Source organism: Hemicordylus capensis, chromosome 2, assembly GCF_027244095.1.
Source record: "Hemicordylus capensis ecotype Gifberg chromosome 2, rHemCap1.1.pri, whole genome shotgun sequence".
Taxonomy (NCBI): domain Eukaryota; kingdom Metazoa; phylum Chordata; class Lepidosauria; order Squamata; family Cordylidae; genus Hemicordylus; species Hemicordylus capensis.
Window position 1 is genome coordinate 403825531 of NC_069658.1, and position 246614 is coordinate 404072144.

The 246614-nt window shown below is 45.4% G+C and overlaps 6 protein-coding genes and 3 long non-coding RNA genes across 23 annotated transcripts; 3 read left to right on the forward strand and 6 right to left on the reverse strand.

The window, feature by feature from the left end:
- Nucleotides 1-14606: 14606 nt before the first annotated feature.
- Nucleotides 14607-45193, reverse strand: LOC128341714 (uncharacterized). Of its 2 annotated transcripts, none has more exons than XR_008314520.1 (4): nucleotides 44979-45193; nucleotides 19695-19739; nucleotides 17009-17173; nucleotides 14607-14803 (listed from the first exon to the last, which is right to left on the reverse strand). It is a non-coding gene; the product is annotated as an uncharacterized LOC128341714 (long non-coding RNA). The 2 variants fall into 2 exon arrangements; XR_008314521.1 differs by lacking the exon at nucleotides 44979-45193 and adding an exon at nucleotides 23804-23907.
- On the forward strand, nucleotides 31506-53709 carry FSCN2 (fascin actin-bundling protein 2, retinal). 3 transcript variants are annotated; one of them, XM_053288142.1, is made up of 6 exons: nucleotides 31506-32456; nucleotides 47889-48045; nucleotides 50347-50468; nucleotides 51614-51781; nucleotides 52958-53095; nucleotides 53557-53709. In XM_053288142.1, exons 1-6 carry the CDS (start codon nucleotides 31637-31639, stop codon nucleotides 53700-53702), a joined length of 1551 nt encoding a protein of 516 aa, XP_053144117.1. In that variant the 5' UTR covers nucleotides 31506-31636; the 3' UTR covers nucleotides 53703-53709. The 3 variants fall into 3 exon arrangements, with proteins under 3 accessions (XP_053144117.1, XP_053144119.1, XP_053144118.1); XM_053288144.1 differs by having other exon boundaries at nucleotides 53413-53698; XM_053288143.1 differs by having other exon boundaries at nucleotides 52958-53698.
- A 13168-nt stretch (nucleotides 53710-66877) lies between these two features.
- FAAP100 (FA core complex associated protein 100) lies at nucleotides 66878-92358 on the reverse strand. 4 transcript variants are annotated; one of them, XM_053297593.1, is made up of 10 exons: nucleotides 92202-92358; nucleotides 91611-91790; nucleotides 88278-88396; nucleotides 83721-84649; nucleotides 78514-78667; nucleotides 75857-76665; nucleotides 73701-73837; nucleotides 70060-70176; nucleotides 68809-68895; nucleotides 66878-67808 (listed from the first exon to the last, which is right to left on the reverse strand). In XM_053297593.1, exons 2-10 carry the CDS (start codon nucleotides 91773-91775, stop codon nucleotides 67683-67685), a joined length of 2643 nt encoding a protein of 880 aa, XP_053153568.1. In that variant the 5' UTR covers nucleotides 91776-91790; nucleotides 92202-92358; the 3' UTR covers nucleotides 66878-67682. The 4 variants fall into 4 exon arrangements, with proteins under 4 accessions (XP_053153568.1, XP_053153567.1, XP_053153566.1 ...); XM_053297592.1 differs by having other exon boundaries at nucleotides 92195-92345; XM_053297591.1 differs by having other exon boundaries at nucleotides 91611-92350.
- A 46-nt stretch (nucleotides 92359-92404) lies between these two features.
- LOC128345534 (uncharacterized) lies at nucleotides 92405-95254 on the forward strand. The gene is made up of 2 exons (XR_008316515.1): nucleotides 92405-92582; nucleotides 94552-95254. It is a non-coding gene; the product is annotated as an uncharacterized LOC128345534 (long non-coding RNA).
- Nucleotides 95255-100498: 5244 nt separating this feature from the next.
- LOC128341784 (uncharacterized) lies at nucleotides 100499-106006 on the reverse strand. Of its 4 annotated transcripts, XM_053288326.1 has the most exons (5): nucleotides 105712-106006; nucleotides 104874-105006; nucleotides 104381-104485; nucleotides 103288-103417; nucleotides 100499-102380 (listed from the first exon to the last, which is right to left on the reverse strand). In XM_053288326.1, the coding sequence occupies exons 2-5, from the start codon at nucleotides 104992-104994 to the stop codon at nucleotides 102107-102109; spliced, it is 630 nt and encodes a 209-aa protein (XP_053144301.1). In that variant the 5' UTR covers nucleotides 104995-105006; nucleotides 105712-106006; the 3' UTR covers nucleotides 100499-102106. The 4 variants fall into 4 exon arrangements, with proteins under 4 accessions (XP_053144301.1, XP_053144303.1, XP_053144304.1 ...); XM_053288328.1 differs by lacking the exon at nucleotides 104874-105006 and having other exon boundaries at nucleotides 105712-105966; XM_053288329.1 differs by lacking the exons at nucleotides 104874-105006; nucleotides 105712-106006 and adding an exon at nucleotides 105035-105652.
- A 4273-nt stretch (nucleotides 106007-110279) lies between these two features.
- Nucleotides 110280-174514, reverse strand: NPLOC4 (NPL4 homolog, ubiquitin recognition factor). 3 transcript variants are annotated; one of them, XM_053289723.1, is made up of 17 exons: nucleotides 174360-174514; nucleotides 168612-168692; nucleotides 167033-167142; nucleotides 162867-163046; nucleotides 160268-160316; nucleotides 159407-159501; nucleotides 158398-158521; nucleotides 157518-157697; nucleotides 154259-154345; nucleotides 149928-149999; nucleotides 147689-147815; nucleotides 139530-139690; nucleotides 119363-119434; nucleotides 117288-117383; nucleotides 115690-115806; nucleotides 112746-112848; nucleotides 110280-112250 (listed from the first exon to the last, which is right to left on the reverse strand). In XM_053289723.1, exons 1-17 carry the CDS (start codon nucleotides 174372-174374, stop codon nucleotides 112093-112095), a joined length of 1827 nt encoding a protein of 608 aa, XP_053145698.1. In that variant the 5' UTR covers nucleotides 174375-174514; the 3' UTR covers nucleotides 110280-112092. The 3 variants fall into 3 exon arrangements, with proteins under 3 accessions (XP_053145698.1, XP_053145700.1, XP_053145699.1); XM_053289725.1 differs by lacking the exon at nucleotides 174360-174514 and adding an exon at nucleotides 172343-172380; XM_053289724.1 differs by lacking the exons at nucleotides 167033-167142; nucleotides 168612-168692; nucleotides 174360-174514 and adding an exon at nucleotides 163924-164069.
- A 1293-nt stretch (nucleotides 174515-175807) lies between these two features.
- On the forward strand, nucleotides 175808-228921 carry LOC128342437 (coiled-coil domain-containing protein 137-like). 4 transcript variants are annotated; one of them, XM_053289720.1, is made up of 11 exons: nucleotides 177605-177621; nucleotides 178197-178254; nucleotides 179497-180098; nucleotides 182269-182546; nucleotides 183737-183841; nucleotides 190030-190129; nucleotides 216774-216907; nucleotides 223432-223627; nucleotides 225738-225820; nucleotides 227579-227652; nucleotides 227943-228921. In XM_053289720.1, coding segments are annotated over exons 1-11 (1851 nt in total). In that variant the 5' UTR covers nucleotides 177605-177619; the 3' UTR covers nucleotides 228162-228921. The 4 variants fall into 4 exon arrangements, with proteins under 4 accessions (XP_053145694.1, XP_053145696.1, XP_053145697.1 ...); XM_053289719.1 differs by having other exon boundaries at nucleotides 175808-178254; XM_053289722.1 differs by having other exon boundaries at nucleotides 175829-178254; nucleotides 179993-180098.
- On the reverse strand, nucleotides 186202-199425 carry PDE6G (phosphodiesterase 6G). Its single transcript, XM_053289726.1, has 5 exons — nucleotides 199141-199425; nucleotides 198155-198357; nucleotides 196079-196280; nucleotides 187864-187904; nucleotides 186202-186444 (listed from the first exon to the last, which is right to left on the reverse strand). The coding sequence occupies exons 3-5, from the start codon at nucleotides 196222-196224 to the stop codon at nucleotides 186368-186370; spliced, it is 264 nt and encodes an 87-aa protein (XP_053145701.1). The 5' UTR covers nucleotides 196225-196280; nucleotides 198155-198357; nucleotides 199141-199425; the 3' UTR covers nucleotides 186202-186367.
- LOC128342441 (uncharacterized) lies at nucleotides 211863-214262 on the reverse strand. The gene is made up of 3 exons (XR_008314984.1): nucleotides 214183-214262; nucleotides 213838-213902; nucleotides 211863-211942 (listed from the first exon to the last, which is right to left on the reverse strand). It is a non-coding gene; the product is annotated as an uncharacterized LOC128342441 (long non-coding RNA).
- Nucleotides 228922-246614: the final 17693 nt, after the last annotated feature.

Sequence of the window (246614 nt, forward strand, 5' to 3'; positions counted from 1 at the left end):
TCAACGTTTCTTCCAGGGCTGAGCTCTGGCATTGCAAACAGGTTCGGGGTGCAAGAAGTCCCGGCTTCAAGGAAGCCTTGCCGCACCGCCTAGATCCGCCTAGAGAGGAGAGCTGATCTTGTGGTAGCAAGCATGATCTGTCCCCTTAGCTAAACAGGGTCTGCCCTGGTTGCATTTGAATGGGAGACTTGATGTGTGAGCACTGCAAGATATTTCCCTCAGGGGATGAAGCTGCTCTGGGAAGAGCAGAAGGGTTCAAGTTCCCTCCCTGGCTTCTCCAAGATAGGGCTGAGAGAGATTCCTGCCTGCAACCTTGGAGAAGCCGCTGCCAGCCTGTGAAGACAATACTGAGCGAGATAGACCAATGGTCTGACTCAGTATATGGCAGTTTCCTATGTCCCTAACCTTCTGCCGCTCGCTTGCGCTTCCTGCCATGAAAGCGAAAGAAATGCCAGCCAGTCCCAGTCCCTGGCTGCTGCTCCATCTGCCCTTCCCCTGGCCTCTCTTGCAAAAGCCGCTCTCTCTGGATTCCCATTGCCTCCTTCACCCGGGCAGGAGCTGCCTGCCCTTACTCCTCCTCCTCCATGCGGGAGCCTGTGTGTCATTCAGGCACAGCGTGACGCGCAGGGGAGGGAGCCGCGAACCGAAACCCCGTGGGTGGGTGTCGAAGCAAGGTGGTGCCCAGGTGACACGGCGGACCGGGAAGGGAAACAAAGGCCCTCCGCATGCCTATATTTGGAGATTTCTGGCCGCTGGCTCGGAGATCCGCCCGTGTGTGCTCTCGGAGGGTTCCCGCACCTAAGCTGCACCAGGCACGGCAGCGTGAGACGGTCTTTGCTGCCGGCGGACTTCCACTCCCTCTCCCTGTCGCTGCGGCTGATCCTCCAAGAGAGAGAAGGGCACGGGAGGATAGATTGGCGGAGGAGGGGCGCAATGCATTCTACGGCAAAAGTCCCGCGGGAGCTGCGGGAGATCTCCGGGCCCTGGCACAACGTGATCAACCCCCTCCTCCCACGCCCCTGCCTCAGTCATTCTTGTAGCCCTAATCATCCCAGCAATGTGTCGTGTACGCACAGATGCCAGAATAAATATTAGACCCTGTGCAGCAGCGGGAAGAATAACTTAACCATGCATCGTATTGTATAATCAAGAGGTTTCTAAAGCTGCAGTCCTCTGTGCTTGCAGGGAATGAACCGTTAATGAACGCAAAGGCCTCACTTGTGAGTAAACATGCATAGGATTGTGTTGCGTCCGTAATAACATCATAATTAATCAATATGAAAATCCATTTTAAACGTTACAAGAGTTTTATTCCTGGGTAGGAATTAGCTAGTAATCTGTGTTGATCATCACATGCAGGAATGTTGTATGGCTGAAGGCATTACATGTCATGTTCAGCACTCATACAAGAAATGTACAGTGCACACAGGTAGAGATCTGGACACAAGTACAGTTATTTATTTAAAAGTTATACATTTATATACGGCCCCATCCAAACGGCCCTGGGTGGTGGTGCACAGCAGAAAAAATAAAACCCTCAAATCAGTCCCTTAAAACCAATCATTACAAAACCATTTAAAAATGTCTTATTCACATGTTATGCTGAGCACAGGTGCAGCAGTACACTTCCTGTCCCTACCATGCATTTGAGGGACCTGTACCCAGGTTCACCTTTTAAATGAACACAGGTAAGTCATCAGCACAAAAGTATGTAGGAGTGTACAGGCAAGTACACTTCTACAACATAATATCTGAATAGGGTTCTTGAGGGATTTGAATCCTTACGAGGGGATGAAGCCGCTCTGGGAAGAGCAGAAGGTTCCAAGTTCCCTCCCTGGCTTCTCCAAGATAGGGCTGAGAGAGATTCCTGCCTGCAACCTTGGAGAAGCCGCTTCCAGTCTGTGAAGACAATACTGAGCTAGATAGACCAATGGTCTGACTCAGTATATGGCAGTTTCCTATGTTCCTATGAGATGTTTCTCTTATCTTTGGGCCAGAGATCTTGAACTATCAGTTCAGTTGCCTGTTTGTTGGGATCAGGCTGGACAACAGAACAGTCCACATTTTTCAAATTGTTTTCCAGGGAAGGGAGTACCAGCCAGGCACAAGAATTAGGCATGTGTGAGGAAATACAGTATTTACTACATCCAATGTGCAGTGGTGTGGACCTTCCTCCTACTCTGCCCCACTTGGCTGCACCTCCATTGGCTTTGGTGGTGTGATCCTCCAATGCATCTACTAGTTTGCCCACCTCACTGAAATAAACCAAAGGGAGGACACATACTTTAGGCACAGTGCAGAATCAAATATACAGATGACTGAAGAAAATGGTGGTTAAATCTTGGCGAGAATGAGGTGAGGGCTTCAGTGGTAATACAGATTAGGTGCAGGGGCATTTTCAAACAAAAAGCCCTTATTTTTCTTTGTGCAAAAGTCACATTAGCCCTGATCTGCCACTCATAGTGCCATAGCCTGCCAGCATATGATAGGTGGTGGTCTTGCAGCAATAGTGTATAGACATTGGGGTGTGTGTGTGTGTGTGTGTGTGTGAGAGAGAGAGAGAGAGAGAGAGAGAGAGAGAGAGATGCAGTGCAGCACTGGTGGAGTTGAGTGCACAGCCTGCACTAAAACTAAATAAATGGGGGAGGGGAAAACATGGGAAATCTAAATGGTAGGGTCACTGCTGTGGGGCAGAGAGAAGGAGAGAGGTACTCTGACTTGTGTTCTCCACTTTGCTTTTTACTAGGGCTATATAAGTATTCACCTGATTGAGGGGCACACACAGCAGGAGAGCACACAATCCCTGATAAACATTTTGAAAAACAGTACAGTAGTGCAAAAGAAATGAAACTGGGACTGGGACACTTTTCACAACCACAATCCAATCCAAAGAATAGGCACACGTATACGAGATATGCTCGCAGGGGTGAGAGAGAAACACATATTACCAGCAACCCAATCTTGCAGCTGAATTGGTTAAAATGCAACCTCCCCATACCTGATGCACCAGACAGGAGAATGTGATCTGAGTCCTGTGTGTTATTTAGCCAAGTGCGATCCCCATGCATTAAAAAGAAGATGTGGGGGACAGTCTGCAGAGACCCTTGGACAAGGGGGCCACCTAGATGCTGGAGCAAGAAAGAGATCTGTGCTATAACTGGTGAAGGAAATATTTGAGGCGTAGTGTCACCTTTAAAGGCTTGCACTGACCAGTTCCAGGGCTCTGCTACTGCAGAAGATTGCAATACGCAAACAAAAGTTAGTCTGTAGCGAAGATTAATCAAGCTCTGTTAGCTGTCTGTCTGCAGTGTGCCCAATGAACAACACACTATGATTAAATCATGAACAAACTTGGTCTCACAACCTCCACCATCCAATCACTTTCTTATCCTGCTTTTGCTGATTTTACACTTCAGCTAATTGGCTCTTGGATACCTCCATATAGGGTCAATTTGGGACCAGTTTCATTACACATAATACACACAGGATAAAGGTGAAGGTTGGAATGGGGGGCATTTATGTGCTTGGTTTTCGTATCTCTCCAAGGTTAAAGTGTTGGGTAATCTTCCATACACTAAAGACAGAGGCACACTGGCAGGGAGGCAAGGCAGACAGAGGGACAAAAAAAATTTCCGTGGGTGTATTTCTCCTCACATATGCCTACATAAGGATGTGCACTCTGCAATCAGCTTCCTGACAGATTCAGGCCAATGTCTTTTCTGTCCTGGCAAGCCCCACCGCAGGGCAAGCTAACCCATGCCCACCAAAGGTATCTCCATTGCTGGAATTTCTGTAATGCTACATGCAGTGCAATCCACCTCACTGAGCTCAGTGGGACTTAAGTCCTTATTAAGTGTGCTTAGGACTGCAGGCTTAAGTGGATCCAGCCCGCCAGACATCTGTTATGAACTTATCCTCTTCATAGAAGACTTAGCCAGTTCTTCATAATACTCTGTTAACAATTTAAGAAATGTTTCTAACTAGAGGATTCAGTTGTTTAAAGCATTTTAAAAGTGATTACCAGTAAACATATGCCTTTTACTTGATTAATTAAGCAAGTACATTTAAATAAATGTATGCTTATTTCAAAAACCTCAATATAGGAACCCTTTAAAGATATTGAAGGAAATGCAGAATAACTTTACAATCTAATAAATGAAAGCTACAGCTCTTTTTTTTTTAAATAAGAAAAGGCCTTCTTTAAATTTTTTTTCAGTCCCAGTAAAAAAAGCTGAACCAAAATAGCCTCAAAACTAAGCAAATATGCTCTTCTGGCAGCCCCGGTGATGTAAAGGTACCCTTACCAATGTAAAGGTCAAGTGTACCGTCAAATTGGGGTCAACTCTTGGCAACCACAGAGCCCTGTGGTTGTCTTTGGTAGAATACAGAAGGGGTTTACCACTGCCATTTCCCACGCAGTATAAGATGATGCCTTTCAGCATCTTCCTATATCATTGCTACCCAATGTGTTTCCCATACTCCGGGAAACATACCAGTGGGGATTTGAACCGGCAACTTCTGGCTTGCTAGTCAAGTAATTTCCCTGCTACGCCATTAGGTACTCTCCTGACTAATCAACAAAAGCCTCAGTTGATTAACCTACACATTAACACTTGCGGCCCTAATTCTCATTCTTTTCAGATATATATTTGGCTTTTGACATTGGTTTTCAGTTCCGTTGCCATTGGTTTTCAGGATTTTCAGTTCTGAAGTTTTAGTTTCAAGGTGCTAGAACAACACAAATGGGGAAATCAGACTGAATAATAAATCAAGGACTCAGCTGCGGAGATATATTTGTTTCCCCTTAATGCCTAGCGACAGCCTCCCCAAGAAGTGCCTCAGCACCATTTTTCTGTGCAAAGAAGGGACTAAATTGCAGGAATAAGATGGGTTCCCAACATGCCCACTGAGTTGTGGCTTTTTCACACTCCTCTTCCCCATGCTGATTCTTGCATCCAACTCTGAATGCAGGAATCACTACCCCCATTAGTCAGGCGGTCACTTGGTTGCATAACAATTCTCATTCTTGCACGTGGAAGCACAAAGCCCAGAGACTCTAGCTCTCGCTTTGCCAGCTGTGCCAGTTCTACAGACACAGCCATTCTTCTCAACATTTCTGTCCGTGAGTATCTTCAAGACCCAACCCCCTTTGATGCATAGACTAGCTAACACATACAGTAACTGTTTCTGTCTCGATGCCTCGTAGCCCAAACTAGGAAGTCTGAGGAATGTATTATAGGGAGGGGCCTGTAGAGATGAAATCATGCAATCACACTGAGGAAATGTCATCTTATGTCAGAGAAGCCTGCTTGGGTCTGGGGAAAAATGTGAGCGCAGCCAATATGAATAGCCAAGCTTCCACTAATTCAAAAATAGCAAAAATACCTCAGCCAGTAATAATGAAGAGGAAATCTGGAGTCTGGACCACTTTATATGCCTCTCTGACCCAAATAGCTGCAGATGGTTTGGTGGTATGTCATCATCTGTATTGCCAAGCAGGGTGGGTGGGCATGCATTTATTTTGCAAGTCTGACATAAAGCAAAGTTAAGAGATTCATCCATGCCTGCACCAGCCCTAGCTCAAACAGATAATCCAACCGCAGAGCAAACCCATTACTTTGCAATTTTTCACTGTTTGTTTTTGTTCTTAAAAGGCAATACACTAAACTATAATTATTAGTTGACACTGAAGGCATGAGCATTACAGGACCAATTACACTCCTCATAATGCTCAGATAGTGGTCACAGTAAGACCTGACCTCTGCCTGGCTGTGCTCCTGCACTTGAAAAGAACAGGTTAAAAAAAGAGAAGAAAAGAGAAGATGAAGGGAAGGAAACTGGCCTATGCCGGAAAGAATGTTTGCAGGCCAAGTAGTTACTGGAGAATGGTAGTGACCACTGTGTATGTGAGTGTATGTATCTTGCACATAGTTGCTCCTCCGCAAGGTGGTAAATGAAAACGAACCTCAGTTAAAATGATTACAAACCCTGTTGTAAGATGCTGTGTGTGTGTGTGTGTGTGTGTGTGTGTGTGTGTGTGTGTGTGTGTGTGTGTGTGTAAGAGAGAGAGAGAGCGCACACAAACCATGCAGTACACTTGTCACTGGTTTCTTGCTGCATTCAAAGAGCAGTACTGAAGGCCTCTACCATTCAAAACCTTGGAAAAACTGACATCATCATCATCAATAATAATGGTGTGTGGAGGCACGAAGGAGAGCTCCTCAAAGGCCCATTGAGGCCACAGACTTGCATTCTCCACAAGAGCAGCACCCAGTTCTCCTCTGCTGCTGGAATTCTCTCTCTCTCCCACAGCACATTTCATATGTGCAGTTTAAAAGCAGCAGGAAATGACTTCTCTCTCTGACAGGAGCAGCTTGTGTGGTGGGGGACTGGGAGAAGTGATGGTTGAAAATAAATAGCTCCAGCTGTAAGAAAATCGAACCCAAACCAATCCCTATTCTAAGTGCAACCTCTTGGGAAAGACTAGAAGCAATTCCCTTCCTACATTTTGCTTCAGTGATCACCTCCTCAGACAGACTGCATTTCCTGCCTTCTGCATTGTCCGTCCACCCCCCCCCCCCATCTATTTCTTGTGTGGCTTCTTGCCACCAAGAGATATATCTTCATTTCCCAATTTGCTTCCTCAGAAAAGGGAAGGCTCCTATGGAATACAGTTGTCTGGCTTCCCCAGAATAATTGTGTGGGCGAATGATATCAGTGCCAGAGGAAGTGGCTGAAGTTTTGTTTTTCTGGGAGATCCACCAGCAAGATAGCAAATTGGCATGGGGAAGCCTGTGTGGGTATGGCTCAGTCCAACTTGCCTTGCATTGCAAGGATGGGAAAGCACTTTGCATGTCCTGTATTATCTTGTTGCAATACATACAATAACCCTGTAAGGCAAGTAATTATTATAATGCCCATATTGCTTGCCTAAGGCCATCTAGTGAGTTCATGGCTGAGGAAGTCTTGCTAGGCACTATGCTATGCCACCTCTGTGCAGGGTGAAGCAAAGATTATACAGATGCTCAGCTTTCGGCAATGCAGGTGCAAGGAATCATCTGGCAGAGATCAAACTGACAACTTCAATTTTCTTTTCCCTGGTGAGGTAAACAGTCAACTAGAGGAAGAACCAAAGGGATTCCTGTATGTCCCTCTCAGTCAACACAGAGCAATTTGCTTGTGTTCATAATAATACACATTTTGCTGACTGCAAATTATTCAGCAAGATCAATGCAGTAAAGTAAAGGTGATTGGGCTCAGGATGCTTGCAGTCCAGAGTGGTCCTACCGCACTAGTTTTTGGAACTACTCCAGAATAATTTGGTAATCAGATCTGTGGAAGAAAAAGGAGTAGTAATAGCCAGAGCTCAAGTTAGAAAAACACCACCTAGAAACAAAGCACACTCTTTTAACAACAGGAGTTAAAAAGCAGCCAAGCACACAGGTGGGGGCAGTGGTGTAATGCCAGGAATGCAGTCCCCGTAAGTTATTTTCTCTCTCTCTCTCTCCATGGTCTCAGCAGGGATGCAAAGCCCTTTGGTTCCTAAATGGAAATAATACTTTGCTCTTGCTATTCTAAGAGTTAGTTACATAATTGAATTTCAGAATACAATTGATTTTATTATCATTGTTCCTGAAGGAGTATCCTCCATCTTTTGTGGCTGACAAGCTAGACTGCTCTAAGTTATGGGTGAATAATCACATGAGGTTCATGCTTTGTAGGATTAGGAAACTATCCTTGACTTCTTGTGACAGAACCCCCCCCCACACACACATTACTGCATCTCTTTATGTGGGGTATGTGGTTATGGGGCTTGGCTAGACATGGCTATGGGGGCTGTCATGGAGTGCATCTGCACTTCTAAATGTGCGGCTACAGACTGGGTGTGACCTTTGAACATTTAAAAGTTGTGAATATGTTCAAATGTCATTGGTGCAGGGTTTTGAATTTTTAGCCTACTTTCCAGTAGGCTTATAAGATCACTCGGCATTCTGTGTGCAAGCGTGTGTCCAATCAACTTCACAGTGCCTGGACCAATTTGAAGTGAGTGACAGATAGGGACACCTCAATGGTGTCCTTTGTAATGATGTCATCCACCCCGATCCCAAGTGGCAGTAAACATTTGAGGTGCAAGAGGGCTAACTCGTGGACCGCCTAACCAATTGAACCAAATTTGGTACAGTTGTAGTGAGTGACACACAGGGATATCTCAATGGCATGGTTTGCGATGATGTCATCCACCCCAATTCAAGTTGGCGGACATGTGAACATTTGAGGTGCAATTGGGCTGACTTGTGAACCGCCTAACTGATTTGCACTAAATTTGCTACAGGTGTGGGGAGGGGACACATAGGGATGGCCCAAGTGGTAGTTTGTAATGATGTCATCCACCCTAATTCAAGATGGCGGACACATGAACATTTGAGGTGCAAGTGGGAACCAATTGGACCAAATCTGGTACACGTAGGGACACCTCAAATGCATAGTTTGTGATGATGTCATCCATCCCAATTCTAAAGATGGTGGACACGTAAACATCTGAGGTGCAAGTGGGCTAACATGAACTGCCTAATCGATCTGAACCAAATTTAGTCCAGTTGTAGGGATACTGAAAGGAAAATAGGCAGACTAGTTCTTACTAGAACTTGTTTTTTAAATCCCTGCAGCAATGTGCTGTGACACAGCTGCACCTGCCGAGATGAACTCCTCTGCACAACTGTGAAATGTACTATGGCTGACATGTCATTTTGGTCTAATTTGGAGAACACTGGATTTAGCCATTGAAGAGAGGGATCCTAAACTGGAGGAAAATAATCTCCAGCCACCCAATGATGGGACTTTGTCTGTGTGGGAATCAATTAACCTATTCCCCAGCCACTAGGCAAAGTACCCTTCCACTGACTTTATGCCTAGTGCAAATTGATCTCCAGCTTTGCTAGCATAAGTGCTACCATATTTTTTCATCTGCTCTTGGCCTCACTTGTATGTTCTGATCAGCTTAGAGGCATATACAAATAACTGCAAGGTTTTTATGAGAGCAAACAGCCTTCTTGGTTCCTATAGCTTTTGGTGGAAACTGGGCTCTTTTTTGAGATAAAAATACAGCCTAATCCAGAGATTCTCAGCCTTAGGTCTTCAGCTGTTGTTGGACTACAGCTCATATCATCCAAAGTCACATAGCTATTGTGGCTGGGAATGATGGGAGTTGTAGTCCAACATCTAGGGACCCAAGGTTGAAAACCCCTGGCCTAACCTAGTTAAGTCTGCATAGCACCTTCTTATTATTTATTTATTATTTTATTTATTCAATTTTTATACCACCCCTCCAAAATTGGCTCAGGGTGGTTTACAAACAAAACAAAAACAATTAAAATCAATCAACAATCAAAAGTTATAAAATACCATAAAACAGTTAAACAACAAACCAGTCTAAAAACCCTGCAAAACAGGTACATTTAAAAACCTTTACAACAATTTAAAAACTCTGGAAGGCCAGGCCTTACAGATAGGTCTTAAGGACTCTCCTAAAAGCCAATAAAGAGTTCAAATTACGGATTTCTGCAGGGAGTGTATTCCACAGTTCAGGAGTGGCTACAGAGAATGCCTGCCTCTGAGTCGCCACCAGACGTACCGGTGGTAACTGGAGATGGACCTCCTCAGATGACCTTAATGTGCGGTGGGGATCATATAGAAGAAGGTGCTCTCTAAGGTAACCTGGGCCTAAGCCATTCAGTGCTTCAAAGGTAATAACCAGCACTTTTTATTTTGCCCGGAAACATATCGGCAGCCAGTGCAACTGTTTCAAAACAGGCATAATATGGTCTCTCCGAGTTGCCCCAGAGACCAGTCTGGCAGCCGCATTTTGAACTAACTGAAATTTCCAAACTACATACAAAGGCAGCCCCACGTAGAGTGCATTGCAGTAGTCAAGCCTGGAGGTTACCAGCTGGCGCACCACCGTTTTGAGGTCGTTCTCTTCAAGGAATGGATGCAGCTATCGAATCAGCCGAAGCTGACAGAAAGCACTCCTGGCCATGGCCTCCACCTGAGATACCAGGGTGAGGCCTGGGTCCAGGAGTACTCCCAAGCTGCGTAACTGCTCCTTCCAGGGGAGTGTAACCCCATTCAGCACAGGGAGATCTAACCCACATCATTCCATATTAAGACTGTCATCACACTCTGAAGACTGGGCTTTTTCATTTTGCCCTGTAACAACCCTTTCTCTCCCAACCCCTTTTAATGTTTAATATGCAGCCTGATCAAGAGTTCTGATTAACTTTAAAACTTACTTACCTTTTGGAGACCTTTTCGTTTGTCCTAGTAAAGACATTACCCTACTGTGACTCTTGGATGTTTTCTAATGGACAAGCATTGCAAGCTGCAATGTTTTCCTCTATTATCTATGGTCAGTTTAGATGGGGGTTAAGTTCCACTATACCACACAGGACAGCCCTGCCACTCTTAACAAGGAGTTTGACAGACCTATCGTTGTTGCTCCAGAGATTAAAAAAACATGCAACTGCCCATCAGCTTGTCTTCATAGGAGTACCATGAATGTTCTTACAGGACAATAGTATATTCAGGTCTAAACCAAAGTTAGCTAAGTTCTGCATGAGCCAGGATTACCTTTCGAGGTGCATCCACACCTATGTTCTCAAATAGCAGTAAAATACATCACTTCTGTACTGCCTGCACTGCCAACTCAGTGGGGAGTAGTCAAGTACTGTACTGCTGGGGGGAAAACCCTGCTGCTGTTTTTTAAAAAGTGTGTTTAGAACAACTGCATGTCCTAAAAAGAAGGAACACTCTGGGTGCTGCAGTGACTGATAGAGTGCATACAGACATGCATAACTTGACTGACAAGCCTGCTGTGGAACTGCACTCACCACGTTTTGCTCAAATATACCATCTTTTCTGTCTCATGGAACTCAGGAAAAACAGGTTCTATGTGTTTACAGCAGGAGACAGATGTGCCCAGCTCTGTCTGGCTGGAACTAGTGATACTACAAAATCAGCTACTCCTCCCCAGAGTAATTTTTCAACTATTCTAAAACAGATCATGTCCCCTCTCTCTCTCTCAGTCACTATGCACCCTTATATGGAGTGTTCTGGTTCTGAAACCACCATCCCCTGTGCCCTCTCAGGTAGGGTGCAGGGGTTATGACGATAGTTTCTGGCTGGTGCTAATGCTTCTGGCATACCACCACCACTCTCAGGTGTGGCTGGACTGAAAATCAGTATGTCAGGGAGCAGAGTTCTAGCCTAGCCCCCACTCTGTCATGCTCATTTTCTATGTGTGGGGATTTCTTTTTATGAGTGAGCCCTGACCTGAAAGTTTATGTGGAACAAGCCAGAAACAGGTTTAGACTCTCATCTGCTGTTTCTATGAACTGGATCCCAAATTATAAGATAAAGGTACTTTTGTACACGGGGATGGATTTTCATGCACAACTATAGAAACACAGGAAGCTGCCTTATACCTTGACTTATCTATTGTCTACACTGACAGGAAGCGGCTCTCCAGGGTTCCAGAGAGGGGTCTTTCCCAGACCTGCCTGGATTGGCACTGGCCTGTTGATGTTTGCCACTTGTCTCTCCAGCAAGCGAGACAGCAGGAGAGAGAGCTGGTGCTCCTGCTAATTGATCAAGGAGGCACCTTTTAAAGTGGTGATTCTCTTCTTTTTAGCAGAGGGAGAGCAACTGTCCCTATCCAACCCCAGCACAGCATCCTTCCAGTTGTTGCTGTTGGGGTCTACCTTATGTTTCTCTTAGACTGTAAGTCCTTTTGAGACAGCAAGCCATATCTATTTTATTATTTCAATGTAAACTGCTTTGAGAGCTTTTGTTGACAAGTGGTACATCAAATATTTGTAGTGGTAGCAGTGCAGCAGTGACAAAGAGAGGCCAACCAGTGCTGCTGGAGACACACTCCATGCTACTTCACACTGGTGTTCAAACAGCAAGTGGCCGTGGCATGCTCCATAAGCAGAGACCAGCAGCAAGGAGGAAGAGGGGTGGAGTCTGGGCCATGAGGTGGCAAGAGATGCAACAGCCTCAAGAAAAAGCTGAGAGGAAGGTAGAGGCAGCAGGCAAGTTGGTGATGCCTGCAGCAGGGGGTGGGGCAGGGTGTCCACCCCAGCTGCCATGTCACCTGAAACCTCACAGAGCCTCATGCTAGAGCCGCTCTATCATGAGCCTGGGACATGCTGGATGTCAAGCATGAGCTCTTTGACTGAACTCTGCCCCTCCACCGAGTAACTAGAGAATCAGCTCCTAAAGGCCGATGCGGTGCAATGAACTGAGTCTTGGATTTGGGAATGGACGATCCCAATTTAAATCCCCAATCAGCTGTGAAGCTCACTGGATTACCTTAAGCAATACATGGCCATCTCCTTTACAGGACTGCAAATAAGATGAATGAAATAAGGATTGTAAAACAACTCTCAAACTAATTTTTGTTTTAAAAGATAGCCATCGAGAACAATAAAACTTGTCCAGTAGTTTATGCCTGCCCTAGTTGTTTACCATATGCTAACACAGGCTTGAGATTTCTTTAATGAAAATCTGATCTTTGTGGAAACACCTGGGAGTCTGTGCTGTAGGCTTACATGAACATTGTATTAGCACCCTTAATGCTACAGTATATTGGTTTTAACAATTAGAAAATTTCACCGCTGCCATTTATTGTGCTACAAAACCCTGTGCTGATGGAACTCTGACTTGCTGGATATTGTAGCAGCCACCTGTGAGGATGGTGCTGGTTTTGTCCTTGTGGTTCGTTTGATTGATTTGGGGGTTTTGCTCATCTTTGTGCAGTTGAGCTGTTCTGATACCACATCATGATGCAACAGCACAATAATTGTCAAAGATTTTTAAAAGGAAGTCAACCAAGGGAGGACAAGCAAACCCTTCCCACTCCTCCCAAGGGAGAGGCAAAAGTCAATGAAAAGCCAAACTGACACACACCTCCTTGCTTGTGTCTTTAATGACATTCAGAGACTGAGTCTGGAAGCAGAAACATGGCATCCCCTCTGAAACAAGCCACCTAAAAAACTGCTTCACCCCATGCCAAGGCCAGCCCTGAATGAGCTTGTTCCAAGAGGCTGCAATCAGACCTGCCTCAAGACTCAGATTTGGCTTGACTACACTCTCTCCCATCTGACTTCCCAACAGTAGATCCAAGCTCAGGAAGAGCAAAGGGCTATGGGAGTTAACAGCAGAAATCTTATAGCTCCAGTCTTATGGAAAAGCACCATGCACACAGTTAAATACCACTGGTACCGTACCATTAAGGAAAGGTTGTGCTGTCGAGTTGGTGTCGACTCCTGGCGACCACAGAGCCATGTGGTTTTCTTGGTAGAATTCAAGATGGGTTTACCATTGCCTCCCCCCGCACGGTATGAGATTATGCCTTTCAGCACCTTCCTATATCGCTGTTGCCCAATATAGGGGTTTTCCATAGTCTGGGAAACACACCAGCGGGGATTCGAACCAACAGCCTCCTGCTCTCCAGGCTGGTTACTTCCCCACTACGCCATTAGGTGGCTGGTACCATACCATACCACCTCTCATATCATTTCCTGTAGGGTTCACAAACAGTGTCTGCAGATATTGAAGTTTTTTAGGGCTGGATCAGGGGAAGGATAGTAAGTGGGGGCAGGGCAAATCTAGTTGGGACCATGATTTGGGGTAGGGTTAAAGCCTGCCACTGCAGCCCTGATCTGAATCGAGCTGCCCGCCCCCGCCCACTGCCACGTGCTATCTATCGAGCTGCTCCCCAATGTGCTATCTAAGTAAGCACACTAGGATCAATGATGTGCTTTAAGTCCCATCTGGTTTGGCCCTATCAGTAGTGATGCATTACTGGAGTGGATTTGGTGGAGTTCTAACCCTCCCATACATTTACATCAATGAAACAGATCCATGGAGAAACACATATGTATGTGGGGTCTCTGTTGTCATATCCCAACATATAGAGGCTGAAATAAAAACGGATAAATATTCTGAAAAATGACACCACTCTGTTAGGTGCAGACTTCTTAGCTGAACTCACAAGGCGTGTTTTAACAGCAGCCCAATCTACAGACATTAGAAGGTAATGATTTGATCTCTAAGCCATGAACAACTTCACTTGCTGAATTCTGCAGATCCAGCTGCTGTTAAGGGCAAAAGAGGAGGCAGAGCAAAGGTTTTGTTTTCTGGTCAATCAGCAGTTCTACCCTTTGTAATGCAGTTATTTTTAATATTAAATTTCTGGAAAGATAAATTAATTTGTTTTGGAATGTTTAGTTCCGGGCAAACTAAATAAAGAATGTTCCCTGCTATGCTCCTGAGGCAAATTCCAGAAGACTAGCCATGTCAGGGGCAAACTATCCACTACCTATTATGCACAAATTCATGTTAGACTGCCTCCCCACTCCCAAGCTATAGGAGGGGGCTACTACCAAGAGTGGACAAGTGGAAGGAGAAGGATACCCCTTCCCCTGCCTGCCATTTCCCACTCCAAAGCACCCCCTTCAAAACAACCTCCATCACCAAGGGGATTCAAACATGTGCTATAAGATGACAAAAGCCCCCGTAGCGCTCTGAGTTTCACTGATTTACTGTGGCAATCTCAATTTTGGACTATGGGTTTTATATTTTTCCATACATTCTCCAAATAAATTCAGAAAGCCTGAATGACTCTGGTAGAAATCATTTGATCAAGTGAAAGGACGCACATGTTGATTTCATATCCAGGTTGGCTGGATTCCCTCCCAGCTTGCCATCAGACTGCCGCCTTTTGATGGTCTCTGTCCCTTTCCTGGAATATAGATGGAATATAGAACACATTTTAACAGCATGCTATATCTTCCCAACTCTCTCTCTCTCTCTCTCTCTCTCTCTCTCTCTCTCTCTCTCTCTCTCTCTCTCTCTCTCTCTCTCTCAGAAACACACACACACACTGAGCTTTGCATCTGCAAGTCATAGACGGAAAGTTGATTCTATCCTGGTGAGCAAGACTTCCAGGAACACAGTAAACAACACTGCTTCTGAGAACACAGATGCAGTTACTCAAATGATAAAAGCCCTTTTTATTCGAAAATTTCTAACAACAAATTGATAGCTCTGACTGGAGTTGTAGCAAAGCTATGTCCTGCTATCCATACGCCTCTGCGAGCCTGGTCTGTCAATGTCTCTACATCCTAGTCCATTTATTGCCCTATGCAAAGATTAAAATGATAACCCTTGACCCATCATGCGGACCATTCAATGATAACCCTTGACCCATCATGCAGACCATTCAAGCCGCCACAGACAATCACTATAGAATGATTCAACACTGACAGCATAATAGAAAATGTATTGTGTTACAACACTTGGCTGTGCATCCTGCAAAGTTCTTTCTGAAAATGGTTCCTCCAGTTCTAAACCTCTTTTCTCAAATGTAAGCATCCTCCCCCACCAATTTCAATGGGCCTTGCTCTCAGGTAAAGATGCATACGATTGTAGCCTTTTAAAAAGTCTGCTTGTTGCTTACAGTCACTCCTGAAAAGGCCTTTCCCCCAGTTGCCACTGTCTGATGGCACTCAGAGCAAAGACTCCAATGCACATCTTTACTTATGGGCAGACTGATGCGGAAAAAGGAGGTCTAATGATTTTATTTGTAATCATCTGGGAAAACTCATAAATCTGGTTCTGGAATAAGGACACCCACAGAATCCCTGAACAAGCCAAAATCCAACTCCGGTCTGCCATCTCACTTCCAGCCACACACTTTCTACAAAATCATATTAAATCTCTCACATCTGGCTATCGATTCAGTTCCCTCTAATAGCAGAATTGCCAGTACTCAGGAGGTAAACCTGTTTCGAAGTGGGAACCAATCAACTGTGTTTCACCAAGAGGGAAAACTATGGCCATAAAACTCATAAATCTGGTTCTGGAATAAGGAAAACACCAAGTGGGAAAACTATGGCCAGCACCAAGAACCAGGAAGGTCAGGCCCTCATCAAGACCCAGACAAGTTAAGGAGCTGAGCGTGCCTCAGAATCGGGTGTGTCATCACTGGAGATGGGGGTGGGTCCAGAGCCAGCACAACCATGCGGTGAGATTCAGAATTAAGATGGCGACCAGATGAAGTGACATGTGGTACACAAGCACTTCACACCCTGTTGCCTGTGAGTATGCACAGAATACTTTCGAGGTACCACAAGAGGTAGGAGGGAAGGAGGTCAACTGATGTCTCTTGTCCATCCCCCCTCCAACCCTGGCCTTTCAGAGAAGATATCCAAGTTACATCCCTTGTAAACAGGTAGTCACTACTTGCACAGTACTGAGCCACTCACTTCTGCAGTTGTCAGGAGTAGCCCTTCAGTGAGGCAGGTGAGATGATTGCCTCATATGTGGGTGCAGGGAGGGCCATAGGAGGCTGCAAGGGTGACACCCCACTGTCCACTGACAGCACCCTTTCTCGCCCTGCTGGAGCACACCATTCAATTTACCCTCCTCACCCCACTGAGGCACCCCTCTCCCAAACCCCCACAACTTAAGCTTGGAACCACCCATGCTGCCACTACCTGGCTTGGTGGTATCGTCCGAGAGTTCTCATCACCACTGCCTCGGTGGCATGGCTCAAGAATGCCAAGCACCTGCCTTCACCTCAGGCCACAAGATGTCTTGGACTGTCCCTGGGCCCCAATATCTTTTCTCTGAAACTCCACAGCAAAACATTCGTAAACGGGGACTTCCTTTGGCATTTTCCTCTTATTCATACTCAAAGGTTTGCATCACACTTCCTCCTCAGCAATGTACACTGTCTCTCTAAACAAGCTTAAGGGACTCCTGAGTGACAGTATAGGAACATCACAAGATGGAAGAGGCCCATGGTGTGTGGGCTTTGGGCTTGGTTCATCTCTCCACTCAGCCATGGACTCACTGACCAGGGAGGGGCAAAGTGCATTCCCTCAGCATCAACTACTATACTATATACTACTATTCCTATATAATGGGAATAATCATGACTTACCCCACAGAGCAGCAGCTTTCTGCTTGCCTGGAGATCAGGTGCTGCAGTGTCTTATCCATTCCACCAGGTGGGTCCATGGACTGACACATCTCAAAAACCAGCCTATGGTAGAATCTGTCCTCGCTGTAGTGCATGTCACACAGCCTGATATGACCTTCCTTAGGCCTAAGAAGGGAGAAATGCAGATTCTCATTCTGCTGCTGCAAATGGAGCTTCTGTGAGGGCAGAAGGGAACAAAACTGGACTGGAAGACCGAGCAATGTGCCTTGTGACTGATAACCTGATGCCATGTGCAGAGTGTGTTCCTGATCTTAGATGGTTGTGAATGGACTGGGGAAGGAACAATGATGAAAGGTAAAGGGAAGCCAACATAACATATAGGGTAATCTCTCCCAAGAATTGCTTGTTTGCTTCACATATTTCATCTTTATAATAAATAGATATGCTACAGAAGTACAACCACTGCTGGGTGAGGACTTAGCAGGCAGCCAGTAACACACATGACAGCTTAGGAGGATAAGAACTGGTCTCACATGAAGGCAAGTTCTGATTCAGCTTCCTTTGCGTCAGTGCTCAAATATGAGATAAGAGAAGATATTGGGATATGAAGTCTACATTTCACATGAAGTCTCACCACCCGGTTTCCCCAATTTAACCCTATCATCCCCCATAACCATCTAGCTATTAAGTGGGCAGAAGAGCTGCCAATCCCTGAGACGGGGTATATTGGATAAATATGTGAGCTGAGACGTCCCCAGTTCAAATCTCACCACAGCCACAAACTCCTTAGGCCAGCCATGATTCTTTCAGCCTTGCCCCTCCCCACTCCATTATCCTGCAATAAGAGGATAAGAATACCAATTTACTTTACAGTGATGTTGTAAATATTATGAGGTAATGGGGCTATTCTGAAGATCAGCAGCCGAGCCCGGTGGTTCTGGAGCGGCTAACCTGCTCTGGAACCCCTGGTAAAAAGCAGGTTTGCGGAGCGAGCGCTCAGCAAACCTGCTTTTTACAATCGTGAGTAGCCGTGGCGCGCCTTCGCACCACGCCTACTCATGAGTAGAACCCCAGCCGGGAGGCGAAAAACTGCCTCCCGGCTCAGGGGTCTCCCCAGTATGCCCTGTGCACTCACGCAGGGCATACTGGGGCTTGCGGGGGCCACACGGCCCCCGAGCTCCCCAGCCCCCGCCGGCTCTGTCTCGGAGCCAGCAATCGTGTGGGCGGCCAATTCGGCCGCCCAGGGCTCCCTCTCCGCTCGTGAGCTGGGAGAGCGGGCTTAACCCTAAGCCCGCTCTCCCCGCTCACCCGAAGAAACCGGGTCTCACAGATCGTGAGACCCAGCTCCTTGTATTTTTAGTGAGTGCCTTGAACATCTGAAATGTGCTGCATACAAACTAACCATTCTTGCTTTAAAGGGGTGTAAAGGATAGCCCAGTCCATTAATGGACTTGAACTCAGAAAGTGCTTGTCATAATTTCTTCCAATAATATCAGAATTTTGGAGAGGTGTTTAAATTAAGCCATGTTTCTGGGAGAAGAGCCTGATGACTAGGAAGGAAGAGCCAATGCTAATATTTATGCACACAGAGATTGGGGTAGGAATCAGCAACATGAATTGTGGATATCTGCATTATTCAAAATGCTCTGGGGACACCAAAGACTGCACTGACTTTATGGACAAGCACTCTCATTGCCTCATATACATTTTCATTGTAAACTACCCAGAGACGCAAGTTTTGGGCGGTATAGAAATATTTTAAATAAATAAAATAAAATAAAAATAAATCGGCATAGCCTTTGGTAGTGGGTTGCTTTGTAAAGCTATGATATTTTAAAAACAAAACTGATACTTTGATGGCCAAGATTGCAGATAGGGTGACAATACACTATCCTCCATGCCACTGAGATTTTTACAGTATCTTTTTGTGGCCATGAACTATGTCATCTTCAGGGGTTCAGAGAGAGAGAGGGAGAATGGCATGCTCAAGGTAACATAACAGCTCATGGGCAGAGACCTTTATTTTCCCAGGCTAAGGCTGCCATCTGGAAAAGAGGACAGATCTGCTGTGCATCCTTTACAGGCACAGAAGAGGGAATTTCAGCAGGTCGTTTTTCACATGGGTCACACATCTCCTCCGGAATGGAGCGGGTGTGTTCACATATCAGCCAGATTTACCTTGAAGTTCCTGCAAGTTATTGGGGAGCAGTTCACACACCATTTGGGTTTTTCACTGCGCGTTAGAGTGTAGCCTGATTTATATCTGGAGTAAACAAATCCACTATTTGCTTTGGTTTTTTGGGACAACTTCAAGTTCGCACTAAAGCCTTCCAGTAAACTCATAGTAAAGCCTGATGTGTGTAAAAGTCCCTGGTGCAGCTTTTCTTTCCCCTGCATGACAAGCTGCACCTGCTAAAGTTCCACTTCTGTGCATCTTCTAAAGGTACAGACCTGCCCTCTTTTCCATATGGTGACCCATCCCAGGAACTTTTAACTCCCCAAACCATACTGCCACTGAAAAATGGTGATCCAAATGCGACACCAAACTTAGTCCCACTTTGCTCTATTCCTGGAAAAACTACCCATGTGTTGTGTATCCATTTCAGTGCTCACTTAGCCACATTAAGTGTTACAAGAGGCTGTTACACTAAACCATAGCTGTGCTGCCCAGGTAACCTATACCTACCTTCAGAGAGGAGATCAGCCAGTCTCAGGCGACTGTAAGTGGAGCCTGTGGAGAAAGAGAATGCTCTCATGCATGAAAAAATTATTAGGCAACCAATCCTCTGGATCTATGTTCAGCAACAATGCCTGCCTCTTGGTACCAATGAAACCTGAACTGCCCCTTCAGGGAGAAATCAGAGCCCAGGTCTTTCTGAATGCTTGTCCCAGGAGAAGGGCCTGCACAGGAAGCATCAACCACAAGCCCCACCTCATCATTGTTTATTGGCCTCGGGGGAGCAAAAGAGAAGCAGATGCTTGAAATTCAGGGTCTGCCCTGCTGTGTTTTGTATCAGCAAATGGGCTCTGAAACTGCTGCCAAACCAAAAGTATGCACAAGCAATTTCACCTGGGCCAGCCCCGGCTTCTTGGTATTGACAGGTTTTGCACAGAGCACAAAAAAACAGCTGGAAAACATTTTACAAGTGTAACATGTTGTAGGGCACATGGCACTTATTTAAGAGGCACTCATTTCAGAACCTTCCAGATGAACAGAACTGCAGAGCATACACACACACAGCCCGTTCCCTACAATATTTCTCATATGACAACAGAGACCCTTTGGTGTCTTTGTAACCCACATTCCGCACGCCCCTTATTTTTGCCAAGGATCACAGCCTAAGCCCCTGCCCTCCCATATGAATGCATACTGCTGAAGGCTCTTTTCCACCTGCTGCTCCTTTGTCCCAATGCATTCAGCAACATTTACTCTCTGGTTAGTCAGATAGTAAAGTGGAAGCATGTAGAAGGGAAGTACTGCATTGGCATTTTGTGTCCATGTTTGTGCATTTACAAGTCTGTGCACAAGAGTCAAGTAGCACCCAATCCTCACTTCGGTGGAGTGGGGGACAAATTTAGAGAGACAAATTTAGCAACTGATACAGTTTTTAAAAGGCATCCCTAACATTTCTCCAAAAAACAGAGACAAAACTAGACAATGATTGATTAGGGACAGAAAACTGAAAAGAGGGACTGTCTCAGTTAAACAGGGGCAATTGGAACTTATCACACACAATGACTAGACTCTTCCTATATATGCTGACTTACATGCTCACTAACCATGTGCCCACACATCAGGAAGAAGCATCCCCCCTATGCAGAGTTTTCACAGCAGTTATGCATGGGAGTGGGTATATTTCACCAATCTCTCATATTTCCACGGAAGTGCCCTGCACCACCTGAAAATATGTCCCTGGAGGCCACTCTCATATCATTGTGACAACTGCTATTATTTCCCTCCAGAATGCCCTGGACTGACATAGCCTCCAGGAATTTATGAGGCAAAAAGAAGGCCACAACCACAAACAGTCACTGAAAGGAGCTCTGCTACTCCTTTTCAACTTTAAAGGATGTTTAAAAGGCAACAGAGGCCCGCTGCTCAGTTGTGCTACTACAAGAAGGGTTGCCAACCTTCCAGAACTGCTAGCCTGAAGTCTCCAGGAATTAGCATCAATCTCCAAGTGACTAGTGAAGGACTGAAAGCAATCATTGAGATTTTAAATGCTTGATTGTGCAAAATGTATTGGGAAGAAACAGTCTGAAAATAGCTTCTATTCCACATGAGTTAACAACCATAGCCACAGTATAAACTGTTCCCCATCCTGAAAACAAATGGGGGGCCCAAAATTGCTGCCAATTGCCATTAACCAAATGGTGGGCACAACCAAGCGCCACCAGAACATGTGAAATAGCAAACAACAAACATGAATGTAATAACAAAACATAACAAAACAACAAGAATTATTGCACACTCCTACTGGCCTTTCAAAGAAGTCTACAGAAGATTTGCCGCTAGCTTGCCCACCTACACATACTCATGTTAGTCATTTGTGACAACAGACTGGAATTAAGAGCCAATTCTCTTCCCTTTTTACATAAGCTTCCTCACCTAGAGACTGTTAATTATTACTATCCACAGACAATGAAGTGATTGGCTATTTACAAGCCTCAAACAAAAAGGGCTGCAGCATTATCATCATGAGCAGAGTTGTAGATGGCCTTTGTCTATCAAACACAGCTGTTGCAAGATCAGGAGTGGGATTCTGGGAGGAGGAGGAGTGACCTTTGGTTTGATATGATTGGGGGGCAGCAGCTAAGGAGCCCATTCCAGTGGCAAAAGTCAAGGGTGAATCAAGGCAGCAGAATTCATTAGGAACACAGTATCAGAGGTCCAAGATCCACAAATGTGAACAGTCAATCTAGAGATACAACTTGCAGTCACAGAGGGCAGGGGAACTGAAGTGGGATCAGGAGCAGTGATGTAGAGTTCCACCCAGAAAATGTTGAATTGAAACATTTTCTGGAAACAAATCTGGAAATTTTTCTGATGCACGTTTCCATATTTGCATAAAATTCAAACAAAAAATGTTTCCTCACAACGTTTCATGGTACAGATTTTTGCTAAAATCATATTAGTTTTACTTGCTGTCTAAATACCTCAGTACTTTTTAAGTAGTTAAGTAGCTGAACTGAAATATTTGATTGAAGGAAAGAATAATAAACACACTTAATGTGGCTTAAATGTTATATTCCAAACAAATTCAAAGTTCACTTGGTTATTTATATTAGAACACTTAAAAAAATCTTAACATGGCAACTCAACAGTATAACAGATTTAAATAATTATGTATAAAGAAAAACATTAAAGCCGGGGGTGTGTGTGGAATCATATCCTACTTTTTAGGACACTGAAAGATATGTTACTTACTGAGGCGAGTATCACAATCAGTGAGACTTGTCTGAATGGGGTTAGCTCAGCCTGCTCTCCCCACAGATAAGCATGCCGACCACCCATACAACTGCTGGCTCCATCACGGAGCCAGTGGGGGCTGCGGGGATCAGGGGCCGCGTGGCCCCCAGAAGTCCCAGGATGCCCCACGCAAGTGTATGGGTCATCCTGGAGAGACCCCCAGGGTGGAGAGGCTTGTTTCAGCCTCCTGGCGAGGGTCTCCTCATGTGTTGCCACGGCACAGAGCTGCGCTGCGGCAATGCACAAGCAAATAGATGGGGTTAGCGGAGCGCTCGCTCTGCTAACCTTGTCTTAAGGGGAGGGCTACCTAAGCGGGTTACCTGCTTTGAGGAAATCGGGCTCGCCTGCGAGCCCGGTGGTTCTCACGCTCGCCCAAAAGCGGGCTAGGCTCCCTTAGCCTAAAAGAGCATCCTTTCACTAAGAGCATCCTTCCTATTTTACTGTTTGCAGAAGTGCTTACACTACCTAGTTCTAGTTCAGATTGAAGCACAGATGATTTAGAAGTATTGCTTCAGCCACATTCTCAAAGGATGGTTCTACTAGTGTAAAAACTGCTTTAATTTTTGGGTTTCCTTTCACTGCAGTAAGGTTTAGGAATGGATTTTTAAAAAAACCACATTGAAATTATATTTAAAAAGGACACTCCCCCCATAAATAAATAAATAAATAAATAAATAAATAAATAAATAAATAAATAGTTTTTAAAGATGTTTTTAAATTGGTGTTTATATTTGTATTTCTGTTTTAATTGTTTTTAATGATTTCTGTTTTTTAATTGTAAACCGCCTTGAGCCAGCTTGGAAGGGCGGTATAAAAAAATTGAATAAATAAATAAATAAGTGGGAAATTTCCTGAAATTGTTTCCAGTTTCACCCCACATCATTGAGCAGGAGAATATTCAGTCAGTGCTTGTGTAGTGACAGGGAGGCTTTGAGGGAGGACTATGCCTCACTTAGAGTAACCGCTGGGAGGGTGGGCCTTTCCCGAAAAGGAAAAAACGCCCTTCACCCAGGAAATTCAAAGCAGAAGGACCAATCCAGAGGACTGGGTGGGAACTGCACACTCAGCCACCTAGTGGAGAGGAGAAAGCTTTAGGCTGTTGTTGGTTAGTCTGTCCCAGGAGGGCCCTGAGGAAGCAGGCGGCTGAGAGAGCTGCTGGGGATGTGGGAAGGCCATAGCCTGTAAGTAACGTTAGGATCAAGTCAGTTTCACACATCAGGGAAGTTATTTTTCTTTACTAATTGCTTGGAATCTGCATTGCCCGGTTAATGAAAACTCTGTCTTACAATTTGTTTTATGAAAAAACAATTGTTCTTATTGCTCACCTTTTTCTTTTAATCTGGTAAGAAACCCATGTTGTTCAAGTGTGCTACTCTTCATTTTGGGTCTGCCTTAGTCACATGCCTCTGGAGGCCTAGGCCTGCATGGCCCTTCTTGGGAGGGTTTTGCCACTCCCCTCCACCCCAGAAACTTTCTATGGAGAGGGAACAAAGGAAGCTGCCATATACCGAGTCAGACCATTGGTCCACCTAGCTCAGTATTGTCTACACAGACTGGCAGCGACTTCTCCAAGACTGCAGGCAGGAGTCTCTCTCAGCCCTATCTTGGAGATGCCACGGAGGGAACTTGGAACCTTCTGCATGCAAGCAGGCAGGTGCTTGGCTTGCATGCAGGGAAAGGTCCTATGCTGAATACAATGGACAACATCCAGACTAGTTAGTCCTGACTAAGCACCATTGAAATCAATGAGACAAATTAGTCATGACTAACTTAAGTCCCATTAGTTTATTTTTAAAATCTTTTTTATTCAATAAAAATTACACAGATAATTAGATCATATACAATTTCCCAATATGCCCCCCCCCAAAAAAAATCCTAAGAAAGAAAATACAGCAGATATTACTAATTCATGTTACACATTGACTTTACATATGCATTTAGAAAGCAACTTAATACCTAGATTCACAACACTATGCACATTGCCTATAAGTAATCCCAATAGAGATTGGATTTAATTTTATTTCAAATTGTGCCTAAAAGCTCAAGTGGTTGCACATCATCTTGATTTTTGTCATTCCAATACAAAATAAAAAAACTAATAATTTCAATGGTGCTTCATAATGACTGACTTAGTCTGGATGCTGCCCACTGTTAAGAGCACAGAAGACACAAACACACCCACACACACCTTCCTGCATTATAGCATGTTCAGATCCCATTGGCTTCAACCCATTTGCCAAAGTAAGGAAAAATCTGTTAGCATATTGATGGTTGGGGTGGAGGGAGAATCCTTCCTAATTTTCACTGCTTTCCTAACCACCATTTAAAAAAAAACAAAACAGGCATGGAATATGTGGCAGTTTTTACACATTTTCACTTTGCTTGATGGGAGAGCGAGATCCTATTAAGGAACGGAAACAGGCTGTGCTAGCGGAAATATCTGCAGTTTCCTTCAGGCAGCAACTAAGGAACTCTCACTCGGAAACAAAAGACTTCCAAGCTACAGCTGTGCCATTGATTCTGTGAATATTCAGTTCACACGTGCATGGGGAGCTTCCTGTATGAAACAGGAAGGAGTCGGGTTAATACCTGCTCTCATCATAGATACCCTGAGGAAACATTTTGATGTGCACTGCAGGAGAAAAGTTGGCTTCTCTGGCAATTGCTACATGGAACGAACAAGTCATGGATGTTAAAAGCTTGGATGGCAGGAGAGCTGTAGGCCAAGCTTGATGAAGGACATTAGCAAATTGGCTTGAAATTGCCCCATTGTGGAAAGAGAACATTTCTCTGCCTCCAGCACTGGCATAGGGCTGAACCAAATGGGAGTCCCCTTTTTGACAAACAGTTTGCTCTCCTGGGTAAGGAGCCCCCCTTTCAGCATTATTTTGTGGTGGTTTGACCAGTGGCAAAAATGTTTGCTTCACCTGCAGTGAAATGTGCAGCTGGATCCCCTCGCTGCTTTGAATCAGGCTCTGCAGGTTCCATTGTGAATATGGGGCATCTGATTCACCTTCTTATCAACAGAGGGGATGGGAGGATAGGGCTTTGCATATTCTTGGGTCAAGTTAGTCTGTAATGTGTTTAGGTCTGTCTGGAGATGGGGAGACAGGGGGCATGTCCATTGACTGTGGGGCAACTATTCCAGTGGTGGTGGGGAATAGAAGAAGTAACTTTGGCAGGTCAGCAGGCCGTTACAGGGGAAGGGAAGTCAGAAACTTAATTGCTCTTTCCCCTTCTGGCTGCCTTGCCAGCTCTTTTACCTTGGAAAGCAGTGCCAGCCTCCCACAGAGCCTCACCTTGCTCCTTTGTAATGCCAGGTCAGTCCAGAATAAACCTGAAAATCATCTACGATCTGATGCTGGCTGAAGGGGCTGACCTGGTATGTATCACAGAGACTTGGTTGAGGGATGCTGGTGGCCCAGTCTGGTCCCAGGCTCTCCCTCCAGGGTTCTCTGTCAAAGACCAGGTGAGGAGAGATGTGGGCAGGAAGATGGAGTGGCTGTGGTCTATAGTAACATTTCCCTTGCCAGGATCCCTGTTGAAGTGTCTGACCATATTGAATGTGTGTGCTTAAGTTTGGGGACCAGGAATAGACTGGGACTTCTGTTGGTGTACCAATTGCCCCGCTGCCCAATAAGTCCCTAACTCTGCTGACGGACTTGGTCTCGGGCTTGGTGTTGGAGTCTCCCAGGCTTGTGGTGGTGGGGGATTTCAATGTTCACTTTGGGACCAATTTGTCTGGAGTGGCTCAGGACTTAGTAGTAGCCATGATAACTATGGGCCTATCCCAAGTGGTCTCAGGACCAATGCATATTGCTGGCCACACACTTGATCTGGTCTTTCACTCTGAACAGGGTGGTGTTCCGTGGGTGGGGACTCCTATGATTTCCCTATTGTCATGGACTTAACCATCTGGTTAAGTTTGGACTCATGACCATGCCCCACCCCTGCAGGGCCAAGGGGCCCATTAGGATGGTCTGCCCAAGAAGGTTATTAGATCCAATAGGATTCCAAGAAGCCCTGGAGGGATTTAGTGTTGGCTCTGCCGGTGACCCTATCAACACTCTGGTGGAGAATTGGAACGATCAACTCACCAGTTGAGTTCAGGGCAGTGGACATGATCGCTCCTAAGCATCCTCTCTGACCCGCTTCAAAACTGGCCCCAGAAACAGAAGAACTACTGGGGCTGAAGTAGCGAGGTAGACAACTAGAGTGCAAGTGGAGAAAGACTCGATTCGAATCCGACAGATTATTACATAGAGCACATTTGAAGATCTATGCTCAGGCGATACATGCAGCAAAGAAGCAATTCTTTTCTACCAGTATTGAGTCCTCAAGTTCACATCCAGCAGAGTTGTTCAGGGTTAAGGGGCTAGTGTGTGCCCCTTCCCCCTTGAACCAGTTCTTGGAACCAACAATTACTCATGGTGACATATTTAATGAGTTTTTTGTGGACAAAATCTCTCTTATTCGGGCCACCTTAGATTCAAATTCCACAATTGTTACAGTATCTGATGCCAAGGTGTCCAGCAGCTCCTCTTATGTGATGACTCTAAATCAGTTTCAGTTTGTGACTCCTGAGGATGTGGACAAGTTGCTTGGAATGGTGCAGCCTACCACTTGTCCTCTTGATCCTTTTACGACATGGCTTATACTATCAGGCAGGGAGGTTGTTGTAGAGGGCCTGGTTGCAATTATAAATGCATCTTTGAGGAAGGGTAGGATGCCTCCTTATCTTAAGGAGGCAATCATCAGACCGCTTTTGAAGAAGTCTACCTTGGATCCCTCAGAGTTAAGCAACTACAGGCCTGTCTCCAACCTTTCATGGCTGGGCAAGGTGATTGAGAAGGTTGTTGCCTTGGCTGGGCAAGGTGGTGGCGGCCTTGGAGGTGGCTAATTATCTTGACCCATTTCAAACTGGCTTTTGGGCAGGCTATGGGGTGGAGACTGCCTTGACTGGCTTGATGGATGATCTCCAATTGGGAATTGACAGAGGGAGTGTAATTATGTTGGTCCTCTTGGATCTCTTGGTGACCTTTGATACTATTGACCATAGTATCCTTCTGGAACATCTGAGGGGGTTGGGGGTGGGAGGCACTGCTTTGCAGTGGTTCCGCTCCTACCTCACAGGCAGATTCCAGATGGTTTCTCTTGGAGACTGTTCTTCAAAATTTGAACTTTTGTATGGTGTCCCTCAGGGTTTCATATTGTCTCAAATGTTGTTTAACATCTACATGAAACTGCTGGGAGAGATCATCAGGAGATTTGGTGTGGGTGGTTATCAGCATGCTGATGACACCCTGTAGTGATCAGACTCCCCTCCCCCTAAAGACTGCAGCTCTTGGAAGATAGAATTGCAGGGGCTAGATTCTCAACCAGAGTTTGGTGAGTTCAAGGGAAAAGGAAGCCAAGGCTAGTGGCTTTGGATGTTTAGGACACGAGAAAGTGGTTTAATAAGAGTTTGTGTTAGAATTCCCATTTCTTTGGTGTGTGTGCTTTTGCATATTCTTGATACTGTTCTATTATTGTTTACCTGTAACATAATTAAAATAGAAAAAACTAGCCTACACCCATCCTACCTAGGGCATTGCAAAAGACTATAAACATTTAAGCATGCATTAAGACAACTTATTTTTGTAACTTAATAAGGATTCTTAACTTTATCTAAAAGCTGAGAAAGCTTCAGACAGAAGCAGTCTGTAGTAATGGAATAAAACTGGGTTTTTAAAAATTCTTTTCTTTTTACAAGCCTCTCCAAGTTGGTTTTTAACTCAGAAAAAGCAGGGGCTGAAGGGGGTTTCTATGGTGCAAACATGTCCACAAATGTCCAGCAGCTATCAGTTTTCTCAACATGTGTAGGTTTGTACGTGGAAGATTTTTGGACTTGTCCAAGCACCAGATTAAGAGTGTTTTCCCTGGGATTCCACCCTGAGCCCAAGGAGGTTCAAGCTCTGTTGGTAAAGGGGGTGGCGCCAGCAGCATTTTGAACCTACTGATAATACAGAATAGTTTTGGGAGAAGCCTAGCCAGGCAGCTCAACAGGGATGATTCAGCATTTCTTTCCCTTACATGAGCTTACTCTGAGACAAAGGCTTTAATCCACTACACACCCAAATCTATTTCTCCATCATCAGGAGAAGGCATGACCTCCTTAAATGCCTGCCTGGAGGTAATAATGGGCTGGATGAGGGATAACAAACTGAGGCTGAATCCAGATAAGTTGGAGATACTTATTGTGCGGAGTCGGAACTCAGGAGATGATTTTGATTTGCCGGTTCTGGATGGGGTCATGCTCCCCAGGAAGGAACAAGTATGCAGTCTGGGGGTGCTTCTGGATCTGAACCTCTCCCTGGTGTCTCAGGTTGAGGCAGTGGCCAGTGGTGCTTTTTACCAGCTTTGGCTGATAGGCCAGCTGCATCCATTTTGATGAATGACCTCAAAATGGTGGTAATATGCTGGTAACTTCTAGGCTGGATTACTGCAATGTGCTCTTTTGGGGGCTGCCGTTGTACATAGTCCAGAAACTGCAGTTGGTCCAGAATACAGCAGCCAAGTTGGTCTCTGGGTCATCTAGGAGAGACCATATTACTCTTGTGTTGAAAGAGTTACACTGACTGCCAATAGGTTTCTGAGCAAAATACAAGGTGCTGGTCATTACCTATAAAGCCAAACAGCTTAGGCCCTGGGTATTTAAGAGAATGTATTCTTCACCATGAGCCCCATCACCTGTTAAGATAATCTGGAGAGGTTTGTCTATGGTTGCTGCCAACTCATTTGGCGGCTACTTGGGAACGGGCCTTCTCCATTGCTGCCCCTGGACTCTGGAATGCGCTCCCTGTTGAAATAGCCTTCCCATCTCTGGCATCTTTTTAAAAGGCACTGAAGACATATTTCACCCAGGCTTTTAATTAGATTTCTAGTTTTAATATTTTAATGTTCAGTTTTAAATGATTATAATGTTAATGATTTTAATGTTTAAATGATTTTAATTGTTTAAATTACTTTAATTGTAAACCCAGAAACACAAGTTTTGGGTGCTATAAAATATGTTAAATAAAATAAATATTATTATAGGTTACTTCTCTTAGGCTGCATTACAGATGCAAAGAGGATTGAGTACAATTTTTTCTGTTGTGGTCTCCGCTTCTCACTGCCTTTCCTCCTAAAATAATCCACGTAAAGCCATTGAATGAAAAGCTGATTTCCTCTTCCATGGCATACTTCAGGTGAGCCATCCACATTTTTCCTTTACACACACACACACACACACACACACACACACACACACACACTGAACACTGCTCCAAGAAGCTGGGGGAGGTGGCCAATCTACAGTTGCATGGTTTCTCTGGCTGCAAACTAGAACAGATTTCCTTTCAACTAGCGCCTCATTCTGTTATTACATTGTACATGTGCAGGTGTCTGCACACATGTACATTTGTGTGTGAATGATATGCACGCATTTATTTAAAAAGTGAATCTGGCTACAGGCTCCCACAGTGCAAGATTCAGATAAGAAGTATACTACTGTATATGTGTTGAGCATAATTTGTAAATAAGAGAAGGGAGAATGGCTCCAAGTTATGTAGTCCTTGGGGTTCTGCCTTGTCCAATGCCCGCCAAAGAGGCTTGCCCAAGGAGAGCTTCCCTTGGGCAAATTTCATCTACCTTTACACAGGGGTGGATTTCCCTTGCACTTCTAACTGTAAATTATTCCCATGCACTCCATGTCTGTTCTACACTTCTTAGTCATGGAATGATGGTGGTTTATCATGGGTTAGGTTATTCTGGATCTCTCTCCTGCATATCTCATAACCACTGCTAGCATATTTCATCATTTGCTAGTGTGTTTTCCTCCACCCTAGTTTTGTTAGCTGCAGCCTCATCAACCAAATCCTCATATATGTCAGCCTCTCTCCAGCTAAATAATGCCTGGATGGAGATGGATCTTAAATATCTGTTGTGAAGAGATGGCAGGGGAGGAACAGGAAGTTGGAGCAAAAGCTTTCTTGAGCCTATGGTGAGAGTCAAACTATTTAGTGGGGCTTCTACTGCAATGTCTGCTTTAGCAGATTCCAAGTTACTGTGTTTAAATGACTCACAGTAATTTCCACAGATGCACTTATCCAAGCAGTATTGCAGCCCTGGCTCCATTGGCCTGCCGGCCGGCCTGCTTTGTTCCAATTCTTGGCTAGGCCATTTCATTGGCTGCAAGGGACCATGCAATTATCCTTCTGTAGCGCTGTGGATTTGGGGCTACAGGACAGATGGAGGCAAAGGGGCCAAAGGAGGATCAAAGGTTTACGCTAATAGAAATGCCCAGCTAATTGTTAAGGAGATTAGAGGCTGGACTGAGGAGGCATGTAGCTCGGAGGTGACCTACCACACGGAATCAGAGAGCCCTGTAACTTTACCTAAGTGCAAAGTGGAATAAATCCACCGCTAGGGGAAACAGCAGTGGACGGTGGTAGATCGGGTTGCTAGGCAGGTTTTCTGCCTTGATAGTGGGATACAAAGGAGCTGGGGTTCTATCCAGCATTAGGCGAAGGAGTTCCATCTTGAGACTGCAAAGGCAAAAGAGAGACAGATCCAGTCTGGAGCATAACATGGAGAGCAGGCTAACACTGAAGAATAGACCTCATCAAAAGACCATTGTGTAGCCTGTCAACCCCCCTCTCTTTGTGGCTTATGTAGGAGTCCCACTATTGGTTACAGGAGGCTGGCAGCTCATTGAGAGCTTTGTAATCCTAGCTGTGCTAATTAAGCAAGACTGCGGCGCCTAAGCATGTCCATTTTCTGAGCATTTTGTCCCTGCCATGCTGGAGAAGAAGAGGAGGAGAAGGAGGAAGAGAGAGGTCACTGTGAGCCTTCCTGGAGGCAGCAGTGCTGCCAGCAGGGGGGAAGAGACAGCCAAACAAGATTGGCTTTATGGACTGCAGATTAAATGAAGGAAGAGCTGGCGTGGAGAGACCGGGAACTGGGGCAGCTCCACGTCACTGGCTTTGACTGAGGTGTAAGGTTCATTTGTGCTAATCCAGATCTCTTGATTGTGCGGGTGTGCATATGTACGCACACGTTGCGGAACCTTAGGAAGGGCTGGGAAAAACCTCGACTTCTGCCCCAATCCTTAGGAATATTTGCTCCCCAGACGGAAGATGCCAACGAATGGGATCCACCAGGTCTTGAAGATCCAGTTTGGCTTAATAAACTGTGATAACCGATACCTGACAGCAGAGAGCTTTGGCTACAAGGTCAACGCCTCTGCGCCTAGCCTGAAAAGGAAGCAAATATGGACCCTGGAGCAGGATGGAGACAGCTCTGTGGTCTTCTTGAAGAGCCACCTAGGTAGGTACTTATCTGCTGACAAGGATGGTAAGATCTCGTGTGAAGCTGAGAAGCCAGGAGGTGATGAGCGTTTTATTATCGTGACTCAGTCGGACGGGCGCTGGGCACTCCAGTCAGAACCACACAAGCGTTTCTTTGGTGGTTCTGAAGACAGGCTGTCTTGCTTTGCCCAGACCATCACTGAAGCAGAGCTCTGGACAGTACACCTGGCCATCCATCCCCAAGCGAACCTCTTGAGCATTAGCAGGAGAAGATATGCACACCTCAGTGCCCAAGAGGACGAGATTTCCACTGACAGCAACATCCCCTGGGGTGTGGACTCACTCATCACGCTCACCTTCCAGAACAAGAAGTATTGCCTGAGAACCTGTGACAACCGCTACCTGCGCAATGATGGTACCCTGGTCAAGGACCCAGACCCCCGTGCTGGCTACACACTAGAGTTCAAGGCAGGGAAGCTGGCCTTCAAGGATTGTGATGGGAAATACCTGGCACCCATGGGACCTACTGGCACGCTAAAATCTGGCAGGAGCTCCAAGCCAGGCAAAGACGAACTCTTTGATCTGGAAGAGAGTCACCCACAAGTCATTTTCATGGCTTCCAATGGCAGATACGTCTCAATCCGGCAAGGTAAATCCATTACCTTTCTGCTCTGTGGGTCTATGCATAATCAAGAAATCCTCTTCTCCTCTCTTATCTCAGTAACTAGAACACAGTGTCTCATTTTCCAGCCTTGTAGTAACATGGAAAGATGTTTGTGTCTAACCATGGGTGACTGAATGCATATTGCTAAAGGGATGGAGGAATGATTGTTGTCAGTTTCTTGGTGCTTCTTTGCAGGATGTCTGCCTCCCTTTATTTTGACTGCCAAGACCCCCTCTGCAGCTGTCTTCCTGATTTTCATGTATATCTACAGAAGTGGTCAGGGAGGTACAGCTACAATGTATTGCTTAGGGTATACAATATAGTTTCTCCTTGATTCCTTTCAGCTAATATCTGAGCAGATCACTGTTTCTTGGATAGGACAGGACTGTTGCCCCCATTCTACAGGTGTGGATCTGGGAGCCAGAGAGAGTAGACAAGAGACAGGAGCAGGATCTGAGAACCAGTGACAGGTTTGGTGGTGGGCAAGGCTAGGCTTGTTGGCTTTGTATGAAATAGAGCAAGAGGTCCACAGTCTGCCTTGATGCCCTCTGTGTGTCCTCCTGGCAGTGCCTCCAGTTCACACGACAGCCAGTGCTGAGTTTTTACTGTCACACACAGTAGCAGCAGACATCCCTGCTAATTAAGAAGCACAGCCCCATATATAAGAATGGAACCCACTCTCCCGTGATTTTCACTAATGCTTTCACATTGGCTCCCATGGATATGCCAATAGAGTTGGCCTTTAAGAAAGGAAAGACATTCATTTTGACTCACTGGGCTTTGTTTCTGTATACACACAACAAGAGAATGACCCACAAGAAAGAAATCTGGATACAATCCACTGTGGGGTGTCTTCTGCGTAAGCCATGCTGAAACAGATGAGATTTTCACAAGTGCTCTTCAGCAACTCCCATTAATTTCAATTGCATATGCACAGATGATGATGTGCTCATTATATTTAACATCCTTCTGTGCCATTAGGTGATGGCACTTGGATTATATCATCCAACACACTGCCATCTTCAGCGTGTATAAATAAAAATGGCCTGTTCAGTTTGATAAACCTTCTCCTATCAGCCCGGACACAGCACAATCTCTTCTGCTCTTCCTCCAAAGGTGTCCATCAGTATCACCTGTAGCCTGTCTGGCATCCCCCACAAAAAATGACAAAAAAAAAAAACCCAAAACAAAACTCCAACAAAAACCAAAATTAGTTATCCTTTTATTCTACTGAAAAGCAATGACTTGTGCCAGTCTTATTCTCTATACCTAACCAATTTTGCTCCTTTTCCTGTACCCAATTATACTGGTATCCTTGGTGGTTCTATTTTTCTTTGCAATCTTTTACGGATAAGCCATTTACCAGGGGCTTATGTGATAAACTTCAGCATGTGTGGGCAACATTTTGGGAAGCGTTAGTTCTGTGTCCATCACAAAGCAATATGACAGCTACTTGTTGAAACGTAATCTGCCCAGCCTCACTGCAGGTGTTCTTCACATTCATTGCTGGAGCTGCTGCTAGCTCTAACAGCCCATTCCTGTTACCACCTTCCAGTCATTTCTAGGTCACAGTAGCATAAAGGGCTTGCCTCCCAACTCCAACAGATATAGGTCAGGGCAGATGAGTAAAAAAGGCAAATCACTCCCATTGTACAGCTCTCCCATATGGCTTCAGAACTGGCCCTTATACAACTTTTCAACTGGAGGACATTTCCATCAAACCAAACGAGTGGCAACAATCTCCAACAAAAAAGAAGTGGAAAATCTCCATAGGTTCTGTAGAAGTCTGGTTTTATTTTTAGGAAAAGATCTGATCCATTTGGAGCTTTACAGCTCTTTGTCAAGGGTATTTTCCATTTGCAACTCTTTCCAGAGAGAGAGAGAGAGAGAGAGAGAGAGGGAGAGGGAGAGAGAGAGAGAGAGAGAGAGAGAGAGGGGAGGTGCTTGGTTTTCACTCATATAAATGAAAACTAGTCACAGTCTCTTGTTTTTCTGACCTGTGCAGTAGGGGGGCACTTTTTGTTCTCCAATTTGTTCTCCATCCCTACATAAGAACAGCCCTGCTGGATTAGGCCAAAGGCCTATCTAGTCCAGCATCCTGTTACACACAGTGGCCCACCAGATGCCTCTGAGAAGCCCAAAGGTAAGAGGTGAGGGCATGCCTTCTCTCTTGCTGTTGCTCTCCTGAAACTGGTATTCAGAGGCATCATCTTGCCTCTGAGGCTGGAGGTGGCCTGAGGCTGAGGCTGGAGATAGCATAATTCCTTGATAGCATATATGCAATAACAAAAGAATCCTACCTGCACACCATTTGTTTCCCAGCCATATGGGCTGGCTATTAAAGGTACACATGCAAGACTTCACTCTATCATTTCAGGTAGGGTTGCCACCTCTTTCAGTAGTCCTGCTCTTGTGCTTTAACTGTAATCTGACACAGGTATTTAGTGGGTGAACCTTTCCCCATCATTTTATTTCCATGTCAGGAAAAGCCCATGTGTCAAGCTAATGTTGAAGGCATAGGATCAGGACTTTTTAAAAAAATAAAGCTGGCAACTATAACCTAAGGCAAATTAATTTGGGGTAGCTGCTGCCCTCTGCTTTTGTATTATGAACCTGAGGTTGTCATCCTTGTGTTCTACTGACTATTATCCTGTACCTTTAAAACAACCTGACAGGAAAAAATGTAGCAACAGGTGAAGCATTTCCTGGCCTGAAGATAAACTGAAGGTGAAAACATCACTTGCTTCATTTCTGCTGTTGGATCTCTGTTAAAGACACAGGAGCGGGGGGAAGGCAACCCTATCTGAACCCCAACGGTGTTTAGAATTACAGCCACACATAAATATGCATTCAAAGAGTGGAAAAAGTCGACCTTTGGCCATTATTTAACTCTTTGACTAGCTGTCCAGAAATGTGGCTGAAATGTGTTAGTGGGTAACTAATCCACATTAAGGGATCTTAAATTCCTTCCCTTAGTTTCTTATCTGCCCTTCATTACTGTAATATAGTACACTGTACCTCTTCTCTCAGAGTGATTACTATAATTATTTTCTTAGGCTTCTCAAAGAGGAAGGTCAGAAAAATGACCAATTGCTAGTGTTTGCATTGTTGATTCATTTAAATACATGTAAATTTATATTGCCCACTGCCTAATATTGTGAATGAAATGAAAAGACAAAAGGGAAGAATCCAGACCAAATTAATAATGTCTAACTGCTATTGGCATAGGTGAGGCATGACTAAGTCCTATTAGTCATGACTAACTTAGTCTAGATCTTGTGAAAAGTCTACTTGACAATAAATAAATAAAATTAAAAGTATAAAAATCCCCAGCAAGAGAAAAAGTATTGGGATACTTATTTAAACCTGCTCGGGCAGCAGCCTCTGCTCCTTTCTCAGGCAAAAGCGGACAGAATGTGGCCATGATTGTTCTGAATGGTACTGTTTTCAGAGTCCAAGCTCTATAAGAGAGCCCATCATCCCATTCTTTATTAATGCTCTGCCTGCCGTAAAAAGAATTGAAGAATTCTGTGCTAAAGGCCCCAGTATTGCCCTGTGGGGCTGCCACCTTTTGAATTGGTCTCTTTGTGATCTGCAGCAATGATCAGGTGACCGTCTCGTTCTGTGACATGAAAAGTGTCACCTGCTAACATCTCTGTGCAAGGGAAAGGAGCTGGCTGCCAAGCCATTTTTTTCTGGCCAGCGGCATTCAACAGACTGCATTCTGCTTGTGGCCCACCATTTCACTACTAGAGGTTTCACCCAGCCCTAATCTGATCTTCAAAACTATGGCAGATGCCCATACATTTTACTTTTTGATTTATGGAACCATGAGGGCCATGAGGAATTGAATTCAAACACACACACACAAATTAATTAGGAATGCTTAGGATTTTGAAAAAGGCACTGTGCCTAGTCTGTCGCACTAGACTCTGGCTAGCTTGTAGCTCAATGGTGGCTGTTTGCTTGGCTTTGGAGACTGAGCAGGAGCAGGTAGATGGGTAGTCCCTGCCGCCCTCCTGCATGCCCATTTGCTGTCCTCACTGCTCTGCTGCCTTTGCCTGCTGCTGCCAGCAGCCTCTGGGCAGCCGGCCTGCCGTGGTGTGTTATGATATCGCCATGCAATGTGGCAATGTGATTGTAACGCATTGAGGCAGGCCGGCTGTCCAAAAGCAGCTGGCAGCGGCAGGAGTAATGGGTGGAGGTGGGTAGAAGCGCACGTGGGTAGCCGTGCAGGCAACAGCAATGGGGAGCACTCTCCCGGTTGCCCATTTGCTAAGATGATGGGAGGTGCTCCTGCTTGCCCACAGGCGCAGCGGGGTGGGGATGTGACAGTGCACCCCACACGTTGCCACCTCCGGTGGCCACCTAGCAGGAGGGCCAGGCCGGCTTTGGGCTCAGTGGGTGGCACGTGACTCAGGCCATCAGTGCCCCTCCCTGCTTGGTGCCCTAGGTGACTGCCTAGTTTCTAACTCCTAATTGTAAACCGCCCAGAGACGCAAGTTTTGGGCGGTATAGAAATTAATTAATGGATGGATGGACAGGCTGGCCCTGCTTGCTGCTTGCTTTTAAAAAACAAACAAACCAACAAACAAAAAAACCACTGCCGCTTAGAGAAGCGGATGAGCAGACAAAGGTACCAGCTTCTTAAACCATGAAGCAATCTTCAGACCTGCACAAATACCCCAGTTTATAGATATAGATATATATTTTAAAGAGCCTTAGCTTCAGCAACAGACAACGAACTATTCAGAAATATGCATGCATTGAAAGAAGTTACCGTATGCAAATGAGGTGATACAATCCAGTTGCCTCACTCGGAGTGGCAGACCTCATAGCTGTCTTGGGGGAGGCAGTCTCCCTCCGCTTCTTCATGGAAGGCTATGATGGGCAAACAGCTGTGCAGAACCACCCCCCGCCCCCACACACTCCCCACCTGGTGATTCATTAAGAGAACATGGACCAGATGGGAGCTAAGCAAGAAACAGGTGGCCACCGGAAGAAGGGCTTATGGCATCACGCTTGCCTGCTTCATCACTATAGCCATCTAGCCCCCGTGGCAGATTTTGGAGAGAGGAAGGCTTCATCAAATCACAATTCAGGAAACATTCTGTATGTTTTCCCCAACCTATATCTGCCATTCACCATCCAAAAAATACCTTTGCATCATCAAATTCTAGCATGCCACAAGCAGAGAAGAACAGCCGAGAACAGACCAAGCCCTCTCCCATGGCAGAGATGCCTGCATAATGTAAGGAAGCTGATGTAACACAGTGGATAAGACAGGGGTTCTCAAACTTGGGTCCCCAGGTGTGTTGTACTACAGCTCTCATCATCCCCACCCACAATGGCCTTCCATGGTGGCTGGGGATGACGGGAAATGTAGTGTATCACATCTGGGGACCCAGGTTCGAGAACCAGCCCCCTGGGTTAAGACCATGATCTATGAGCCAGGAAATTCCCAGTTAAAATCTTGGTTTATCCATAAATTCATTGGGCATAGGCAAGTCATTCTTCTTTCAGCCTCAGCCCTACCTCCATCACATTGTGACCTGAGGATAATAATAGTAGCCTACCTTACAGGTTTTCATAAGAATTACTCTGCACAGTGCCTCAGGAAAAATGCAGTATTGTTTGTATAGTTTCATAAAACCTGCACATGAAAGAGGGAAGGCAAGAAAGCCACAGACTCACTGCCAATCTGTCCTGGGGGAGAATTTATTGCCAGCTCTAAATCTGGACATTCTTTGATCCTGATCATGAAGGAAATCCTCTTCCTTCACCAAGCAGTTCCAAGATCATTTTTTTCTTGACTCTCTGATACACGTCCTTACCATTCAACATCCAGGTGCTGATCAATCTCTGGTGCACCAAAACAAGAGGGCAATTCCCAAGTAGGAGTCAGAACTGCTTTCTCTGTGACTCAAGGTGCCAGATGAAACCGTAAACCCCAAATAATTCAATGGGGCTGGCTCAGTCTGCAGGGTGGGGAGCAACTACTTCCTTACCCCTGCTCCAGATGTCCATGACATAGCCTCTTTCACTTTAACCTAAATTGTTCTCCTCTTTGGGCATACGTGTGTGCTTGTGTTGCATGTGCAAGCTGAAGCCATATACATAACGACTGCTTCATTGTATGCTCCTCTTCTAACGGTGAATATTTGTATACTAGTATGTCATGGGCCTTCTCAGACAATGTGCCCTGTTATTCAATTGTTGCATGGGACTAAGACATCTTCCCTCAAGGTAGCACTTTGGCTATGGGCTTACTGCATTGCCCCAGCACCCAAATCTCAGTCCTTTGTCTCATATCTGGGAAAATGTGATTCTTCCCTTAGCTAGCTTTGCTAGCATTGCTAATCTTGGATGCAGTATGGAATATGGATTTGTGAATATTGTGGGCCACATTCACGGCCATAAGGCACTGCAATGATCTTTCAATGGCTTTAAAGAAGGGTTAGGCAAATTCTTGGAGGATAGAACTAGCAAAAGGCTATTATCAACAGCTACCATCTATCAAAGGTACCACCATGTTCAGAGGCAGTATACTTGAATAAAACTGAATTGTTGTGGTGGTGGTGTGGAGGGGGGATGGATGCAGGAAAAAGCAAAAGGGGAAAGGTGAGCTTCCCTAAAGTATCTTGCTGGTCACTGTTTCATGTTCGAATTATGAGCAGAAAAGGAGGAGCTTTAATGAAATCCACAAGCACCACCTCTCTGACTCTTGATTATCTATCTATCTATCTATCTATCATATTTATATACCGCCTGATATGTGTATACAAGGTCTAGGTCTAGGTGGTGTACACAATTTAAAACAGAGTAAAAACAAAACAATTCACAGAATAAAAAAGTTAAAACAATTTCATGGTATAAAAATAATTGGACAGTTTAAAAGCCTGAGAAAACACCTAGAGGGTCCTGAGGGTCTTCCTAAAAGCAGTCAGAGATGGAGATGCTCTGATTTTGACAGGAAATGCATTCCAAAGCCCCAGGGCAGCCACACAGAGAGAAGCTACAGAGAAGGTCCTGAGTCACCACCAAAGGAGCCAGTGGCTACCATAACCTAACCTCCGCAGATGATCTTAATAGGTGGCAGAGTTCATGACAAAGAAGGAGCTCTCTTAAGTACCCTGGACACAAGCCATTGAGGGTTTTATAGGTAATAACCAGCACTTTCACTTGGAAACATATTGGCAGCCAGTGCAGTTCTTTTAAAATTGGTATTATATGGTCCCTTTGGGTTGTCCCAGAGACCAATCTTCCTGCCACATTATGAACCAATTGTAGTTTCCGGACTACATACAAAGGCAGCCTCACATAGAGTGCATTACAGTAGTGGAGTCTGGAGGTTACCAGCATATGCACCCACTGTTTTAAGGTGATTTACCTCCAGAAATGGACGTAGCTGGTGATGTATCAGGCAAAGCTGATATAAAATGCTCCTGGCCACTGCCTCAACCTGAGAAACCAGAGAAAGTTTTGCATCAAGGAGCACTCCCAAGCTACATACCTGATCTTTCCAGTATTAGCCAAATCATGCTCCCTGTAGCCTTCTAAAAATAGTTGCTAAGGAGGCCATTACATAAGATAAGAAGGCTGGGTTTTCTCTCATCCCCCAGTAATTGAAGCACTGCACTGCTGGAAACAGAATTCTGGACTAGATGGGCCTTTGATCTGATCAAGTTGAGCTCTTCTTATATTCTAGTAGGCACCTATTGGACAGTGTCTGTGCCATCCCTAGTGACAAGTGACACAATTCATTCACAACCATTTGGTAAATTGTATGATGTGAATGACTGTACAATCTCTTCGTATGCTACTTTAGCACTAAGAACTCATCCCACGTGTGTTTTTAAAAAATTCACCATGCATCACTATGGGTGGTCTTCCCATTTTAGGAACCTTTACTAGAAAATCTTTAATTTTTAAAGCCAGAGCCTGAGGTGTTGCTATGTACTTAAAAGTTTCGGTGCCCAAACTCACAGCCCCCATTTTGATAATTAAGCTCAATCATGCTCCTCCTCCCAACAAGAATAATTATACATGTTTTTTGAAGTCCCTATTTTAATGTGGCCAGTGGCAGAACCAGGGAATAGAGGCCCAGATTCTGCCCCCTCCCCAGCGGACCTGCTGTGTGCACTCTGTGCACACCAGTGACGCCCCTTGTGTGTGATATCACGCACACGTGGGTGTGGCCCAATCACCAGAGGTCCCATGCAAGCCCTCTGGAGTGCATTCCCAGCCAGCATTTGCTGGCTGGGTGCATTTATTTCCCTTTATCTCCCTTCAGCAAGGGAGAGAAAGGAAAATAAGTGCACCCAGACAGACAGTGCTTGAACTCTGGAGGGCTTGCACAGCCCTTCCATGTCTTGCAGTCAGGCTCTTTGAACCCGTCTACTCAGTGGTGGCTCTGCCCCTGAAAATGGCACCTTTGAACTCTCTCTCTCTCTCTCTCTCTCTCTCTCTCTCCTATGCTCTATGCAGGGGCCTCCACTGCTGCACTTCCTTTCTGGAAGAGATAATGGAAATGGAGGAGGAAGGTGACTGATGAGATCCAGGGCTCTGAGCAATTGGTTGGGGGCCTGTGCCCCATTGGCCATCCCCTAATGATGCCCCTGTTTTAAACCCTTTTTTTAAATGAGCAAAGTCAGCAAAGGAGCTCTCTTCTAAAATATAAAACAGGTGTGAGCAGCAGCATACCTATCACTTTGTAATGGCTAACTTTCATCTATAATATGGAGATAAAAATATTCTTTTCTAATCACAAAAGTGTCCACAGCAGTCCCTCGTGTGCCCCCACTTCAGAAGTTACATGAGCAGACCACTCAGAAGAGCAGCTAGTTATGGAAGTTAACCAGCTGCATACTATCCGCATAGGTTCTTAAACTTGGACAGTTTGAAGCTACCCTAACAGGGGATTGGCCTGTCAGCTCGTAAGTAATTCCTTCTGCATCCCTTTTCACCCCAGCCTTGTTTTCCAGTTGCAACAATCTAAATTAGTCCCCACCAACCATTCCATCTCTTTCAATAACCCACTTTTAAGTCCAGTCATAACCTCTATATAATTATGGTAACATGATCAGGCAATTGAATGTTTATCTCTACCTTCAGGAGGAAAGAGCAATGCTGTTAATAGTCTCAGAAGCCAGTGTCCAGTGCTAGAGTGATTATATTGTCACACTGGTACCATCTCAATCCACCTGGCCCAATGTGTATTAATAATAGCCACTGTCTTTTCCCACATTTTTGCCAGGTCTGGGACATATCCACTGGCATTGCAGGATGCCAGAGATATCCGTGTACATGGCAAGGTCTTTGCTTCGTTGTTGGCAATAAGCGATAGCCAGTACAGAGGCTCACAGTGCTCCTTTGCCTATTCCAAGCACTTAGGAGCTGGTGACGTTGGCTGGCAAGTTATTCATAGGGGGTTTGTGTGTCAGCCAGATGGAAACAACAGCAATCAGATTAATGAGGCCAATTAAAGCCGTTGTTCAGGGATTTGCTGGTAACACAGCACTGAAGGAAAGGGATGTCCATGGCTAAAAGAGTGGGTTTGGCAGCTGGGGATTGTGATGTGGGTATAATTTTAGGCGAGTGATCAATTATTAGGGTGATCAACTGTATCAAATGCAGAATAAAGATCTAATGGAATAAGAATACCATTAGTAATATTACTGTACCTGATTTAAAAAGTAATAAAACTGAAATTTTTACAAAGTGCAGTTTTGGTAGTATTAAAAGAATAGAAACCAGATTCCCTCAAAAAGAACAGCAACTGAATATGCTGAGAATAAACAAAAGTATTCTAAAAATCTGGAAGAAAAAGAAAGGAGTGAAAGAAGCTAGAATGGAATAGAGAATCCAGTGAAATATCTTCAAAATAGGTGAAACAATAGTTTGCTTACAGTCAGAAGGAACAGTCCCAGAAAAAAAGAGAAAGATTAAAACATATTAGAAATGTTTTAAAAAGAAAAGAGTAAAAGAAAAGAAAAGGTGGGAAGGAAAGTGGCAGGAGGAAAGACAGAGGGGGAAAAGAAACAGGGTTAGAAGAACAGATTGTAGCAACCTTAACAAAACTCTCAGAAACATATTGGGAGAAAGTGATAAAGGAACTGAAGGGGACAAAGCAGAGAATTACATGTTGAAACTAAATGATGAAGACAAGAAGATGAATGAAGAAGATGAGCAAAATAAGATTTCCTAACAGAAAAATGTGCAGATGAAAATGACAAGATACAGGATATGGCCAGTAGCATGAGTTACTGAGTTAGACTAGAGTAACAGCAAAGAAATCAAGGAGAGAATAAAAATGCTGAGTAGAGAAATCCAAACAAGGATCAATATTAAAGACACAAGAGAAGGAACAGGTGGTGAAAGAGGGGAAAAATTCAATATCCAAGATAAAAGATGAACAGTAACTAGGGTGATATGATAAACAACAGAAACACAAAAATTAAATGGAGAATAAAGGCAGATCACATGGTCTTCAAAAATAGAAAATACACAAGAAAGAGAAAAAGTAAAGTATTGTCAGGAATCCAGAGCTGCCTGTATGCTACTAAACCAACATGCAAAAGGAAAAGGTAGGGGGAGGTATATGAAAAGGGCATGTTGTTACCGCAGTTCTAGGGGTTACAAAGATTAGATTAACAATGTGTAGGCAGTGCCTGATGAAATTGCAGAAGCCAGCAGTGGCACTTCAGTGTCCTGCCGACTGCCTTGTGCTTCACCATGACTACCCAGAAGAAGCTATACAAAAGAATAAACATTGAATAAGAAATGAAGCAAAATAAGAGAAAGCATGCACACTTACTTGATTTGCATAATTTATACAAGTTGCAGAATCCACCTTACTAGTACAGAGTTTGGATTACCTTGACCCTGAACTTTGAGTTTGTATACATGTTTTTATCCAGCCCCAGCACAGCTTCCCTCCAGTGGCTGTTGCTGGTGTCTGCCTTATGTTTCTTATTTAGATTGTGAGCCCTTTAGGGACAGCCATTTTTTATTTTCTTCCTACGTAAACCGATTTGGGAACTTTTTGTTGAAAAGAGGTATATAAATATTCATTATCGTATTTGTATTTTTGCATGGAGTACACAAACTAACCTAGGAAACTTTTTGTTCACTAGAAATGCCAGAAAGCACCCAACTAATAGATTTCTCTCCCTCAGTATTATGTTGTTAAGGTAGCCTTGGGTTTTGTTACTTAAACTTTGGAAATGCTGTCTTAGGAAGTCTGATTCTTGGGAAGTCAGTTCCTAACGCAACCTATGCCTCCTTTATCACTCTTATTTACGATACCTGCATCTCAAATACCTTTTCTATAAGGAGCATGAGTTGACAAGAAGGGGCTGCGGAAGAGTCAGACAGAATGAACAGGGCTGGAACTGATTCACCACAGCCTGTGTCCTCCCTCTCATAAGAGAACATTCCCAAGGTGAAAAAGAAAAGACAAACCTAGTTTGCTTGTTTATTTATTTATTACATTTATATCCCGCTCTTCCTCCAAGCAGCCCAGAGTGGTGTACTACATACTTGGGTTTCTCCTCACAACAACCCTGTGAAGTAGGTTAGGCTGAGCCTGAGAGAGAAGGGACTGGCCCAGAGTCACCCAGCAAGTCTCATGGCTGAATGGGGATTTGAACTCGGGTTGCATGAGCTCCCTTGACAGCGGATCAGAGAACCACATGACCTACTTGTGAGTTCTGTGCTGGGATGGTGGCTAAGGCCTACACAAATGGCAACACAATGGAAATGTATGTGACACTGTAGGTGCCCAGCTTCTCATTAAACTGAATTGTCTTGCTTGTGCATGCACTGCAGCATGCTAGGGATTCATAACACAGGTGGGCACTGGGCTGGCATGCTAATATTGGACACACAGCCGATGAGGAGCTGGTTTAAATGAAATACTGAGAACTAGCTGAACCCACACAGAGCATCTGTGCGGCAGTCTCCTCTCCCCGCCCCCGCCTTCTGCCCCAGTCTCCTCTCCCCGCCACCCCCTTCTGCCAGGCACCCCATTCCCAACCACTGCAAAGCAGGCGAACTTCGCGGCGGAGACACTTGCCTTTTTGCAGTCCCACAGTCTTCATTTTGCAGTCCCTCATGTCATCGCTACCAGCCCCAGCCATCCCCTCCCAGCTGCCCCCAACCGCCAAATTTCCTCCTGCTCCTTGAGGACGCTCCTTGAGACCGGGGGTCCGTTGTCTCTGCGCCCTCAGGCAAGCTCCTTGGGTCTGTTTACCTCACAGAGGTCCAGTTTCTTCCTTTCCCCTTTCCCCAGTAGTTTTCCTCCTTCCTCCTTTTCCCCAACTCTGCCGATGCCTTGCTAACCTCTCTCTCCCATCTGCCTCCCTCACTGCCGTTCGCCATCCAGACGCATCCCCACGCAGTTCCCCACGCAGTCGGCCATAAGAGAATTAAATATAGAGATGTGCAATGTTGACCAAGTAAGTTCTTTTTGCCCAGCTGGAGTCACATTTAAACTAGGCCTCAAACCTGATAGGAGGACAAGGTCTGGAGAGGCTGGTAGCAGCGTGTCATCCTCAGCAACAGGAGCCAGATTACTCCATTTGTGAGAAACTGCAGAATCCCTGATCCCAGGCACCGAAACTGCCTCCTGCAGACACTACAGCAGTGTGAGGACTGAGCAGCTATCTATGCCTCATGAGCCTAGTCAACAAGTAATCAAAGGAATGGGCCGCATGCATGAATGCATGCACACAGCCGCCCACATAGCCAAGGGCAGAATAAGGTAGGTGGGAGGAGGGGTGTCTGAAAGGGCACATGATGCTGGGAAGCTGTAGTGTTCAGTTTTTATTTGGGGGACCAAATGACCTTTCTTTTTGCATTAGGAGGAACAGAGACTATTTTGAGGACCAAACAACTTTTTGTGTGTGTGTTGTTGTGCTTAAAGCTCTGGGGAGCAGCTGGAACATTCTGTTGGCTCAGCACACTTTGCTCTCATGAGCAGCTTCTCTTCCTCTGCCTCTTTCCCCTTCCGACTGACCAGCCATCCAATGGGAGGGAGGGTCAGAGTGGAGGTTCGGCCTCAGTGGCAGGTTGCAGAGCTACGTGATGCAGGAGCACGGAGAGGTGGGTCCGGAGGTGCAGCTTGCTTCCTTCATGGCCGTGAAAAGTTAACAGTTAGCTAACTGTACTCCGTTAGGAGTTACCCCTGCTAACTGAGTTTAAAGACACTTTTTAAAGTGGCGAATCTCTTCCGCTGATCTTGAGGAGAGCAACTGGCCCTATCCAGCCTCAATACAGCATTTCTCCAGTGGCTGATTCTGGTGTTGCCTTACATTTCTTTTTAGATTGTGAGCCCTTTAGGGACGGGGGGGGGGCATCTTATTATTTATTTTTCTTTGAAAATCTCTGTGAAACCTTCTGTGGAAAAGCAGTCTATAAGTGTTTATGGTAGTTGAGAACAGCAAGCGAGTGGAAGACTGTGAACGCACTGGTGTGCTAGCATGCAAAGAGGCTGGCTCGGCAGCTAGCTGGCTACCCTAAGAGTGAAGTAGCTGGCCTGGCTAGAGAGAGCAGACTGGGTGCCCTGTGGGCGGGGGGGGGGGAGGAGGACAGAGGACTGTGTGTGTGGCAAACCTAACCAGGAGATGAATTTACGGTTAAGAAGGAGTCTTGAGAACTCTGCACCTGGTCAGCAGACTGAGCAGGCATTCAGCTCACTTGGTCATCAGCTTCACGTGGTGAGCTGTATTTATTCTCAAATTATCCAATTTGTATCAGAATATGCATATATAATACCAATAAACACATGCAAATTTTATGCAAACTTGAGACTTTTGGGAGACGTTTGGTGGAAAGCGTCCTTTATTTCCACTTGTTTGGTGATGGAGATGACATTTTTCACCATCTGGACCTGGCAACCCTACTGTGAAGCAGCCTTGAGGGACCCTGATTTTAATCACAGCAACAATGTGGGAGGTGGAGGGCTTTATACCTGTATTTTTATTGTCTCCATGTCCCTCAAGTACTGCTCCCAGAAGGACTTCAGAGGACAATTTAAATGAAGAAAACAGTACAAGGGAAAGGGTTCTCTCTCACACACACACTCACAAACACACTCACACCCCACTGGTCTAATCAAAATCTGAGCCCTGTACAACTGTTTTAGAATGAAACAAAGAATGCCAGGAGATCCTATCACAGATCCCACATGTTGTGTGTGTGTGTGTGTGTGTGTGTGTGTGAGAGAGAGAGAGAGAGAATCAGACTTTAATCCACAGACTCAAATCACTCTTTGGGGGGCCTGAGTGCCCAGTGGCAGAAGTGGGATCCATGAAGTCTAAGTGATGAGTTAAGCAAGTTTTGTGGGCCACCCATAGCTGAGGTCTGCATGAAAAGAGGCAGTCTATAGAGAGGTTACATTCAGGCAAGGGAAGACAGGGCCCAGAGCTGAAGAAGGCAGAGTCAAGCGGGGAACAGTGAAGTATTCTTGGCTGGTTGGCTGACCATGGCTGCCAATAGAATGTTCAGGAGTGGGGACTGATATGACCCAGACACAATTGGATTCCAGCCAATCAGAAGACTGGGCTGGGAGCCAATCTGGATATCCTGCAAAACAGAAAGGAGAGCTGTGGTCAGTGATTTCTAAGCCTTTCACCAGAGCTAGTTCCACGCGAGCTGCTTAGACCAGAATAACTATCTTTCGTTCACATGCTTCTTACAGGAAGGTCAAACACCTTTGCTAGTCCACTACACACACCAGGTTTTTCTGTGTGTCACCCCCCTCCCACTTCTATCTCCCCTCTGACATAATTTGTGGCAATTTCTCTGTGCCACCATCCTGTTCAGTGTGGACCGGCAAAGTGCCATTGAGACACTTGGTGGGAGGAGTGCTGATGGCATGGTTGCTGATGGCATGGTTGTTTATGCCCTAATGGTTCCGATCATAACAACATTTACTTGGACTGATTCATACAACACCACAAAAGTATGTCTGATGGGGGTTGCTCCCTCCCGGCTTCTTTCTTCCTTGGAATTTTTGGGATGTTGCTAAGGAGCTGTATTTGATGGACAGGAGTTTTCCAAGGAAATCAGGCAAGCCAGAGTGGGGTGAGAGAGAAAAGAGAATACAGAAATAGAGATGCTTTGGTTGTTTATAATCTCAGGATTTACAGTCATTATTAATATGCTATAAGGTTTATTGGTTAACAAGGTATCATCTATTTATTGTTTCATTTTTCAATAATTATTTACAAATTATTTGATTGTAACAATTGCCAGATTGTCAAATTCTTTAACTGTAACAATTGTCTCAGCCTCTTCCATGCATCTGTAGTTGAACTGCTTTTTTCAGATCTTGACATCTTCTTTCAGCTTTAACAATGGTGAAGCAAGGATGCAGTCAGTCTAAATGATAAGACAGGATGTCCTTCCTCTTAGGTGTCAATGTCTCAGCCAATCAGGATGAAGAGACGCACCACGAGACTTTCCAGATGCAGATTGACAAAGAAACCAAGAAGTGCATCTTCCATTCCAACACAAGCAACTACTGGACCTTGGTGTCACATGGGGGAATTCAAGCCACGGCCACTGAAGTGTGAGTTCGGTCTTGTTCTCATTTCATGGACACAGGGCTTTAAAATGTTGAGGAACTTGGAAATCAGGTCACAGCTTTTGCCAAACAAAATGATGGAAGGAGAGCCTGGGCATGTAGGAGCAACAGCCATAAGAACAACAGCACAGGGCCCCCCAGCATTAAGGCAAGCACAGCACTGCCAGATGCACATGAATGTTAGGGTATGAATGAGACTCGGGGACATCTGTACATGGTCCAAGGTCACTTATGCCTGGTAGCAGGACTCATACCAACTGGTTTGGGAAGGAATCATGGTAGCAGTTCCTATTGTGGCTAGCTAATCATGTGTGAAAGGGATGGAGCCGCTCTGGGAAGAGCAGAAGGTTCCAACCAAGTTCCCTCCCTGGCATCTCCAAGATAGGGCTGAGACTCCTGCCTGCAACCCTGGAGAAGCCTCTGTCAGTCTGTGAAGACAATACTGAGCCAGATGGACCAACGGTCTGACTCAGCATATGGCAGCTTCCTCTGTTCCTAAAGCATGTGCTAGATAGCTAGGAAGAAGAAGACAGGTTTTTCAGCAATAGTACAGTTGAGGCCCCAGCCAGGGGCAGTTTGCTGTGTCTCCCTTCTCCCTGCAGCAGCATCTTGAGTAAAAGCAACAGTATGCTGGAGAAGGGGTTTCTTTGTCTTTCAGTTTTCTAGTCTAGAGTTTTCTCTTCACTCATACAAGAGTTCCGAGAGAAACCCAGAAATTTTGGAGCTCTCTAGTACAACTATTCCAGATTGAAACTGTAATCAGGCACCATTGTTTGGGCATATTTAGAGGCGATGAAACAGCTGGAATCATGTCTGCTACTGTGGTACCCACATAACTAGAGAAGGTTTAGGAAAGGTCTCCAACCATTGTTTCATGGCCTTGAAGTCACACATGCAGGGCCAGAAGAGATGTGATGTGAGAGATCTGTGACTGGATTTCTTATTTTAACTTTACCTCAGTCTTTGTAGAAATATTCATCTGCTTATATGTTAACAATTTCCATACAGTTGGGAGAATATTTAAATCATTCAGCTATATGTGTGGGCTGACTGGGTGGGTCTCTGCCACAGAATCAGCATTCTTGTTGCTAATATACTGCATAAGTGGCCCCTCCTATGTGGTTGGGTCATTTAAACATGTTCTCAGCAGTGTGGGAGCAGCCCATATATAAGCAGCTCCAATGTGTAAAGGGGCACCCTTGGGACAAGCTAAGTGACACTGTGGGAGACCCGAGATTGGATCCCCATGGATTTTTTAAAAAGTTAATCGCAGCTGCAGGGGAGGGGCAAACTGGATCAGGGTTATGACACTAGGTAGAGGGGATTCACCCTTTTCTCCCAATACTGTTTCCCCGTAGTGCCCCCCCCCACCTGAAGCTGCTGTTTGCCTTACAGGGGTATGAGTATCTGAACGTTTTCCCCTTCAAGGCTGCTTGGAGGGGGCAATTTAATTAGAGAAAGCAACATGGGGGAAAGGGCCTTCCCCAGTGCCACGGTCCTGATCCAATTTGAGGAACCCTGCCTGCCGCTGCTTTATATATATTTTTTAAAAACCAAAATCAAACCACGAGAGATCCCATTACAGATCCCCTGCCGTCTCATCAAGTGGTGCCCTCAGTTTGCCTTGAATATGTAGTAAAGCTTAACTTTTTGGTGGGAAGGAAGTCTCAGAGCACTTAAGGACGCTAATCCAGAAAAACATGAACCAAAGGCTGGAGGTTAAATCTGGACAACTGCAGATTAGAACAAAGCAACAGGAATGTATTTAACAGGAAGGGTGGTTAACCCTTGGATACAGAGATTACTGAAAAGTTTTTTTTATCCCAATACTGTGCAGCAGGCTTAATCCACTGCTAAAAAGGAAAGGGTCTAGTTGTGCTTGTTACGAGGTGAGATTTCGTAGTATCCCTTGCTCTTAATATAGATCAATCTGGTGTAGAAGTGAAGATGGGGAAGAGCTTGAGGAGCAACTCCTCACTTAAAATTGGGCGGGGGCAGAAGAAAGAAAACTTTGTGGGGGAAGAAAAATATGTTCAGTAAAATGGCAGGGGAATTCCTCAAAAGCTTCATAGGGGATCTGTACCCCTAATCTGGTGTAACCAACATCTAGATGAACAAGTTGTGACAAAAGTGATTATGCGGCATAGACACTGTCACACTCAACATAGTAAATATCTAATAGGCAAGAAAAAGCAAAATCGGGGGGGGGAGGGGATTGAACATGTTTTCCCTTTTAGGTTTTCCTGTTTAATTAGTGTGCTCCCCTGCTCTGCCTTGGTTCCCTAGATCTGCCAGCACCATGTTTGAGATTGAGTGGCGTGGTCGCCGTGTAGCCCTCAAGGCTGGCAATGGCAAATACATCTGCACCAAGAAGAATGGACAACTGGCAGCTGTCAGTGACACAGCGGGTGAGCTTCACCATTGGATCCTGGGGGGGGGAGTGTTCCTGACACCTCAATTCCAGTGGCTGAGGTCTGGAATGTGGCCTGTTTGTTGTTAAAAAGTCTAATAAGAGAAGGGATGCTAATCCTCCCTTGTTGCTATTGAAAATGGTGGTTGGAAGGATTAGGAAAACCACCACGGCCATGCTTGCTTGATATCAAGAGAGGACTGGGACAATGGTGTGCTTTATGGAATTTGGAAAAAGGTTGGGCCTAGTGATATCTGGCAAGCCTTAGCTCCATGGGTGGGGTACCGGAAGCCAAAAACAGGAAAAGCTGTATCAGGGAGGGGTCGTTTCAGAGGAGCCATTATGTGTGTATGTAGGAGCATACATACATGTAAGGGGCAGGGGAGGATGCTGTAAGGAGAGAGGAAATGTAGATTAGAAAGGGGCAGCCATCGTTGCTGTGCAAGAAATGTTGACCACAGGCTGGCCATCAAATACTGACACCACTTATCAGGGAAGGGAGCAAAGACAAGCAAACAAAGATAGTCCTATGGGGCACATGATTAGGACCCTCCAATACAGTCTGGAAGCCAGGAGCATAGATAATTACATGCAGCTCCCAGAACAAGAGACTGTTCTGGAGCAGGAATCCTAAAGCTCAGTACAGCAGCCCAGACAGGATGGCTTCTGTGTGTACCTGGAATGAGTCTCAGAAAGGCCTTGCAGATCAGATTCTGGCCTTACTTGTAGATACCAGCTCAGTGTTAAAGTAGTGAGATCTAATGGGTAGGAACTAAAGTGACACCCACTCAGTGTCAAAATAAGGAGTAATGCCTGACATCAGATGTCCAAGACCTGCCAGTACTTGCAGCCCTTAGGATCATGAGCAGCAGGGAGGTTGCAGAGAGGAGTAATTCCCAGAGCCCTGATTGGGAGAAGGAACTGAAAATAGATGAATGCTACTTACAGAGCTCCCACTGAAAAGCCAATGTATCAGTTGCAAACCTGCAAGTGTAGGTGGCTGGAAGTGCAATCCTGGGCCCATTCTGACTATGGGCTGTCACCAACGTGCTCATAAATTCACATTTCGGCTTCCTAGCTCTTCACAGTTCCAGCAGATACATTAGCCTCGGACCTCTCTGACTCCCAGTTATCTAACCACAGGGGAGGATGAGGAATTTGTTCTCAAGCTGATCAACCGACCTATCCTGGTTCTCCGTGGGGCTCATGGCTTTGTGTGCTACCATCGCAACTCCAACATGTTGGATGCCAACCGTTCTATCTACGATGTTTTCCAGATCATCTTCAATGATGGCGCTTACCAGATCAAAGGTAGTTAACTGAGAACGGGGAGGGTGATAGGGGGAGTTTGCTAACATGTTTCATGCAACGAAGCAGTTTTGGACCATATGGCAGAGGGATGTTACATGCATCTTCACTTTCCAGCTTTGCATGCCGTCCCTCTGACCTCCTTGGAGTCCAGATGTACCACCCTCATGTAGTTTAGCACAGTCATACACATTCCAAACAAGCAAAAAAATCACTCCACCACCCCACGGCAAGTTCCTCCTAGCAACTTTCATACAATCCACTTCTTTTTCACTCTCAGTTCATTGTAGCTTATTATTCCCCATTGCCTGATTCAGTTTCTTCCACATTTTCCACCAAATGCCCAAAGTTTTATCTGGAAAACTCAGGATCAGGCTACAAAATTCCAGAAGCGAACTCAACTGGGAGAAAAATACTTGGCAGGCTATGGGAGGCATGAGGTCCACTCCCCTCACCCAAGCCAATGTCAAACACCATCACCACCACCATCGTGCTTTATAGATGATTAGGCAGACCTGGGTATGAACATGTAGCTCAGACACCATCCCACCTATGCTTTGCAGGTAGCTTTCTGTGGTTCACCAGTTTTGTCCTGAGGCCTGGATTGTGTTAGTTGGTGAATGGGCCAGATGTCTGAAGAAAGGACTGGACAAGGAGTGATTCTATAACTCTCTCTCTCTAGTCGTAAGAACAGTCCTGCTGGATCAGGCCCAAGGCCTATCCAGTCCAGCATCCTGATTCCCACAGTGGCCCACTAGGAGCCTCCAAGAAGCCCACCGGCAAGAGGTGAGGGCATGCCCTCTCTTTTGCTTTTGCTCCCTGCAACTGGTATTTAGAGGCATCTTGCCTCTGAGGCTGGAGGTGGCCTATAGCCTCCAGACTAGACGATGAATTTGATAAGAACAGCCCTGCGGGATCAGGCCCCAGGTCTCTGGATCAAGTCTCTTCCTTACAAGTGAGGAACTCTCCCTCCAAACTTGACTCCAGCCCTACCAAAAACCTCCATCCCATACTGCAGTCTTCCATAAGCTCTGTGACTGTTATCTTTTGTGTGTCCTTCAGTGCATGGGGGGCTATTAGAGAAACTTCCTAGATAAATGAGGGAAGGGGAGGTGGGCCTTGGGGGAAATGGATCTGCTCTGTCAATCCCAGTGAGACTTGCCTCTTTGGTGCTCCTAGGCCTCAGTGGCAAGTGCTGGTATGTGGCCAGCAATGGCACCGTGTGCAGCGATGGCGAGATGTCCGAGGACTTCTTCTTTGAGTTCCGGGAGTGCAGCCGCGTGGCCATCAAAGGGAAGAATGGCAAATACCTTCGAGGTGACCAAGCTGGGACCCTGCGTGCGGATGCCGACACCTTGCAGCAGGCCACACTCTGGGAGTACTGACCCCCGGCCATCTGCCGCATAGCACTTTAGATGCTCTAGGGCCCACAGGGGCCAAGCCAGCTCAGGGTGGACACAGAGGTTGGGCACCCGGGGCAGCAGAGCGCTCCCAGCTGGACTCCCGGGGGCACTCTAATCCTCCCAGGCCCTCCACGGAACCGGACCTTGGTGGGACGGAGGCGCGCGGGGGGGGGGGGGGGCGGCACACACACCTCTCGCCCTATTCCCTGTCATCTCGTCTTCTCTGTCTAGCTGTAGAAGCAGCACCCTAATAAAAGCCTCAGAAAGGAGATGCGAAGATGTATCAGTCAGGATTAAAGTGATGGAGGTTCCCTTTCAGCAGCAGCAGCGGCACACAATATGCCTGTGACGGTCTCCTCTCTCCCTCTTCCCCAGGAAATGTCATGTGTTACAACAAGGCACCCCGCTCCTCCCTGGCTACTGCCAACGCTCCAGATAATGTGCTGTGGCCCGATGTGTCATCTACTCTACACCTCAGGCAGAGAAGATGGAGGGAGCAGGACCCAAAGAATCACAGTTAAAGCCCCAGGAGAGCTTGTAGACATACAGAGACATGCTGTACAGCTTGTCCTCTGTAAACACTGCGGCTTAGCCTAGAGGACTCCTGGCCTGAATAAAGGTGCAAAACAAGACAAAGGTTAGGCATGCTTATAGGGCCTAATTCTCACTGCACCATGCTCCAGTTAAAATAATAAGAGCTCTTTGGAGACCCAGATTTCCCCCTTAAACCAGGAAAGCAGCAGAGCCAGAACATTCGCCCAACACTTCTCTCTCCTCTCCTAGCATCTCTTGCAGCTCCCCTGTCACCCTAGACCAGCTTCTCCTGTTTCCTAATCATTGCCCTCTGTACCAAGAGCTCTCATTCCCCAACATTCTGGCGCAGAAATTCGAGGCTGAAGCTTGTTTGTGGGGCCCAGCCGCTGCGGCTGCTCCCCCTTACCCCTGTTGTGGTAGAATGGAGGCCACATGTGGAAACAGAAGCCGGATGCCGCCGTTTAGGAGCCAATCGAGTCAAGCGGGACTTGGCAGGAAGGGAACATGTTCCATGGGGTGGTCCAGCCACAGACAATGAACTGTTTGGTTGAAACAGCAGAGAAGTGGGGGGCGGGCGGGGGGGGTTGAGCTGTGGACTGGGCTTGAAGGAGGTAAATAGAGCTGTGGAGGAAAGGGAATGAAAGGTGGATTAGCAGAGGGCTTCATAGTTCATATGACGCTTGAGGGGGGTGGGGTTGGGTAACCCATGGCTGGGACTAGAGAGGAGAGGACTCGGGGCTCCCAAGACTTTGCAAGCCTCCAGATCATTGTCATAAAATCTAGCCCTGTCGCCCCCCGCCCCGCCCCACAAGCCTTCCTTCTACTACTGGAGTGTGCCTCTTCCCTCTGCACATTTTGTCCACAAATAACCTAAAAAGGAAGGAAATCAACTCAATGGAGTTTCCTACTCCGACAGCTGTGCATAGAAGGCAAGGAGTGCCTTTCTACAGTCACCGTTTCCCATTCTTGCCAGCTGTTACGTCTGCTCTCTAAGTACTAAAGAGAGAGAATGCTAAAGGGCAATGAAGTTGAACAAGTAAAGGCCTGTGAAATTTTGCTGGAAAGCCTTTCCCCCACCCAGACATCACACACCACCACCACCACCACCAGAGCATTCAGCCCATTTCAAAATATTCTGGAAATAAAATCCTTTTGGATGTTATCCTTATTATAATGGTGTAAGGCCCAATCCAGCTCCAAACTATGGATGTGGACAAACCAGTTTGGAGGCCCTTTTATGGACCTCCGAACCAGTTTGAAAGTCTGGTGGTTTGGCCAGTTTGAAGGTGGGGGGCGGGATAGCTTTAAGGATTGGGGAGGGTGCTCTTAAACCACCACCCCCCACAGTAACAGCAGGAGAGAGGGCATGCCCTCAACTCCTGCCTGTAGGCTTCCAGTGGCATCTGGTGGGCCACTGTGTGAAACAGGATGCTGGACTAGATGGGCCTTGGGCCTGATCCAGCAGGGCTGTTCTGATGTTCTTATGCCTGTGGGCCAGTCCAAGCCTGTCTTACACACTTACACACACTCTACTGGCACTGTGTCTAAAAACAGTCCCACGAGGTGCCAGCGTACCTCTTTGCCGCCCCAGTGCATGTCTGTGCCACCCCCCACATTTCTCCCACCGGCGCTGTGTCTAAAAATGGTCCTGCAGGGCGGCAGCATACCTCCTTGCCTCCCTGGTGTACGTCGGAATGGAAGTACCTGTAAGTGCCTGGGAACAAACGTACATTGAATGCGCACTGCAACATGCACCAGGCACTTTGGGGTACTTCCATTCAGACATGCACTGGGGTGGCAAAGAGGTACGCTGCCACCTCGTGAGACTGTTTTTAGACACAGTGTATGTGTGTGTATGTAAGACAGGCTCAGACTGGCCCACAGGGCATAAGAACAGCCCTGCTGGATCAGGCCCAAGGCCCATCTAGTCCAGCATCCTGTTTCACACAGTGGCCCACCAGATGCCGCTGGAAGCCTACAGGCAGGAGTTGAGGGCATGCCTGCTCTCCTGCTGTTACTCCCCTGCAACTGGTACTCAGAGGCATCCTGCCTTTGAGGTTGGAGGTGGCCTATAGCCCAGCTAGTAGCCCTTGATAGACCTCTCCTCCATGAAGTTATCCAAAGCCCTCTTAAAGCCATCCAGGTTGTTGGCGGTCACCACATCTTGTGGCAGAGAATTCCACAAGTTGATTATGCGTTATATGAAAAAGTACTTCCGTTCGTTGGTCCTAGATCTCCTGGCAATCAATTTAATGGGATGACCCCTGGTTCTAGTGTTAGGTGAGAGGGAGAAGAATTTCTCTCTATCCACTTTCTCCACTCCATGCATGATTTTATAGACCTCTATCATATCTCCCCGCAGTTGTCTTTTTTCTAAACTAAATAGCCCCAGGTGTTGTAGCCTAGCCTCATAAGAAAGCTGCTCTAGGCCCTTGATCATCTTGGTTGCCCTCTTCTGCACCTTTTCCAGTTCTACAATGTCCTTTTTTAGATGTGGTGACCAGAACTGTACACAGTACTCCAGGTGTGGCCGCACCATAGTTTTGTATAAGGGCATTATAATATTAGCAGTTTTATTTTCAATCCCCTTCCTAATGATCCCTAGCATGGAATTGGCCTTTTTTACAGCTGCCGCACACTGAGTTGACACTTTCAACAAGCTGTCCACCACGACCCCAAGATCCCTTTCCTGGTCAGTCACCGACAGCTCAGATCCCATCAGCGTATACTTGAAGTTGGGTTTTTTTGTCCCAATGTGCATCACTTTACACTTGTCAACATTGAACTGCATTTGCCATTTTGTTGCTCACTCCCCCAGTTTGGAGAGATCCTTTTGGAGCTCCTCACAATCCGTTTTGGATTTCACTACCCGAAAGAGTTCGGTATCATCTGCAAACTTGGCCACCTCACTGCTTACCCCTGCTTCTAGATCATTTATGAATAAATTTAAAAAGCGTCAGTCCCAGTACAGATCTCTGGGGGACCCCACTTCTTACTTCTCTCCATTGTGAAAACTCTCCATTTTTATCCCTATCCTCTGTTTCCTGTCCTTCAACCAGTTAGCACTCCACACATGTACTTGTCCCCTTATCCCATGACTGCTAAGTTTCCTCAGGAGTCTTTGATGAGGAACTTTGTCAAAAGCTTTTTGGAAGTCCAAGTATACTATGTCAGCTGGATCACCTTGATCCACACACTTGTTGACACTCTCAAAGAACTCTAAAAGGTTTGCAAGGCAAGATTTACCTTTGCAAAAACCATGCTGGTTCTCTCTCAGCAGGACCTGTTCTTCTGTGTGCCTTACAATTTTATCCTTGAGGATGCTTTCCATCAATTTGCCTGGAATGGAAGTTAAGGTAACTGGCCTGTAATTTCCTGGATCCCCCCTGGATCCCTTTTTGAAAATCGGTGTTACATCTGCTACTTTCCAGTCCTCCAGTACAGAGCCTGATTGCAGGGATAAGTTATATATTTTAGCAAGGAGGTCGGCAATTTGACATTTGAGTTCTTTGAGGACTCTTGGATGGATGCCATCTGGCCCTAGTGATTTGCTAGTTTTCCATTTTACCAGACAGTTTAGAACATCGTCACTGCTATCTGACTCAGTTCTTTAGCCTCCAGGTATATGCTCAGTATCCTCTGTCGTGAAGATGGACACAAAGAACTCATTTGGCTTCTCTGCAACCTCCATATCCTCCTTAATAATCCCTTTCACTCCCTAATTGTCTAATGGTCCAACTGCCTCCCTGGCAGGTTTCCTGCTTCTGATGTATTTAAAGGAATTTTTGTTATCCCCCTTGATACTTTTAGCTAAATGTTCCTCAAACTCTCTTTTCACCTCCCTTATTGTCACCTTGCATTTCTTTTGCCAGAGTTTGTGTTTCTTTCTGTTCTCTTCATTTGGACAGGCCTTCTAATTTCGGAAAGAAGTCTTCTTCCCTTTTATGGCTTCCTTGACATTACCTGTTAGCCATGTTGGCATCCTCCTGGACTTAGTGATACCTTTCCTCCTTTTGGGTATACAATCTAACTGGGCATCTAGTATTGTGGTTTTGAGTAAACTCCATGCATTCTGGAGCAAAGTGACTCTCCTGATTTTCCCTTTCAGCTTTCTTTTCACCATACTCCTCATTTTGGAGAAGTTTCCTCTTTGAAATTCAAAAATGCCTGTGTTAGACTTCCTTGCTGATTCTCTCCCCACATGTATGCTGAATTTGATGGCACTATGGTCACTGTTCCCTAAAGGGTCAATGACACTGACATCACGCACCAGGTCCTGGGTGCCACTCAGGATTAAGTCCAAGGTCGCCTTCTCTGTGGTTGGTTCCAAGACCAACTGTTCTAGGGCTCAGTCATTCATATTCCCAGTATGCCCCACTGCACTCAGCAGCAGTGAATACTCCCACCCTTAAGTACCCATTCTGCTCAAAACCTGGCACCCTCCCCACATACATTGCGCCACCCTCTCCATGCCCCCAGTCCTTAAAGCTATCCTTCCCCCCACCCCCACTTCAAACCAGCAGTTGCTGGTTCCATGCACACCACTGCTCCAAATACACAATATACCAGATCATTCTAGTGCATTTTAAAGCAGGAAGTTTTCCACTAGGGGAAGAGCCTTTCAGCTACTTTAGACAGACAGACTTCCATGCTGGAGAGGGGGGATATGTAGCCTCTGGAGACAATGGACAGAATGAGACAATGAGGGGGAATGGGTAGCCTTGCAAGTATTTGGTATTTTTTCAGAGCTTCAGCAACACCTCTGCACTTGAATGGTAGCAGAATGGTTCTAACTTCTTCAGCCTCTCCAAAAAAATTTTAAAAAATGAGATGGGGAGAAAACCTCTTGGAGGGATTCTGCAAAAATATCCATGTGCCTACATCACAGCTGTACTGTACACAAGCAGTATAGTTGCTTACAGTGCCCATAAAACAGTATGACTGAATAAATCAGACACAGGAGAAGGCACAGGGGACCTCTATCATCATTATATGTGATCTTGGATACATTTGTGGATGTGTGAGTCATCTGTCAACACAGTGTAAGAGGGCAGGGCTCTCCTAAGTCGCTATAGCAGCAACTTCCTACTAGGCGTGGGCAGAGTTTTGCCCTGCTGATGTGAACTGGTGACATCATCAATCAGTGTCATCACTTGAGGGTGACCTAACAAGGCTCAGAGCACAGGAGGCCCTGACAGAACCTACAGTAGATTCATTTGAATAAGCCCCTGCAAAATGCATTCCTGGGGCAGAACTCCCAAATTTACTACAAATTCCACCTGAGATGGAATCAGGTGGGACCAGTTTTTAAAAAGAGAAGAAGATGGCACAAATAGGGGCAGGGGGGAATTGTGTCACTTGTCACCAATAAGACCCAAGGTACTATCACATAAGTGCCTGCGGAATCTGCACAACCACATTCCACAGTTTGACAGTAGGAAATATGCCATTTCCCCACAACGGATGTGCTAGTTGATGAAGAGACCAACAACTGTGTACATTGCACACTTTAAAAAATCTTCCTGTCATACTTGTGAAGATCAAAAATGAGACATGATGAATATTGCGATATTAATCTCTTATGTTGCTTTAATTGGGTGCACTCTAAAATGTGACACAATCCTCCAAAGTGAAAGCCAACCTACAACTATGAGGCTTCTGGCAAGCCTGGCAAGCACCAGAGGGAATTCTGTCCCCATCCCTCCCTTCATAGTTTCCTGAAGCGGTTACAACTCGGCCACATAAACCTTCTCTTTATGACAGCTGAGCTTACATTACTGATCACATTTCGGTTCCCCAAAGACCAAGCCCCCTTATTCTGCTAGGCCCTCTAGGGTAGTGTTTCCCCTAAATGGGGCACATGAAATTACTCAAGGGTGCAGCTGCCTGGCTTTCCTACAAAACCCTGAATTCTTGATGAGTAAGACTATAAGTCTCCACATGATGACTCCAACCTCCGAAATATGAAGTGCCATTCTTCACACTGTTCAGATGATGCAATTCATGGTGAACTTCCACACTGGTAACCATAAGAAACATGCAGTCCTGATACAGAAATACTCCATATTCTACAATGGAACTACACGGGGAAGAGCTGAGCATTATTATTTAAAGGGATGGTGTGGAGAAAATACCTTATAAAGATAGTACCTTTGCTGCATGGAGATTGCTGAAAACTCTGTTTGCCCTTAAGGCACTTTCACAGATGAATAGGAAATAGGCATTTGAGCTCCTCTTGTGTTATTTATGTTAATATGTTTCCATTATCATTGTGGAGAGAAAATAGAGGAGAGGCATTTGTAATGTGAATGAGCATCCTGGCATATGGCAGCATTATATTCACATTTGAAGCAAGTGCTGCTTTTTGTACTAGAGTACTGTACCCTCATTGTTTGAGGACAAGAGCAGAGTTTCTTTTCATCCACTCTTTCCACAATGTTCATAACTTTAGAGTTCAGTAAGCCTGTCAGGTTCTCCTTTAAAGATGTTCCCACATGGGATCCTGATGACGCTGGTCCTGTCTGCGGTTTCCATGCAAAATGTGAAAGGGAGATGCACTTTTCTAAAATATGCCGTGTCTGCTGCAGTCCCCTGACAAACATCACATCTACCCTTCCTACTGTACCACAGCAAACACAGGTGGACCCACCTGGGCTGCCAGGTAAAGGCTTCCAAACAAGCAGCCATTTGTCTTTATCAGCTTGAAGGCAACTGGAGCTTATAGAAGCAACAGGCGAATGTATGAATAAGCAAGTGTTGGGGTTCCAGGTAGTAGGGCAAGAAGGGGTTCATGGGGGATCCTTCTTAGCTGCCTATACAGAGTATCCATGCACAGCCATTGCCTAGGAGCAAGTCTAAAACCCTAGATAAAAAGCTGGACTTGCTGCTCCATCTGTTATAAGGGGGTGGAGCAGCACCCATCTGTTCCATCTCAGAAAGGCAGCCAATTACAGTTTGCGCAGTTCCAGTAAGGCCTCTTGACCCTCACCACCCCGCTCCAGGCTGTTTTAATTCTGAGTTAGTTGCACACTTGACACAGCTCTTCACCTCACCCATAATCTCCCAGGTCTTGGGACATGCCCGGAAGTGTGCCGATCAAGCCAAAGTCTGCATCAGCCTTAGGGTGCGATGTGCAGGGCCGGAATGCAGTCCAGAGAGCCTGTTCCTCTTTGCCCTCGCACTGTGTTATCCAGAAAAATGGACATTTGCATAACATCACAATTAGCACACACCATTTCCACACAATTGCAGGAACTGGGGTGGGGGTGGGCAGAGAGGAAGAAACTACAGTGGGTGTAGATCCACCCCTAAGCATTGAGGAGTGCCCCCCCTCATCTGACTGAATGGCCCGTCAAACCTAATAACCCATCTTTCTCCCCAACCACCAAACCTAGCAGCCCATTTATCGTCCTTGCCAACCCATGGCTCCCTCTCCAAAAGTGTCCCCCCCCAAAAAAAAATAACGTGAGGAGTTGGTCCTCAAGCTTTCCCTCTGTCTACACCCTTGGAAACTACTACGCTGCTGGAAGTCAACCAGCATGCCTTATTACACCCAGAGGTGTTCTTAACCCTGGACTTCCAGACTGAAGTCTAAGGCCTCCACAGCTCCTGGCACCCCAAATCCTCCGTAGTCTATCCCTGTGGTGTGGTCGCCCAGCCCAGCATGATGATGCTTAATTTGCAGGGTGGTGGGGTCTCCAAAGGCCTTTAGGTCCAGGCTCCAAAATTACCTAGGTGGACCTCTGATTACATCCTAGACACAGCTACAGGGCAGGTTCCTCAACTAGAGCCCAACCAGCCCTCTTTCATTCTATGGCACAAGGATTTCTGTCTCTAAATCCTTGTGCCACAGAAAGGAGGCTGGTTAGGCTCTCCCTCTCAGTAGCCCAGCTGGCCACAGACCATATAAAGGCAACTTGAGGGAGTTCTCTTTGAAAAGGGAAATGAGACAAGCTTGGACAAGGCCATATAAGGAGAAAAGAGTGACAGCATCAACCAGGCGTGAGGTGAGTCACCAAGAACAGCTAATCTCATCAAACAACCACCTTGTGCCCTGCCCAGAAGAATCATAGAAGTACAACACTACATTGATATGTGTAAATCTAAGGCAGACTCTTGTCAAAGATAGAAGAGGCACAAGCGTTGCAATGCTATGTGGACAGAAGTCTCATTGAACACAGTAGCACTTACTTCAGAGTAAACATGGCTAAGATCGGGCCTCGCGCTGCACAGAGATAACCTGCACAGAGAGAACTATGCATTTATAGGGTCGGGGTGGAGCCATAGACCAATGTCGCTCGTCTTTCCTTCTCAGAAGAACCGAGATAGGGCGACAGCGGTGGTGGTGCAGAAAGGACCGGGGTCTGTTCGCAACCTTGTAGCCGCTTCTGAGAAATGAGCTTTCTCTCCCAGCATTGCTTCTGTGTTCAGTACTATGTATAGCACCACGAGTTACTCTCGACCAGCCTGACCGCAGAGCTTCCCCCTATAAATGCTTCGTTAGTTTGCAGAAGCGCGCATCTAAAGCAGACTCGAGACAAAGCTGTGCTACCGCTACAGCCAGTCAGCGGTCAACCGAGCTTGCCCGGGCCGCAGAAAGAAGCGGTAGCTCCTTCTAGTGGCCGCAGCGGTACATTGCAAGGAACTCCGATGGCGGGTTTTCAGCACGTAAAGCACCGCCCTTGGCAACACACACACGCCCCTTAGTCGGCAAAAGCGGGCTTCTCATGCTGCTCGCTGCTCAAGTAAATCAGAGCGTAGAGGCCACACTCACTGTTCTCGCCCGATGGCGTTCCCACGGAATTAGACTGTGGGGTTTTATTTATCTATCTATCATGTTTTTATACTGCCTGCCTGCTATGTACATCTCTAGGCGGCACACAAATTTTAATATTAAATATCGCAGATTAAAATACATAAAGCACAATAAAAACCAATATAAAACAAATTATTAAATTATAATTAAAAGCTTGCGAGAACAGGAAGGTCTTCCTGAAAACAAAAAGAGAAGGAGATGCTCTTATTTCAGCAGGGAGCATATTCCAAAGCCCTGGGCCAGCCACAGAGATTTATTTATTTATTTATACATTTTATATCCCACTCTTCCTCCAAGGAGCCCAGAGCGGTGTACAGCGTACTTAGGTTTCTCCTCACAACAACCCTGTGAAGTAGGTTAGGCTGAGAGAGAAGTGACAGGCCCAGAGTCACCCAGCACGTCTCATGGCTGAATGGGGATTTGAACTCAGGTCTCCCCAGTCCTAGTCCAGCACTCTAACCACTACACCACACTGGCGCACCAGATGGTGGCAACCATAACTGGACCTCTCCAGAAGATCGTAACAGGCAGCAGGTTTTATGACAAAGGAGGGGCTCTCTTAAACAGCCTGCACCCAAGCCGACACAGGGTTTTCCCCTTTGTCTCTCCTACTGGGCAAGTTCTGTTTTTAGTACTGTCTGGCCTCAGCATCTTAACGCTGTTCATCCTGGATGGAGCAAGGGGCAACATCAGAGCTAGTTCATAAATCTTGGCCCTGTCCCTGCCAGGCTAAATGTATACTGTACTGTCTAATACAGATGCTGCACTCACATTAAGAGGCCAGTTGACATCTCACAGGTGAGTCAATGGAGGGGGGGGGGAATCCAGGTCTATATCTTCAGCTGTGGACAGGGGAGGATTATTTATCTGGTGCAGTTCCTCTTCCAGGGGTAGCCCTTTTGCTGAGGCAGTCGCCCCAGGCAGCAGATTACTGGAGCACCAGTGAGGTGGTTCTTCTGCTTTTAAAGGGGGGGGGAGGGGGAAAGGTGAGGCGGATGCACTCAAGCGGGGGCCATCTAGTATCCTCCTGCAGGTGCACAGAAGCTTTGAGCTGCCACTGCTCCCGTATATATCACAGCAGCATTAGCCCTGCTCTAACAGAGGTAGCTTGATATGTTGGAAGAGAGACCATCCGTTTCCGTATGCATAGTGGCTCCCGCTAGGCCACTGAATTGAAAGGGGATATGAAATTGACTGTATCGAATTGCAAACGGCCTCCCAGCAACTTGAGTCTCAGCAGTAAAAGAAACTGCACTCTTCAGTAAGAACGACATGAGCACTGTCAAAGTAGCAGCGGTTCGTTTAGGTTTGCACAAGCTGCAACTTGAAGTGCTGGGAAAAGCTATAAAAACAAGATACCCACTTGACATGAAAACTGAACTCCTCTACCACACCCCCTCCAAATTTCTGAGACGTGATCAGCCTCACAGCTCAATCCTAAGCAGCTCTAATGCACAGCTCAATCCTAAGCAGGCTTCTTTAGGAGCAAGTCTCATTGAGCTTCTTGGAACCTACCCAAGAGTAAACGTGCTTTGGACTGGGCCACAAATGAAGGGTGGAGGGGAGGGAGGCCAGGGCTGCGTGATTGATGGCTGTTCTACTGCTTTCATGTGTACGATGCTTTCCACGACCCACATTCATTTTTTTCATCCCACTGCACTCTCGAATCAAATAGGTTTTGCAGGTTGTTTAGGCACTACAAAAGCCTGTGAAACTTGTTTTATCTGAACCTGTGGGCAACAGCGGCTCCATGTTACAGTTTTAAAGTAGCTAACGCCTAGCGTAGCCTAGAAGTAACTTTGCCAGCAAGCCTTTTAGCCATCCTTCGGGGAGCTGCAGGGAGGCAGCAGCAACTGAACTTGTGAAGAAGTTCAACGTGGCACTCGACGGACCGTTTGCAGGATGCTGGATGGAACAAGAGCTTCATTCCTGGTACTGCACGCAAGGATGAGAGGGAGCACTGTTAAAAGGGCTGTGCTGCCACCTGCAGCACGAGGCAGGAAAACCAAACTGCTGCGGGATGGCTGAAGCACTCGGTTGGCATGCGGAGACTCCACTCGCCACCGCCTTTCAGATGATCACATCCAGGGATGACAGAGGAAAACGATACCTACTCGTGACATCAGACCAACGGGCAGCCAGCTGGCCCATGACTAGCATGGAGCTCGGACAGCAGCTTAACTTCACAGCTGCCTGCCGGGCAACCATGCTGAGCAAGAGAAACATTTCACTGGCACGATGCCCCCTGCTGAGCACAAGTGTGTAAGCAGCTATAGCAACATGCGCCACCCCATGTGCCAATCCTGTGTTGGCTGCAGAGTGCCACACGCCGTGGTTCCAAAGAACTGCTTCCCTGCCATCCTTGCAACAGTCACGGCAAGAAAACAAGCCACCGCCCAACTTCTTTTGCTGGATACATGCTTCCTGATGCTGAAGGAACAGGTGCGTGTGAGTTTGGGGTGTGCGTGGACCTACCGTGAAGGAACAGGGGGGCCAGGGATCCAGCTGGCAGGGGCCAAACCGTGGGCGAGAGGTGTGGCATCCATCAGCTCATTGTCAGCTGATGGAGAAGTCAGATTAAAGCGGAAAGAGGCAGGGAGGCATCTCGAGCGGGATGTCCACGATGATTCCAATTCTCGGGCAGGGACCCAGTGCTTCCGGGCTCCACTTCCAGTTCTTTCATCACAGCAAACCGGCAGTGCACAGAGGCTGAACGCATGAGTGAGCAACTCCTTCCAATTTGGACAGCGATTAGGACTCAAGGGGGATTCCTATGGCTCCTTGCTTCATTAAACCTCCTACTCTACTTATTTCCCGCTCAGGAGAAGAGCTCCTCTCCACAGAGGGCCCGGCCGGCTTCTCTGAGCAGAGTGCCTCTGAAAGCGCCCCTTGCTCCTGGTGGAGCCAGCTTCCGCCAATCGCAGAGCAAGCGGGGCTCAGCTCTCCGTGTGCACGCGGCTCTGACTGGCGGTTGGCGGGAATCCAATTAGGTTAGCCCTGCAGGGTGACTGAGGAGACCCAAAGACCCAGATCTGTCAGTTCCTCCATTCAAGACTCGCTGAGCAGGAGGGGAGGCAGGCAGCCGGCTCGCTCGAGTGGGTAATCGCAACCGACAGAACCACCGGCAGCCGCCTCAGCCGTAACCTTTCCCAACGCCGAGGGGAGGGACGCCCTGACCACCCTCCCACTGTGCTCCCTGCTCTCCCCCCGTTGGGACACCCAGGCTCTCTCCACTTGACCCTGCCCGTAGCACTGCAGACCTTGCCTGCAGAGTGCTGACCGGCTGCATTAATTCCCAAGGAGCTGAAGTGGGAGAGAGCGCGACGGTGTGGCTCTTCTGCAGGCGCAGCTTCCCTCTGTGCTCATATTTGTCGAGAGAGGGAAGAGGGAAGAGGGAGAGCTGGCGGCGTAGTAGCCCCCTGCCCCGCGTTCCGGGTTCACAAGCATTAAACAGGCTTGCTCAGCCCTCTCTCTTTGGAGGCCAATTCCCCATATCTAATAGTAAGCCCGATACAGTTACAGATGCCAATGTGGCTGAAACATCTCCCATATATATAAAAAAAGAAGTGTGTGGGGGACCCTGAGAGGATGCTATCAAAGGAGGATGGAGTGGGGGGGGGGACGGACACGACATCCTAGCCCCTGGCTGAGCAGGTTGAAGAAACAGGTCAGCACAAAGACATCTACCACCCATGGGATCCTTCCACTGGATTCAAAACACAATTGGCTCTGTTGGTAAAAGAAAAAGCAGCACCACCTTTTATTTTCGCAATCATTTCTGCCTCCACCACACATGCCCATTTTCAGACTGAGCCAGTAGCCTCAAGCCCAGGGGGCGGGGGGAGGAAGAGGGGGAGAGAAGGAAGCAGCCCCATCTGCCTGGAAAGAGTTTCTCCCGAGGCTCAAGGTGAAGACTCTGCTGGAGGTCAGAGGGCAAACACGGCATCAATTATTCCCGAAGAGGCAATGGGGGAGAGCATACGCATCTTCCACCCCCAAGTGCTGGAGCATTTCCTAATGGCCTTTAGTGCCGGCCAGTGAGCGCACCGAATGGCTTTTCCATTATTCATGGGGAGGAGGCAGCTTTTAAAGCCGAGGCTGCATTAGCTCAGCAGGGAGGCTGCAGCCAAGGCCCCCAAGCTGCCAAGTACCTGCCAGCAGATGGAAAGGGAGGGGAGATGCAATCAGACGGCATGGCAAAGGGAGGCTCTCCTGGCAGATGACAGATCTACAAAACAGAGCCGGAATTTGCGCATTGGACACATGGCCTGGTGAGAAGGAAGAAGAGTCGAAACCCACACACAGAAACCCAACACACACACAAATCCCTCACAAGTCTCCTCCATGGAAATTGACAAGCAAGTTGTTTATAGAAAGGACAAATACTGGAAAAAGGAGCAAAACGCCCCATTAGAAAAAGAAAGGGCACCATACTAAGAGCACCCCAGAGTTACTTTATGCACATGACATCCTGTTTTTCCACAGTGTTCCCGAAATATATGACACAGCGAGAGGCGTAGCCCTTTTCTGGGAGCAAACAAGAACAGATCAATCACCAGCACAACCGACCCCCTCCCCTCCCCTCCCCGCAAGCTGACTGGAACTCACCAGACCCCTGCCTGCCACAGCAAAGCGACTGTCACCGAAAGCAGAAGAAGCTAAACTAGCAATGCCGAGCGTGATCCACAACACGCCACCCACACCCACCCACGACAGCACCTTGCCAGCCGTCCGCGTTACACGTACACACACGCACGACACACAAGCAGTCCGCTCGGATGCTCTGCCTGTGCACGGAACTGCCAAGATGCACTGATCAAGATTCCTGCCAGGAATGGGCAGGAATTCAGAACCTGGAGGAGGGGGAAACAATCACATTAAAAGAGGGGGGGGAGGGGGAGGGGATAGGGAATGAATGGATAAATAAATAAATAAAATAAAGGCTGAGCCCCTGAGCTGTCAGCCTCCAGAGTGGAACCCAACTGCCAATCAGCCCCAGGGCTTGCCCAACTAGAATCCACTTCTCCCCCGCCACATCTCCGCTTCAGCCCTCAGTCAGTTTACAAGACGTACAGCCAGCTGCCCCCTTCATCCCACTGGTACTGGGCAGAGATGACCATGGTGCCATCCAAGGTGCACCAAGGTTTGATGCTCACAGGACCACAAGGCTTGGGTTGCGCAGCTGCCGATAGATGTGCAGGAGCTTCTCCACGGTCACATCCGAATCATTCCCCAGGCACAGACGGTCACGTAGGGACTGTGCCTCCTTTAGCAGCATCTACAAGGAGAGAAGGCACTGTGTTAAGAGGTGGCAAGGGAAATGTGGTGTGATTGGGCAGGCAGCTGGCTGATGGGTACAGGACCACCTTCAAAATACATTAGATTGTTCCTCCCCACTGGTCCCCATACCGCCACCCTTCGGTCACACACCCAGGGGTGCTGTTAGGCATGGACGTGGGGGCCCAGGTCAGTGTGTCCACTCTCCTAGAGAGCCCTATGACTTTACTCATGGGAAAAGAGGGTCATTTTGGATGTCCAAAATGGCTTGGCCTAGAGTTCTGAAATTTGGCTCAGATGTAGGGCAGGTTATCAGGACTCTGTATTGATTTTGAAGCAGATCAGTTGATTTTTAATGGTTTTTTGATTTTTTAAAAACAATGCAAAGTAGTCCTACACATGGCTTGTTTCATGGCAGAAAATTACAAAAACTTCTGGAACTTTCTTTGGCACTGATCTTGAATGAGGGTGGAGGAGAGTGAACATAAAGGGAGGAGACAAAACCTAGGCCAACCTTAGAGCTGAAAAGGTTGGCTTTTCCAGGTCCTGAAATCATATGGAACACATTATGCATAGCTGCTTTAAGCCCAAGGCTGAGGGAAGGGGAGGGAGAAAGGGTTACTAATCACATTAAGGAAAGCATACACAGAAGAAGCAGAGTCACTGCCAAAGTGGGTCAGCCCAATAGCCTCTCTTATTCCAGCAATTAAGGAACAAGCTATCAATCCATTCCTTGCCAACCCAGATTCTTGTACTTAGGATGTGCAGCACAGCCAGCTACAACAGACGATCCAGAGGCAGGGTAGGCCAAGTGACTTCCCTGTGGAACTGCAATCCCAAGGTCCAGCCCAAGCAGAGGCGGCTGGAATTACATGCACTTTGCCTTCCTCCCCCTCTTCCCTTGGCCTGCCTACAACCATCAAGGCAGGAGTATGCTGCATGTAGCTGGTCCTGCAGCAGCACTCTGACCACACTCGTTCCAGAGCCAGAATGTGGCTTACCTCATGGTTGGCTTGGATCTGGTGAAGGTATTGCACACGGACATCTGGAGGAGAGTCATCTGGGACTGCTTGCTCCAAGACCAGAGCCTGCATGTGCACACGCACGCACGCACACACAGGAGGGGAGGGGGAACAGTTAAAACAAAAGGCAGAATTAACTAAACGAAGGCCAGGAGTTTGCTTTCTCAGTGAAAACCACCTCCTGCATGTGGAATCAGTGGTGAAGCAAACATTTTCAAAGACAGATGCCAAGTTGAAATGGGATAGGGCATGCCTGAGTCCCCCTGCTAGTGGAGAGTGCCATCTTCTTATGATCAGGGGTCCCCTGGTCACAGTCAGCCCACTAGTGAGGCAGCTGCCTCGAGTAATGGACTGCCCATTGGCCCACATCTTTGGCCGCCTCAGCGAGTGTGCCATCTTCCTCAAACCTTTCTTGGTGCTGGTGGCATGCACCAGCCACTACCACCTCCTCCCATGCATCCTACCCTGCCTTTTCAAAAGGCAGAGGGCGTCATGGAATGACAGGAAGTGTCTTTGAATCACTTCCTGCCTCTTTGTTCCTAACCAACAGTAGTGGTTGATACATGCTGCCAGCAGCAGGTAAGGGGAGGTGGGGGTTGAAAATCAACATGCTCGGCACACAGTGGGGGTGAGGAGAGTGAGGTGCAAAGTGTGCCATAGGGATGAAGCTGGGGTGCTGAGGCCAGTAGGATTTGGTCAACAGGGAAACCCATCAGCTTTGGGAAAGGAGACCAAATATTTCTTTACTTTTGGAGGGAGAGGAAGTAGAGGCTGACATCTGCAAAGGTTTGAGAGCAGGGAGCCAACCTGTTGCAAGAGCAAGTATCCATAAAAGTCTACTGAGATTTTGCTTTGGGCAGTCTACTTCTGTTTCTTCTGCAGCTCACACCTGTGATGGCCAAAGCCTCCCAGACCAGGTTTGCTTTCTAATATCAGAAAAGTGTATTTCCATTCCTACCTCCAGAGGGACAAAAGGAAAGAGTGCCCATAGTCTGCCACAGGAGTACCTTACATGGCCAAGGGGCCAGGCTCTTCCTCCCTACTGATCAACCTATGTTTACTCTTAAAATGTGGATGATGTCATAGGGAGGAAAAATGCAGCCTCATCTTTACTAGACTCCACCCAAAACATGCAAAATGTTCCAAAATCCTTCCATGCAACGGCCAGGTTTCAGCAAGGTGTGCACGTATGCAGCATTCTCCTTTCCACCTCCCTGGAGTCTCATATACCTGAATACGTCTAACCACGGCATGGTGCAGCTGGCACATGTTTGCCAGTGGTGAGCCCTGGATCATGATCTCCACAGCCTGGATAGGGCCTGCCGGATTCAAGTCACTGACAGCCACCTGTCGGGAGAACAAGGACATCATTGCCGCAAATTCTGCTGAACGGTGCAGATTAAAGGGCATGGAAACAGATTACCTCAGTTATCTTTGTTTTTAAAGAGCCTGCAATTAAATGTACTTCTTCAATTTACAGATGGGGAAAGTGAAGGTGGAGTTGGGAGGTTACCCAAGGCCATCCAGGAGATCCATGGCTGATCTGGGGTTTGATCTACCAGGTCTTAAATTCTGTTTCATGGCTCTGCAGATTGTGAGAATTAATCATTTGTCATCCATACTAGGAACATTTCGCACTGGGCTTCACAAATTACAGAACACACAGGAATAGTGGTTCAGTGGGACAGATGGGCTAATGCATCCACGTCTCTGCTTCTTAACACTGGGCTGAGGGACACCCCACCCCAATAAAGGATCTGCTATGACGCTTAATCCAGACAAGACAAAAGGTTTTTGTGTGAGTAGAGAGTTTTGCTGATAGGGGCAGGCTACATTCCCCTTGAAGAACCAAGCATGCGGTTTTGAGGAGCTCTCCCAGATCTGACATTATCCTTGGATGTGCAGTCGGCATCAGGAGTGCCCTTTAGCAGCTCTACCTGGAGAAAGTGGGCTGACCTCAGTTACGTGTGCACTGCATGAGTCCAGACTAGACTAGGGGAATGCTCTCCACCTGGGGCTGCCTTTAAAGACCATCTGGGAACTACAGTTGGTTCAAATGTTGCCACCAAGTTGCTGGTTGGAGCAAGACACTCAGCATATATTCCACCAACTTCACATCAGTGACACTGGCTATTATCCCTTTCCAGGCTCCTTTTAACATGCTAGTGTCAACCTGGTCCCAGACTGTTTAGGGCTTTAAATATTATCCCAGGGACTGTCTGTGCCCATAGGAACCTACCTGAGGCCAAAGGTGAGTTTCACATGCTCTGCATACCAGTTTGGTGGCCCACCATTAACTCCAGTCTGACTGGCAGATCACAGGGGCGGAGCCTTTTCATTGGTGATATCACAGTGTGGAACCCCCTCCCCAGAGAAATCTGCCAAGCCCTCTCTCTTCCCACTTTTCAGAGGACTCTGAAAACCTGTTTTATTCCTCAAGACATTTTATGATCAAATTATACTCATGCAGGTTCTCTAATTTAATTCAGGTTTCATGTGGATCTGTTCTTAATTAAATCTTTTGTTTTGCTCTTTTATTATTGATTGCATTGTACTTTTATTCTGTAGCCACCTTGCGGGGGGTGGGGGTGGGACTAAGGTGCAGTACTAAATACATAAATACATAAGCAAGCTTGCACTCTAGTCACTCAGCTTCCTGCACACAGGGACCTGGGTGCTACCTTTACAAAAATGCACAGAAAGGGGTTCATCTAGCACAACTCCAGGAACCAATGCAGCATCCTCCATGCACCAACCAATATTCAGCCCACATGTTAACACTCTGAGAGGTTAATCCACACAATCTAGATTCTGATGTTCTGGGAGCAGGGAACAGGAGGGAACAAGATGCCCTGTGCAAGAACTATGGGCACAACACACAGCATGGCTTTGTAAAATGCAGTAAAGTAAAGCAAGTCAAGCCATGTTACAGGCAAAGGCAAAACCTCCCAGAAACCCCACAGGGGAAAACTCCTTCCTAACTAAGAAGCAATCAGACCCTGAACAGACAGCAGAACCCTTTCTGAACCAGAACACCACCCTATTCAACAACATCTCTCAACCCCCTCCCTCCATTCCAGCAACTCTTCAGACTCCCAAGAGGTGCTAGTTAAAATAATCAAGTATTTCTCACCAGTCTATCCAGAGATCCTCTCTTCCAACCCGTCTTGCATTGAGCAGGATTATGCCAAGACCCACCAAATGCATTTTACTTCGGCTTGAACGGGTATCCCAGAGGCGGGCAGCTGAAACGCTGGGACCAGAGGCCTTGCACTGGGCTGTAATGAGATGGCTTGTTGTCCCTCCCCAGTGAACTGCACTCCGATTAGCTTCAACCAGGAGGTTTAGCTGGAGCAGAATTAGCGTGGCCGCTAATCACACTGGTGTTATTAATGCTCTCATGCGCAAAGCCAGAGGAGCCTGGTCGCTGCCAGTGCTCAGCCAACCCTCCCGCTCTCTCAGGGGCTAACCGGCCATGGCAGGGAAGACAGCCAGCAATTAACATCAGCCGTGTGCTGCTGCTCCTCAAGGATTAAAGGGTGGGGGCAGCCGGAGCTTAAGAACTCAATTCTGACCATCCTCCCCTTTGCATGGAAGAACAGGCAGGAACGTGACAAGGCTGACGAGCACAGAAACCAGTGATTGGATGCTTCCCTTCAAGCCTGGTTCCCTAGCCAAGCGGCAACATTGGGCTTAACCCCATCATTGTGTGTGAGGGGAACAGGCAGTGGCTGGGGCTGGAGGGAGAAGCAGTTCGGGGACTGCAGGAGGGGCTTGTGGCATGTACCCCAGGGCAAACCACTCCTCTCCCCGCCCCCATCTCTCTCTCTTCCAAGGTAATAAAAGCTGCTTTGGTTAAACTTCAAGGCTGGTTTGCGAGTGCAGTATCCCAGAAGGAACTGTGGCAAGGAATGCAGGCTGAGGCCAGAAGCTGGCCTCTGGCAATCTCCCTGCCCTTGTGCAACAGGTTGCACTTATACACATTTCCATCCAAGGGACTGGAAAAAGCTGGAGGAGAGCCTGAATCTGGAGGAGAGCTCTTTGCTAAGTAGGGTCTGCCTTGGTTTGCATTTGAATGGGAGACTACATGCAAGCACTGCAAGCTATTCCCCTTTGAGGATGAGGCCATAGCTCAGTGGGAAAGCATTTGCATGCAGAAGGCCCCAAGGTCACTTGCTGGCATCTCCAGGTGAGGTTTGAAACCTTAGATTGCTGCTGTCAATCAGTACAGACCAGGGATTCTCAACGTTGGGTCCCCAGATGTTATTGGACTTCAACTCCCATAATCCCCTACCAAAGGTCACTGGGGCTAGGGATTATGGGAATTGAAGTTCAATAACATCTGGGGACCCAACGTTGAGAATCCCTGGTATAGACAATAATCCAGGTTTCAGAGCACCCCTCTACTGAAGATGGATCCTAGGGAAGCAGAATGATTTTGTGCTGCCTGAGGGGCTGTGATGCACTGGGACTTATTGGGCTGGTTCTCGCCAGCTCCCAGACAGGCTCCAAGCCCTCTACACACTCAAGAGAAACAGCAAAAATGGAGGCAGGAGGAAGAGGGGGAAGAGATTGTCTCCTAATCCTGATCTGGGTAAGACAGTGGCAGTCAACCCACATTGTGTACCCAGCACTGTATTGAGAGTGGAGGAAAAGCACATCTCACACCGTCCTCCCCAATTCAGGGCTCGCAGATGCTCATTTCCTCCTCCTCTCACCTTAATGTTTGTCAACACACAACCTCCTATCCTGATTCTGGTCATGAGAACGAGCCCATTTTCACAGCATCAAAGGGGAGCTCAGGTACAGGCCCAAAGAGCCTGAAATGATTCAAGCATTCCATCCCCTTGCCCGGTTCCCTCATGCCTTGCCTCTCGGATGTCCAGCTGCACCTCGCCTCCGTCTGGGGCCAGCCCCCGCACTGCTGCCATGTCCTGGCTCTGGAGGGCCTCCGCCTCGGCATTCTCCGCCAGCAGCCACTGCAGCACAGCACAGCACAGCGACACGCCTGAGTGAGAAGAACAGACACCATGAGGAGGATCTGGGTGGGGCAGCTGGCATCGACTGTCTCTACCACTGACTGCCAACTTCAGTAGGGGGCACTAAACTGTGCCTTAAGGTGTGGGGTGCTGCTACACAAAATGGCCACAACGGAGGCCCAAGGGCAGAGCAGGCCTCCACGTGAATAGCAGGGGGGGTCATGGGGAGGCCTCTGGAACTTTGCTGGTCTTCCTGGTTTTGCCACAGCACCACATTGCAGGGGCAAAAGGTTTGTCATTATGTGTAGAGGGATGATCCTGAAGCAGGTTATACCCAACATGTTATATCTAAGATCCGGCTGGAGCAGAAGCAGCCCAATGAACGCTTTTTAAAAGGACACACATCAGTCCTTAGCTGGCTGATAGACCCTGTCCAGGACAGGAGCAGCAAGACATAGCGGACAGCTGAAGATGCACCCATTCAAAAGCCCACTTAGCTGGACTGGCAGTTCTAACAGATTGCAGACTCCCTCGGTCAGGAATAAAATCTCTCACGTCTCTCTGCTGCAGCCACAGTTCTTGGCAGAATATTCTGAATCTTACAAATACACAGGCACAGCCAACACCTCAAATTCTAAATATTCCAACAAGGACAAGTTATGCACATTTATACCCAGCATAATTATGTGTAAATGCATCATTTGAGGCTCCTCGGGGAAGAACTTGGCTCGTCTTGGCAAATAGTACATTCTTGCCCTGGCTGAGAGTATCGCTCTAGATTTGCAGATGGGAAACGACAGTGAGGCCATCCTGTCCACAGGCAGCTTGTGCTAATGGCACACCACTTGTTTGCCTTCAACATCCTGTTAATTTTTAAGGGGGAGTTTGCCCAGGCTCTGTTTGACTGCAGGTTCCCCTCTTCTTGTCATAGGATCTAGGAATAATTTCTAGGGTGTTGGCAAGCAGCAGCAGTAGGGAAAACCGAAAGATCCAGCTGGCATTGGCCACCAGGTCCCATTGTCTGACATTCCATGGTTCCTGAAAATATTCTTAAAGAATTCTGTTAATAGCATTTTTTAAAAGAAATCCAGAGTTTCACAGAAAACTGCATAATTCCTTGGGTTCTCTCTCTCCTACTTTGACAGGAAAAGGATGCTTAGAACAGCTGCCTGGGTCTTGCAGGACCAACATCTTAGAAGCAGAAGAACCCTCCAATTCCAGTGTTAGTTCTGGGCTTAGCAAAGGAAATGGACTTCTGGTCAAGGGACTCTTCCCCAAGGAGCATACATCCCTGGGGATATCTTGGCATGAGCATGACCTCATGCGAGTGATTTCGTTGAGATTCAAAGTAACAACCCATTCACACCAAGGGGAAACACACTCAGCAGTTAGCAGCCGGGGAATCCATTTCACAAAAGCATTCACCCGGGGTCAAGCAGGGCCTTGCAGCAACATCTCTGGGAATAAAGGTGTGAGCACAAATCCGCCATTTTCTCGACAAGGCCCGTGAGAAAGTGATCAGGAATTTAGCAAAAACATTTCTGAAGCAGCTGGCATTTGGGATGTGCCCTGGAGAGACCGGCTTGAGCAGCTGGCATTGTCATCTGCACTAAGAGAGATTGCAGGGCAAAGAGAAGGGTCTAAAGAGCATGCAAGACAGTTCTAATGCGGAAGTGAAACCGGTCTAGCCCAGCAAGCTGCCTGGATGGGTGGACTCCCCAGGGAACCATACATAAGCCGCTCTGAGCTCTTTAGAGGAAGTGTGGAGTATAATTGTGATAAAATAAAATAGAATGCAGCTGGCCATCCTGTTTGGGTTGAGGCTCCTCAGGGATGAGATAAACTAGCCCACTGCCAAACAACCCCTGCCAACACCTCCCACCACAGCCTGCTTTGCAAACAAAGAAAACTACCTATGCCAATGTGAGCAAACAGCATCTGGGAGCCGCCAATTCAGATGGGGCTTGCAGACGCTACGCTCAGACTGGCAGGGGGCAAGTTGAGGAGAAAGAGTAAGCAGGTTACAGGTGCTCCTGGGAACCACGCACCTGCAGAAAAGTCCTTCAGGGTCGTTCTCAGCAGCTCAGAGGACACCCGGATGGAAGCCACCGACGGAGCCAAGTAACCCTCTCCCAGAGCACCCAGTGCTCCCGGAATGAGCTCAGCAGCCCCTTCTTGGTTCTCGAGGCCAGCCTGCATCTGGGACAATTTTAGGAAGGTATCAAGTGGGTCCATGGGGAGTGAGGCGATGGCAGCTGCAGGTGGTGTGGCTTCAGACATCCCACTGCCACCATCCAAGCGAAGGCACTGCAGGATGTCAATGGTGACCTCCCTCAAGGGCAGGCAGATGCCTTCTCTATCCGGGGAGAGGCCAGGGGAGTCATCAGCAAACAGGTCATCAAGGAGCTCTGTGGACTCCGAGACAGTGCCCAGGATCTCCTGCAGGCTGTAGTAGAGAGAACAGGAGACGGTGAAAGGCAGCTCCAGCTTGGAGTCTTCGGCAGGGCCCAGGGGAAGCGTCACCTCCGTTTTGTTGCCAGGAAGGAGCTGATCTATAGGGAAAGTATAGGTGGTGGCAGAATCAGTGGAGCCTTCCTCAAAGTCACAGGAGCTGGCGAAGAGCTGAACGCAGAAAGTCCAGCCTCGCTCCAGGCTGCACTCACTCGAGTTCTCCAACACGCAGGAGACCGTCAAGGTGTTCTGGACCAGCATGTGGCTCCAGTGGGCAGCGATGGTGCAACTGATGGGCTTTTGACCATTCTGGCTAGACAGCAAAGCTGCACTCACATTCATCACCTGGTTCAGGCATGTCAAAGCCTGGTTCTTCTGGTCCACAGCCTTTTTTAGAGAGGACACCCTACAGGAAACAGGGAAGAAAACAACATGGTGGTGATCAGAGGCAGAAGATCCTGATTAGTTAGGGGGCCAAAGGTTGGGATGGATATATATGTAAAGAGAAGAGTATCACAGATGACCAGAGGAACTTCTCCATCAAAGGTATCAGGGCACTGGAATTCTTGATTCAGGAAACTAGAGAAGACTCAATTGGGGAGGGGCCATAGCTCAGTAGAAAGAGCACCTGCGGTGTACATGGAAGACCCCAGACTGAGTCTCCAGCTAGGGCTGGGAAAGGCCCCTGCCTGGAACCCCATCCATGCAGGCAGTACTGAGCTAGATGGACTAATGTCAGCAAAACACAGCTTCCGATGTTCACAATGGGCAAGTTCACTCCCAGGAATGATGCTTTGCTCCCATGACTCAGCTGATCTAAATCCACACCCCCTAGTCTAGCCAGAGCTGGCCAACAAGTTCCCTTAAGAGCAGCTCCACAATGATTTGTGCCGCCACCAGCCATTCTTAGCAAGGGAGAGTTAAAGGATCCACACAAAACATTGCAGACTAATCCAGAGATTGGAGGCCTTTTCTCACAATTGCCAAAGGAGCTAAGATGCTTAATGAACTTCCATCCGTCACTCAGGATCATAAGGAGCAGCTTTCTATTATCACATATCTTCATCCAGTTTCCAAAAGCCCACTTGCCACATCAGCTGCTGAGGCAGGATCATCTGGTTAGCTTTAGGAGAAAAGCGAGCTGATAGGAATGAAGTCAGGTCACAAAGGACCTTAGGACAAAGCCCTGCACTGGGCCCCCATCCCCTAATGACACCAGAGCAGTGCTTTGGAGCACTCTGCAGTGGCTGCACCGGCCGCAACCATTTAAAAACAAACAAACTTTTTTTTAAAAAAGCCACCAAGAATTGTATGTGTAATGCTCCAAGAGGGGAGAAGATGTTCCCGGCCTTTCTTGAACCCAGAATTATAGGATGGAGACAGACAAAGTCAGCCCCAGAGTAGGCCAGGGGAGAAGGTTACTTCATCACCTTAGCCCTTGCTACATCCAGCTAGTTCCCTTTCCAGGGAAATATCAACTCCCAAGCTCAAAAACAGCCTTCATTATCAGCTGCCTGGCTTTAAATGCCCCAGTACAGAACTGACAGGGCTTAAAGCCTACTCCAAGCCCCTCCCCCCTGGTCTCACTCCCTGCCACACCCAACATGGCTGCCCCACTGGAGTTGTTCCCTGCAACCCCACCGGGACCCAACCAGTCTGGAACCATTTCACCCCCGCTCCCTTTGGGGGAAGACAGGAGCCCCAAAGGAGGGATGCTATGCTCTCTGCTGGACTCCACAGGGCCACACAGGCAACCAGGTAAGGCGGCATCCCAACAGTATGCACCTAAAGTCCATGTATCTTTCATTGTATTTGTCAAGCAACTTTTGTCATATGTATGGAATGCACATAATATTTCAATTTAAAAAAAAAAAATTAAAACCCAATGGTACGGACACACCCCTGCTGCAGCACAATCATGCAGCAATGGAACAAGCATATCACACTGTTAGAAAAAGGTGACATAACCAGTGCCTAGAAGCACTTCAGAGTGCACTCTAGATTGCTGCTGCCACCTAAACTCTCAACAGAGTCAAGGACTGGGTAGGGGCTCAGGGCCGGGCTGTGGGCTTCCTAACAGTCCTGGGCCTGACTTGGCCAAACCCTGACACTGCCCCCGAGTGAGCATCATATCTGTGTGTGTGTGTGTGTGTGTGTGTGTGTGTGTGTGTGTGTGTGTGTGAGAGAGAGAGAGCGAGCGAGCGAGAGAGCGCGCGCACAAGCGTGCATGAAATAGAAGAGAGAGAAGACTTACCTTTCAGAGACATGGCCTATCCCAGACAGTAGCTCTTTGATCCTCTGTCCAGCTTTGTCAGGGTTCATCTTTACAGGTTGTGTATCATCTGGGCTGCACAAGCCACAGGTCATGAGCCGGCCTTTAGCAGACAAAGCCAGAAGCTCAGACTCACCTGAGGAGAGCAACACAAAAAACACATGAGCAAGAGAGGCTAGGGAAACAGTCCACAGGAGCACTTGGGGTCTTTCCCCCCTCCCACACAAGATATAAGATGCATTTACTTGAACAGACAGAGGAGGGTACTTCTGAAATGAACAATTTTATTTCTACAGCATTGACACACACTACATTTCCACACAAGCAAGATCATGTAGTAAAGTCATGTGAGGCTCTCTCAGACTTCTCCCCTACTTTATTTTCTAGAGAAGAAGCAGTCTTTCTATGCGGTAGACACAGGCACCCTCAGAAGGGTAGAAATGGTCTGAATGGGCTAATCTCAGGACCTAGACGTTCCGGTATGCACTCCTCTTCAGCAGGGCATTAAGAGTGCAGGAAGAATTCACTTTGCTGAACTGCGCACATGGCCAGAGATGGCTAACAAGTGGGAAGGAGAGACCAGGCAGTAGAAACCTGAACTAGTTGGTTCAGAACACTTTATCCTAGCAAAGTTCAGCAGACAGGTGGGTAGTGCTTCCCCACTCAGGGTGGGAGGCATCCTTCATTTCAGGCTACAAAATGTCCCCTCTAAGTCAGTTACTCATTAACTCAATTACCGGCAAGTCAAGAGGTGTTTATTTTCCCTTTTACTTGTTTGAGCCAGCTGGCCAGTGATACCCACATCTTCTGGCACAATGCATCTTGCTGGCTCTCATACCTGGCTTCTCTTGCATGCAACCATCTGGATGACAGGGGCTACTCTGCTGGGAATGCCTTCTGCTCGAACCATTAGACTAACTGGCTCTGAGCACCATCTAGTCTTCCAGTGCTGGGGCTTGAGGGGAGGTTGGCTGTAAAAGAAACCTTCCAAAGCTAGACAGAAGAGGCCCACACAACTAAAGCCTAGCAGGAAAAAAATTAGTAGCCCGACGGGCATTTGGAAGAGGTCTTGCACCAGATCCCGTGGCTGCAGAGACCAAAACCTGATTGTGGCTTGCATGCAAGAGTGGTTGCAGAGGAACCATGCAGGCTAGTCAGTGCTGGAGATTGGAGAGCTGTGGGGATGCGGCGGGGGTGGGTGGGGTGGCAGTTTCAGAAGCTGCATGCAAAAGGATGGCACCTGGGGACAGGGCTCATGGGGGAGAAAAAAGCACAGCAGTCCTGGGGACCTCGCAGAGCAGGAAGCAAAAGAAGAGAGGCTTCCCTGCTGCTGCACCAGTCAGCTCCCTGCAAAGCAAGCTCCCCGCTACTGCTGCTGGCAGGCACACACTTCTTCCTCTTCAGAGACATATGCATGGAGAAGTGGCTTCCTATGGCTTCTTCCTCAGCGAGGTTCTCAGTGGGGAGCAATGCTGAAGTGAAGCGACAAGCAGCCAAGGCGGGTGACCTGCGAGGGCAGAGAGGAGCAGCTTCCACAAAGCACTCGGCAGCACTCACTCGGGAGAAGACGTGCAAAGGCGCACATACTGTGCTCCCTGCGCAACCCCGCCTAGGCTGGGCATTTCTGCCAGCCAGCGAGCTTCATTCCACTGGCTTCCAGCTTTCTTGCTCCCTGCTAAATTGCTCAGTTTTGCTCCTTTCAGGTATCCTGGTCTGCAAGCCCCTGTAATGAGGAGAGGCGAAGAGAGAGCACACCGGCCTGCAGGGCCTCTCAGTTGGACTCCCTTCAGTGGCCAGCACCACTCCGCATGGAATGGAGGGAGAAGAGACCCTTCCACTGGCCTGTTTTGACAGCAGTTCTCCGTGGCCCAATGGATTCTCTTTCTCTTTTACTCTCCTCCCTAAGGAGTCACATCTCGGCCTTTAGACTGTAAGCCTCTGGTAGGGCCGATATTTTTAGTATATGATGAACAGCACCTTGCAATTCTAGACACTCTGGAACAGAATAATAATATTTGGAACTTGACTCCAGAAAGGAAAGAACTCGCCTAGAGGCAAGAGAGTATGTGTGCATGCCACACAGTCTAGGATTAGATGCAGAATCTGGGATTCATGGGACGAAGAAGTCAAATTCCTAGTTCTCATGGATGCACAAAGATGTTTGAAAGGGAGAAAGGAGAGTCTGCTAAAAAGCAATTAATAAAGAACCTAGTCAAAGATATCATCATGAATATTAATCATAACTATATTCTATGAACATATTAACAGCAGTATATGGGGATGAGAGATAACAGACCGGATTCTGCAGAGATGGTATAGATGCAGCGCATGCGCACACACACACACGCCCTTGCTCTCCAGCTGCACCCCTCACCAAAATGTGCAAAGATAAGGAAGGTCAATGAATGGAGGATTTGGGGGAATGGAGTAGATCTGAGTGAGGAGGAGTCTGGATATAAATGCACAAGATGGGGGAGCAGAAAATGAAACCAAAAGTGAACAAAATATATTCATGCAGTCCCGAGGAAACGTTTTCCGAGTGTATCCTCCATTGTAGAAGGGAAACACCTATCATGGCAACAGGCTGAAAGAGAGACCCCATTTGGGAATCCTCTATAATAATATGGTAGAGCGTGATCCCATGCCTGTCTTCAGCCTGTGTCTTTCTCGGCCGTTCTGAGCATGCGCGGAGCGCATGCTCAGAACGACCGTGAAAGATACGGCCGTCCAGACACGGGCGGCCATGTTGTTCAGCGGCAGGGGGACCGGGAAAAGCAGCAGCAGCAGCGGGGGAACTGGGAGGGCTGTGCCAGCAGCGGAGGAACCGGGAGAGCAGCAGGGGCCAAAAAAAAAAAAAAAAAGCCGGGAGTGTTAACTGAAGCTGCGGGGAGATTAGAGGCGGCAGAAGTGACCGGCCTGAGCGCAAGGGGCGGCGACAGCGCACCTGGCTCGGCCGCAGGGAGGCAATGTCGACAAGCCCGACCGCCAGGAGAGGAGCAATGGCGGCAGCGGATCCGGCTCCGCCACGGCAGGAGTGAAAACGAGGCGGCAGTGGCTGTGGCGGGGCGACTGACCCCGATGGTGGCGGCAGTGGCTGCAAGGAGACTGGGCCCGCTGGCGGCAGCTGCCATGGCAGGAGACTGGGCCCGCTGGCGGCATTGGCCGCGGCGGAAGGACTGGGCTTGCTGGCGGTGGCGGCCGCCGCGGGAAGCCCGGAGGCGCGGCCGCGGAACCGGACTGGCCATGGGAAGGGTAAGGGAGGCCTGAGGTGGCGGGGGGGGCCTGAGGTGGGAGGCCTGAGGTGGCGGGGGGCCCGGGTGGGAGGAGGCGGCGGTTGAGGGCGCAGACTAGCGCCCGTTAAATTAACAGGCTGAAAAATACTTGTATTTTAATAACAGTTCCTGTAGCTGTGGGTAAGAAAGACATGTGTGCAAAATGCAAACAGTGCAACAACGAAATGCAAGGCCTGGTTGCCCAAATGAAACAGCTGCATGAGAAGTGTGTACCTACCTTCTAAAAATGAAACCTATATCTATCTCTAAAGATGTATTAAGGTTATATTAGACAACAAGGATGTACTTTTATAGAAAAGTAAATAGAATCTTCCTGTCTAGTAAATTGAATTGTGATTTAAATCATTAAAATTGAGTCCTTCAAGCAATTTAAATCAAATCAACCCTACCCACTACCTTTACTCTGCTCCCTCCCAATGCAGGCATTCCCCATTCCCTGTTCACTGCTTCCGTAGCCAGTGGTCAGATATTCTCAGTTTTGCAGAAACTCAAATAATGAAGCCAGAGTTAAACTCTTGTTCTGAGTTTGGTTTGGGAACCCGGAACAGGGGAAAGAGTGAGCCTAAACACATGCTCATCAGTAAAACAAGGCAACAGCTCTGTTCTTCTGATGGGAAATGTGGGCACAGAGAACCACACGCCTCTTCATCCCATCCTGCCTGGCTGTCTGAGCAGCCCACTCTTTGGCTCTAAAGGCAGAGATAAATGGGAGGCACTGAACCTCAGTGGGGAGGAAGGCCGTTTCCTGCACACAGGATATTAATGCCTCTTGCATGGTGAGCAAGCACAATGCAGCTGTTCTGCACAAGAAAAGGAGATACTCTGAATTGCCAGACCGGCTCTCTGCATCAGAGAGTCATTTGGCCAAAAAGAGGCAGGACTCCTGAATTGCCTTTCAATCCTCGCTCTCGCCCCGCTCACCCACCCACCCCAATGTCTGAGCTTGATCTGAGCTGGCCCCCAATCTCCTCTCTGTGCAGAATGCTGACTCAGCCTGGAGTCATGGCACCCTAGAACCAGGGCACAATGAGTGCCAAAAGCAACTGCCTCTCCCTAGAAAAGAAAGCAGGCTTGGAAGGAGAGCCATCAGAAAGACAGGCAGTACACTTACAGAGTGCAGCACATGGTCACTCCCCTTCGTTCCACCCCAAACAAGCCATCCCATCTCACTCCTGACTTGGAGGGCTTGACCTGAACAACTCACAGTAACTTAGAGGTAATGCATATTTGGGTCTTAACATGGGAAAGAGAAGTCGCGAAGGGAACCTTCAGGCAGACCCTGAAAATATTGCTCTGAGCTCACTCACAAGAGTCGTAAGTCGGCAGTGATCCTTCCTCTGGCCAAAACCTGCAGTCCAGGGATGAACTGGCACCATCCTGGCTGCAGCCCCACCCGCTCCACGCTATGAGACAGGAGGGCCTCCTACCACGTGCAGAACTAGGAGCTCTGATCAGCAACTCACTTTACTGAATGGCTCCTTTGAGAATGGAGTGGGAAGAGTGGAAGCCCCAATCTCCACACATACCCACTCCAAAAAGCCTGCTGAGTGCTTCGTCCCCTTTTCCTAGAATTGGCATCTGAGGGGCCAAAGAGCATTGGGCCAGATATGGCAGGGGCCTCTGGTTGCCGACTTCTAGCCTTGGGCAAACTGATGATTTTAACATTGCTTGGCCTGCTTCTGGAAGAGGCCTGCTTCCGATCTCTGTTGCTCTGGAGAACAATGTCATAGACCATAACGGGTTTGACACAAAAAAGTGATGGGATCAGAGACAGCTAAGGGGCACCCACAGCCAGTCTCCCCACTCATTCATCTGTTTACCAGCAGCCACAATCCCATGACAAAATTATCCCTACCACTTCAGCCCACACAGTCATGTTCCGACATATTCTAGTACCTTCTGACTCCCGAGAAGATAAGGAAAGAGCCACCACACTGCAGATACTCAAGCTGGCAGGAGACAAAGCAGATGGAAGGGTCCCCACCATGTCCTCCACCTTTTCAGCTTCTGGAGTGTTACTGTCCAAGTCAACAGCATAGATGTCTGAATGGGTGCTGTAGTACATGCGGCTGCCCCCACTGCATGCGGCACACAGAACAGGCCCTTGCAAGTAATACTCTCGGAGCTCTGGAACCTTGACTTCTTCTCCCTGAGCTGCCTTGATGGCCACCATTTTGCCATAGTGGCCCAAAGCCACCACACAGTCACAGCCCAAGTCTCCATAGGCTGGTGGCTCCTCTGCGTCTGGGGACCTCCGCTCTGTCCTCAAAGCTCCGATGAAGACAACTGGCTCCTCCAAGTGGTGAAGGATCTTGACAGGCGAATCTTCACGGCTGTGGTTATCGGGTGAGCTGAGGGCCTTCAGGGGTACGGAACACAGCTGCCCGTCTGGGAAGCCACAGAGGATCATGGGAGAATCCAGCATGGCAGCATCTACGCCAAATAGGAGGCTAAAGAGTGGCTCCTCTAACATGAATCCCCCTGAGTGGCGAAGGCCTTCCCTCTGGTCACTGGCCCCAGGAGAAGAAGCGCAACAGAGGACCGGGAGGAAGTGGGCTAGGGATACGTCCCCATCATTGCTTGTGCAGGTGGTGATGTCCACATGGCTGATTGGTTGGCATGGCAAGTTCTTCTGGTCCTCGGGGCCTGGGAGCTCATGGAGGTTCATGCACCACTTCCCCTGAACTTGGGAGAGGGTGACGAGGACATCGTTGAGCAGCGTGAAAGTGCAAAGCGTGGCATCGGGGAAGGTGCAGGCATCAGAGCCCATGGGGAAGACGCTGGAGAAGCAGTCATTTTCCTCACCATCTGTCTGCTTCACTAACCTTCAAAGCAAACAAGGAAAGGCTTTCAGTGGAGCTAAAGAGGAAAGCTCAGAAATAAAGCTGAAAATCAGACTCTTTAACATCTGTTGCTCGGAGCCGCAAGCTGGACAGAGCTGAGGAAAGCTACTATTGTCCTCGGGAGGGAGGCTCCAACAACTTAACCCTTTTGCAGCTCTACAGACTCATGAGCCTCTTTTTAAGGGGTTTGGTAACTGGATAAGCATGGCAGAGAAGCAAAAGCATCTGAGGACCAAACCAGACATGATGCAAGATCTTCAAACAGGATTTCCCGCATCTTTTTACAGTGTTAATAGCAGTTGTGAGTGGGTGCTGATTCATACTGGGATTGTGGTTCTGCAGGAGGGAGAGTTCACCCTTCTCCCCTGTACCAAAGTCACCAATGAATCTACCCCCATCCAGTATTCCCTCTAATAGGGATTCCCAGATGTTGACTACGACCCCCAGAATCCTCAGCTGCAATGGTTTTTGCTTTGGATTATGGGGGTTGTAGTCATCATCTAGGAATCTCTGTTAGAGGGAACACTGTCCCTATCCCAATACCGGATGGGGGAGGATTTAGTGTTGTTTGCTCTGCATTTTGCCATGCAGAGCAAACAGCTTTTTTTTTTTTTTAAAGGAGGGTGGATTTTGGTATGGTGGGGAAATGAACCATGGTCCCAGTTCAAACTGGCCTGCTGCTATTTTTAAAAGCACAAGATCCTAATCATGGATCTTTCACACCACATCTAGTTTGGCCCTAAGAGTATTATTAGCAGCCTTCAAAAGCATGAGGGATTAGCACTACATGATCAGCCTTGCAAATAAGTCCTCAAAAGTTAACAGCCTCTTTTTAAAAAATCTATACCAGTCTACCTATAATAGTACTTTGTAGCACACTGACAGGCTGAAAAGGAGGAGAAAGAATATTGCCCAGTCAACTAAGGCTCCTTACCTGATCTCCTACAGGTGAGTTTTACTCACCTGCAGGTGAGTAACTAAAAGCCTGCACAAGTTGATCACTCTTGGGTGGCAGGATAGTCTCTCTGCAACTTACCAAACATGGCTCTATACTTTGCCTGCATGACTGGTGATGCACATGCCAACCCACCAGTAGGTCAACAACCTCCTGACTTTGCAGCCTGCTGAGAATGGTAAAAACTGCAGCGGGGGGGGGGAGGGGTGTCATCAAGCTCTTGGCAGGTCACAGTCCATGACTGGTGCTTCTGACTGGGAGGAACACCTTGTGCAACCAGCAGTAGACCCAAAGCAGCCTATTACTGAGCAGATACACTTTCACAGCAGACAGACCAGAATGGTCAAGGTTTACCCCCTTCTCCTTCTATCAGGACTAACACCTTCTCCTTCCTGCCCCACCCAAGCTGAATGAGCTGGCTGGCTATTGTATGTGCCAACTCACCCCTTGAAGACCTCCAGAAAGCCACTCCCTCAGCCTCCTTGAGCAACACTGTGCATGCAAGCAGAACAATGGAAACCACAATTCCCCTGAAATATAGCAGAATAAAATACTGGCTAGGCAATGGACCGGGTCTCACGATCAGTGAGACCCAGTTCAGCAGGGTGTGTGGGGAGAGTGGGCTAAGCCCGCTCTCCCTGCACACGAGCGGGGAGGGAGCCCTGGGTGGCCGAATCAGCCAACCACATGATTGCCAGCTCTGTGATGGTGCCGGCGGGGGCTGGGGAGCTCAGGGGCGGTGCAGCCCCCGGAAGCCCCAGTATGCCCTGTGCAAGCGCGCAGGGCATAATGGGGAGACGCCTGGAGCCGGGAAGTAGCTTTTCGCCTTCCTTCCAGGGGTCTACTTGTGAGTAACTGCGGCGCGGAGCCGCGCTGCAGCTACTCACGGTCAGATAGCCCGGGTTTTCAGAGCGCTCGCTCCGCAAACCTGGGCTAAGGGAAGGGGTACTTGAGCGGGTTACCTGCTCTAGAACCACCGGGCTCACAACCGAGCCTGGTGGTTCTCACGATCAGCAAAAATCAGACTAGCAGAGGCTAGCCCGATTTTTGCTGATCGTGAGAATAGCCCCAAGGTCTAATAGCTCCTTGGCATATACACCACAGACATTGTGTCTGCACGCTGCACACAGCCCCACTGCCGGGTCAGTTAGCCACCAGGCATTTCTATCTCCTGTTAACAGCAGATGAGGCTTGGTATGGTCACTGTATTCTTCCACATCCTCCGACTGAGTTGTCCACTGCTTCACTGGAATCAATGGAACCTGATCATGTTCCATGAAAAAGCAAATTCAAGGGATCACAAGACAAGGTGCTTCTGAAATGCAGAAGAGAGGATATTCAGAGATCAACCCTTGAAAGCTAAAGCCTACTCCAGAGAGGGCAAGCAAGAGCCCATGGAAGCTTTGTTAGGTTAAAGGAGATGGCAGCCAGCAGATGCATCACATACTGGGGCCCATGTGCCACACTTGTCTCACCTCTTTGAAGAGATACATGCCAGCACACAAAGGCAGTCATCCTTTCCTGGCTGCTATGAAGTAGCTACGTTGCTCCTCACACTCAACTGGATACACACATTTGAACATTTCCCCACCAACAGGAATACATCCACAGCACCTTTGCCATGTGAAAGAATGGAAACCATGTCTTGAAGAGCTCTGGAGAATGTTAAAGGTGTGCAAGTCAGGGAACACCCAGGGAACACCCAGCTCTCCATAATGAGGTGCTCTAGAGCAGGGATTCTCAACGTTGGGTCCCCAGATCTCATTGGACTTCAACTCCCATAATCCCCAGCCCCAGTGGCCTTTGGTTGGGGATTATGGGAGCTGAAGTCCAATAACATATAGGGACCCAACGTTGAGAATCCCTGCTCTAGAGCAGGATACCAAGTTAGCTGGGGGCCTTCTCTCTCTCTCTCTCTCTCTCTCTCATATATCTTTAAGATAATGAACCTTCAAGTGAGCTTTAATACTCTTTTTATTTCAAGTTTATATTTAGATTTTTACTTTTCCCTCAAAACGACTTAGAATTAAACATAAAATAGCAAAAACAATACACAAAACATTTATCAAATGCAGTTTTAAAACTCATAACACTAAAGGCAGAAGCAGTATAATTAAACTCAGCCAATCCCTGAGCCATAAAAGGGCTTGGCAATGGAAAAATTCATTTGCTGCTTACAAGCAAAAACTAAGCAGGCCTGTTACATCTCTTTAAGGAGGGCATGCCAAAGTCCTAGCATCGCTACTGAAAAACCTTTCTGCCAAGGGTGACTAACCTGAGGCGCCAGCTGTCACTAGACTATAACTCCCATCACCCCAGCCACAATTGTGGCTGGGAGTGATGGGAGTTGTTCTCTAGCTGTTATTGGATTACTTCACATTGGCCACCACTGTTCAATGCCTAGTAGAAAACAACCTGTTGACAGTGGTAGAACCTGAATAATAATTAACTCCATAGATTTCAGATCCCAGGGAGTGTGACACATATGGGCGGGGTGGGGGGTGGGGAGAGATGTTCTCTAATTAAAGGCATTCCAACCTAAAGCTACTCATCCAATCTCATGGCAGGCAGTAGATGTTCCCAAGTGGTGCACAGAACATTCAGCCAGCAGATACAGAGTATGAACTGTCTACCAGGTGATGTCCTATCTCTCACCTGCTTTGGTAGTCCAAGGACACACAGTAAATACCAACTCCAGCACACAGGATATACAGCTGCTGGTGCAAAGGCAGGAGCTCCACATGCCAAACTTGATCTGGAAACCTGTAGACAGCCTAGGAAAGAAATGGGCAAAGGGGCATGGATTAGAAGGTCTTCAGTACCCTCTTAGGTAGCTCCAGACAGGAATGCATTGGAAACCAGTGTGGTGTAATGGTTAGAGTGCTGGAATAGGACTGGGGAGACCTGAGTTCAAATCCCCATTCAGCCATGAGACTTGCTGGATGACTCTGGGCCAGTCACTTCTCTCTCAGCCTAACCTACTTCATAAGGTTGCTGTGAGGAGAAACTGAACCATGTACATTGCTCTGGGCTCCTTGGAGGGAGAGTGAAATATAAATATTAAAAAGAAAAGTCACCTCTGTAGCCTGCATCTCATTGTCTGAACAGCCATATTTCAAACCCCATAGAAGACCAGGTAAGGTAAAGCTAAAGTGTGCCATCAAGTCAGTTTCGACTCCTGGCACCCACAGAGCCTTGTGGTTTTCTTTGGTAGAATATAGGAGGGGTTTACCATTGCCTCCTCCAGCACAGTATGAGATGATGCCTTTCAGCATCTTCCTATACTGCTGCTGCCCAATATAGTACCAGCGGGGATTTGAACCGGCATCCTTCCGCTTGTTAGTCAAGCATTTCCCTGGTGCGCCACTTAAGGTGACTAGAAGACCAGGTAGGTATATGAAGACACACCCAGAGCTGATTACCAACAATCTGGAATGAACAAGGCAGGCTCGATCCTGTCCTTAACTCACAGGAGCAAAAAGGGCAGAGAGCCTTGTTTCCACACATGTTTTTTTACAGGCTTTACTCCTGTGCCATTAACAACTTCCTGACATGGAGAAATTTTGCAATGAAGCTTTCCCCATCACTTTATCTGCATACCTGCTTTGCTCCATGTCATGTTAAAGGTAAAGGTGCAGAGTTAGGAAGAAGTTGGCAACCTTAAAAGCACAAACACCCAATTTATTTCAAAATAGAAATAAAGGGTATAATATCCTGGGAATTTCTCTCTCTGACATGCTATAGCCAAAGGTGGAAGTTGTAAGAGGCAAGTTCCAAATGAGTATTTGCTACCTCCTGCCTTCTTGCCTGCCCATGTTGTGTCTAGCCAGACACAGCACCCTCCGGGTATCAGTTAGTACACCCAGTGGCATGCAGTCAAACGCCATGATCTCTGCACACATTATCCAATTTAAAATGAGCTTCACTCTCATCAATCAACATCCTCTTATTCCCGCCCCCCCAGCTTTCTGCTTTTATAAGAACAATTCAGCAAAAGAGCCATTCTCTCTGAAAAGCACACATTGCAATGACTGGAGATTGCATTATCTAAGAATCTACATGCAATTCCTCATTTTTAACCACCAACAGTTGCCATCACTGCTGCACTGTGCTGATGAATAAGTGACATATTTTACCCAAGATGGGGCTTGATTTCAGAAGTGAGGGAACAGGCCCACATAGCTGTCTGCAGCAAAAGCTGCCACAGCAATTCAGAAGGCTGGAAACTGAGCACCCCATAAGCACGAAGAAGCCTGTAAGCCCTAGATTTGGAGCATAATACTGTATGTGATCTGAGGAATGAGTAAAATAAAAAGCGTTAACCCATTTGTGACCTACTTCTCAGCATGAGAGAAAAGTGTAGGAGGCTGAGCCAGATATTACCATAATAGGCTCCTTAGAAACAATCAGGGGAATAAATTAAAGGGATGCATTTAACATCATGCTATGGTTTGTCATGGACCTAGCAAACAGCACCGGGAAAATGACAGAACCCATATGAAAACAGCCCACATTTAGCTGAAATCAGGAAAGGGATTTCAATCGCTCATCAGCAGAAATAAAGAACAAAGCCCCAAAACCTTTGTTTCACAAGTCCAACACTGTTAACAAGACTATAGCAGAGTGTAGGTTTGTAACAAGCAACAGAAGTGAGATGTCGGGTGGGTGGGGGTGGAATTTCTCCAGAGACAAGATGTCAAGAAGTGGATGCCACAAGTAAACTGATTACAAAGCACAGACAGCCAACCAGTTGTAAAAGGCTGCTATATTCAATAATGAATTTAAAAGTCACCAGGGCACCCAATTAAGGACTTCGATGATTATGCTCAAACCCCCGCTTGATGATTTTACATCACAAAAATATCCAAAAGTCACAGGTTTTTCGTTGGGCCAAGGCTTCCAACATGCAATGCACAATCTTCTCTACAGAACCAAATGCAAAATTATTCCTGTAAGATCATCACACACAAATGAAGGATGTGGGGGAAACCTAGGATAGTCCCATGTTAAACTACAGTACATGCTATGGAGCTAGTAGGTGACAAGGCATCGAACTAGGATGTGCAACCACAAATAGAATCCACTGCATTCGACTTCTTGCTCTGGAAATCTATGCAAGTCCTGATGGAGGACCTCTACATGGGCTGCAGAATACACAGTTAGTCTAAGAAGATATGCTGGTTCACTTCTATGTGCAGGGTTTGTACTGCATATCAGTATCATTTCCCTGTACTGTACATTGTATAAAGCCTCTGCAAGTGAAGGCTTTGTCTTATAGCCATATCTTCACTAACTCTCCTTAATGCCGTACATACACTGGGCATCTTCTCTTCTCTTCCATTTAGCACACTTGGGGGAAGGGGGGGGGATCAATGTCCTGTTTTTAAAAAACAAAAGAAGTCATACATTTACATTGATCCCCCCACCATTTTTAAGTATTTGGGGCTGTTATTCACAAAAGGGTGTGTTGGTGCAGAAACACAATGCATCCTTTCCGCATACAGAAAACACCTAGCATCTCTTACAGCCTTTGTACTGATAAAGCATAGACAGAACACCTATCTCAAAGACTGCTGGGAAACTGAGCTACCCAGTGAGTAAAGGCACATGCTTAATGTAGATTAGTTGCCCCCTAACACTCTTGAAATATTGTATTACATTCACAACTAGGGGGCTCATATGATGGATTTCAAAACAGATTAGCAATTATGCGTATGGAAGCCAAGGTGGGTGAAAGCGGTTCCAGATTAATTAATGCAGCATACAAATGTGTGATCTGGAGTACATGCTGTTAAAACCTCAAAGAGTTTGCCTCCGACTAATAAGGGTTTCAGACAGCCTTCCTCCCTAGAAACCGACATTAAGCTCCCAGGAGTGGCTCACAGCATCTGACCTGCTTCCCAGGGCACCCATGTCTCTCCTGATTCTAATTACACAAATTGCACCCAAATCTGGGCTTGCCGGCTGGGCCAGCCACGTACCACTTACCTTCATCAACCGCCCTTCTTGATCGTAGACGTAGACATATTCAGTGCCATTGGAGAGGTAGATCTGGTTCTCGTGGCACAGCACCCTGGGCTTCCCAGCTGCCAGCCCCCCCACCGGGCAGCAGAATCCTGCCAAGTAATCCACCCTGTGCCCCACCTGTGCCATCACCCCCGTGCCAGCCTGGAAAGGGGACCAAAGAGACACGGACATACGGTCAGGTGGAACGGGGATGACGGGAGACACCCGATACACCTACACGTGCAAAGCGGGGAAGCAAGGATGCCGGGACCCCCATGCGCCTCTACCCCACTCCTCTACCACAGATCACACAAAGGGGCCACCCTGCTTAGCCCCCCGCCTGTGCGATACAAGCCCAGTCCGAGCTGGACACCCCCTTCTCAGGAGGGACCGCGCCGAGTGAGGAGGGGAACAAAGTGGGGTGGCAAAAAGACACACGAGACAGCAAAGCCCCATAAGCCCCCACCCTCGAGAAAAGAAAAGCCGCTCCCAAGTGGATAGCAAGGGGAAAGTCCATAAGCCCTAACGGGGACTTAAGCAACCAATTCGGCCCCCATTGAGCTCACCCCTCACCAGGAGGGGCGGGGCTACCACCAGGAGGGGCGGGGCTACCGCTTCCCCACCGTCTCGGCCAGCGCCGCTAATGCCGCGAGCGACCGGGGACTGGCGGCGCCTACGCTTTACGGCTCGCTCTTTCTGAGACCTGGCTCGACGACCGTCTGTTAAGATGGGGGGAGCAGACTAGGCAGGTGCTTTACGACAGGTCGTAAAGCAGGGAGGGGCAGTCAAGATTTGTAGCGCTGCCGCTTGAGGTTACTAAGGCGATGGGGAAAGAAAGAGAGGCGGCGGCGGCGGCGGCCCTGGCGCTGTGCTTGGGAGTGGCTTACTGGGGATGGATCCTGTTGACATTATCTCCGGGGAAACGCCCTGGAGAGCGGGCGGCTTCTTGGTAGAGTAAGCGGCGGTGGGCTAGATGGGTTCGTGACACAGTATAAGACAACTGCATCGTATGAACGGGTGGGACTGGGAGCCTGCGTGCGAAAAGCAGCCTCTGCAGTTTCAGCCGCTCGGAAGAGGGAAATAATGGAGCAGTGAGGAAGAGGTTGGCTTAAGTGCTCTGGGGAAGATGGGTGGGGTGAGTACATGGAGGGAGCTCCTCTTATGATGGAGTGCAAAAAAGAAAAAGAAAAAAGTAGTTGCCTGAACAACATTGCAAGCTCATGGGAGGATGCTATGGGGAGATGGCGCATCCATGCTCAGAGGCACTGTGGCTCTGAGTACAGAAAAGGACAGCGAGGGTCTGCTAGCTTCCTGCCTTGCGTGTCAGCTTCCCCAAGGCAGCTGAGCTGGCTGGCTTCTCTTGGAAACAGAAGGCTGGACTACATAGACTCTGAGTCTGTCACACTCTGCAAGGCAATTCTTACGGGTTTTTTATTTTTTAAAACAGCTGCTTAAGCATTAGGGTGAGCCCCCAGATTTCAGTGCGACGAAAAAACAGGTTTCAAATGTTTTTAAGCGTAGCTTTAGTGCGGGGTGGGGCAATGGGGTGTACAGACAGGTGGCTTCTGGAAAGACTAGATTTCTTTTTTTTTAAAGCAGAGTTGTGCGGTGGAGCCAGTAGATGGCACCACTGCCTGCAGTAGGACCCGCTATTCCTGAGAGATTCCGAGTGCTCACAAAAACGTGGAAATTCTAAATCAGACAGACTGAGGTTTAAGCAGGAATAAACAAGAGATGGGGCCTTTGGTGGGGGACGTAGAGGCAGTTGTCCCTGGCTCCACACATGGAGGGCCCTCTCCAAAGTATGATTGTGTTTTTAAAATTATCAGATTGAGCCTTTCCATCCAAGGCAATGAAATAATGTTACAATATAACCCCAGATGATGTCAAACCTCTGTTCTAGTATAGTAAGCAGTTAGAAACATAGGAAACTGCCTTTTAGCAAATCAGACCCTTGATCCATCTAGCTTGGACACTATGACTGGCTTTCCAGGTTGCAGGTGGAGGTCTTTTCGACCCCATCTGGACATGCTACTAGGGATCTTGGCCACCATCCCCCTGGCCTGAGCAAGATCCATCCTTAACCCTTCCCCTTGAGCAAGATGTCCCCTGCCCTAGAGAAGATGAAACTAGACCAGGGAGAGATGCAGGGAGGCATCTTCAGAGTCTGTGTAATTCCTCTTGATCTAAAGACAAGGCTGGCAGCCCAAAGCAAAAAGTCATCTTTAGCTCAGCTCCAGCAAGAAATGGGTTGCCTCTAGGTGGGCCAGGGCAGGAGCAGAGAAGAGGCCCAGGAGGACTGGAGAGACAGAGTGGCAGGGGCCAAGAACAACTTGGAGATCCCTGAGTGGCTAGAGGTCAGCCTAGTCTAAATGAACCTCCATGTTCATAGGCAGTCTACCTCTCATTACTAACTGCTGGAGGACAAAGAACAGGGGAGAGTTGTTGTCCTGCATATGGGCTTCCCAAGGGAGCAGCCGGCTGTCCTCTGCTGGAAACAAAGTGCTGGTCTGGATGGATCTCATTTGTCAGGAAAAGCAGCTGCAAGTTGGATTGGGATGACAAGGCAGTGGGAATGCAGAGACCCCCACCAGTACCATGTGGCTGACTGGATGTCTTTTGCCAGGAATCATTTCACTCACCCAGTCGTTGACACTGCTCCCTCAGGAGCCCCCCCCCCCCCCCGAGCTGCAGGGGAACACACATCCCTTGGGGTTACAGTCCATCGCTGAGGCTTCCAGGAATTCCACCCCAGTCGCATCTCTGATAACTTTAATGACAACTTCTCATGAAGACACAGTTTTGACATAAGTCCACCAAACATGGTTGGAGAAAAAACCCAGCCTTAACAGAGTACTTGTCTGGCTCATATAGGTACCGTTTCTGTGTATTGCACTATTAACACACATCTCTGGTATTTCAGAAATATTGTAACAGGCCCTGGGCTATCAGAAATTAAGGAGATCCAACAAGCAGAGTACGTTTAACAGAATGTATGGGCAGAAGAAAGAAGCAGATGTGAAGTAATATCAGTGGTCATCACAAAAGAACAACATAAACAGACAGTGACAGTAACCCACATGGCAATTTCCCCCACCTCTGGAGATGCCCTTTCCACTGTCCCACCAAACTCCCTTGCAGCTTCAGTCAGACCTGACACTTAAGTGCTCGTCCCTTCTGCTCTGGTACATTACAGGACCATCTAGAATAGATCAGCCTCTCTCTTTCAAGTCTTGGCTTCTCAGCTTCTGTAGCCTTCTTCCACATAGGTGCTGCTGCTTGCTGCTTCAGACTGCTCTCCCTCACCAACAGCTCCAGCAACTGTTCAATTGCTTCACCTGGTTACCTTGGTAACCTGGCAGGTAACCTCCTGCCTTCTCCTAGGCATTGCATCTTAGGTTACAATATTATCCTTTGCTGCTACATCTATCCAGTGTGTGATCCCCTCAGAAGGGATTCCATTCCACTAATAACCATCAGCAATATTAACATATTTGCCCACATACTTTTAACACAGCCTGTGTAGAGTTCAGCTTCAATGAGCCTTTATAGAACACTTTATAGAATGTGGTTTGTTCTTTTTCAATGGATGCATTTTTAATAAAAGTATCCCATGTTGAGACACAGCTTTCTTTGCCACCTCCCCAGACTTTCCCCCGTTGTGCTATATAATGCTAAGGAACTCAGATTCTCACATTTTAGGATGGAGATTTCCTTTTGGCCAGCAAGGCCTATATTACCATGGGGAGAACAAACCCCCAGTTCCCATCCCTTCCCTTTTCTGTTTCCTTCCTTCTGTTGCTAATTAGATTGTATGTTCCCCAGGGCAGGGACCCAACTACTACCCTTATACAAGTACCCTGTATGCAGTTGGCACTAGGTACTTTTAAAAAAATTAAAAGTTGGAAAATGCATTATGACTGAAAACAGCAATATTCCTATATACAAATCCCTTTAAACCATACTTTCCCCATTATTTAAAAAATATGGCACTTTTAAAATATTAAATTTCAAGGAAGAAAACAATTCAGACGACAGAGGCTGGAAAAGTCATTACTGATAAAATTCAGAAGAAATCCTCTTCAATCAGGGTTGCACAATTTGTTGCTAGAATTAAATTAGTTATTGTAGGTCAATGCAAGAAGATTGTAATGATGAAGTCACTGAAAATTTACAGTTTGTTGTAATTTGTTTTCAAGCAGATAAAGCCAGCAGGTGGGGCTGGGGTGGAATATGTTCCTGGTAACTCCAGTTAGGTGTGTCTGTGGTGACAACTGATGAATGCGTGACAATTGACACCCCATTGGGCAAAGTGGCCCTCCACTCCATTGGGCAAAGTGGCCCTTTTCAAAGTGGTGATTCTCTTATATTCGGGGAGAGCATTCAGCTCCAGAAACAGCATCCCTCTAGTGGTTGTCGCTGGGGCCTGCCTTTATGTTTCTTTTTAGACGGAGAGCCCCTTTGGGGACCAAGAGCCATCTTCTTTCCTATGTAAACCACTTTGAGAACTTTTGAAAAGCATTACACAAATAGCAATAGCACACAGAAGAGGTTGCCAGGAGGCAGGCTTCTCCAATTGCTGCATAACTATTTCTTCTCTCCACTTCTCTTCCTCATCTTCCCTCATCAGCCTACAGCCCCATTTCCCTTCCTCTTGGTCTGTTTCTAACCCCGCCCCCCACCCGCCTTTCCTTTCTTGTTGCCCCACACACCCTCCAAAAGCCTTCTTCAGGGACTCCCAAATCCAGTTTCTAATGCAGAATATGAAAGGGCCATTCAGCAACCAGAGGAGACTGCAGGGAGTCTTCTCTGGTCACGGTGTGCTTGTTCCTCCTTCTCCCCTTCCTTGACCAGTTCTAGACTGTTCCCTTCTTTTCTCCCTCCCATCCCCTTACCCAGTGGGAAAGGTGGCAGTAGTGGGAGCCACTATTCATGCCCATCCAGTGGTTGCTATGGTTTCCCAACTCTCCCTGCTTTCTTTTTTTCTTTTTTTTTTGAGAGAGAGAGAGAGAAAAAAGAGGCTGGAAGAGAATAAGAGGAACAGTGGAGTCTGCACTTCCAGTTGTTCTGTTCTCTATTCCTTGCCTTTTGAAAAGGCAGAGACAATGAGGAAAATTGGAATAAGAGCCAGATGGACCTGAGCAGTGGTAGGAAGCCTAATGAGATGGTGGTGGTGGCCAAGCATCTAGACAACAGTCTCAGAGGCCCTTTGCCAACTGGCTGCTGTGCCACTCCTCAGCAAACAGGTTCTCTGAAACGGTGGCAGCAAAAACGTGAGGCGATGGAGGACATCTTGCTACCCTGCTGCCATCCCAATAAGCTGCTGCTTGAGGTGACTGCCTCACCTCTCCGCATAGGAGGACTGCTCCTATGCATTCATTTCCCATAGGCCATTCCTAAAGCACAGTGTTAGCTCCCATGAGCAGACTATTCTGGGCTCTCAAGTCAGCAATCGGCCTGGGCCAAGAACAGTGCTCCCTGTAATAGGGATTCCAAGATGTTGTTGACTACAACTCCCAGCATCCCCAGCTGCAATGGCCTTTGGCTGCGGGTTATGGGTTGTGATCAGCAACATCTGGGAATCCCTGTTATAGGGAATTCTGCCCAAGAACAGTGATGGTCAGCCAGCTACACAACACTGCTCTCTGATAAACATAACTGAATGTACAAAGTCCAATGCATTCCAGATGAATGATAGAAATTCAAAGCAGATCAATGGAAGACCAAGTGGAGTAATGGTTGGACTTTCAAGTCTCTGAACTTAGTGACTGAGGGTGATTCGCTCAGGGAAACGGCCAACAATGCAAGTAGCAGTCTTGTAGATGAAGGTAGGAGCAGAGGAGAAGGGGCCTGGCTAAGGAGTGTGGGGAGAGTGAAGCACCTTTTACTTATCTAGCTACTGATCAGTTTTTTAAAGTAAGTACCCAACTTGTCTTGCAGCAGTGATCATGGTTCCTGGAGATACTGGTGAAGTAATTAGCACTGCTCTAAAAATACAACAATATTTCGAGAGACAAGAAGCAGCCAGGATATCAATATACCCCTCTAGGAAGTCTTTCCCTACCTCTGGAAAAGAATAGTCTGGTTTGGAACAGAGGCTGGATGGCCATCCATCAGGGATATTGTTAGCAGATTCTTGCCCTAAGCATGGGATTGAAGCAGAAGACGTCTAAGGCCTCTTCTAACTCTAAAATTCTATGGTTCTAAGAGAATAGAAGGAATTGCTGTGTCAGCAGCCTGCACTCTGGACCGTGAGGGAATGAGCCACCAGCAGTATTGTGTTGCCACCTTCTAAATTGACATTGAACAACTGTTAATCTGCAGCTCTGAGCACCCATCACACTTATCTCCATGCCCTGAAAAGCTCCATCTGCTGGTTTCTGCATCTAAGCAGTATTTTGGGTTATGGCAGTGGCACAGGATGCAGTGGCTAACAGAGTATGCAACATTGCGCAGGGGGGGACATAATGTTTGTGCAACTACACAAGAGTGCTGTTTTAAGTGCAAAGAATGTGCAAATGGAGTTGTGACATTTGCACAATTTTGCTCTTGTGCTACTGCACAGATGTTTCATTCCATCACATGCATAATGTTGCGCAGTATGTCAGCCAGAGTAAAGTGGGTGGGGGACAAATGGAACATTCTGCCTCTGAGCCTCTCAAGAGTCTTAGAAAGACCCTGGAAGGGAGAATTGGCTGAAGGTGGATTTCTCCACTCAGCAGGACAACACTCACTCATGGGGGTCCCCATGTCCTATTTCCTCCACCCATTACCTATCATCCTGAGTATTTCCCAAATCTAAAATACAAGGATAAATAATTTGACACTCTCCTATTCTACACACAACTATAAAAATATGCATAAGCAATTCTCGAGTTTGCATATTTTATAGGTATTTAGTAAAGAATTATAAAAAATTGAGGGAGTCTGGTATTATAGAACAGTTACCTAAAGTAAAAGTAGGAATCCGAATTAAATCCCACCAATACTTACTTCTAAGTAAATATACATACATTTTGAGTGAAAATGTATAAAGCAACAGGGCAAGTCACTCCCAAATTCTGCCAAATCGGCTTGAAAAGATTATGAGCTGTGGTTGTAACACTGCAGACAAAGAGGGACATCCAGGCAAATGATCACTACATGACCAACATGCTTATCTGTGCCTTTGCAGAATGTCAATTTGTTCATCAGGCTAGGATGAAAGTTATCTGGGAAGTGAAGATTGAAGTCTCTGGGAGACGCCTATGGAGAAGCTTCCAACAAGAGATTTGACCCATGTCCTCACACTTGGCTCATTTGGTGACATGAACATACTTGTGTAAAGGCTGTGCTGATGCTACACATTTGTGTAAAACACTGGTGTGTTGTGGCTATTAGCTGCAGAAAAACAATGGATTTCAACAGTGGGTTTAATTTAAAAAGGTTTTGCTAGTGAAATAGAAAATAGCATTTTTTTTAAAAGGAATGTAAAAGCCAAATGTTCATGCCCTATATTTCAAAGGATCCTAGTCACAACTCCAGCTAAAGGCAACATATATGTGTATATTGCACATGGCAGCTGAACTGAGTACTCATGAAAACTATTGCTTCCAGCAAGCAAACCCCCCTCCTGATCTTGAGATATGATACACAGGGCACAATTCACCAAATCCTACTGCAAATGGGTTCAGCTGTACTATTGGAAAAAGTGACTTGCCTTGCAGAATAACTGGATTTGTCAAAAATAAATGCAAGCAGAGTTCAAAGTGAGTGAAAGTAGGTGTAGTTCAGCTTACAGGATGCACAATGTGCACATTTAAGCTCTTTTTTAAATCCAGTAGTTGGAAATCTTACCATGATATAGCAAAAAACAAAATGCGTTTGTGTGAGCCCAGCCCTGTAATTGTGTTACTATTTTGTACCACCACATACAACGTCTGAGCCCTAAGCGTACCTCTGAAGATGTTTCCAGCAGACAGTCAATGTGCATAAGCCAGTGTCTTTTCAGGAACAGCACAATGACTAAGATAACGCTCCACGTTCAAGACACCCGTTCCAGTTGGTGCTACTTTTCACCCTCCATTTCCAGTTCAGCTGTGGGATTATGCCATCCATGCCAATTCTGCTAAACTCCATATTGCCATTTATACTAGCAGCCATCAGCTCAAGCAATAGCACTGTCCCCTTGTGCCTTGAAGGGCATTGGCTGGGAGTGCTGGATCTATATACCTAGCACTTAAAAACCAAACAAACGTGTGCCTAGAAGCAACTTAAAACTGCTGATGAAAAAGTGATAGCGGTTCTCAATGTTTTGGCTTTCCTGTCACCACAGTGCTGGTGCATTGCCTGTGTTGCAAGATCCACAAGCCAAGACTTACACCCACAATGTCTAAGTGTCCATCAGCTGTATGGAATGTCTAGAAAAAGGAGTGCCTGCAAGCTCCTGGCGGAGGGGCCAGGAAGTATTATATAAAACTCACTTACTCATAATCTGGCTCGAGATTATCTGTGACATTTAGCTATGTGGCAATTTGGCCCAACACTCCCCATTTCCAATAAAGCCTTGGCTTCTAGAACAATATCCTTTCCACTTACAGCTTACTCTGCTTCTTTCACGTGACATGGGGTGGAGATGAGATTTTTTTTTTTTTTTTAATGATTATTCCAGAAAAACAGGGCAGTCTCATTAGGTGAACAGCACGAAAAGGAGCCAATTGTCCCATTCAAGTTGTGGGACTTCACCTTCAAGAAATGAGTAATGTTTCCATCCGGGGGGCCATTTAGACACACAACAGCTGAGATTCACCACCTTTGCCTACAGATTTGCTGTTGCAGGACACGGCACACATACGCTCTTCTTCACATACAAATGTCTCCAGTCGTAGCCATTGCATTTAGCATGTGTTTTTTATTGGTTTTGATACTAATAAACCTCGGCCAAAGCATCATTTTTACTGTCGAATACACACAAGCTTGAATGCCGTAGCTTGGTTTGGTGAGGAGAGACTGGGTTTGCACTGAAACACACAAGAACAAACATTCAGATCCTACTTCAGAGTTAACCGTTTTGGTCCTGCAGTATACACCTGCACAATCCCATTGCTATTTAGCCACTACCCTAGTTTGCCTCTTCAGCCTAAGAGAACTCTGGTTAATCTATACTTCATTGCCTTGTTCTCATCCAGGGCATTTGATTTCTCCTAGAGGCTGCATGTTTAAATACAACTCTGCACTGAAGTAGGATAACAAATCGATGAACTAGCATCCTACACAAGACTCTACTCGCTGAGAATCTACACATTTATTTGTACAACAGAATGTGTGGGTTATTGTGTAGTCTATACTACAAGGAATGAACAGATTAATCTGCAACTGTTGGATACTGACTGACATACAGAGCCAGGATGCACAGGTGCAGCAAGAGAGCAGCACAGCCCAAGAGAACTTGCCAATTAACTGCACTGGTACAAGTGAGGAAGTGGGCAGTGTTGGCACCCTCTCCTTCCCTAGGAAGTCCTCTGTGCCACTTAAACATATGTCCCAGGGGGTTGTGTAGCCCTGTTTCCAGGTGGAAGAGAGGGCAGATGCCGTGTGTGCTGGCACTGCGAGCACAGGAAGCTCCATGAGGCGGCAGAGAGCAGATAAGGACATGCTTTCCTTCTCTAAAGAGATCCTGCTTGCCACTCTCCCACATCCGTCTGGCCCTGGCGGCGCCCAACCTGTGCCCGAACCGTGGTCTGTGCACATCCCTAGAGAGGGGGCTTCCTGGAGCAGGGAGGGGCATCCAAAACTGCTACTTCCTCACTGCAGTAGTGCAGTTAATTTTGATGTTGAGTCGCTCTCTTGCTGACCTCTCTGTCAGCCACTTCCTTTATCGTTGCTTGACTTCAGGTGAACTAGATGCTGCAGCCACTACAATCCGTGTAAATGGGGTAGAAGTTATTTCCTCCTGGGAAGCTGAAAGATACTATGGAACTTTGCAAAGCAAAGCAAGTCCTTTTTCATAACTTACAAGATTCTGGTGTTTATGTGAGGTGGAGAGTATTGGCTGGACTGTGAGTCTGCTCTTTTGTTAGTTCAGGGCAAGTCTTTATATTCTCAATTTGGTCAAGATGTGCAGAGATATTTTAAGGAATGAGCCCTACTGAGATTCAGACTACCCTACTGTAACTCATGAGTCCTCTTAGCAATACCTTCTTTTCAATGGAACCATGCTGCTAAATTCCATAAATAATCCCTGGAATCTACTTGAATCCATCCCGATTGTACCTGTGCAACACATACAAGCTTTTAGAACATGATAAACCTGTGTCCCCAGATTCGCTAGCTTGGAGAGGACTCCTCTCTGGCTCTCTTATCTAGACCTTTCATGATGCAACCTTCTTCAGGAGCAGTCTTTTAGAGATAAAGTTGGACAGGCAGGCAGAGAGACATATTTGACTTCTAAAACATGGGAAAGTTCATAGCGCTCTGACAAGAAAACTTTGGAGTAGCTTCTATTGTGCTCCATCTGTCAGCAGCTCTGTGGGCTTCCTCCCATTTCGGCCCAGGACTCGCCGGCGCTTGGGTGGCAAGGGAACAGCTGCTTTCTCGGCCTCTGGTTGGGTCACCCTAACTGGAGTCCTGGCAGGAGGCTGGTTCTGGCCTTTGTTCATCTCATCCACAAAGGACTCCACTCCCTCAAAGCGTGTGGTCAGTTCTCCAAGCCGTTCCTTGAGTGCATTGAATTCTTTGTACAGGTCATCAAGGGCATCAGAAAGGGGCTTGATTCTAGGTGGAGAAGTGGCAAGGAAGGGCGTGAAAGTATTCTATGTTTCTTCCATACAATTAGTACCAACTACAATATACCCCTTAGTATATTAAGGGGAAGAATTCTGGAAAGATTCACAGCTCAAACCAGGCCCACATTTCCCCATCATGATGACACATTGCATGAGGAAGCATATAGGCAGAAGTCCTCTAGCGACTCAAGTTAACTTTGCACATGCTGACAGACCACCAAAAAGGCTAGTTAGCCCAAAGAGATGTTCACTTGCCAGGGGACTCTACACCAGCGTAGAGGGAGTTGAAAGAAACCTATTACTCTTCCTTGGCTGTTTTTTTTTTAAACACGACTAGATCTATACAATTTGTAACCCACAAAGCTGAATCCAGTCCACTAGCCATGTGCTGTGGCCTGCCTGGTGCTTTACGAACACCCTGTTTTTGCAACCCCAAGCAGGCAGGCAGGCAAATTCAAGCTGTTCATCAAACCTTGGAAGGTGCCCAAACATGGCTGACGCGTCAGAAGTTGGGCCAGTCCACTGTGGACTTACCACCACCACTACTCTTTCTTACTTACAGGATGTATATCCCAGCCCTCCAATATAATATTGCTTGGGAGCTTACAAAAATTGGAGGACAATCAATGACACATTAAAATAAATAAATTAATGAATAACAGAACCCCGTTAAAACCAGATTTAAAAGCTGAATGTTAAACATTTTAAAACCCACCAGATACAGCGGCATATAAGCCATTCCAAAAAGATGGGCTATCAAGGTTCTTTTTAAAAACCCTGAGTGAGGGTGCACGGCGAAGCTCTTCTGGGAGAATGTTCCAAAACCAAGGGGCCACAACAGAATTGCAGTCAGCGGAAGATGACAGTCACTAGAAGCCCATTCCCTTCTGGCTCACCTTCCATAGTCAGGCAACACAGTCTGGTGATCATAAAGGAGAAGATTCTTGATTTGGGTCATGATAGCAAATTTCCAGTTGTCCAGGACAACAGTAAGATTGGCACATCCCTTCAGGTTGACCTTTTCAGCTGGAAGAGAGCAGCAAGTGCAAGGCAATATCAGAAGCAGTCCTATCACAGAATCACACTCTTCCCTGAGCTACAGCACAGCAGCTTTGTTTCCTAACTTGGAGAGGGGCACTTATTGTTTACATTTGATTAGGAATGCAATTATTTGTCAGACTAAATAACTGCAAGCAAAAAGCACAGTTATGAAATCCAGCCTAACACATGTGACATTAAAAAGGTGTACACACTACATGTTTAATACACTGTAGTTCACCCTTTTCACTTGAGCTCAGGGTGGGCAAGACATTAACAAAAACAAAATTACTGCATTATAAGACCAAACATGAACGTTGAAGTGCCATTAATTATGGGGATGGAAGTGTTATGTAGGATAGTAAGGTTGTGTATTTCAGGGCAGAGGTGGGGAATGTACAGATCTTCCTTTATTTTAAAATAAACGTTTCATTTTGCATCCTCTCTTTCCTAAAATTAGATGTCTGGCTCTTGGAAATATATCTGGGGAGTCTTGCAGACAGGTCATTGGAATGGAGTACAGATGTATGGATAGATTTAGAGGTTTTCACAGGGAACACAAAGGCTCTGAAAGACAGAATTTGGCAAAGGAACTTTTAAGACCCACTTTCACAGCTGTAAGGATTATTTGGGATGGGACAATTTGGGTGTTTTGCATCACCAGCCCTCCTTAGTAAGTAGTAGCCACTTGCTTTATGCAAAAAAAAAAGTGTACCTTTGAATGAGCCAGATGTAGAAGAATTTGGGATGGCTGACTGGAATTCATGAAGTCTGGGAGCTCTGCCTTCTCTCTTGCATAGCCAAGATGACAAGACCCAAGTAATATGACCCAACCTAGCCAGCTGTGCTCTCTAGCAACCCCTCACCGCCCCACCGCACCCCAAGCTTCCTGAGTTGTCCAAAAACCCAGTCCACTTTCTGGAGTGGCACAAACAATGCGTGGCACATTACCTTCAGATCTGTAGTCCCATTCAGATGTTGCCTGCTGCCGCTTGGGTTTCGCAGCACAGCTGAGCGCCACAAAAAGCAGCAGGGAAAGGATCTGCCTCATGTCACCTGTGTAGAGCAATGAGAGAAAGAAGAGTCAGTCAGAAGAGCCTTCCCACCCTCAGTGCGATCTCTGTCATCTAGTTCAAAACACAAGCCCTCTGCTCTCCCCACCCCCACCCTTTGACAGCTCCACAGAGACATCCTGCAGCTGGGATGGTCACAAGCTCTCCATACCAAATGGAGCCAGAAAGGCCCCTGTCACCATAGCAACATCACATTCAAAAGTGTCCACTCATAGGTCAAATCCCTGAAGGTTTTTGTGAATCAGGCATGACAAGAAATGTCCGACAATGGCATGAACCAGCTGGATCCCAGGTTTTGGGCTGATTCCTTGCCCTTCCTCAGTCAAGACACTTCACCCGTGTCCACCCACAAGAATGGCATTGAAACAAACCTTTCAGTAAAGTGAGTTTGGAGGAAGGGGGAGCTGTGGAAGAAGAGAAAGGCTGCACTCTTGAGCCAACGGTTATGCATCTGAAGGGCAGGCAGGACATGGGATGCAACCATCTCTGCATCTACAACAGCAACTAAAGACCAAATGCAAAGCAGAGTTACCCAGATGTGCAGTCTGGCTGTTCTGGGATGGTCACACTGAAGGAGATCTTGGTTGGTTGGTTTCAAGGCTGCAGATTATTTCCAGTTTTAGATTCCAGACTTCATCCTGTGTGCCCCCAATAGAATTTGGCCGACTCCCTACACTATTCTGGGGTTACGAGCAACTCACAATCACATTCTGATACCCAAACCACTTCTGCTGATACTTTTCCAGATTGAAGAAATGCATGTCCATTTAGTTGTCAGCTCAGTTCTCGCCCAGGATTCCACACGAACAAACCACTCCACTGGTCCTGAGCCATGGAAGCAGCTCCTTCCAGGTTCTCATGGCTCAGTCCTGGGCACAGCGTTCTCATCCCTGATCCTATCCACTTGCTCTTCTGTTTGCTCTTTTTGTTCAAAATATCAAAAACCACAGCAGGGGGGAAAGGAAACAAAGCAAGAACCCAGTAGCCCCAGTGATGCACATGAGATGGGAATTGTTTCCAGAAAGGAGGCACTGATTTGACAGTAGCAAAATGGTACCCCAACAGATTTTAGAGAAAGTTCTTCCAAAGCTGTTCTAGTCATTAGTGACTAGATGACTCTAGCCATCAATGCTCCAAATTAGGTTTATAGACTGCAAGGAAAGGGCTTAAGATTTTATTTTGTTTTTAAAGAAAGACCACCTCTCCTACCTGCTGCGTTGAGATCCTGAGACAGCAAGCTGTAGCAATTGCTCTTTTCAAGTCTCAGCTTTTCTCCTTGCTCTGGCCAGGATCTGCCTCTCTTCTTTGCCTTATAACATGCCGCTCTGGAATTCTGCCAAGCCACACAGCAGTCTTTTAATTGCAAACAGATTCTTTTGGCTTAGAAGAGGCATCCCATCTGTGGCTTACTGCCCTTACGGAAAGAAAGAAAAAAGAAGGATGCCTGCAGGACAGCAGGGTACTTCCCAAAGAAAAGTACAATTCAGGACACAGGCACTTGGAAAAAGAGGGCTGCCCATTTAAGCACCCCTTAGTTTGTAAGGCTGGTCCAGAGAAAGCTTTGCAATGCAAACTGAACCATTAGGATCTGGGGTCCATGGTCAATGTTTATTCCAAGGCCTAGGAGGATAAACTGTCCTTTCCACAGAAAGTGCTCTCTTTTGGAGGCAAGGGGAGAAGATTTTGGCAGGTCAAGAGCCTCTTCTCTTTAAGTGTCTTAAATTCCCAATTTTCTTGGCTAAGAGAAAGCAGTAGAAGCAGGCAGGACAACATCCTTCCAGTGGCTGTTAGTGTCTACCTTATGTTTATCTGTAGATTGTGAGTCTTTTCGGGACAGGGAACCACCTTGTTATTTTTCTATATAAACTGCTTTGAGAACTTTTGTTTAAAGTGGTATATAAGGAGTAGTAGACCACGTTGAGATGGGGACTTCCCAGCATCATAGCAACTATGCTTCCAGAAAATGCGTTTTCAACTTGTAGGTACTGATTCAGCATGCTACACCAGGTTGTGAGGGCTCTCCTGAAGGCCAATAATGAACTCAAATTATGGATTGCTGCTGTGGAGTGCCTTCCACAGCCCAGGAGCAGCTACAGAGAAGTCCCGCCTCTGAGACGCCACCAGACGCACCAGTGGTAGCTGGATATGGACCTCTTCCGATGACCTTAACGTGTGGTGGGGATCGTGCAGAAGAAGGCACTCTCTAAAATAACTCGAACCTAAGCCATTCAGGGCTTTAAAGGTAATAACCAGCACTTTGTATTTTGCCCAGAAACATATTGGCAGCCAGTGCAGCTGTTTCCAAACAGGCATAATATGGTCTCTCCGGGTTGCACCAGAGATCAATCTGGCTGTCACATTTTGAGCTAACTGAAGTTTCTAAACTACGTACAAAGGCAGTCCCACCTAGAGCACATTTTAGTCGTCAAGCCCGGAGGCTAGCCGCTGGTGCACCACTGTTTTGGGATCGCTCTCTTCAAGGAATGGACCCAGCTGTCGAATCAGCTGAAGCTAATAGAAAGCACTCCTGGCCATAGCCTCCCCCGAGATACCAGGGTGAGGCCTGAATCCAGGCGTACTCCCAAGCTCCATACCTGCTCCTTTCGGGGGAGTGTAACTCCATCCAGCACAGGAAGACCTAACTCATCCCTCAGATTCTGAACCCCTACAAATGAGCACCTCCGTCTCGCTTGGATGCAGTTTCAATTCGTTATCCCTCATCCAGCCCATTACTGCCTGTAGGCGGGCATTTAGGGAATGAACACCATTTCCTGATCATGCAGAAGAAAAGGAGAAGTAGATTTGGGTATCATCAGCATACTGATAATACCCAGCACCAAACCTCCTGATAACCTCACCCAGCAGTTTCATGTAGATATTAAAAAGCATTGGTGACAGAATGGAGCCCTGAGGGACTCCATATAAAAGCTCCTGTTTTGAGGAGCAACTGTCACCAAGCTCCACCATCTGCAATCTACCTGAGAGATAGGAACAGAATCACTGCAAAGCAGTGCCCCCTATCCCCAACATCCCCAGGTGATCCAGAAGGATACCATAGTCAATGATATTGAACACCGCCGAGAGATCCAAAAGAACCAACAGATTCACACTCCCTCTGTAGATTCCTCAGTAGAGATCATCCATCAGGCCAACCAAAGCTGTCTCAACCCCATAGCCAGCTCTAAAGGCAGTATGAAATGGGTCTAGATCAGGCCTGTTCAACTTAGCCCCCCCCCCAGCTGTTTTTGAACCACAACTCTCATAATCCCCAGCAACAGTGGCCAAGTAGGCCAACATATGCAGGAGGGCCAAAGCTGAGCAGCCCTGGTCTAGATAATCGGTTATCTCCAAAACCGCAGAGAGGTGGTTTGCCATCATCCTCTCAATCACCTTGTCCAACCATGGGAGATTGGCCTATAACTATCCATCGCTAAGGGGTCCAGGGAAGGCTTAAGAAGAGGCCTATCCATTGCCTCTTTCAAACATGGAGGCATCCTACCCACCCTCAGCAATGCATTTATGCAGAAGGGACTAATCTTTCTCAGTGCATTATGGGATGTATCTGTTTCAGAAATTGGGAGTTTAAATTCCCCCCCTTGGAGATGACCCAGAGTGAGGCAGCAGAACACACTGGCCTGTGTCCTGCAGTTCATTTGTGTGCCACGACCCACTGGTTGGGAAACACTGACATAGAGGGAACTGGCCTGCAAGTGTCATGCAGAAACTGAACTGGTACAAGAGCTGCCTAGGAGGGTTCACATCCCTCATTAAATCATGTGCATTCTTGATTAAGCCCAAGTTCCTGACACAGCAAAATGTCCTAAAAGCACATATGTAGAAGAGCCTTTTACCAGTAAAACACCACAGAATGCAAGCCAAATATACAGATTTGGCATAATAAAACTCTTTCATTCTGCACTTCCTCTGAATAGTCACTGCCACAGCCACACCCTTCTCAAGTTCAGTCCACTTCCGTACTTAAAGAGTTTTCCAACCTTTGGGATTTTGCAGAATCCAGGACCTTATAAAGTGTCCTTTCCCCCATACTTGTGTGTAATGCCATTAGTTCCAATGTCTTTATGAGCCACCCCCAAGCTGTATTGCACTGGAGGGTCAGAATACAAATTATTTTAAATATATTCCTGGGAAGCATCTTCACTTCTGCCAGAGCTGGGTGTCTCAAGCTGCCTGCTACTGCCCCCCACCCTGCCCCCACAATTGAGTACCAACAGTGTACTGTACTCACACTTTATCTCCTTCCTAAACTGAATCACTGGGCAGCTGAGTCCAAAGTTGGAACACTGGACCACAGGGTCTAGAATCACTATGGAGTTGCAATCACAAGCCTTGAGTGCTCCTTGTGTGGAACTGTTGTTGGAGAGACTTCCACTGACTGCCCTGGATGCTTCTGGGAACCAGTTGTTGGGCTACAGTGACCCAACAAGACCTTTCCACAAGACCATACCTGTGCCTGATTACCTGAGAGCTCCAGGACTCCAGAAGCAGAACCCTTGAGAGAAACCCTGAGGCTAGGTCATTCCATGCACCACTGCCTCTTCCTTGCCCTCACCTTGGCAAAAACTTCACAAGGAACCCTAAATCTTCCTGTGGGAAGTCCTTCCCTTTTGGCATTGCACTCAAACAGCAGATATGGACAGATATGCTGCTCTTTCCCCTCCTGTCTTTATTTTCTCTCCATCCTGCCCACATTAACACCCTCCAGCTGCTTTTACAGTCTTCACTCCCTCCCGCTCCCTCATCTAATCTCAGGGCGCTAACTTCATTTGACAGTATCAAGGTTGCCAAATGCCACTGTTAGTCGTATGCTTCTGCTTTACTAAAAAAATTCTTTTGTTTCAAGAGCCTTGCCTCTGAGTCTGTTGCTTTCTCTGGGGTACCCTAAAGTTGGCATTTGCTCATGTCGACTGCAGTCTGTCAGTCACGCACACCGGTAAATTCAGATTTAAGCCAAATTCACTTTCAATGGACATCTTAGTGTATACTTTGTATGTATATATACATGTGTAGTGTATACAAGCGTGAGAAAATGAGTTGATACTATGCAAGTCTGAAGTGGCTGGCCTCTGGTGCATTCTTGGGTGTCTTGTTGGGGACTGAAGGAGGCAGTAGTTGAGACCAGGTAAACTGGTGCAAAACAGGATATAAAAGTCATAAGTTGCAAGACTGAATATGAGAGCTCTGTCCAAAGAAATATAACCCTTTTAGAATTTTTAATGTTTTATTGCTACTTTGCTTCCAAGGCAACAAAGCCAAGACAGATTGTCTGGCTTGCAAAATGCCTTCAGAGATAAATTTTAAGCTGATGTCCAGTCAAACACTCATCTAGACGGTTACTAGAGTGAGCACTCAAGCAACAATTCATCTAGAGCCGCTCCAGACACCCCTGGGTGAACTGTGTATTTCTTGCTTAGTGGAGTTCTGAAAAAATGCAAATGGCTTGTAGAAACTTTACCCAGCATTGCTAGATCTTTCTCTAGGCAAAGCTCTATCACCTTGAGCTGAAGTGGTGCTGAAAAATCCTATCATTTGCTCCCCCTCCTACACCTATCAATGCACATTGGTAAGCATGGTCAGTATTACTGGGATTTGGGAAGGTTGGATCAGGAGGTTCTCATGAGATACAATGTTCTTAATACCCAACCCTTTTCTGGGAAAAGATCTACTAACGCAAGAGATACTCAAGTGGAAAATGGATGGGAGAGAATGAGATGCAGGGAGGAAAAAGAAAGGGAAACAAAAGGAGCAGGAGACTTCCATTTCAGATGCTTTTAATAGATTTTTATTTGCAGGGCTGCTATTCAGTTCACTCCAATCCAAACCAAACACACACCTCTGCAACCAATCGAACCAAGAGTAATAGCAAGAGCGGCTACAGCCCAGTGAGCTCAAGAAATCTAGTCAAAACACAAACCCAGAAAAGGAGAAAGAGTTGCACGCCCTGTCAGCACTAACAAGGGCCAGATGACCAATCATATGATTTGAACGTGTGAAGGACAAAGCCCGAGAGACTTCTGCCACAGGAGGCAGAAACCACATCAGTCATGGCAGCTGTCTGGGACCCAGGCTTACATGCCCATAATGGAAACTGGGGTGGAGGCATATTTTGCTGTAGCAAGTATCTAAAAAGATAAACTGTGGAAGGATGCTCTCAATCCACATAACCCAACAGATTAAAATACCTTGCTTGATGAATCTGCCTGGGCAATAATAGGCTAGTTAAGTGTAGAAATGGTATTGCAGCCAATGTGCTTTAACCGATGACATTGTTGGCCAAGATGCTGGGAACTTTTGGAGAATGAAAGTACATCTCTGCACAGCTCAAAAACTGGAGGAGCTCACACATCCAAGGAACTATGGAGCTTGGGGGCACTGTCAAGATGTGGTTATGGGAACAGCAGGCAGATGTACGTTCTTGAGGCATGAGCATTGCCAGGGTCTCAGCCATGATATCCCTGGGTCATGGTGGAGTAAGAAAGTTCCTTTCAAGATGCCAACAAATGTGGCTGTGCCATGCTGGGATGCTATTCGAGTCATTAATAGGCACATGGAAGGTACTTGAGGTTTTTCCTGCTCACAGCTACAAATACCAGGAAACACCTTTATATAGAAAGGGATGATGCATGGAGATCTGGGGCAAGTTAATTTCATGTGAACTATTGCCTGTCCAATCCCGACTCAGCCAAGATGGTTTTGCCAAGATCCTGTTTGTTGCTTCCAGACCAGGAAGTCTGCTGGTCCCCAAAGCCTGATTTAGCAAGGAATGATCCTCTCTGTTGCCCAGCCCTAGACAAGAAGCACCAGGAAACAGCAGTCAACAGATCACTTCAATCTACTGTCATTATGGCTAAGCTGGACAAGAAGTGGGTCAACAGGCAAGCAGAGAGACCCCTGCAAAGTTGAGGAGGGCGCTCTCTCCCCTCTCCAGTGCCCAAGTGCTCTGGGGCTTAGCCTGGGACTTAGCCTGGGGCTCTCGGCCACTGTATGTTCTGTCACTGCAGGGCGCTTGGTTTGGAAGCGATAATTAGAGGGTGGACCGAAGTGACTCAGGACCCAGCCACCGGGAGGCTAAATGCAAAGCATGCCGAGAGAGCGATGTTAGGTAAGCCCGCCCTTGAGGACCAAGCCTCCCTTCGACACTGCTGCCTAACCTCACTCACTGGCTTAAGGCTGGGGAAAGCATGTGGCATGCAAGCGAGCAGGGAGCATGGCCCCCACACCCATGCACCTGCAGAGCTGATGAGCCACCCGTGTGACTGCAGCTCAAAGGGAAATATGACCTCTGGTTTTGTACAATACTGAGAGCAAAGAAAAGATGAGGCAGCAGCACTGGGCAGAGGGGCCGAGTCATCTTCACCCACTAGGATCTCCAGCTCCCACAGCAAACTGCCACCATCCGAATGGCACCGAGTGCCCATGATGTGGGTCACTCTCTCCCATTGCCTGCTCCACCCTGCCCCTCATGGTGCATCATCCCAGGAGGAAGAACAGTCCCGCCTGGCTTAGGGTTTGCCTCTGTATTTCTGCCAGTTGGTCTGTAATGGCCGCCCTGACTGCCAAGCCAGATGGGGCCTAGCTACGTGGAAGGCTACACATCTCGCAGTGATCGGTGCCTGGCTGGTTCATGAAGGTGCAGTGCTGACAGGCCCACATGGAAGAGGTGGCAGCATGCGTCGAGCCACCCATGGCACCGTATTCTTGGAGTCCTGGCAGCTGCACACCAACTGTACCTGCAAAGACAAAATACAGCAAACAGGAGAGGATCAGAGAAGCTGCAAAAGCACTCATAAGACCTTCACCGAAATCTGACAGAAACTGGCAGGTTTCTGTAATAAATACAGGGCCTCCCTTGCACACTAAGCCATATTTCTGCTTCCCCCCCCCGCCCGCTGCAGGTTCTGTACAACCCTACCAATGTCTTCAATGATATAACCTTCACTCCCTTCTGTACACTAGAACAATCCACTTTGCTGGTAAGGGTATGGCACGAATGCAGGGATAATAAAGTACTTTGCAAATGCTTCGCCTTCTTGACCAGGCAGAGTGCCATCACTGGAAAAAATGCCCAAGACTCCCTCCTCACTGATCTCTCTGAAGTGACTGAGGGGGGTTGGGGTCCAAATTGCAACACAGTGCAACATATGGCAGACAAATCAAAGCTCTCCAAGATCTCTGCAGTGAGGTGCCTCTATTCTGTATCAAAAGGGGAAAGGCAGAAGACATACTGCAAAGCTGTTCAATGGTGGCCCATTGCTCAGATTTCTTCCAAGTCTGTGCCAGCTCCTCATTCCGGGTCCTTACTGCTTCTAGCAACAAGCTGATGCTATCCTGAAAGAGTGAGGACAGATCACAGTTAATCCCATTCACTTTTATTTTGTTTGTTTGTTTGTTTGTTTGTTAAATTTATATCCCGCCTTTACCCTCTTCAAAGCTGCTTCCACCCCACTAATTGGAGTGATTCGAAACAGGATCGTCCATTTAACTGTACGAAGACAGTTTTGCGAATAATAATTTGCAATCCATCCACTGGCTGTGCTCTCCATAACCCACCATACCCCTTCGACCCACCCTCACATAATCTCAGACTGTTTTAAAGCCAGGGTGGACACGAAAGACAGCCCTGCAGTTCAGTTTTCAACCTCCAACAACAGTATGCCACCATATCGGGTGTGCTTTCTCTCTTCTCCTTCCAACTTTCAGGGCCAGCAGTCCTAAGAGGCAAGAAGAGGGCGAGCTGTACACAGGGCCAGCCCTCTCATTCAGCATGGGGAGGCAGTTGTCTCAGACAACTGATGCAGAGGGGTGAGCAGAGCCAACCCATCCCCATGAGTGCCATTTCACCGACCTGACACTCTCCTCCTTGGCCTGCTCCCTCACCGGCCTGCTGCTGCAGCTGTTCCTCCATGCACTTGGAACAAGAGCTGGTTGCTGGGGCAGTGGAAGAGGGGCTGTCAGTGGCCCCTTCAACGTGCCCCACACCCCCTTTAAACCAGGGGTCAGAAGGGCTCCCCATCGGATCCCTGCAGGCTTTGACTCAAGGGGGTAGAAGGCTGCTGGCAGCCTCCCCTCCTCACCCCTGCTCTTTAAAGCATGCCAGGGGGTGGGGCAGGTCCCGGCGAGGGGCTGGCATTTGGCACCTCACCTCAGCTGACCAGAGACTTTGGATTGCCCCTTGCATCCCCTGTATCGGATACAACCCTGCACAGAGGTTTCCACCTGACTTACACAGCAGTACTATGGTGGCGACATGCATGGGGCTCCCCCCACTCACCGACGGTTAAAGGGCTATTGGCCAGAGCACCACACACACAGCCAATGCGGTGAAGAGCTGCATTTGTGGGCAGGGAACTGGCGGCATGAACAGCCCCAAGAGCAAGAATAAGAAGGTGACAGCAGGGAGGGTACAGTTGAAGTCTGGCATTTGCTCACTGTTATTGGTGCCAGCTAAGAAGCAAATGGCATAGCTGGACTAAGGTAACTTTTCCGGAAGGAAGCATTTTGTGCTCCAAACAGCAGAGGGTGCAAGAGGCCAGTCTAAGATGAACTGAATGGAAACTTTGCAGAGACCCCAATACCTGTATGTGGTTCGTATTCACAAATACATCTCCCCAATTCAAAACAGCAATCTGACCTCAAGAGAATTAAACTGAGAAATACCTCTTCCCTCTTCACTGGTTTCATTCCTGCCCATTCTCCCTGCCCCCTGCTTTGCAGTAAACCTGAACTATAAAGAGAGAGAAATCTGATTGGTCCTGATCTCCAGTTGCCCACTGGCAGCCCAGCTGTTCTGCACATGCTTGATGTGTGCAATTCCCAAAGCCTCTGGAAAACACATGGCTTATTTTTCTTCTCCCAGTGTGTATTCCCCCCCCCCCAAATGGGAAAAAAGTACCAGGGTGCAGTGCCTTGTATGCGGCCAGATTCTAGCTGCCAAGCCAATAAAAGGGGGTGTGGGCATGAGGGAAGAGGCAAACAGGAAGTTATTGGCCTGAGTAAGATTGGGTGGCTGATCTTGCAATCATTCACAACAGGAATGTTTGAATCAGAGAATTTAAAAACATTTCCATTTGTCAGAGCCACAGCCAAGTTGGCTCCTTTTAAACTGAAAAGACATTGTTGCAAATGTTATTGGTATACTACTCCAAAGTACTCTCAACTCAGCTAAGACTGCTCAAAACTCAAATCCGTTGAGTAGCTTTGTTAGCAACTAAAGAGGGGCTTCAAAAACAGGGCAGCCTCTGGTATCTTAGAGGAAGCTTTTGCCAAACTAACTGAAGCATGCAGCCTATCTCCAGGGCTGACAGGGGCAGGCGGCCGGAGAGCTGGTACAAATCACCGGGGCCCAGAGGTGCAACTATGTTCCATATGTTTTTGTCTTGCCTCCTGCTGCAATCCTGCGCCCGTTCCACCGCCACTACGAGGCTGAAGTGCTGAACTTTAAAATAATTCTAGCCGCCATGTGTGCAGCTTGTTGGGTGGGAGGTGAGCCAAGCACACGCACACATGCACCCGCCGTGGCAGCAGGCAGAGCAGGAGCGAGCGAGCGACTGCTGAGCCTGACCACCTGGCCCAGCGGCCCTTGAGAACTGTGAGGCGCTTCAGCGTGCCTGCGCAGTTTGAATCGAGCGTCAACGCTCGATTCAAACTGTGCAGGAGTGCTGGAGCACCTCACAGTTCTCAAGGGCTGCTGGGCCAGGTGGTCAGGCTCAATGGACACTCCTGCTCTGCCCGCCGCCGGAGTGCTTGGCTCACCCCCCACCCCCCTGTGTTCCCTCTAACAGGGATCCCCAAATGTTGTTAACTACAACTCCCGGCATCCCCAGCTGCAGTGGCCATTGGCTGGGGATTATGGGAATTGTAGTCAACAACATCTGGGAATCCCCATTAGAGGAAACACTGCCCCCCACCCCTTGGCCGCGCACATGACGGCTAGAATTATTTTAAAGATTGGTGGTTCAAGCTTGTGGTGGCAGCAGCGGCGGGGGGTCCTCATGGCGGCGGCAGAAACAGCCTGAAAATTTTTTTTCGCCTGGGCCCAGACCTGCTCTCAGTGGCCCTGCCTATCTCCACACATGCAGGATCATTTTTTGTTGTGAGGCCAGGAAAGCTTAGCTCTCCTTGTGAGCCCCCCATGACAGCTGCCAGAATAGCTTCCTATTGGTTACATACCCTTAAAGGCATGACTTCATTGGTGACCAAGAAGAGGAGCAGATGGAAGTCTGAGATGATGTCAAGGAAAACAGAGGAGGTGTTCTGGGACAAGTATGTAGCCAGACTATGAAAGTCCTGTAGAGATTGTAAAGAGAATAAAGTGTTTAGTATTCCCATGATTTTTATAATAATTCTATAATGATTTCTATAATTCACATTAGTCAAATCCAAGCATCCCTTGCCATTTGTCAGAATAGATAGCTCCACTGTCTACCAATATCTTTCAGATGCCCTCGGTTACTCTGGTAAGTGAAACTCTGCTGGAATGCTGTTAAGTTGTCTCAGACATGTACCGTATGGCATGGATCCATTACCAAGTCAGATAGCAATTCTGCTTATCTGGTTGAAGCCAGCTCAGTGAGGGGATAGGGAATAGGATACCAGAATTCTTGGTATCGGGGGGGGGGGGGGGAATAATGGAAAGCACCGTCTGGCTTTTACCAGCTAAAGATGCTAATTCAGAGTAAGCCTGCAGAGCATGAAGGGGAAAGTGCACTGGGCAACATACAGGCAAGTTAAATCATGACCAACTTAAGTGCCATTAGTTTCAATGGGGCTCAGTCATGACTTAGTCTGAATGCTGCCTACCAGTTTTCTCACACATCTGACAGTCTCATCACAACCACAACAGGCTTGCAACTCCTTTCTGTACAAAACAAGGCATTCTCTACAAGATATCAGAGCAATCAGCAAAATGAAAGCACAGACTACCTGAGAGTCTGGAGAAGGCTTACTCTTGTGGGCATCTAGCTCACAATCCTATCTCTCCAAATGCCCAACAACAGATGATCGAGAAGTGCATAAGTGCAGCTATGGACAAATCCATCACTTGTCCTTTACACTCAGTTTCTGACCAGAGGCTCAAGGACACCCCAAGTGTAAGGCTGTATCTCTGGTCTTTCCTGACTGACAACAGTTGCCAGGGTAACTAAAGTGAAAAGCAGAGAGCTAGGCAAAATGGTTTCTCAACCCAGCAACTCATCAATATCCCCACAGGCACAGAAGGCAGCAGCTCAAATTCAGGCAACAAATAGAAAAAGCAAGCCAGACTGCTTTCCCTCTCGCCAAGCACGGTCCATTTTCATAATATTCACACTTTTCTTCAGCTGTACACTGCAGATATATATTTGTTCAAATAGTAAGCAAGAGAAAAGCTGAAGATACACATTAAAGTATATGTGCATTGGCGAGAGATATTACCAGAATAACAAAACCTACCTTTTTTTGCTTTTACACTTAATGTCTATATTGCAAAACTACTTATAGTCATTTGCATAAGCTTTGTTCTGACTTTTGATGCACATACGTTACAGTAAGAATTCTACTTATACAATTATGTGTAATTTCTTCCCACTGAACTGTTCCACCCATACACAAATTCAGCACACAAAGAGAAAGTAGAAATTACAGCTTTTTGACTGCTTAGCATCTGTAACCAGCCCAGGAAGTTTTTGTGTGGTTTTTTTCTTTGCACATTTTCCTAAAATCTTTAAATACTGGAAGTATTTCAATTCAGTTGCATAGAGCTACCCCTCCCGACCATGACTTGGCCTTACCTGAGTTTCTCCCAGCACATCACGGTTCTCAATAGGGAATGGATTTTGAGAAATAGAAAATGTGTAAACTGGATCCTTGGGAAATGTAGTAGTAATCTTTAAAAACAAACACAGGAGAGAACTATTCAAAGTACAACCCAGACACTGCTAGAAAATAAACCAGATGTATGGCAGATATAGGTCTCTTCTTAGAAATGAAGAGAGCCAGCTGGAAAAGGTCAAGAGGAGAGACTATGAAGTGAAGCTCCTAAGGTTTACATACATTTTATCTAGACCCTCCTTGTTTTTCCACATGAGAGGCTTCAGCATGCATTGCTAAACATACTCAACGTAACAAAGAATTCCATTTCAAACAGGAAGACTAATTCAGAAATATTCAGGACAGCATCAGCTGGACTATTATCTGGCCTTCCTTCGTAAGAACATAAGAACAGCTGGATCAGGCCCAAGGCCCATCTAGTCCAGCATCCTGTTTCTCACAGTGGCCCACCAGATACTGCTGGAAGCCACAGGCAGGAGTTGAGGGCATGCCCTCTCTCCTGCCATTACTCCCCTGCAACTGGTTCTCAGAGCCATCCTGCCTTTTGAGACTGGAGGTGACAGGTATTGCTAAGGTTGCTGGATTCGAACCTTCAGGAGTTCAAGCTCCTGCTTCCTTTCTCCCAGAAAAGCAGCACTGCATATTTTAAAAATAATTACTATAATAAACATCAGGACAAGACCATTCTCTTCTGGAGGACTTGAGTGCTTTGCTAATGTGAGGCAGCTATACCTTTTGCATTCCTACTGATTTGGCAAGAGTGAGGTCATGCCTGCTGATCCTACACAAGTTGCCCAAGGCAGACTAATATCACAGGTTGTTTTATTTAACATGGAGATGTTGTCATATCCCAGCTGTGATCTATAGAGCTGGAAGCCTTACTAACAAAGGGCTTTTCAATCAGGCATCAGCACAATTTGTAACTGACACCAAAGGTGCAGAAACAGCTCAAGTTAATAAGAGAATAATTTTAAAACACTAAGAATTGTGCAGAAATTCAGTTTTATCTTTTTTTCAGACTCCTCCTAAGTACATGTTCTGTCAACCTGTTTTTATCTTAATTATACCCCAAGTAGTTCAAAAAACAGATGCCTTTGCTACTTGGATAATAAATATGTTTCAGAGCTGTCAATTGGAACACAAAATCTGCAGGCTCACCATAATGGCTACCATTGTTGCAAAAGGCAGCATCTCGCTGCATGAATCAGGCGTTAAATGCCTTCAGCCCCAAGTCGACTCTCAGCAGCAGCACAGAAATATGGACATGGAGGAACAAGTGCTAATCTGCAGCCCACATTAAAGGCTGACACAGGGAACCTCTTTTGATTCAGTAACAGACTGGTACAACAACTACCCTGCTGATGAACTCTCTACCTTACACAATTCTGCCCAGTAAAATGTCTCCTTTATTTTATTATTTTAAATGCTACATTTGAGGACTGTGGAAATATTTACCAACCAAGAGTATTAGCTCTTTGCTATGGAGATACTGTACACATACACATCCTGGACATCGCTCCAGAAATAAGCCCATTTCCCCATGGAAGGGAGACTGCCAATGTACCACTGCTGGGCTCTCTTATGCAAGCTGAAGGCTCTGCTAATGGCAATGGAGATGCCACAGGCATTCAAGCCTTGTCTGGCTCAGTCACTATGAACAGCAGACTGCTTAATCGGTCCTTTGAAAGGCACAGTAGACACTTGTTAACAAGTTCCTGGTGATGTAATCCCAGCCTCTCTCTGGGGAGTGACAATTTCTACTCATCTAAAGGATACATGTCACTTCATAAGAGCAATGAGATGCTCCAAGCAGCACCTAACGGGGATGCTAAATGCTTCTCCTCAGGTTTCAAATCACCACTGTCCCAAAATAACACAGAAAACAAGTTGTGAGCTGCTTGTTGATACTTCCAACAAGGAGGAGAGGAGAATAAGAAACAAAAAGGTGGGGATTCCAGTTTCAACTTTGGGATGATTTTTGTCCCATTTCTATTTCCCCCTGCAAAATAAGCAGATAAGCAGAAGGGATACTTACATCTATGATGAGGTACTCAACCGGGAGTGGACGAGCTAGCTGAGTGATCTCATTGCCAAATTTGTCTATATCCTGAAACAACAGCAGTCCACAGATTAGACAGAGTGATTAGTGCAGAACTGCTAAGGAGCAGCAGATGGAGTGAGCAATTACAGACATTAGTGGGCCACCTAGCACCCACTGATGGCTAGAATATCTTGCAAAGAATGCTGCACTAAGTGGACCTTGATCTGATCCAGCAGGGTACCTGATATATTTTTAAGAAAGAGGACATATTAGGATCATCCATCACTGGTTAGCCTGTACTCTAACTACACATATTTCTCAACAATACATTCTTGTTACACACTCCATAAGGATTCTGGTTTGTTTGTTTAGAAAAGTAGACCATGCAAAAATGAAGCCAACCCTCCTGTGCAGTGGATGTATCTGTGGCAAAATAAGATGATGTTATAGGAAATGGTGTTTGTGTAGCAGATTAAAGCTTTTGTCTCAGAGCTAGGTGAAACTTAGTTCACATGATTTATACCTGCCATACATTATCTTAGGGCCAAATTTGATGCAATGGGGCAGCAATGTTGCTTGTTCGTGCGTCTGTCCCATTCACGAAACATCCATGCAAAGTCTTATTTTTAAACAAGAGAAGAGATGCATGGGTGAAAGGAGATGAATCCTCAGTCTTACTACCTTGCGCTCCCAGTGCTTCAAGCACTTTTCTCCTAGATCAGCTCCCACAATGGAAATGAGGTAGGCTGGGAGACAAGTGTCTGAAGTGATGGAGCTTGGGAAGGGTTCCACCCCCTTCATCTGTATGTTCCTTTCCCCATTTTTTTTTTTTAAAAAGACTATTAAAATCAGTTTCTTCCCCACTGAACCCCTACTTCATACATGAACAGAAACATGAACAAACAAATGAATCTGCCCCCATCATATCCAGTTTGGCCCTTAATCAGTGAGAAAAACTGGTCAGATGTACTTCTGCTAAGTATCTGAGATCACCGGGAATTTCCATTCTCTGTGAATGTTTTCAGATTAGAGGAAAGGTGGACACTTATTTGTCTGAAGCAACTCGACTGCAAGCAGATATGTCTTGCTCTTGGCAAATACAAAATTTCCACAGATGTGAAGAAAGAAAAGCTTCAGTTCACCAAAAGGGGGCTCCCCTACATATCCAGTCTGACAACATCTCTTCCTATCCTAGCTTAACTAGGGCTCTGATCCTGCCCCCCACCAACCCAAAAGCAGAGAAGCCAGGCCATACATTTGTGGGTATCACACACCTGGATAAGGTTTGCTAAACCAACTATGAGGCATTAAAGAATTACTGTGTTCTTCCATAAGGCTCAGAGAAGCCAAGCCACTAGCCCAAGGCCATGCACGAAGGAAGTGGCAAGGGGAAAACACACACACACACACACACACACACACCCCAACCATCCATCCATCCATCAGCCTAACACGAGAGTGTATTGCCTTTGTATCACAACAGTTCAGCAAGCAGCACACACAGCTTTCTTGAAGCCACAGATCTAAATCTTCAGTTTGGTCTCATTCCTCTGCACAGTCAAAGAAGGAAAATCCCAAGCAATCCTGCCACCCTTTCTTTAAAAGGCACAGAATCTGCCCAAACCTAAACTTGTTTCACTTTGTCTGATGAATTGAATGCAGGTTCAATTATGGGAGGGGAAAATGGCCAGCATATGTTCATTAATCACAAAGTGACAATTAGACCTGATTTATGTCAAACACACCATGCTCAAACATTGCTTCAGAAATAAATTCATAAGAACAGACACTTTTCATTAAAGATTCTGCTAGTGGGGGTTGTATTTTCCACCTAAATCACCACTTAACACAATATAAATCATTCACAGACCTGTATAAATTATACATTTGTAATTTCCAATCAGAGACCTTACATAAAAGTTTACATTCACTAAGCTTTCAAAAGCAAATGTGGCTATGAGGCAGTTCCCAAGGACAAGTACTCGGACACTGCTGTCAATCTGCATCTTTGATTTACTGCCAGGAGAATATGGGGCGGGGGGGGGAGAGAGACACACACACTCCTCTGCATTGCAAGTGGGAGGGAGTTGTCTGAGATGACACTGGCTCCCCAAAATGATGTAGCCAAGTGATTTGGTCATAACCACAACTCTGAAGACTGCAGGTTTAAATCACAATTTGCCTCATTTTTTGGACTGTTGCCTTCTTCCAAACAGGAATTATAAAAATCCAGGTCACATGAACTCATTTTAAATACATTCACAGTTTGATTCTGATTTCCAACAAAAGTGAAGTAAGTAGCTTGCAACACATACACCCCCATCCGACCAACCCCAGCTCCTTCAGCTTCCAAGTGTGGACTAGATCACATCAGCCAAGATACCCAGATGTGGTGCTGGCCACGATCATTCATGTGCTGTCAAAAAAGAAAATGGTCTGAAGTTCCGTTCCCCTCTACCTCATGCTGATTGCCCATTTTTTGAACAATCCTAAAATCTTTCCCAGACTCAGACTGACTGAAGTTCCCCACCTGCAATCTTATTGATATGAAGTTTGGTGACAAGTCATTGAGGACTGCTAAGTTCCAGAACAAGGGGGGCACTTTTACTCCCCTCAAAATGAATAAATCAAATATTTTAACATTTTCTCCATTACTAGCTGCCAAAGAACTAGAAACACACCAAGTTTGATCATTCCAATTTTGTGTGGAAGACGACAAGTAAGTATCATTCTTCTTTGGAGGAACGAAACAGCTGTTTATGACTGGAAAACACGCAGCATAATTATCACCAATCTCTCCTTGTGTAGGAAAATCCATGGCATGTCCAATCAGATACCTGCCCAAACGTGATAAGCCAGTAAGCCCCCAAGGCATTATTTAAAAGAAGATGTTGATTAGAGAGAAAAATCTTACTTCTCATTTCTCAAACAAGACAGGCTCTTTGGTACAGTGATGACTGCTCAGGGCCTTGTACCTTTTGATAATCATCATTTCATCACATCATCATTTCATTTATTTATTACGATCCACGACTAGCCAGCAATTACAGGAATCAACAGTTACAGGCAATTGTTACTAGCTGAGCTTATTCTATCCGGCTCCCAGAAGCCTCCCTGTTAACAGCTGCATCGCCAGGCTTGGAGATTGCGTTTTTGCTATGCTCAGGAGCTGCACCACAATGTGAGCTTCCAGTTTATGTTATATATGGAGACAAGTCGCTTAGTAGGCAGTGAACTGGCATTTGGGCTGCAAGTAACACAAACTGCAAAGGGGATTAGCTTCACACCCCCTCTCCCTATGTGGGGGCCCAGCTAAGCAGACTCCAGAACTAGCTATTGCGAGTTATCTGGCATCTGAGGTCATTTTGGACTTAGGATGAACTCTAAAAGTCCTCTCATCCTCTCACAAGAGAGACAACACCTGTTGCTAATGAAGCAATTAGGCAAGGAAGGGAAAACAGAAGCGCAGCAGCAGCCTCCATCACAAAAGGGGTGAGTCTGTGACGTAACTTTGAAAAGGTGCACATCGAAACTTTTGATAGAATTACTATAGTGTGAGCGCTGTAAGATATTCCCCTCAGGGGCTGGAGTCGCTCTGGGGAGAGCATCTAGGCTCCAAATTCCTTCCCTGGCATCTCCAAGATAGGGCTGAGAGGGCTTCCTGCCTGCAACCTTGGAGAAGCCGCTGCCAGTCTGTGAAGACAATACTGAGCAAGATGGACGCATGGTCTGACTCGGTATATGGCAGCTTCCTATGTTCCTTCCTATGTTCCTACTGGGAGAGTCAGTCTCAACACAGGATATTCTTTGACACACCTGTGTACTCTAGTTTTCATTACAATCAGCCTTGCATACAATAGGTTATTCACACCCCGTCCTATCCAGGAAGGACGATCAGACACAATGCATTCCATGCCAGCCAGCCTGGGCTCTTCTATTCTGCAAAGTATGACAAAAGAAATATGCCTCCAAGGCACATTTTGGGATATAAGTATCCCTGACTCCATGACCCAGTATGTCCCCCTTTCCATCCTACTGGGGACTCCATCTTGTGCCCCCTTGTCCTTCCAACTCGGGACTCCAACTGCAAAACATCTCAGTGCTCTCTTGTGCTTTACACCTGGGACTCCACCGCAACTAGACTCCAGCAGACCACCTTGGTGTTTCCCTCTCCATTGGTGCCACCCAAGCTGAAATCACTACCTGGATTGGTCAGTGTGCCCTTCCAGCCATTGTCCCTAGCAGGCATAGAGATCTGGGCTTGAGATATCTATCTCATGGGCATCCATCCTTTCACTAACCTCTGCAACCCTCCTGCCTTCCACCTTGCTGTCCCTGAAGGATGAGAGTCTCCCGCTACCCGAAGCCTTGTTGCCTAGAGACAGGTACAGTATAGTGGTTGTCCGGCTCTCAGGACCCCAATCTATCACTTTGATCCAAACTTTCCCCCTTCCCCTCTCTTGCCCGCCTGGGAATTTACACATAATCTGGAACTGTAAGATAAATGTGCCTTACAATTGTCTATTTTAAAACATATTTGTATGGCCTTTACGTTAGGGCCACCTAGTAACGTAGTCTTATTGCTTTTATTCATTTTTCTTACAATGAACTCCTTTTTGTTAATTAAAACCTCTCTCTCAAGCCAATTTTCTTGAGTTCAGACACTTGCACAAATTAAAACTGCTTGGAACTACCTCCCCTTTTGAGCTAAATTCCCCACATTTGCCTGCACTGGGGGTGCTGACCAAACACCCCTGAGGCAGTTACATCAACACAATATACCTTAAAATACTCTGCTACTAAATAATACTGAAGAATACTAAGACTACCAACCCACCACCAGAACACCACATGTACCTTACATAACATAAGGGTTAAGCATTTGTTTCCTGATATTACAAGCAGTGGAGCAAAATTTGGCCACATAGTAGGTAATCTTAGCATCATAGTCAGAAAGGAGGAGATTTATAGGAACATAGGAAGCTGCCATATACTGAGTCAGACCATTGGTTTCGCTCAGTATTATCGACACAGACTGGCAGCGGCTTCTCCAAGGGTGCAGGCAGGAATCTCTCTCAGCCCTATCTTAGAGATGCCAGGGAAGGAACTTGGAGCCTAGAAGCTCTTCCCAGAGCGGCTCCATCCCCTAAGGGGAATATCTTACAGTGCTCAAACTTCTAGTCTCCCTTTCGTATGCAACCAGGGCAGACCCTGCTTAGCCTAAGGGGACAAGTCATGCTTGCTACTACAAGACCAGCTCTCTTCCCTTGAAAAAAGTCATCCGGCTGGCCTGAACAGTAACAAAATTGGACCAATCAGGAGAGAACATATATCTCTATAAAATACACAATAAAGTAATACATGTGTTACTGACTTGATCATGCCTGAGCAACAGAGACACAGCCATTGGGAATACGGAATAGAGCCAGCATGGTGTAGTGGTTAAGAGTGCTGAACTAGGACCGGGGAGACCTGAGTTCAAATTCCCCATTCAGCCATGCTACTAGCTGGGTGACTCTGGGCCAGTCACTTCTCTCTCAGCCTAACCTACTTCACAGGGTTGTTGTGAGGAGAAACCTAAGTATGTAGTACACCGCTCTGGGCTCCACTCTGAGAAAGAGTGGGATATAAAATGTAAAAAAAATAAAAAATAAATATAATACGGCATAATCTACCCTCCAAAACAGCCAAAGGCAACACATTTAAAAGGGCCAAAGTAAAGGCATGGCAGAACTTAGGGAAAGTAAATTTGTATAAGTAATTAGCCAGGGATAAGATTCGTCTAGGATTTCCTACAACTACACATTGTGTAGTTTGTGCTCTGTCCTTTTGAAGTGCAATATCCCAAAGGTGCTGGTGAACTGATTCTTTGGCCTTAAGAGGGCCTGTACAAGCCAGGTCTGAAAATGGGAGACCATAACACCGAAGTTTCTTCTCCATCACATTTTCCCATCTAGAGGAAAAGTTATCCATTAAGGTGAGGTCACCCAGCTATCCATTAAGGTGAACACCAAAGCAGAAGTCTTCAACTGGGATGAACCAAGTTTTCATTTTAAGTAAAGCATTTGGTACGCAATGTGGAACACCAAGAATAGATCTAAGGAACTGGGACTGTATCGCCACCAGAAAGTGAAAATTTGAGTATATAAAAATTTGGCCACCATACAATAATTAAGATGTTACCTTACCCGGAAAGGCTTTCACCGCTGCAGGTATATACTTACCTCCCCTGGAAAAATAGAATCTAGACAGCACAGTTGCACTTCTATGTACACCTTGAGCAACATGAGCCTTCCAGGAGCCATTTGATTGGAAAACCACCCCTAGATATCTGTAAGTTTTAGCCTATTCTGTTTCTTGGCCATTAATCTGCCATCTGTGTTTGGAGTATTTCTGTATCTGAGCTACAGCAGAAGTGGGAGATGGAAATACTTTGCTTGATGAGACCGAGTTCCTTGAAAGCCAGTCTCTTCCTTTGGGAATGTCTTCACCGCACTTATATGGAGGAGCAGCAGATGCATTCATACAATGCAACCAAACCCCATAGTCCTCCACAGAATGTCAGCCTGTGTTCATCGTATTGGTCAGGTATGGAGGGATCATGGGAGAAAGATTATCTTCCTTTTCTAGGAACACTGCCCATGCTTCTGGTCGCGTCATACAGCACTTAGCCAGCAGCACATGAACAGTGTTTGTGTGGGCATGCCCTCAGACTGCAAGGAGTATCATCAAATCCAGTAATGGCAACTTGCAGGCTTGTCCCGTTACAAAACGAACATGCACCACCACACATATAATTAGCCCATCTGGAACTCATCTTCAAATCTAATTAAGTTCCAATATGCAGAAACATTTTTCCAGCACCTGTTCACTTTCATCTGCCCCTCTGGGGATTTTAATGTTAGATGCTTCTCTCTCTCTTTTTTTAAATAAGTCAGCTTGCTAAAATCAGAAAGACATTCCACTAATCTTGTTATCAAACAGAAGCTTCCCTCTTCCCACTGCAAGAGGCATCTGTAAACCCCTTCCCTCACAAAGAGGTAGGTACCTCTGATCCCATGACCCTTCCCTCCTGTACTATGTTATTGGGCAATTACATTTTTATAGGCATTAGCGAATGTCAAGCTGGGAGACTGCTAGGGAAACAATGCCTTCATTGCCAATTTGGCGGCAATCACGGCCTTCACACGTGTGGTTGTGTTATTGTAGCACTGGATTCTCACCACCATGGAATGCCATATGGTTTGTTGACCAGCGGTGGCTCCATAAAGAGGACAGCATGGAGTTAAGAGTTACATCTATTTGAGAGCTGGACAAAACTCAAGGAGCAAAAGAAAGAGACAATGAATCACATTGGACAGGGGTAGATTTGCCTTGCAATTAGCATGTTCTTAAAAACACAAGTTGACCTTAAAGCAGAACCACTTTTGGCTCCAAGCTGGGAAATGATTAATCCATCACAGTACCAAAGCAAAGTCTGAATATGAGACTGTGGAAGCATTTGGCTAGTCGTTCAAATCCTTTGGGGTCATATAGGGGCCAAATAAATTAGAATTTAAAGTCATGAACTAAATTGTCCAGCAAGATTCTCTGTCAGTCTGGAGACAGTCAAACTGGCAAGTGTGCCTTTTATTCCATGGGATCAGAGGACTTCTACCGTGTTCTCAAGCTGTCCGTTTCCCATGTGTTCTGCTGCAATCTTTGCAAAGTAGACAGTATGGTCCACATTGCATCCTGGGATTTATTTCTGTCTGTACTCCAATTTTCTCTCTCTCCCCCACCCATCATGTAAAAGCTTGTACCTTGTGAAAGAGGATACAAATGTTTTAATCATTCACGTGATTATAAGCCTGGTATTGAATTTTGCCTTGTCATTGTTCCCCCACCCTCCTCATTTACTGAGATTCTCTCTTTATGATGAATGTGCAATTACAGCCTCCCACTCAGCCATGATGTTCATTTCATCTGCTAGTTTCTTTCAAAAAAGTTTAAAACTCACTTCAGCAAAAGCTACTTCATGATTCCCTCTCAAGGTTCACCACTCCTCTCTCACCTTGAGAAACCAGGGGACACGTAAACACAACTTTCTACAAGTAACTCTTATCTAGATTTAGGGGATAGCACCCAGACTAAGCTGGTCAGGACTGTCTCACTGAAAATAATGTCAGTCATAAGTTAATGAGACAAGCTAGCCATTCATGACCGATTTCAATGCTCCTTAATTATGACTTCGTCTGGATGCTATAAACCCAAACCTGCAAATCTAGCAGGATTGAATATGTATATATGGGGGAATATACAAAGGTTTGTTCCAGGACAGGCAAGGACAAAACTGAAGAAAAGAGCACTAAGAGTGTCTGTCTTGACACATCCTTGTCAAGAATGGTGTCCATTCTGCTATTAGATACCATTTATATGGGGATTCCTTTCACATCATCCCATCTGCTCTAGCTTTGTTTTTGTGCAGAGAAAGAAGCTGGTTCTTTAGCTTGTACAGGAGGTTTCTCAGTCACTTCTACATACTTTGGTAGGAAGAAACTCACTTATCACTACAACTGGAGTAAGAGCTTAGGTTCAAGTTCAGTAGTTGATCTGTAACTCCTCTTTCACTGAGCTGACAGGAGATTTCTGCCTCTTAACAAGTCTTCTAGCTTTGGTATGGGAGCCAAACAAGAATGGCAAGAGTAGGATAATCATCCAACTTTTGGTTTGATACTTTAATAGTCACTTATTGCTTCAGGTAGATAGAACACTATGGTGAAAAGAACAAATGTAGATCAAGTAAGAAATTTACTCCTTAAAGTATCTGTTTTTCAGGATTCTGTAGTGTGTAGATTTATGGATTCTTCTGATCATAACACTGCTTATAATTAATCATTGCCAAACTACGCATGCAGAATCAGTCACTTCTTTAATATAAAATTATCAATATGTAGTTATTAGCATATTTGAAAAATGAGTGTATGACAGCACTAGACAGGTGCTATAGAAGAACTTCCTCTTCCTAACAAGCCAAGACAAGAAATCTCTGAACATTCAGGATGCATCTGTGTGTCTAAAGCCCATGGCTAATTCTGGCAGGAACATTTGTGCATTTAAGACTGGGGGTGGGGGTGAGAAATGTTCTCTGAAAACATGAAATTGCCAGGAGATAAACGTGGTATCACACTAGAATTAAGATTTAGAGATAGCAATAGCATTTGGCTTTGATCTATGGCTGCAAGATGAAAAAGAGAAGAGTGAAACAGAGGTACCACCAGAAGGGTACCTTCTGAATCAACCAAGGTCCTTCCTGTCTAGCAAACAGTAGCTCAAAAGCAAGGTATGATGGTGATATCCACCTCTGCTGTTCATCTCTAGCATCTGGTAATCAGAAATGCCTCCAACTATCACGGTTAATGGCTAGTAGCAGACTGAATGACATAATATTGTAAGCCTGTGGGCGGAGTTTGTCTCCTTTTAGCTTTTGTGCAATGTTTAGTTTTTAAGTGCTTTTGATTAATATTTTTATTAGCATCCATGAGCTTGTCTAATTCTCACTTCTCAACCTCTAAAGTTAAACTAATTTCCATCACAACATCCTGTGGCAATGAATTTCATACATTAATTACACATTGTACAAATTAATATAAGGAATTGTGATACTTGCTGATCTATTTTTAGTCCCATTTCTAATAATTCCCAACAATGAATTTGCCAGTGTCATAACTGGGCCACTGAGGTGAAATTTTTTTCGTTTAAATTAAAATATTTACATTGCGCTATTTTATTTTATTTTAACTCAACGACTTGAATCAAAGAAGTTTGAAGGAGGTTCACCAATTTTACAGATGCCATAAAATTGGGAAAGAATACTACTACTAAGACTCTGGCAAAGAAGATTAAAATTCAAACATACATTCTAAGTTTTATCATTTTAGCTTATCTGGAATATGATTAGTGTATCATCCTAGTGCTCCACAGGTAAGAAGTTGTTTATGCATGACTGGAAACAGGAAGCAACACACACATACACACCCCTACCTCTCTAAGCACCTCACAGTGCTGTTCCAGTGTTGAGGAGGGCTGAAGAGCCAGCAACCCACACTGGCCAGTGGGAGACCCTGCCCTGAGGAAGCCCTATTTTCATTTCCAGAAGGGGTGGCTAGTTCTCAGAGTCACTGCAGCTCCAACAATGCAAAAGAACAGCAGCAGATACGAGCAGCTGGAACATCTGAAAGGCTGGGAGGGAGCAACAATTAACATCTATTTCCCTCCAACCACTCCAGCACAGAAGAGAACTAAGATCTCAGTAACTAATACTGGCCAATTAAAAGGCTTTTTATTGTTTGGTTTTGTAAACAAACTTGTAAACTGCTTTAAGTATGTATTAGTGTAGAAAAGCAAGATGTGTCTTATGTAATAAACAACACATAAGAGAGATACCAACTGGATAACTAGACCATAAGCAATAAAACAGAATTCAGCCTAGATTACAGAAAAACAAAAATGCAACCAATACACACACACACACCCCTCTCTACCTTAATTTCCACTAGTGTCATAATTATTTCATATTAACCATACAAAGGAGGAGAGCTGGTCTTGTGGTAGCAAGCATGACTTGTCCCCATAGCTAAGCAGGGTCCATCCTGTTTCTCCACCTTGAAGCAAGGATTGAGCTAAAAAGGTACACAATTCCTCACAGTTGCATTAGTCTTTCTGTATAATCCATGGATTTTTTTTAAAATCACCTTTTGAGAATCTATCTATCCCACTCTACTCTAATACACAACTTGGTGAACGAGACATAAAAAATCTCCAGTCATAGCAGAGCACATAATCCAGTACTGTCTGGAACCAACTACTGTGTCCTTTGGGCAACAACATATTTATGTTGTTGCCCAACATAACTTTCAAGACTGCCCAAGCTATCCATCTATGACCCAGATCAGTGTGCCAGTACCAATAGACAACACCGGACCATGCAGCAGCAAGGCAGAGGAAGATGGATGGATGGACGGGTCGGTCAACCAAAGAGGAGTCAGCAGGGCCACTGAGAACAATTGTTGGGAATAAATAACCCTATTTGAGCTCCGTCCTACTTGTGTCAGTTAGGTAATTTCCAAATTTCCTTTTAAAAGTGTAATTAAAAATAGAAAGAATACTGGAGAATAATGAAGACTATAAAGGGTTTTTTATATGAGGCAGGAGGGACAACTGTCTGTGGCAATGAAAGACAAAATAAACCTCAAAGAATCAGCAGGAGGTTGGAGCTAGAAAGTATGTAATATTTTACAAGCAAAAGGCAAAGTGGACACTGAAGGGCATTGCCAAAAATCTCCTCAGAAAGTTTAATGCAAAAGCCAATAAAGCGAGTGGCCTGAGGACATATGATGCTCTGCTGGAACTAAGCAGTTCTGGTCAATGCCTGGATGGGAGACTAACTTGGAAAACTTCATATATGTTGCCTTGAATTCCACCATGGAAGAAAGGTGGGCAGGGCACAAATAAAATAAATGGCAACTCAGAACCCAGTGCTACTTTGCAGAAGTTGGGGGTGGAGAAGAGAAGAGGTTCAGCTAGTAATATAGCATTTGCTGGAACCAGACATCTTGAAAAATCCATGGTTCTAAACTAAGAAGCTTTCTACCTGGCACCTCACCTCCCTGGGAAAGATTATCAGGCTACTAATTTCCCCCCACAGATTGAATAAAAATGCTGCTGCTTATTAAGCATTCATAACTCAGAGAAGGAAGACAACAATCCCAATAGGTCCTTAATAGAAAGTGCTCAACCTTCCAATGTTGCCACTAGAATAAGTTGACAGGATGAAACCTTATATACCAGACTGTATGCTGGTACTAAAATCTAGTACCTGGCAATTCTTCAGGCAGGCATGCCATAAGAGGCGGTAGCAATAGCCCAAATGCAGAAATCATATCCAGTTAGCCTCCTACACAAGGGGCAAAGTCCCTTTTGTGACCCAAGTGCCATCAACAGTCTTTAATCTTTTACCAACCCCAAGCAATTTCCTGGACATTAGAACATCAATAAAAACATAAGTCAGTGCAAAGGATGACATCTCTACATCGGTGCTAAGATCATAGGTATTTTTCTAAAGTCAACAAGGGAACAGAGTCCTGCAAAAGTACTAAACCTCAGTTACTTTGAATGCTTCAAAGGATCCATAAAATTCAGATTCCCTTTGGATTTTTTTTTTTTTTTTGGCACATTGCATTTGATGGAATGTTGAGACATCCATGAAATAAGTCTAGGGCTGGAGTCCTGTGGTGCAGCAACCAACTTCAAGAGCATACCGCAGCCTGAGACTCACAGGGGTGCCCAATAAGATGACAGCTAGATAATGGAAAGTCAAACTTGGCAGACTAGCTGAACACTGCTTCAGGAAGGAGAGGAGGTGTTTGTAGCACTCAGAACACACACACACACACACACACACACACACACACACACACACACAGAGCTGTAAATGTGAACTGAAAATTTACATATATGCCAAACTGCAGGTTTGTCCAGCACTCATAGGATTAAATGATTTCATCTGACTGTGCTATGAAAATGAATGCCAATATACAAGAAGGAACAGCTGAAATCCAGACAAATTCAGCGTTATGCTAAATGTAGTTTAAGAGGCACCACCACTGGCCTCTCTCAAGAGATTTCTTTCTTTCCCCTCTCTAGGAAAAACTTCTAGTCTCAGTCTCCAGTGGCTACTTGATATAGCACTATAAATGAATATAGGGCTCAGTTCAATTTGGCAGTTCTCTGCTTAGAACTACCAGCCTCACAAGAGCAAAATACACTCCTGACTTAAAGGAGACAGAAATAGAGAACATTGATTGGGGGGCGGGGGGGGGTGTCTTCTGATGTACGAGGCACACCCACATCTTCTGCATTCTTGAAAACAAGCAAATTAACTGTTTGTTTATTTTTTTAAATCACATTTTAATACTGCCCAAAATGCGAATTAATACTTAAAATATTAACCTAATGTTATTATCCATTTTAGACGGAACACTTTGCCTACGTATACATATATGAAAGGGAAGAAAATGGCTAGTTGCAAGGCACCGGTATAAAGGCAGTACAGGTGAAACTCGGAAAATTAGAATATCGTGCAAAAGTTCATTAATTTCAGTAATGCAAATTAAAAGGTGAAACTGATATATGAGACAGACGCATTACATGCAAAGCGAGATAAGTCAAGCCTTAATTTATTATAATTGTGATGATCATGGCGTACAGCTCATGAAAACCCCAAATCCACAATCCCAGAAAATTAGAATATTACCTGGAACCAAGAAGACAAGGATTGTAGAATAGAACAATATCGGACCTCTGAAAAATATAAGCATGCATATGGATTCAGTACTTGGTTTGGGCCCCTTTTGCAGCAATTACTGCCTCAATGCGGCGTGGCATGGATGCTATCAGCCTGTGGCACTGATGAGGTGTTATGGAAGACCAGGATGCTTCATTAGCGGCCTTCAGCTCTTCTGCATTGTTTGGTCTCATGTCTCTCATCCTTCTCTTGGCAATGCCCCATAGATTCTCTATGGGGTCAGGTCAGGCGAGTTTGCTGGCCAATCAAGCACAGTACACTGTATGCTTTTCGGAGGTCCGATATTGTTCTATTCTACAATCCTTGTCTTCTTGGTTCCATGTAATATTCTAATTTTCTGGGATTGTGGAATTGGGGTTTTCATGAGTTGTACGCCATGATCATCACAATTATAACAAATTAAGGCTTGACTTATCTCGCTTTGCATGTAATGCGTCTGTCTCATATATCAGTTTCACCTTTTAATTTGCATTACTGAAATTAATGGACTTTTGCACGATATTCTAATTTTCCGAGTTTCACCTGTACTGCTTTCAGAGCTGTCACTGGTGGCCGATTACAAGGTACTGGTTATAACCTATAAAGCCCTAAATAGCTTAGGCTCTGGGTATTTAAGAGAATGTCTTCTTCACCATGAGCCCCACCGCCCATTAAGATCATCTGGAGACCTTTGTCGACAGTTGCCACCAGCTCATCTGGTGGCTACTCAGGGATGGGCCTTCTCCGTTGCTGCCCTGAGGCTTTGGAATGCGCTCCCTGTTGAAATAAGAGCTTCCCTATCTCTGACAACTTTTAAAAAGTCAATCAAGACACATCTGATCATCCAGGCTTTTCATTAAGTTTACAGTTTTAATACTTTTAACTTGTTTTAATGTTTATATTTTGTTTTGATTTTTTTTAAAAATTATTGTGAACTACCCAGAGACAAGTTTTGGACAGTATAGAAATTAGTTAAATAAATGAAAAATAAAGCTAATTGGCCCTCTAATCTGGAAACTTAAGTCAGCGGGTACCATATTTACCAGAATAGAAGATGACCCTGAATTTAAGACAACCCCCTTTAAAAAAAAAAAGAGGTTAAATACAGGTTATACCTGTATTTACCCAAAAGGAACAGCACTCTGAATATAAGATGACCCCTCAATTCCTTACATCAAGCAACTTGGAAAAAATCTAGTCTTCGATTCAGATAAACACTATACTTCCTTGTTCCGTTGGCTACAGAAAGAACAGCAATTCAGCAGACTACTTTGGTTCTGGTTCTGAAAACTCCTAACTTTTAACACTAGGCTAATCCTCTGGCCCTTTAACACTATGAATTGAGCATCCAAATATGGTCAAAAGCCTTGCCGCCAATGCGGTCTTTAAGAAGCCAAGATCAAGAGAGTGGTAAAGACATAAAAGTCTTCCAGAGCCAGAGGCCTCAGGAAAAGCTGGGGCAAACCTGGTTCTATTGGTTTTCCTGTTTTTGCGATACTTAAGACATGGATGAGTCACACTTGTTCTCAGCGGAACCAGCAATGGCTGGAACATGCTGCCTTGGGTACAACAGCATCAGGCCCTGTCCCACAAATTCATGCCGATACACACCACACAAGGATGGCTTGAGAGAGAAGAGGCCAGTTTTTCCCCTCTCTAAGCACCTCTTTGCTCACCGAGGCCCTGCAGCCAGTAATGCTTTCAACAGTTTTTCCGAGCTGTGTGGCTTTGATCCCAATATGGGCTTCTATTTGCACAGCAATTCCAATTCAGACAAGTTTCTGAAACTGTTTTCCAAAAGTAAAGAAACAGAAGACCTGGACCACATACCTTATGCAACGAGCAGGCTTTTGGATAGGCACTGCTTCAAGTCTCTCTAATTTTACCTCTTCTCTGACTGCAGGAGCTTAAAGACATCTGTTCTTCTACACAGCTCACGGAGACAGAGCTTCAATAGCTTCTGCTGTATTAAACTGCTTCTAACTTTGTGAGATAAATGTACTCCACATTATACAAATATTAGCTCTTGGGGCACATCCAATACATTTCTAAAAGACCTTTCATTGGAGTGCAATACACAGACTACAACTTCTCTCTAATACAGTTCTTTTCTTATTTTGTAGAAGAATAGTACTGCTGGCTTGTAAGAGCAGGCTGCCAAGAAGGACTAGAGCATCTTAAGAGAGCAACCTTTGAAAATCATGACGTCAATAATTTATTATTTATAATAAAGTTATAAGAAGTTAGAACTAGCTTATTGACCTCCTCCTGTTCAGGGCATGTTAAGAACCAACTAGCTTAACCTACGCAGAGCATCTGTGCGCTAGTACTTGATTGCTCCCTTCATCCCCTGCCACAGCTCCCCTTCCGTCAGAGATCGCTCCACCCTCACCTGAGCTGCACTCCTGCTCCTCCTCCTCCTCCTCCATCTGGTTGCTTCCATTCTCCATTCCATTCTTGATCACTCCTCCATCCCTTGACTCCATCCCCCTCACCCCTCTTGTTTGCAGCTGCAGCGTTCTGGCACCTGTTGGCGAAGCTGCAGCCCACTATCCCCAGAGACCTCCTCACCCTCACCCAAGGTCCGCTCCTCCCTGCAGCGGCTGACCGGGCCCTTCCTTGCTGCCACCATGGCCGCTCGTTCCCCTCAGGCTGCTGAAAGGCCCAGGCCGGTCCCTTGCCGGCCTGCCTGCCTCTGCCAATGGCCTCAGTAGCCCCAAACAGCAGCCGTGGTTGACTGGGCCCTTCCTTGCTGTCAATAGGTGCTGCCATTGCTGCTTGTTGCCCTCAGGCTGCTGAAAGGCTCAGGCCCATCCCTTTCTCCTCCTCCTTTCTCTCTTCCCCTCCCTTCTTTCTTTCTCCTCCACTCGCTCTTCCCCTCTTGTCTTTCTTCCTCTCCCTTCCCGAGTTCAGATCTTGTTTCCTCATCTAATTCACACAAAGGCAGTCTCCTTCTCCTGAAGAGGCTCTTTCTTCCATCAAGACCTCTCTCTTTGCCAACCCCTGCCCACTATCCTATTTATTTATTTATTTGTGTATTTATTTATTTATTTATTCCTCTCTCTCCTCTACAATCAAGAACATCTTCTGACCAGTAACAGTTGCAGTCCAACTGCCCTTAACAATCACAGGCTCATCCCCCCTATCTGCATATGGAATCCCCACTGCCCAATCACCAAGGTGCTTCTACTATCATAGGCTCCTCCTCCCTATCTGCATATGGAATCCCTACTGCCCCATCAGGTGCTTCTGCTTGCGAACTCTAGCGAGAGCTGCCACACACACAGGATTGGCCACAGGTATGCCTGAGAGAATATATATATGCATGATAGATGCTGCATGGCAGCAACCTCTCCAATCTAAATCTTTCAACTTGGACCAATATGTTCCTCTGGTTCTAAATGTGGGGTTTCAGTTGTATATGCTCCCTACGTAAAGCTAAGGACAGAACACAGGTAAAAGGAAGTTTGTGTATCTTATAAGAGTAGTAAAGTATCTTTGAAACAACAAAAAGCTCAAAATACACTGGATCAACACTGGATTTTTTAAAAATGGGACCTTTGGTGAAGATTTCTTGCTCCTGAATCCTGTGTGCAGACCATCTTTTGTGGTCACTAAACACAGCTGATATTAAACCTTAAATTACAGCACCCTATTACACAAAGCAGAAACCAAAAGTGCAGCAATTTTACTATCCAAATAAAGTAGGCAAGACAGGACTTGATTACAACCTATGGCCAGAGTGTCGTGTTAATCTGCTTCATATTCCAACAGACAGTCTCAACACATCCCAAATCTACCAGGAATGCTACTGAATCAAGAAAAGGTCTAGAACAGGGTTTCTTAACCTTGGGCCCCCAGATGTTGTTGCACTACAACTCCCATCATCCTCAGCCACAAAGGCCATGTCTGGGGATGATGGGAGTTGTAGTCCAACATCATCTGGGGACCCAAGGTTAAGAAACCCCGGTCTAGATGATCTTTTGCAAAGCTTGTGCAGCCCATAGCCAGGGTAGAAGTAGCATGCCAGATCTTTCACAATTTTCAAAAACCATATAGGGCTTAAAAGCTGAATTAAACTTTCCATTGACTATATAATGTTGCATAAGTAAAAGAGAGAGAAGACATATGAAAAAGGATACTACAGCCTCAGAACAGTTTATGGACCTGTTTTAGTTGTCCTGTAGACAGGACAACTGCAGATCTTGAGTTACTAAAAACATCTGAACTAGCCTGAAGTGTCACCAGGTAAAGCTGAATTTCCACTCACTCATAATGGTCCCCCTCAAAGGTTCAGAGAAACAGAAGTGTGGATAGCAACAAAGCTTCTTCATGGTCCAAGACTTGGAGCACAGCATGAGGAGATCAGGAGGTTTACATGAAACTGCTTGAACTATCCTACAGCATTCCACAGCTTCAAGCGACAAGTAAAATGAATGACATTAAACAACAAAAGAACAGCCAAATGCAGCTTCCCCACACTACATTCAATTTCCAATAGGTTTTAAAAGCACTTTAAGAGTAAGATTGACAGCTTTGACTCAAAGTGGAATACTGACTAAATCAGTATTTAAACACTTGCTTGGAAAGCTACAAGCAGAAAGGGTTTCCAAGCAGATCAACATTTTAAAGACTCATAGGAACACAGGAAGCTGCCATATACCATTGGTCCATCTAGCTCATTATTGTCTACACAGACTGGCAGTGGCTTCTCCAAGGTTGCAGGCAGGAATCTCTCTCAGCCCTATCCTGGAGATGCCAGGGAGGGAACTTGGAACCTTCTGCTCTTCTCAGAGCAGCTCCATCCCCTGAGAGGAATATCCTACAGTGCTCACACATCTAGTCTCCCTTTCATAGGCAACCAGGGCAGACCCTGCTTAGCTAAGGGGACAAGTCATGCTTGCTACCACAAGACCAGCTCTCCTCTCCCTTACCTCACCTCTCTTGAATTCAACTTCAATAATGAATTCAGGCGATAGCTAGCAAGCCTGGCAAACATCCATGTAGGCAGGAGAATTTCTGAGAAGCATTGTGCTGGGCTGCAAGCCATCATGGGAAATGTCTGCAGACAGAGGACTGAAAAACTCAACAACTCGTGATGGCTGCACACTGTACAAGTAGAGAGGCCGGCAGCTAAAGCCTGGGCAAACTCATTTTGGAGTGGCCCTACTGCTGTTGTATGGCAGGAATACCATGCATGCTAGTTACCCAAAAAGAAAGGTGCCAGCAGCACACAGTAACAATCGCTGGTAAAACACTGAGAGTTTTAGTGGGTTGTTTTTTTTGGGGGGGGGCGTGTTTCTTTGTTAACAAAACAAAGTTCGGGAGGGATGTTGGTTAATGAAATAAACACTGAGAATTATTCTGGGGTGGGGGTTGCAGGGGGATACACTTTGCCTCCTAAAATTCAGCTTTCTAGAAGTCCAATTCAAAATTTTCTGGTTTTAAAAAGAAAAGGAGACAGATACTGTATACACATACAATACTGAATGGGGGGAGGGGGGGATTAAATTATCAATTTTTGAAGTGTAGTATACAAAGCCTTCACTTGAAAAATTTCATAAGATAAGCAGTGGTTCTTTTCAAGTAACAGAATAAAGCAATTATCTGCCTCGCCACTAATGTCTGATTTTTGGATCTATCAGTGCCTTTTCTTGCAGAGTTTTGTGTTCACAGCCCCCACCTTCTCACAAACACATATAGAAACACCCCGCCCCCCTTCTACTTCTCTCTCACCCTCTGCTTGGGGCTCTCCAACTCCTTGTTCTCCATTTGGTTGCTTTGCACTCTGCAGCAATCGATGCTGCTCACCAGGCATCTTATAAGCATATGCTACACAACTTAAACTATTCTCAGTGGCTGTCAGGAACCTGCAGCTTTTATTGCTACATCATTTTGCTTCACTGAACATCTCACCTAAGCATAATTGGGCAAAGGAAAATGCAAACATTAGCTGGGGATTAAATGTCAACAGAGGGGTGGCAGCCACTTGCCAAACACAAGTGGCCTCGTTAATTCTGAGGGCTTGCTTGGAGGTACAGAGTGGCGCAGTGCAGACCTCACGCTGAAGCTGAGCAAGGCCTGGAGAATGATAGGAGTACTTACAAGGCAAGAGGAAAAGGAGCTTAGACAATCACTTATTGCAAACATTTATTTCCAGACATATTGGTGACCTACTGTTGTAGGTTATGTGTGAAAGAATGGCTGCTCCAATTGATCTTCAAGCACCAAGCCTTGTGCTTTGCCCCTCTGATAACCTGCTGAGCCTCCAGGTGATTGGAGGGCTCCCTGGGGACCTGGCATAGACTCTACCAAAACAACAGCAACATCTTGACCGAGGTACACTCACAGTTGCAAAATCCCGACTTGGGTGGCCCCTCTAGTTTGCAGGCTTACACAGAAGTGCGCCACCATGAATGATATCAGTACAGGTAGGAAATGGGGTTCAGCAGTGGCATTTCAAATATATGGGGGCAAGCCAGACAGTTTCTCTCCAAAACTATTTGGCTTGCCCCCGTTGGAGGTGGCAGCCAGAAAGACGCAAGATTGAACTACTTCAACCCAGAAAAGGATGGAACAACAAAAAGTGAACTTGTTCCCTCAACAGCACACTTGAGGGATGGGGAAATACCACCTGAGATGGCCAACGATTACTTCCTCCATGGCAGAAGAGAACTCCAGTGCTTAAGTATTGGGTAGAGGTTACTCCCTAGTACACACACACACATTCTCATTTTCACAGGAAACAATTACAGTGAGCCACACCCCCTCCTAACTGCTATTCCCAGGGAGGGAAAGGGCAACATGCCAGTGGAGATGGACATTATCAATACTTGCCTTATAGAACACATCAGGCACATATTGTTCACTGCTGGATTCCTTTGCATATCCAAGTTCTGGAGCATCGCGGCATGGCAACAAACACTCATCGCGTACTAGGGCCATGCATTGATTGGATACTTGATAGCCCTCAAAATGGACTTGGTTGTCAGGACCGCCTGGAAAAGAAGTTATCTTTCAGCTACTCAAGAAGGTGGTGGTAGATGTACATAAGTTGTATCATGCCTTCAATTGTTACGTCATAATTGAGCTTACAGACGAAGAATGTAAGTACAAAAGAAGAAAGATCTGCTGGATCAGACCAAAGGCCTATCTAGTCCAATCTCCTGTTCCCCACAGTAGCCAGTCAAATGCTTCTGGGAAGCCTAGAAGCAATAGCCCTATTGCTCCCCAACAGCTGGTATTCAGAGGCATTCTGCCTCTGAACCTGGAGGCAGCATATAACCATCAAAAGCAGTAGATGCTGATAGACCCTCTCCTCAGTGAATTTGTCTCATCCTGTTTTGAAGTCATCTAATGTGGCAGTGAATTCCAAAAATTAAATTACACACCAATAATTTTGTCAGGAATCCCTACATCAAACTCAGAGCTTCTAGCTCAGATATAGCAGACTCTTCTGTAGGCTGGGTTCAGAAATAGTGCAAAATCATAGTTTGTGCTAACTATAGTTCAGAATCCAAGCCATGGTTTGAGTTTCCAGACACACAACTAGCAAACTATGATTTAGAGCTGCCTGTCTGCTTTTCTTGCTGATCTGCTCAAGACTTATGACTTCATAAAGTCATAAGTTAACTCCTTTTGCCACAATGTATTGGCAAATTAAGCAATGGCTCTAAGTGTGAAGCAATGGCTCTAAGTGTGGGTTATCAATGTTTTCTGAATTTAGACACAAGCTGAAGCCGCACAAAGCATCTGTTCGACAGTACACTCCCCCCACCTTCAGGCCCTCCTCCACCGCCAGTTCCCCTCCTACCTGCCACCTTCTGCCCCAGTCTCTTGTGCCCTCCCTGCCCCACCTCCTGCCCCAGTCTCTCCTGCACTCCCCCACTGCCCTCCATCCAGGCCCCGATGCTGCCGCCACGCCTCCTCCTTACTAGGCAGCGGGTCAGTTTCTCTCCCTCTCTGTGGCAGCAGGCCATTTTTGGCCGGGCCCCCCCATCACCATGCCTCTTCCTCACTGGGCGGTGGGCCGCCATTTTCAGCTGGGCCCCGCCACCACTGCCAGGTCTCCTCTCCTAAGCCCGCCGGCGGCCTCCTCCAGACAGCGGGGCTTTGCATACCGCCCAGCTGCCCCCCCGCCGCCATTTTCGGGTGGCCATGCCGCCACCATGCCACCTCCTGAGCCTGCCTCCTGCCTCCTCCTCCCAGCGGCCAGGGCCTGCCACCACTTCCTCCATACCCAGGCGGGCCAGGGCATCCCGGCGCCACCGCCACCCGGTGGCCAGGCCACCTCCTCAGGTCATTTTATGACCCGCTGCCACCACCCGCCGCCATTTTTTCCGTTGTCTTCCCCAGCACTGAACTTCAGCTCCTCCCCTGCCATTTCATTGGTCACGGCTGCAGCATCCCCATGTATCCCTACGCATCGGTGGCTAAGAGAATTAAATAGATAGATAGATAGATAGATAGATAGATGAAACTCAGCACCAACCATTATTCGCAAACCAACTTCGAACCACAGTTTCAGGTCCTGGTTGGCTGGCTCCAAATAAACCATGATTTACAGGAAGGCTCACATATGGTTTCACTAAACAATGGTTTTGTGTTACGTCTGAATCTGTAAAGACTTCAAATGGTGGCCATTTGAAAAGGTGTTTCCAGATAGTGGGCAGGATCCAGCCTAAGTTAATCATGACTAAGCACTGTTGAAATAAAATGATTACTGACTTGTCCCATTAATTTCAGCAGGACTTAGTCAGGATCCTAGTTTTGTTTGAAGTCTCAGAATACTATGTACAGGCTACATCTACTTTTCCCTTTATGTAGTTTTATAAATAGTGTATAGGGTTTCTGCCATTCTCACAGCACTACACAGTGAATCTCAATCTACAACTTTGTGGTTTTATATCATGGTATAAACTTTTCCTAAGCTGAAGTGCTGAGCACTGCAAATACAGTGATCAGACTCAACTCAACAGCAGCTTAATGTTTTTTCTGGTTGTGCACACACCCGTGCAAAGAAAAAGGCCAGGTTGTTTGAAACCTGTTTTGAATTTTATTTTTGAAAATCTCTCCCTAAAAACATGACTGAGGGAACACACAAAGAGCAAAGAGACAGCCTTGAGCAATAGGATTTTGATCATGATGAGCAGCAAGTGAAAAAGATTGGCTGCTAGTTATGCTGCAAATGGCTAAAGGAATAAGCCATTTTGTAGGCTGAAAGCTGGTGCAGTAGAGTGGGGTAAGAAAGTGAGTTTCAAATCATGGAGCCCCTGGTCTGAATGTCACGTTTGCCATGAACCAACTAGGTGGCCTTAGGCAAGTCACTCTCTCTCAGCCTCTTCTCCCCAGCAGCAGTGTGGGGGGAATACTTACTTCGCTTACTTAAGTAAGAAAGAATATTTAACAGGTGAAGTGCTTTGAAAACTCAAAAGCACTGTACAAATGCTGATTATTATTTGTGCCTTTTCCTATCATGGGGTCTATGAATACAATAAGCTGTCTGAAAACTATCAGTTTCGAACACGAACACACACACAAAGGTTTAGGACATAATAAATGACATGCATTTTAAAATAAAAATAGTCTTATTAAAGCCATTCCAGCAGGTAACAGACTCTTCATTTTAAAGTACAAAAAACGGCACCCTTTTCTTATATGATTAGTGAGTTTAGATACATCTACCCTTGTCTTGCCTAATCATATCACTGGATAGTGTATTAAAAATCCTTTCCAAATGGTAAGCATTTGAAAACTTTGGTGAAAAATATCCTTTGCTTACATTTAAACAAAAATAAATCAAGATATAGCAAGGGCATAACTTGTTCAGCAGTAACACACACAGGCTGTGTATCAAAACCAGAAGAAGATCAACTGACTTATTTTGATTTGCATGCACAAATTCATATGATTTTAATGTATTACATCCCCCCACCAAATTAGGTGAACCTCAAAGTAGTACTCTTCATCATGTTTTGGAGCTAGCCATCAATTAATTGATATTGATACAGCTTTGGGTATTACCTGACCCGGCTCTGCTTTTGGAAGCTCAGGTGGAGACAGTGGCCAGGGGTGTCTTTGCACAGCTCTGGCTAGCGCACCAGCTGCATCCCTTTCTCGAGAAAGGAGATCTGGCCACAGTTACATCATGGCTGGATTACGGCAACGCACTCTACATGAGACTGTCCTTGAAGAATATTCCAAAACTGTACCTAGTGCAACATGCGGCAGTTAGGATTTTATCCGGAGCTGCCCGCTGGGATCATATTACTGGGATCAGTACTGAGACTACAGGGATCATTTGAAAGAGCTACATTGGCTGCCAATTTGTTTCTGAGTCCAATTCAAGGTGCTGGTTTTGATCTTTAAAGCCCTTAATAATGGTTTAGGCCCTGGATATCTGAGGGACCACCTGCTCCCAAGCGTTTCTGCCTGCTTGACAAGGTCATCAGAGGGGGATCTGCTCCACGTGCAGACAGTGAGGAAGGCTTGGCTGTCATGCATGTAGGACAGGACCTTCTCGGTTATTGCCCCCAGACTTCCAGGTCGGCATCCTCTCCTCAGGCTCCATCACAGTTTTTGAAAGCAAGTGAAGTCTTGGCTTTTTTACCCAGGCTTTTATATGAGTGTTTTTGTTGCTGTTGCTCTGTATTTTATGGTCCTGTTGTGTATGTTTTTTAAGCTTTTAAGTAGATTTGTATTTTTATATTCCAATTTAACATTTTTATTGTGTAACTGTTTTATAGTCTTATATTGTTTTAAATGTTTTGTAAGCCACCTTGAGATTGTTTTAATGAAAGGTGGCATAAAAATTTAACGATAAATAAATAAGTAAAATAATTTCCAAGGAGCACTAAGTTTCAATACTATTTTTCAATAATAACATTTCAGATATCACATCTTGGTCTGGTTGCAACTGGAAGTTGGGAATCTGAGAAATACTGTAAGTGCATGCATGGAAAGAGGCTAACCCAACTCCTTTGCTAAGTTTGCAGGTGATCACTCTTCGATTGTATTTTCACAGCTCAATTCAGGGACAGATGGCAACCCCTGCTCCAAATATAAATAAATCATTTTTTTTTAAGTAGTCTTTGCCCTATGTTACCACATTGCACCAAGCAGTTAAGCCTATTTCCTCTCTAGTCAAGTAGCAAGGTCAGTTACATGCAATCTATAGCTCTATATTCTCTCAGTCAGCAGTGAATGGATAGGGAGAAACATGACACAAATTAAATGACTATCTGCAGCCAGCTTTTGGCACAGGTGACACAATCAATGTTTTTAATTTGAGCAGCATCAGCAGGTTACATGCTAGACAGAGATACAATGTCGAAGAAAACTGAACGCATGTAAATAGGAAAGGGGATACCACTTTAAATGTCTAGAGCTGCTAAGGGACAATATGAAAATTTGATTCTAGAAATCACATTTGTAGTAAAAAAAAAATAGGCATCATAGAATCCAAGTGTTTAAAAAACCCAGACACTCAAGAGGCTGATTTAACAGAGGAAACACCTTATCTGGAGTGAATGTTCCAAAAAACAATTTCCTAGCCTCCAGCTTTTATCCTTAGCCATACAAAGCTCAAAAAAAAGCTCACAGAAATCAAAAGGCAAGCACACATATCAACCTAGCAACTATCTCCTCTGTCAAGTGAACAATTTGCAATTTACAGCCCACATTTTAAGGCATTTAGGAGGAATTTGTAGGGGGATACGTATCATACAGGGATAGTTTACAGAAAGTAACTATATATTTCGAACCTCTCGGGAACATGTCTGTGTTGTGGAGCTTACTACATGGAAGTGATAGGGATTCACTATTTTCTATACAAGCTTATGCATTCATGCTTTATTCATGCTTTATTATTTTAATAGACCTATGGGAAGGTGCTTCTGGAAAATAAAGTACTGATCTCAGGAATGATTGATGGTTTGAACTCAAAGGTCTGCTTCCCCAGCACGCACACACACAGGCCCATGTGCTGGCCACATGTAGCACAATGCTACTGCAATTTTGGAGGTACTCAGTAATAGAAGCTCTCTCCAGAGGAGGAGGGGGAGCAAAGACAGTTTTTGTTTTAACACACTATGGATAAATCAATGTATTATTTACTGTGCGGTTTTGTTTTGAGCCATTTGCTTGTAACTTTTTCTCAAGCAGAACATGGGTTATGCAGTGGCTACTGAAATCATAGTACAGACATTATCAAACTGACAAGCTGAATAAATGTTTTCACTCATTCACCAGCACGGTTTCAGACAGCACATTTTGTAATCAATGTTTAATGAAGTGAGTCCTGTGAATTGGCCCAAAGAGGAAAACTTGCACCATGATAGAGGTGAAAACCTTCATTTCATTCTGCATGAATGAAGTAGCACTTCCCATGGCCATGGACAGCCTTCAGCCCACACAGTAATGGGATGAAGTTGAGGAAGCAAAGGGTTGAACAAGGAGAAGGATGGGCAAAGCAACCCTCTTTCCTTTGTCCCCCTTTCAGTGTTCCCTGTAACAGGGATTCCCAGATGTTGTTGACTACAACTCCCAGTATCCCCAACTACAATGGATTTTGGCTGGGGATTATGGGAATTGTAGTCAACAATGCCTGGAAAGCCCTGTTACAGGGAACACTGCCCCCTTTCCTTTCCTTGCAATTCCCTGAACTTCCTCACTTCTACTAGTTTTCCATCTGTAACTTACACAGTGCAGCTTCACTGAGAACAGGTTAGACAGACAACATGGACTGAACAGGGCAGGATGCCTCCCGGTCTTAAAGAGGCAATCATTAGACGACTCTTCTGAAGACGACTGCATTGGATCCCTCAAAATTAAGCAACTATAGCCTGTCTCCAATCTTCCTTGGTTGGGCAAGGTAATTGAGAGGATGGTGGCCTCCCAACTACAGGCAGTCTTGGAGGAAACGGATCAGACAGAACCATTTCAAACTGACTTTCAGGCTGGCTATGGGGCGGAGACTGCCTTGGTTGGCCTGATGGATGATCCTGAATTGGGAATTGACAGGAGTGAGACTCTGTTGGTCCTTTTGGATCTCTCAGTGGCTTTCAATAATATCAACCATACTATCCTTCTGGAGTGTCTGAAGAGGTTGGAGGGTGGAAGACACTGCTTTGCAGTGGTTCCACTCCTACATTTCGGGCAGATTCCAGATGGTGTCCCTTGGAAACTGCTGCTCTTTAAAATGTGAACTTTTATATGGCATCGCTCAGGGCTCAATACTGTCTCCAATGCTTTTTAACATCTAAACTGCTGGGAGAGATCTTCTTCGCCATGAGCCCCACCACCTATTGAGATCATTTGGAAAGGTTCGTCTGTAGTTGCCACTAGCTTGTCTGGTAGCTACACAGGGACAGACTTTCTCTGTTGCTGCCCTGAGACTCTGGAATGTGCTCCCTGTTGAAAGAAGAGCCTCACTATCTCTTGTCAACTTTGAATAAGCCCTTAGAGGTTTATTTTTCACCCAAGCTTCTTAACTTGACTGTGATTTTTAATTGTTTTAAGGTTTTCATTTTTGTCTTAATTTGTTTTGTGTTGTCCAGAGATGGAAGTGGGGGGCAGTCTATAAATTTGATAGATAGGTCCCACCAAAATAAAAAACAGGTGAAGACCAACTTTCACTTGTTTGACAATCTACATATACCTCTCTCCCAAATTCCTATTCTGTAAATTTATTCACTGTCTACTTCATAGGAATCGAGTCATTAAGACTGAATACATAAACAAACAAATTAAATATGCTGCATTGATAAAAACCATTAAATAAGGAGATGTACAGCTACTAGCCTAACCAACTTCATAGGGTTGTTGTGAGGAGAAACTTAAGTATGTATTACACCACTTTGGGCTCCTTGGAGGAAGAGCGGGATATAAAATCTAAATAAATAAATAAGTAAGTAACCAGACTAGCATTTAAAAAGCTAAAAAAAGAGTACCCAGAATGTTGGGGGCAATATGCTAAATCATTGTAAACCGCTTAGAGAGGTCCGGCTATAAAGCGGTATATAAATGTAAGTGCTATTGGTATTGCTAATGCTATGGCATTACACTGAGCCAGAGGAAAGAAAGAAAAAAGGTGCAGGAGACTAAAGCTCAGTTCTCAGTAGTGAACACAATTGGGCTAAAAACTGTGTTTGAGGTACTGTCCCAGTATTACCAGAGTACTGCTCAGTTATTTTTAAAGTGTGTGTTCTGTTGCCGGGTATATGTGTGCCACTCCAATTAAGAGGATCCAACAACATAATTTTGTCTTTTATCATGATCTACTTTAATGGCCTCTGATTAAAGATTATCATTAACAAGCTCTGCTTACAGCTGAACCACCACTTGGTAGTTTCCTCTCACCTTGTAAACCCAGACTGTAAGCAGTTCGAGGGAGGGATTTGTAATATTTCAATGTTTTTAAACCCACTGTTTTTGGTTTCACAGGATCATTTCAGACATCTGGGGCACATGCCATGAGCTCCCTCCTTCCTTTCTCTCATGTATATTTTCCCTTTCCTGGTTTACATAATTAGTCTGTTATAACATCCAAATCAGGCAAATTATGGCACTAATCAGGAATGTCTCTAAACTAGGCGTGTTTGCAAACCCACTTCAACCATGGCTCCAAATTATAGCCTGGAGACAATTCCTGGTTAGTGCTAACCATAGCATGTAAAAACCAGATCCACAGCAAATTATAGTTATGCAAGCCAGGAAGAGGAGGGAATCCATATGTAATAAAGTAGCAGGAGGCGGAATGGAAAGTGATAACCACTCTTCTGATCTTCCCAAACATGATTTCGAGGATCAGGAACATGAAATCTGAACTGAGCCAAAGACTTAAAAGTGCCATTTGCTACCTTTAAAAGTTACGAAAGAACAAGTTAGAACATAGAAGCAAAGATAATCTGTCTCAGTACCTGAAACACTCTCCTGCTGCATCCCAAGAAACTCCTTCGACAATTAAGAAATAGGCTACAATTTTATTTTATTTTTACCTGTAGCCACAACAGTGACAAACTTGGATCCAAAGTGACCATCTGGAGAGAGGCGGCATATGTTTGGGTGCTGATTCTGAAAGTGCCCAGCTGTAATGCATTCTTCTGCACTTAGGAAAAAGGCGTCCTTTAAAAAAAAGGAAGGGAAAGAAAGATGATATTGGTAAGAGATGGCTCCATTATATCGGGCTGTACCCAAGGGAAGCCAGGAGTATTTTCAGAAATGAAGCATGGATCGGTAACTTTCAAGATCCAGCACTGAGGATAAAAGGTTCAAACAAACAATTAACACAATACTAGGGGACCTGCATCTCTCAACTGCATATTTTCACAAGTAGCTGGGGTACACTGAAATCCTATGATGCTATCTGGGCATCTTTACCATCTTCTAATGAAATAGTGGAAACATCCATTTGAGGGCTTTGAATGCTTTTTCGTTTAAGCTATTTACTTGTTCTTTGCACAGAGTTTTAGTTTCAGCAAGCAGTTTTCAGCATACTGAGAAAACTGAGCTCAGAAATAAGATTTGAAAGAGAAATAAATTCAGGTTTCTGGTTGCTGAACCTTTAAGACACAGGTTTATGATCTCTCTCAAGAACCATGACAACTAGAAATTTATTGTTTCTAAGCTGCATGGAAGCTGAGATTGCTTGGAATTTAGCCAAGTCCACAAGCCGGGAACACAGTACCTTGAATGCCACGTGTGGTCTATGGGCTGCGTGTTGCTTGCCTATTCACATCTGGTAGATGTTAAGAATAGAAGGTGGCAAAGGTAAGGCTGAAGGAGAGCCCAGTGAATGACTTTCCCCCTAAAGAGTAATAAAAGCACTGTATGCTTCTTCTATGAAATGAAGAATGCTATGGGATTTCTCTCAGTTTCATCATGTAGAAAGTAGATGAAAGAAGTAACTATGTTGTGTGATTCAGTTATGTTCAGAGAATATTGTCTTCTAGCCACAACAAAACTGTAGAAGATTCAGGAAAGAGACAACAAATGCAATAAAGGGTTCAAAAATAAAATGCATAAGGAAAGATGGAAAGGATTAGGCTACACATGGCAGAGGTGTAGTTAATAGCTTCCAGACATGTGGGCGACTGCTATATGCTGGACAGAAACTAATTGCAGCATAAAAGCTTACTTTCTGTGACCACAGCTGTAGGAGTAGATTCCAAATGAAAGATTTTAGGAGGTATACAGAAACATTAGCTGGACAACAGACCAAGTTACAAAAGGATACTAGTGTGTTCCCAGTGTTGGCAACTCTGCTTACACACTCACCCCTACAAATAGTGACTGGCTTTGATAGCGACACCAAAATTTGTGTCCACCAGGGACTTGCCCCTACCCTCACTGCAATCTTGAGTATGTTTATTGAAGAGGCAAATGGGGCTTACTCCCAGGTTAGATGCATATAACTGATCAGGGACATTTTCCTGCTTGCCTCAGGGAATGGACAGGGGTTCATGCCCTGAGTGCTCAGTACAGTTGGAGGGGTGATGCCCACCCCACCCACATACCAAGCTCCAAAGATGGAGCCAGACAGAAAGGTTGGGGCTTGTTTTGGCAGTGGATGATAAAGGCAATCCAAGCACATCTGCCATCAGTCGCCAGAACAGCCAGACCCAACCCTTCCCTCCAGTCCAGGTGGAAAAGGCTAGGGTTTACTAAGGCGGCGGCAGCAGCAGCAGCAAAGGGGCTCCAAACATTACTGCTGCCCACTGTCAAAACAGACAGCTATAGCCTTCATCTCCAGCTTGGATCTCAAGAGTGGGGCAGTGATCTTCCCCATAGCTGTACTGCTCAGGAATGATCCTCATCCCCACACCAGGTCCAAATTGCAGGGGAAGGTGGAGCTCCTATGATCACCCTCAACAAAAGGAAAAGGGACACCATGGCAAAAGGTGAAGAGCAAAAGATATGGAAACTTGAAAAAGAACATTAGGTAAGCCCTACATAAGGGAAGGGAAACAGATGTTATGACTGGTACCTAGACAGAATTCAAAACCACTCCACAAACTTAACTCTACCCCAAGTAATTCATGGTCCCACTAAATCCCTTCCTGGACTCATGAATTATTACTGTTATGATAAACAAGATCCACCCTTAACTTTTCTCTTTCTCTCTCTCACACACACAGTTCTCTCCAGAAGAATTTTGTTTGGCAAACCCTGCATGTATGATCTAATATAAATAGCAGCAAATGAAGAGGACATGGACCAAACACACTTGCTTCTCACCTTGTTCCGGCTGTATCGGACAGTCCCCTTCCGCGTATCCTCTGAGACCAAATCCGTGAAGATCCAGCCAACCTTAAAAGACAATGCTTATTTTCACAATGTTTCCAATTTTTTTTTTAAGTAGCTCTTCCTCCACCAGTACAAAATGTTCTTGGCTAGCTGAATCTTTGAGAAAGCCTGCTCAACAGCAGCCTGAAGGAAATTACTCCCCCAGCTGCACAGAGCTTATTTGAATACAATTTACAGATTTGCAGCACCAAGCTTTACATCCCATCATGGAATAATCTAGAGACTGTAGAGCTCTTCATTCTCCTTCTGCCTGAAAAAGAGATATTTATTTTTCCATGTTCACATTGCAAAGCTCTCTCAAGATCTCATTTTTCTATGCTAGCTAATCTAAAAAGGAAACGTTTTCCCACTCAAACCTCACATTTCCCAAATCCCACTTGATATTGCTGAAATAATTTACCCGAGCCTCTTTGAAATGCAGATATGTACTGAAATAGCTCCTTATAGCTCACCCCTCAAGCATCCAGCACTTCAAGGGATGCTGCTGTTACACTTGCAAACAATGAAAGGAGATAAACCAGGTGTCCTTTGCCGATATGAAGTCACAAGTTGTCATATGTACAGGTGAACCTCGCCAATCGTGGACCCAACATCTGCGGTTCCATGTATTCACAGTTGGGTAATTGAAACCCGACCTCGGCATACCAAGGGGGGGGGTTCACAAAGGGTTAATTTTGTTTATCTGTGGGTTTGGGGTGGTCGGAAGTGACCTCCGAAGTCATAGATGACCAGACCGGACCCGGTTCGGCTGAGCCTGAGCCCAGACCAGGCCAGCTCGAATCCAGTCCAGATACAAGCCAGACCGGCAAGACCAGTTCCGTGCACATCCCTACCATTTCGTGGCTCATTTAAAAACAAACATTTTTTTCCATGATTTTTCAAGAGAAAATGGGGGGTTGGGGACTTTGTGGGGGCATTCATGGAGACCCGTAGAGCAAGGTAGGGCACTTTATTTCGCCCTTTCCTGCCGTTTTTAGCTGATTTTTCCAGCTGCCAGGAACCTAACCCACCCACCCCCATTGCTTTAATGCCTCATTATCTACTGAAATCTACGGGGACAGAACCCCCATGGATAACAGGGTACACATATATAGCTAAATAAACTTAGGAGAATTGGAGTAAAGGAACAGGAAAGGCTTGCAAGGAACGGCTACAGCATTTGGGGCTTTTTAGTTCAGAAAAAAGGCAACCAGGCGGGGGGGGGGATGACACAATTGAGGTATATAACATTGTGCATGGTGTAGATAAAACATACAGAGAGATATTTTTCTCCCTCTCTCACAACACTAGAAACAGAGGTCATCCCGTGAAACTGGCAGGAAATTTAAGATGAATAAAAGAAAGTACTTCTTCACAGTACATTATTAATCAATGGAATTTGCTGCCACTATATGTGATGATAGCTACTAGCTGAGATGGCTTTAAAAGAGTAGACAAATTCATGAAAGACAAATCTCTCAGTGGCTACTAACCTTGATGGCTACATGCTACCTCTGGTTTCAGAGCGAGTATGCCTCTGAATACCAGTTGGAGGGAAAGGGGGTGCCTCCTCCTACTTGGTGGCTTCCCAGAGACATGTGATTGGCAATTGTGGGAAACAGGATGCTGGACTCGATAGACTTTGGCCTGATTCAGCAGAGCTCTTACGTTTTTATGTAACAACTAGATTCACCAGAACATTGCACCTCAGATGCAAGAACTAAACACAGATTTCTACATAAACCCAAATAAATCAATATTCTGCTGGGGGTACAGGGTGTTATCAATATGCTGATGACACCCAGATCTACTTCTCCATGTTGAACTCATCAGGAAATGGCATATCTTCCCTAAATGCCTGCCTGGAGGCAGTAATGGGCTGGATGAGCGAAGTTGAATCCAAATGAGGTATTGACTGTGGGGGGCTGGGACCTGGGAGATGGTTTAGATTTGCCTGTTCTGGATGAGGTTACACTCCCCCTGAAAGATCAGGTATGTAGCTTGGGAGTGCTCCTGGACCCAAAGCTCTCCCTGGTTTTTCAGGTTGAGGCAGTGGCCAGGAACGCATTTTATCGGCTTTGCCTGATTTATCACCAGCTACGTCCATTTCTAGAGGTGAATGGCCTTAAAACAGTGGTACATATGCTGGTAACCTCCAGACCTGACGACTGTAATGCACTCTATGTGAGGCTGCTTTTGTACATAGTCTGGAAACTACAATTGGCACAGAATGCGGCAGCCAGACTGGTCTCTGGGACAACATGAATGGACCACTGAACACTGGTTTTAAAAGAACTGCACTGGCTGCCGATAGGTTTGTGAGTGAAATACAAAGTGCTGGTTATTACCTATAAAACCCTTAACGGCTTGGGTCCAGGCTATTTAAGAGAGCACCTCCTTTGTCATAAACCCTGCCACCTGTTAACAATCTTCTGAAGAGGTCCGGTTACAGTTGTCACCAGCGCATTTGGTGGTGACCCAGGACCGGGCTTTCTGGCTTTGGAACATGCTCCCTGCTGAAATAAGAGCATCTCTTTTTCTATTTGTTTTCAGGAAGACCCTCAAGACTCTCCTGTTCTTGCAGGCTATTAGAATTTTAATAATTTTAGTAATTTGTTTTAATAACTGTTTTATGCTATTGTTTTTATGTCAAGTATTTTAATCTCTGTTGACCTTTAAATATTGTAAGGTTTGTACACCACCTAGAGATGTACATATCAGGTGGTATAAAAATATGACTGATGGACAGACAGACTGCCCTGCACGACCTGCCAACCCAAGATTGGTCAATATCCAATCCTGTGTATGTGTAATCAATGCATCCCATTCTTTATTCAGGCAACAGAAGCAATACTTTCATATAGGTAACAAATGTAAGCATGATCAGAAAGGCAACTGCATAAAAATGATGCTAGAATTAATGCATTTCTTAAGTAACTGAGCTTGCAAACAATGGAAAAATCAAGATCCACGAAGTAAAAGCTACACTATACCAGTCATATCAGAGCAGCACACCTGGAGTAGGGGTGTGCCCGAACCGGTTCGGAGGCCATTCTGGAGGCCTCCGAACCGGTCCGGTTCCGAGCCAGTCCGGCGGCTCAGCACGGAGGAGGGTTGTAGCTTTAAGGGCGGGGGGGTAGTACTCCCCCCCCCCGCCGCTGTGAATTTCAACCCTCTGCACACCAGGAAGTTAAGTGTTGAGTATTTTGATCTCTTGCCAGTTTCAGTGTGTTTTGATATTACATCATGATTTATGCATAGAAATCTCCATGTGAAATCACTTGTGGCTGCCGCGCGTGCGCTCCCTACACGTCACATGTCGACATGTGACGTGTAGGGTGCGTGCGCGTGGCGGCCACGAGTGCGCACGCGCGTCAGAACGGGCGCATGCATGGAGCGTGTTTGAGCTCGATCGGGCTAATGACGGGCCCAGGGGCAGCAGGGAGGAACGCTGCCGCCCCAGAAACTTTTGCGAAAGTCACAGCGCCGGAGGGGGAAGAGCGGCGGGCGGGGGGGGGGGGACGTACTACCCCCCCCGCCCTTAAAGCTACAACCCCCCCGGGCCCATCCGGACCGGTTCGGGGGGCATGCACACCACTAACCTGGAGCAGTGGTTGAGGTGCAAGTCATGATTCCTGTTTTTCTTGCTCTCATACTGAACAAGAAGAGGGAGCCTGACTGAGCAGACTGAAGCCATTAGAAAGATATGCAAAATGAGACTGCAGCTTTGCACCGGCATGACCATACCTGCCCACAAGTAGTCTGGGACCGATTTGAACTCTTCAAATCAGCAAACTAGTTCTCACCACATATACTCTAAGCAGCACACACCTGCACATTCTAAAGAAGAATTCCAAGCCTCCTTTACAAAGAGCACTTGAAAACAGTTGTGGAAAGAACAGAGTGTGTGTGTGGGCACACACTGACCTGAAGGCAAGCTTTGCTTCTATATCCTGAGGGTTTTGGAGGAACCCTTGGGACTCCAGACAATCAATTTGAGGCTACTGGTCTTGTAGGCAGTGGCAGCCCAGCACATCCTGCCACCCAGGTCCATACCAGCTTAGGACAAACAGGGCTGCAGAAATCACATGACCCCCAGCCCAGTCTGAATTCCAAAAAACAATGCTAGTAGTATTAGCTTCCAACCAACAAAACTAGGTTCCAAACATTCAGCCACCCTGATTTAACTTGCACAACTGGAGAAAACTGCTATCCAGTAAGACCCAGTCTTAAGGGGATTCTCCCCATAATGCCAACATGTTTGCCCAAACGTGTTTTGTTACCTTTCTCAGGCCAAGCTTGGCAGCAATCTCATCCACAATCTCTGCCTTTGAATCTTCCAAGAGCTCCAGACTGTTTTGTGTACCAATCTGAAAAGGGAAAAATGATTAGTTTACAAACATGGCAAGATATCTAGAACACACAGAAAATAAAATGTCTCACTTTCAATAATGTCAGCGCAATAGCGATTGACATGAGGCTGATGTGCCTCATTCAGTAGTTACGTTAACATATGACACAAAGACTATTCACAATAGTTTATAATTAAAACTTTTCAGAATTCATAATGTGCTATGTTTCCGCATCAGAATCAGTTGCTTTCCACCCATTACTTTCAAGAAGCTTAACTTCTTCCAATCTGCCACTAGCACTGAAGTTTAGCACAAATGAGAGGTCTTCAACAAAATCCATTACAAATCAAGTTCAACATTTCTGATGTAGCAGGTTATTGTAAAAAGTCTCATAAGTAGGAGAATTTACCATTATGGTTTGAATACTGAATTATTTTACAGCACATCACAAATGCCAGGAAAGGTCTACATGAGACTTCGGAGTGGTGTTGTTTTTAATTGATAAATGTACTTAAGTAGGTGACAAGATGGCAAATCAGCTAATTTTATGTTAAGCAAACAGACCTCCAATCTTTTAACCTCTTGTCTCTAATGTGCTCATTTTATATTTTTAAAAGAATGGTCACAGGTATCCTCATGTTGGCACAATCACCAAGGCGAAGTTTTGCATCACATGGAAGCAAGGAATAAGGGAATGAATCTGAGATGACTGTTCAAGCTTCTCTCTGGAGTCTGGACTATGGAATAAGAGGAGAGTGTGCTTTAAGAGGTGGGATTTCTGAATGTTTCCCCATGTGTAAAACTCTCTATATGCAGAGAGCTGGTCTATCAAGGGGAAAGGTACTAGCTCAGCCCAGTCTGTCTGCAAAACCTGTAGAGAACCTTTTATGCTGGACAACATTAAAAACATGATTTCCCACCTGAACCACTTTGAAACCTCACAATCTCATTCTGCTATATGTGTAGAGACCAGGGCTCTAATACGGTGAATAGAAGTCATCTTTGTATCTGCCTAATGTTCTCCTTTGCAGAGAATGAACTTAAAGATGCAGTGTTGATAGGTTTACCCCATTGCATCTTCCATCCTACAACTTCCCAGTGGGGAAATTGAAGCATTAAAGGAAGTAGCATCTCTCTCATCTCACGTCAAACAACGAGATGACTGAACTGGATTAAGGACTTCTTAATTCTACTATCCACTAAAAGTCACTGTTATTGGTTTTTGGCAAAACCAGCAGAGATGCTTAGGAGCACAGTGTACCACATTAATTTTAGCAATACTACTGAGCTTGATGCTAAACTCAGCACTTTTTATTCTTAGTGTTTCAGTGACACACAAAAAAAGAATAAAACCCACTTTGCAAATTCCAAATCTTGAGACAACTTCACACTACTGATTTATCTTGGACTGAACAAGCTTCAGAGTAGCTCTGATAAATCACACAAGAACCAAGAAGTCAGAGGACAAACCCTCTAGCACTGCCACATGGTGACTTCTATGCATACATCATGATGTAATATCAAAACACACTGAAACTGGCAAGAGATCAAAATACTCAGCACTTAACTTCCTGGTGTGCAGAGGGTTGAAGGGAGCTGATGTAAGTTTATTTTGCAACTTAACAGGCTCTCATGAGCAGATCCCCAGTGTGTGCAATAATGAAATATTACTGCTCATGTGTCCCAAACCACCTGACACACATACACTTTATAGATAAGCAGGTAGCGGCAACCAGCAGCTAAACATACCAGGCAAAACCAGCAGGAGTCTCTCCCGCACATTTCTGCAGTAGCTGCTCATCAACACTTCCAAGACCATTGTGATTTGTAAGGATCATCAACTATTTAAAAAGTTGCTAAGATGATCACAACAGATTCTCCATCACTTGAAACCTCTAGAACCAAGGTAAAGTGTGCTGTCAAGTCGGTGTCGACTCCTGGCGATCACAGAACCCTGTGGTTGTCTTTGGTAGAATACAGGAAGGGTTTACCACTGCCATCTCCATGCAGTATGAGATGATGCCTTTCAGCATCTTCCTATATAGATGTTTCCCATAGTCTGGGAAACATACCAGTGGAGATTCGAACCAGCAACCTCTGGCTTGCTAGTCAAGTCATTTCCCTGTTCTGCCAGAACCAAACAAGATGCCAAACCTATTATTTGCCAAATTCATTGAGATCCAGTGTGATGCAGTGGTTAGGGTGTTGAACTAGGACTGGAGAGACCCAAGTTCAAATCCCCATTCAGCCATGAAACTCTCTGGGTGACTCTGGGCCCATTACTTATCTCTCAGCCTAACCTACCTCACAGGGTTGTTGTGAGGTTAAACTCAACTATGTATACCACTTTGGGCTCTCAGAGGAAGAGCAGCATACAAACATAAAAATAAATTACAGTTCTGGAAAGTTAAATTCAGTATTAATTGGAGAGAGTTAATTCATTTGAACAAGAGGTCATCTAACTAAATTTCCATATCATTTCTTTACTTAGGCAATACACATATGAATGTATATGAAGTTCCATTTGTACTTTTCCATTGCTATAATACTAGGTCATCTAAAGTTATTTTCCTTAACATTCATCTTAATCATGCTAATCGCTTTTATCTTGCAGGTAAGAGAACTCAGCAACTGGTGCCACCTAGTGTCTTAAAGTGATTTTGCAGCTTTAAATTATCCCAATCCACTCTATTATACTGGCACCTTTTATCACTACACTTCCCAGAAACACACAGGCCTCTTTACACTTTGCATTTTAAGGTGTGTAAAGCTAAAAATATGCTGTAGAAGAGAATGCATTGTAAGTACTCACATACAGTGAATTTATGGCTCAGCTTTGAACTAGAACTCTGACAATGAATTGTCTTCTCCAGCACACTATAGATATCTTCAGTGGCTCAGTGCGGACACTCAAGTTACAAAACTGGTGGGCAGGGCAGCAGAGGATCTCTACTGTGCCCTCTCAAGTGTCAAAATGATCCCTCCTCGAAAACTTCAGGGGTTGCACAGGCACACTTAACTCATGCTGCTAGAGATTATCCCCAGTGGTTGGGAAAAGGTCCCTGTGAGGCAGATTGTTTTGCTTGGTGCTGGAGACGGAATTCAGAAAGTACTAAATGAGTGATTTCATTTCCCAAGCACCTTTTTAAGTAGGGAAATCCTCCACATACAAGACTGGAGGAGCCATTACCTGCGGAGGTTCATAGATGGCAGCTACCTCAGCTCGGATACCCAGAGGGATGTCCTTGTGCTCTGTATACCTCCCATATAAATATCCAAAATGCTGATTTCCTGTTTTTCTCCAGAAGTCTAAAAAGCGATCTGCAATCGTATGGTTCTCAAACATTATGTTATCCACATGCCTGTATTTCTGCAGTTGGGGGGAAACACAGTATTAAGCCAGGCTCCTGACAAGAATCAGTAAAATTTAACCACCGTCACATAGGCTAGACTTTAGTTTGCTGCCCTCTGACTCCGTTCCATTGCTCAGATACATACGCTTTCTCCCTCTACACACCACACCTCCCAAGCTATATGTGCTACTGAGTACTGTCACAGGTTCCAAGTACAGAAAAGAGTTGGAAGGACAGGTTTGCCCTCTTTCCTCCTACTACTCTGTATTTTCTCAAATTCATTCCCTCCCACAATACCAACACTCACATTCCCAATCAATGTGTTTTGTAGGAAATCAAGAGAAGGATCCCCTTCACACCCAGGATCCCCTTTCACTAGCCACTAATTCTACTTTACAAAACACACAATCCTTTGTGTCTGTAAAATGGAAATCTGAGCGGGTGGTTCTTAAAACCCATTGAAAATTGCATGTGTAGCTCATGCCCGGAACAGAAATTCTCTAATTTACAAGAAAAGAGCTTGAGAAATATATTCCCCAGTCTCTTTGTGTAAAAGCTAAGCACACAGTCCTTTACCAAGCAACTCCCACAGGGACACAACATTCCCAAACCCAAGCCCAAGCTGGCCATTCCCTTCGGAAAACAAACAGCTGAGGTAAGTAATGCCTCTTCTGTCTTGAAGAGCAAGCTTCCATGAATGCCTGATGGTGATCTCACCTGCCTGTTGAGTGTGATGGCGCTTGGTTGGCACTTGGTGCAAATGCCTTCTGGCCATGGAGGGTGTCCCTCACACCCAGATTTAATCTTGCAGCTAATGTTTTCAAGGGCAACAAACTTCCCCCTAAACAGAAGAGAACATTTGATTGATTGATTGATTGATTGATTAAGTGCCATCCAGTTGGTATCGACTCTTTGCGACCACATAGAACATGCCACATGCTAAATACCTGTGCATTTCAGAAAGAAAGAATTCCAATACTATTCAGTGTAGAGCACACATTAGATGAGAATACTGAATAATGCTCACAAGCTCTTGTAGAGCACACTGCTCTATCCCAGAGAGATGCAGCTTGACCCACTGGCTGTGGGACAGAAGCCAACTTGCATCTACACTCCAGTCAGTGTTACCTGCATATCTGACATTTTTGTTAATATTTACATGGGACTTTGCTACACAGAAGCTGTTGATGTCAATGAGGAGAAGATCAACATCAGCTACAGTTTCTAGTGGTAGTTTTATCACTCTGTTAAGGCAACATTATTTAGCAAGTGATCCAGGTTTAATGCCTCTTTATTTTGTGTACTAAGTCCTTGCAATAGAAAAGCACCATTAAAAGTTACACATGTATGAAATCATGTTCAGCACATTCATTCTAATGCAATGAGGGAGAAGGTTTATAATTCCAGCCTACAGTTTTGGAATCGACATTTTGACAAGACATTTGGATTTGGAATACTGGCGAGATGTCAAATCTTTGGCTTAAATAACATCACAAAATGCTAACTGCATCAATCTGTGGCCCTAGTTTGGAATAAGAAGTGTTAAGCCTGGCTGATCAAGTGGAGCAAATAACTATGAAGACTCATTCTTCTCTTCCATTTGCAAAGCTGGTTACTATTTATCCACTTTTAAAGTAAATCAGTTTTTGCTCTATAAACAGATCTCCCTTTTCACAAAAATAATCGGTAATGAGATTCCCTGGCAGAAATGGTGCAAGTTTCTTACTTATCTGCGCCTCCGGTCAGTTTCCTGATGTAGGCATGGAATGACATATGCTTCACAGGAGGTTCCAGATGGTTTAAATAATCTTCATCAAAAGGCTGCCAAAAACCCATACACACAAAGGAAAAACAGGTCAGACACCTGCTTGATAATGCAGTGATCACTGAACAAATGGATGTTTTAGTCTGAACTCTCTGCTGGTATTTCATGTGGAAACAATTAGGAAGCTTTGTGCTCTTTCTCCACAGCAGTTACTACTTGGACAGTAATACTGGCCCCCACCCCCCCTTTTTCTTGTACAGTATGGAGTTTTACCCTTGTTCAAAATGGCTTCAGGAATTCAACCTGCCTCATGAGTATAATCCCTCTCTCTTTTTAAAATGGCAGAGATAAAGGCTAACTGACCAAATACAGTTGGAGAACTCTTATGCAAGTTTTTAAAAAATCTGCACACAACTGAGACCTTTCTGAGGATCCTTACTACACAAAATCTAGAATATAAGAACACACTATAGTAGCTCCGGAATTAACCTTTATAGGACAGTGAAGTCCACAATGAAAGTGGGAGGTACACCACACACACACACACACACACACACACACACACACACACACACACACACTTTGCTTGATCCTCTAGCAGTATATCCCGTTAAATCTACTAAAAGCAGATGTCAAAAGCATAATAAATCCAGGTACAGACAGATATATCCTAGAGACTTGTTTAGCCTCTTTAGCCATTATCAGCATAGACAGGACCCATTAATGTTTCAGCAACATCCTCTCAATAGCTGCATTAAAGCAATTCACACACACACACACAGAGCATTTTCACAAGTAAAATATTAAAACAACCCTACTTACCTCTAATGGTACACAGTGCACGCATTTACCCAAAGGGCCATGTCGACATCTGTGTAAAGGGAAACAAAAATTACTAGCCAGGTTTAACCACCATGGAAAAGCACTCTAGCCTATTTATACAGTTGCACACAGTTTTAGAATTTGGCATGAGGGGAAATAACTGGAAAAATGGTCACCAAGCCACCTGCAAATCAAATTTTTCAAGATTCACACTGATAAAGACATTCATATATTTGCTGGAGACACCTACATCTGTTAAGTAATTGTGCCAATTTGCTTCAAATTGACCCCATGGTATCTGAAACTCCAATTATGAGGGTGCTACATACAACGTGCAATGGCTCTTTGCAATACCCCAAGGGTTGGTCACTTGCAGAAAAGGTCCAGGGCAGTATTCTTCCCTTACCAGTTGACTTAAGCTCAACAAGGCACACACAAGGCAGTGCTTTGTGATTCAGCAGAATAGTTTTATTGCTAAACATTCACCAGCAGTAGCCTTCTTAGAGCGACCTTCTTGCCCCACTGTTGGTTCCTTCCTTCATAAATACATTTAACACAGCTGTTCCTAGCAACAATACGATACATTTATTCTCTTTGAATATATGCTGTAAAAGTTAGGCATAACTTCTAACAAAGAACCAGAGAGTTTTGCCTTTGATGGTTTCATAAGCACAATTTTTATCACAGAACTGCTGTTTGAAAAGTGTAGACAATACTTCTCTATTCAAAGACTTCTGATCTTCACTGAAGCAATGATTCAAATGCATGGAAAGCCATATAAAGGGGCAAAATGGAGTGATTACATTTTAAGATGAACAATGTATTTTAAAAGCTTAGAGTCTTTGGGGAATTACTTCCAACAGGCAATCTACTCTTAAAACTGGTTGTTATAGTGAACTTCAGGTGGTCACAATACCTCTTTACCAGACATATGTGAAACCCTGGGACATTTTCACTGTGCTTTTTAAGATTTGTATGTTTCAAGCTCCTTCAAAGTTCTCAGGAAATATATTCTTATCAAGAGCACCTCTGAGCTGGAGTTTCAACATAATTGACAAATACTAAAACTTACAACATCTCAAAGGCACAAAGATTTATAAGACAAAAGGAAGGTAGAGAAGCTAGAGTCATGGACCCTGCTGGATTTCACTTCTATACCTTCTTTGATATAAACCTTCCATTGTTCTTACAGCCAAATATACAGGCAGCCTTTCAGCAATTGAGTTTTATTGCTTTACTTAGATACAAGAACATTTGAAGCCACTCTGCTAAAGACTACACAGAGACTACCAGAAAGACCAGCTACCCCATTGCACTTCAAGTTACTGACAGCTTTTGGGTAACTGGCTATACAGTGGCAGCACAATCTGGATTATAGGAGACCAGCAAATACTACAGGTCATTTGCTAATTATTTCTCAGCCTTTTATTAGAAGGGAAAAAATCCATCCATTGACACACCACAACAAATTCAAAAGGCAAGGTTGGTCATCCTGAACTTGCCCAAAGACACAAAGCCGGTAGGTGCTAGCCACTGGTGAGAACAGCACTGAAAACCTGACGGAGCTGCTCTATATGCCTTCAGACTCTCAGATAGCTGCAGCAAGTCTAGTTCAAATGAGAGCTGTTCCACATGAAACCCAGACTGTGCTGAGGTTATTTGCCAGTTACGTTTCGAGCACATAGATGTACAAGCATATGGCAAGGCACTGCATACACAAAAATCACAAGAAGAGGCATGATTGATTGAAGTAATAAGCAAAAAGCACATTTCAGAATATGCTTGACACAGGCATATACATGTCAAGTTTTAAGCCTAGGCTTGCAAACCCTTTTCTAGACTTTCTTGGTGATAATTTCAGAAGGGGTACCTGGGTTTATTTATTTATTTATTCATTCAATTTCTATACCGCCCGTCCAAAAATGGCTCAGGGCAGTTTACACAGAGAAATAATAAATAAATAAGATGGATCCCTGTCCCCAAAGGGCTCAGAATCTAAAAAGAAACATAAGACAGACACCAGCACCAGTCACTGGAGGTACTGTGCTGGGGGTGGATAGGGCCAGTTACTCTCCCCCTGCTAAATAAAGAGAATCACCATGTTCAAAGGTGCCTACTTGCCAAGTTAGAAGCGTTTCACTGGTTATATACCCTCTCTGGTATAGGTTATTATTTCACAGGACTGCACAGAGTTCAATCTAATAGCTTTCATGAGTTCTCAAAGTGTGAAAGGGGCCTCCCCAGAGAGGTCCTACCACTTTGATCACTATTCATGCTGGCAGTCACCTAAGCAATCTGCTCTTCAAAGAGAACGAACACACACACTCTTCTCTGGGTTTCTTCCCAACCCAAGGAACCATGAAGCATCCAATAAGCCTATCCTATATCCCCTATTCCCAGACCCATTTGTACACCTATGAACAGAAGAAAAGAGTTAGTGCTGCAAAACTACCCAGATGGGTTTGTATTAATTTACATCTGTTACATTTGAAGTGAAGGACAGAAAAGCAACAAGGGGAAGAAGCAGCAAACCTCCCTGTGAAAAACTATGAAAATTCCTGGCCACAAAGTCCAGATAGAAAAAAACAATGGTATTTACAGTTGCTGGTCTCTGTTTCTGTATATCTTCCCATCTTGTTTTATTAGGTATTGGTCAATCTCATCTTCTACCACCTGGGGAACGCCTATATGGCGCATTCCTTGAGATACAGAGACATCCATGTTCTCAGAGGAAGAGCCAGCTGGGCTTGAAGGAAAGAGGAATAGCATATCTCCATGTCTACAGAAAGAAACAAAAAACATGACAGAAGAGTAGTTATGGAACAAATATCACTGTCATACTTAAATTCCACAGCACCTAAGGCTCTTAGTCCTTAATTCACAAGTGCTTGGGTGAACTTTGCACGCACACTACAGCTGTGTTCTTCACTGCAAGGCCCAGGAGCCAGTGGCAGCTCCCACTGACCCTTAGTGCATTTCCCTGATTGCTTATTAGGCCTGTGCAAAGCTTCAGCCGAGGTCAAATACTCTGCCCTGCTCCCTGGCACCATGAAGAGGCAACCATAGCCACCACGCAGTGCTGTGCTTTCCTCAGAGCTGGTGGGGCTCCTTTAAGGGAAACAGAGCCCTCTTGAGACCCGCCACCATCTTGGAAAGTGTGCATGAAGCACTGGCAAGTGTACCGATGGAGCTCTGTGAGGAAATCACTGGGGAGGACTACGCTTCCCAGAAGTCCAGGCACACTTTTTAAGATGGCACTGGGGCTTGACAGGGTTCTGTTTCTCCTAAGGTTCCCCCCGTCCCATGAGCTGGGAAAAGCACACCACACGCAGAGGTCAACACTGTGGGAAACAGCTCTCACACTGAATGGGTGGTGGTGGTGGTGGTGGGTTTGTTTTTGTTTTTGCCAAAGTGTCCCCAGCTTGAAAAATAGTGACGATCACTGAACTACAGGATTGGCAGCAGTGCATTATCACCACCATATATTTTATTTGCTCTACATAAAATATTTAGTTCTTTGCTTCATTTATTTCGACCTCATGACAATCCAGCATGGTCGTGTTTTTTTAAAAAAATGCTTATATCTCCCAACAGGAGCCAGCATGGTGATCTCACACAACAGTTGCCTGGTCTTAAGTATTAAAGGCACTCCCTACCTCTTCTCCCAATTCAGGGCAGGAAGAGCAGAGATGCCAAGCAAAAGATGATAGGTTTTTGGAATTCAGCACTAAACAGAATCTCTTCTTCCACAATTGTTTGCAGGCTCCCAAGCAGAGGGAAGACACAGGGAAGACAGAGTCATTGGAGAACTGATCAGCAACCTAATCCACCAAGGATAACTTTTCTTCTCATAATTTTTTTTAAAATACATTTTTTATATCCTGCTCTACCTCCAAGGAGCCCAGAGCAGTGTACTACATACTTAAGTTTCTCCTCACAGCAACCCTGTGAAGTAGGTTAGGCTGAGAGAGATCTGACTGGCCCAGAGTCACCTGGCTAGTATCACGGCTGAATGGGGATTTGAACTCTGATCTTCCCGGTCCTAGTCCAGCACTCTAACCACTACACCACACTAGCTCATAATTAATAATAGTAATAATAATAATATTATTATTATGTTAATAGTAATAATTGTAATAATAGTGATAATAGTAATATTAAAGTTCAACAGAGGAGCCAGTTCGTGACCTACATCTAAAAAGCCCCCCCGCCCCCCGCTTAGCTAAAGACTTACAGAAGGACATCTGACATTCCAGACTGTCCAAAGGTGCAGTTGTTTCCAGACTCTTCTCTGTGGTACTGGAGGGAAATACACAAGCTATTCCCTGGATGTGATTCAGGAAAGGTATGTGTGTGTATACATATCCTTGGTAGAAAACCACTATGAGCATATGTGCATACATACAGAAACTTCACAAGATCTTATTCTGGTTTCTAAAATGAAGCATAGTTAAACTTTATCTATTTACAGTTATGAGTGTTTATCTGGCACTCTTAAAAATCATTAGAGAACAAGGAACTGAACCCAAAGTAACAGTCAAGAACTCTGAGAAGACATCCTGAAAGTTGCACTGAAGGATCAGAGAGGAAGGAAACAAAAAGAGTTTATATGTATGGGCCTATTGCATATGCTATCTGAGTTTACATAACCTTCTTTCTGCTTCTTCCTTTAGCAGACAATTGCATGAAAAACTATGAGATCCCTTTTAAATTGCTCTGGTCTGGTCCAGACATCACACACAGAACTACAGTTTAACCCTGGTTCCACTTTGGCGGATATACTCCCTGCTCCCCTTCACACAGAAGGAAAGCTTTTACTTCTGTGAAATCTGAAGACACATCTTGACACAAATCTGAAGACAAATCTTGGCTTGTTCTAATCATTGTTTAGGAACAAGTCAATATTTTCCAAGGTTTGGCTTGTTCTAAACCCTTTAAGGAAGTATAAATCTTCCTCCCCTCATACATGAAACGGGGAATGGACAAGCCTCAGGCTTGGAACATTGTGAAAAACCAGGATTAACCCATGGTTCCATGTGATGTCTAAACCAGGTATGTGTGTAATCCACAGACTTTCTCAACAGTGTCATCAGCTGAAAGTTGAATGAATTGTAACTTAGTATAAAGTCTTAGGGCCATTTGAACAGCCAGTGAAATGGAGGGTAGGCTTACCTGAGGTTAAGCTTGGAAGCCAAGAATCATACTGCAGAAGACCTGGCAGCTTCAATTTCATTGCCTCCACCTGCAATCCCCCTCCCTCCAGTAGGGAGGCATCGAGGGCATCACTTGCCTGGCAACCACTGGCCCCAATATGAGAGGGGGCATGCTTGCGGGAGGAGCTTGAGCCCAAACCCCAGGTCGCTGCAGTTGAACGACACAATGGGGTTAGCGGAGCTCTGGTTCCAGCAAGCTACCTAACTTCAAACTGTGTCATCCAAACTCAGGCTTAAAGAGAAGCATATATGCCTATCTTAATCTGCCAGCATAAAGGCCACATCAGCTACCAGTCCTTAATGGAAGACAATAATGTTGCTAGTCCAGAAACACATGCTGCTGCTTCAACCAGATGACACCCTCAGGAACATATAACCAACCATATAACCTTGGAGCACCAAGAGTGAGATGCTCCTATATAAATAGCATAAATGAATTTACAGACTATGAAGGTTCTGGTGACTGGAGGGGAATTGTGGTTTGGGGTACATCTCATGGGAGGAGAGCTGGTCTTGTGGTAGCAAGCATGGCTTGTCCCCTCAGCTAAGCAGGGTCTGCCCTGGTTGCATCTGAATGGGAGACTTGATGTATGAGCACTGCAAGATATTCCCCTCAGGGGATGAAGCCACTCTGGGAAGAGCATCTAGGCTCCAAGTTCCCTCCCCGGCTTCTCCAAGATAGGGCTGAGAGAGATTCCTGCTTGCAACCTTGGAGAAGCCACTACCAGTCTGTGAAGACAATACTGAGCTAGATGGACCTATGGTCTGACTCAGTATATGGCAGCTTCCTATGTTCCTAATTGCTCTCTAAAGCCATTAGTCAGTCCAATACCTCCCTCTCTTTTGCTACCTAAGAAGCAAAAGGATTTTGGGTTTCACAATTTTGCTTCTTTGCAGCAGGAAAAGAAATTTAATCAGGAATAGATTTTAAAGAAAGCAAGCTGCTAAAAGGGGAAAAAAAGAGATGAATCAAGTTTCAAGGAGATTAAAAGGCTAACTGGAAGGCTTCCTATATTTGCAATCTGAAAACAGTTTTGATAGCACTGGGGATTACCAGACCAGGACCACCAGTAAAAGCTGTTCTTGAATTCACTTTATTCAAAGATTGTTGTCAAACAGAATTTTGCTCTGTTGATCAGTTCTCATATTTATGACCACAGCTCACAGTGAACAAAATCCCAAGCAATTTTGGAAGAGGCTGCTGCTTTATTAGCTCTGAAATAGCAAGTTAACTTACAAGGTTCCACCTACAAGCACAGTGGATTGAAAAGGGAGGCAATCTGTGGCTAGTAAACACCAAAATAAAGGGTTGTAATTTGTTACCATAGACTAAGCAGCAGTAGTTCATATTTATGTAAAGTCATGAATCAACAGATTCTGCTTCACCTACAACTATAAACATACATGGGACAGCTGACCGCACACAAAGAAAGCTGTAGCAGACATTCCTGTCTAATAGCACTGATGTGGCTCATTAGGTAGGCTTGTCAAAACAGAAGCAGAATCTGCTTTAAGTCCAACAGTGGCTCCTTGTCTTTTGCCAAGTACTTACTTGATTTTTAGTAAGTTGAGGGACTTATTGACATTAGTGATCTCACCAGTCCTGTTCCTATTGATATACACAGAAAATCCATTGTTTCTGAAGCCAAATTCTTTTGCAACCTAAGAAAGAATGAGAGGAAACATCAGGAATTTGCACTGGAAGGATAAACATACCCAGAATATATGAAATGTCTGTTTTAGGTACAGAGGAAGCTGCCTTCTATTGAGTCAGACCATTCATCCATCTAGCTCAGCACAGGCAGGAGTGTCTCTCAGCCCTATCTGGAGATGCCAGGAAGGAAACTTGGAACCTTCTGCATGCAAGCACGCAGATGCTCTTCCCAGAGGGAGCCCATCCCCTAAAAGGAATAACTCACACATGTAGTCTCCCATTCAAATTTAAACCAGGTAGACCCTGCTTAGCAAAGGGGACAGCTTGCTACCACAAGACCAGCTGTCCTCCCATGTACACTACCAAGATGTAGTTATACAAACAATGGTAGCAATGGATCAGAACTGCATGCTCCAAGAATCTACAGGACAAGATATAAACAAACAGGGTTTTGCATAGGTAGATCTTTCAAATTAACCCCGGTTAAATCTGTCAGCAGTTAACATTGCTGCCAGTGTAAATATCAGCCATGGTGAGGCCCAGAGGGGAATTATTCACACTGCAGAAGGAAGGAGTTGTACAATGCCAAGGCCTGCTCCCAGTTGCTTACCATGGTTAACCAAATAGTCAACTTGTCTTCACCGGACAATGACTCATTCTCATACACACAAGACAGGAGGAAAATGCCACTAATGTCATGTAACTCTTTCTCTTATGGTCAAAAGTAGAGAGAAATTATGGCAGGGACATTGGCCTTTATGTATGAAGTAAGGCAATGTTGATTTATAAACTCCCAAATGCACATAAAGCTCACTGGATCTAGTAGAGAGTTACATATTGAACAGTCATCCCAGATAAGAGGCTCAAGTGTGGAAGCAGTGAGCAGACAACTAGTTGCCCTTTATAGAATTCACTCCCAAAGATTCACCTGCCTTTAAAGCTTCTGCTGGCTGCTGCTGACCTTCCACTATTAGCAGGCCTTCCTGAATGTAGAGAAAAGGTATCAAGCAACATCACAACTGTGTACTACAGTCATTGTTTTGGATAGTGACCATCCATGCTGATCCTGCTAGTTCCTGAACTAGATGCAATCAGCATGGAAAACACCCGCACTGCCTTTGCAGTTTGTGGGCATCAGGTGTTCTGAATTACCGTGCCTGGCTTGCTCCATCAGAAATTTGAAATACTGCTCCAGAAACAGTTTCTGTGATAGGCCAGCATGATTTAAGATTAGGCTTGCATGAAGGCGTCAAACATGGATTTATAGTGAAAGAGAATTTCAGTTTGATTTTGGAGAGATTCACATCCTGTCTAAATGTGTGCTGAATTGCACAGCCATCACTACTCCCTTCTAATTATGTTAAATCATCATCACAGAAAGCTTTGCGTAAATCCAATCAAATCCTAAAGAACAGGCACAGAGTCTTTTGCTATCTTCTGAAATTGCCAAAGAATAAGAATAAGTCGGGCCAAATACCTTTTTCAGAAACGTTGCTGCAGTTTCCCGTTTTGTGGCTGTGATACGCTTCACTCCCTCTGGTGACTGGACACGGATTATCTGTTAAAAATTCAAAGTTTGGGGAGTGATTAGATGACAGAAACCACCACGGTTTATCAAGCTTGACTTCTGAGGCCAAAAAAGCAGAACATAACAGACTAGCGTTTGGTCATGAAACTAGGAGGACAGTTTCAGACTTAGGGCAGCATTTAGATTAAGGCTCGCACGAGTCCAACACTTCGACTCATGTACGGGAGGGGAGTGGCAATTTCTGCCGATTCTCCCCCTTCCCTCTGCAGCACCCCTCCCCAAGGGGACCCTTAAGGACATTTTTCTGACAGGCACAAGGGGCTGCAGAAAGAAGGGGGAACTGGCAAAAGTTAAATCTACCCTCTGTATGTGTGGAAGCATTCACTAACAAGTCCAGATGCTGCCCTTAAAATTGATGCTTTATTATTGGACTTATTTTTAAATCTAAGAATACAAAATTGTCATGGGAAGGAGCAAAGAAATGGAATAAAGTGTCAAGTAGAAACCATGTTTACATTTTTAAAATATATAAAATACTTAATATGACTTGGAAGACTATTATCAATCAGAGCCTTTGAGTTTAGAAAACACGAACAGCAGGAATTTGTTCATCAGTTTTCAGTTTCAATTCCCTTTATTTAAAAAAATTAAAAATCATATCATTAACTGCCAACACCCTGTTTAACTTTTAAAATAAAGTGAATTAAGTCACCCTAATCCTGTGAGACAAACAGCAATGGAACAAAACTGGAAACAGAGAAAGGAACACTGCTATTTAGGAAATTGCAATTCAAGGTAACTGTTACTCGGAAGGTGAGCTTGGTCTTCCATCTGTGATTAGCTTGTTTTACGCTTCTGAGGCGTGTGAAAACGTCTAGCACTTAAAGTTACTATTGCAACAGAGAGACACATCTGCAGGAAAAACAAGTAGAGAAATGCTACAGGGGACACTAATATAAATCCTGTCCAGACTGTGAAGGAATTTGGCTGCCAACATGTCCAAGAAGGACTGTCCTAAACGATATTTTCTCTCCTCACTGTGATGTGCTACATGAATAAATGATTCAGAGTGCAATGTGACCTCTCTGTTGCTAAGTAGGGATGTGCACGAACCGGCCCAACTGTGTGTAGGGGTAACCTTTAAGGAGCTGGGAGGGTGCACTTAACCCCCCCATGTTTCCCCCACGTGTGCGTGTATCGGGCATTTCCGATTTGACGCTGACCACGGAGGCAAGGAGGTACTCTGCCACCCCGCCCCAGAGATTTTGGCCATAGTGGTGGTGAGGGAAAGGCAGTGGGGGCGGGATACCCCCCCCCCGAATCATCCGATGGACGGTCCGTGCACATCCCTATTGTTAAGTACCACTTTGTTATATTGCACTATAACATCTCTGGAGATATTTAGAAAGGCAAAAATGAACTGTATTAGGTACTTTTCTAGGGCTTAGTCAGGAGTTAACACACATTCCTGCACTATTATTATAAAGAAGAATTCATAAACCTCTGAATAGGATAGTTGCCACATACACAATTCTTTAGATACACACACATATCTCAGAACCATTCCTTGCTTTACCAGTGTTCAGACTGAAAAAATATTGAGCACTTTTAAAGCCAGAAAATTATATAAAGTTCAGTGCTACAGCAAGGTTAAGGCTGATGGGAGTTTTCAGATGATGGAGGCAAGAAAAGCATCTGACAGCCCCTTTCAAATTTATCCTTTGTGAAATCCAATAATGGGTTCGACATGAAGGATGATCTCACTCTATTTACAAATTCAAATATACAGCCCAGATAAATAACTATAGCTCTGATACCACTTTTAACATTCCCGTTTCCCAGTCTTTGCTGCTCCCTAACAAAATCCAACAGCATCAATCTTATGAATACTTAGGTTAGCAATCCTGTGCACGCTTACTTGGGAGTAAGTCCCCTTGAACTTAGTGAAACTCATTTAAAAGTAAAACACACATAGGACTGGACCCAACAGCGGCAACAATGTTGAACAATTCTCTCTTACAATGCCAAAGAGTGCTGCCTACATGCAACTTCCTGCAGTATTCCACCCTGGAGTGGCAGCTGAATGACTAGTCCTAGGGCCAAGTCATGCCATTAAAGTCTAGCACAACCCACCTTGAATTTCAGTGTGTTCTGTAATTGGTCTATTTCTCGGTTTGCTAAGTTCAAACTGAATCTCTAGTCTTGCCTGTCTCTGTCTTGGTGACAAACACAGAATGACTGAGGTGGACAAGACGACTTTTAAAAGACTCAAACAGTTCTTACGGTGCTGTCTGCACAGATGCAACCTAGAAGTGAAAGGCTGCAGCTTCCAGATGTGGACAGGCAGATAGTTGCCAACTGCTGCCTCAGCAGTTGCCCCAGAGTGCTCACACACTATTATCCAGGAAATCTGCCAAAATAGATGTCACCTGCCAGCCAAAATCTTGTCTATGCAACAGTGATATGCGCTTGTAACCTTTACAAGCAGCGAAATCATGCTGTTCCCTGGACAGGCACTAGTTTTTAAAGAAACTAAACAGGACTATTCTCCCAAATTTCATTAACCTGTCCATCTTCCTTGTAATATGCACTCTCATATTGAAAATTATTTTGACTCCACTTTACTGCAAAACTTAGTTAACAAAGAAAATCAGACATCAGCAACCAAATAGGCATATAATTGATACAAAGAACACCACAAACAGTCTAGTTTTAAGCAGGATAAAGAACAGTGCTTATATTCTAACCAGCTTATATTCTAACCAGCCAAGATCAAAGCTGCTGATCCAACTCTACCAAAACAGGTTTAACTAGAACTATTCAAGCCATACCATAGCCTGGATTCTGAGACTGAAGGCTATAGACTGAATGTCAAAACAGTGTACCAACCAAGTCTTTTACTGGTAAAGATGACATTGTTACCAATGTGTCACAACTAGTCAACATTATCACAAGGACTTATTTATTTAAAATATTTATACCCTGCCCCTCCAGTACACTACTGCTCAGGGAGGCTCACAACATTAATAAAAACCAAATTTAAGTTAAACAGGCTAAAACCAGGCTAAAACCACATTTAAAATTTCATTTTTTTAAAAAAAGTTCAAAATTAAAAGTTATTTTAAGAACTAAAAACTGAGAACTATAAGAACTAAAGCAGAGATTTGTTAACAGCTGAGACTTTAGCAGAGATTTGTTAACATTAGCAGCCACGACACTGCTAGCTAACACACACATTAGAACTCATGCTGCCCAATCTTATGTAAAGATAGGCAAGCTTAACTGTATATACAGGATCAGGTTGTTAAAGAAACCAGACCTATATACCAGTGACCTAACAATTCACTGGGCAGTATTTCAGGTAGTGGTTGCCTGTGGTTTCTCCTGATAGGTGTGAACACATAATATAGCATCAAGCTGCATGCACTCTAGGGGCTTTTAAGGAGGAATGTACCCAACTACAGTATATGCAGGCAAGCTCTAGAAAATATTTGTTTCATACTATTTTAGGTAGTCTTTGAACACTGTTTTCTATAGAGAATAGTGCTAAAATTGTTCATTTTCAAATCACCAACACCCAAATTCAAATCACCAACACCCAAATTTTGTTGCTTAGTCATCAACAGTTCCCTTAGCTGAACTCTCTCATTGTATGTTAAAGGCAGCAAGGATTCTCCCACCTCTGCAATCTGGATGGGGAAAAACAATGCGACTTCATCTGCATATAAACCACTTAGAGCAAGACAAAAGCTGGAATTTTCACACTCTTTCAGTTAGGAACATTCATCTCCTACTTTCTATAGGCTGGAGCAAAACAAAGAATGCTTATCAATGTTCTAGGGTGGTCCCCTTGTGGACATTCTTTTCTGCCTTGTGTCCAACCTATCTAAACACTTTCAGATGGCATACAAATTAAGAACTGAAGTGAAAAGTAATTCAGCTGTTGTATCACAATAGACTGAAGAGCACTGATCTCATGATATGATGAAATGAATTACAGCTACTATCTCCAGGCTGGTCTCCATTATTATTATTATTATTATTATTATTAATTCAATTTCTATACCGCCCTTCCAAAAATGGCTGAGGGTGAAATAATATATAAAAATAAGATGGATCTCTGTCCTCAAAGGGCTCACAATCCAAAAAGAAACATAAGATAGACACCAGCAACAGTCACTGGAGGTTCTGTGCTGGGGTGGATAGGGCCAGTTACTCTACCCCTGCTAAATAAAGAGAATCGCTACATTAAAAGGTGCCTCTTTGCCAAGTTAGCAGGGGTGATTACACTACAGATTTAATTTTGTAACAGGGTAATGCTCTGATCCAGGGGTGTAACTACCATTAAGCAAGGGGAGGCAGTCGTCTTGGGGCCCCACTGCCTCGAGGGGCCCCCCAGAGGCACATCACATGATTCCCCACCCGCCCATGTTGCACCCCCTATGAATTATGTTGAGTCTCTTGGAGATCAGCAGGAGCAGAGAGTAAAAAAAACTAGATTCAATGTGAACTGGATATTCACCGTATTCATAATGGGGATGTGAGTATGAGTGCACTATATATTGTGAAGTGTGTTTGTGTGTGTATATCAGCGAGGAGCCCATTTTAAAATCTTGTCTCTGGGCTCCCTCCAACCTTGCTACGCCCCTGCTCTGATCTCATCATATCCACACATTGCACTTGCCCCACCTCCACTTGACACAAGACATAATGGTTTGTGGGCAGGTAGCCAAATGTCCTATCAACACAGCTATTCAGAAACATTACAAGTACTAAAACTGAACTTAGATGCTGAAAAATAAAATCACCCCTAAAGTGAATCAAGAAGTGCTACCAAATCTGTTTTTATGTAAGTTACAAGTGAGCCTCTGAACAGAACCACCAGATTTTGTTTGCCCTTCCCCTGCCCTCCATAGGGCAAGAAGATGCTGAACGGCGCACAGGATATAGGTACACTACAAGTTGTTTTCTGTCTCTCTCCACCCCACAAAGCATTCTGAGAATCATAATTGGGTGAAGTACTGAAAATGGTTCGCTAGCGATTCCTGCCCCCATCACACAAACCCACACTAGTACAGTTCCCAGTGTCCACTGGGGAGAACTGAATACTGAAACAGTTTAAGTCTGTCGTGTAGACATGCTCTTAATTTTTTGCGTGGAGACAGCATTCTTCACACTGGTGGAAGTGGAAAGCGGTATTTTAACTTGGGGCGTGAGGGGAGATCGCAAGCAGTCTTGACCAGTCCACCTTTCAACTCCCCAGTCCACCTTTCACAGCAAGAAAACCGTGGACTGGAGAGTCTTTCGCACCCCGAAAAGTTAAGAAAACCGCTTCCTCCTCTACCTTCCTGGAATCTGTCTGGAGACGGGAGGGGAAAACAAGAGCAGAGGGTCAGTGCGCCAGTCGCAGCCGAAAAGAAACCCAGAGCAGGCATGTCAGCAGCAGGCGGAGGCATGCGAACAAGGCATGGAAACCAAGCGGGTCCCCAAAAGGAAACAGGGGCAGCCCTGTTGAAGCGGGCGCCGGTCGAGAGACTCCCCGCCTCTCTCACCGTGACAAAGAGGAGCGCGAGGCGCCCCCGCTGAGCGGGGAGGGAGGAGGAGGGAGGACTCCGTCGCTCCCCTCGCGGGCCCCACTCCGGGGGGCGGGCTCCCCTGGCCGCCCCCCCGCCGTGTCCCCCTTCAAAGCCAACTTACAATGGTCTCCGCCATGTCCTCGCAGCCGCTCCCGACCCGCTTCCTGCCCCGGCTCCAGTGGCACCGCCTCCCGCTCGTGCACCCCCAATATTGCCGCGTCACCGTTCCCGCCCGATAACGCAAGCAGAGGCAACAAGGTTCCGGGTAGAAACGGTCCGGCTCGGATTGCGGTGGCTCCTCCCCTGCTGGCCCCGCCTACCTTTCAGAGCCCTGCCTTCCTAGCTGGTTCCCGAGGGGCTCCTTCCTCTCGCCCCCTGAGTTTTGGTCGCAGCAGGTTGTGAGGGGGGTAGAGTAAGAAGAAGGGGAGGCGAAACGGCCTTCGCGGTGTCCCCTGAAAATAACCAGCAGGGAGCAGCCTGATTATTTGGCCGCTCTTAAGACCCATTTTGCTACCTAATGGTGCATTGGGGAAGCCTAGAGAACAGGAGGCTGTTGGTTCGAATCCCCACTGAAACGCCTCCATCGGGCAGCAGCCATATAGGACACGGCAGGCGGGGGGGGGGGCTCTTACCCCTGGACTTCCGGGCTGAAGTCTAGGGCCTCCGCAGCCCCTGTGGGGGCCCCCAAAGTCTGTCCTGGGGTGTGTGGTTGCCCAGCTGAGCATGATAATGCTTAATTTGCAGGGGCGGTGGAGGAGCTTCCAAAGGCCTTTAGGTCCAGGCTCCAAAATTACTTAGATGACTTGATAGTGTACTTTACCTTTATCTCTGTAGGACGGTTCTGAAAGGGCATCATCTCATACTGCATGGGAGAAGGCACTGGTAAACCCCTCCTGCATTCTACCAAGAAAACCACAGGGCTCGACATCAAGACCTTTCCTTTCCTTTAAAACCTCTGAACTTCTCCACTGCTGTACTTATCAGAATTGCTCCAGCATGTTTTCTGAGGGAAGACTGCTCTGTCTCTAGTCCCAAAGCAGTAGGCTGCCCTTCCCTTATCTGAGGAACTTTAAAATAATAATAATAATTCTAACTGCAGTTTTGAAAGGTGCATCTATGACTTGCCTGGATAGAATTATTTAAATTTTTTCCAGATGAACTTTAAATTTTTTCCTTTATAAAAAAATTTATTTGGTAAGGATTAGATTAGATGACGACGATGATGATTTGGATGGATGGAATTGCTACATTAGCAGGGTTAAGAAGGGGAAAGGTATCACCACCTAGAAAACTGCTGGTCTCCCTGGTTGTTACAGTGTTGACCATGTCTGTCACTACCAGAATTATTGTTTTCTAATTCTAGTTGGGGGCTGAGATACTGACCAGAATATCAGCCGTTATGGCAGCTGTTTTGGATGTGTCCTTTTGATTTGAAAATCCTGGCCAATGCTAATAATAATATGCATTATTTGTATTGTGTGTTCAAAGTGTTTCATGTTAGCTATCTTGTAATCTTCTCAACAACACTGGTAAGTGAGCATTATCCCAATATTGCAGCTTAGCTGGAGGGCTGAGTGTGAAAGGGAATGGCTTACCCAAGGCCACCTAGTGAGTCCATGGCAGAGGCAAAGTTCAAACCTGGGAAGTCTTTTATTTCACTCATGCGCTTAGCTACTATGCATTGTATTCATTATTTTTTAGCTCCTATGTAGTTGTCATAATCAGGTTTGGTGAATGTAGAATGATCCTATCTGTGTTTACTGAGAAGTCCCATTTAATTTAGTGGGGTTTACACCCAAGAGATACCACCTTCAGAAATCTAATTTGGAAGTAAGTGAACTCAATAGACTTCCAGATAAATATGGTTACAACTGGGATACTTTGGCATTTAACTCCCTTTAAAGTTGGGAGTTCATATATTGGTTCATATATGGTTATTGCCAATCAGAATTGCTTCCCCAAACTATATTTTCAAAACATGTTGGTAGACAGACTTTGGTTAGTGCTAGATTAACCAAACTATGGAAAGAAGAAAAGGAGGAGTGAATAGGTGTGTGAAGGAAGGTGGAGGGGATGGTTTGAAAAAGGGAAAGTGTAAACCTGCAGTATGTTTTTGATCCTCCAAACCTTGATTTGGGGGATTGCTAACATAGGGCTGGTTCTCACAATCTTTTAAATGTCTCGGGGAGGGGAATCTAAGGCTCTCAGACCTGTACAAGCTCCTGTTTGGCAACCGTGAGAACTTGGGAAACATTGCAATGTGCCATTCTGAGCTCTTTTCCCCAACATCGGATCTAAGATTACCAATGTCAAGAGCAGCTCAGGCAGGTGTGTTGCCAACCCAGCAGCAGCAATCTTTTATGAGTAATCACAATTGCAGAATGGAAATGCGTGCGGCTCTAGAAGCCCTAGATTCCACTCCTTTTGACATTATCAAGATCATGAGAACCAGCCCCGTAATGTCTGAATTGAGCCATAGAAACCAGTGTGCTTTCCCCAAGTAAGCCTGATCAACTTCAACTTTTATGGATACCCTCACCCCTCATTAAGTCGCTTCTGTGCCATAAACCCATTGTTTCAATAGTACTTAACTTCATTCATTAACTTCGTTAGCAGCTTCAATATTTTAGTTGTATGTAGACTGTTTGGGGCAAGAAGGTAAGAGCTGCTGGATAAAAATCTTACCTGAAGCCTCTGGCATATGCTCTTTGACATGTTTGCCAATGCTTTTTGAAGTCTCGAGGTAAATGTTCAAGAAACCCACACTAGTAATGGTAGCCAATCAGGATGCACTATATCCATCACCTCACAATCTCTTGAGTTGTGAGTTCACTCCTGCAGGGAGGATAGAAATTTTGGAGGATTATCTTGCCTCCTTCTGCTGCAATATATAAACTGCCATATCATGAGTTAGACCATTGTTCCGTCTAGCTCAGTATTGTCTACAGACTCTACACAGACTGGCAGTGACTTCTCCAAGGCAGGCAGGAATTTCTCTCAGCCCTATCTGGAGATGCCAGGGCAGGAACTTGGAACCTTCTGCATGCAGGCAGGTGCTCTTCCCAGAGTGGCCCCATCCCCCAAGGGGGAATATTTTGCTGTGCTCACACATGTATTCTCCCATTCAAATGCAAAGCAGGGTGGACCCTGCTTAGCAAAGGGGACAAGTCATGCTTGCTACATCCTAGTGCAAGCCTGTTCAGATATTCAGTTGACAATGTTGAAGCATAGGACTCTTAATATGAGGAATATTTTGCACAGTGCCTATTCTCACAATAGTGCTGAAAGATAGGTCATTAGTAGATTTTTTGCAGATGGGGAATCGGAGCCCAGAGACAGCAACTTTTTACAGCCACTCAGCAAGTTTCCCACTGAATAGGAATGTGAGTCTCTTTCAGTTGTGAGTCTAGATCTTGGTTACTGGACTACAGACAGGAAGTTCTGTGTACCTGCTGTTCAACAGCACAGTTAGATTTTAGACCAGATTAGAACATGGCAAGTGCTTAGGGTAAAGTACGTAAATCTCATTTGAGCCTTTCTAATTAATCTGTTCAGAAGGTCCTAGTGCAGCAACAGGCTGTGTCTTTGTAACTCTTTTAAGTATGTTGCTTCTTAATGTTGCAGCAGAAAAAGCATTCAGTTGTGTGGCATGATAAATATATAATTGGTAACTACTTACTGGATACATTCAAGGCAAGCAAGACAGAGCAGGTCTCTTTAAGCCAGGAAATGTGATTTCTCACATGAGAAAAGTATGATTGTAGGGGTCTGCCCTGGAGCTCCCTCCTCTGAACAGTGTATGACATTGTAGTCATTACAGTATACACTGTAGTCATAACAGTGTAGCTTTCTTGCTTGGCTAAGTCAGACGAAAGGTAGAATACTTTCAAATTAAACACTACAACCTGGGAAATATGAGGAAGAAACTTGGCACATTTTTTAACATTTTCCTGCTCAGGCTGTCCTTCAACAGCACCAAGATGAGAGAAGATGAAACCAGTGCTTTGCTACCTAAGGTAAAAGTCAGTTTTTGCAGTGTGCATGTTGTTGTCTTGTTTCTGAGTTTGCTCTTGCATATGGACATCTTCAGCGACCTTTGTTCTCTGTATATGTTCCTTTCCTTTTTCTGCCAGGGGAATTCTTTACTTGTTTCTGGAGGAGGACAAACTCACTTTCTAATGGTGTGTGTATTTAATGTAATGATATGTGCTGGATGGCTTAGTGTGACCTCTGCTTTAGAGACCGGGCTGCTGGTGGTAAATAAATATGTGGAATGGGAATATGTTAAGTTGTGTATTGAAATCTTTCTGCTAATGCATATTTGCATAAATATACCTTTTAAATATTCTTACTTTCTTGCGAGTTCAGTTGCCACTTCTGCCCTCAAGAAGCCACGTGTTGAAAATACTGCATGTGTCACGGGGGTGTGTGTGTGTGTAGGGGGATGCTGCTTAACTTGCAGCAGGGTGGGGCTCTAGAGGCCTCTAAGTCCAGGCTCCAAAATTACCCAGGTGCACCTCTGGGAGTACCACATAAAGATAAGGCCTTCTTGCTTGTGACACCTTGGAAGTTTTATCTCACTTCTGTTCTTATCTCAGTGTTAAAGTTTGTTTTTTAAAATATATATTTGTGATGGTTGTGTTTTTATTATAATGTATTAACTTTTGCTGTGATGTGTCTCAAAAACCATGAGTGAGGTAAAAAATTTTAACAAATGAATAAATAACTCACTACATCCCTACCTCTAGTCTTCCTTTGGGGACTCTACCACCTCACTGCCTGGTGGTATGCCTAGCCTCATGGAGGCTTGGTACACTGTCCTGATAGGCCTCACATCCTGCACTTCCATGCTGCTGAGACGGAAAGCAGCTTTCTTTCTTTTTTCTTTTGTCAGTTGCCACCAGTAGTGAAGAGATTGGTTTTTTATTGTGGACCAGAAACATCTGTCACCACCAGACATGTAGACACTCCTTGCTTCTGCCTCAAGCTCATTTTAGGTGAATTCATGAAGGAAGGAGCCTTCATTGATGCACTGGTTTTATGCTAGTCCACATAAGAGGAACATTCTTAAAAGGTGATAAACCTCTGTCCTCTGCCATATCTCCTGCTCTCTGGCCTGCTGCTGTGCCACGGGTTTTCAGTGATATGTCAGGGTGTTCCAGGAGAAGGAATAATGTTATTGTACTTCAGGTTTTTTGCTTTGTTCTCTGTCTCTGACATGTTACATTCTCTGTTTGTTTGTTTTTTCTGTTGATCAGATAGACAAACTGGATATATTTTATCCATCTCATACACAAGGCAATCCTCCAAATCCAGTCAGAGAAGATGAAATTGGCTGGGCTAGGAAGCAGGCACGACAGTGGCATTTTCATCTGCCTTCCCATCACTCTCTGGACTCCCTTAGTAGCTGTGTCAAGTACTTGGTCTTTCTTTGGAACCTAGCATTCTTCATTATAGGATTGCTCATTTTGGCCATAGGGCTCTGGGGTCTCTCTGACAAGGAGTCACTGACAAGTGAGCGGATCACTCATTTAGGCAGTGACCCAATGCTCTTCTTTGTATTAGTGGGTCTAGCAGCCAGCACTATGTCTCTGTTGGGGTGTACAGGAGCTCTCATTGAAAACATCTGCCTCCTGAAACTTTTTACTGGAGGCATAATCACTTTTGTGGTCCTGGAAACCCTGGGTGGAATTGTTCTCTATTCTCTGCGACACCAAATCAAGGCATCCTTGCATGATTCTCTCATGGTGGCAGTGCTACGGTACCAGGATGATCCGGATCTCCAGTTCATCATGGATGAAATTCAGACAGGACTGCAGTGCTGCGGAGTGGAATCTTACCTTGATTGGAAAACAAATTTGTGAGTACAATTCTACTTACAACATTCCCTCTTGTGCTATTCTAGGGAGGAACAGCACTGCTACAGTGGAACTTTAATTACAAACATTTCTGAATGGAAGTTTGAAACTCTGAAATTGTGATAATTCAACACGTTCTTCCCACTCTAGCATTGTTCATTCAGCCCAGCTCACTAAACTTATCACTACTCACTAACTTTCTGATCCCCAAATAACAGGAAATACATATATTTGATTTTGTTAAAATGGGAAGTATCAATTTATTCTAGGTTGAACATGAAGATGCAGCTATACAGTGCATAAGATTGGGCTGTGTGGCTGTAAACTTTCACATGCTACACATGGTGACAAGAGACCCATGTTTTCAAATACTGGTTGTTTTCAAATTGCAGTGGAATGGTAAAGGGATGTGATTTCCATGGAGACATAGCTGGAGGGAAGGAGTGCTGAGCTGAACCCTTCTTTCATCGGCCCCTTTGCCTGCCAGGCAGCTTTTACCCCTAGCTGGGGTTTCATTTTTTGGGGATTCTGAACTTGGCTAGTTGGGAGATGCAGGATGCTAAGGGAACACATGCAGTTGCCCTGTATGGAGTTGGACCATTGGTCCACCTAGCTCAGTGTTGTCTACATGACTGGCAGCAGCTTTCCAGAGTTTCAGACAAAGCTTTCCCCAGCCCTGCTGGGAGATGCCAGGGATTGGACATGAGGCCTTCTGCATGTATGCTCTACCATTGAGTGATGGCCTCTCCCCAGTGGCAGCTAGTTGTGTTCAAAGATATGGACATACTGCCATTACATATAGTTCTGCTCTTACTAGGGAGTAAAATCACATTGAAATAAATCAATGGGAGTAAAATCAAGGGAGTAAAATCACATTTCTTTTGAATAAACATGATTGGGTAGTTAATCTACCTTTTGCCTTTTGTATCAACCCTAATCTACTTCATTGGTGACTGAAAGCTCTTGGGGGCAGGGACCTGTTTCCTCCCCATATTTTACTCTGTAAAGCACCAAATACACTGAAGGTGCATTAGCATCAGCATCCCCCCTACTAGAATTGCTAATAAAACATCTTTGTATTTTCGGTTTAGCTGTGCATATGGCTGAGACAGCATGCAAAACAATGCCAATGTCATCTTTAGATCTTTACTGTACCTGATAAAGGCCAGGAGGCCAGTATGCTATGATCATTCCCAGTCTTGGTCCACTAGTACTGTCTCCTCATTTCTTTGGACTTTACCCATTGCCACTAATCTGTATGGATCTGTTTCCTCCTCCTGTTTTTATTCTGGATTGATTAAATTACTAGAGCCTAATTGATTTCATTTCCTACCAAATAATGCTGAGAAAGACCCCTATCCAGAAGAAAACTCTGGAATTAAAGGGACATGTTACTTGGGAATAATTCAAGCATGGCTGATTTTCTCTCTGCACCTTAAGTGGCACAGTGGAGAAATGCTTGACTAACAAGCAGAAGGTTGCTGGTTCACATCCTCACTGGTACTATATCGGGCAGCAGCGATATAGGAAGATGCTGAAAGGCATCATCTCATACTGCATGGGAGGAGGCAATGGTAAACCCCTCCTGTATTCTACCAAAGAAAACCACAGGGCTCTGTGGGTGCCAGGAGTCGAAATTGACTTGACGGCACACTTTACCTTAATTTTCTCTGGATTTGAACCCAAGGGTGCAAAGATGCCCAGTAGTAGATGTTTTGCAAATATCAATCTCTTTAATGGTGGGGGTTTTTTTTGCGGGGCGGAGATTACAACATTTTCTCATGTGTTATAGAAAATCTTTATTATTACTATTAATTATTATTATTATATTATCTTTATGGGTTGAAATAGACCATTTTTCATCTTATTGATTTAGCAGCTTTAGATAGCAGTAGAATCTAAGTGTAACGCATGCTTAGACTCAGTTAAGTAAGGATTACTGTACATGCAGTACCAGGTCCTAGCTATAGAGTTTTCTTTCACTCAGCTCCTTTTTACATGCATAGGATTTGTTCCAGTAAGGGAATTCATGTGGACTTTCTTTACTAGTTTTGGTGACCCTCTTTGCCTGGGCTCCTTTTGTACGTATGTGAAAAGAAATCCGTGGAAGAAGATAAAACCTCTGTGTTGCCCTGACAAGTGAAATGATTACTGTTCCTGTTTAATTTGCAGGTATTTTAACTGCAGTTCTCCAGGTGTGCAAGCCTGTGGTGTTCCAGCTTCCTGCTGCCTGGATCCATTGGAAAATGGCACCATCCCAAATTCCCAGTGTGGCTTTGGCGCCTTAGGCCTGGAGGAGTTTGTGGCTCAAAGTACCATCTATCTTGGGGGCTGCGTTCCCCAGCTGAGCAGATGGCTTAATAATCACGCTGGAGCAATCGCCTTCTGTTTTGTGTTTCTGATTGTGATTGAAGTAGGAAGCTTATTACTGGTCACTAAGCTCCTGGCAGGTATTGCCTTTGCTAAAACTTAATATTAGAGAACTGTAGGGAGGGAACATACTTATTATATTCTCTTGTTGACAGAAACAAAGGGCATTTGACCTGTGCTCTTTTGTGGACTATAAAACTAGCGGGTGGGAGGGAGAGTGAAAACTCAAAATATACTTTTCCTGCCAGACTAACTTTAGATAAATGGCATCACTGTTCCCTTTAAGGTGTGTGCATGTGCGTGAACTCACACATTTTCTGATGTCCGCTCAGTTAATTTTAGATCCCGCTCAGGTTGAATCCAGAGCCCCACTCTGAATGCATGTGCATGCACACTGCCTTGATACTGCCACCCTGAACAAAACTAATTCTGCACACAGATGAAAAATATTAGAGAGAACACTGAATGGCATTCTCCCTTATCTTGACCTCCTAATTTTTTAATGTTTGGGAATCTATCTTACCTTGAACTATAAATGCTTTTGTAGTTTTAACTACATCACCTACATTTATAACATCAACAGTGTTGCATCATAGGATGCTGATGACATTATGTTCCATGAAGCACCAGTGTGTTGCAGTGAAAGAAAGATTCATGTGAGATGTTCTTAGGGGAAAAGGAATACTGAGGGAAGACTCTTCATTGCCAATGAACTGTGCAGTTATAAAACCTCTCTCATTCCCATGGTTGCTTTAATGTAATGTAAAGGTCAAATTATAAGTTACATGAAGCACATGTTTAATACTGATATGCCTGTTGTTTTTGCTTAACTAAGTGTGGGAGTACCCCAGTCTGGAGCAAGACCTTGGGGGCAAAGGGTTAAAACCCTTTCCCCATGCCAAAGTCCTGATCCAGAGAGGCTCTTATCCAGCTGTTGAGTTTAAAAGAAACAAGCAGGTCAGCATTTGTAGCTTGTATGTGGTTTGATCCCAAGTCTATACAGACATTCCAACACAGCACAAAATACCACTAGTTGTGAGAATAATAACACACTTAAACTGTGTTTAGAGCACAGTTTAACCAAAATAAAAATTGTCACAGCATGCTATGACTATGCTACTGTGTGGATTCTGGCAAAGACATGGCGGCCTTGAGAGGGAGTTGGGACTTGGAATGAAGGCACTGATGGACCCCATCCAGAGTGCACAAATGCCAGTGCTTCACCATATGCTCTCTTTCTCTCCTGGCATACCTTCCTTTCTTCCTCCAGGCGTTACACTCAGTTCTGGTAATAAATGTTTACTTAACGGACTTCAGCAGAGGCCGAGCCCTTTTGAGAATGAGTCGTTCTCTGCTGACACTTTGGCCATGAGCGGTGAGTTTGTCCCCTTCTCTGATCTCATTGATCTGATGATAGCTTTTTGCTTTTTATTAATTATGCATTATAGCAGTGGACTCTGCTCTTTTCGCCTTTTCAGCTTCATGTTCCAGCTACACCAATCAATAGCTCTTGGCTCACAATACTAAAGCCTTCCCCATTTGTAAGGCATCGGTTACCATGTAGTGACAGTATCTTCATCTTGTCTGGAATCAAAATTGCTGTCCTGTACTCTCCAGACATATAACTCAAAGGGTTGAATCCCCTCCTAACATTCTGCAGAGGTGGCTGCATGTTTGAAGCAAGTTATATAGGAAGCTGAAGCACTTTATACTGGAAGGAGAGGAAACTGGCCTTGTGGAGAATAATGGATACCATTTAAGAAAATGCAGGCATTTCACTAGATCAGGGGAAGGAAAGTGTTTCCCTGCTTCAGCCCAGCTCATCCCTTTGCCTACTTCACTTCAAATGAGCTAGGTGTCACTTGGAAACGTTGCTCTTCAAAATCGGAACTTCCGTATGGTGTCCCTAAGGGCTCCATATTGTCTCCAATATTGTTTAACATCTACATCAGAGAGATCATTAGGAGATTTGATGCAGGGTGTTATCAGTATGCCGATGACACCCAAATCTATTTCTCTGTGTCAGCATCATCAGGAAAAGGCATAAGCTCCCTAAATTCCTGCCTGGAGGTGGTGATGGGCTGGATGAGGGATAACAAATGGAGACTGAATCTAGATAAGACAGAGCTACTTATTGTGTGGGTTTGGAACCGGCTACTCAGAGATTGGTCTTCTCCGTTGCTGTCCCAAGGCTTTGGAATGTGCTCCCTGTTGAAATAAAAGCCTCCCCATCTCGGACAACTTTGAAAAAGGCAGTTAAGACATTTGATCTCCCAGGCTTTTAATTAGATTTACAGTTTAATACTTTAACCATTTTTAACATTGTGTTAAATTGTAAATTGTGTTTTAATTTGTTTTTATTGTAAACTGCCCAGAGACATAAGTTTTGGGTGGTATATAAAATTGTTAAATAAATAAAATAAAGGAAATTGTTCTCATTTAATACACATGCACATGTGTGCACACATCCTGAATGTTACTTAGCCTTCCCAAGCCAGATATGAATAGGCCCGATTCCAGGGGCACTTCAGCAGCAAACCTACCTCTGAAGTCACTTTCTAAAACATGGTTAGGAGACCGAACACTCTCCTAACCTTGTTTCTGTGATCTGACAGACTGTGGGGATCCCGGCCAGCTCTGGGGAGCGGGTGTGTGTGTATGTGTGTGTGTGTCTTCATAATGCACTGCGCACTTGCAGTGCGTTATGGACATTCCAGAGGATGGAGCAACGTGTCCTGGCACCCCAAGCCTCCAACCTACCAGCAACAGCCAGTGATGGTCTGGGTGGGTGGTCCACCCACCAAAGAGGGAGTCCTCGATCATCTGCGGGGAGGTAAGCTTTTTGAGGCTTACTCCCCGTTAACTCTCTTGCCCTTTCTCACTGCTCTTGAGAAAGGGCTCTATGTGTCTTTCTGTGCTTGATGCATATAGATGCAATGATTCTCTAATTTATTGATCAAGCTAAGCTTCTGATGTGTAGCACGAGGTGTAAAAATTCAGGTGACCAAGAGCTAGAAAGCTGGAAGTAATATTTATATTGATAATAATGAAGACTATGGAGAGTCCCTTTACACTAGAAGTGATCTGGGATTGGTCACTGAAGCTCTGTTCACAATGACAGGTGTGCAAGGGAAAGAATTTTGTCTGTAGAGAGCAGCTGGAAGTCCATTTTGTTTTAAGCCAGGAGGCTGGATGAACTCTTCTTCTAGTTTACAGATCCCTTAGCAAGTTACACTTAATCTCACCACATTTTTGAAAATCCATCTGGCCTAATTTTAAAAAACAACACTTTTGGTTACTCCACAGCCTCTCTGTGGAAACTAGTTCCTTTCCTGACTATGTGAGTTGGGGCATCTTTCTGAATATTTTAAGCTTCATTGCTTTCTCCTGCAGCCACTTGAGCTGTAGCATTCCAGTCCTATTGCCACCCCATTGCAATTGCAGCCTCCCTCTCCTCCTCCCTCTTCTTTGTTTTATCTCAATAAGTTGTTTGACAATAGCCTTCATTATTTGAGAGCTTCCACAACTTTAAACTTTTTATCATCTTCAGAGCACAGATGGGGGGGGGGAGGTCACAGTAAAACGCAATAACTATTGTTAACAAAAGATGTCATTTCTCAGTCTTGTGTGTGTCTTTTGCAAACTTCTGTTGCAGGAGAGAAAACCAAAGTTTCTTATAGTTAAAGAGAGAAGGATTATTACAGGAATTGTATTACAAAGCGGAGCCTAGTTCACTTGTTTTATTTTAGCTGTATCAATTGCTGAGAGCCAAGAACTGTTTACTATTGGTATAAGTAATCTGCAGAACTGGGGGCATAAATAAGGGGAAGGTCACGAACTGCCCAGACTACTGAAAAGGCAATGCAATGCTATACATGTCATTCCTTTTCTAGCAGGCTATTTAGATGATACCATATTGTGCCAGCTCATGGAGCTCGAGGTGGCTGAAGGCTTCCCAGGGACAGATCACAGTAATATCTGAAAGAAAGAGTGGGGTTAGCATCAATTTCAACCTAGATGTACTTCTTGCCAAAAGCCATCTTATTGCAGAGCTGGAACCTGCCCAAAGACATCTGATTACATTTACTATATCATGCAAGTATGGTAGAGGCCCTCTTATCCAAGTATCAGCAGAACTAATTCTAAGGAAACCTGTAAAATGTCTGTACAGTGGCGTTTTGAGGGGCAGCCACCCAACTGGTCTATCAACCCATGCACACTCTCTGTGTCCAAAGAAGTGCTTTAGCATGGACATACAAGTGGAGAGGCCAAGACAACTTGCAAAATCAACCCACAACCAACAAAACAAGACCATTTGGAGAGGGAGATAGGCTGAGGTGGAAGGTCAGCCATTGGCCTATTACAGCTAGGGCTGCCTACCAACTAGAAGAAAACTCAGTCTGGTTGGTTTGTTTTAAACTTCTGGGCCAGTTGCCAGATTTGTGTAAATGCTAGATGTTTGGTCTAGTTGCCAGGAAGGGGTGGGGGAGGGAAGCAACCCAATTTTCACTTAATGGATGGAGACACACACACACACACACACATATTGTTTAGCCAATGCACATGTGCTAAGGGGCCACATTGTTGAGGTCAGACTGAGCTCATTATTTCATGTGAGAATACAGGGCGGATGTGTATTTGGTCCCTCCATAGGTTTCCCCCCACACACACTTGGTTTTGTTGAACTGAAAGGCAAAATGTGAATGTTGGCAGTCACATGATTATGTGGTGGGGCTGTTGTGGGGATTCATCACCCACAGCTTCCCTGTGTGGCTCTGCTTCCTGGCTTCATTCAGGATTTTAGAAATCAAGTGTAGGAAACTCAAGATGGAAAAGGGCTGACAGAGCAAAGAACTCAAGAGGAAGAAAAGAGGCATGGCTCTTAATACTGCCAGCAATTGTGCCGGTAGGAGGTCTAAGAAAAGTTGGTGCATCTTGGCGGGGGGCTCTGTTCACCTCTCCACCCTCACATCTAAACTGTTTCCTTATTAAATGAGGAAGCAACACATCCTGAGATTTTGGGGTAGGAAGGTATGCACTCAATATTTGACTATACCTGCTATCCAGACAGGCAAGGTGTGACTGGCAAGTAGGAATTGCTTGAGCAGAACACAGTCTGAAATGCCAGACACAGAGCTGGAGAAACATAAATATCCAGGATGATGACAGTACAGTTTAGGAGAGAGACTGCTAGCAGAGGTGCCTTAGATCAGCAAGGGGTAGGCATTACATTTAGATCATGCCGAAGATCAGACCTAAATCAGCTGGATTAGGTTGCCACAGAGCTGAGAAGGGTAAACTGCATGGTGCCTATGCACACTAAGGCTTGCCATGACTGATCTGCAGCTGTTGGGGGAAATGCATACATTTGACAACAGAAATATAATTCCTTGGTACCTGTTCCCAAGCCTTCCATACCAGGGATGTCATCACCAAATCTGCAAGGGGAGGAAGGGAGAATGTACTCCATTATATTTTTTAATTGTTGCCACCTGACCGTGAACTGTTCATCCAAAGTGTGGAAATTTAACTTCTTTATGAAGCCCCATTATAGGCACATTTAAGGGGGGAAGATTGTTTTTCTAGTCAAAAGCTTAATAAGGACAACACTTAAAGGGGTGCTGATTATAGTAACCTTCACACAAACCGGAACTTTCATGTGTAGCCAGCATGGTGTAGTGGTTAGAGTCTTGGACTAGGACTGGGAAGACCTGAGTTCAAATCCCCATTCAGCCATGAAGCTCACTGGGTGACTCTGGCCCAGTCATGTATCTCTCAGCCTAACCTTCCTCACAGAGTTTGTGAGAATAAACATAACCATGTACACTGCTCTGGGCTCCTTGGAAGAAGAGCGGGAAATAAATGTAAAAATACATAAAATAAATAAAAATGTAGGGGAGGTGGGCAAAGTTACCATTGACCCTTTAAGGACCACCACAGTGCAGTGTTGCTGAGGGTCTCACATGAGGCCTAACATAACAATAGGTCTGTTATGAATTATAATGATAATAATGGTGCTGGGTTATAGAGCTTTGCACAATGGAATACATGGAATGCTCACTTCCAGCTTCAGTTCCTTTTCCCACATTCCCCTTTTTAATTCTTTAAATGTGTATTATATAGCCACAAAAGTAATCAATACATAACGTAAATACATATGTTTAACCCCTTTTAACATTTTAAACAAAAATATTAAGCTACATTTGCACAAATCAAAGAAGAAATCAGTCCAGCTGCACAGTGAGAAACGTGACCATGCTTGGAACTTGATAAATGTTGCCCTTTTGCAGTCTTAACACAAGCAATGTAGCATGCCATCATGCTGCATCCACATTGATTTTTGCCTGCTGCAGTGCCAGCAGTACAAAAGAAATGAATATTAGAGTGCACTGCAGACCACAAGTCTGATGTACATGAAAGCCCACATCAGCCTGTGGAAAACATATGTGCTATGCAGGTATGGTATAAATCTCACGTCTGAGCCTATGTATGTTAACTCAGAAGTAAGTCCCACTGAACAGCAGGATTTACTTTCATGTAAGCATATGCAGAATGAAGCCTGAATGAAGTGTTTTTGCACCAGCTATTGGGCAGCTGCTGTGGGCCCACTGAAGGCCCATTATTCCTGATACCTCTCCAGAGGTACTCTTACCCCTGGACTTTGGGGCCGAAGTCCAGGGCCTCCACAGCCCCTGGGCCCCCCGCCATCCTCTTTAGTCTGTCCCGGGTGGTGTGGTTGCCCTGCTGAGCATGATCAGCTTAATTTGCAAGGGAGGGGGCCTCCAAAGGCCTTTAGGTCTAGGCTCCAAAATTGTTTAGGTGCCCCTCTGGATACCACTTCTATGCCCATAAGCTTTGTGCGGTGGTGGTGGAGTGCCACTCTTGGCCAATTGCTTCTCCTTTCCTGCCAATTCACCAAGGGAGGCTCCACCCAAGTTGGAGAGGACTCATGGAGGGCAGTTTGCCACATGTTCCTTGAAACCTGGATCCAGCCCTCCTTGGCGTCATTTATATATCACTGATTAGTCCCCCATTTCTGGGCTTTGTTGTGGGAAAGTAAGGTTCTTGTTAGAGAAGAATGTTTTTCTCCATAATGCTGGAACAGATATAATAAGGAAAATTAGGTTCTGGAGTAGGCAAATGAGTTGTTCCACCTATTGGGGGGGGGGGGGCTCCAGCCTGCTGCTTATAAAGGAATCCTCCCAAGCAGCAAATTTGCTAACAAAAACGAGTGGTTTAGGCCTGCACAACAGAAGGCTCAGGAGCCATATCCGGCCCGCAGGGACTATTTTACCGGCCCCCAGGTATCCTGCAGCAACACAGGATCTGGAAACTGCCTTATAGCACCATCCTGTGCATGTTTACTCCGATATATGTTCCATGGTGTACCCAGTAAGGCTTACTCCCATGTAAGCATGCCTACGATTGCAGCTGAAAGCAACGGAGATATAGGGAGAGGAGGTGGTGTGGGGGGATGACATATACTCCAGGGGCCCCACTTAGCAGGGACGGGACCTATTTTTCTGGCCACTATTCTTGGTTAAACTATGGGTCCCTTTACAGGGGGACTAGATCGGAGCATTGGTTCACTTACCATGAAGGCTTCTTCTGGATGCTGGAGTCAAGGACATCTCAATGGATTATCCTCCTCACCTGCTCCAAGGTAGGACTATGTTAATTGGCTGAAAAAAAGGAAGCCTCTGAGCCTGAGGGGGATGACTGCGCCCAGTTCTTACAGGCCAAGTTAGTAAGTAAAGACTGCCATATGTTCCAAACAATTTGAACAAGCAACATAGAATATATGTGAATCAAACTATAATAAAAACGTAAGGTGAGTGAGCAACCAATACTGAACATCCTCTTCAAGGTTTGAGGTACAATCTAGCTCCTTTACTTGCACTGGTTGATGTAAACTAAGAAACTGATCTCCCAGGAGTAAGCCAAGAAGCACCAAGCTGGGTGGGCCGAGATGACCAATGCTCCGTTCTCGATTGCTGTAGTCAAGGACATCTTGATGGGACATACCAAAGCCTGTATGTCACCAAGGGAGGGATGCGCTTTTGACTATTTCTGAGGAAGCATCTCCTGTAGTGCCCATCTACCAAAGGCCTCCTGAGCAGCAGAGGCATAAATGTCCATCTTATAATGCCTCATGAAAGTGGACAGGTTCTTCCAGGTTGCAGCTTTGCAGATTTCCTGGACTGGTGCATTTGTTGAAAATGCAGCTGATGTAGCTGCTGCCCTTGTGGAATGAGCCATTATCTTTGTGGGAGGCCGAAGATTCTGTGTCGTATACGCCAGAGCAATATATGGTCTAATCCATCTGGTGATAGTTGGAGAGGTTATGGCCCTGCCTATTGATCCCAGTAGAAATTACACAAACAGAGAGTCTGTATTACGGAATGACACTGGTCTGTTGATATACGTTTTAAGGCACCACCGAACATCTAATTTGTGCCACAATTTATCCTGAGGATGTTTCAGATGTGAACAGAAGGATGGAAGGAAACATCTTGTGATTGGTGGAATTGTGATATCACCTTAGGACAGATGAAGGGGTCAGGTATTAGACAAACTGAGTCCCTTGAAGAGATGCAGTAGGCCTTGTGTATTGATAAAGCTCTTAGTTCTGACATGCATCTAGTTGAAGTGACAGCAATTAAGAATGCCAGCTTAAGAGACAATAATCTTAATGGAATTGATTTTATTGGCTCAAATGGTGTGTATTGTAGCACCCTCAAAACGGTATTAGACTCCAAGACAGAAACCGGTGTAATGTAGGTGGAGATACAATGTTGTTCCTCTGAGGAAGCTGAGGGGATGCAAAAGATTCGACCTTGCAGATATGCCAGAAATAAAGCCCACCAGTGACACTGCCTGTCTTTTCAACGTGTTCAGTTTCAAACCCTTGTCGAGACCCTCCTACACAAGTTGCAAAAGGTGGTGAATGGTAGTTTGACCCCTGGGAACGCTGTGACATGCTGACCATCATAAAAATGCCATCCTGGTACACTCTGTTTGTGGAGGCTCTACGGGAAGTGAGAATTGTCTTGGAGACCTTATCAAAGACACCGTGACTCTTTAGGATCCTCTTTAGGATCCTCCATGAGGCTAGCTGTAACCAGCCTGGGTTGGAATGCCTCACTGGTCCCTGTAGCAGTAGGTCTGGAATAAGTGGGAGGAACCACGGCTCTGATGTGCTGAAATGTAGTAACTCCACAAACCAAGATCTCCTCGACCAGAAGGGAGCCACCATTATGACCTCTGCTTGTAGGATTCTGATACACCTCAGCACTTGCGTTAGCAGTGAGGTTGGGGGGAAGGCATATAGCAGCCCTGGTGGCCACGGGGCTGACATTGGGTCTGTGTCCTCTGCTGCCCTGCATGGGAACCTGGATAGGAACCTGGATAGTTTGGTGTTCTGCAGTGTCGTGAACAGGTTGATTACTCGTATTTCCCACCTGTGTGATAACTGGTGGAAGACATCTGTGTTTAGAGCCCATTCTCCTGGCAATGAGTCCTCTCTGCTGAGCCAATTGACCAGATAATTCAGATCTCCCTTCACATGATATGCTGACAGGGAGGTCAGGTGTAGTCCCGCCCATGTCATTAGAAGGACCACCTCCATGTGTAAAGATCTTGATCTCATTCCCCCCTCTCTGTTCACATGGGCTTTTGTTGTTGTATTGTTGGTCTTGATCAGAACGTCTTGTCCTTGTAATATCTTTTGGAACTCGCAGAGCACCAAGCAAATGGCCCTCAGCTCCAGCCAGTTGATCGAGTGTTTCTTTTCCATTGTTGAGCACTTTCCTTGTGCCGAATATTGATGGCAATGTGTGCCCCCCCCCCAGCCTCTGTTGCGGGTGTCGGTTGTCACAATAGTTTTTGGAGGCTCCAGGAATCTCTTTCCTCCCAGTAGGTTCTGTGGTGAGAGCCACCAGAGAAGCGAGTCGCATACTTGAGCTGACAGAGTAAGGAGCAGATGATTCTTGGTGGCAATGGCTGTCTGATATGGAAGAAGGAACCACTGAAGTTCCCTGAGGTGGAACCTTGCCCAGGGAATTCCCTCCAGTGTTGCCACCATCAGGCCCAAGAGTCTTGCTAAGGTTAAGAGACGTACTGCTGGGGCTACATACGCCAGACTGACCACTGTGGACAGCATACGGAAGCTGTCCTGTGGTAGAAAGAGCCGACCGTGTTCCGTGTCTATCACAACTCTCAGATGCTGAAACCTGTGGGAAGGATAGAGCTGACTCTTTTTGAGGTTTACTAGGAACCTGTGCTCCTGTAGGGTCCTCAGCGTATTTTGCATATCTGATTCTGCTGACTCCTTTGTCTTTGATTGGACCAAAAGATCATCTATATAAGTGAAGACCCTGAACTCCCAAAGCCATAGATGGGCCATCAGAGGGGCCAGGACCTTCATGAAAACCCTTGGAGCTGAGGATAGCCTGAGGGGTAGAGCTACATATTGGTAGTCTATTCCCGCATATTTGAACCTTAGAAAAGCCCAGCTGCTAGGGTATATGGGTGCATGGAGGTAGGCCTCCTTTAGATCCACTGAAGCGAGAAAGTCCCTGTAGTGAAGAGCTTCCGCTATCTACCTCCGTGAATCCATACGGAATCTTTCATGATGTACCCACTTGTTGAGGTACCCCGTCCTTTTTCGGGATGGTAAACAGAATAGAATAAATGCCCCTCCCGTCCTGGCCGTGAGGCACGTGCTCCACCACTCCTATATCCAAGAAGTGTTAGATGGCCTTTTAAAAAAAACTCTGAGTGCTTGAAAATGGAGAGAGAGCGTGGAGTTGGAAGGAATCTGTGGGGAGGAAGACCATCCAATTCTATTCTATATCCCTCTTGTATTAGAGCCAGGACCCTCTTGTCCATTGTAGACTGCTCCCAGGTGTGGAAATAGCCTGACAGGTGGCCCCCCAGGTTGGACAGTTCCAAGTCATGGATGTTGCTTTACTGTTTTGCCTGGTTAAAGGCCTGTCTGTTGTTTCCCATACTCCTTGTTGGGAACTGCTGGTAATTCCATGACCCTCGCTGTGGTCTGAACTCCTGTCCCTGCCCCTGAAAGAGGGCCGAAATGTACCAAAGGGCCTTTTATAATTTGGCTTGTCTGGTTTGTGGGAAGCTGAGGGCATAGTTCTCCTCTTGTCCCTAGATTCCACAAGTACCTCTTTAAGCGCTGTCTCACTGAATAGCTTTGTGCTATCGTATGGGACCGCTGTTAAATGGGTCTTAGAGGTAGAGTCTGCCTGCCAGCCTTTTAGTCAAAGGTGTCTCCTGCCCACTGCCACAGCAGCTGAAGCCCTGGAGGAGAATCTGATGGAGTCCAATGTGGCATCAGCCACAAAGTCCTGGGCCTTCTGAAGCTTTAAGAGTTGTTGCCGCAGTCACACTGGATCACTAGGAGTATCATTAAGCAAGTCATCAACCCACATTAAACTAGCTCTGGCTACCATAGACGCAGCTGCAGATGACTGAGTTGCTAATGACGAATTGTCATGGACTCTCCTTAGGGCCATTTCTGCCTTCTTATCTGAAGGATCTTTCAGAGATGCCTCTCCATCCCTGGGGAGCAGAGAACCTGACACTAATTGGGCCACTGGTGTGTCAGTATTTGGGGGGTCTTTAGCAGGTCAGATGACTCCTGCTGGAAAGAGTAGAAATGGGATACGACTGCCATTGGCTTCCTATTAATGGCAGGCAGCAGCCATTCCTGTTTTATAGTTTCTGTAAAACAGTCTGAGGTCGGCTGCAAAGCCCCTACCTGCTCTTCCGGAGTGCTGCCGGTGCTTGCTCCTGCTCTCCTTGCCGCTGTACTGAGAGTCTCTCAGCCTGAGGGCAGGAGATTCTCTGCAGCAGCAGTACTCTGCATCGCGCCGGATGGCTCTGAGGTGGCCAGCAAGGACGTGCTTGGCACTAGGGCTCCCAGGGCTCTTGAGGCTTGAGAGAAGTTGGTCCCAGCCCTCCCAGTAGGAATGCAGATGTTTCTGAGCATCCCTGCATGCTCCATACAGGTAGAAATTTGATGGGGAAGGTCAGGGCGAGGGGAGGAAAAATATAGGAGAATTTTTTTTTTTAACAAGAGATAACTAAGGTGTAAAATTGAGAAGAATACAGATTAAGGTTAATATTAGCAGAAAATGGTGACAGAGATTGAGGAGAAGAGAATAAGTCTGCTTGGAGCGACACAGGACTGTAAGAACTGGGCGGGGTCATCCCCCTCAGGCTCTAGAGGCTCCTGTTTTTTCAACTAATTAACATAGTCCTGCCTTGGAGTAGGGATGTGCACAAACCGGTCCGGAGGCCATGTTAGAGGCCTCCGAACTGGTTCAAATGTGGCCCAGTCTGGCAGTCCAGTGCTGATGGGGGGTGGTTCTTTAAGGGCGGGAGGGTTGCACTTACCCCTCCCGCCACTTCCCCCCTGCTGGCACTCCCTTTTTTTGAAATGATTTTGGGGCAGCAATGTTCCTCCCTGCTGCCCCTGCCCCCGTTGTTAGCCGGAAATACCAGAAATAATAAGTGTGTGTGTGTTTGTTGCTGCATGCGTGCACCCGCTGCACACATCACATGTCACATGCGCACACAATGTGCGACGTGTGTGGCGGGCGCACGTGCTTGGTGGTGGGTGCACGCACACTTATTACTTCCGGTATTTCCAGCTAACAACGGGGGCAGGGGCGGCAGGGAGGAATGCTGCCACCCCAAAATCATTTCCAAAAAAGGGAACGCCGGCAGGGGAAAAGCATCAGGTGGGGTAAGTGCAACCCACCCACCCTTAAAGAGAGACCCCCGCTGGCACCGGACCGCGCCTCTGCAGTTCCGTGCACATCCCTACTTTGGAGCATGTGAGGGGGATAACCCATCAAGATGTCCTTGACTCCAGCAACCAAGAACCACAAGTAACTAATCTTTTTTTAAAAAAAAATTTAATGTAATAATGCACTAAAATTGACCTAGGCCCCTGCACGACAAGTTGTGAATAGTTCTGGCCTACCAAGGCATTTGAGTTGTGCAGCCCTGGTCACAACAAGCAGTAGGCTGGAGCCTTCCCACCAATAGAATTATTTACAAGTAAGCACTCCATCCAGCTGTTTTACATTCTGTGAGTTTTGTGGGTACTGGATAGCTTCTCCTCCTAGAAAAAGAACTTTGTATATTTAAGTATTTAAGCGAACACCAAAGTATTTAAGAGGATGCCTTCTTTGTTATGAACCAACCCTGCCACCTATTAAGATCATCAGGGGAATTTTGTCTGAGGGTGCCACTGGCTAGTCCTGTAAGGACTCAAAGGAGAGCCTTCTCTGTAATTGTCCCTGGACTGTGGAACACACATCCTACTGAGATTAGATCTGCTCCATCCCTGTTGACCTTTAGGAAACAACTGAAGACACATCTCTTCAGGTGAGCGTTTTAGCTGATGTTTTAAGTTGAATTTTATTGACTGTCTTAACTCTAAAATTTATATATGCTTTAAATGTGTTACATTTTAAAGTTTGTTTTCTGATGTAAACCACCTAGAGACTTTGGTAGTGGGCGGTATATAAATGTGTTAATAAAATAAAATAAAATAAACCTTTCAATAGGGTTCAGTCCTCACCCTTGGATACCCTTCTTTGGTGGCTTGCTCTTGAACTGCCTGGTTTGTCTCTGCTTGAATTTGGGGGGTCCTTTCCTGGGGGTGGCTGGCCCTCCAGTCACTCCAGTGGCTGATCTGATCTCTGGCTTGGGAGGTTCAAGGTTCATGGTTGTGGTGAATGAATGACACCTTGGCACAAAAGGCTGACTTCCTGTGAGTTGGTCTGTTATGTAAAAGGGAGAGATAAAGAGTTACAGCACGGTCTAATATGGGACTAGGGAGGAAATAGGTCAAACTGGTATCTCTCTCTTGGGCATGTTCCTGGTCAAAGAGGATCACTAGGGAAGCAGAACATTTCAGATTAGGGGGAGGATGATCTCTCTTCCAAGGTGGAGCTTCCCTTCCTAACACAGCCCCTGCTGGAGTGCACTATCTAAATATGAAAGCTTTGAGCTCATCACCATTCTAGAGGTTAAGGAGCACATGGTGAAAGGACCTTTAAAGCATCATGGAGTAACCTCCCTTCCCCTGTGCCGTGCTGCACTACTGCCATCACAGACACCCTGCTTTAGTTCATGTGAGCATACTGGCTCCACATACCGGAGTCAGCATGTGGACCAGTTCTGCTGCAGAAACACCTATCCCTTGACCTGAAATTATAGTTTCAAAGCCAAATATAGTTTTCCTCCCCCTGCTAAGCCACGGCCTTTTCCTGTTGAACTATTAGCACTTGCCCAGTGCTTCTTGTTTCAGTTTTTGTTGCTAGAAATGATTTTGAAAACAAATACACATAGATACATGAATGCTGTTGCACAGGAGAGTCCCCTGCAAAAAGGGCTCTTGATCATTATTAGTGCACCTGGAGTGGCAGCACACTTGGTACACTGTGAATGCTGCAGGGCTGGGAGGGACCAGCAACATATGATCATCACAGTGCTGACAGAAGGAGTCTGATGCACACATAGTGGGCTGCCAGTACCCGAATTTGCTTTGGTGCAAACGTGCCCTACACAGATCCATTCCCCTCCTTGGGAACCTTGTTTCTGGCTGCTGTCCAATTCAGAACGCTGGGCTGGATAGAGCCCAGCATTTCTTACGCTCGTATTCAGATCCCAAAACAAATGCTATTCTGATTAAAGTTTCTAGCCCTTTCACATCCTGCACCCCAGTAAACATGTCTGTCAAGGCCGGGCTGAGGGCACTGAGAGGGCGGTGGAATGTATGTGGGGAAGGTGCTGGGTTTTGAGCAGGATGGGTACTTAAGGGTGGGAGTATTCACTGCTGCTGAGTGTGGCGGGGTGCCCTGCGGGGGGGGGCGCACCAGGAATATGCCCTGTGGGCCAGTCTGTTAATATGTACACATTGTGCAGGATCATGTCTGGACAATTGTGAAAGGGGAAGGATTCCCTTTTTGTTTGTCAGCTATTATACATTCTCTCTAGAAACTGCTATTTACAGTGACCGCTTCATCTCTCTTAATGACAAGGCCTGCCCTGTGGCTTCAACCTTAGCCGTATTAACTGTTCCAGCTAGAATCACAAAACCCAAGGAATTCTGTTCCAGAAGTACTCTGGCAACTGACATGAGACAACTTTGCTCGTTTCATTGGTCTGAGAGCATTTCCCTTGTCTAGCTTGTGATCTAAAAAAACATTAGAAAACCCAGTGGTTCAAATCTACCACAAACATGCTAACAAAACAAATGCTTAAGCTTATTTAATTAGGATTTGTTGTAATTATGCAAATATTAGTCTGGATTTTCTCATCTACGTTTGGGCCCCACTATCCACTAACTTCATTGCCATTTATCATTTGCTATAGCTCTTCACACAATGCAAAGAAAGCATGGGCAGGCGGGGGGCAAGAGGGGGCAGTTGCATCCCCGCCCCAGGATTGAGCCAGTCCCATTGAATTCAATGGGGCATATTCCCAGATAAGTAGGTATAGGATTGCCATATCAGTGGCCTTCCCACTGTAGCTGGATTACACTCAATATGCCCTTCCAGTAACATGACCACAGTGGAGACCACAATGGAATCCAGATGCAAATAGAAGCTGGCTGGAGTAGAAGTCAAACTTAAATAAAAGTGGTACTCACCAGATACCAATGATGCACTGTCTTGAAAGACTATGGCTGATCTTAACAGTTGCCAGTGGGTAAATCCCTAGCTTGCAGGCACTCTAGAGGATTCAAAGAGGTTGCTAGATTTATTGTTCTCCTTATAATAGGATTATGACCCTTGTTTTTAATCCTCAATTATTGTCCGTGTCATCCTCAATGATAGATATATTGTTTATAGTCTGTGTGTACAGGACAGAGGAATGGGGGGGGGGAGTCGAGTTTCAGGCAAAAAATTTCAAACAACATTATTGTGGCAGGATAACCACCTACTTCTATTGCCTCTAGAATTCATAGAGAAACTTACTCCATAGCACCATGTGTAAAGTGAAATCTTGAATTCTATTACACCAACAGAAATTATATTACATCAACAGAAATTGTCTCCATAAAATATAATACCCTATGCCTGAACTGGCAATATATCCAGTTCTCTTTTGTGTGGTGTGTGCAGCAGCAGCAGCCTGGCAAAAATGGCCAGTATCTAAAACAAAAGTATTTAAAATACATCTTTTCAATACTTTTTCGTATTTTGTACCTAGAATATTTTTCAGAAAAGTATTTTATTTTGTATCTAAAATACATTCACTCAGATATTTTGTATTGTAAAAGTACATTGCCAAAACCAAAACACATCTCAGCCAGCCATTGCTTTGCTTTCTTGCTTCATGAGCTGCCTTTTTATTGCGTGCAGGCAGCCCCTTGGCTTCCATGCATCCTCTTGTGTGTGCTCTCTTCCTCCCTCTCTTCCTCCCGAAATTTGAGTTGTTTTACTCTGCTGCTGACTGGTCAGCCAGCCAGGTTTGAAAACCAAAGGGGAAAAAGAGAGACACCACCCCTGTGAATAAAATGGGAAATGAGGGATGAGGAGGGTGGCCTGGGGCACACTTAGGTAATTTTGGAGCCTAGACCTGAAGGGCTTCAGACACACACACACACACACACACACACACACACACACACACCCTGGCCACTTGAGGGCTGGGGGTGGGTCAGGGTAAGTCAAATCTTTAAAAACAACAACATTTTTCATGGTGCCGCTGCATGGCGGAGACAGCAACTGCCAGTTGGTTTGTGGGCACTCGGGGGAGGGAGGCAGTGGCACGAGCTCCTTCTGTGGGCAAAGGAAAACAGGCAGGTTCTTGATGGCTGCCTGGTGTAGGAACTTCTGAGCCGCCTCAAGCTCGGTGCAGTCTGGGGAGACCATCTGCTCCAAAATCCTGATAAGCCCCATGGCGGCGTGAGGTGAAGCTAGGAAGGGAGGGAGGAGGAAAAAGGGAAAGAGAGATGACCAAGTCAGTGTTCACCGCCACCCTCTCCACTCGCTTGCTCGCTCAGTTGGTTGGGCTCTCCCTTCGCGCTCTTTACTTCTCCCTCAGCTGCGGGGCTCCCCCTGCCCCAGCAGCAGCGGCTCTCCTCTCCTCTGCTATTCCCCTTTCCCCTTCCCCCCCACAACTCCTTGTAGCAGCAGAAGAAAATTAGAGGAAGGGTGGGGAGGAGGAGGAAGGATAAAGAGAAGAGGGCCTAAAAACAAAAAGAGTGAGCACGGCGAGGTGAAATGAAGTGATTCAGTGTGCTTGAGTTGGAGGAGGAGCTCAGAGAAGGAGCTCTTGCTGCAGCCTCCCTCCCCAAGTGCCCGCACACCCATTGGCAGCCTGTTGGTGTTGTGCCCTGCTCACAGAGATTCGTTTCATTTCAGTACCCCAGTGGAATTACATGAAGACTTCAACACACAAGGTTTTGAACCAAAAAATATATTGTAGAAAAATAAGAAAAAGGCACTCACATGATATCGCAACTCAGTAAGTCCATTCAAAAGTAGATACATACCGTATTTTACGGACTATAAGACGCTACGGACTATAAGACGCACCTTAATTTTAATCCAGTTTTTCAGAGTTTTAACATATTAAACTGTTAAAACATATAAGACGCGCCTGAATTTTGGCGGATATTTTTCAAGGAAAAAAGTGAGTCTTATAGTCCATAAAATACGGTATATACAACAATCACATAGATACAGCGTTCACATGGTCAGCCAGGTGGACCACAGTGTAGCAGCTTCTACCTACTGTGGACACTTTGCTCTTCTCTGAGCCTCCTTCTTATGCTAGCCTAGGCCAATCACTGCAGTCCATTACTTGTAACCGGCCTCACATGTTGCTAGCACTAATCTGGTTGTTTGCAGTCTAATCACAGTAATATGATGACTTGCACCTTTTTGGTTAAAGGCATCTTACACCACAACACCTTACAGACATACATCCTGACACAGCCCCTGTCCCTGGCATGCAGCTGCGCTGTAAAAAAGGTTTTTTTAAAAAAATATTTGACTTGCCTGGCAGGCATGGGGCAGTGGTGGGGCTCTGGGGAGGCCCCCCAGAACATTTGGAGGCCCCCAAGAAGACAGGTAAAATCTCCAGATCCCCATAGTCCATGACTAAGTGCACTTCTGAGGGCAGCATGGGAATCCATGGGAGGTGGGCAAGAGGGAGCAGCTCCCCCCTGCCAGATTTTAGATGTGAGGTAATGCCCTACCTCACAGCTCATTTACTTTAAAGTTTCTCTGTCCCTCTAGCTGCAATGCTGCAACTAGAAACCTGACCTGACCTGGGTGCTTTCCAGATTTAACCCCACAACAGTGTAACTACAGATCTGCTAAGTGTGCTTCCTGTGTTTTGACACCGCAGTCCCTGTGCTGACAGCAAGGTGCCATTCACATTTCCAATGCCTTCTTTTGGATTTTATCTTTGGGATATAGTGCTACAATGTTGCATGTGTGTCGCAAAAAGGTAGCTGTATTTCCCTGCTGTAGGGTTTGATCTGGAAAGCGCCCTGAAAGGATAAAGTTCTTTTGGTCTAGTCTCTGTGTAAATCTGCAACTTGCCTAAGCCTTAGGCAGGTTGTTTTGCAGAGTCGTTTACAAATATCTCGCTGTCTGTGTCCCCTGTTCTTTATTGTGGCTGACCAATGGTAGCAAATTTTCATTTATTTCCTCTCTGTGAAACAAAGCATCAGCATACTCTCTGTCTGAAATTTACCTTTAGAGAACTTTGTGTTCAGATTGCTAGAGGGCATGTAGAGTGCTTAGTTGGCTTTCCAGGTTACCTGGCTGTGGTGGGAGTGGGACACTGAGATGATTCTCACAATTGCCTAGAGCAAGTGTGGAGGACGCAGGGAGAAATCTGCTTTTAACTCACCTCCCCCTCAGACGACCAAGCCCTGCGTCTTTGGCACACCTCCTGTACACCCAGATGAGCAGCACTCCAGAGGGGAGTGTGGAGTGATATGTGGCCAGAACTAATTGTTCCGGCTGCCATGTATTCCATAATGCACCGTGTGTGGTATATTGGGAGATTCCTCCATCTCTGTGTCTCCTCAGGCTGACACACGATATCCGGCAGCCAGGCTAATGGTGCGCTCTCACCCTTAACCTGCTAACAGCCAGGTTTAGTAAAGGGGTCAGGCTGCATGGGAGCGCCAGGATCCATGACGATCCCAACGCTTCACACAACCACGAGGCTGGTCATGAGAACAGCCTCAGTATCACCGTGGGACACACAAAACAATACAGGAAATCAAGCAGCCATGCTTACATAGACTGGATGAAAAGCTGCCAAAGTTTTAAAAACCGTCTTTTCCCTCACAACAGCCTGTAAAGTTGGTCACATTGAGAGACAGAAAGAGACTGCCTCACAGGAGCAGATGATTCCATGTACGTTATCCCAAGTCCCCCCCCCCCATTTTATCCTCACAACAATCTTTTGAGGTAGGCTAGGCTGAGAAATAGTGAGTGGCCAAGATCACCCAGTGATCTGACTGAGTGAGGGCTCAATGACTGAGTGAGATCTTCTACCTGGGTCTCCCAGTCCTTATCCAACACCTAATCACTAGATGATGCTTATAGGGCAGTTAGAATCTTCTTTATTTTCTGATTTGTAGGAGGATATACAAATAAATCCTTTTGATTTGTATATCAACTAGATTTTCTACTGAGTAACAGCTTGGGTTTAGGCCAGGGAATCCTGTAAACCGCCCCCCACTCCACATACACATTTGCTCTCAGTGCTTCAATAATATCATAGCGAAAAGAAAGTTGGGGAGTGGATTAATTGGGGTAAACAGAATTGTTCTCCTTCCTATATGATTTGACCATATTATTGCTTCATCATAAATACAACTTGCTGCTCAGCTCATTTCATGACTAATTTTCAATTATTTCAATAGGTCTACTCTAAGCAGGATTAACACTGGATACATTCTGTTGTGTTTTGATTTCTGTTGACATACTTTGTGTATATTTTGCCCCCATCCCCAGAAAAAAGTCTGCAGTTGCCCATGAAGGGCAGTAAGAATGGAGAAATATAGCAAACATAGCAAAAAGAAACAGGTTATTATGTTGTTTTTGAATTATTTATCTGATTGCATGTTTAAAAAGCTGGAAATATTCCAGTTTTTGCAGGACAAATCCAAGCACATTAGTATGTTGGATGAATCTCCCATTGTCTGATGGCTTTTTTTTTTTTTAGCTCTAATACAAGTCTAACATCAAGTGGTCCGTAGAACAGTTATTTCCCTTTGCTGGGATGATTCAGAGCCCCAGAAAGCACAACTTGAGTGATTTAATCTTTGTTGGGTCCCTCAGTGTTGGGTCTCCAGATGTTATTGGACTTCAACTCCCATAATCCCCAACCAAAGGCCATTGGGTCTGGGGATTATGGGAGCTGACGTCCAAGAACATCTGGGGACTCAAGGCTGAGAATCCCTGGACCAGAAGACCTCTAAGCCCCTTCTGGCTTTAAAATGTTATGATTCTGTGATGCAGGTAGAGCTTCTCTTAGTCATCAGTCATTCACCCCAGCAATAGTCAAGTGATGGGAGGCATTGAGTTATTGGGGCCTAGGGCAGCTAAGGGTCCCAGGGCCAGTAAACACATTCCAAAGCAAAAAGACCCATCTTTGGGTTGAGATCCACGTTGCTTACAAGCTCCTCCTCCATCTTATACCCCTCTCCATTGATGAAAATCAGATGATACAAAGCAAATGTGCTGTTGGTAGGGTTGCCATCTGACCACCAACATGCAGCCTGCCCTGCTTTTGCACATTCAGCAGCAGCTTGATGTGCAAAACTTGACACAGTATGAAGATGTTATTAGCCTCCTCTCTTCATTTAGCAGGGGGAGAGTAACTGGCCCTATCCACCCCCAGCACAGTACCTCCAGTGACTGTTGCTGGTGTGTGTCTTATGTTTCATTTTAGAATGTGAGCCCTTTTGGGGACAGGGAGCCATCTTATTTATTAATTATCTCTCTGTGTAAACCGCCCAGAGCCATTTTTGGAAGGGCGGTATAGAAATTGAATTATTATTTTAATTAATTAATTAATTAATTAATTAATTACTTTATTTATTTTATTATTTTATTATTGTTATTTTATCTAATTATTTTAATAATTAATTAATTAATAAATAATTGTATTATTATTATTATTATTTATTAATTAATGTCTGCCATAAAGTTGCCATTAAAGGCAGCTACAGAAGCTGCCAGGTTATGGAGAGGAGAGAAGCGCCTATAGACATTGCTCAAGAATCCCATGAAAAGGGATTGCAACTTTTTGCACTATATGGATTTTTTAAACATCCCTACCAAGCAATTTCCTACCTAGTTTTCTAGCCAATGCACTACATTCAAAACAAAACCAGAGGTTTGAATATGAAGTGATTCACCTAGCTTCATTTAACACAACTAGCATAGCTTAATCCTATTTGCTAAAGTCTATCTAGCTGTAATTAGTGGAAGGTTCAGCAGTTCTATTAAAGTGCACTATGATTAGGCTGTCTGAGAATTACTTTAGAACAGGGTGTTAGGAAGGGATTGTAAATGATACTGCCCTGGAAGGCAGACCTAGGACAAGGATGGCAGCTTGCTTTTCTAGAACACCACCACTTTGGAAATGCAGGCGACATTTTGCAGAACTGACTTCCAAACTATAAAATGGGGTTAATGGGTTTTACAGATAAGAAGGGCTATTGTTGGTTAGTTTGACTTCAATTAATTAGGGTCAAACTACATGTTAGACCAAGCATGGTGCTTAACACAAACATGCTTATTTCTTTAAGAAGTGAATAGAGAAACTGGTTCCCTCCACCCCGCATGGCTCAGAACTGCAGGGTAGGAAGCTTTAAGATGACTCCTCCATGGCTGCTATTTGTTGCAATGCTCTCTGGATCTGATCTGACTAGGCTTCTATAGTGTAGTCCCTCGTCTATTTGGGCATATATGTTTGGCACAGGTCCTGTTTTTACCTTAGAAGTCAGTGAGACCTCTGTAATTGGTGGCAAAATTGGACAAAATCTGCTTGAGATCCCTTCTATTATTTTGATCCAATCTCAACTCTGTCTCCTGTCCTGGTTGCAGTCCTTAATTTTTCTTCCATCAAGATCAATGGAAGCTATTTACTTCTATGGCCCATCCCTGAATAATCTCACAAGGTTGTGTAGGAATGACTAAAATAATATATGTAAAGTACTTGGAACACTAACAAGTTGTTCTGGAAAGAACTAATCTGTCTGCGTTCCTTTCACTATAATCTTAATTTATCATAATCACCCTCACAAATTAGCCCATGTATGCCTCAAATGTTCACTTATCCATATTGAATTGGGGTGGATGACATCATTACAAACTACACCTTTGAGGCATCCCTATGTGTCCCTACAGCTGTAGCACATTTGGTTCAAATCGGTTAGGCGGTTCACAAGGTAGCCCACTTGCACCTAAAACATTTACAGATCCTCCATCTTGAACTGGAGTAGATTACATCATCACAAACTATGCCGTTGAGGTGTCCCTATGTGTCATTCACTACAACTGTACCAAATTTGGTTCAAATTGGTTAGATGGTCCATAGGTTAACCCACTTGCACTTCAAATGTTCACACAACCACCATCTTAAATTGGGGTGGATGATATAATCACAAACTACACCATTGAGGTGTCCCTATGTGTCCCTGCAACTGTACCCAATTTGGTTCATATTGGTCCAGGCATTGTGAAGTTGATGGGGGAAACACACACAGACACACACACAGAATGCCGGGCCTGGGTGATCTCATAAGCTTACTTTCCTTAAGGAATGTAGGCTAAAAACATACACTATACAAATGCATTCCTCCACCTCCTCCTGACTGGCACATTGCTGTTATAAATATATCAACAAGTTCGCAGACAACTTACGGAACAGAGAAAATTCAGTAATCCAAAAACCTTCAGTTTAAGATGCAAGTTAAGATGCTTTATGTTTTCATTCATGCTCTTACAAAAATGGAAATTGCAGTTACGGTGCCATCTTAACTTCTGTGCCATATAAACTGTAAAGACTTTGTACAGTCTGGTATATGATGATGGCTTTAGAAATGAGGCTCCATGCACCCACACTTTGCCTTGATCAGAGATGCATCAGGCAGAAAAATCATCAGGGGCATCTCTAGGAAATGATTAGGGAAACTGCATCTGTTGAATGTCTGCCTGGAAGCATCCCTTCCCAGCCCAATGTCCAACTGAAAGACCAAGGCAATGTGTGGGTGCATGGAGCCTCATTTCTAAAGCCATAATTTCTAAAGCTTTGTACCAGACCATACAAAGTCTTTACAGCTTATGGCACAGATATTAAGATAGGCACCTTAACTTGCAATTTCCATTTCCCTGGCTCTTCTTCTAATAAAGTTGTGGCATGTTTGAATGATACTTATTTGTGTCTGTCTCTTTCCTTTCTGTCTCGAAAGTAGTATATTTTAAAAGTTGTACACAAGGGACGTACCCTCTGAGCATAGAATAGATTTCTTCCCTTTAAGCCCCTCAGGCCTCCACTTAATGGTTAATGGCTGAAAAGATAATGGCTTACTCAAAGTAGTCTCATTGTAAGTAAACAGACATTAGGCATTCCTTAACATGTTCTTTTAATTGCAGTAGGATAACTTTGAGTAATGTTCCTCATTATGTCAGTCACACTTGCTTGCTTGCTTGTATTCTCTAGGGGTGTGCACAAACCGGCAGACGGTCGGTTCATCGGTGGGGGTGGGGTGGGGTTACCTTTAAGGAGCAGGAGGGTGCTCTCCTCCCTCCCGGGTTCCCCCTGCTGGGGGGCGCCATTTCTTAAAATTAATTTTTTTTAAAAGGCTGCCGAAAACAAAATGGCCACCGTGCATGCTCAAATGGCCTCTGTGAGGCCCTAGGCCATACCAGGCCTCACAGAGGCCATTTGAGCATTCGTGGTGGCCATTTTGTTTTCAGCTGCAATTTTTTGGGAAAAAAATATTTTTAAAAATGGCCACTGCACATGCTTAAATGGTCCCTGTGAGGCCCTAGAGGCCAGCAGGGGGGAGGGGGAACCTTTGCAGACCCCTCCCAGCCTTTAGGAAGCCCCCCAAAGGGGCTACAGGTAATTATATATATATATATATATATATATATATATATATATATATATATATGTGTGTGTGTGTGTGTGTGTGTGTGTGTGTGTGTGTCACTGTACACATATTCAGATATGTGACTTGTATGTGACCTTCAGACTTGTATTTTTCCACTGATATTATGGTAAAGTTATCTGAAAGATGGGTGTCAGATGTTTGGACAGGGGGCGCAATTTCAATGCTTGCCCTAGGCGCTATTTTCCCTAGATACGCCTCTGCATGTTCGTTGTAAACATATTAACAGGTCTTATGCCCTGTGGAATGCATTGGCTGTCAGATTCTTTTGAGAACAATCTGTGTGCTCCGTGGGGTGCTGGCAGGTTTACCTCACACAGGATTTTCAGATTGTTTTCCACGCATGTTTTTTCCACTCACACTCGCTCCGCTAACCTTGTTTTACTGATCGTGAGTAGACCAGCGACTGGGAGGTTACAACAAGCCTCCCAGCCACAGGGGTCTCCCCAGAATGCCCTGTCCACTCACGTGTGCCCCCCGATCCCTGCCGCCCCTACCGGCTCCACAATGGAGTTGCTAGTCATGTGGGTGGCCTATCCGGCTGCCCATGGATGGCTTTCTGCTCATGTGCAGGGAGAGCGGGCTAGGCCAACTTTCCCTGCCAAGCCCAGTTAGGCTCCACACGTTGATCATGTGTAGAGCCTCATGATTTTTAGGAGGTAAAAACTTAAACTGCTGTATCTCAGCCATTTTGCAATGGATTTGTGCCCAATTCAGAGTGTCTCTTGCTCCCTAGTTGATGTATGCATGATTGGGTGGATACTTTTGACTTTATAAGCATTAGAATGTTCAGGGCTTATAATGGCGGAATGTTGAAAACACTCATCTTAACTATACTGGCACAACCATGTCAGTATAATCCTCTCCCATCTGTGATCCACTTGATCTCCTCTACATCCCTCTGCCTCCCCTCCTATAATAAAAGATTAAATTAAATATTATTAATCTTTTAAGATCTCTGTGTAAACCTCTATTATAAGTGTGGCACTGTTATTAGTTTTATTTTAAATAACATGCAGGAGGGAAAAACAGGTTGTTACATATGGGTTCAAAGATAAATTGATAAATTTGTCTTATATTAACTCTCTAAAATGCCATGCACATTGATGCTGCTATAGAAATAAAAATGATTACCAATAATTTTATGGAGAAGAAAAATACCAACAACAAATACCTAAAATGTTCAGAAGATGAGTTTTCATGGTCAACGTGTTCCTAAATTGTGGCTTAATATACTGTATTTTACAGACTATAAGACACTATGGACTATAAGACGCACCTTAATTTTAATCCAGTTTTTCAGAGTTTTAACATATTAAACTGTTAAAACATAAGACGCTCCTGAATTTTGGCGGATATTTTTCAAGGAAAAAAGTGAGTCTTATAGTCCATAAAATAAGGTAATTACTGGAATTGGTGTACAGTGTACACTGTTAATGAAACTGACCTAGGGTCGGCACTCCTAATATTCGGGCTGTGTGTGGGGAATTAGCTGTTAAAGGGGTCAGCTCCACCAATTTTAATTTGTGCAAACATTTGGACTCAAGAAATGACTGGATTTGAGGCAAGTATATAGTTTCTAAATATAAAAGAAGAATAATTTCATTCATTCATTCAGCACATTTGTATACCGCCCAAAACACAATTTTCTGGGTGGTTCACAACAAAACAATAAAATCAACAGATAAAAAGATTAAAACATTGCAACAATTTAAAATTTAAAATGTTAAAACTATTAAAAACAAAATTAAAACAATATCTAATTAAAAGCCTGGGTGAACAAATGTGTCTTGACTGCCTTTTTTAAAGTTGTAAGCGATGGGGAGGCTCTTATTACAGCAGGAAATGTGTTCCAAAGCCTCAGGGCAGCAACAGAGAAAGCTTATCCCTGAGTAGCCACCAGATGGGGGATACAAATCAAGGGGGATACAGGAAAAGAATGGCATGATTAGATCATACAATGTACTAAGCAATTTAACTACAATGAAGCGTTTCTAACTTAAAGAACAATAAAGTACATTTCTGAATAAACCAACTACAATGAGGCGCATTAGCTTAAGGTCCAATTGTGTAGGTTTCCCAGGTGGGCAAGAGAAAGAGGCTTGAGATAGAGAGATGGGGTTGGATTTAATAGCAATAGCAATAGCACTTACATTTATATACCGCTCTATAGCCGGAGCTCTCTAAGCGGCTTACAATGATTTAGCATATTGCCCCCAACATTCTGGGTACTCATTTTACCGACCTCGGAAGGATGGAAGGCTGAGTCAACCTTGAGCCCCTGGTCAGGATCAAACTTGTAACCTTCTGGTTACAGGGTGGCAGTTTTACCACTGCGCCACCAGGGGCTCTTTAAGTAATGGGAGCAGAGATAGTTTCAGGGCCTAAGTAGTGACCAAGGCTCATATTCATCTGACCTGGAAGACAAGATTTCTTGGCTGCAGAATCTCACTCCTCAGCGTGATGGAAAGCTGGAGGGGTGCAGGGTTTAGTATCAAACGGGATGCCCACGAGAATGGCTTCTCCATGGATCCAGCTTCCTATAGGTACGAGGCAAGCTGGATGGATTGGTACAAGGACTGATCCATATAGTGATTTCAAGCTCTTTGTAGGTTGCAAGGGAGCATATAGAATGTTCAGTGGGGTCATAGGAACATAGGAAGCTGCCATATACTGAGTCAGACCATTGGTCTATCTAGCTCAGTATTGTCTTCACAGACTGGCAGTGGCTTCTCCAAGGCTGCAGGCAGGAATCTCTCTCAGCCCTATCTTGGAGAAGCCAGGGAGGGAAGATGAAACCTTCTGCTCTTCCCAGAGTGGCTCCATCCCCTGAGGGGAATATCTTACAGTGCTTACATTTCTAGTCTCCCATTCATATGCAACCAAGGCAGACCCTGCTTAGCTAAGGGGACAAGTCATGCTTGCTACCACAAGACCAGCTCTCCTCTCAAGAGGGATAATGAGAATAGCTTCTCTGTAGATCCAGCTTATATGTGGGTCCCAAGTATAGCATACAAGGGAAAGCAAAGGTTGCTGGTTGGAGTCCCAAGTACAGCACACGGCAGAGTATACAAGGAAGCACTTGTTGTAGTGTGGGTTGGAGTCCCGAGTGAGAGACACAGGAGAGTACACTACGGCATGGAACTGGGGATACTTATATCCCAAAATGTGCCTTAAGGGCACATTCCTATTGCCATGCTTTGCTGAGTAGAAGGGCCCGCATAGGCCTGTTTGGAATGTGTAGTTTCTGTCCGTCCTTTCCTGGGTGTAACCATGGGAGTGTGCCTTTTGCAAGTAAGACTGTTTGTGATGATGATCAGAGTATGCAGGTGCATGAAAGAATATCCATGCCAGGACCAGGCTCTCCAATAACCCTATCAATAGTTCCAGTGAGTACACCTCTGAGCCTATGTCACTGACTCATCTCCTCTGTGATGGGGAGAATATTACTTCATCTTATTTACCTTCTTCCTGCTTGGCATAATCTGCTCGTTAGCATGCTTTATCTCCTGTGAAAGGAGAGGAGTGAGGTGGTTCACTCCAAGCACAAGGTGTCCTTGAAGTTTAATTCGATATAGTTAACTCTCAAGTCTACTTAGCTGGGACTCCCATCTACAGAGAGCGGGTGCATCCTATTCCCGTTCCAACTTGCTTTGTTTGCAGCCAAATCCAGGGGAAACGAGCCCACTAACAAGTGACTTGTCCCCCTATGTACTATAAACTGAGAGCTCACATTGTGGTGCAGCTCCTGAGCATATACAGAGTGCAATCTCCAAGCCTGGAGATGCAAGCCAACAGGGAGGCTCCTGGGAGCTGGGTAGAATAATCGTGGCTGGTAACAACACAACTAGTGAGCTATATTTCTCAACATTTCACTTAGTGATGCAAGAGAAAAGATGTTGAGCTCAGACAACAACTTACCTGGCCTACCGACAGACTGATTCTCTGCACTGTTAATTGAAAGAGAGTCAGTGTGGTGTAGTGGTTAGAGTGCTGGACTAGGACCGGGGAGACCTGAGTTCAAATCCCCATTCAGCCATGAAACTAGCTGGGTGACTCTGGGCCAGTCACTTCTCTCTCAGCCTAACCTACTTCACAGGGTTGTTGTGAAAGAGAAACTCAAGCATGTAGTACACCGCTCTGGGCTCCTTGGAGGAAGAGCAGGATATAAATGTAAAAATAATAATTTAATAATAATAATAATAATAATAATAATAATAAAGTAAGTCTCCCTGGCAACTGACTCCCCAATAAATGTGCATAGGATTGCACCTTCAAAATGTTTCTGTGTATTATTCATAATACTAAACTTTCCTGGCATGTATGTACAGCAGCAACCCACACCTTAATCCCAGGAGTCCTTATGCTTCAGCTGGCTGTTAGATTGCTTAGAATCTCGTGTGTGCCTTGAGCTCTTCTGAAGAAAGGCAGGGTATATATTAAATAAATAAATAAATATGCAATGATGGAAAAGTTCACCTAGGCCATTCCATAGCTACAGTTTAAGCATATCATCCACGTGGTCAATATGACCTTGGCTGACCTCAAGGCAAAATCATGAAAGCACAAAACAATTAACAATAATGTCACCTAATACAACATAGAAGCTGCACTATTTTAAACATGTTAAGTTTAAATTCAACCAGAATATTGTGACTCATATTAATATATTGTACTAATGGACTTGAGAACTGACATATAAAATGAGACTTGCTCATTTTACTCCAGAAGGGACCATCAATAATGAGGATTTATTTTCCTTCATAATCTGTTATGTCCTGAGACTGTTATGTGCGGCATGTCGCTCCACCAGTTCAAAAAGATTCAGTCTTTCTTCATGCGGAATCTAATTTCCATCTTTAAGATCATTTTTATATTTTCATCCTGTATGTGTTCCTCCACAGCTGCTAGTGCCTGTTCTCCACCATCCTGATAATATTTCAAAAGCTCCTCTGTGTATGCTATCCACACACAATTGTGGCACCCACTCATGCAGCAATTAGTGGGTGGGAGAAGTGTTGGTGGTATAGTAAAAAGAGGCTCTTTGCCCTTTGAAGATGCAGCCTTCTCCTCAGAGCTAAGCTTCTTATCATTTGGAGAAGCAGCATTTTGGGAACCATTTCCCTGAGCATCTTTGTGGATGTGACGTTGACCACAGTTCATCAGCATTGCGGGCTGGCTCCACATACTGACAAAGGACTTGTGATGAGATCCGGAGAGGAACCATGGGCCTGTTGTACCACAGTCATGGGGGTGCCTGAACAAATAGAAGCATTCCTAGCAAGAACAAACAAACACAATTAAAATCCAATACTTCTATATCTCTGTTCATATTTACCAGTAAATCCAATCCATCCCCCCAAATCCAGGATCTGTTAGATTATACTTATTTATTAAGATAATGTATAACCTGCCTGTCAATCTAAAATTCTCAAGTCAGAGAGCAAGAACTTAAAGCAAAGGATAATGATAAAATAGTCAAAAAGAACAGTGATCAGAGGGACTTAACATCGGCCAATAAAATCAAACAACATCCATTAGGTATATTAAAAGCCTTTCTAAATAGGATATTTAAAACCCACTTAAAAAGGCCAAAATCCCAAATTTGGCAGACCTCAGACCCCAAATCCCAAATTTGGCAGTCGGTTCCATAATTTGGAGGCCATCAGTGAGAATACCATCTCTGCAGTGGACACCAGCCTAACAGCTGATGGAACCAAAAAGAGTGCCTGGACAGAAATTGCCTAGGAATCCTATGTATGTCACATTGCACTCTATTGAAGAAAGGTAGGATATAAACTAAACCAAACCTGCGAATATACTTATAAACTTTATTTATTGTTAGATTTTTATACTGCCTTTCATTAAAACAATCTCAAGGTGATGTACAAAACATTTAAAATATAAAACTATAAAACAGTTACACAATAACAATATTAAATTGGAATATAAAAATACAAATCTAATTAAAAGTTTTTAAAACATACACAATGAGACCATAAAAGTTTTCATCTTTTATCCAAAATATAGATGTAAAAGCAGTGAGGTACATCTAGAACACATCCCTCAAAATAGATACTTGAGGAAAATAAGATATAGTTTAGGCCACTTGTAGTATCAGTCTAGCCAACCACAGTAATTAATTTCTTTTAAAAGTTCATTATAAATAATGACAAATTAAAACTCATCACAACAAATTATAATGAGTTTTTAAAGTATGTCATATTAAATTTTCCCTTTCTATTTCTAAAGTGATTAGAAATTAGCACTCTTAAATACAAGTGGGGAAATTGTCAGGCTGAGGTTCACTTAGGTAATTTTGGAGCCTGGACCTTTGGAGGCTCCCCTGCTGCAAGTTAAGCATCATGTTTTAACACATAGGTTCTTGAGGGCACAAACCACACCACCCAGGACAGACTAAAGAGGATTTGGGGGGCCCCAGGGGGTGTGGAGGCCCTGAACTTCGGCCCCAAAGTCCAGGGATAAGAGCGCATCTGCTGTCAGGATTTTGGCTCCCAGATATGACAACTTGCTCAAGCCCATATACTGAACCCAGATTTCTGAGGTACAGCTGTCTTCTATTTTATTTATTTACATTTTATATTCCACTCTTCCTCCAGAGCCCAGAGCAGTGTACTACATAGTTAAGTTTCTCCTCACAACAACCCTGTGAAGTAGGTTAGGCTGAGAGAGAAGTGACTAGACTAGCCCAGAGTCACCCAGCAAGTATGGCTGAATGGGGATTTGAACTCGGCTCTTCCCGGTCCTAGTCCAGCACTCTAACCACTACACCACGCTGGCTCCTATTGGATGCTGTCTTCTATTGGACAATCATCACTTCACAAAGTTGGGAATGGAGCAAAAGAAGGAGAGCAGAGGGATGTGCAGAGACCAGTACACTGCATAGGTCAAGGATTTTGCACTATAAAAGTGTTAGGATCCAAGGATCAGAGATAATGCCAGCATATAGTAAGCATTTATATTGTAAGGGGTGGATATGAAAGCAAGGTGGAACAGAGTGGCACAAACACATAGACTAAGACTGCAGCAAGTGCGTTATGTGCCATTACTAAAATGCCACATGTATTATTATTTCTAAATTATTGTAACATATTTTGTTGAGAAGCCCTGCTGGATTTATTTATTTATTGCTTTTAAAATAAACAAAGCACCTGCAATACATCAGCGAAGTGATCATAATTCGAAATACTCCGACCTAAGTGGCCTTGGCCTCAGGCTAACAATAAAAAGAAGAAAACATGGTTAGGGAGAAGGGCGATGCCATCGAATTCGAGCAGGCGAATGACCTTTCACGGGGAGTCACTGACATCCAGCTGGAGCCGGGCGGGTCTTCCCTTGCTAGTGCCACCACCAGCTGCCTTTGAGTCATTGCCGGCAAGCGGTAAAGCCATTTACTTCCAAGACAACATGAGCAGGCTCAAGACCCCTTTGACCCCACACTAGGAGACGCAGCTCGGTTTGCCTTCAGACATTTCTCCACTCCTCCAGACTCTCACCTTTCTATGCTCGGCGACTGCGGCGCTACCCCGCAACCCCACCAGCCCCCAACTACCCCGCACAGCGCCCACGAACATCACCAGCACACCCACACCCCGCCCTCCTACCTCGCAACGCCCAACGCCTCGCGCCGGAACTGGCACTTTCCTCGTCCAATCGCCGCAGCCGTCTCTGTAGCACGTGATCCAACCGGAGATACGTGGTTGGACCGGGACCAGCAAGCGGACCAATGGAAAAGAGATTCTTGGGTGGGGGGAGAGAATGGAGTGGGGGAGTTTGGCGGGGCCGGGGGAAAACGCCGATAGAAGCCTGCTGCTTTAAGAGACCCGGAAGGAGGCCAGTCGCACGTGGGCATCGCGTGCCCCAGCTATAGGAAGACATGGGGAAGCTAAAACACACAACTCCGAAGGTGCCTGTTGATAGGTTAGTTCCTCCTTTTTCTCTCTACTCTTCTATATAACACCCAAGTAAGTATGGAGGACAGTTGGCATGTTCAAAGGTTAGTTGTGTGTTATCCCAGTAATCTTTACACGCACCAACCTTGTAATTGAACTAGGGTTATTATTTTCTTCATATCACAGATATGAAGCTGAGACCACTTAGTAAGCTTATGGCTGAGAATGGGCTTCCATCAGGTACTTCGTAACTCACAGTTTGCATTCTTACCTACTACTCTGCATCGAATTTCGTTGTCTCCCTTAGTGGCTTTCTTTCTGAAGGACTACGCTTTTCTCAGTGACTAGTCTAAGGGGTCTTTTGCAGGCTTCTATAACTTACACTTGTGTTGAGTAAGAGCATGCTAGTTAGAGATTCGTTTGCTATACTAACCTGCTCAGAGGTTCGGACTGCTACTCTTTTCACTACCCATCCCTAGCAAGCAAAAATCCAACACTTAGTGCTGTTGCTCCCCCAACTCCCATACTGGGAAACGTGTCTGGAAGTCCTGTCAACAAGGATATGTTGCAGTGGAAATCCTACATGCATTTAATCCTGTTTGAAACAAAACCACTTTTTTTGTGTGTGTTCCTAACCAGGAGGACTAAGTATGATGTACAAGATCTCTTGTCTTGTATTTATTTGTCTATATTCAAAACAAAAGAATACAAAACACTGAAAAGCTATTTAATTTGGACTGAAAGTGATAATGCCTAGGTGCCATCTTTACATACACTTCTGTAATAATAACTTATATTATTTCTCCCATTCTCATCTGTTTTCTATACAGGTCAGAGTGTCATTTTTTTTTTTTTAAGGGCAGCATAATGAACAAACGACTTTTTGAATGGTAGGAATACCAGCTGCACCTGATAAAGTAGGCTCAAGACTAAAAAATGTTGACTTTACAACTCTTGTTTTGGTATTTGAGGTGGGTGGGTGCTCCGTCGTTCATCACAGAGTTGGGCTTAAATTACCTGATCAGTAGTAGCCCTGTTGGCTAGTTGATGAAGTTACTATCAATTAGCTTCAAGTCCCACTCCCATGTTGTAAAGCTGTTAAATGAGTCCCCTCATATGGAAGTAGTTGTATCAATGGTTAAGAATAATGTGGGTTATCTTGAGGCAATAGTTGTCCCATACATGTAGTGTAAATGTTGGAATTCTAGTGCAAAGCAAGCTAGAAAAGCATAAGGATGGGTGGTTGTATGGAGCTGTTTGATGGACAATAGCTCATGATGACAATATAGGATATATAGGACTGATATTACTTTGTTGCTACAAGAATGGCATTGACTCCCTGTTTGCTTCCAGGCACAATTCAAAGTGCTAGTTTTGACTTTTCAAAGCTTGGGACCAGGATACCTGAAAGACCACCTTATCATTTGTCTGAATGCTAAGGTCTGCTAGAGAGGCCCTCTTCTGTGTCCTACCAAGATCTGAGGCTCTGACGCATCTGTACATGAGGGAGAGGGCTTTCCTCTGCAGTCACACTCCCTAATGAAGCTTCTCTTGTCCCTTCTCTGTTAATTTTTTGCCATTCCAGCAGACTTTGAGGCTATTCACATGCATGTCCAAAACCAGGCTAAGGGAGCCCAGCCCAGTTTTGCATGTGAATCTGAACCTCCAGGATTGAGCCGACCCCAGCGGCATCATGACAGCAAATCTGCCTAAGAAGCCTTCCTTTAAGCAGCCACAGATAGCAGACTTGCGGAGGGGGGTGATTTCTGTAATGCACCGCACACTTGCACAGTGCATTATTTGAGCTCTGGTGTGTGTGTGGGGACAGATCCTGACACCCTGACCCTCGGAGCAACCAGCAGCAGCTGGTGATCATCTGGGTGGGTGATCCACTCGCCCAGAGGCAAGGACCTGCTCATCTGCAGGGGAGGTAAATTTTTTGCAGCTTCCTCCCCTTGCCCCATCGGAGCTCTTTCTCTGCTGATGAGAAAGGGCGAAGTTGCCTTGTGTGGTGGTCTAGTAATGAGATGGCGGGATATAAATATTTATAATACTATTGGAGCTGGTCTTCTGCATTACTTGGGTTCCAGTATGCATATGATGTCTTAGCAAAAGCATCGATAAATTATAATTTATGCTGATGATTGTTTTTGCTGAGGGCTCTTGCTGACACTTTCTATTTTTGAAACCTTTAGGCCAAAGAAGAAAACCAACTCAAAACCCAAGTGTCTAAATGAACAAGAAATTCCATATCGGCTGCGGGAGATAATGAAAGGCCGTGATGAATTAAAGAACCCCAAGAAGAAGAAGAAGAAGAAGAAGAAAACAGGTGAAAAAACCAGTCTTCTAACATGTTTTTCAGTAGATGTTGTGAATTGCTCTTTAGTATAATGATACATACACCCAGCCAACCCTGATTAATTATATTCAGTGCTTTTTTGGTGATGGTATTCAGGAGTACTGAGTAACAGCACCTCTTCTCAGTCACTGCCTGCCCAAAAGCAGCATGGAGCTAGCCCTGCCCATCCTCCTGCCGAGACTGTATGAAGCTCTTGTGAGACCTCAGGCACTGGCAGACTGAGGGAAATGGAGTGAGCCTTCTGCACCTGCTCTGGCTGTCCAGACTCCTCCTATTCCTTCTCCAAGCAGTGCACAGTCTTTTTATGTGTTGCCTGTGAGAGGGAGAAGCCAGGAAGGGGCTCATGCTGCATGTTGACAGTGTTGAACTTATTAGGGGACGCAGGGCCGGCCCCTCCATCATGCAACACTGAGCTCTCCATAACCTGATTGTTGGGGCAGCCCTGTCCTTCATGCTGTGCTTTTTGCTGCAGCAGCTGAATCGCTTGGATTTTGACATCCAAGTGAAGCTGCCAGGCAGAAAGCAGAACGGCTCCCTGGAGTCTGATCACTGGGGTATCCTCTCTTTTCTGGGCAGAAAGCAGAGCATGAAGGAGAGGGCCGCCCCAGCAATCGGGCTATGAAAAGCCTGGTCTGGGGCAGCCCTCTGTCTTTCTGTTTTTTGTCCAGCCACTGAATTGCTTGGCTTTTTACAGCCAAAACAAAGTTGCAGGAAAGAAAGCCAAATGGAAGGAGGAGCGAGCCCAGTATTGCATGATGGATGGGGAAGGAGGGGGCTCTCTCAGCGATCCAGGTTTCCATAGGAAATAAAATGGAGAAGAAAGCAGAAGGGACAGAACAGAATGAGTCTCTTCCTGCTTCCAGTGTTTGCTAGGCTGGGAAATATGATTTTTCCCCAGAAACAGAGGAGTGCAGTCAAATGAGTTATCTTGGTACAAGTAAAGGTGGTTTGGAGGAATTCAAACCTGCCTTCTGAGATCCAGCCAGTGAAAAGACCTAAACACCAATTAGAAAAGATCATATAAGCAACCCAAGTAGGTTGGGGAGGTCAGTGGGATGGCTTATTTTATTTATCAGATTTGTACACCACTCCAAACCTTCGTCTCTGGGCAGTTAACAACAACATAAAACAAGTTAAAACATACACACAAATTTTAAAACAATTAAGGCAATCTAAAAATTAAAAACAGGTTAAAACTTAAAAATTTAAAAAGCTGGATAAGCTTGGCTGACAAGGTAGGTTATCAAGTGCTTTTTAAAAATGGTCAGAGATGGAGAGGATCATATTTCAGTAGGGAGCACATTCCACAGTCTCGGGGCAGCAACCGCGAATGACTGTCTGCAACTGGAGAGGGATCTCTCCAGACGACCTCAATGGGTGGTGGGGATCATAATGAAGGATATCTGTGGATGTGTAAGAGAGAGAAGTATCAGAGTCTCTAAGGGTTAGCAGGATGAATGGGGACACAAGTGACTGATCTTGAAGACTGTGTGTATTTGTGGGGCAGGGGGGGCCTTTTAATGGAGTAGTGACTTTTATTGGACCTAGCTCAATGATAGAACATCGGCTTGGCATGCAGAAGGTCCCAAGTTCAAGACCTTTGCTTGAAATCTTGGAGAGCTGCTGCCAGTCAGTGTAGGCAATACTGAGCTAGGTGGACCAAGGGTCTGACTTGGTATTAGACAGTTTCCTATATTCCTGTGTGCTCCAGCAGCTCCTCTTCTTTGGGTCAGTGGGAGCCATTAAAGTTCAGTGGGGACCGGTGAGCAAGTAGAGGAGGAGGCAGGCGGCGGTACAGTGAGGGGAATCTAGATAGACTGAGTGGGCAGCAGGGCAGGCAACTCCAATCCAAAACGAAAAGTCTTCTCCCTCCCCCAGGTGTGTGTGTGTGCGCGTGTGTGTGCCCAAGTCAGGATTCACCTAGAGCGCCAAAACCCGTGGGCCAGACTTGTTCCCAGCGGGGCTCACAGCCAGTGTTCACTCTAAAACAGTGGTTCCCAAACTGGGAGCTTCCAGATGTTGCTGAACTACAACTCCTATCAGCTCCAGCTACAATTTATTGTAGGAGTTGTAGTTCAGCAACATCTGGAGGCTCCCAGTTTGGGAACCACTGCTCTAACAGGGATTCCCAGATGTTGTTGACTACAACTCCCAGAATTCCCAGCTGCAATGGCTTCAGCTTGGGGATTCTAGGAGTTGTAGTCACTGTCAACATCATCTGGGAATTCTTGTTAGAGGGGACAGTGATCACAGCACCTGGCAGGGTTTTGTCTTCATTCCCTGCAGTGAGGCAGGCAACAAAGACAAAACCCTGCCAGGTGCTGCAATCCCAGTTGGGAAATGAGCTCTAAAGCACTGCACCAGGTGCTTCTGGAGCTTAGCCACACACCCTTTGTGTGCAATGGGGGAGAGATATTAAACAAGATAAGAGTATCGGCACCTATTTATTTATTTAAAAAACAAAACACTGGTTATATTCTCTAGATCATGGTTTCTCAACTGCCGGTCTGCAGAGGGTTGAATGCCGGTCGGTGACTGTGAGTCCAAAAGCCCCCACCCCCCATCAACTGCGATCAAGGCACTCACTTCAATTTTGCACATGGAACGGAAGCAGGGTCTCCAGACTGGCTTTTCAAGCACAAACTTCCTGAAATCTGTCTTCTTTCTGGCTTTTCCCTGGCATTCTCCTGGCTTTTTTCATGTGTTAAAATAGAGGGGTGGGGCCGCCAGGGGGGGGCGGGGTGCAGGAACGGGAAGTATAAAACTGGAAGGGACGCAGCGCAGACAAGTATGCAGAGGAAGAGGAGGAGTATCACGGAAGTGCAGGACCCTGCCTTCCACCTTGCCTCCACGTGCTGCTGCGATTGCACTATCTTCCAACAAGCAGCTTCAAACTGTATGCAGTGCGGCAGCATCAAGGAAAAGGTATGGCACTGGGTGCCACTTGAAGAGCTGCTGGTGCAGGGTGGGTGAGCAGAGCAAGCAAGTGCACCAAGGAGGGTTAAGCTGGGGAGGGAGGCAGCGCAGTGCGGGGGAGAGGATTTAATGCCCAGCGCACTCAGAGATGGCACCCGACTGATAAAACCTGCTGCCTGTTGCAGCCAAGGAGCCTTGCGTCGGTGGGGTTTGTGGTCAAATGTAGCTTGCAAGGTTCTTCTCTGCTGAATGGGTACATCCAAGCCTCCTTGCACCCTTTGCATGTATTTTGTTTCCTGTGAGTTCCCTAGGCCCCCATCGTTCACCTCCCGAGGTCTTACTCCTGGCTGCACTCCACTTTACTCCTGTGCAGGTTGGGCTGCGCCTCGTCCCCAGCTTCTCCAGCCCCCCGCCCAGTTTCCTTTCCCCTCAAGCAGCTGCAGAAGAGGCTCCTAAGATGCATCCCACAGCCAGCCTTCCCTCCCTCGGGTTCTGCTGGAGGCTGGCGTGGCTCCTTGGAGGGATAAGCGGCAGAAGCAGGGAGGAGGGCTGCCTTGGCTCAGCTCGCTGCACGGGCAGCATGTGCTTCCCCTTCCACCACGGTCCCTGCTTTCTTGCAGCAACTCCCGGCTCCACTCCACTCCTGCGCAGGTCGGGCTGCGCCTCCTCCTGACCAGTTTCTTTTCCCCTCAGGCAGCCACAGAGGAGGCTCCTGAGGCGCACCCCACAGCCAGCCTTCCCTCCCTCCCTCAGGTTCTGTGGGAGGCCAGTGCCCAGCGGTGTGCATGTGCTCCTTGGAGGGATAAGTGGCAGAGGGAGGCAAGGAGGAAGGAGGGCTGTCTTGGCTCGCCGTAGCACAAGCAAGCAAGCCCACCAAGGAGGGTTAAGCGGGGTGCACCCCACAGCCAGCCTTCCCTCCCTCGGGTTCTGCTGGAGACCAGCGCCCGGTGGCATGTGCATGCGGCTCCTTGGAGGGATAAGTGGCAGAAGGAGGGAGGAGGGCTGCCTTGGCTCGGCTCACCATGCTGAGCAGGCAGCGTGTGCTTCCTCTACCACCATTCTTGCAGCGACCCAAAAACAAAAGCGTTAAAATGTAAACGTAAAAGATAACCCCAGACAGCATGGTGCCCACTGCATCGGTATCACCTCCTACTCAAACGGCTCCCTTTTTGCACAGGCAGCTGAGGAGGAGGAAGGAGAACACAAATTCTTTCCTCAGTCAGTGTGCCTATAGGTCCAGGTTTATCTATCCTGGGGACTTTCAAAAAAGAAATACATCTGAAGGAAGTGCAGGGCAGACGGGAGAAATAATCCAGACTCAAATAGCCCTGATGGATATGTCTGGATCTGTTGTTGCACATAAGTAGGTTCTGGATTGCTAATCAAGAATATGTGCAATCAATATTTTTTTTACATCATTGGGATTTGAAAGATGCTGAATATTTATCAAAAATCATGTAAAAGATGGAGCAAATTACTCCTATGCTCCACATGTCGGTTGCATACCCAATAGGCTCATAGTGTGAGAACTGAGAGGGTGCTGTTGAGCATGTGCAGAGTGCCCTCCCCTCCATTGAGTAGTCACAAGCACCCCCACCCCACACATACTGAAGGAGGGTTTTCTAGGTCAGAAAGGTGATTTACAGATAGGCACTGACGTTACTAATTCTTTATGTTTGGCCCTGACAAAGATTGCACTGCGAATAGAGCGGCTGGTGAAAATTAGACAAGACCCATGTTCACGTTAATTTAATATCTTGTGTGTATTTTTAGTGAGTATGTAAATTAAATATAGTTTGTTGTTAACAAATTTTATTTTATGATATTATTTTAATTATAAACTGCCCAAAGATGCAAGTTTTGAGCAGGTATAGAAGTCTGTTAAATAAATAGATAAACTTAAACTTGAAACCACTTTACTAACTGCTGGTCTAGGAAACTGCGCATGGAGAATGTAGCGGTCCTTGAAACTCTGCACAGAAAATTTAGCGGTCCTTAACTCCAAAAAGGTTGAGAAACACTGCTCTAGATATCAGTTAGGTGGTATGTTTGAAGGAAACACAACTGATCTGCATCTTAGTGTTACGTAGGCTGATATTGTATGAATGTACATTTCCAGTATGTAGGAGAACCTTGTTAATCGCGGACTTAAAATCTGTGGTTTCGAGTATCTTTGGGCGGGTAACTGACACCCGACCTTTTTAAACATGGAGGAAAAACAGCAAAAAGGAGGTTAATTTTTGCACATCCATGGGTCAGGTTGGGTGGGCAGAAATGACCTCTTGAGGTCATTTCTACCTGCCATTTTATGTAAGGGAGCCATTTTCTGGCTCATTTCTGTTTTTTAAAAATTAGGAAAAAATGTGACCCCAAAAATGAAAATTTCAGCATTTGGGGGGCATTGCTGGACAGCTGGGGACAGACTGAGAACAGTAGGGCACTTCTCCTGTGATTTTAGAGCAATTTAACCTGTTTTTTGTACTTAAAAAAAAAAAAAAACCCTCTGGGAACCTCACTCCTGCAATTCCATAGTCACAATTACTCAGTATTTGCTGTTTTCTTATCTGTGGTAATTGTGGGAAATGGAACCCCTGTGAATATTGAGGTTCTTCTGTACTTTCATTTTTGGGAAATTGTGCAATTCTCTGTCTGCTAAAACTAAGCCTGGGAAAATTGCTGAGGTGGCAACAGAATAGAGTATAGAGTGCATATTTCTAATATAGAACTCAGTGTTGCAAATCTGTTTTATTTTGTGGCTTGTAAAAGCAATTGTTTCAGTCACTCGCCTATGACAGAAGGCTACCAGCAAGACTGGACTGATTGGGGCAGTTACTTCAGTTGGATGGGGTGTCCCACACTTGCCTCTGCCCTTATGCAGAAGTGCACCAGCTGCTACCTCTCCTCCTCTTCCTGCTCCCTGAACTTTAAAAAATAAGTGGGGAGGAGAGGAGAGGAGAGTGGTGGACTGCAGTGTCTCCAAGAGATCCTCTAGGCCACTACTCTACTCTCTTTCACCCTTTCTCTTCCATGGCATTCCCCCTTTTCTTTTTAAAATCCAGGAGCAGGAAGGAAAGGGGTGCGTTTAATACAGGATAGGTGCCGTGGGAAGTGGAGAGAACAGCATGCTGCCTCAGGCATTGGGCAGGCAGGGATCCTGTCTACCAAAGCTGTCTGATGTAAGAAGCTCTGTAATAAAATGTTCAGTGTCATATAGCATGTCCTGTATCTGGAAGTGATGAGTTCTGTTCTTTAATCTGCCTTCAGTTTGCTGCGCTAAGGCAAATAGGTCCATGATCTTTTTGTCCTGAAGAAATGCAGGGTGGTTGAATGTGGTTTCAATTGTAATGCTTACATCACTTTAAGAGGGGGAAAAATCCAGAGAGAGAAAGAGTGTGAGTGCTTTGATACATTTGCTCCAGCTTGGACCACATTCAAATACTATACTTTTAAATTAAGGACGTGTGTTTGAAGAGCACCATGTTAATAAGTGAAGGGCATCGTGGGTCTCTCCACCTCTTCTGATTGTTGCTGGGAATAATGGGACTGCAAAGCTCAATGTGGTGTTGTTTTTTACTCAGGGAACAATTGGGAGCCCAGGGCAGAGGGTGACATACGTGTGCCAAAATTCAGGAGGCGGAAAGGGGAGTCAGAATCTTCTTACATCAGGCGTATGGAACAGGAAACGCAGCATGTTATATTCCTCACCAAAAATCAGCTTCAGCGTGAGCCTGAGAAAGAAGAGCCAATCCAAGAAAAATCCCAGAAGAAAAAAGAGTAAGTTGGAGCATGAGTTAACTTGCAGAAGTGGGCTTAAGGAATGCTGTAGTGATGTGCACGGTCCGGAGAAGTCCGGACCGGCACCGAAGGGGGGCCTTGTTTTTAGGGCGGGGAGGGCTTGCTTAGCCCTCCCGCCTCCTTGCCCCTGCCAGCGCCCGTATTTTCTAGTATAGGGGTGCTGGAAAACCAGCCGCCACCGCGGCGAAAGAGCCCCCAATGCCAGCCCTCCCTCCCTCCCAGCTAGCTGCCCGCTCGCCCGCTCGCTCACCGCTCTCCGGATAGGAAACGAGAGGAGCTCCAGCACAGAGCTCCTCTCGTTTGGAAGGCCTCCGGCAGAATGGTGTTTTGCGCGCGCATGCGCGCACCACAAAGCACGCCGTTCGCCGGAGGCCCGGTCTACCCGGCGGGAAAGGGCCGGGTAGACCGGGCCTCCGATCGCTGGGTAGACCGGGCCTCCGGCGATCGGAGGCCCGGTCTACCCAGCGATCGGAGGCCCGGTCTACCCGGCCCTTTCCCGGCGGGTAGACCGGGCCTCCGGCGAACGGCGTGCTTTGCGGCGCGCGCATAACACCATTCTGCCGGAGGCCTTCCAAACAAGAGGAGCTCTGTGCCAGAGCTCCTCTCGTTTCCTATCCGGTGAGTGAGCGGGCGGGCGGGCGGGCAGCTAGCTGGGAGGGAGGGAGGGCTGGCATTGGGGGCGGGCGGGCGGGCAGCTAGCTGGGAGGGAGGGAGGGCTGGCATTGGGGGCTCTTTCGCCGCGGCGGCGGCGGGGGGGGGGCGGCTGGTTTCCAGCGCCCCTATACTAGAAAATACGGGCGCTGGCGGGGGCAAGGAGGCGGGAGGGCTAAGCAAGCCCTCCCCGCCCTTAAAGGCATACCCCCCCACCCGGACCCGGACCAGGCAGGGCCGGACCGGTCCGGCAGTTCGGCCATTCTTTGGAATGGCCGCCGGACCGGTTCGGGCACACCACTAGAATGCTGCAGTTGGACTTCTGAGGTGAGACCTTTGCTCAGACATAGGAAGCTGCCATATACTGAGTCAGACCCTTGGTCCATCTAGCTCCGTATTGTCTCCACAGACTGGCAGCAGCTTCTCCAAGGTTGCGGGCAGGAGTCTCTCTCAGCCCTATCTTGGAGATGCTGCCAGGGAGGGAACTTGGAACCTTATGCATGCAAGCAGGCAGGTGCTCCTCCCAGAGCAGCCCCATCCCCTAAAAGGAATATCTTACAGGGCTCACATGTAGTCTCCCATTAAAATGCAACCAAGGCAAGACCTTGCTTAGCAAAAGGGGACAATTCATGCTTGCTGCTGTAGAACCAGACAATGAATGTAAATTTGACATTTTGGCCAATATTAGAGGAAAAGAAGAGTTGGAGGAAGATGCTAAGACTACCTGTAAAATGCTAGTATACTTTAGCAGTGATGCCATCGTAAGTGAATATGCTTCCCGTATTAATATAAGAAGTCTTGTTGTACATCAGGGCTGCTCAGCTTTGGCCCTCTTGCAGTTGTTGGCTTACTCCCATAATCCCCAGCCACAGTGGCCAATAACCTGAGATTATGGGAGTTGTGGTCCAGAAACAGCTGGGCGGCCTAAGTTAAACAGGCCTGCTGTACATTGTGCTTAGTTCTGGATAGGAGTGCAAGAAGTAACAGCAGCATCAAGCTGCCTCTTAAGTAAGGTATGTGGATCTCAGCTACGTCTAGACTGGAATTTACAGCATATCTGGGAACAAGTTCAGGGCCATATAGCAAAATTAAATTCAGCTTGTCAAGATGTCTCTTTTATGGATACAGCCCATTCTTTTCTTTAAAAAAAAACAAATCTATTTCAGCTACCTTAATTAATATATCTGTCTGGAGTTCATATTTAAAGCAGCTTGATCCTGTGCATGTTTACTTGGCAATAAGTCCCACTGGGTTTATTGGCATGTAGTCTCGAATACATGCACACAGGAATGTAGCATGAACTGATTAAATGGCATGTTGGTTTGTCTCTGTTTTTATCTGATACAGGAATATTGTACCCTCTAGTTCTTTTTTACTCTGTCCTTGAAATTTAGTTATGCTATTCTTATTATATTCTTTTTCAACAAATTTACTCTAGATTTCAGCAGAAGAAACTGGATAAGATCCGCAAACAAAAAGAGGAGAAAAAAGCAGATATAAGGGAGAAGGACTTGCTTAAAGGTAGGGAGCTGTGCTTGCTCAGAGATTCTCAGCATGAGGCTGTTAGACCTTTTTTGCAGGTCTACATCAACATTTGTAATGTTCCAGATTACTGAATGTTTAAAAATCCTCACATTTTTCTTTGTGCTTCCTGCATGCTTTTTGAGAGTGCTGCTTTGAAGTTATTTTTGTGGCAGTTATCCAAAATGAAATCCAGTTCCATCTGACTTGGTACAATCAACATTTATCTGGATAATCAGAATTTTATGTTGAGGGGAAAGTTACTGACATAGACTTAGCATTGCTATAGATAGAACAGAGAAGCTGTTGACGCTCCATTTAGGAAACGCTTTAACTACATTTTTTAGAACCTGTAATGCCTTTTGTTCTTTAAAAAACCTACATGCTTATTTCAAGACTAATCTAATAAAAGGATCTTGCAAAGAGATAGCGAGCAGTGGTTGCACACCATTTGGTATCATATAAGATTGGGGGACTAGAGGCATATTTGCAGATCCCCTATTATATTCCAGTATGATGAATAGATTAGATTAAAGTGTTTCCAGTACAGAGAACTTGTACAGAACCACCAGTTCATATCAAGTAGTTGATACCAAGCATATCTTGCTGTGTATTTATCAAGTAGAGGAGCTGGGAACTAGCTTCATCTTCTTGTCTGAAGTTAGTACTGCTGCTTTTTAAAATGCATCTTACTTGCAAAGTAACAATCCTAGCTGAAAGGGAAACGATCATGCTATGTACTTTGTGTTGTACTACATTGTGGGCCAGATCTGTTTGACCAGAGCTTAGCAGTTACATCTGTTCATAACAGTGGTGATGTGTAAGATGTAGGGATGTGCACAGAACTGGTGATGGCCAGTTCGAAGGTGTGAGATTTACATTTTTAAGGAGCAGGGAGGGTGCTCTTCCCCCACCCCATCACATTTTCCCCACCGGTGCTGTGTTGAAAAACGGTCCCACCAGGCAGCAGGCACACCTCCTTGCCACCCCAGTGCACATTGGACTGGAAGTGCCTGTCGTGTGTGTGCACTGGCCACTTCCGTTCCGACACGCACCGGGGCAGCAAGGAGATACGCTGCTGCCTTTCGGTATTGTTTTTCAACACAGCACCAGCAGGGGCAAAGCGACCTGGAGGTGGGGGAGAGCACTCTCCCTGCTCCTTAAAGGTAACCCCCCTGCCTTTGAACCAGCCAAACTGCCGGTTCGTGCACATCCCTAGTAAGAGGTAGAGCGGTTTTAGGAACATGGGGAGCTGTCTTCTACCAAGTCAGACCCTAGCTTAGTATTGTCTACACAGACTGGCAGTGGCTTCTCCAAGGTTGCAGACAGGTGTGTGTCTCAGCCCTATCTTGGAGATGCCAGGGAGGGAACTTGGAGCCTCCTGCTCGCAGATGGTCTTCCCAGAGTAGCCCCATCCCACTAAGAGGAATATCTTACAGTGCTCATCTCCCATTCAAATGCAAACCAGAGCAGACCCTGCTTAGCAAAGACAATTCATGCTTGCTACCTTGACCAGCTCATCTTCCTTTTAAAGGTTTAAATGTTCTGTCCCTTCCTCTGCCTGGAAATGGGATTAAGTTGTAGTGGTGGAACACTTGTTCTGTGCATGATAAAAGGCAGAATATTTTTGATATTGTACTTCGGACTACAGTCTGCTTGCTTATAGGAAATAATGGGATAAGGCTGTTGAGTGCGTTTAGGACTATCTAGATCATAAGGAATCTGATTTGATGTTTACCTGCTTTCTGTTCCTTTCAGACACCGTGAAGTTTGGAGAGGTTGCTCTACAGCCCCCAACACTTACAGCAAAGCCCAGAAAGAGTGTCCTCAAAGTAAGTAATTTTGCAGCATGTCATTCTGACTCTGCCTCCTGAACTTGCTAATGGCCAGTCTCTGCTATTTATACTGAAAACATTTGCTCTGATCTGCAGACCAAAGCTCAGGGGAAGCCTGTGGTCAGTGTTAACCATAGTATATCAAGCTACCTGTATCCAGATCTGGGGGTATTGGAGACCTTATTCTTAAGATTGGCTTTCCGTTTATGATCATACTCTGGGTTCAGTGCATAACCTTCTTCTCTTTTATGCTTCTGTAGCTTCAACTGATCTCTTTTGTATTCCAGGCTGGCCAGAGGCAGTTACTGCTGATGTCTCTCTTGGGTTCTGACAAAACGACTTCCACTCACAAAGCAGTCCCTGCATCTCTTGCTCGCCAGAGGATTGTGCAAGAGGAAAGAGAGAGAGTTGTTCAAGCCTACCGGGACATAAAGAAACGTAGGCAGCAGCAGCAGCTGTCATCTGAGAGCCAACTTGCTATGGACAAACTAAGGAAGCCAGTCTGAGGACACTTCCACTGTTGCAGGAAACACAGAGCCATTTTTGTGCAAGATGTAACTGCAGTCAAGGTTGTCATATTGTTTTGGATGGGTGTGTCAAACCTCATCAGGCATATCTCTTGCCAGTTCATTTGTGATGAACACTTGCGTTGGGTGTAGAGCTGCCCTTACTCCTTTCAGAGTGAATCGTACATAAGGCATCTTTCTCGGCCTAGTTTCAGAGCCATGTACAGTGGTGTTGGCAGCACAGGACTGCTTCCTGCAGAGCATCCTTCTGGAACACACGGATGAGAGTTCTTTGTCACTTTCCACCCCATTTTGGTATCCCTGCAACCCTTCCTTCCATGGCTAGAAAGTGTTTGGGGAAATGGGTCTTCTGTCATATGTGAAGATCTGGTTTCTCCCTATTATAGGCTGGAAACTTTTCCTGCATGCCCTTGCTGGCTTCCAAAACTAAGTTTGAATGTGAAGAATTGAAAAAATAGTTTGTTTGAGACTGAGGGGAAGGCAAAGATTCAAACCAAAAAAAGGCAGAGATGGGATAGTTGGATCTTTTGTTCTTGGCTCACACAAGCCAATATCCTAGATGTGTATCTGTTGCTTTAAAATGTGGTTCATTAGGCATTCTTCGGTCCCTGTTCAAAGTTCTTAGTCCAATTTCCCTAAAGGTGCTTGAACCACAGTCGTGCACATCCCTAGCCTGCTTCATGAGTTCTGGAGCAGCGAATGGGTACGTCGGAATAAAGATACTTCTGTATTAAATAAATACTGCTTCCAGCCAGATTTGTTTTTTTCTCCTTAGCACACAGCTAGGAAACACTTTTGGCTCATCTCTCTCCCACTTGTTGCAAAGACAACTAAAAAAACATTTTTGCTGTTACAGAGATATGGGACATGGCTTGCTTCTCTAATACAATCAGGCCTCTTTGTCAATTACCATCCTCGCCCAACATCTGTGTTCAGATAGGAGTCTCCCAGGATAGGAAAATGCATGGTGTTTAGCAGAGTTGAGGTGGGGTGAGGAAGCAGTGTTCAGCTTTGCCAGAATCTCATCCAGGGTATTTGGAATATGTGATATGGGGTAGGGATGTGCTGAAACGTAATTTGGCTGTCTGAATCGCCAGCACCTCCCTTTAAATTCGAGGAGGTCCGCACCTGCTCCCCCGCACCTGCTCCCCCGCACCTGCTCCCCCGCACCTGCTCCCCCGCACCTGCTCCCCCGCACCTGCTCCCCCGCACCTGCTCCCCCGCACCTGCTCCCCCGCACCTGCTCCCCCGCACCTGCTCCCCCGCACCTGCTCCTGCATGCAGAGAGGCCATGTGTGTGCTGGTGCCACACAGGGGGCAACTGGGAGCGTGCAAGCTTAGTTTGGGGGAGCACTGGGATGGCAGCAAGTGGAGGAGGAGCTGGTACGGACCTGCTCGCCTCTGCTTTAAAGGGGCTGTGTAAGTGCACAAATTCAAAGTGAAGTGCTGAATGGTGTTTTGGCATATCCCTAGTATGGGACTGGTAGGGCTATGAGAGGGGAACAGTTACCTTTCCCTATCCTCAATTCTGGGCTTTTTCTATTTGGGCAAGACCTGGATTACACTGGGGCCAGTACATGAAGGGAACTGAGATGGCAGGATTTCAGAATAGGCTGCCTTTTCTCTCCTGCACAGGAACAGCCATGGACTATGCTGAGGCACTACAGGCATTTCCTTGGTTTTGCTACAGGCTCCTCAGTTACTGCTCAAGAGTTGGGTGTTGTTGTTTTTTAAAGTAACTTTCTTGGAATAGATGTGACTCTTGTGTGTGTTTCCAGGCTGATGTTTTGGTGGAACATGGCTCTAAAAAGTGGGGCTGGGGGCATAAGTAGGAAAGCATGGTCTTGCAGTAGCTGTCCCCTTTGCTAAGCAGGGTCTGCCCTGGTTTGCATTTGGATGGGTGACTACATGTGAGTGCTGTTTGCTGTAAGATATTTAGACCCAAAGAAGAGTTGGTTGGATCTTTTGTTCTTGGCTCACACAAGCTGATACCGTAAATATATATCTCTTGCTTTAAAATGTGGTTCTTTAGGCACTCTTCAATCCCTGTTCATCCCAATACATTTTATTTGTTTGTTTTTATTTTATTACATTTTATATCCTGCTCTTTCTCCAAGGAGCCCAGAGCGGTGTACTACATAAGTTCCTCCTCACAACAACGCTGTGAAGTAGGTTAGGCTGAGAGAGACGTGACTGGCCCAGAGTCACCCAGCCAGTATCATGGCTGAATGGGGATTTGAACTCGGGTCTCCCCGGTCCTAGTCCAGCACTCTAACCACTACACCACGCTGGCAGCATGTGGGTGAAATGGATGGAGCCTTGGACATCTGCTTGCATGCAGAAGGTCCCAGGTTCACTCCCTGGCATCTCTAGGTAGGCCTGGGAGAGCCTCCTGCCTGAAACCTTGGAGAGCCTCTGCCAGTTAGTGTAGACAATCCTGAGCTAGATGAACCACTAGTTCCTAAGGCATGTTCCTGTATTTCTGACCTTCTGAACGGTATAGCACAGATCTGTCAGTAGATGGCAGGATGCACTAATAGGCAATGGGGATATTCTGCTTAGCATATTTGTCTGCACACTCTGCTTCATGGATCCCTTATTAAACTGATGCAAGTGGCATCCTCTAGACCAGGCAGATAAGCCATCTCTGATAAAGAAGCTGAGCTGCTATTGCAGCCATCCTGCCTTGGGTGACACAAGGTTTGATACAGTCATGGGCGGTGGGGGGGAGTGCTTTTACAGATGCTCCCACTTTCTTCTTGGGCAGTTCCAAATTGGACTACAGTTGTCGGTTGAAGCATGTCCAGGCTTGACCTTTGACCACATATCCTGTAATCTTGGTCTAGTCTCTGTTGAAGCATGCTGCTCCAATCCCACATCCATCAGTGCTTCTAGCAACCTGTCTCTGAGCTCATATTTTATTCACTTTCTATATCTTGGAGTTTCCTTGCCACCAGAGAGAGAGGCGTTCATTCTGTTCAGACATGTTTGCATTGATGAGCACCTTATGGCTACCATGCAGCGTAATCCCATGTAGGTTTACTCAAAAGCAAATTCCACTGACTTCACTAGGACCTGTATGTGTTTATTGAAATGCAGCCTTGCTGTATCTCCCAGGCAATACAAAGTTTGCTTGTAAAATTCATTTTTCTATTAAACGCATCAGATCAAATGCTACATTTGTCGCAAAGAAAATAAGAGCTAAAAGTGATGGGAAGAAACGCCTGTGTGTATACAATGTTTGTAGGGGAGACTAGTAAGCTTTTACCTTAGACAGAACTCCTCTTGTCCAAAGAAATCTTCTACTGTTTCAACATTTTGCTATTATCATCACACACCAATAAAATGTAAATCATTGAATTGTGTCTGATCCTACCACTTGCCTTTAAATAATGTTTAACGGGGGAACTTTCAAAAGGACCAGCATTAACGAATCATTGTCTTTCAACATCCTGGATCGTATAGGAAGTACTTACTCATAATCTAGTATTGTTCACCCAAAGGCTGAAGAGAGAATATTTTTGGAGGAGATGGCGTATGCTGAACTTATCACTGCAATCAGCATGTTTTGTTGAGGTACTGAACATCTGGAAAGCTCTGGCTATTCCATATAGGTCCTTCAAGCAATCCTAGCACCAGGCAAACTGACAAAATGGCAACAAAACCCAACAAAAAACCCATAAATTGAAACTTTGCTTTGAGTTGCATATTAGCTCCCATATGCCAACCAGCAGGAAGGGGGAAAGAGAGGGAACAGTATTGCTTCCTTATGGAGAAAAGGCATAAATATGGGAGAACAAAACAATGAAAAGAAGTAGTTCTTGCCATGCAAGCACAGGACAGCTGAAGAATAGATGCTAGAGCTGCTGACTTTTTACTAACTCCCAACAGCAACTTGATCTGCAGACATCAGCAGGTAGTAGCAATGTTTATCATCTGCTGATGTCTGCAGATTAGACTCTTGTTAAACAAGGCACAGGGGCAGGCCAAGAGCCACTCTCCCCCCCCCCCCCCGCTGCAGGTGGCAGCACTAACAAATCCCCACCCCCCTGACAGATGCCAACAGGAAGCATAGAAGCAGCTCCATATGCAAGGAGCTTTTAGAATATTTTGGGTCTCCACAATTCTTTACATTGTTACCCCCGAAGAAGGAATGGAGTAGCAAACCTCTGCTATACAATTCCTGTAGGAAAGGAAAATCAGAGGTATGTTATGAAACTGTTGGGAATGGGACAGAAGTCACGGGCTCAGCCTACTGAGCTTGAGTTTATCTAAAAACAATGTGAGCCTGTTTGCACAAGTGACAATTCTGTGGATGTGCTGTCATTAATTAAGAGTACTCAAAACAGTTAGCTTCTGGGATGTTAGCTTCTGGGATTGTCCCCATTCCTTAATGCTATAGTTCAAAGGGACGTAATAAATGCATGTGCCCTTTTTTCAGGCATCCAACTGCTCTTCATAAAACTCAGCAAAAAGGTATCTCTGCTTCCACGGCTCCTTGCTTTTAATGTGCAGCTGTATTGGGCCCAGAGCTTGGGCTCTGACTGGGAAGACCCAGGTTCAAATGCCAACTTAGCTATGACACTGTCTGGGTCATCTTGGGTCAGTCACACATGTGCTCTGTCCTCTCTAACCAACCTTACAGGATTTTTGTGAGGATAAGAAGGTAGTAAGACCCATGTGTACCACCCTGAGCTTCTTGAAGGGGGCTAGAGGTACAAGTCATAAAATACAGGGTGAGAGAAGGTACTAGTTTATTGTCCCAGAATCTTAGACAGCCCCTATGAATATTCTTTGCTCCCCAGCACTGACTGTGCCATCACTCTTCCTTTTCCTTGCTTGGGGTGGAAATAATGTATGCCTGGGTCTGCTAAAAGCAGGTCATGTGTTGCATCTCCTATTTTCCCCTCACATAGGAAGCTGCCATATACTGAGTCAGACCATTGGTCCATCTAGCTCAGGATTGTTTTCACAGACTGGCAGCGGCTTCTCCAAGGTTGCAGGCAGGAATCTCTCTCAGCACTATCTTGGAGAAGCCAGGGAGGGAACTTGGAACCTTCTGCTCTTCCCAGAGCTGCTCCATCCCCTGAGGGGAATAATTTACAGTGCTCACACTTCTAGTCTCCCTTTCATATGCAACCAGGGTAGACCCTGCTTAGCTAAGACAAGTCATGCTTGCTACCACAAGACCAGCTCTCTTCTCCTTATTAATCTTGTCAAGTGTTTAGTCCTGTTCTGATGTTATCCATTCTAGAAACAGCAGACACTAGGGTTAGGGTCACTAGGAGGTAGCCAAATGGTTTTTGGAGGAGAGAGCTAGTATGAAGGGATTGAAGCAACTCAGGGTGTGATTTGAACACAGTGACATATAGAAATAACATATGTCTTGCCTGAGAGATCTTTCCCCTTTATTGTATGGATATTACAATATTATAAATGGTACTGAACTGTACTTAATAAAGTATATTAGGATATATTTGAGACATATTTGAAGTACACCTAAAATTACACATTTGTTTTTGAGCTCTTATGTAGGATAAATCTTTATTTAGATTCCTGTATTTGTTATTCATAACACTGAAATTCATTTGGAAGAGAACTGTTCAGCACCTTGCTGGTGAAGTCTGCTGCTGTGGTTCCTACTGTAAATTGGTTATTCAGTTGGATAGAACAAGGCATCTACAATTCTTTGAATTCATTTTCAGTTTGGCTAGAATCATGGATGACCTGTGATCATTCTAGATTGTCTCACCACACCAGCTTAACATATAAGTTAAAATATTATATCTCTCATTTAATGTTGATGGGATAGAAAAGGCTAGCAGATCCATGATTTGTTTAGGAAACTTCCTTTGTTGAGTATTGGAGAATAACATATTACAATACATACTTTATTAAATATATACGTTACAAGACATAGTTTTCCCACTTATTGAAAGTTTCAATAAATTTTGTTTCTTATTATTACTTATACAGGTCTTAATTCAGAAGTAGGACAAAACTAGAACAAGGGGACTTATATTCCCCTTCCTATAGAATACAGAATCTTATCACTAATACCTAATATCATTTTTCGTGTCTGTGATGCTCAAACCACAGAGTATTGGTGATGCTTTGCCCTGAGTTCAAAATAATTGTATCATATCTACTTTATATGGCATAGTCGGGTTGGCTCTCTCCTTCTCAAACCGTTTGATAGTGGGATGATCAATCACGTTGGGACAGACTTTTTCTTCTCTAATTTCCCATTGTGGAGTTCAAGATTCTTTACTGATTGCTATTGATGTCTGATGCCTAGTTTAGGACCCTTCAGATTCAACAAACACTACTGTATTTTTCCTTCATTTTGGTTTTGAAGGGTAGACTTTGTATGTAAACTTGTTTGGTCTTGCTGGAGTCTCAGAGATGTAACTTTCTGTTTCTACTTGTAATACTAATAAAAGCATTTTAAACAAGAAAAAAGAAACAGCAGACACAGGAGGGGAATGGTGCACCAGTTAGCCCTGTGCTGACACAGACTGGCCAAGCCTCTTGCTCTCTCTGCATCCAGTGCTTGTCTGCAGAGATAAGTGCTGAATATAGGACGCATTCCCCCAGTGTTCTAGAACCCCAGGCAGCCAAGGTGATAGAGAGTGGAGTGACCCTCACCTCTGCTTCAGTGCTTGTCTCTGCAGAAGGGCAGTGATAAGGCCAGCCCACCCACCCACACACACACCATGTACCCCTTAAGGAGCAGTTGAAGTTCCCGGAATGGATAACATCCAAACAGGATTTTAGATTTGCATCATACTTCCCCCGGATGCAAAGGACTCTTGCAAGTGGGTTCACACACGGGGATGCATATTAGATGTACTTCAGATTGTTTTCACTTGGAAATCTCATTGAATCTGTGAAACTTAAATTCAAATAAAGATGCTTAGGACTATCGGCTGTATGCCTAAGTTAGCAATTATAGACATTCACTCCTGCAGACACAGATGCTACTTAAATAAACTTTATTGTTATGGTCAATATTTAAATTAGGGGTGTGCACAAAACCATTTTCCTGGTTCGGTTTGAATTCGAACTGGGTTTGAACCAGGAGGGCGAGGTTCAGTTTTGGTTTTGCTCGAACTCCCCTGGTTCTGTTCGAATTTGAACCAGTTAGAACCTCTAAAAGCGGGTGGGGTGGTAGCTGGCACCCTTCGGTACCTAACACCCAAACCCCAAAGCAATCGGACACTCGTATGATTTTTTTAATGAATTTTTGAAATTTATATTTTTTCTCATAGGGTACAATGGGACTCGAACCAGCCCATTATCCCTTATTGTAGAGGACCTAGAGGCACAAAAGTGGGGTGGGTGGTAGCCTTCCACCCGCAAAACCCCAAGGCAATCGGACACTCCTCCGATTATTGGTGAATTTTAAAAGTATTTTTGAATTCCTCATAGGGAATAATGAGGACTGCAGCAAATGTATAGCTTCACATCGGGGGGGGAGGGGTGGCCTAGAGCAGAGTGTGGTGGGTGGTAGTTCCCAAGGGGGCAAGGAAGTTATCAGAATTATTTGAAAGGAATTGGGCAATTGGATTTTTAAGTGATTTTTGAAGTCTTTAAGGTTTTTCTCCCTAAAGAAGCATGGAGGTGTCAGCAGCCCCATAACTGCACTTGAGGGGTGCTGGGGTGGCCCAGAGAGAGTGGTGGTGTAGTGCACAGAGGGTGCCAGCCACCCCCATGGGTTGCTAACCCATTTGGTACTGGGTTTTGTTGTTTCTGAGGTGTTCTGAGTGTAGATTCTTTTGGTAGCAAATAAGAGTGAATTCATGGTTTGTCATTGAAAATCTCATATGAACTTGGGATATGATTTTGATCTGCCATTTCTGGACTTTCCTAGAAGGAACAGGTATGCAGTCTGGGGGTGCTTCTGAATCCAAACCTCTCCCTGGTGTCCCAGGTTCAGGTGGTGGCTTGAGGTGCTTTCTATCAGCTTTGGCTGATACGCCAGCTGTGTCTGTTTCTTGAGATAAACGACCGCAGAACAGTGGTGCATATGCTGGCAACCTCCATACTTTACTACTGCAATGTGCTCTATGTGGAGCTGCCTTTGTACATAGCCCAGAAACTGCAGTTGCTACAGAATATGGCAGCCAAGTTGGTCTCTGGGTTATCTCAGGGATACTATATTACTCCTATATTTAAAAAGCTACATACCGTGTTTCCCCGAAAATAAGACAGTGTCTTATATTAATTTTAGCCCCCAAAAATGCACTAGGGCAATTAGCAGTACATCAGAAATTACTGCTAGGTCTTACTTTCGGGGTAGGTCTTACTTTCGGGGAAACAGGGTAAGTTTCTGGGCAAAAGACAAGGTGCTGGTTACAACCTATAAAGCCCTAAACAGCTTAGGCCCTGAATATTTAAGAGAACGTTGTCTTCACCATGAACCCACTGCCCATTGAGATCATCTGGAGAGGTTTGTCTACAGTTGCCACTGGCTTGTCTGGGGCTACACAGGGAAGGGTCTTCTCTGTTGTTGCCCCAGGACTCTGTAATGCGCTCCCTGCTGACATAAGAGCCTCCCCATCTCTGACAACTTTAAAAAAGTCTCTAAACACCTATTTTTTCACCCAAGCTTTTAAACTGGGCTGTGGTCTTAAATTGTGTTAAGGTTTTAATTTTTAATCTTTTCTATGTTGTAAATGGCCCAGAGATAGAAGCTTGGGGTAGTCTACAAATTTGAAAAATAAATAAATCCTGCTTTTTGAGGAATGCATAACCAAGTCTTTTGTAGCTGGTAACAAACCCTTGGCCACCTAATGGCGCCGCAGAGAAATGGCTTGACTACCAAACCAGAGGTTGACAGTTTGAATCCCCGCTGGTATGTTTCCCAGACTATGGGAAACACATATCGGGCAGCAGTGATATAGGAAGATGCTGAAAGGCATCATCTCATACTGTGTGGGGGATGGCAATGGTAAACCCCTCTTGTATTCTACCAAAGAAAAACCACAGGGCACTGTGGTCGCCAGAAGTCGACATTGACTCAACAGCACACTTTACCTTTAACGAACCCTTGCAGACAGGAGTGTCTGCTAGGGGAGAAGGGGCCCATGTTCACCCCTCTCCTCAGCAGCCCCTTGGAATAAGGGTGGGAGATAATGAAGAAAATAGGGAGGGGTGGAGCTGGGGGCCCACCAAGTTCTTTGAACCCATCTGCTCAATTATAGCTACACCCTTGCTTGCAGAGGCTGAATGGAATCTCCAGAATTTGCTATTTAAATAGAGCCTGTTGGAAGCACATTTTCCATATGTATTGTGGTTTATGCCCAGTTATTATGTAGTACTGGAAAAGCTTCTTATGACCATTTTTGAAATGAAACTATGATCTACTTGTTTACCCAATGGTTAAACTGCAGACTATGCTAAACATTTGGGAATGGAGCAGAGATACAAATGTTATTAATCTTCAGAAGGCAGCTAAAATGATGATTGCTATATATTGGAAATCTCCCAGAATTCCTTCAAACAAAGAGAGCTGATAAAGATTCTAGCAGTAGCAGAAATAAACAGGTGAGCTGCAATGGTTAATATGAGATATTGAGAAGACAATACGGAATGTTTTTTGAACACTGGTTCCAACCCACCCCAGTTAGATACATGAATTCAATATTTTCATAGAATAGGAACGGAAGAGTGTTCATTTTTATCAAGGCTGAGCCAGATCAACCACTGATGGGAACCAGGAGAGTAAGCTGGAAATTGGATGGAGCCACTAAGGCCTATAGTTGCCCAGACAGAGTTCCAGGGAGGGAAGGAGGAAACCTTAGACTCCAATGCCGAAACAACCTTAAATTGCATCAGACATGTTCTTTTTCATGAGCCCAACACATTTCAAGAAAATGCTTCCTTGGGATGGGGGGTAAGAGTTTTTTTTTTTTTTAAGTCATGCATTACCAGTAATAATAACCTGCTTATAAATTTGACAGAACTGCACTAGAAATAATGTAAGAGTTACACAAAATTGAATTTCATACTATTGCTCAAAAAGGAACATACCCCCAAACAAACAATGCCAAATTCATGTGAATGTGCATCATTGCTTAATTAAAAAAACCTTGCACATCACACAAAAAAGCTCAAAAGAACTTCTTACAGCTAGAACTCCTATAGAAATTATCTTGTCATTAATTTCAAGTTACATCGATGGGAACTTAGCCTTCAGATATTAGATTTCAATATATTATACCTACCTAGTAAAACAAAGTAACCTGCTTTATTACTTGTGTTCTATATTCTGTGTGGCAACATAATCATTTAGACTAAACCCAGAGCAGCTTTATATACCTTTGACAAACAAACAAACCCCCAAAAGATTCACCAGCAAATGCTGCTTAGTGCAAAGAAATGCAGGTGTCACTCTCAGAAGGGAGCTAGAAGTCTCAAAGCACAGCTACTTAATGCAGATATATCATCATTAATCCTTGAACTGTATCAGGAATCTCAAGGCTCCCAGAGGTGTTAAGTCAAATGAACCCCCCTCAAAACAAAATTAATGTAGCATTGGGGTGACCATATGAATGCAATGCAGCCGAAGGCACGTGGATCTGAACATAGGAAGCTGCCATATTCTGAGTCAGACCATTGGTCTAGTATCTAGCTCAGTATTGTCTTCACAGACTGGCAGTGGCTTCTCCAAGGTTGCAGGCAGGAAGCTCTCTCAGCCCTATCTTGGAGAAGCCAGGGAGGGAACTTGGAACCTTCTGCTCTTCCCAGAGCGGCTTCATCCCCTCAGGGGAATCTCTTACAGTGCTCACACTTCTAGTCTCCCATTCATATGCAACCAGGGCAGACCCTGCTTAGCTAAGGAGACAAGTCATGCTTGCTACCACAAGACCAGCTCTCTGCTGAAGGGACTAGAACTCTATAAGAGAGGAATTTCTCTTCAAAGGGTAGGTGGAGGGAGCAGAGCAAACCTTAAAGATAATGTATCCTGAAAATAGAACTATAAGGCCAATCAAAAATAAAGGAAGAAACCCCTGGGGGTAGGATGGAAGATTCTGGAAGAGGAATCGCAGCAAACCTCCCAAATGTTCTGAACATGAGGAATGCAAAACCAAAGTACTAGATACTACACTGTGCAAGACAGGGCTGGTCTTAGGGGTAGATAATCCAGGGGGCTTACCTGAAGGACATGCTGGGCTCACTGACTGTACTGTGGCAGGCTCTACAGGCCAACCTTGGCTCTAGTTGATGATGCATATTATTATTATTATTATTATTATTATTATTATTATTATTAATTTTATTTCATTCAATTTCTATACCACCCTTCCAAAAATGGCTCAGGGTTACCTGACCTCAAAGGGCTCACAGTCTAAAAAGAAACATAAGATAGACACCAGCAACAATCGCTGGAGTTACTGTGCTAGGGGTGGATGGGGCCAGGTACTCTCCCCCTGCTAAATAAAGAGAATCACCACGTTAAAAAGGAGCCTCTTTGCCAAGTTAGCAGGGGAATAAGCATATAAGAACAGCCCTGCTAGATCTGGCCCAAGAAAGACTCATCTAGTCCAGCATCCTGCCTCACACAGTGGCTCACCAGATGTCTCTGGGAAGCCCACAGGCAAGAGCTGAGAGCATGCCCTCTCTCCTGCTGCTGCTCTCCTGCAACTGGTATTTAGAGGCATCTTGCCTCTTAGGCTGAAAGCGGCCTATAGTCCTCAAGACTCCAGTAGCCATTGTCAGACTTGTTCTCCATGCATTTATCTAAGCCCTTCAAAAAGCCATCCAGACTGGTGGCTGTCACCACATCTTGTGGCAGAGAATCCCATAGGTTAACTGTGTGCTGTGTTAAAAAGTACTTCCTTTTGTCAGTTCTAAATTTCTTGGCAATCAGTTTAATGGGATGAACCTAGGTTCTAGTGTTATGTGAGAGGGAGAAAAAAATCATCTCTCTCCACACCATGCATAATTTTATAGACCTCTATCATGTCGGCCCTCAGTTGTCTTTTTTTCTAAACAAAAAAGCTCCAGGTGTTGCAGCCTTACCTTGTAAACCTTCTCTTAATGGCCAGGGCTGATATAGTGGGAGTGGGGGAATGAAGAATGCTCTTTATTTTATTTTATTTTATTTTATTAAACTTCTATACCACCCAAACTTTTGTCTCTGGGCGGTTAACATAAAAACAATTAAAACATTTATATATAAGTTAAAACAATGCAACAATTTAAAAACAGCCACAAAATTAAAAACAGACAGTTGTAAAAAGCTGGAAAAGCTTGGGTGAAAAGATGGGTTTTCAGCTGTTTTTAAAAAATTGCCAGAGATGGGGAGGATCGTATCTCAGCAGGGAGTGCATTCCACAATCTCGAGGCAGCGACTGAGAAGGCCCGTCTCTGTGTAGCCACCAAATGGGTTGGCGGTAACTGGAGACGGACCTCCTCAGATGACCTCAATGGGTGGTGTGGCTCATAGTGAAGAAGACGCTCTCTTAAATACCCAGGGCCTAAGCCGTTTAGGGCTTTATAAGTTATAACTAGAACTTTGTATTTTGCCCAGAAACCTATTGGCAGCCAGTGAAGCTCCATCAGCAAAGGAGTAACGTGGTCTCTCCGAGATGACCCAGAGGCCAACCTGGCTGCCGCATTCTGAACCAACTGGAGTTTCCGGACTACATACAAAGGCAGCCCCACATAGAGCACATTACAAAAGCCAAGTCTAGAGGTTACCAACAAATGTACCACTGTTTTGAGGTCACTGATCTCGAGAAACAGGTGCAGCTGGCATATCAGCTGGAGCTGATAGAATAGAAAGCACCCCTGGCCACCACTTCAACCTGAGAAATCAAGGAGAGGTGTGGATCTAGAAGTACTCCCAGACAAAGTAAAAAGCAGGGGAAGAAAATTACATTTTTCATTATTATTACCTGTATGCAAAGTGAAAGGTTGTCTTTGCTTTTTGTTTTCACAAGTACAGTTACAGCCTGAATAGGAAGTCTTGACAGACAATTGCCAGCTTGGGTGGGTCGAGTCATTCTAGTCTGGTATCAAGAATCCCTTTACTGCCTAAGGAGATTCTCCAACCTGTAACCCCGGTGGCTTACCACATGCGGTACCTATGCATAGTGTTGTGGATTCCCAGACCGAGCTCCAGTAGATCTTGACTTTTGATTCTCCGTAAACCGTTACAGTCAGTAAGTTATGTTGTCAGTCTAATGTAAGGTATCTCCTCACCCCCGCTTTGTTGCTGATGTATGGCTAAATGCAGGTTTTATAGCTGTTTATTCTTTTCTGTGTTTTTGTTATATTGCTCACACTTTTTAGCATAATTTAAAAATTATTAAAAAGGAAAGCAGAAGCTATGATCTGGTAGCATTAGACCAGGGCTGCTCAACTTTGGCCCTCCTGCAAATGTTGGCCTACAGCCCCAGCTATTGGCCATTGTGGCTGGGCATTATGGGAGTTGTAGTCCAAAAACAGCTGGGGGGGAGCCTAAGTTGAGCAAGCCTGCATTAGACAAAGCAGTCCCCCCCCCCCAAAAAAAATCTGTTCTAGTCTGAGCATGTTTGCTCTGTGATTTTATGTGCTCTTAATCCAGAACTTTAGGACCAATGAAAAGGTATTGGGAAAGCCTACTCAGATAACTGAACCTTCTTGGAATGAACAGGGGGGAAGGTATTACTTTCAAGACCTTCATGCATTTGGAGGGGGTGGGAACATTTGTCATAAACGTGGTTGTTTGTGGGTATCCTGAGATTACGTTGTTCACTTGACTATAAATTAGGGAAGATGTGTTCTGTCCAAAGAATAAGACTGATCCACTTAGGAAGGTTTTCTGGATGTGCATTTCAATGCAGAGTTTTGCCATCCCCCCACCCCCACCCCCAGGCCGCATTGTTCAAGCCACAACATTTCTTGGATCGGAGTATTGGATGGGATTCCTTTTTTAATTCTTCCATTGTCTGAGACATGACTAAGAGGTTAGGCAAACACAAGAGGTGCTTTGAAAGTAGCTGCTTTCCTAATAATGTGTTTTTGTCTTGAGTATCAGGTTTCTGATATTGTTAGTATTTCTGTTTGTACAAGAAATGGAAGTTTTCTGTTTGCTATTTTCCATTCTGGACTACAAGACTGTGGTTCTATTTATTTGGCCTAAGCACTCTTAAAAGAGGAATTGTGTTCTGTATGTTCAGTTTGGGCAAACTTCCTTTTACCCCCCCAACCCCTTTTTGGTTTTTTTTTGCTGAGGTTGTGATTGAGAATATTTATGGTATGTCTGGAACAGTTGTGTAAAGGCTTTTATCATGCAGTCTCTCTCTCTCTCTCTCTCTCTCTCTCATTTATACACACACAAACTAGTTGAGAAAAGCAGTAATTGTACATTGTATAAATAATTTAAAAAATCAGCAGGCATCTAATGAAATTAAGTAGTGTGGAAGAACAAATGAGTTTTCCCCATACAAAACAATGTTGATGTGTGTAGTCCAACAAAACAATGTTGGACATTGCCCAGTCAAAACTTCAAAATGGTTGGCGCCTCAGTTATGCTGTGTGTGGTCATGTGAAATTAAACCCAACCAGTCTGTTTGATGAATCTGTCATATCTTAGGAAAAGGGGTATGGTTTCAAAATAGGTAACTTCCCCTGGCATACAACAATTTAGGTCTAGTTCTCACAAACAGCAGGTTAATTTCCCTGCACATGGAAAACTAGCTTGTTAAGGGAGAAAACTAGCCTGTAAGGGAGAAGGCTAGTGTGTAGGAAACATTTGTAAATGGAGAATAATTCGGTTATGTGAGCCTCACACCTACAGTCCAAAGTGATACAGTCCAGAAACAGGGTTGTCACCATGTCTGCTTTCTGTGGGAATTTCACCTCTTAGAATCAGTGTGGAACCTTGGGCTCAGAAGATAGCACTGCCTGTACTCGGGAACTGGGAGGAAACATTCATTGATGGTTATATGTTATTTCCGGATTCAGAGGCAGTTTGCATCTGAATGTCAGTTGCAGGGAGCAATGGCAGGAGAAAGGGCACTTCTTCATTCCCTGGTTTGTAGGCTTCCCAGAGGCATCTGGTGGGCCACTGTAGGAAATGGGATGCTGGACTAGAGCAACTTTCCATCTGATCCAGCACAGCCTTTCTTATTTTCAGAGAGACTTGGGTCCAAATCCCCACATGAACATGAAGCTCAGGGGAATGAGTCTCTCCCAGCCTAACCAACGCTGCCCCCACCCCCACCATATTGCTGTGAGATGAAATGGGTTAATTGCATATACAGGGCCTTGAGTTCATTGGGAGGAGGATTGGGAGGAGTTGGTTGGTCTTGTGGTAAAGGTAAAATGTGCCCTCAAGTAGATTTCGACTCCTGGAGCCCACAGAGCCCTGTGGTTTTTCTTTGGTAGAATACAGGAGGGGTTTACCAATGCCTCCTCCCATGCAGTATGAGATGATACCCTTCAGCATCTTCCTATATTGCAGCTGCCCAATATAGTACCAGCAGGGATTTAAACCGGCAACCTTCTGCTTGTTAGTCAAGCATTTGGTAGCAAGCTTGAATTGTCTCCCCTGCTAAGCAGGGTTGTCTTGGTTTGTATTTGAATGGGAGACTACATGTGTGAGAACTGTAAGATATTCCTCTCAGGGGATGGGGCCACTTTGGGAAGAGCATCTGGTTCCAAGTTCCTTTTCTGGCATCTCCCGATGGGGCTGAGAGAGATTCCTGCCTGCAACCTTGGAGAAGCTGCTGCCAGTCTATGTCGACAATACAGAGCTAGATGGACCAATGGTCTGACTAGGAATAAGGCAGCTCCCGGGATGGGACGGGACATGTGATAAAACACATCACAATCTACACATTGAGAATAACTCTGCCGTAGGCATTGTGAAAATGCTATAGGCAATAGGCATTTTGTGTTTGAAGAGGAACAAATCCTGCCTCAGTTTAACACATCCAAAAACTGCCCTGATCTAGCTCGGAGCAATTAGTCACATGTACCAACTGTGGCCCCAGAGGGAAATATACATCCCCATCTGCAACCAAAGAGTCACCCAAGCAGTTCTGTGGGGCCCAGGTAAGCATTGCAGTAGGGATGTGCATCTGCATCCTGATTTGGTGACACGCATGGCAAGCTGCTTTCACATATCGTCATTGCTGAATCAAAGCAAATATGTTTTAATTAAAACAACAACCACCCCTCTCTATGTGTCATCTGTGAATGCAATCTGTCGCCCATTACCCATCCTATGATCTGCAAGGTCACAGAGACAGAGCCTGGTTGCCCCTAAGTAGCCCAACATGAAACAATATTTGCTTCTAAAACAGGAGCAGTGGAAGGCTAAGCACACAGGAAACCATGAGAATGAACATCGTGCCAGATGGAAGCAGAGAACCAGCTCCAGGTTTCAGTGGGACTGATGGTGGTAGGGAGATATCCCCTTCGCTCTCTTGGGGAATGAGGTGTGCTCTCTCACTTTGGGCATAACCAAAGAGGAGTTGGCATTTGATGCTAATAGATAGATAGTTTAACATTTATATCCCGCTCTTCCTCCAAGGAGCCCAGAGCGGTGTACATAGTTAAGTTTCTCCTCACAACAACCCTGTGAAGTAAGTCAGGCTGAGAGAGAAGTGACTGGCCCAGAGACACCCAGCAAGCATGATGGCTGAATGGGGATGACCTGGCTGGAGACCTACATGAAGGGAGGAAACCGTGGCGCCCTCTGCACGGTTGTGAAACCCTCTGGGTTGCTCTCTCAGAGCCAGAACTACACAAAACTGCTCTTAGGCCCTTAGCGCCAATGTTCACTCTGTTTGTTCCCCCTCATCTGTACGCAGAATAGGTTTTGTGATGGGCAGCAGTATCAAGGCAGTGTTGCACGTGTGCATTCAGAATGGGGCCTTCATGATTCAGCCTGAGTGGGATCGAAAATTAACTGAGCAGATATCAAAAAGTGTGTGTGTGTGCATGTGTGTGCGTGCATGCGCACATGCACATGCCTGCTCACACCTTAGAGGGAACACTGCTTAGGTCTTGGCCTTAATTCCCCCTCCCTCAGCTGTAGGGAAGGAATGACTTTGAGCATGTTTGAAGTATATTTTGCTCACTACTATGTAGGTCTACACATCTGCATGGTATCCAGAGTGATATGAGCTCTGGAACTTCCTATTTTAGAAATGAAGTTTTGGGCTTGGGCAGGTAACAAAGGGCATGAACAAGCCAACATTAAGCATGTCATCAAAGTCTTGTTTACTTCCATAGGGGAGCTAAGTGCATACTGAAAGCTTGCCCATTGCTTTTGATGGGGCTTGCAGTCCACCCAAGCTTAAGCACTTGTGACATGTCCAGTATTTCCTCTGGATGAGCGTCAGCTATAAATACTTGGCTTGTGGAATGCATTTCCATGGGGATATCGAAAGGCCAACAGCACATAACTGGAGTTCTTTTTATGGAAGTGTTTTGAAGCAACATCTGTGCTGCTTGTTACTTGAACCTGTTGCCTGTTTAATAGATGGGTTTCCAGTGCCCTGTCATAATTTTCCGTCAGTGCACTTATTGTGCAATCTAGTGCTGGTTAATGGCATGTTGATTTGCAAGAGCCTTTGTTTGCTCAGGCTTGCAGCTTCCCCCTCTCTCCTCTGCTAGTATGTTCAGCAAATAGGCCTCTGCCTGGATAAAGAACACAGAGATGTTGCTATTTCATTAGGCATCTAGGTAGAGAGTGCTGGGCTGGCCATTGCGGAACCACCTTGGTGATGAAAGCTTTTGTACTCAGTGCAGAAATGCCACTCAGGCAAGAATGTGTTGCGTGGACCCTTAGGTCCAAGGTCGGGTTAGTTGTGTTTCAGTTCAAGCTTGGGACAAAGGGTTGCAATCTGAATACATGCAGGCCCATGCTCCAGTAAGCTGATCATTGTATTGATACCATGAGGCTAGCCATACAATTGATTATTTGATCCTCCCCAAATTCTGTGCCATTTAACAGACTAATAAAGCATCTTGTTGGTACAAGCATTTTCAAGCAGAAGACTTGTTCACCAAATGCAACCCTGAAGGGAGAAACATGGGAGCTGTATGAACTCTGCCTTCAGAAAATCTTGTGTGAAGATAATTCCAAGACATTCTGTGGACATCTTAATGAGGCATATTACAAATAATGAGACAAGGGCCTTACAATTTCTCCGTGCTTCCCACAAAACATCTCTGCCCCCTCCCCCTGCTTCCCCAAGCAAGCATTTGATAGATCAGCAAGTACAGGATTGTCTGCCCCACTTTTCAAGCCTAATTCCCCTTTAAGAATCTTATTGTAATCTGGTTGAATAATCCTCCAAACCAAAGCAGGCTTTCACTGTTAATTCTCCATTAAACCATGTTTCTCTGACCCTCCACTCCCACCCCAGGAACTTGTGCAACAGAAGGATTTAGCCCCTTTTGGCTTTTGTATTGATTCTTAATGTG

Coding starts and splice junctions, on each gene's coding strand:
- FSCN2 (XM_053288142.1), top strand. CDS start 31,637: ATGCCAACGAATGGGATCCACCAGGTCTTGAAGATCCAGTTTGGCTTA. Junction 32,457..47,888: donor ATACGTCTCAATCCGGCAAG/GTAAATCCATTA, acceptor CCTTCCTCTTAG/GTGTCAATGTCTCAGCCAAT. Junction 50,469..51,613: donor AGCTGTCAGTGACACAGCGG/GTGAGCTTCACC, acceptor ATCTAACCACAG/GGGAGGATGAGGAATTTGTT.
- FAAP100 (XM_053297591.1), bottom strand. CDS start 91,820: ATGTCCGTGTCTCTTTGGTCCCCTTTCCAGGCTGGCACGGGGGTGATG. Junction 70,177..73,700: donor TGCAGCTGGACATCCGAGAG/GCAAGGCATGAG, acceptor TTCTCCCGACAG/GTGGCTGTCAGTGACTTGAA. Junction 67,809..68,808: donor AGATCCAAGCCAACCATGAG/GTAAGCCACATT, acceptor CTCTCCTTGTAG/ATGCTGCTAAAGGAGGCACA.
- LOC128341784 (XM_053288326.1), bottom strand. CDS start 104,994: ATGCAGAGATGGTTGCATCCCATGTCCTGCCTGCCCTTCAGATGCATA. Junction 104,486..104,873: donor CAAACTCACTTTACTGAAAG/GTTTGTTTCAAT, acceptor TGCTCTACACAG/GTGACATGAGGCAGATCCTT. Junction 102,381..103,287: donor GTGTTGCCTGACTATGGAAG/GTGAGCCAGAAG, acceptor TTCTCCACCTAG/AATCAAGCCCCTTTCTGATG.
- NPLOC4 (XM_053289723.1), bottom strand. Junction 167,143..168,611: donor CAGCAACGTTTCTGAAAAAG/GTATTTGGCCCG, acceptor ATTCTTTCTTAG/GTTGCAAAAGAATTTGGCTT. Junction 163,047..167,032: donor CTCAACTTACTAAAAATCAA/GTAAGTACTTGG, acceptor TTCTTTCTGTAG/ACATGGAGATATGCTATTCC.
- LOC128342437 (XM_053289719.1), top strand. CDS start 178,153: ATGAGGAAGAAACTTGGCACATTTTTTAACATTTTCCTGCTCAGGCTG. Junction 178,255..179,496: donor CCAGTGCTTTGCTACCTAAG/GTAAAAGTCAGT, acceptor TCTGTTGATCAG/ATAGACAAACTGGATATATT. Junction 190,130..216,773: donor TCCTCCTCACCTGCTCCAAG/GTAGGACTATGT, acceptor TGAAACCTTTAG/GCCAAAGAAGAAAACCAACT.
- PDE6G (XM_053289726.1), bottom strand. CDS start 196,224: ATGAACCTTGAACCTCCCAAGCCAGAGATCAGATCAGCCACTGGAGTG. Junction 187,905..196,078: donor CCAAAGAAGGGTATCCAAGG/GTGAGGACTGAA, acceptor CTCCCCTTGCAG/ATTTGGTGATGACATCCCTG. Junction 186,445..187,863: donor TATGGAAGGCTTGGGAACAG/GTACCAAGGAAT, acceptor TCTTTCTTTCAG/ATATTACTGTGATCTGTCCC.